This window comes from Uranotaenia lowii, chromosome 1, assembly GCF_029784155.1.
Source record: "Uranotaenia lowii strain MFRU-FL chromosome 1, ASM2978415v1, whole genome shotgun sequence".
In the NCBI taxonomy this organism is placed as follows: domain Eukaryota; kingdom Metazoa; phylum Arthropoda; class Insecta; order Diptera; family Culicidae; genus Uranotaenia; species Uranotaenia lowii.
Genome location: NC_073691.1, coordinates 44470066 through 44677353, shown reverse-complemented (window position 1 = coordinate 44677353; position 207288 = coordinate 44470066). Strand labels below are relative to the sequence as shown.

At 37.3% G+C, this 207288-nt stretch overlaps 3 protein-coding genes across 11 annotated transcripts; 1 reads left to right on the top strand and 2 right to left on the bottom strand.

The window, feature by feature from the left end:
* Nucleotides 1–10580: 10580 nt before the first annotated feature.
* On the bottom strand, nt 10581–165121 carry LOC129743050 (leucine-rich repeat flightless-interacting protein 2). 9 transcript variants are annotated; one of them, XM_055735020.1, is made up of 8 exons: nt 163862–165121; nt 150278–150859; nt 141818–142691; nt 21550–21936; nt 13907–14270; nt 13690–13842; nt 13432–13616; nt 10601–11217 (listed from the first exon to the last, which is right to left on the bottom strand). In XM_055735020.1, the coding sequence occupies exons 3-8, from the start codon at nt 141902–141904 to the stop codon at nt 11107–11109; spliced, it is 1287 nt and encodes a 428-aa protein (XP_055590995.1). In that variant the 5' UTR covers nt 141905–142691; nt 150278–150859; nt 163862–165121; the 3' UTR covers nt 10601–11106. The 9 variants fall into 9 exon arrangements, 8 of the variants coding, with proteins under 8 accessions (XP_055590974.1, XP_055590969.1, XP_055590981.1 ...); XR_008736588.1 differs by lacking the exons at nt 141818–142691; nt 150278–150859; nt 163862–165121 and adding exons at nt 12270–12967; nt 59473–60506 and having other exon boundaries at nt 10581–11217; XM_055734999.1 differs by lacking the exons at nt 141818–142691; nt 150278–150859; nt 163862–165121 and adding exons at nt 59473–60181; nt 71265–71403 and having other exon boundaries at nt 10590–11217.
* A 6108-nt stretch (nt 165122–171229) lies between these two features.
* Nucleotides 171230–172939, top strand: LOC129755219 (dolichyl-diphosphooligosaccharide--protein glycosyltransferase 48 kDa subunit). The gene is made up of 2 exons (XM_055751608.1): nt 171230–171466; nt 171604–172939. Exons 1-2 carry the CDS (start codon nt 171322–171324, stop codon nt 172800–172802), a joined length of 1344 nt encoding a protein of 447 aa, XP_055607583.1. The 5' UTR covers nt 171230–171321; the 3' UTR covers nt 172803–172939.
* A 5597-nt stretch (nt 172940–178536) lies between these two features.
* LOC129749078 (ras-related protein Rab-10) lies at nt 178537–206846 on the bottom strand. The gene is made up of 5 exons (XM_055743929.1): nt 206583–206846; nt 206225–206469; nt 182187–182386; nt 182034–182123; nt 178537–181968 (listed from the first exon to the last, which is right to left on the bottom strand). The coding sequence occupies exons 2-5, from the start codon at nt 206349–206351 to the stop codon at nt 181771–181773; spliced, it is 615 nt and encodes a 204-aa protein (XP_055599904.1). The 5' UTR covers nt 206352–206469; nt 206583–206846; the 3' UTR covers nt 178537–181770.
* Between the last annotated feature and the right edge of the window lie 442 nt (nt 206847–207288).

The following is a 207288-nucleotide window of genomic DNA, read 5'->3' as shown; positions in this document are numbered from 1 at the left end:
ACAGATCCAAATTTGCCTTAAAAGGATATTTCGGTACGAGAAATGGATCTATGAATGATTGGTGTCCCTCCCTTCTTCCAGTGGAGAGATAGAAAGAGGGAAGGGGGTCTTTTACAATTTTCAGCATAATTGGAAAACTAATTATCAAGGAATAGTCGAAATAGCCATTGTGGAACCGGTTCCGGGGAGGCAGACCGGTGCGACGGACTGAAATCCTTCGTTCGAACAGCGTCTTGTCTCATCTGTTGTGTGGTTGGCGGCGAAAGAGGACGACGGGTTGAGTCGAGCGACCGACGAACGAATGCCGAAGCCGTGGCGCAAAGCGCATTGGCGAGAAGGAGATGGTCAGAGCGAGACAGATGTGAACAATGGCAGATATTATCATGCTGGCAAACAGGGCTGCCAGTTGCATTGTACAACTAAAAGAATATATGTATGATATGATTTCATAACTCATATCTCACAGCCATGACTTGCTTTCATGGCTATGCAGTAACAAACTAGAAAATTTTCATCAGTCGTATTCTGACCACGATAGAAACAAGACGTAATAAATACTTTATTCATTATTTTCCTTGTTTTACTTATCGAAGAATACAACATTCTTTTGGCGACGAGGAATTTCAAGAACGTCCGAAAGCAACCCAATTCCTATTCCTGAAACCTTCAAGCAACAACCGATTCAAGATGACCGAGAAGGCTTTTCGAGGCGCGATTATCCAGCTTATCACAAACCAGCAGCGGCAGATTGCAGATCTCCAACGGACGAACGCCAATCCAGCTGGCAGTGAGCGAATTATCGAGTCCCTCGCAACTGGTATCGACGAGTTCCGGTACGATCATGATGGCGGAATATTTTTTAATCCTGGTGCGCGCTTCGAAGACGTTTTCAAGGAAGACGGCAAGCAGTTGGACGACAACGCAAAGGTGAGGTTGCTTCTCCGTAAAATTGGCACGCAGTTCCACGAACGCTACGTGAATAGCATTCTGCCAATGCACCCCCGAGAATTCCGTTTCGAAGAAACCGTCACGAAATTGATGAAACTTTTCGGAAGGCAAACATCGCTCTTCAACGCTCGCTATCAGTGTCTTCAGTACGTGAAGAACGATGCTGATGATTTTTCCACCTACGCAGCCTCCATCAACAAACACTGTGAAGCGTTCCAGTTGACGACGCTCTCCAACGATCAATTTAAGGCGGTCCGGTTCGTCTGTGGTCTCCAGTCACCACGCGATGCAGACATCCGGACACGATTGATTGGCAAGCTTGAAGGAGTCCGCGCCCGCCGGTGATGGAACCACTCTGACGCTGGAAAACCTAGTGGAGGAGTGCAATCGGATCATCAACGTCAAACAAGACACAAAAATGATCGAGAAGGGGGGAAACGACAAGAACGTCAACAGCATCACCCATCATTCGAAGCCTGCTAGCAAGAAGGTCCCGAAAACACCCTGCTGGTTGTGTGGAGACCAACATTACGTCAGGGATTGCCCTTATCAACATCGTTATTGCAGCAAGTGCAAGAAGAAGGGACACAAAAATGGTTATTGTTCCTCTGCTGAGCAGAAACCATTCAAGCCGGTCGACCAACCAAAGCCCAAGAACACCTTCAAATCCAATGGCACTTTGGTTAATCGATTGGACCACTCCACTAAACGGAAATACATCAAAGTGGATCTCAACAACTTCCCAGTCCAGTTACAACTAGACTGTACGTCGGACATTACAATCATCTCCGAACAGGTCTGGGAAACAATTTGTCAACCAGCAATTCAAGAGCCGGAAGTTGTAGTAGCTGTCAGCGCATCAGGAGACGAGATTGGTATCATCGGTGAATTCCTTGCAAACATCACCGTCCATGGTACCACCAAGCAAGGCCGAGTTTTCATTTCAACCAACCCGGATCTCAACGTCTTTGGCATCGAGACGATTGATCAGTTCAATCTCTGGTCGGTCCCATTCAACACACTGATCCAGTCCGTGCAGCAGAAATCCAATATTCGACGTTGCAGTTTCTGCGCCGCAAAATCTCCGAGGAAAACCAATCTGGAGTCATGGCCGATTCCAACGAAGCCATGGGAGCGCATCCATGTCGGCTACTCTGGTCCTGTGGATGGCTACTACTACCTATCGTTGACGCCTATTCCAAGTAACCCAAAGTTTTCCGTTCCCGCAGTACGACAACCACCGCAACACTGGAGATCCTTCAAGAAACCTTCGCAAGGTATGGATATCCACGTACCCTGGTAACATGCATCAGTTTCCAGTTCGTGAGCTCAACGTTCAAGCAGTTCTGCGAATCAAACGGAGTCTGCCACGTGATCACAGCTCCGCATCACCCGTAGTCAAACGGACAAGCCAATAGGTTTGTAGACGCACTAAAAAGGGATCTTAAGAAGCTCGTCAAGGGGGAAAGCAGGGACACTATCCAGCATCTTCAAATTCTGTTGTCCACGTACCGTTCCACACCGAACAAAACGCTCCCGAAGGAAAGACACCTGCTAAACTTTTCCTGAAAAGACCGGTTCGAACAACTCTGGATCTTGCCAAGCCGCAGATTCCGAGCCCAACTGAAATGAACACGAAGCAACTCCATGACGATAGTTTCATCCAGCCTTCTGCCACTATCCATTCCCAGTTTCCTGACCGTTTAGTCCAAAATCGGAGGCTTCTTAGTTGGCTGATGCACTACGATCTTTCTTAAAGGGGGAGATATCAAGGAATAGTCTAGATAGCCATGACTTGCTGTCATGGCTATGCAGTAACAAACTAGAAAATTTTCATCAGTCGTATTCTGACCGCGATAGAAACAAGACGTAATAAATACTTTATTCATTATTTTCCATGTTTTACTTATCGAAGAATACAATACTAATCAAGCAAATAGAACCAAATTTGGTATGGGAAGGTATTTGAATACGAGAAATGTTTGTATGATATTTTGATAACCCTCTGTTCTTCCAGTGGGAAACTTAAGGGAAAAAGGGCTCCCATACAATTTTTACATTACTCGAGAACTTAACCAGCAAGTGGAACTAAATTTGGCTTTGGAGGGTATCTGAGTACGAAGAATTTTTCTTTGAATATATAGTACTACTGCTTCCTTCCAGTGGGGTCATAGGAAGGAGAAAGGGGGGCTCCTTTACAATCGCATAACATTAGAGCTTTTAGAGGAAATGGAACCAAATTCGGTAGGCAAGGTAAGGGCATTTGAACTGACAGAATCTTCAGTGTTCCACTGTCCATTATCAGTTCGGATAACATTCCTCTATCAGGTTTGATCAGTTTAATCGAGTATGCTAATACAACTTCTTTTCAGCTCAATTTTTAAGTAGCTAAACGAACTCTAAAGTTGACAAAAAGTTCGCATAAATTGCTAAACAACTTCAAATCAGCTTCAAAAAGCACTTTTACAAGAGCAGTACAAAACATCGATAAAACTTTTCAATGCCTTCTCAAGGCCGCTGCTAATTTGATTCATATTAATCAACCATACTTGTTGTTACTAACTGATATCTAAATAAGATGTTCTTACCAAGCCTCGAACCCGAGCTCACCGCTTGAAAATCGAGCACCATACTTGCTGCTCCATATAAACATCATGAGTAGGCAACGATTTTACTTGATGTGATGATTTTCTTTAAAACGACTTTCCGGTACTTAATTTCTACTTTATTCCCACTTTCAAGTTGTTAAAAATTTCTCGGACACGAATGCCAAAAGTTGGTAAAATATCCTTAATTAAATAATTAGATAATAATAACATTTTCGTTTCCCAAGTAACGATGTGTTTATTTATGCAAACATGTGTTGAAGTTCAAAACAAGTAGAATTAAGCCTTCAAATCTACTTAAAAGTTCCTATAATGCGAAGTTGCTTTTGAACGCCTGTTGGAACTAATTAAAATCTTTCAAGTTTACGAAAGAGTACAAAAGAGATTTTTTTCGAACTATACAAAAAGGCTTGCAACCCTTTGATAGCTACTTCACGTGTAAAAAATGAGAAGTTCATAACAAGTAGATTGTTTTTCATCATACCAACTTTAAAGTTCTCAAAAAGTAGACTTTTGGTTGCTTGGGGAATACGCTATTTAATTACTGGTTAAAACTTGAAGTCAGTTATGCTGTAAAAACTCTACAAGGCACGAACAAATAGTGTTTGTTACCTGCTTTGACCTTTGTTCTCGTGTTGTTAAAAGCGCGCGTTACCTTCCTATGTGAGTGCAGTTGTTCGACCATTGTTTGTTTTCGATGCAAAAAAGAGATTCTTTCATAACTCTTAAAGGAGACATTGGCCCACTTTGGTGTCTTCAGGTGAAAGTTGCATGATAAATCGGGCTGATTATAAGTTTTAATCGCCGATAAATTTATTAATTTAATCATGTTCATTGACACGTGCGGCGAGATGAAAATGCTAGGTAGAATTTTTGTAAAGGAATGAAGAATAGGCGGATAGGCAAGCATCAGATGAGCTTCGTAGGACAAAGTTTGGATAGGTGTTGAAACTGTAAGTCTAGGGCATTTTTTATTGGAAAGCATGAAAGTGTGGTGGTACGCTTTTGCCGTACAACAGACTACTCTGTATAGGAAGCGTGATCGACTTTTGATCAACACATTCCTAAACACAGCAGGCCAGTTGGATTGTGTATTGTGAATACACAAAATTTAAAAAAAAAATCAACTACAAGATTTTTAGTATAAAACTGATTCTTTATTAAAAATATTTCCTGTTTAAGAAACATGTACCTGATCTTCGCCTAAAAAATCTGCACATTTTTGTTTAGTTTTTATGTGTATTGCTTAACATTATTAATACTGCAGCTTTTTTAAAGCCAAATTTAAAACTAAAATCATAAATTTAGTCCAAGTTTGCATCAAGTAAATTTGATTCGAAATTTTTTTTTATCTCTTACTGTTTTTAGGAATTTTATTTATTTTCATCAAAGGATAGAATCTTGGAATTCGCATAAGGGTTTAGAAGATTGTGCTTGTTTGATTTGAGTATAGAATAAGTTTTTTTTTATAAAAAATTGAAGGCTACTATCCAAAGAACTTATCCTATGCTCAAACCAAATAACTTTGATCTACCAGACTTTTAAACAAATTCTAAATTTTTAACCGTCGTTGAAAGCAAATTTCATATATTGTTACTGGAGGTTTCATTTTTTTAAATTTAGCTCACCCTTTAGGCTAAGGACCACTTTTCTAAAGTTACTTTTTTGTGGTTTTATAAATGACACTTTACCATCCTTGTGGCATTCTTGTCTTCTATTAAGTTACAATTTCATACGAAAACTATCAATGAGTACTTATAAATGAATAATCATATAGTTACAAACACAATTTGATTTTTTTAATCTTGTGTTGTTAGACAAATAATCATTGAAAAAAAATAGTCACCAAAACCCCCCCCATGAGTCGGTTCTTCCTACGGCCCTGAACTGGCCTTATACTTATACCAAGTGTGTTAGAACTGTCGTTTACCAAAGCCAATGATACATTGTTAAGGTTCCCAGATTGTACGGTTTTATCATGGTTTGCCAGGATATTTAATACAAAATTTAGGACCGGTTGCCCGGATTCCATTGAAAAATGCCCTGATTTATTCACTTTATTTGGCAAATCAAACCAAGAAATTTGATGAAGCGTTTCAGGCCTCAACCAACTTTGGCGATTAGGAATCAGAACAAGCAGTGCAACCAGAAGCACGGTTCCAAGCAACGGTTGCTAGAGCCAAATGACAAAGTGTTTGCCGAAATCAGCAACACTGGGCCCAAGGTATCGTCGTCGAGCGAAAAAGTCAAGTCGTCTATACCGTTTCTCTGGATGATCCCAAACGCAAAGGATTGATAAGATCGCTTGGCAATCAATTGTATGGTAGAGCAGCTTGACAGGCGTCAACCGAGCAGCCAATTCCCTTTCAAATAATTTTGGATTTCTAGCTCTAATTCATGAAAAAATTCAGACATTCGTTATGAAAATTAAATTTTGCTAATAAAACTGTAAAAATGTTCCAATTTGTTGATGGTTCACATGATATTACAATGAATTTCATATGAAAATCATCCCAGAATTTTGGGTTCTAATCACAGAATTTAAAAAAAAATTATGAAGTAACCACCGTAATTTATGTTTGTTACTTAGTTTATCAACCTTATCGGTGAAAATTGATGTCCTTTCTAGTTGGAACATATTAAGATTATGAAATTTTATAGACTTATAGAAAGTTAGAAGAAATTAAAGATGGTGAAAATGAGCGGATAGAATTTATTAGAAGCATTATCATCACATACCAAATTTTTGTTTGAGCACGGGCCAACTGTTAAGACCAAGCCTACCGGGTATTGCTATTTTGGTCGGTATTTTAGGTGTTTTGATTGGTTGCGTTTTTATCTACTTACTGATTTTCGCACCCATTGTTGCCATCCAGGTTGGTATTTGTGTTTTTTTATTTTCTGATAGCGACGACCGGCTGCGTTGCTACCGGGTTGCTAAATAAACGCATCCTGTAACAACCTACTGCTCGAATGCTAAATCTCGAATCACGTTACTGACTGTTGGTGCGATGATGGGTTGATAGATATGTTGCTGAATGTACTCGATTCGAGGTTTAGCAACCATTGGTGGGCCTGGTCTTAGTAGGCCAAGCTTGATTCGCCCCACAAACGGAAACTTGCAGTGCGAACGAACAAAACAAATGGTATGTGAGCGTTCAGATAAGCTCCCTTTAGCTCAGAAACGGATCTATCGATGTGTAGCCTTTTCAGTTTGTTATCATCGGGTTCGTTACAACCGGGGTTTGATGGCGAAACGAAAGAATAGATTTCATTAAAATACTGTTATTGACCATGAGTGCACGGATTCGCGTTTTGGAAGAAAATTTGTGTAGTAAATGTAGTTGTTATCGAGCTATCGATTAAACATTGAGAATTTTTGCATTCTTAGTTTAACTTAACTTAGCTCAGTTTGATTGACTACTCACATCCACCATTAATCGTTTAACCTGAAATGCTTTATCAAAATTTTATTAAAAAAAATCTTTTTTCAAAAAGAATTCAAAATTTGCATTTCAAATTCCACGACCGCAGACGTGGCACAGTAGAACAAGTTCCACTTCACCAATGGTTGCTACTCCGTGATTGACCGAGGTCATCAAATTGGTTCAGAGGTCAAAAGAAAGGAACCTAGAATTGGCTGTACATTCACAATGCCCAAAACTGATGCTCTCTTATTTAACATCAATAACGGCGCCGGCCACGTCCTAATAGTCAAAAGATAGGTTTGAAAAAGAGAGAATGGATTAAAAGAAAATTATTGCGCTTCAGGACCGAGGTTACCTTTGCATCCTAGCAAAAACAAATTTAGGTTGGAGGTTTGGGTGAAAGGATATGATCAGGAAACACATTTGACTAGCGTAACGATCTAAGTATGCAACTATATATTTTACTACGTTTCTACCGTAAATATTCAGCATTTCTGCTTTCTTCAGATGAAGTATTTTGATATCTCTTCACACTACCCAAATCGAAGCGGTGCCTTTATATTGTCGGGCACATTTTTGTGCCATTTAATAGACTATCCATAAAAAAGTACTCATATGATACATTTGAACACATTTAGTTTTTTTTTGTGCTTGAAATAGAAAAAATAGAAGAAAAAAACTATAGAAAAACATAATTTGTACTCACCAAAAATACGTCTAAAACTGAGGGCACCACAAAATTGCTAAAACCTCAATTGCAGGCACTAAGTTTATCAAACCTGCGAAAAAAAAACTTTTTATTAGCGAGATTACCGACAAACCGATAGTTGCGAATTTCATTGCATTTTCTAAAAGAAAACTTACTTATTAATCGGCATTTTATAGTTGCCTTGGATTTTTTGCTTTGAAGTTCATCGACTTGATATTTTCGAAGTGGACTGCTTCTGAAGTTCTGAGACATACCTTCTGCCTTGGAGCTATCGTCGGCAAGTAGGATCAAATGCTTTCGGGATGCTTTAGTAAAAATAATGAATCGCTCCGTGTTTGCTGCTTTCATCCGTTTTATGTATTTTGTCACATCATTCTTCGACACATGTTTTTTTCTGTTATTACACACTTCCAGGGTGTATTGATGGGTTCTGATTTTTTTTTCAACTATTTGTTTGCGTTTGTATTTTTTTATGTCTTCGGGAGCACGGGGGAGTTTTTTGTTGTTATTTCTGCTGTTTATTTATTATTTCTTTTTTACTTTTTGTATTTTGGGGGTTAATTTCAATTTTCAGAATCACGATTTGGTTTCACATTTCCCTTTACAGCGAGAAGAGGAACCTTTAAAGTTCCTATTCCTTTTGCATTAATCAACGTAGCTATAAGAAAAAAAATCAGTTTAGGATTGGCATCCCCAACTCCGTCTCCGTCAAACATGTCTTTGTTGACTCTTGTTTTGGTAAGAGAAACGTCTTCCCGGGGAGCCAGGAGTTGGGGGAGCTCAGTTCAACTAGAAACAAATTTCAGTTTATTATTTTTTCCTCTTCATTCCATCAAAACCTACAACAAGCATAATTTGTTCAGTTGCCTAATTTAAAGATTTATATACGTGTTTACTTAATCTCAAGAGGGCGCTACAAGCATTTATAGGCTAGATTCTAGGGGAGAGGGAAAGGAAAACTAGGGGGAGGCTCTGATTGATTAGCTGTACAGGAAAGCAAAATTGTGATTTGCCAATTGTTTTTCTACGTGTTTTTTTTTGCTTATTTTATTATCTCGCCTATAGTTTGATAATGATACCTATTTACTTTGCGTTACATTTTTGTTTCTTTTGAGGAAGGAAATCTGATTCCGATTTGATGAAATGTACAAATTAAATTTACACATTATTTAGGCGCTTGGTTTTTTTTTCTCTCAATTTTAGGTTACTCGCTAACGACTAATAAAGGTCATTTTTTTTGTTGAATGAAAATAAATAAGCCTGATTATTCTTGAGGATGTGTTCATGTGTGTAGATTATGCGTTTAGTTTTTTAAAACAAAGTAGAAAATAATTTCAATCAAATCTTATGGCAGTAGATAAAAAGTGTCGTTACTTCATATTTAGCATTCCATTGAAAATGGAACAAAACAAACAAACAAAAAATGATGAGCAAAATTAAGATTTCTACACAATAGTTAACAAATTAGGAAGGCATTGTGTTGAAGCCTGGGAAAGCCACGTTACCCTATGCTCAGGAACCAAAAATGTGGTAATGTGTTGTTAATTTTAGATTTTTTCTTTGTTTTTACTTTTAAACATAAAGAAATATCAAACGAAACTTCTGATTGATATTTTTGGTAAAATCTGCTCACGGGTTCCAAAATGGAGGGACCGTTGATGACGTCCTAACTAGAAACAACACTAACCTGACGATGATGATGATGTCTTATAAAATGATTTTTGATTGTTTTTATTTTCGTTAATTTTTGTTCCGCTTAAGTTTATCTACCGCTAAGGTTATTTTCCAAAGCTTAAGTGTAAACTTGGCAAATCGTTAGTATCACTTCGATGAACTTGATAGTTACAATTCAGACAAAGCGATCAGATGTTAGTTTTTGTGGATCTTTTGCTAGTTTTACGCACTTTTTCTAATGACTCAAGAAACGGAAGATCTAATGATGAAGGAAATTAAAAGAACTTTGCCGATGTTTACCCTCAGAAAACATTAGGTACAGATTTCTGAAACTACCGTTTGGCTTGAGAAATGACACGGCACTTTCTTAAAGAATTATTGTAATGAAAAAAAAAATCTAATCCATCATTTCAAACATCTATTATTAGATTATTAGATTATTAGAAAGATTGAACCATGTTCTTGGTATTAAGCATGCTATTTCATCCAGTTTTGAAGCGAAAAACTAACATTTAAAGATGGTCAGAATGACGTTTGGTTCGAAAAATGACCCTACTATTTCTCAAAGAAAGATTGTTAACGCATTGAGATAATTTCACAAACAAACACTTATGTGTCTGTATTACTGATGTGAACAAAAAAAAATGACAGTCTAGTTTGTTCGTTTTAAGGATATTCACTCTACAAACTGATCTATTCCGGTTGTTTTATCTGTGTTCAGTGTTATAATTTACTCGTTTGCTCCACAAACGAAATCATCATCATTTGGCAGAGTATGCAGATGAAATTTGAATTAAGTTTTTTAACTCTTATTTCTAAACTGTAACCGTCACACTTCGATACAATTTCGTTAGTGTTTAGCTGTTGTTGTGTGGTTTACATTTGTTTGTTTCTTCATTTACTATACAAAACCTACTTAGCGGTAAGTGCACATATTTTTTTTCAGTGTCGTTAAACTTTCTAGTGGTCAATTATTACGAATTACGCGATAGTTATGAACCATGAGTGTATTTACTTTCTTATAATTTACTACACAATCTTACACAGTAAACGAAAATTACCGAGTTCGGTAATTTTTTTTACCGAAATCCTAACATGTGTAAATCGTTAAAATGTTCGGTAATTTTTTCGGTAAAAAATAAACGAACATCGGTAAATCGATTCTTCATTTACCGATGTTCGTTTATTTTTTACCGAAAAATTCACCGAACAGTTTAACGATTTACACATGTTAGGATTTCGGTAAAAAAATTACCGAACTCGGTAATTTTCGTTTACTGTGTATGTTACACATTGTTGTATTCCGAAGCTTTTTCTTACTTTGCTTTTTATTTGTTAACCAACAAGCTATTTCTTGAGAAACAATAACACGGTAAAAAATGTACAATATTTGAGAAGGGGTTGGATTTTAGAGACCGCGGTTTTAAAACGAAACATGTTACATTTGTACAATGTAAAAAAAAAAGAAAGGACAACCGGGCCCTGCCTGTGTTCAGTTACAGTTGCTGTTACTCTCATGCTGCAGCACTGTCCGGATAAAAATTCGCACACACACGATGAGACAAGAAGCGCATCCGAGAAGGGTTTCTTTCCTAAGAAATATTCCTAGAAACCGAGAAACCGCATCGTCTCTCTGTGATTTTCAGTAGGAAAGAAGTCGCGGTAAGACGAGTGCCCGAAAACAAACAGAAACTGACGGACTGACTGACTGAATAACTGGGTTGAAATAAGGTAAAACCTATCAGAGGTCCTTGAGCAGGGCGCTTTTGGCATTCTTCAGCTTGTCCAGTCGCTTCAGCAGGTGATTGTTGCAGGTTTCCAGCTCCTCGAGCCGGTCCATCGCTTCGCGGTTCTGAAAAGGGAGCACAAACAATTAAGGTTAGTTTTCTTCGGAGATTTTTCTTTTAAAGTCATGCTTTGAACGAGGAAAATCAATCAATTCACTTTCGAGCGTAATGTATTTTCAACAAATTTTCAATATCGTTAACAGATTGATGTAGTTATCCTCTTGAGATTACTTGCGCGATTTTATGTGATCGGTTGTTTAATGAGAGTTAAGAGTGTTCAACATGTCTTAATCCTAAGAATTCTGCTAATACATTTTTTTGTAATAATCTAAACAAATCAGAGTTTGGCAGCGTTGACCAAAATTGACAGAAATGACATGTAGGTATACGATCAATCAAAGAGCAGAATTCTGACAGGATTCAGTTTTACAAATCGTTAAATTAATACCGTTTCTGAATTTTCCTATTATTTTTCCTGAACTTTATCAGTATCAAATCTTGCTAAAGACAAATGAATTCTAAAGCATATAGGAACTATGAAAAAAAATGTTGTAACTTGGAATCTTTCTTTCGTTTTGTTAAATATTTAATACCAGACGTTCTCACAAGCCTGATCCAGCTGTATCTGGTAAGCTGATGATGATGATTGATTCATGCCAATGGTATGACGGATTCGTGTTTCAGAGCTAAGATTGCAATTTTGCTCGCAATCTGGCGTGTTTAGAATCGATAAAGAAATGCTTTTGTAATCGGACGTGGATGATTGGTGGTTTTAATAACAAAAGGGGGGACATAAACAATTTCAAACAATGGAAACCTTAAAACAAAACAAAAATACACAAATGTTGTTAAAATCAATAAAAAACAATAAAGCGACAAGTTCAGAACAATTGAATAAAGGGAAATAAAAAACGGAACAGAAATCAACAAGAAAAAAAATAAAACCTAAAACAAAAACACAATCGCCCATATCGATCGCCGATCATTGCTTTGATCGTTTGAACTTGGGGGATCGCCGTCGCAGAAATTTGTTATCAAACGGGACGGAATAAAGAAAGGAAAAAAATGTCACGCCAAACCGCACTTCATTATTTACAGGTAACCTACGTAGGCTTACAATTTCTACAGAGCGACATACACGTAGCAGAAATATTACTCCTGATCGGCACATTCGCTCACTCGGTTTGCGCTCTAAAAGCAACAGATGATGTAGAATTTACAGGTGCCGAAGATTGCCTTCGAAAACTGCAACTGCCAGTAGTAGGGAAAAATGTGCTACCTTTTCAGATGCTATAGGTAGTGTAGTTTCGAGAAGAGATTCCTAATTATCAGATTTCTAACGATCTTGTTTCATTATCATTACTCATGGTTCGGAACTACCTAGTTTATTACCAACGCCCGTTGACATTCAAACGTGTTTGCACACACTTTTGTTTTCGACCTGTTGTGTCTGATAGATGCGACTTTTTAATAAGCATGTGCGCGAATCGGAATTGAAAAAAATGTAGGTTCCTACCTAGTTATAGTTTGAAGTGACTTGACTTAAATCGAAAATTGTCGCGTTATCTAAAAAAATGAGGGTGGTTTGATGGGGGAAAGAGGCAACTTATTACCGCGCGAATCGATAGTCGCCATCAAACCTCGCTAGTATTTTGTTTGCTTTTTTCTTTATTCTACCTAAACTAAATGTGTAGTTGTTGTTGTTGCTGTTGTCATTCTTGTTCTGCTTAGTTTTGCCTAACGACGAGTACCTCCATTAGAGAGACATTTCTACTACTGGCAGTGGCATTCGTCCCAGAACTGGGTGATAATTGGCTGCTCGTTATAGTCGATGGCAAAGACGACAGCGACGAATTGCAGGCGCAGGTGCGGTAAAGATGATGATGATCACGTAGAAATAGATAGAACAAATAGGTGCGCATCAGATAGAGGTCTAGCTACAATTCTCCAGGCAAGCGCGCTCTAAACAAATCCAGTGGCGTCATCCGCAGACAATTCTGACAATATAACTGCCGTGTTTCTGAACGGTTCTATGTCAAAAATACTAATTTCAACCTGATCAGATTCTACAGTTATTCTACAAATGAATCTTCCCAGCTGACGCCTCTGGATTTTCGCACAGTCGTTCGCGTTAATTTGCACCGTTTGATCCACAAGGTTAAACGATAACAGTAAGTATATCTATCAAATGCGATCTATCCATAAGTGGAAGAAAATACTGCCGGAAAGCACTACGGCAAATAACTTCGGGTACACGCGTAGCGTAAAGCGGCACTCACCTCCCGTTGCAGTTTCCTCCTCTCGATCTTCAGGTCGCTTTCGGCTTTCTCCGCCGCCTCGGCCGTGCTCTTGTACCGGATGACCTGCGTTTCGGACCGGGCCAGGCTGGCCTGCAGGTTCGCGATCTCCTGCTCCGCCTTCTGCAGCTTGTATTTGTAGTCGGCGATCAGTTTGTTCGCTTCTCCTGTGTATTTTGAACAAAAGATAAATTTGGTTAGAACTCCCGTTGATGGATTTTCTAGAATAAAACGTCTTACGTTGTGCATCCTCGTAATCATCATCGTCCAGGGAACCGTTGATGGAGCTGTACTTCCGGCCCTTGGATTTGATGTCCTTCAGCTGTTGCTGTAACGTCTGCACTTCACTCGCCAGCTCTTGTTTCTCTTCTGCGAATTTCTTAAGCCTTACATCTGAAAAAAAATGATGACAAATTTTAACAATCTCTAAGGATTAAAAAATTTCATCGACACTCACCTAAAGAACCCTGTACGGACTTGAGGAGTTGTGCGTTCTCGGTAGTGACTAGTGCTCGTCGCGCATCGGAGCCGTCCTCGTTTTCCACCGTCACGATCACCAGGCCCTGCTCCTCGATCAGGGTGTCCCGTTCGGTGAGCTGGCCCTGTACCAGCTTCAGCTCCTCGGACAGCTTTTCGTTGGCACGTTTGAGCGCGTCGTGATCCCGGCATTTGTCCTTGAACTCTCGCTGCAGCTGCGCGTGCGATTCCTCCATGTCCTCCAGCTTGTCCTTGAGCAGCTGTATCTGGTAGTTCTGGGAGGCCCGTTCGTTATCCAGCTGCGCGTTGGCGACCATCGCCTTGCGGAAGCGCTCTTCCACGTCCTGGAGAGGATAAAGGAAGGAATTTAGTGAATACGAAATAAATGTTTAGAGTTGTGATTTAGAAAAACAGCTAAATTTTGTTGGTTTTGAAAAATTTTGATTGTTTTGAAAGACATTCAAGGGCTCCTAATTGATTTAATATGTTCAGTTGTGTACAAAATGTTAAAAACATTAGAGTGGCTCAAAATCATACGCTAAAATTGTTACTACACCTACCAAAAATTGCGTGTAGAAGTCAGATCGTACAACGCATTAAGAACCATGCTTTCACTGCTTTTGAGGTTACACACCGCACTGGGTTCCTGTATAACTTTATAAGAAACAGCATAAGTATGTAGCCAGGTCGTTGGGCCGTGCCAATTGAGAGGACTCGGGAGATAGGTGAAGATCGTAGAACCTGAGCTACTGGAAGAACGTTGATCCAAAGTCATTGAGATGTCCTTAAACCGGGTGTTCACTAAGAGGTCGTGGGACTTCGCTAGTCCCGCGTGCCCGTTGAACAATAGTGGAGCCTTTTCTAGTCACGTTGAAGGTTTTCCTAGTACTTACAATGAATATTGGATCGTTTAGTGACCACAAATGAAACATTTGGTCCTTCGAGCCGGATCTTGGACTGCGAGGTTAAGATTTGACCAGTGTACACTGTACATCGTTAGGAAAGGGGTTTTTGTTGAGATTCGTCTCATCACAGCAACCGATGAACATCACACGCAATCATATGAAAAGTAACCATGAGAATGGTTTTCCTGTAAGTGACATGATAAGTTAGAAAAAATTCATTCCAAGTTCGAACTGCTAGTTATCAAGATTTCTCTATTATAAAGGTTATGGATCTAGCACTAGTGGAAAAGAAAAGAGAAATCAACACAGGACAGTCATCCATCCAGGAAGCCAATGGAAGGACAAGGAGCCGAAACCAATGAAGATCAACGAGCCAAAAACCACTGGGAGGTCATAGAGGCAGGAATCAGAGCCACTGGAAGGTCATCTGTGCAGAGCCTTAAGGAGGTCTTTTTTCCGGGGTCATTGAAGTATTGACGAGATGGGAACCGTGGAAAATTTTCGGACCAAGAGCCAACTGTAAGGTCATCGGACCGGGAAGTCATCTGGAAGTCGATAGGTCAGGAAACACGGAAGGATGTCGGACAGGTGCCCCGAAAGGGCGTTGGGCCGAATCCATTGAACGAACCGAAATCTATTGGTAGGTCTTCGAACCGAGGTCGATTTGGAAGGTCGTCGGGTCAAAGCCACTTGGAGGTCGTCGTACTGGTGCCATGGAAGGTCGTCATGTCAGGAACCATGTGGTGGTCGTTGAATCAGGAGCAATTGGAGGACTTATGAGTCGGGTATCACAGAAGGTCTTTAAGCCGGTGTCATGGATGGTCGCCGCACAGGAAAGTCAAGTAAAGGTGTTTTGAACTTGAACCACTGGGAGGCGTAGAGGCTCAGGGCAAGCTTCGAGCCGAAGAAAAGGGGTCGAGACCAGAAGCCAACTGGAAGGTCGTCAGATTTCAGCCAGGTGGAGGTCATCGGATCAGGAACCAGAGCCAGGATGGTGGACCAGAGCTTTTGGAGGATCGTCGAGTTGGAAGCCAGAAGAGAGGTCCTCGAGCAAATGGAGGCGACGATTAAGGTCCGGTGAATGTTGAAGAGAAGCAACCCTATCTTCATAAGAAGCGCCACCCGGAGGCATTCAGGAGAGATTGCGAAAGCGTGTGTTGAGGAGGAGGGTTGAAATTCGTCTCATCGCAGCAATCGATGAGACTCTCCTTTCCACTGCCAGAAGTGCTGCACAACAGTATTGAACTGGCGGGTAGTGGATCTAGATGCCGAATCAGTCATAGGGGTGATGTAGAACGACATTTTTGCTAGTCGTAGCGTAAGCTCCGAGCGTGTTCTCTGACGGCTCACGACGGGCAGAAGATCTGATCTTGCCTTATCATGAGGTTAAGTCATTAGACGATAAAACCACGAGTAGTTGAGAACAGAGGTCGTATTTGAGCATAAATGCTGAGAGATGATTCGTCTATGAATATGACCTTCAACAAAAAGTTTGATCGCGGTTCTAGGTGGGATCACCCCCTTCCCTTCCACCCTCAATCGGGAAAAAACCCATTAAAAACATACGGAAACGCTCGAACTTCATAAAAATTTATAACTCTTCCTAGTCGGTATACCCTCAAATTTTCAAAATTTTCCACTCCGTGGGAATGCTTCCCGAACAAATTGCAATCAAATTTGCCATTGGGGTGATCAATTTTCCAATTGGCGTTTCAGAAACGTAGCAGTAGTCTATAAGCAGTCTATCTTTGTTATCTTTTTTTTAACACTGTAACTAAATTTAATGTTAAACCTTTTAAAACCATTTTTTTCCGCTGAAAAATTTACAGAAGTTAAGTTTTATGTTAACATACCATTATAGTTCTACGAAAAAAGTTTATAGTTTAAGAAACAATTTTTACATTTTTTTTCCAAAAATTACATAGCCACATGGGCTTAATAGCTTAATTTCATTACTTTTCCAATTGCAACCATTCAAGATTCATTCTACGCAAAAAGTAAGTTAAAATAATGATGCCGATTGTTAAATCCCGTCTAAAAGCGAGGTTTAGAGGGTTAATAAAATTCAATTCTCGTTTTTTATAAAGTAACAAATTGAAAACGGACATGTATAACATAGTAAGGCAACAAAAAATCAATTGTTTTTCAATTGCCTGTGAAACATGATTTAAATAGAAAAACTAAAAACACAATAAAGGTAATCAATTTGTTTTCTCTTGTGATTCCCTTTAACCTTTTAAAGCTGTCTGAGGCTAAATGACCCGAAGCGCAAATTTCAATCATCATAATCATCATTCCAATTTACTGAAGGACTGCGATTTTTGAGTGACTAAGTACGTTCTATGGAAATGATAATCAAATGAACGAAAAAAAAACTAAAATTTGAATTATGAAAATCGGTTCATTAAAAAATGAGATACCGCAAAGCAAAACAAAAGTTGAATGACTTTTTTAAGTAAGGTTTTTTTTTCTACCCGAAGATCCGAGATAGCGGTGAAAACTTACATTGGATCTCAACATATTCATGCATCGTTGGAAATATTTATTCTTGACAATTCTAAAAATCAATAGAACACTGAAATATAGCAAAGTTGTCAAAAGTTCTAAATATTTCAAAAATAAAAAAAATTTTTTTGGACTTTATTCTTACGGAACCAATATCTGATAACCTGTTAAAATATATCGACATTATTTTCAAATATTGCGAAACTAGAAAAAAAATGCCTACACAATGAATCTAAAATAAACAAAATCATTTAAAATTTGCGGCCAGGGGATCGCCTACAATCTACAGGTAAAGTTTCCTCGATGCGGATATTTGGCGACCAGCTTTGGATGGTTAAATAAATTTCAATTCTAAATTTCTTGATAAACTTTTACTTACAAGTCCCGATTTTGACAGAAAGCATAATAAAAACAAATAAACTAACTAGATAATTTAAAATTTCAAATAAGAAGATGGATTCAAGTTTCAGAATAACACAAGAAGTTTAAAGATGTTCACAACACAAAGCCCTAGCTGTCTCACTCAATATTTGTTTTCTTTCCACTTTCTATTTTGTTTTGGGTCTAAGATAAGCTTACCAGATTGCCCGGTTTTATCCGGGTTTGCCCGGATATTTGATGCAAAATTTCGAGAAAGTCCGGTCCGGCCCGGTTGCCCGGATATCGAGAAAAAAGTCCGGATATTACCTGGATTTTTTCACAATTTTCACAAAGAAACCAAAAAAAAGCATAGTTTTTGAGTAAGTTCAGCAAAATCGATTAACGGTATAGAAATTTTCAACGGTTGTTTCAAATAATTTCGCTGCTTTACTTTTATAAACCTTTAAACATTTAAGTGTTCCAAAAACTTTTTGGAAGTCTGCAATTACATTAATTAAATATTAATTTCATTTTTTTTTGCAGTTTTTCTTTGCTTTAATATATAATTACACCAATATTTTGCTCGGTTTTTGCCCGGTTTTTGGATTTGAAAAATTGAAATCCATGCCCGGATTTTGCCAGGTTTTTTTGAAAAAATGCCCGGTATTGCTAGGCCCGGATGGGAGTGGAAAAAATTCTGGCAACCTTAGTCTAAGACCCATTCCTCGGTGACGTCACGAAATTTTCGAGCACTTTTACAGTAAATCGTGAATAAAGTTAAGGTAAATATCATACAATACTAAAAGATATATTAATAGATTAAGAATGTAAGCATCAGATTTTTATTTCATGAAAAATAGTGATTGATATTTACGATTCGTACGTTCCCAGTAAAAAGTAGAAAAAGAAGAAAAAAGTAGAAAAACAATTATTAAAAGAGATGTCTGAAAAATTACTTCTAAATTAGTTTAATTTTTTGTAAAAAAATTAAAAATGAGAACAGCAGAAATGGTGGGGGTCGCCTGTAATGGGTCTATTCTACCAATTCTACTTTAAATGTCATAATTCGCTGAAATGTCAAAAACTAAATGAGATAAACAATAAACAAATATCATTCAAAATTTCATCCCAATGAATCAAAATTATTTAGTTCAGGTCGAACGAGTATTAAAGAAACAGCGGGAAACGTTCAAGTTTTCCGAAAAAGATGTTTATTTTGGAACATTTTTGATAGAGGTAAAGAGCTTCGTTTGTACTTGCCGGCAATTGCTCTGGTATACTTTACATATATTATGAGCCAAACAAATCGAACAATAAAAAAAAATATCATTGCTAATGTTTATTGTTGTTGCCTATTAGGTTTTTTGTAATTTTCAATGTTTTCAAAATCGAGAGAAAATCATGAAAAAAAATCAAAATCAAAATATGTCAGAACTTTGATTTCAGAATAAAAAGTGAGTACATGTAAAAAAGAATAAAAATTTTATATTAGTATAAAAAAATCACATTTTGAATTCATTTTGAGCCATCATAAATTAGGTAGCTATGAAACTCTAAAATGAATAATATTATGAAATTTATGTGTGTGTTCGTTTTAAATTCAAATAGCATAATGAGATTATGGGCTTGTGATATAGCTCAGTTGCCATGTCTGTTGTCTCCTGAGCCGATGTCCGCTAGTTCGAGCCCAAGAGTAAACATCGAACACAGTTGTACCGGATAAGTTTTTCAATAACGACTCGCCAACTGCATCGTTGATAAAGTCGCGAATGCCATAAAGATGGTAAAACGACTATGATCGAAACAAAAAAAAAAAAAATAATGAGATTATAAACATAATCTAAAACATATTATACAAAAAAAAATATTTTGAATATTGTTCCCGAACTCGGATGAGATCCATACCAATCATATCGTCAATTTTTGTTTCTAGATCATTTACATAATAATAATTAGAATTGAAAGTTATAATCCAGTTTCAGATTAGACAAAAACAAAGTTGATTATACTGAAAATCACGTCACCTCACATGACATCACAAATGGGCGTTTTAAATTTCTTAGATTCATTTTGGTTTAATTTTTCTAAATATTTGGTCAAATTTCGGTATTTCCGTAGATATATTTTAAAAAAAAATCAAAGAACAAACATTTCCTTAGAAGTCCAAATTACTCGCAATCATCAAGAAAGTTGATCATTTAATCAAAACCATTGTTTTCAATATCTCTGTAGAAATTTAATGCTTCTTCAAGAAATGCGATTTTTTAAATTTATAAAGTAAAGATATTTCATTATTTTATTCCAGAAATTAATTTAGACTTAGAAAGAGAATTCTTAAACTACGATTCACAACAACAAATGAATTTCATAATTGATATAAACAACACAATATTTTCGAATCTCTGTTCTGCAAAATATAACAGAATAATAATAAAAAATCAGAGCTCTAAAATCAGTTTAAAGACCATAGCAATTATAATAAAAAAAAACTCAAATATTTATTTTTCGATCTTATAATTGCAAATGAGAATCATAAAAAAATCGTTGTTATTATTTTGCACTGATATGAAGCTCAAAAAAAATAGATTTTTTGTTTCGATTATAGTCATTTTACCATCTTTGTGGCATTTGCGACTTTATACCAACATTGCAATTGGCAGACAGTTATTGAAAAAATCTTATCCGGTACAACTGTGTACTCTTGGACTCGAACTCACGGACATGGGTTCAGGAAGCGACGGACTCGCAACTGACATTTATAACGAGTGATTCCTTAATAGGTCATAAGTCAATATTATTTTACTTTCCGATGGGCAAGCTACGAAAATCACCTTCTATCAATATTTCTCGCACGGAAAATTATAGTTTCGCTGATAGAAGTTGTAGGTATCAAAGAATAAGGAAATTAGTTTAAATAGAAAATAGGTTAAAAACGTTTTGAATTTTTTCAAAATACCTCAATTTAGTTCAAATCCTCAAATTAGAGGAAATGCGGCAGTGTGCAGTAGACTGGCCTACATTTGTATGGGATGATTTTTACAACTTTTTTTTCAACGCGCTACCCCCTAGATTTGTGCCTTTAGGTGAAAAAAAAAAATGATTTTCTGAAAGTTTCAGGTCATTTGGCAGAAGCACGGCTAGCTCGTTCACGATATATCAAAGAAATGTGAAAAAAATCCATTGCGGATAACTCATCACAGTCAACTCGTATCGCGTCAAAATCTTCTACAAACTTGTTTGTCATTGTATGAACTACAATTCTTGAATTTATGAAATTTCTAGCATACTGGAAACATATTTAAGAACACAAAGAGTGAAAGTATGTCGATTTTTCAAACATTTTGCCGAAGATCTCCATACAAATTTCAGTCCTTTGCGCCTGCTCGTGCTTCTGCCAAATGACCCGAAACCTTCAGAAAATCATTTTTTCACCTAAAGGCGAACGTCTATTCACTAGATATTAAAGTTCTATTGATAAATCACCAGGCCGTGGCTCAAAAATTGAATGCATTTTCTGCCAATTCGAAGGGCAGTAGTCTCCGTAGCTCTAAAAAAAAATATTTTCTTTACCATCTGCTTGTAAGCCTACATATGTTCGGTATGAATTGCAAATTACCGAATTGTTGAAGAAGTTATTATATCCAATTTTCGAAACGGTGTTGAAAAAATCTGTATTTTTTAAGGTGCCTTTGATATCTTAGAAATTGTAAACTGAAGGCCACTTTGAGGCAAAAAAGAAGGTAAGTGGCTTCTCTTTAAGAAACATTCAATGTTTTCAAAACTTTATACCTTATTATGTGTGAAAAGATTTCGAAATATGGAAAAAATGATAACGTAATAACTCGAAACTCACCTTCAGCTCATGCCTTAGGTCCCGTAAACTTCGGCCCTCCTCCTCCAGGGAGTCCTCGCTGCTCCTCCGCGATGAAAGCGAACTTCCGCGGACGGCACTGTTCACGGTGAGCCGGGATGCCCGGGTACCGAGGGGAGTCGCCATCATTTCCGGTGCTCCTGCTGCGCCACTGGCCCCCGTTCCACTGCTGGGGGTCCCGATGAATCCTCCGGCAGCACCGGCCATCGGAGTTCCGGCCGTCGAGCCCAGCCCGGCGGACTGTTGCTGCAGGTCAAAGGCTCGATCCGCATTCTGTTCCAGTTCCTTCTGCTGCCGCTCCAGCTCCCGCATACGAATCTCCCGGGCCTCGGCACGTGCCTGTCTCCGGGCCGCCAGACGAGCTTCGGCCTGAAATTAGCAATAGGAAAGAGGAGAAAATGAGGTTGTGGTTTTTGATTTACGAAACGCAGGGCGTTTCTGTCTAAATTGAGTAGCCGCACATGGACACATATGGCTTTTTCGGCACGGGTTCAAACGGAGCTCACACTCGTAAACTAGAGAAGCTTGAAACTAGAAAGGGGTAAGCGACATTACTTTCACACCTCCCCCATTAACTATGATGGCGGGGCAAAAGAACATAAAACATTAATAAAATACACGACAACAAATTGACGATCAGTCACCCGTTGAAACGGAAAACTCAAAGGAAAGGCAAGAAAGGAAAGGAAAGGGTACAAAATTAACCGGAATGGCTGAAATGACAATAAACACGTAAACATTAGCGGGTGTCTCATTACGGCGGGTCTAAATTTTCCCCTCGTTGACTTAAACTGTAAGAACGCATTCGAACAGCAACTGGCACCATATGGGAGCGAAAGGCCGCAATGACCCCAGAAAAAGTAGAGATGTTTCAATGAGGGAAGTTGGTTTGACATATTTCCTTGTTTGGACTAAGTCTAGTCAAAACGTGCTAAGATTTACCGATACCAACAACCGATGGATGGTCCCATTCCGCTGATCGAGAAGGTACCCGAGCAGCTCACATCCGTAGACGCAAATACAAGTATGTGGTGGATTAACACTCCATATTGGTGCTGGAGGTTCCCCCTATTATTGGTATCTGATGAGCTAGCTAGCTCGAGGAGGGACCTCGACCTCGGTAATAAATCTTTTTATAGACTCTCTCGTCGCGGCCGCGCCACCGAGATTGATAGCGTCACATGAGTGGTATCAGACCCAGGACCGGGATTTTAACTGTATATGGCTTAGGGCGAGGATTTTGTTACGGATTTTATCCGGTGAAATAAAACCTCTCCCTCCGATTTTCGCCGTTGTTTTGAGGTTAAGTATTGGAGTATTTTACGTAGCCGACTTTGTAAGAACGCCTAAAGATTTGTTGACAAAATCAATTGGAATTACCTTTCTGACTTCACGATGAATGCGATCGCTAAGTTTTATCAAGTTTTTCCAGAGCAACAATTTGTTATTGCTTAAAAAACACAATATCATACTTCCAGAATAAACTGAAACTTCATCAAAAATGGAAATCAATGAAAAAATTAATGCCTCTATTGCTTTTGTAAAAAAAAATCCTTCGTCAAAACGCATTACGTCTCTTAAAATTGTTCGTGATTCATCACACAGTTTAGAAATAGGTCGTCGCTAATTAGAAGTCAATTAGGCATCGTCTCTTGCCAATCGACGGAGCCTTGATAGAACCTTGGATAAGATGTCTTTTGAAGTGAAATAATTTCGATAAGCGAAATCTGTTTGTAATTTTTGCTATACCATGTTCATTTGTCATAATATACAGTTTTGGTTTACAAAATGATATTTCGGATTTTTTAAAATTTGGATTAAAAATGAACAAAATCAACCCTGAGCCAAAAAGCACTGAAAACAAAGATTTTTAAGTTTAAATAGAAAAGTTCTCTTAGAGAACACTTATTTCAATATTAATGACGATTCTAATAAAAAGTAACGTTGTTTATGTAAAATCCATAACAAACAATTCAAACCAACTTCCGTAAACCATATCCTTAATTCATAGTTTCGTCTAAATCCTTTTTTTCGAAACTAGGTGTACTGTACTCGGAAATTCCAATCGTAAATAAAAGTAACAAATTCGCTAAAATAACTATAAATTATGAAATAAAGGAAGAAATATATGGTGGTTCATTTCTTTTGTAAATTTATTGTCAACCTGAGTTTGAATATTCAAAATTGTTGAAAGAAATATTCGCATGACAGTCCCTCAATTGCAATTATATTTGCTATAATTCTTCAACCTTTTCCTCAAAATAATAGTTGAATTTAGAATTCATATAGACGAAAATCGGTTGCTTTTCATTGTGATATAAAAATAAACTAATGTTACCCCATCGTTTTTTCAAGTCATGCTCAATGAAATATGACAAATCTCTGGATTTATTTCAAAAGCATAATTTGACCTGTAATCAAATTTAATTTTTAATTTAAAAAAAAATTGAAGGCCACCAACACTTGTGTAGTTAAAAGCCTGAATTTAACATCAAATTTCACATTATTTCTAAGAGACTTAGAATTTATATTCTGATTTTTAATATGAGATCCGAATTTTGAAATATATCCTCCAGTTCTGGTACGTTTTGTGAAAAAGAGACAAAAATGTCAGAAATGACACCATTTACAAAAAAACTACAAAATTGACAAAAAGAATGAAATTAAAAAAAAAAGTTTGATTGCCAAAAATGGTAAAATTAACAAAAACATGAAAAATTTAAAATCAAGAAAGATGGTAAAATGACAAAAATGATAAGACACACAGATAAGTTAATTTTTTTTACAATAATGACTTACTGAAGTAACAAAAAATTCTAAAAAACAACAAAAATTATAAATTTGAAAAAAAAAATTAGAAAATTTATTAAAAATCAAGAATATAAAACGGAAAAAAATCATTAAAATGCTAAAAATTGCCAAATGCCAAATATGACAAGAATTGCAAAACTAACTAGAATGATAAAAATGATAAAAATGATGAAAATAACAAAAACTACCGATATTTAAGAAATCGCAAATGCCAAAAATGGTTTTATGAAATTCAGTGTTGAAAAGTGAACTGAATTGCGACACTGAAAATAGTATCGAAATGTGCTACTTTACGGCACTGAACACAGTGTCGTTCCACGACCTACTCGATCATAAATTTTCAAGGAACTGTGTATAAGGGTGTGTCGTTTTACAACTTTGTTCAAATTCAAAAATCCCTGTAGTCTAAAAAGTTTCCTCTTAGGTCAAAACAAACGAAAGAATTTTTACAGATTTTCAAAATGAGATTTAGGTACCCGGCTTTGGATTTATAAATTTTGTATGAAAGAACGCGAAAATTTGTTCGGAGAATGTAACTTTTATGGATTTTCTTGAATTTTTTTTTGTTTTGAAGCAATGCAAATGAAATTCTAGTATATGGAGCTTATTGGAAAATTCTCTGCCTACAACTTTGCCAAAGAAGGCAAAGCAATAGGAGTAGCAAGGAAATATATCATCCTAAACAGAGCTTTTTTTTATTTCATGGAAAGCAATTTTCGGTCACAGCCGGTGGCGTAGATGATAGCCTTGAAGCTAATGGGCATGCGATCTAATCCCGGTCACGGCATACATAGTACATTTCCTGTGTTTGGTCGGTTTTAGCACTTTGTGAGATGCTAGCCATCGTTTCCTCGAAAGATGTACACTTAGAATTAAGAAGAAGGAGTCTCTTCGAGAATACATCAAGTTTCATTGAGATGCTGTATGTGTTTGTGTTCGTTTAATTTTAAACTAGCAACACTGGCCGATTTTCCGTCTAATTTTCAGATATATTATTTAAGCAATAAAGTTTTTGATCTTAGTGCATTGAAATGTTCTGATGAAATGATCTTCAAAAGATTCTCTACCATTTGCGAAAAAAATGTTACGGTTACCAGAAATTTAGGTTTTTCGAGTCAGAGATGGTTTGTTTATTAGTCTCGAGAATCTCAATTTGATGACGATTTTCATAAAAATTGATTAACCAGTACGAAGAAGTTAAGACTTGCAGATGAAGTTGAGCATTTTCCAACATCCCTATCCTTAGTCATTTAGTTTGATAATCGCAATATTTGGGGCCCAACACTTTTTGGGTCCCAAACAAACCTGACATTCAACAACCTGACTGTCAAGGACCCAAATTCAATGTCAAATGCTGGATAAGTATGGTTTATAGCACACTATCACAACAATCTTGCAGGTTACTCATTGGTTGACATTTTTACTTTTCAACTCTGTACTGCTTTTAGAGGAAAACACCATTAGAAGAAAAGATTATTGCTCGCATAATGAACCAGGTTGCATTCCCCTGCTTTCTAACGATTTATTAAGAAAAATGTGAAACGAAGTTTACCGGGTCAACTGGTTTATTCTAAATCTAAAAGCGGAAGAAAAGACAATTCTACCTGACTTAAGTTTAATTTTTGCAAAATCATGGCATCTGGCAAGGCCGTGCGAACGGGGGGGGGGGGGGTTTTAGGGGTTTAACCCCCCCCCCCATGAAGATTTTTTCCAAATAAAATTTTCACCGAAGTAACGGAATTACTTGATGTTAAAATGTATTTGAAAACAAGTGTTAACAAGCAAGTCAGAATTTTTTCTCGCCTCCGGCGGAATGCAGTCTTCAATCACCCTTGGCTTGAAACATTTCGACCTTTGATACTATTCGACGTTTACGAATTAAAACTAACTTTGGTTCTAAATTGCAATTAAATTAATCTTTTGTATTGGAACTCAAATTTTACATACAAAAACCCTACCTCGTCTTCAGAAATGGTTTTTATTATGAAGTGTAACTAAATAAGAAAAGAGTTTGAAACGAACCATTTCTTTTATTTATTAAAATCGTTATTTTAATTACAAATGTTATGCTGATATGAAATATTCTTCAAGAAACCAATTTCGACTGAATTTTATTAAGTTTTTTGTTTTTCTAAATGCTCAACACAACACTTAATTTCGACTAATTTAGGTACCTTGAATCTGAATATGCAATATTTCTATCAGCTTTTGTTATTGAAATGACTTTTGAAAATAAGTAAAAAGTTTTTGAGAAATTTCTGCATTGTTTACACAAAAACTCATATCATAACCTATTATTCAAAAATAAAAGTTTTAAAAAAATTATCAACTTTCCTCAAGAATTCAAGTATTTTTGAGTTCTGCGAAAAAAGTTACAGAAGTTTTATGTTTTTTTAACTTTTTATCATTTATCAAACTCTAAAGAAGTTTTAAACTAAACTGAATTAAAGATATTTTTAAGAAAACATGTAATTTTTTGCAGGTTTCAACAAATGTGTTAAATGTTAAAGTTTTTTTTATACTTTCTACAGTTTTGTCAAAAGTAGTTGCAATGATATCTTTCCATTTTTTTAATTGTTGAATTTTACATTTTATAAATCATGCATCATTTTCATCATAATAATATCCCTTAATTGGATGAAGTGTGACAAACAGAATCAGAATCAGATTTTTCGTATATATAGGTTTGTTAGTTAACCAGTTATCAATGTTTGGTTTTACTTAAAACTGATACATTTTAAAACTCCTTATCACCAAAACTCAAAGTGTTCGACCAAATTTGATAAAAGATTCGAGTTCATAACGCTAAAATCTACCAAATAAATCATTAAAAAAAGCACCAAAATGCTGTTACCTTGAGTCATCAATTAAATTTTGTAAATTATTATGGTTAAACGTGTTTATTAAAAAGACCTCTCGAAATGTTTTAAAACTTATCATTTTCATTTTCATATTTTGCTTAAATTTTCAAATACATTAATGGAATTTTAAAGTACAGTTTTGTTCCAGTTCTTTTATTAACTTGCCGAATTTTTATTCGAAATATTTTAATTTTAGAAATAATTTAAACAAATTAGTTTTTTTTTTTATTCTGATTTTTTGTATACTTGACACATAAGCCCTTAAGTCATATGTTCAAAATAGCTTAACTCTATTATGGGGTTCAGCGGGGGGTTGGACAGGACATCAAACGATCGGAAGACTGATATACAATGGATTGTGGGTTCAAGCCAGCCGGAGTATCTCGACAAATTTAGAATCATGAGAAGGTTACTTTCAAACCTTTTCAGAATTCTTTATTTGTTTCGAACAGTTGGAAGGGAGTGAGATGAGTCAAACCTGTCCCAAGCCAGTGGTAACGGACCCCTTGGTTGTGCTGCAATTATTGTTGATGAGTTAAGCATGAACAATATTTGAATATGCGATCGAGACTTCCCGTACCGCCTCGGGTCGAAAGACCTATCAGCCATTGGTGGGTTTTCATACATACATACATATACATATATACTTGACACATAAGCCCTTAAGTCTTAATTTTTAATAAGATAAACAAAGTTTCAACCTTCTGTTCTTTTCAGGACCCAATATTTCAACCAAAAGTGACAAAATACCCAAAGCTTGTAATTTTAAACTTTAAAACTTGTGATTGAAAATTTAAAAAAATTTCATCAATTTTTTTAGATAAAGTCGTTTTTCATGAATCAATCATGATTTTTAAATAAATCTTTTAAAGCTTGAAACTTGATTTGAAGTAGGTAGCAACGATAAACTTAATTTTAATGCGAAATGTTAAATATCTTTGTATTTGCTTTGTTCTTACAATATTTGTTGTAACTTTGAACTCCTTATCTTTCAATTTTTATCAGTTTTCATTGATCATTCATAAAATTACCTATTTTCTAACATTTTCATTATAAGTACAATTGAACATGAAGTTCAAATAATGGTAAATATATCTATTCTTCTTTTTATTAAATCAAATTAAACCATCACTCATTGAATATATTCTCCCATATTCAAGTTGGATTTTTCAGTTATCGAAAATTCACATTTTTAATCGCGATTGAATATTGTTTGCTAAAATTCAAAATTCTACAGCGGAATTTTTCAATCACCTTTCAGTTGAAAATAAAGAACAGAATTTTAACTAAGATGAATAAAAATTAACAATTATTATCATTTTCCTAAAAACTAATCATGGTTAGATTTTAACCTGATTGGATGGTTATTTTAGAATCCAGTTTTTTAAGCTCCGTGTTCTGGAAACGTTTATTTTAAATTAGCTTCGAAATTCTTTTGAAACTAATTTCTAGTTCAGAATAAAGAACATAATTTTGAAAAAAAAAAATTATCAATTACTTACCGAAAATTTGAAACTTTCATTCTGGTATGATATGAAAATTTTGTTTTTTTAATCAGTCCAATTTATCTTTAGTTTGTGTGGTAATCATAAGTGAAAAACGGTGTTAGAAATATCTTTCCTTTTTTTATTGTTTATTTTTGGTATTGCTATTATTTTAAGCTAAATTTGAGATTCAAAAACCCCCCCCATGGACGGGTCCTTCGCACGGCCTGGCATCTGGTAACTCTTAATCTATATATATAAAAAGCAATTTCTGTATGTTTGTTTGTTTGTTTGTTTGTTTGTTTGTTTGTTTGTTTGTTTGTTTGTCCTCTATAGACTCAGCCGTCTTAAGGGCTAGAGAGCTGAAATTTGGCATGGATGCTCATTAGGACCAGGAAGGATGGAAAATGTTTTTAGATTTTCGGATGACCCCTTCTGAAAGGGGTCGTCCATAGAACACAAATATTGTTTTCGCGATATTGACGTTTCTTTTCGTCGGTTCGTGTTAAAAATTTGCACATGAGTATTTTGAAAGACGAGCAATCGATTTCAGGTGTCAAATTTTGTGTAAGGGGTCAGCCAAAGGGGTCGTCCATATTAACTTATCGCTGTTTTTACGATATTGATGTTATTATACATCGTATTCAGATGAAAATTGGTACACGATCGTTTTGAGTGACGTGCAATCGATTTGAGGTATTAAACTCAGTGTAAGGGGCCGACAAAAGGGGTCGTCCATATTAAATTTTCAGTATCTTAGTGATATTGACGTTTTTATACATCGGATTGGGGTGAAAATTTGCACATAGGAGTTATTAGGGACAAACAACTGATTTCACTTATCAAAACTAAAATCAGGGGTCGGCCAAAGGGGTCGTCCATATTAACTATTCACTGTTGATGCGATATTGTCGTTATTATACATCGGATTCAGACGAAAATTGACACACGAGAGTTTTGAGAAATGAGCAATGGATTTCAGGTATTAAATTCAGTGTAAGGGGCCGGCAAAGGGGGTCGTCCATATAATCATAGTCGTCCATTTCAATATTTTTGCAATATTATCGTTATTTTACATCGGATTGCTTTGAAAATTTGCACACGGGAGTTTTGAGGGAAGGGCAATCGATTTCAGTCATCAAAGATTGTATAAGAGCCCCGAAAGGGGTTTAGCTTTTTGGCAATAATTGCGTTGTTATGCAATGATCGAATCGAAATTTATACACGTGGTTTTTTGGCACGGTCAAAGAAATTCTGATTTCAAATTTAGTAGCAGACGACAGACAAAGTGATCGACCAATATTTTTGCAATTATTACTTAACAATGAATTCAGAAGTGCATCTGGAAAATGCTTGGCAATTGGCTTTCATACAAACTGTTCATGACATATTCCAAGTTGAAAGCGAAACGGAGTTCGTATGGGATCAGCTAGTCTATATATATATATATATATATATACTAGCTGACCCGGTAAACTTCGTTTTACCTTCTAAAGTATAAATCGTAATAAATGTTTAATTTCATCTACACGTCCTTAACTGCATCGTGCTCGCGAATAGATTCTTATGGAAATCGTAACAAATAAAGTTTAATTTGTATTGGGACCCCCTATCATCAAAAGTGAGATTCTTGAAACTATTATACAAACCATCTCTGACCCAAAAAACCCTCGGATACCAAATTTCACTTCATTCCGACCGACCATTCATACGTGATGTTATCACAAAGAAAACGCCTCCATTTTTATATATAAGATGTGAAGAAGAGATAACTTTGTATGGGGACCCCCGTTTCATAAAAAGTGAGATTCTTGAAACTATTATACAAACCATCTCTGACCCAAAAAACCCTCGGATACCAAATTTCACTTCATTCCGACCGACCATTCATACGTGATGTTATCACAAAGAAAACGCCTCCATTTTTATATATAAGAAGATGTGAAGAGATAATTTTGTATGGGGACCCCCCTTTCATGAAAAGTGAGATTCTTGAAACTATTATACAAACCATCTCTGACCCAAAAAACCCTCGGATACCAAATTTCACTTCATTCCGACCGACCATTCATACGTGATGTTATCACAAAGAAAACGCCTCCATTTTTATATATAAGATGTGAAGAAGAGATAACTTTGTATGGGGACCCCCCTTTCATAAAAAGTGAGATTCTTGAAACTATTATACAAACCATCTCTGACCCAAAAAACCCTCGGATACCAAATTTCACTTCATTCCGACCGACCATTCATACGTGATGTTATCACAAAGAAAACGCCTCCATTTTTATATATAAGAAGATGTGAAGAGATAATTTTGTATGGGGACCCCCCTTTCATAAAAAGTGAGATTCTTGAAACTATTATACAAACCATCTCTGACCCAAAAAACCCTCGGATACCAAATTTCACTTCATTCCGACCGACCATTCATACGTGATGTTATCACAAAGAAAACGCCTCCATTTTTATATATAAGATGTGAAGAAGAGATAACTTTGTATGGGGACCCCCCTTTCATAAAAAGTGAGATTCTTGAAACTATTATACAAACCATCTCTGACCCAAAAAACCCTCGGATACCAAATTTCACTTCATTCCGACCGACCATTCATACGTGATGTTATCACAAAGAAAACGCCTCCATTTTTATATATAAGAAGATGTGAAGAGATAATTTTGTATGGGGACCCCCCTTTCATAAAAAGTGAGATTCTTGAAACTATTATACAAACCATCTCTGACCCAAAAAACCCTCGGATACCAAATTTCACTTCATTCCGACCGACCATTCATACGTGATGTTATCACAAAGAAAACGCCTCCATTTTTATATATAAGAAGATGTGAAGAGATAATTTTGTATGGGGACCCCCCTTTCATAAAAAGTGAGATTCTTGAAACTATTATACAAACCATCTCTGACCCAAAAAACCCTCGGATACCAAATTTCACTTCATTCCGACCGACCATTCATACGTGATGTTATCACAAAGAAAACGCCTCCATTTTTATATATAAGATGTGAAGAAGAGATAACTTTGTATGGGGACCCCCTTTCATAAAAAGTGAGATTCTTGAAACTATTATACAAACCATCTCTGACCCAAAAAACCCTCGGATACCAAATTTCACTTCATTCCGACCGACCATTCATACGTGATGTTATCACAAAGAAAACGCCTCCATTTTTATATATAAGAAGATGTGAAGAGATAATTTTGTATGGGGATCCCCCTTTCATGAAAAGTGAGATTCTTGAAACTATTATACAAACCATCTCTGACCCAAAAAACCCTCGGATACCAAATTTCACTTCATTCCGACCGACCATTCATACGTGATGTTATCACAAAGAAAACGCCTCCATTTTTATATATAAGATAAAGCAATTATCTGTATGTTTGTTTGTTTGTTTGTTTGTCCTCTATAGACTCAGCCGTCTTAAGAGCTAGAGATCTGAAATTTGGCATGGATGCTCATTAGGACTGGGAATGATGAAAAATGTTATAGATTTTTGGATGACCCCTTTTGAAGGGGGTCGTCCATACAAGACAAATATTGTTTTCGCGTTATTGACGTTATTTTCCGTCGGATTGTGTTGAAAATTTGCACATGAGTGTTTTGAGAGACGAACAATCGATTACAGTTATCAAATTTAGGGTCAGGGATCAGCCAAAGGGGTCGTCCATATCCACTGGTAAATGTTTTTGGTATATTGGCTTTATTTTACATCGGATTGTGATGAAAATTTGTACATGAGTGTTTTAAGAGACGAACAATCGATTACAGTTATCAAATTTAGGGTCAGGGATCGGCCAAAGGGGTCGTCCATATTCACTGATTAATGTTTTTGCGATATTGGCTTTATTTTACATCGGATTGCGATGAAAATTTGCACATGAGTGTTTTGAGAGACGAGCAGTCGATTACAGTTATCAAATTTAGGGTCAGGGATCGGCCAAAGGGGTCGTCCATATCCACTGATTAATGTTTTTGCGATATTGGTTTTATTTTACATCGGATTGTGATGAAATTTTGCACATGAGTGTTTTGAGAGACGAGAAATCGGTTCCAGTTATCAAATTTAGGGTTAGGGGTCGGCCAAAGGGGTCGTCCATATCCACTTATTAATGTTTTTGGGATATTGGCTTTATTTTACATTGGATTGTGATGAAAATTTGCACATGAGTGTTTTGAGAGACGAGCAATCGATTACAGTTATCAAATTTAGGGTCAGGGGTCGGCCAAAGGGGTCGTCCATATTCACTGATTAATGTTTTTGCGATATTGGTGTTATTAAACACCGGATTGTGATGAAAATTTGCACATGAGTGTTTTGAAAGAAGAGCAATCGATTTCAAGTTTCGAATTGCGGATCAGAAGTCGGCTGAAGGAGTCGTCCATACCCAACTTAATGTTTTTGCGATTTTGACGTTATTCTACATTGGATTGAGATGAAAATTTCCGCATAGGAGTTTTGAGGGACGCTCTTTTGCTTTCAGGTTTCAAATCTTGACTCAGCGGTCGGCAAAAGGGGTTGTTATCTGTTCACTGTTTTTACGATATTCTCTTGATTGAGCATAGAATTGTAATGAAAATTGGCACATGGGAGTTTAACAGAAAAGATAATTGATTTCAGGTGTCAAGTTTTGAATCGTGGTCTAAAAAAAAGGCCGTCCATTTTAGTTGCTCACTGTTTTCGCGATATTGTCGTGATCATGCATCGGATTGAGATGAAAATGTTCAGATGAGGGTTATAAACTATGAGCAATTGACTCCAGGTAGCATGTTCCGTGTCAAGGGTCGGCGAAAGGGGCGTCTATATTCACTGTTCACTGTTTTCAAGTTCCTGACGTTATTTTACATATAAATTGAAAAGAAAATATGGCAAAAGGGAGTTTTGAGGAACGTAAAATTGGTTTCAATTATCGAATTTCGGGCCATGGGACAGAAAAAGAGGGTTTCATTGAAAGTTCAGTGATTTGTGCAATAATTTTGTTGGAGGCAATTAATTGATACCAATTTAAGTGTGAAGGTCAAGCAAAAGAGTCGTGCACATAAACAAATAGTACATGTTTCTGCTATAATGTCTAGATTTTGCAACCGATCGAGAAGAAAACACTCTCACATAAATTTTAATAAAAAGCCAATCAACCGTTTAATTTGAATTTCAAGTAATAGTAACAGTAGCGACTTTAAACAATGTTGAATTTTTTCCCCAAAATTATCGAAAGAATGTTTCGAATTCATTTTCTAAACTCATTTAGACGTACCAATGATTTAAAGCGAAACGAAGTTCGTACGGGATCAGCTTGTTTCTTATGAATCTTATGAAGATCATTTCGTCAGAACATTTCAGTGCTCTAAAATCAATAACTTTCTTGTTAAAATAATATATCTGAAAATGGGACGGAAAATCTGTCAGTGTTGCTAGTTTCTTTTCAAATCAAAATCCGGGCCTAAACATCATCATCAAAATCTGCGAAAATTCTGTTGTTCTATTTGACCGAAAGAAAAACTTTTAAAGCCACTGGATTTTTGAAATTCGGAAAAAGTTGCAAAACGACACACTATTGTGTATGCAACTCGTTGCAAAACTCAATTTTTTCAGTACTCGACGCTCTCGAGCTATAAATCCAATTTTACCACTTGATGCATAAATAACTATCAAATGATAACTGACCAAATGAACAGAATCACAAAAATGTCGAAATACCACACATTTTGAAATTACGTACAAAAATGCATAAATAACCCGAGAGACTAAAAATCAACATTTAAAACTTATTAAATCCAAATTCATGCGTATGCTTGTGTCTATATAGGTATGCTGTAAAACTATATTAAAAAACTGAACTGAAATCAAAACTTTAATGTAGAATTTTCAAACTAGGATTCAAAATGTCAAATAAAATGTTGGGTCAGAATTACTATTGAGTGAAAATTCCTACCTTACTATGTCTACCTAAAATAATTTAAAATTTCATATTCAGTTTTAATTTCAAGCATTACATAGTTCACAATTTCCATGCTTAATACAAGGTCTTAAGTTTCACAATTTTAAAATAGAAATTCGGATTTAAAACCGCGATTTCAGAACTGGAATCAGAACTTAAATTTATGACTTGAATGTTCAGTTTTGACCATCAGAATGCAAAATCAGAAATCATATCAAATCAGAATCGATAATCAGCAGTGTAAGCTCTAAAATGGTTTATCATCTATTACCCTTCTATTATATTATTCGATTTTTTCGGATCTCATATATAACATCAGATATATTTTTAGTTTAAACTGAAAAATACTAAGTATTGAAAACTGATTTTTAGTCGCCTTCTGAACTTAAAACTAGCAAATGTTTCTTAAAAACGTTTCTTCAAAGTATCAAACTAGGTACGAATGGTATACTAAAGAGATTTTTAACAAAGACAATCAATTACTAAAATTTGAACGGCCTTAACGGTGAATCTTTTGGTTTTTTAGAACATAACATTCAATTTATATTTTTCGAAAAGTTCTTTGCCCTCAAAAGGTGGAAGATTAAATTTAATATTTAATTTAATATTACACGTTTAACAAATTAACGTTGTAAATATTTAAAATTAGTTTCAAACGATTACTGCAATCAATACAATATGAGAACATGCTCAAATCCTGAAACCATTTTTCAACTCCTAACATTCTAAAGGTGCAAGGATCAACAGCATTTTCCTCAATGTATCCTCATTTGTGATCCAGAATTAATTTTGATGACGACAAAGTTCATGTACAAGTAGAAAAAAAACTTTAAAATATTTTCAAGGTGGCATTGTCAAAGTGATACACCCTTTTTTATTGCATGAAACTCAAATCATTTGTTATTTCTACGAAATCAAAAAATCTCGAACGGGAACAAATAAAGTTTAAGGGGAATAAATAAAGTTTGAGGACATCACTTTTCACCGATAAGGCCGATGGTGATTAACCTTTTCATAAGTTTAAGGTATTTTAAACAAAAATTTGATAAAATCTTCGAAAATTCAAACAGTTGAAAGAGCGAAAGCCAAACTGTAGAAGATGGGAATTATACCGCCTGTTTTTTACGATTTTCTCGATCTAAACTATCTCAATTTTAAGATTTGTGCAATGTAGATTGTAAAGAAGTTTGTTGCAAGCCAGCTTTGGCCCATTTTTTTCTATTTAATTGAAAATTTTAATGAATCGTGATATTTAAACTCCAAGTGACAAAAGAAGAATTTCAAATATATTCCGGCCATATAAAAAAATGGCACTTGTTTCACTTGAAAATTTTGTTACTCATTTCATACTTTGAGTAATATAACACCTTGAATATGTGCATAATCTGGGTAAATCCATGTTGAAAAATTATTTCGAACATTTCAAGCAACTTCTATAAAGTCTGTTCATGACACGATGTTATATTTTGTTTTCATAAAAGTAAGAAAATAACATTCCAGGGGAAGCCAAAAGAGCAGAAATCCAAAGATAAATGTTTGTAGTGTTCCATACTACCAGATGAAAACCCGCGTTTTTTTATTCCAGGAAATTTGAAAAAAAAAAATGTTAATTTGAACAAATGCAAAACTTTTAGAATACGGAATAAAAAAAATCGCAAAAAAATCTGATGACTTAAGATCTCACAACTTAAAGTGAATTGAGAGAATATTTTCAAATAATAGTTGTAGGCACATCAAATAAACGTTTAATAAACTGTTGAAAACAAAGTTGATGTTGAGATTTTATAATCTTCTTTTTCCTTATTATCGAAAAAAAAAATCAATGAAAGACAATAGCTTCAGTTCGTGTACTTTTGGCAAAAATGAACAATCTTGAATTTTTGCTTGAAAACTTAAATTCAACCACAGTTTTACATACACGAATGCCTCCGAATCCTCCTTATGCAATCAGACAGGATCAAAAGGTTGAAATTTATTTTACCACACATTTTACATTTTACCTTACCATCCTTGTGGTACCCCTGTCTAAGATTTTACACCCGATTAACAGTGAAAAGTATGAAAACCTTCAGAAATCATCAAAAAGAATGAAATATTTTCAAGGAAGATATTTCATTTTGGTATCCAGGAGGATTATTTGAAATGTGGGCTGAAATCTAAGAAGAAAGTCCAATTTGTTTCCTAGTCCTAAATATTTGTCCATGAAGTTCTCACACTAACTTAGCTCAAAATATAAATAACTAAATTTTCAAGAAAAGAGGGAGACTTTTCTTCGTAATAAAACTCCATAAATGCTCTTTACTTCATACTATTCTGAACAAATTTATGTAAAAGATTGATTTTTAATGTAAATAAACTATCCTGAACATTTATACACTCCACAATCTATAACTAATTTGGTAGAAATCTATATCTGGTCTTGGTACAATCAGTGATGAGAAGGTTTTTTCAAATGAAATAAAAATGACTCTGTTTGTGACATTCGAACTCTTTTCTCTCAATTTGCATCACTTTGATGTCTTCTACAAATTTACAGCCAGAGAAATTTTCTATTAAATCATGTTATTGACATATGGAGTTGGGTTCACGCTAAAGGTAAGACAAACGTTTTCACAGTGATAAGCATGCTTTTTTTTTTGAAAAAAAAACATTAAAAAGGTTAGAAAATTCAAAAAAATTAAATGTTTTTAACCTCCCGAAGGATTATTTAAAGTTTAGGCTCAAATGAAAGGGGAAAGTCTCAGCTTTTGAAAATGGTGCAAAAATTAGCGATGCTAATTTTCGAAAAATAGAATTTTCTCACGGAGACACCGTGCTATGGGGTTGAACATTGTTGATTCTTGTTATGTGATGACTTTTGATATTGGTCATATTCCTAGATTAAAACCACATCTAAAGAAAGCAATGCAGTGAGATTTGTTGATTTTTTAAATTTACTGTTGAGAAGTTATGGGTTATTATTAGTTTTACATAGGTGGGAGGCATCTTCTATATATATAAAACAGGGAGAGAGACAGACCATACAGAAATGTGCGAACACGCAAAACTCTTCACTGGATCATCCGATTTGCATGCGATTTTTTTTGTTGTGCTCGTCTTCACGCGAAGAATAACACAACGGAGAGATAATTTCGAAAATGATTTTGTGGAATTTGAAAATTAATTTTTAGTTTTTATTCGTATCAAATAAAAGTCATGGACCCAATTTCCACTTTTTTCATTTTAAGCACCCAAAGTAGGAAGGCACCAAAAGCAATCAAGGCTTACTGATGTGCATCCATCTCTCTATAGGAAGTTTTGGCGCCTATTTTCGTTGCAAGTGTACTAGTCACGTGGCACCAGTAAAATGGATACTTGGAAGGGATTTTCTCTATGAGGTTCCGCAACTACGAAGCATAGCAAAGCCGGTACGAAGAATATTGTCAAAATTTGTAATTTTTTGCATCAGAATCAAGGCAATTCTAAAATTTTTTTAAGATGTTTGTTCGTTCACCGTTAATTTTTTTGAAATGTCATATTGTTTTAGCAACTCAAGCAATATGGCTGTAAAATTTCCAATAGACTCAAAACAACTTAATGAGATTGAACTGAAACATTTCATTATCAAATCATTTTTCATGAATTTTGGTAAAAGATCATCTTAATTTATTTTTCGTTGATTTAATCCAGTTAGTTTGAGAATTGAAGGTTATTAATCTTGTGATTCCAAGTAAATTGAATCATTATCATAAAAACGGATTAGACGATCAGGAAACATTTGGAAAATCCACACTACCTTTCATGCTCAGTGGTTAATCGGAACTTTTGAAAATTTTAGCTATATAGGACTTTATCTTGATATTAGATCCAACTCTCAGTTTCAAAAGTCAGAAAAAAAGGATCGTAATCATTTATATCATCAAGTACTAAAAACTTGAAAGAATATAAAAATTAAATTTTAAGTAAAAAGCATGCCACCTAAAATTTCGAACATTTAAGTAAATAGAAAAATCTGAACCAATACACAAAAATACAAAAAAAGTTTCGTACCAGATATAAGATCTAAAAAAACAATCTGTCAAGCATAAGTAAATTAAAGAATATAAACACTTAAACTCGACCAAAAAAAAATAAAATCAAAATCAATGAAAATCCAGCTTTTAAATTAACGTTTTAATATAACTGAAAATCCAGATTCATAAAGCCAAATTTAGAATATTGATTCAAATTAACAATAAAATTCAGAATTAAATTTAACTGGATCTGGATTACCGTTTCTTATCTTACGATCAAAAACTATAAATTTAAGTAATTTGTAAATATTTTGAATGTTTATTCCAAATACTCAAAATAGATTTGCTTCCATTCAGGGTTTGCCTGTTAAGAGAAAAATAATCTAAATACAAGAAAGTTTAAATTCTTTTTTTCTAAATTCTTTAATTCTAAGTGCAATTTATCAATCCTTTACTGAAAATTGAAAAAAAAGATAATGATGACACAAATTTCGAAGACATTTTCAATAATGTTTGAATTAGATGAATGATTGATTAGATAAGTGTTGCTGTAAAATGAAATGAAAAGTAACTTTTTCTGAATTGTTATGACGACTCCAGCAAAAAAGATCCATTTTCTGTTGACATGAATCTTCAACATTTTTAAAATACTTTATCAGATAGGAGTTTTTGAATAGGAATGATGACTAAACTAAAATTGAAAATTGATGGATTAAGAGTTCTTAAGTAACCGGAACTGATCATTAGCAGAACTTTATTATACGCTACCTCAACAAGAAAATAAGTTCGCTAAACAAAAGTTAGCGAGCTTATTATAGCAAATCATATGAGCGTTTTTGTGTCACGAACTGCCGGTTTTGAAAACAAATTTATGTATGATATTTTCCATTCCATTAGCGGTTTTTTAAATGAACTTAAAATAATGAAATTCGAATAACGAACCATAATTCTGGATTTTTTTTCTGATTCAAAGGTATCCACTAGCTTTTATACACTTAAAAGGAAGGCTGACTAAGGAACAGTGCTAAAATATAAAAAAATACTCAAAAATTACAGGCTTAACAAAGTTTGCCGGGTCAGCTAGTTTCATATAATCACAAATCCACAATTCCAAAAAACTTATTAATTAAAATGGTTATCGTGATTTTGACTGAAAAAAGTGAATTTTAATCATCAACCAATGCTCAAAAACATGTATTGATAGTTTCCCCGTATCTTGAAAAATATGAACAATTCATTGTGTGTGGGTGGATTTTTTTTTTTTCAAAAGAAAATTAGTTAACGTAAAACTTTCAAAAACAACAGATTATCACCATTTACACTGACACACACTGTCTCAAAACGATTTTCATTTCTCAGAGACATTAATTTTTTTGAAAACTGTTACTACAAAATTTATATAATTAGTTTTGCAAGTTTTAACTGTAACTTATCAATTGAATGACAGACTATCACATTTGATCAGTTTTGAGACCCTGCTATGAGGCTTACGACGTTTGTTCATAAATACCCCACTGAACCCTACTGATTTTTGAAATTAATCCATGAGTCTTTTTGATTTGGGATTGGATCAAAGAATAAATACAAACCGGTTGAGTCTCGAAATTCAGTTGACTTTTCAAATTTGTGTTTGCACTGGTCCTGAATTTCTGAACTTATGAATGATAAAAATTGATAAATTTTCATGGTAATGATGATATGATTATTTAAGATAAAAAAAAAGAATTTACCTACTCATAACTTTCGGTAGTCATCAAAGTAAAGCATATGGAAGCTACGGAAAAAATGATGAATCCTGTCAACCGGTAAAACAAACTTATGTTTGATCCATATCATATCACAGACATAAATCGAAGAATACGAAACCGAGACGGCCCCGAGTGCGATATTGTTTATTTATAGATCGGGTAGGACCCGTTCCCGGGAACCGCATTTGATAGCTCGAATCGCGGCAAGTTAGGGTAAAAATTGTGTCTCACTATAGCTTTTTATTTTTTTTTAGTTTTAGGAAGCGAAAAAATCCACATATGTATGTAGCTACAAGTTTCCAGCAGCGTGTCGTCTAGACGTAGCATCTTCGAGGGGAGTCCGACGCGTCACTGTAACCTTTGGCCCATAAAAGTTCCCCGCAAGCCGCCAAGCGCTAGGCGTTAAGCGCACGCGGCCGACAACGACGGTGCGTAAGTATGTTTCAATCCGGCAAAGGCAGCCAAAATGAAAACAAACCAACAACTACCGATCTGTGGTCCCGGGAAGTCATATGCACTCAGTTTAGAGATAGTTTCGTTTAAGGGGGGAAGTTTTTGTTTTTCCTTGTACCCAGTCCCTGGTTTCGAACTCAAACCGGGATGGGGTCGGAAGACAAACTGTATGCAGATGCCGCCGCGAGCCGTATGGAGAGTTAAGATGATACCGCTTCAAGGTGACTAATGTCGGGGTTTAGGAGTCATAATACAACTTTCTTCTAGGCCTAGGGTCATTTCTCAAGCTGGAGCTGAGTAAACAACAATGGAGAATCAATTTCAGGAAGACAAATCGTTTAGGATTACTAAAAAAGAGAGCGCCCGAAGAAATCTAATCACGAGATAAGCTCAGTCTCGTTGGAAGGTATTTTTCTTTTGATATTTAATTTTTATTAGGAAATAAGTTCTCTACCGGGAATTGTTCTCCGGTAAGACTATAGTTGACCCTGTTCCGACTCCGATCCCAGGCACCAACTGGACCGTTTGCTTGTATTATGACATCAGAGATCCAATCTTTCCCCGCTAGGTTAGATGACCCATATTAAATAGGGGGAGCTGCACGTTAGCAACTCAGTCCCTGTTACTTGAATGGAGAAAAAATATTGCATCAAACACACGCCACGTCTCCGCCCCTTTCCCATTTCAAAGATAAGAAACGCGAGCGATGCATCGACGACGAGTCATTGTCCATGAGGGCACGCGGTTCTTTCTAAATGTAAAATCGCGAAATAATGTGCTTTTGTTTGTGCGGCGGCAGCGGCGTTTGGCGCTTAGTCAATGGTGGAAGCTTGTGGGAACTTTTCCGAGGAACCGACTGCCACGCCGTGATTTGTTTTATTATCATTCACCCCCCCCCCCCCCCCCCGGTAACTAAATAGTAGTAGCGGCTTTGCTAAACGGTACATCAAAGTTTAACGACTCTCCACTGATTAAGGCAGACAAATGTTTTATGAAGGTTTTATACAGAAAGCTGCATTTTTAAGCTACATACAATTATACGGAGAAGCTTTTAACGTGAGTTAACAAAAAGTTGTACAAGAAAGTTGATTGACAAAAGTCTCGAATCTTAACGTTGGAAAGGAACGGTCACCAACGCCATTGCATTGAGGTTTTATCTTGATTTCGATTGAAGACTCAATTGAAAACTTTCCGTTTTACACTCACAAAGGACTGTAGGACGGCTAGGGCCATTAGCAACAACTACATTGTATAACATTCACAGATCGAATGTGACTCAAATGATTAATGTCATATTTGGCATACAGCGAAAACGACGACAAATGTATTAAATAAATAGTACACAGTTGAAACAACTGTAATACGAAACTCTACCGCCTAAAATCGCCCAATAATTTTATATATAAGTCCGTAAAACTAAAGTGACGAACAGATTCGAACAGTACGCTTTTTCCAAAGGCAATCACAAAGACAATTTTTGATCCCTGAAAATGATGTCATACGACATCGAAACGTCGGTTTAGAAATAAGTTTCGTTTGTTAACCCTGATCCGCTCTTGAGTGTCAATATGACACCATTGAAAACTTGGCGGCCTGTAACTTCATTCGGGTGCATCCAAATAATAAAATTTCTTTGGGGACCCCTAAATACATTCTTGAAATCTTTAATTTTGACGCTATATCTCCCTTGCTTCCCAACCGATTTTTACCAAATTGATAGTTTTGAAAACCTTGTAATGTAACTCAAATATTTATTTCAACACATTTTTACATTTAACAATAACGGAAAACTGAAGTGTTGTAGGTGAGTATTGAATTACGAGGTTTCCAAAACTATAAATTTTGTAAAATACGTTTGAGAAACAAGAGAACAAGAGAGATATAGCGGTTTTGTCAGGAGTGTCAAATTAAGGGTGGCCAGCGGGTTTCCATTTTCAAATTCCCGGTTTTTTCCCCGGTTTTTCACGGTTTTAGAATACACTGCCTAAAACCTTTTACAAGCTTTATTGACCAAACAAATATATTTTTTTCTAATATTTGTAAGTAAAAATGTGTAAAAAAAACAAAGTATTCAAATGTCGAAATGTTATAGGGTAAGAAAATAATTCCAGTATTCTATTTGTTAAACGAAAATTGTCACCTTCGTCTTAGTCTTTGACAACACATTTTTCCAAAATTGACAATTGTTTTTAAGCGGAAACTTCTTAATTTTTATAACTTGAATTTTTTGGACGGCATCTTGGAATCTTGAAGTGTAAAAATTGCATCATTTTAAAACAACATTTTGAGTTGCGGTACATTTGAGTTGACATTTTTCATCTCAAATTCTTTGGGAGATTTCAAAGTTCGCTCAAATAATCAGAATCGAAATTTCCATTTGTCAATTAAACAATTTTGAAGTTCAAAGCCAACCAATCTTTAAATTAATGTGAGGAAAATATTAATCAATATTTGAAATGCAAATATTTCAAAGTTGAAGGCAGTTTATTGACAAAATTATGAATTCTTCTAAAAAATATGTTAGATTTGCTAGAATTGGACGCAAAAAAAGAGATTTGTTGTCATTATTTCCTCCATAACTCTAAAAGGAACGAAAAGCCCATTATGATGTCTTAAAATAAAAGCTACAACATCTGCTGAAAAATTATTTATCTTGGCGAATATTCTGATTTCACTTGGGAAGTTATAAAGTTAAAAATGTGCATTTGAAAAGGGGGTTCATCAATCTCAAAAATCTCAAAAAATTAAATTTATGCACATCGCCAGAATAAACCAAATTTAAAATTTTTAAATGATTCTGATAAATCAGTATATGCAGATAAATAAACAAGCTTATTTTGTGCTGTTGTTGTATTTTACTTTTAACCTCGGGTTCGAAAAGTTGAACTCAAATTCTGAAATATCAACTTGGTATTGAAATTCTGATCCATAAATGTCGATATCAGTTTCAAAATTTGATTTCCAATTCGAACTTTGAGTTTAAATTTTGAATTCTAATCTAAGATTTAAACTTAGAAATTCAGATTGCATGAATGACATTACATTTTTTTTTGTTTGATCCTAAATATGGATATATGATTTTCGAATGTAATTTTAATAATTATTTTTGAAATCATAGAACTTTGTACTGGATACTGGATAATGGATTTAGATTACTAATTCTCAGTTTTAGATTTATTTCTCTTCTAAAATTAGAATGTTAAATCCAGATAATGAGTCTGAATTTAGAATCTCAAGCTAAGTTATATTTTGACATTATGAATTTTAATTGAGTCCTTTTGAATCTTTTCAAAAATTCATCTGCCTTTTCAGTCCAACTTCTGATGCATAATTAAAGTCTTAACACATAGAACTTAATTCGACCTTCTTAATTCTGAATCGAACCTGTATTCAGAATCTTTTTGATTTGAAATATAATACTGAGCCTGAATTTTCAATCAAATTTACGTCAATTCTGAATCCAAAAATTGGATTCTGAAATTAGAATTTCGAACAACTCCAACTTTAATTTCTAACATTCGATGGAAAAGCGAACATTGAAGAATGGAAACACGCATAATTTTTTTCCATTTCGTATTTTCATCAAAGAAATACAATTAACGTCTGTGTCAATTTTTTAATAAAATTTTACCCTTGATTTGAATTTAATCTAACGTAGGATTTATGTAGAAAAGGTAACTTGCACTGCATAAGGTTTTTTCCCGGATTTGATGTCAAGTTTCCGGTTATTTCCCGGTTTATCCGGTGCTATTTTCAGTTTCCGATTTTTCCGGTTTTCTCGGTTTGCTGGCCACCCTGCAAATTGAAACTCCAGAAACTGTAACGTGTAAAAATTTATTTTTGGCAAAAAAAAATGTGGATGAGGGTTCAAGATAATTGGACTGAACATCATTGCACAGTGGTGCAGAACATCAATCTAGCTGTACGAAATTAATAGCGCCCAGGGATGAAGAGATAGACATTTGATGTCTTCAGCAACATTGTTCAGTTTTACATAGAGCATATTCTAGTATAAAATTTTTTGCCGAGGGGTCCACCGATAGCGAGATAAAAATGCTAACTTTTTTGTTTTTCATTTTAGGGCTTTGGTGTCTTCGACAAAGTTGTTTATCTGATCAAAATACATAAGTTTGTTGAATATGTCAAAAGTGTATTTTCAATCATTCAAATCTCTACTAGTTCCACCGGTTTCCCCGCTTATTTCAAATGGAAATGGTTCCGCTTATCATAAAAAATAATCACAAAAAAGGGGTTGTTGCGAAAATGTGCACTTTTCGATAGAGGAGCCTTCCAAAATTTCCACTAAAATACACTAAATGCTTTTTGTAGAGCTTCAGCAACTTTTAAACTCATCATAATGTATGAGACAATTGTAGATCGTGGCTTGCCACAACTTTGTTTCAAAGACAGCGAACCTTTTTATCCAATCTACAACGTGTCAGGTTCAAAAAACTGTTTTTTCATGAGATTTTTTTTACTTTGACTGTAACTCCTGAGGGTGATGTGATAGGACTTTGACATATTCAACAAACTTATGTATTTTGATCAGATAAACAACTTTGTCGAAGACACCAAAGCCCTAAAATGAAAAAAAAAGTTAGCATTTTTATTTCGCTATCGGTGGACCCCTCGGCAAAAATTGTTATACTAGAATATGCTCCATGTGAAACTGTCTATCTATTCATCCCTGGGCGCTATTAATTTCGTACAGCTAAATTGATGTTCTGCACCACTGTGCATTGGCAACACCATCATTGCCAATTTCTTCACAAATTTCATCGATACACTTTCCATGATCCATGTGTATAAAACACGTCAGAGACACGAAACATTTTTCTCTGGCCATAATACCACAAAAAAAAGAAACAAGATCCAGTTAAAAAAGCAGATTAAGTGTTTAAAAAAGAAAGGCTGGAAGAGAACCTATTTTTAGTCGTTAGACTAGCATTCCCTTTTAATCGCTTTTTTGAAACTGAAATCTTGAAAAAAAAATTGACGAAAGAATAAAAAGTCTAGAAAATCCAGACAAAATGTGGAAAGTTGACATCACTGTTTGGGAACACACAGTATGGAAAACAAGAGCAAAACATACCGAACCCATCGAAAGCTGGTCATGTGTTGGTAGATGAGTGGTACATGAAATACGCATGAATGTTTTCAACAAGCTCAGTTGGCGCAGTTGGCAAAATGATTGCTAATAATGTGATAAGAAATTGGTAGAAGATGGATTCAATTCTCGCTTTCCTTCAGCATTTTTTGGTTTTTGCTTTCACTCGCTTATTTTTAGTGTGGATATTATCGGAGAAAAGTCAATTATAATTGTGATTTTAGAAAAAGCACACTTTTGGAGCAGTGCACGTTTGTACACATTCCTGGTATAGAGATTACACCGATTTCAAACGAGAAGACAACTTTTACTTTGGGTGTATGGAAGTGACCGAAACTTTCCGTTGATTTTCATTTTCCCACTGTTTCAGCTTGGTTAGTATTTGTATTCCATAGTTGATTGAATCCAGGGTGGATAAAAATCAATGATTTTTTCAAAAAAATCAAAAAAATCAGATTTTTTTTATTTAAATCGGATTTTTTTGATTTAAATCAGATTTTTTTTATTTAAATAGAATTTGTTCTATAAATTGCATTTGAGGAAAATATTTTGGCATCCGAAAGTTATCTGTCATGTGTTATTCAGGCTGTATAAGTGTAACATTCATGATTCATGATTTTCAACATTCATCAAAGACCAATGCTTTTCAAACTAAATCCGCTTCGATTCGACTTTGTATCTAACGACTTGAAACGGTTGACGGTTGTCTTGGAAAATTTTGTTAAATTTCTTCGTAAGCTAACTCCTTTGTAATGCATGTTTTCTACTGTCCTCGTCTAATTTAATAGTTAGAATACAATTTTTAAAGCTCTTTAAATTAAAATGGTTAATTTTATGAACAAATGAGCGATTTCTTTTACTGAATGAAAATATTATCGAAATTCACCAAACACTTTTTAAAGAGCCTACGAGTTAGAATTTACCACTCAATCAGCCATCTTTTTCTCTTGGTTCAGAGAAATCAAAAAATCAAACAAATAGAATAAATTCTAATTCAATGCCTTTAAAAAAGTTGAGCATTGAAATTTAAGCAAAAACATGAAAAATCAGATGACTTTATTAAAAAAAAAGAAAAGAAAATTTACTTCAGTTTGATTGAAAGAAATGAACAAAAATTATTTTGAGCATACTTGAGCGGACATTGTTTGCCAATGCCAACTTCATATCAAAATATATTCATTGAATTAAATTTGAGTAAAATTTATGAAGTATGTCCACTAGACTGCCCCAAATTTGTATGGGAAATTCAAAACCTGTGAAATGTTATGCGCTGCAGGTTAAAATTGATCCTAGGCCTAGTACAAGATATCTCATGCCAAATTTGAGCCAGATCGGATCACGTTTAGGGGTCGCTCAACGAGCCTGAAATTTGTATGGGATTTTGAGACATTTTGTTCGGGAGAAACATGAAAAACCAGTTTTTCATCAATAACTTTGGTTCCCGTCGGCTGATTTCTTTCAAAAACGGGTTTTCTTAAAGCCTAAATTATGAAAAATATTTCATCCGAAGACTGCATTTCAATTAGAGTTAAGATAAGAAAGTTATAAGGCTTCAAAACTGGGTTAACTTTTTTAAGGATGGTATTCATCACTGTTAATGAGTCGAGGCGGTCGAACATATTGACGCCTCATTAACAGTGCTGAATACCACCGTTAAAAAAGTTAGCCCATTTTTGAAGCCTTCTAACTTTCTTATCTTAACTTTTATCGAGATGCAGTCTTTGCATGAAATATTTGTCATAATTTAGGCTTTAAGAAAACCCGTTTTTGAAAGAAATCGGCCGACGGGAACCAAAGTTATTGATGAAAAACTGGTTTTTCTTGTTTCTCCCGAACAAAATGTCTCAAAATCCCATACAAACTTTAGGCTCGTTGAGCGACCCCTAAACGTGATCCGTTCTGGCCCAAATTTGGCATGAGATCTTGTACTAGGCTAAGGATCAATTTTAGCCTGCAGCGTATAACTTTTTCAAAAGTCGGGTCATTTGGGGCACTCTAATGTCCACGTGGACATTATCCAAACTCCAACCTCCTGCTACGTAAACAAGCATTCGGCATCAATCACAACTTTCGGAATATCACAAGGAGCAAGGAAAAAAATCAATTCTTAATTCCCGAGGGGATGCTTCGATGCTTAAAAACGTGGAAAAATGAAAAAAAAAACATTCCATAATCACTAAATTTCAGGTATTTTATTCACTGAGAAACTTTGATTTAAATCACTGATCAAAATCAAGTGATTTAAATCGTGATTTAAATCATGATTTAAATCACTTTGATTTAAATCAAATCCACCCTGATTGAATCTGTTCCTAGAAAATTAACTCGATAGTGCAACCACAAAAAAGTTGGTGTCTGTGTCATTCAGAGGTGCCAGCTGTCCTGATAAATCAGGATTTGTTCTGATTTTCGGAAGACCGTCCTGATTTTTAAAACTGTCCAGATTTCATGTTGTCCTGATTTTTGACAAAACCAGCTGGCTTCCCTGGTGCCATTTGCCTACGATTATTTGTAGAGGCACTGATATTATGGGGCAAACAGGGGTGCCAGGTGTCCTGGTTTAACAGGATTTGTCCTGATTTTTGAGAGATCATCTTGAGTTGTCCTGATTTTTGGAAATTGGACTTTAAAATGTCCTGAATTGTTCTGAATTTTCTAGAAAATATCTGAGAAAATAGTTCAAACTTATTTACCTATTTATAATCTTAAAATGGTGATTTTCGATATGGGGGCATCCATAAATTACGTAACGCTCCTAGGGGGGGGGAGGGAGTAAGCTCGAGCGTTACGAACTGTGACATAGGGGAGGGGGGGAGGTATGCTCATCGTTACGTAACGATTTTTTCCTTAAAAATATTAGTTTAATTGCAGCTTTTTAGATGTCATGCAATTTTTGCAGAATAATTAGCAAACTTAAATCAGCTTAAAATTTGAAGCTTCAACTAGATTGAAAAAGGTTTATAACATTTCCTTTTTAAAGATTCTGAGATAGACTCCATAAAATATGCATTGGATATCTGTGAAACAATCGTTGGAACGCCGAATATTAGGTGCATTTACCCCCAAGAACTCTCAAACCTTTAAACGGAAATTTTACTATTTTTTCTGAATTGATTTAAAAAATGCGATTTTGGTTATTCCCACGAATATTACTAAGTGGAGTATATTTTGCATAACAAGTTATGCTCCTGGAACAAAGCAAGGTAGATCATCAGTTATCAAGCACAGAGTAACTAGTAATAAGACAAAAAAAATATTTTTATCGAGTGTTATCATCAATAAGTACTAGAAGCGATTTGGATAGTTATTAATTCCTTTTTTAAGAACGTTAAAAAAATGTATGTTAAAATCTTTTTTCAACTACGAAAATCAGTATTTAAAAACATGAGAAGATAAGGGGGGGGGGGTAATTGTCCGCGTTACGTAATTTTCATAGGGGGGTACATCGAAGCGTTACGATTTGTGACATACGGGGGGGAGGGGGTCAAAAAAGGGCATTTTTTGCGTTACGTAATTTATGGATGCCGCCTATAGACTGCACGCCATCCAAGAAGCTGCCCCCTTACGTTGCTTAAATGACGGCGCTTACAACACTTTTTCACCTTTATTTAGGCAATCAATGCATATTATTTGCATCAATTTAGTGGTGTCCTAAAAAATCCTGATTTTTTTCTTCGCGGTGTCCTGATTTGTGACAAAACCACCTGACATCTCTGGGGGCAAATCAGAAACATGATTGTTTGAGATCGCAATAGCACATGGGAAAGGCGATAGGCGATTAGAAAAGTCTTCGGGAATATGAAGTATTTCATACAGAGATGGACTTTACAGGGGTCTAGGACAACTTAAAATTCAAAAGAATGTTTTTTTCTAATAACTTGCAAATAAGAAAATGGATGACAGTTATTGTAAATTTGAAATAAGATGCATAGTTATGGAAATAGCAAACTTACTTTGAATTTATACATTCGTATACAAACATTTTTGAAACTATAACATGTAATTAAAGCACTTCAAGAAATTTGTGAACCTTTTTCCGTATACATTGTCCGTACTTCATTGAATTTCATCAGGGTATTTTTGATTTCAGAGTTAAAGAAACCAGGCCCAGAAAAGGCTTTCAAAAGCGTAAAACCGTGCTGGTCCTTCGAGCCGGATAATGCAGCCATTTCACCTACCATTATTGACGGTGGGCACTGTCAAAATGCTTATTTGCAATCGCAATTTACGTTTGGAGTAGCAATATTGGTAGCCAAAATTCTTAGTGCGAACATTACAGGAGCCGGAAACAATTTTAAGGGGCCGACTTCGTCAATCAAATGTGGACAAAGTAGTCAACTTGGTCGGTTTGCCTACTGATAATTCTTGATCAACGATTGGATTATAAGATTCATCATCGATTAACAATCGTGGTGCTTGGACTACATATTTCGCTCGACTTAAGTCTTCGAAGATTTTTTTCTAATTTATTTTATTTACATAGTATTCAAATTTGTCGGTCTTCGAAGATATGTATTGCCTAAATAGTCTTCTAATTGGTGTGGTAAAATTTTTTTTTACCGTTGCTCAGAGTACTTTGAAATATGCGTTTGAATGGGTGCATTCCAAAAAAAAACAATGATCAATATTTGACTATGTGTAATATATATTTTTGTCGGTTTGTTAGCATAACTTCACCAACCAAAAGTAAGCTCACATTCTAGTGGATCAACAGCTGAACCCCTCCTCAAGATAATCCAAGGAAATTCAATTTAGTATGTATCTCGAATGAAAATCATGAACCAGTTTTCGTTTACACATGATTCATAATAATGCACGCTTTGATGAACCCATCCAAGTTATTGCGATAACAAGAAAAAAACAGCATCATTCATCAACAAATTCTCACGTAGGTATTGTTGTTACCAGTTGTTTTTATAGCTGTTCGATGAATCAATTATCACACGAACCGGAGCTTGCGCTAAAACAGTTTAAGTTCAAAAATAAGAAAAAAAAAACACATCGATAAAATTTATAGATGTTACAAGAAAACAAAATCGTTGCCAGCTTTCCGTTTGTGAATGAGATAGAGAGGGAAAAAATGTAACCAATAACTGTCATACTTTCGCCAATAAGATACGTTTGGAGGCGCCACTTGATGGGATCGTACAATGCACCATTAACTTCAGGCGTCAACGCAGCGCCGCAATGGGGCGTCGGCTTTTTTTTTTCAAGTGTTTTGCGCAAAAATACTCTGAAAGTAGAGACGTTTATGGAAGTTACTGGAGCGTTTCTCATAGCTACCAGTGGTAGCAGCAGCAGCATTTGCAGCATCGTTAGCATTGTTGAAGGTAAAATTTTACATCAGCCGCCCGATTCGACGAGCGAGAGTCGGTGCACATGGAATTAAATTTTCTCGTCTTAGATCTATCAGACCTGGCTTGGCCATTGATCCGCTTTAAGGTGGAACGAAATGTGTTTATTTGTTCGCCATCAAATTTTAATCAAAATGCACACACGCTTTATTTATCAATAAACTCACTTGCATTTTTTTTTTCTTTGTTCAATGCACGTCATCTTGCAGTTGGTAGACGGTGAAATTAATGCGAGGTAATCTTTTAGTTAAGCTCCGTTGCAAGTCTACCTTGAGTAATGCAGGTATCAGATTACCAAATTTTATAACTAAGTTGAAGTCGAAAAGTGTGTGAGATAGTTTAATTATGAAATAATGTTGTTTACATTATTTAGGGACTTTTTGGCATATTGCTTTTGTCGATGAAAATAGAACCATGAACAGAAAAAAATGTATTGTTTTTCAAACCTTTTGCGCCTCAGTTGTAAAAAATAAGGCAGAATATACTATACATGTATTCCCGATTATGCTAAAAAAAGTTCTTTTAATTTAGTCTTAAATTTCGTTTCATAAAGTAACAAATTTGGAACAATTAATGCCGGAATTCCCACAGGAAATTTAAAATTTAATTTTTTTTTTCTTGATGTACACATAATTTCCAACTGTTGAAACTGTTCCAACTGTTTAAATTCAATACGAAATTTGGAAAAATCTGGTCCGGTCCGATTGCCCCGACAACGTAGAAAAAAGCCCGAATTTTGTCCGGATTGATATACATTATCAGATATACATTATCCCTGATTTTCCAGTCGTTTTTCCAGAAAATTCCAGGTTTGAAAAACAACCTGAGGAAGCAACTTAAAGTTATAAAAAATATATTTCCCCGAAAATAAACGCACAGAAAGCTTTGAGTCGAGAATACTAATATATTACTATAATATTAATGGAAGTATTATTAGTGATACTAAACATTTTAAGATAAGTCAGCGAGTTTGGATCCATTTGTAGAAATTTTTATGATTTAAGCATAATAATTTTCTCTTGCAAGGTATCAGCCTTCTTCTGTGCGTCTTCCAAAATTTTCCTTCGTTTCACCTCAAGCGATTTTGCTTCCGCTTCTTGATGACGCTTCATCAGCTTTGTTTGATCTCATTCAAGAGCTTCCATTTTGCGGCAATTTTTGTCTTCCAAATACAGAGCATGTGAATTTCGAACTCTCTGAACAAGTTTGTTGGAAATTTGAACTGATTTTATCCCTCCAGCATAAAAAACAGCATCATAGATTTGTCGTTTAGCCACCACTGATTCTTCAAGCATATTTTCGAAGAGACATTCGGAATTTACTGAAAAACCACGTTCAACATTCGCGTTGCCATGTGAAAGACAGCAGATCATTTTGACGAATATGAAGAATTCTGGACACTTGGCATTTGCTAGCACTCCACTCCAAAAATGATCCAGCCTTTCTTTGCTACGTTCATTATCAAATTATCATTATCAAATTTATTTGAAGAAGGAAATTATGTCCAATCAACAACAAATTTGGATACAAAGACCTTTTCAAGAACTCCGCAAACTGAAATTCATCATAGAACCATGGGTAGACCAACCAAATCGTAAGGAACAAGTAATACCAACAAGATGTCGGATTGGTCACACCAGATTGACACAGAAACATCTTGTGGAAAGGAATTGCATCAATGTCTGCGACGCATGTAATATCGATTTAACCATCGACCACATTTTTACCATTTGCAGTAAATACGAAACATTACGCCGGCAGAGTGGACTCGTTAGAGATCTTCCATCCATTTTGGCAAACGTCAAGCGAAAAGAAAGAAAAGTGATAAAATTTCTAAAAAAATGTAAATTGTTTGAAGAATTGTAACTACACACTACGAAAATAATCTGTAAAATCACATCACATGTGATGTAAATAAAAAGAAGCATCATATATGACGGAATTTTCAGTGCTCGTTGGAAATTACACGCCAGTAAAATTCTGAAACGTGTAAAATGAAAAATGATGTAAAATTTTGCAACGTGTAAAATAAATAAGATGTAAATTATAAAACCACTGAATATTAAAAGAAATACATTCCGATTGGAATTTGTTTTATTTTGTTTATTGTTAATATGATTCAATAATGGAATTTTCTCAGCTGTTAATGAAAATAAAATCTTTTTATTATAAATATAATTTATTTTACTATGCGGCAAAATTTTTTCATCTCACAATTTTATTTAATTAGAAGCCACATTCACACATTTATTTTCTTCCCCTAAGTACCGGATCCAAATTTGGGTATCGTGGAGCAGCTTCCAGAACCGCATTCCTGCTGCTCGAAGTTCTCCGGGAACCATCAAAACCGATAATCTTACTCACGCGCGAGGGAAATGCTTAGACAAAATATTGTGGTGCACGACTTGACTTAACAGTTTGTTTACATTTTTTTGTATGGTCCTGTTCCCATTCCTGCCTCTCGATAATCTCCAGGAACCAGCAAGATTGATTAACTTAATCGCGGAAAAACTTCTTCAATAGAATATTATTGAGCACGACTTGACGCAACACTTTGTTGACATTTGTGTGTGCCTATTTTCGACAGTCTGTATTTTTACATGACATCATCGCGTTCAGTGTATTGTAATAACCATTAAATTCAAATTCAATGTCTTATAACATTCCATGTCGTGTAATTTTAAGACATTTCTAATTCAGTGCTGTGTGTGACCCGGTAAATGTTGTAAAATTACATCACATATGATGTGATGAAAAAGAAGCATCACATATGATGGAATTTTCTGTGCAAGTTGAATATTACACGTCTATGAACTTCACCAGACGTGTAAAATATGAATGACATGTAAAATATTTGAGACGTGTAATATTTAATTCGCACTGAAAATTCCGTCATATGTGATGCTTCTTTTTATTTACATCATATGTGATGCAAATTTACATCAAATATTCGCGTTCCGTGTCAAGTAATGTTTGTGCCATTAGAATTCAGTGCTGTTAAGGATTCAACTTTTTTTATTTTGTAAATTTACATTAATAAATCGCGTTCCACGTCATGTAATAATAAAGGTTTTCTATTTCAATGTTGTTAAGGATTCAGATTTTTTTTTCTGTGTACTCCTAATCCAGAGGGGGAATGACCCTGCGTGGTTAAACACCTCTTTAAATAAATAAAATTATCTATCTACACACTACGAAAAAAAATCTGTAAAATCACATCACATGTGATGTAAATAAAAAGAAGCATCATATATGACGGAATTTTCAGTGCTAGTTGGAAATTACACGCCAGTAAAATTTTGCAACGTGTAAAATAAAAAATGATGTAAAATTGGCAACGTGTAAAATAAAAATGATGTAAATTATAAAATCACTGAATAGTGGAAGAAAAACTTTCCAATTGGAATTTGTTTTATTTTATTTATTGTTATTTGTGATTCAATAATGGAATTAACTCATCTATTAATAAAAATGAAACCATTTTATAATTAATTTATTTTATTTTATTTAGTCACAATGATTTTTTAATTCTCCTTTTTTATCAGGAGTCACATTCACACTTTTATTTTCTTCCCCAGATCTAAAGTTGAATAACTTGGAGCCGCTTCCAGAACCGCATCCTGCTTCACGATGATCTCCGGAATCCTTACTTGCGGGAAAACTTTTGAAACAAAATACTTTGGTGTATGACTTGACTTGACGCTTTGTTTACACTTGTCTGTTCCCGTTCTAGACAGTTTATAATTTTACATGACATTATCACTTTCAGTGTATTGTAATATTGATTGAATTCAAATTGAATGTCATCATCACATTCCATGACGTGTAATTTTAAGAGATTCCTTATTCAGTGTTGTTAAGAATTGTGTGTGACCAAAAAAAAAAAATGTAAAATTACATCACATATGATGTAACGAAAAAGAAGCATCACATATGATGAAATTTTCAGTGCGGGTTGAAGTTTCCACGTCTGTAAACTTCAAAAGACGTGCAAAATTTCAAGACAAGTAAAATATTAAAGGCGTGTAATATCTAATTCGCACTGAAAATTCTGTCGTATGTGATGCTTCTTTTTATTTACATCATATGTGATGTAAATTTACATGAAATAATCGCGTTCCGTGTCAAGTAATATTTGTGTCATACGAATTCAGTGCTGTTAAGGATTCAACTTTTTTTAATTTGTAAATTTACATTAATAAATCGCGTTCCACGTCATGTAATGGTATAGGTTTTCAATTTCAGTGTTGTTAAGGATTCAGATTTTTTTTCTGTGTATCTATCAAATTTATCGCCTCTGGCAACGATTGCCTGTCACAAGATGGACGATTCCGTGCATTGGTATAAGAACACACCTGAAGCTTTACCCGCCTTGGTGTATATAGTGCGCGGCGTGTAGGTTGTAGCTTCATCAGGTTGTAGCTTCCTCTCAGATATTTGAGAATATCCCAGCCAGTAGCGCGAATACCATCTTTGAATGCGCCATGTAAAATATGTAATCCGCAACTTCCGCAACAAACGATTTTTCGTAGTCTTGTTTAGAGATTCATCAAAGCCAACGACGATATTGTTTATGTTCGGCAGGGTATCGTCGAGTTCCGTTCTAAATAAGGAGCAATTCCAAAAAGCAGCGTATAGCTGATTTTGTCCCGACCAAGTTGAATCTTGTCCGCAATTTGGCTATCAGTGAACATCATCTTGAATACGGCAGTGTCTTTTTCTGCGGCGCGCAGCGATTTATGACTTACGACTGTCTCCAGGCACCAAAAAATCTCAGTTTTTGTAGTAACGGTTTTCAGCATTTATTGATCGATAGTCCTCGAGGAAGAAGAAACATTGCTGGTAGAAGGAAGCGAATAAGGATGAAAGGCAGATGGCGATTTCTCAGCAATGAGAGGAATTTCCGTATTATTTCCAACGCTATTAGAAGCACCGGGCTCCAGTTCCTGGTTCTGCGGTTTTTGTGTAAAGTATTTCATCATACTGCCGGATACAGTTTGCAAAAAATCAAAGGGCTAATGATACATGAGCAACGTACAGTGAAGTAAATTTTTAAGCAGATAATAAACTATGACGTTTCAATTTCTTCAAATAAAATCAGGATCATTATTTTTTCCCTGATTGGTAGAAAAATTCCCTGATATTCCCTGATTTTCCCTGATGCAAATTGAGTTCCCTGATTTTCCCTGATTTTCCAGGTTTTTCCAGGTAGTCGACACCCTGATTATGTATACGCAAAATCAAACGAAAAACTTTAAAACAATTACAAAAACACCTGGATTTTGGGTTTGCTATTTTAAGTCCAATGCCCGGATTTTAGGCCAGGTTTTAAACAAAATCAACGGCATTCGTCCAGCCTGGAAAAGAGCACGAAAAATTATGGAATTCTTAAAACAGGGTTAAAATACTTGTTTGACAAAAATTGACATCCTAATGAAAGGCATCTTATGGTATCACCAAGTATGTGTCCATGCAAGCAAGTATCTAAGCTTCGAGAGAGTTCTTGGAATAATTAAGTTCGGGAATAAGTTCTTGGAATAATTAGTTTTCACTGCTGATCAGGATTTCTAAGGGTCCAAGATCAGTCTTCGGAATCAGGGTGACTAAATCCAGGATTAAGATTGAGGATCAAGATCGAGGATCAAAATCGGGGTCAAGGATCAGCATCACAATCCGGAATCAATCCCAGTTCATTTTCTGGGAGAAGAGTTTGGAAGCATGATCACAAAATTCGAGAATAGAATCTGAGATCAGAATTTAAGAGCTAGGATCAGGACCCAGGCATCAACATTAAGATAGATCAGAATCTTGTATCATGGGTTAGAATAAGGTTGCCAGATAGCCCGGTTTTATCCGGGTTTGCCATGAAAGGTTTTTTGCAAGCCTTATATACGATTTAAATCTGTCGATCAGCTTTGATGAAAACAATTTGTTTTTAAATTTTGTTTCTTCATTTTTGTAGAATAATTTCTGGGTTTTGACAAAATTTGCCGTCAATTTTGAAATCAGATGCCCAGGTTTTCATATAAAATTGCCCAGATGTGCCAGCCCGTATAATACGTGCTGAAAAAATCTGGCAACCGTAGTTTAGAATCATTATCTAGGATCAGAGTTCAGGATCAGGATTCTCATTTTAAAAAAAATCAGGACTCAGGATTCAGGATCACGATCAAAATCAAGTATTCATATTCGCAATCTAGATCAGGATCAGAATCTGATTCTAGGATCAGAATCTAGAATAAGGATCAATAATCATAATTTTAGATTTAGATTTCAAGATCCAGAATCAGGATTCATTTTTCAGAATGTAGGATCAGGATGATCAGGAGGATCTCTGAAAAACAAGATCAGTACCCCAATCCATTATACGAGATCAGGGTCCACGATCTAAGTCAAGATCAGAATCTGGAATCAAGAACCCGGATCCGGGAATAGGATCAGAACCTCTGATCCGGATCCACGATCAGAATGTGGAATCAGGATCAATGATTCAAAATCTGGATCAAGATGAGAATCCGGTCTAAGATTCTGATAGCAGCACGAATCAAGATCCCTGATCTGGATCAGTAATCCAAAATCAGGGTATAATATCAGAAAGAATTAAAGAACCGGAACCTGATTCTTGGATCTGGATAACCAATCGAGATCAGGGCCAAGAATCAGCGTCCTCAACAAGAATTGTGAGCCAAAATAAGGATTCTTCTTGGGTAAATTCCAACATGCAGTCTATTTTAGAGCCAACACGATTTTTGTCTTACGCATCCAACGATTCAATCCGTTTTGGATCTTCTTCGGGGACTAAAAAGTGTCGTTTTCTTATTGTTTTCGAGTCGGCTGGTCTTGTAAAGCTGTCAATTTATCGTGATAAGTTTTTCTCGGATAGAATCCGATTGTCACAAAATACAATATTCAGTTGATCCTCAAACATTAAAAAAAGAATAAGGATTCAGAATTACGATCAGAGAGCCCATGATCCAGTATACGAAATCACAAACCAAGATCTAGGATTAGAGTCCTGTTTGACAGTCAGATTCAGGATCCGCGATTAGAATTGAGATCATAGGTAACAGAATACGTGGAATAACAATTATCTTCGAATTTCAAAACGCTTGTTGTCTTAAGAGCTTCCAAAACGAACGACAGAATTCTTGCAGATTTTGAGAATGCAATAAAGTTCCTTAGTTCAAAACGTGATTTGTACAATTTATGGTAAGTTTTTATCAAATTATTTTACAAACTAATTTAAGTAGATTTTTTACGCATTTTTAAAAAAGGAAAAGTTATAATTTGACGTTGATTGAAGTTGAGGTTTTGTAAATAGCGAAGCAAGTATATTTAAGTTTATAGGTTGAAGAAATTTTGTGATGCAACGCAAAAGCAATTGATACTGGAAATATTGTCTCAGTAAAATGTTCAATCTTAATCGAGTGTACTTTGAAAGACAATGTCAAGAATTTCAAGAACATTGCGAACATTGAAAGAAATACAAAGATAAATTGTCATAATTTTGCGCTTTTTCACCAAGGATGGTAAAGTAATAAACCATAAAAAATTCATTCTACGTTTTATTTGTCCAGAGAATTGAGCTTGCAGTCTTGCAGAATTTATGCTCAAATAATGAATATCCTATGTAGGTTCATTAGAAAAGGTAGGGAAACTTGGATTTTTTCGGTACTATTGATTTATAAATTCATTCTGTTTAACATCATCAACTAGAACAAATGATGTAAAATTTTCATACAAAGTGGGGCGTTATTTAGCGACCCTTACGAGTTAACCAAATGAGCCAACCAAATTTGGCATAAGGCTATTTGGCTGGCCAAGGTACAATTTCTTCCCCCAATGTTTTGATTCTGGATCATAAACCTATTTTTGGATTACCCTAGTATGCTTACATATAATCATAACGTAAAAGTAACAATAAAGAATTCTATCTGAAAGAACAATCCGCCACACCGATTTTCCTGAATAATCTATGAAAATCAATTACCAAAAAAAAATAAATATATGAGGAATTGTATGTTTACGTTCGACTTTCGACCTAACCATACATTTTCATCCCTTCACCAATAAAAAAACCTTAAACAGAGATCATAACGCTAAACAAAAGCAATTTCCAAAACATAAAAACCTACGATATGATTGGCCTTCTCCAGCAGCTCCACAAACGCTTCGTCCTCATCGGAACTGAACTCGTCCCCGGTGTGACAAACCGACAGTCGATGGTACTGCCGATGCGGCTCAAAATACGGATGTTCCGGATCAGTTCCCTGACTGCCGGCATAGCTCCGCTCATCGAAACTTCGATCCACCTCATCCACACTACTACTCCGCCCTTCATCGATCCCCGCCGATCTTCGCCTTCTTTTCTGATGAGCATCAGGCGAGGAACCATCCAGAAAAATACTGCCACTGTGACTGTCCCCCAGCGAATCCCCTCCCCCACTATCGGCCCCACTTTGCGTTCCACCTTCATCCCGTAACAACTGCTCGTCCCGCAACACACTCTTCAAATCATTCCGATTGATATCGACGACGACGACCCGGTTGAGCTCTTCATTCGATTCCCGAATCTTGAGCTCCGCCGTCAGACCCAAACCCAGGGGATCGGCCGTTTCGAAGCTGTAGAACTCCTCAGCCTCAGGTTCATCACTATCTTCATCTTCCTCCCGCTCCTCCTTCTCCTGCCGGTTGTGGTTGTGGAACAGAAATTTTTGAGTCCCACCTCCCCCAACTCCACCTCCGAAATGCTCACTGTCCTCCACTATGCTCAAATCGGAACTCATGATCACAACAATACCACCAGCGGCCTTTAGCCAAACGCCGGCCGACTACAGGTTTCACCTGGGGAAGAACCGAAACAAAACTGATTCTAGATGTGTCCCAACTCAAGCGTTAGCTTTCTTTCTTGGATTCCCAAGAAAGACAAACAAATCGACACGAATGAGTGTCCCCAGTCCAGTTCAGCCCAGTGTCGCTTTTCTACTAGCGGTTTCTTCCTAGTTCGAGATGTTTATCAGTTCCTATAATATTAGTTTTGCTTTGGGGCGTCACCTTTGCCTGCTCGCTTTTTGGTGCTATTTACTCTGTGTGGTTTGACTGTCCCCAAGGCTTAGTTAAAGAAAAAGTACTAATCGCAGCGCTTTCTTAATGGATTGATACACCGGGGTAAAAATCGAATCGAATAACGGACCAAAGGTAGGCACTTTCTGTCAGCTGCGGAATTTATTTCTGGACAGATAAGTGATAGCCACTATCTAGCACCGCGTGCATTTTCGATAAGATAACCCAGAACTTGTGACAGGAAATTTTCGATGACAACAAAAAATTCAATAAAAAAAGCGGTCGCCCTGAACTGACAGGTATTCAGACTTCTGATTGATGCCGTCGTCGTGATTCATTCGCACAAATCCGAATGTTGACAAGGTTGTTCATTTAAGGTGAAAAATCTCCAGTCAATAGGGAAGCATCAAACGGGGGGCCCACTCATTTTCATCCATTGACTCTTCTTACTGATCGAATGTCGATGGTTTTGTCTCTCTCTCTCTGCAAATTTTGCAGTAAATTAACTTATTATTTACTAAACCAGCCAGTTGAGTCAACAACACTCAATCAACCGCACGCTAAGTATGTGTTCATCATCAGGATTGCCTCATGCCTTGAGAGCGATCGGCGGCAGCTCGAAGCCGGTTCTGGGTTAGCGCTCTCGTAATAAACATGTGACTTTTTTTCTGCTCCTTCTACTCAATATCGTCACCACCACGGAAGAAAGACGGGTGATCGATAAATCGGTTACCAGGACAAAAGTTGGTAAATTTAAGCATATCTCTAAAGCTTCTTCTTATTTTAGTAAACCAGTTTAACAAATTTTTCATAGCGACCGTTAAAAAAACGATTGTTCTGTTCTATAATTGTTTCAGCCATAAAATTTCGAAAAACTATCCTGAACCATGGCGACCGTCAAAAATTCATTAAGTACTTCCCCTAGCCCAGTGGTCGGCAACCTGTGGCTTTTTAAGTGTGAAGCTGCAGCTCTTCAACTGTGTCCGTAAAAATTTTAGAAATTCCTAAAGTATGCTAGAGTAAACAGACACAACATAAGTTTTGCTCCTTTTTACCAGGATTCAAAAAGAAAAATAACTTATATAGGACAAATTAACAGCATCTTGTCGAAAGCATTCCACCATCGCCAGTTTGGGACCAAGTTAAGATTTGAAAATCCACAATGTGATAACCAAGTTTAGATTTGAAAATCGGATAACAGATAACACAATGTGATAAAGACCTCCTTTGGAGGTCCGGAAAAATTTTTCGTTGACTTTGTTTCCAAAATTTAAATTTAATCAGAAAAAAATAACAAGCATTTTCAAACCGTCAATTTCCTAACAGTTGAGATTATGAAGTTGAGTATTTTTTTCTTGAATTGAGTGTTTTGAATATTAATTTGCTGTAACAGCATTCTGATGAAATATGAACATCCATGATGATTTTAGCTATGCTCGCCGAATACTGATATTTTTTATGCGCATTAAAAGCTTATTTTATCCTTGAGAATTGGTATTCTAAAAAAATCCCCCAAGGTATAAATTCTATCAGGTCACAAAGCGTTCGTTTCCAATTAAACATCGAAAATATATGGATTTTTATATGAAAAAAATATATAATAAAACTGAATTTACATAACGGGTCGGTGAAACGTGTCTCAGCGATCACCATTTTTTTTTTTTTTTTTTTGAAGTAATGATAAAATGAAGTGCGGCTTTTTCAAACTCGGAAATTTCGTTAATTTACAATTTGAGACTCTTCTGTCTCAGAAGGCTGCCGACCACTGCCCTAGCCTAACACTTCTAAAACCCGTTGAGGGAGTTTCTGACGGTCGCCATCATTTTTCTTACGGTCGCCATGGAAAACGTCAAAAAGTGAGATTTATTTCGAAAAATGGCATTTTGCTCATTATTTTTCAAATAATGAATAAACCGAAATTTTCAGCTCAGTACAATATATGTACGTAAAATGAACTTTGAGCATGCTTGAATTTAACAAAATTCAAGAGAAAGTTATCTCAACGAGTTAAATACGATTTTAGGTGCATGATTTCTCCTAAAAGATCGAAATACCTTTCCAAATTCTAAAAGGTAGGTTAAAATATTGGGTATACATGAGGGGGGGGGGGGGGGTTTGTTATGGGGGGTTTGTTATGAGTTACCAACTCACATTTTTAGCATTGTAACAAGTAAGAGCACTTATTATACTACATTACAAAACCTCTTATTCTCATAAACGCAATTCACTTGTCTGTTATAAATGTCAAAATAAAACTGTAATCAAAATTTTGAATTGGAATTCGTCATCCATTCGAAAGTCTGGAATTGAAATATAAGTTTTTTTTTAATGATCTCTCTCAACCTGTTATTTTTTTCTAATAGATTTGACTGAATATACAATCTATTTTTTCAAATTCTGATACTTCATTTTTTGAACTCTTAATCGATTTATGCTATCCCGATCGATTTTTCTCTGAAGCAATTATAGTTTAAGCTATTTCTACTCTCTACCAAATTATTATTTATCTTGATCTATTATCTCCCTATCTTTTCTCTCCAGGAATATTCTCCCCTAATATTTTCTCTCAAACGATTTTTTCGCAATCTTTTCTCTCCCAAACTTTGTTCTCTCAATTCATTATATATTAACCTTTTCTTTCTAAATCAATTCTCATCTTTCAACTCTCAACTTTCAATATATTCTCATCTTTCAATCTATTCTTTATTAATCTAATCTCTCTCAATCTATTCTCACTCAATCTATTCTCTCTCAATCTATTCTCTTTCAATCTATTCTCTCTCAATCTATTCTCTCTCGATCTATTCTGTCTCAATTTATTCTCTTTCAAACTAAATAATCTCTAAATCCATTCTCTCTCAATCTATTCTCTTCAATCTATTCTCTCTCAATCTAATCTCTCTCAATCTAATCTCTATCAATCTATTCTCTCTCAATCTATTCTCTCTCAATCTATTCCCTCTCAATCTATTCTATCTCAATCTATTCTCTCTTAATCTATTCTCTCTCAATCTATTCTCTCTCAATCTATTCTCTTTCAATCTATTCTCTCTCAATCTATTCTCTCTCGATCTATTCTGTCTCAATTTATTCTCTCTCAAACTAAATAATCTCTAAATCCATTCTCTCTCAATCTATTCTCTCTCAATCTAATCTCTCTCAATCTAATCTCTATCAATCTATTCTCTCTCAATCTATTCTCTCTCAATCTATTCCCTCTCAATCTATTCTCTCTCAATCTATTCTCTCTCAATCTATTCTCTCTCAATCTATTCTCTCTCAATCTATTCTCTTCAATCTATTTTCTCTCAATCTACGCTCTTAATCTATTCTCTTCAATCTATTCTCTTCAATCTATTCTCTTTCAATCTACTCTCTTAACCTATTCTCTCTCAATCTTTTTTCGCTCAATCTATTCTCGCTCAATCGATTCTGAAAACGCAATCTACTCTCATCTTCAATCTTATCTCATCTCTAATCTATTCTCATCTTTAATCTATTCTCACCTTACAATCTATTTTCTCTCAATCTACTCACGTAATATATTTTCTCTTAAACTATTCTCTCTCAATCTATTCTCTCTTATCGATTCTTTCTCAATCTATTCTCTTTCAATCTATTTTCCCTCAATCTATTCTATCCCAAAATATTCTCTCTAAATCTATTCTCTCTAAATCTATTCTCTCTCAATCTATTCCCATGTTTCAATCTAATCTCATCTTCAATCTATTCTCATTTTTCAATCTGTTTCTTCCTTTAACTATTCTCTCTCAATCGATTCTCTCCCAATATATTCTAAGGTTGCCAGGTTGCCCGGTTTTATCCGGCTTTGCCTGGATATTTGATACAAAATCAGGGAACAGTCTGACCCGGCCCGGTTGCCCGGGAAAAAAATACCCGGATTTTACACGGATTTACTCACTTTATTTGGCGAATCAAACGAAAAAACTAATTATGTTTGAGTAATTTTTAAATTTTGACAAAATCTACCCGGATATTACCCGGATTTTTGGTCGTCAATTTTGAAATCAAATGCCCGGATTTTGCCAGGTTTTTGTATAAAATTTGTCCGGCTCGAACACGTGCTGAAAAAATTCTGGCAACCTTAATCTATTCTCATGCTTCCATCTACTCTCATCTTTAAATCTATGCTCATCTTTCATTTAATTCTCATCTTTCAATCAATTCTCATCTTTCAGTCAATTCTCATCTTTTAATCTACTGTCAAATTTCAGTCAATTCTCATCTTTCAATCTATTGTCTCTCAATCTATTCTCTCTCAATATATATTCTCTTAATCTATTCTCTCTCAATCATTCCTCTCTCAATCTATTATCATCCTTCAATCTGTTCTCATCTTTCAATCTATTCTCTCTCTCAATCTTCTCTCTCTCAATCTATTCTCTCTCAATCTATTCTCTCTCAATCTATTCTCTCTCAATCTATTCTCTCTCAATCTATTCTCTCTCAATCTATTCTCTCTCAATCTATTCTCTCTCAATCTATTCTCTCTCAATCTATTCTCCCTCGGCTTCATCCTATTATCTCTAAATCGTTTCTCAAATTTCAATCTACTCTTATCTTCAATCTTATCTCATCTTTTATCTATTATCAACTTACAATCTATTTTATCTCAATCTTCTCTCGTAGTCTATTTTCTCTCAAACTATTCTCTCTCAACCTTTTCTCTCTCAATCTATTCTCGCTCAATCTGTTCTCTCTTAATCTATTCTTTCTAAAAATTTTCTTTTTCAATCTAGTCTCATCTTCAATCTATTCTCAATTTTCAATCTTATCTCTCACAATCTGTTTTCTCCCAATCTGTCCTCTCCGAATCTATTCTCTCTCAATCTTTTCTCTTTCAATCTATTCTCTCTCAATCTATTCTCATCTTTCAATCTACTTTCATCTTTCAATCTTTTCTCATCTGTCAATCTTTTCTATCTCTCAATCTATTCTCTCTCAATCTATTCTCTCTCTATCTATTCTCTCTCAATCTATTCTCTCTCAATCTATTCTCTCTCAATCTATTCTCTCTTAATCTATTCTCTCTCAATCTATTCTCTCTCAATCTATTCTCTCTCAATCTATTCTCTCTCAATCTATTCTCTCTCAATCTATTCTCTCTCAATCTATTCTCTCTCAATCTATTCTCTCTCAATCTATTCTCTCTCAATCTATTCTCTCTCAATCTATTCTCTCTCAATCTGTTCGCGCTAAATCTATTCTCTCTCAATCTGTTCTCTCTCAATCTATTCTCTCTCAATCTATTCTCTCTCAATCTATTCTCTCTCAATCTATTCTCTCTCAAACTGGTCTCTCGACGTGTTTTTTCTTTTATTTCCATACAATCAAATATCGGCAACCCTAAAAATTGATCATATCATCTCCATTTATGTTGGAGTCACTCGTCTGCATTCATCTCCTTTTCAAACTTCAGAGAAAATTTGTTCTCGGGAGCAACCTGGCAGCCAGCTTCTTAAAGTCTATCTTAATCTCATTAATCCAGACTTGGCAAAAATTATAAGTGTACCTAAGCAAAATACAACTGGGCAACTATTACAATTCTTCCCAACTTTTCGACGGGTTGTTCCGTTCCGACGTAAGTCAGTCAAAATCAGACTTAGTTCGGCGTGTCGGTTTGTTTTGAATTTTTTCAACATTCGCATTTGTTTTGCTTGTACTGTTGCTGTTTTGGTTTTCTGTTTCTTCAGTCATTCCACAAACCATTAGCAAAGCATCACAGTCAACGCCGCCGGACGACGAAGACGACTGACTGTAAATGGTGCGCGCATAATAACTGACATTGACGCCTCTGCCCTAGAAAATGAAAAACAAAAAAATTATGGAAACAAAAAATAACACACTGTGGACTAACTAAACGAGGACCTTTGACTGCCAGCTAAAAAATGAAATGCCTTTCGCGAAAAAAAGAGTTGATGATTTTTTCATACTTCTTCGAGTATTTTTTTCCTTTTCTCAAGTCGTGTAGTATTTGCGTGCATTGCATTCGCACATATTAGGCAAAGTCGTGAAATATGGGGTACCGGTTTTGGGTCAGGAAATTTTCCATATCTGACTCGGGTAAGTTTAAGCGGCTATGCTTAACGCATTTACGAGCTGTTAGTCTATCTATGCCGGTAGAGGTTCGAGCAATTTGTTAGATTTTATCATCGATTTGGCACGAATAACCTTTAAGAGTTTAGATATTGTAGCATAACAATTTTCGGAATCGTGACCTACGTGATCTGCCAAAAATTGCATCACGCAACATGATCAAACTGAGGAAATCGCATAATACCTAGAAATTCACCAGTGTCATTGTTCAAATATAACTGCTTGCCAAAAAAAAGTCACCCGAGGCTAAACTTTAGGAAAAGCCTTTTTGGTGGCTGAAATATAAATTTAAAATCTGCACCTAGTTCTAAAATTTTAACTATAACGTTAAACAGAATTTAAAATTTGTATCGGAATCTATAATCTGAATCTGAATCTGAAATCTGAATCTGAAATCTGAATCTGAAATCTGAATCTGAAATCTGAATCTGAAATTTGAATCTAAATCTGAAATCTGAATCTGAAATCTGAATCTGAAATCTGAAATCTGAAATCTGAATCTGAAATCTGAATCTGAAATCTGAAATCTGAATCTGAAATCTGAATCTGAAAACTGAATCTGAAATCTGAATCTGAAATCTGAAATCTGAAATCTGAATCTGAAATCGGAATCTGAAATCTGAATCTGAAATCTGAATCTGAAATCTGAATCTGAAATCTGAATCTGAAATCTGAATCTGAAATCTGAATCTGAAATCTGAATCTGAAATCTGAATCTGAAATCTGAATCTGAAATCTGAATCTGAAATCTGAATCTGAAATCTGAATCTGAAATCTGAATCTGAAATCTGAATCTGAAATCTGAATCTGAAATCTGAATCTGAAATCTGAATCTGAAATCTGAATCTGAAATCTGAATCTGAAATCTGAATCTGAATCTGAATTTGAGTATGAATCCGAATCTGAATTCTGAAAGCTGAATTCTGAAAGCTGAAATCTGAATCTGAAATCTGAATCTGAAATCTGAATCTGAATCTGAAACTGAAATCTGAATCTAAATCTGAAATCTGGAATCTGAAATCTTAAATCTGAATCTTAATCTGAAATTTCAAATCTGAAATCTGAAATCTGAATCTGAATCTGAAATCTGAAATCTAAATCTGAAATCTGAATTTGACATCTGAATCTTATACTTTAATTAGATTTTAAACACAGTAGCATTTTGATAAGAATTTGAAACTGAAATTCAAAATTCGGATTCGACTGTTGTGATTCAATATTTTGAGTTCAAAATGCAGGTTTCAAATTTTAACACTTTGAAATCAAAATTCAAATTCAAACATTGGAGATTTGAAGATGGTTGAAATTTTAGAATCAGAGTTTTTTAATTTTAATATTCAGATTTAAGATTGAAAAGTTCAAATCAGATTTTTCTGATTTCAGACTTAATATTTATGTATTTTGAATTCAAAATTTAGATTCAAATATCGCATAACAGATTTCAAATTCGAATCTTACGTTTAAAATTTCACATAAAATTCGTCAGTTTTAAGATTTTAAATTTTAGTATTTTGAATTCAAAGTTCAGATTCAGATATCACATAAAATATTTCAAATTTAGATTTGAGATTCAAAATTTTAAATAACATTTTTCTATGTAAGATTTCAAATTTTAGTATTTTGAACTCAAAATTCAGATTCAAAAATCACATAATAGATTTAAAATTTGAGATGTCAAATTTATAAATTAAGTTCAAATTTTCGAAGAAGATTGCTCAGATCAAGGATTTCAAATTTTAGTATTTTGATAATTGAAATTTAGATTTTAGATTTAAAATTATGAAATAGGACTTTTAAAATTTTAAATTTCAGGATTTTTAATTTTAAATTCAAATTTACTTATCACATAATAAATTTCAAAATGGAGCTGTCAGTCAAGATCTCAGGTTGCCATTTTCCGATAAGATTGTTCAGTTATAAGATTTAAAATTTTAAGATTTTGAGTTCAAAATTTAGATTAAAATATCAGATTCAGATTTCAAATTTGTGATTCCGGTTTCAGATTGAAAATTTTAAATAAGTATTTAAATTTCCTATCGACTGATCCGGTTATGTTGACAAAATTTCTCGGCGATTTCATTCTAAAAAAAATCATAAAACGATGTGTATTTACTTCATCCGACGTTTCGGTCTGTTTATTTTGCCTTTATCAAGTAATAGTAATTTTTGGTTTTCTTATTTTTTCTTCACTTAACCACTATTACTTGTTATTGAAAAATATTCTATCACTTGTTATTGAATATTTTTCAATAACAAGTAATAGTGGTTAACGAAAGAACGAACAGAAAAACCAAGAACAATAAAATCATTTTTAATAATCTTTTGAAAAAGTTTTTAAAAAGTATCACCTAACAAAAGCATTATAAGTTTGCAATAAATTTCCAAACGCTCGGCCAACTGCGAGACAACTTTTCTTCCAGTCAGTTCATAGATTCAAAAAACATTCTGAACAATAAAAACGAAAAATAACTATTCCTTGATAAAGGCAAATCAAATATGCCGAAACGTCGGATGTAGTAAATAAACATCGTTTTGTGATTTTTGAGACTAAAATCGTCGAGAAACTTTTTCTACAATTTCAAATAAGATTTGTCAGTTTTAAGATTTAAAGTTTTAGTAGATTCAGATTTAGATATAATGTAAGACATTTAAAAATTGAGATTACAAATTCAGATCACAAGTTCAAAATTAAAAAAAAAATAAGTTACAAGATTTCAACTTTAGGTGTTTTCAATTCAAAATTGAGATTCAAATATCAGAATAGAGACTTCATTTTTGAGATTCTTGTTTAAACGAGGTATTCAACGCAGGTTTCAGTGGTGGAATCGAGTTATCGTTTATTCGCAATCTCTATCGCTTCTCGGCCTAAAGGCTAAGATCAAAGTGTAGTATTTGCAATCTCAGTGAGGTCCTCACATAGCTACACTCTACACTAGCGATTGTTAATTCCACCAGCGATCATAGATCCGCGAATTGCCTATCGTTTGTTTCAACACCTTCCCTCATTTTGCAGATGGACAAAGGTGAATCGTCGATGGCGAGCTTCCCGCAACACCAACAACTTCCTCCAGCCATCCGAAATCAGCAGACCCATGGTCACCTTACATAACTACACTCTACACTAGCGATTGTGAATTCCACCAGCGAGCAATCGTCAATCCTCAAATTGCCAATCGAGGGTTCCAACAATTCAAAATTAAGATTTCAAAAAACTTTTTTTTATTTCAGACTTCAAATTTAAATATTTTTTGATTCAAAATTTAAAGTTCTAGTTTCAAAATTTGGTTAGTTGAGATTTCAGAGTAAGGTTTCAGATTTCAGATTGATATTTGTATTTCAAATTTGCTAGTTAGAACTAGGATTGAATTCTCAGATTTCTGATTCAGATTTTGAGGCCTCCTTTTGAGAGGATTTGGAATTTCAATAGGAATAGATGGTTTTTAACGTTTCGTATTGAGTCTTCGTCTTCTTAAAGGGATTTTTTGTCCTGAATACACGAGCATTTAGAGTGAATTTTCTTTTGTAACAAAATCGCAACAAAGATTCTTCACTTCAACAACAAACAAACGTTATAAATCTTTTGACACTTGGGACGTTCCTAGATTACCTTTAGCTAAATTCTCGCCAGAGTACGAAGTACCCACCACAGCAAGATTTCTAAGTTTGTCGTTACTTTTATCAACACACAACAAGTAAGCAGAGCAGCAAATATTTGCGTTCTGATTAGATTAATGACGCCAAACCAACAGAGGAAAAAAACAACACCAGAGCAAGCGTCCCCCAATTGTAGTAATTTTTCTGTTCCCAGATAAAAATCATGCCCAGCATATTTGAGGTGATGATACTCATTTAAGGTTGAACGGAATTTTGCACTGTTTCTATCTCTCTTCGATTCCATTCTTCATTTTTTGTTTTCGAAATGAAAGGGTTTCCAAACGATTATTGCACCACAAAACACAAAACGGCCCCTCAAATCACACACCAACTATTCAACAGAGCTTTTGAAATTCAACACCTTTGCGGTAATGAGATACCGTTTTTTTTTTTTCTTCTCGAAAAGGGGGGAAGGTGTTGCAGCTCTTATGACGACGAAATGGTTTAAGTTAAACGAATGAATCCTCCCCATGAAATCTTCTTCTTGAAAGGGTCTGATTCCGGTCACTTCGAGAGACGCTCAGCCATGCTTGAGCTCCCTTTTCCAGTAGCTACGAGCTCGTGAATTTTCATTGGTCTTGATTATGACGGACCAGGCCCGGGTATCAGTTACGACGACGAAGCCAAGCCACGTGTGTTTCCACTTTTCAAAACACACTTTTTCTGGGTGGCTAAATCTCCACAAACTCCACAACAGCCCATAAGCCAGCCCTCGACATCTGGATCGCAGCATTCATTCGCATAAATGTGTGTGCCCACATTTGCAATATCTAATTTCGTTCAATTACGCAGAAAAACCGCACTTGGCGAAGTCACTCGAAGAGAACGACACTTCACCAGAGTCAAGCAAGGGGAGTAATTATGATTTCTTCATGCATCCATTCACATCGCTCACACAAATCTATACACTTGGCGACTCGGACTAGATGATCTAGGTCGTCGCCTTCGTTGTCATCTGTCACATTTGCCGATGAGACGGAAAACAAACAAAAAACCACAAACGCATCCACCCCGTTCCGATTATTGACAAACGATCTCGATTCTTTTCTGTTTTCGGGGATCGGAAATGTCTGGATCCTCAAGGTAGAACTACCTCTTCTTCCTAGGAAAAACCACTTGACACGATCCTCGAACGACAATAACGACGACGATAACACTAAACAATCAACACCGCACCGAGAGTAGACGACGAGGACGCCACGATCAAGACACGAACGCGTACGAACCGTTTGCAAAACAAACAGAGACTAAACTCGGGCTGCTGGCTTCAGCTTGCTTACTTGCTTAGCTGGAGAGCCTAACTTGGGTAAACTCAATGAGCTAAACGAGGGCTGCTGCCGCTGCCTGACTCAGAATGGGCACCTTCTCTCAAATTTTCCCAAACACACACAACAGGTAAAGGTATGACCGGACCTGGGCGGTCACAAACTACGTAACTCTGTTTGAAAACTTATCTTCAAGAGAGACTGTTTTCCAACAAACGGTTGAAGAATTTATAACTCAATCGAAAGATACTTTTCTTAAGGGTGTTTCAAATTGAAAATTTATATCATTAAGTTAATTTGAAAGATGATAAAAAGAGAACCAAGAGACATTCTCTTCATTTGCCCAACCCAACCGAGGAAATGTCTTCGAACTTCGGGTTGTTTCGGACCGAGAGTAAACTTTTGTTTGTTGTTGTCGTTCATCTACACCTTTCTTCCCCGAAGTTGATAATGAAGAAAAAAAAAGGAAAGAGCGTCCAACCATCCAAAGCTATTTGGTGAGATTGCCTTATACCTATACGTTGTTGGTTGGAAAAGCTGCAGCGGCGCGTTGTCCGGCATAACTTGAGCTTGGACTCTCGCTCGGTTTGGTATGTGGTGCGTGCCCAACATATCTACACCACACAGACCAAAGCCCAGCTCAACGGAGAGGAGATTTTTCAGTTCGGTTCGGTCGATTTGGGTGATGGTGTAGAATTTTGTGTGTGCAGGAATGCGTATTAATTAGGAGGGCCTAAAATGAGCGTTTAGTTTCGGAAAGCACGCACCGGCTGCTTGGCTAGTAGCCCATTGGTCTAGGGATGATGGAATCTCTCCGTGGTGCATACGATTTGAAAGTAGATTAAGGAGAGCCCCGATAATAGAAAGAAATTTAATTTCTGAGAGTGGTTTTACTGATTGAGGAATTCTTATTTTTAAGGTGGCACAGGCACTAGGATTCCAAGAATTTCCAGATTACGACTATTTAGGTGTGATCAAATAAACAACTAGCGTCTTAAGGATAGTGTTAGCCAAATATCCATAGTCACTGATCCAAAGCAACTGACAGATTGCATAATATATCTTTTTTTTGTAGCACACTGCAATAGACTGAGTCGATTTGAGGTCATTTTTCAACTTTTGAAACCCTGGGGTGTTAAAAAATTCGTTTTGGTTAAAAACTCATCCATGATTTTTTTTTTGCAGTATTGATTAGGGGTCTGTCTATTGACATTGAAAAACAATCAATTCAACTGACATCACTGCCGGTGCCTAGCGAAGTATTCCTTGACAAGTAGTCGTGCAATTCCTCACTACGCACCACCAGTGATGTCAGTTCAATTGATTGGTTTTCAATGTCAAAAGACATACCCCTATTAAACGATTAATCCTTTTTTGCCTAATAAGATACGAAGTTATTGTCTTCAACAAAGTTGTTGAACGTAAATTTGCCTTTCAAGATTTCATAAAATGGCCGAAGAATTATTACCAGGCCCCGTTTTATAGAAGAATTGAAAATAATGTTGAATTTTTAGAACATAATGTTAAATTTTCCCGTATGATGTATACTGTGATACTCATGTAAACGTTACTTAAAATTCTGCAAAAAATCATGGATAAGTTTTTAACCAAAAGAAAGCTTTCAAGACCCCAGTGTTGAAGAATTTAAAAAATGACCCAAAATCGACTCAGTCTAACCCTATAATTCAATTCAAACTTACACAAATAACAGAACTGACAACGATTTTTCGTTTCGAAATTGTGAACTTTTTCTTGGTTATCCCAATTAGAAAGGATTATTTTGAAAATTAAAGACATACACCGTCTTAGCCGATTTAGGATTTACAGACTGAATAAATGACGCGGACAACTTAAGATTAATATTTCACACCCAGTACCGAGATGGGAATCGAACCCATGCCATCAGTGGACCAGTGATTACCTTCTTAACACGCTAATTATTCGACCACCGAGACGTACTAAACTACTACTTTCCCTGGTGTTAGCAGTTTTAAGGTTTTAACGGTTCAAAATTATTGTCTATGACAGTTTGAGACCACTCCCTCCTTTCAAGTGGAAAGATAGGGATGTGGAGACGGGGGCTCCCATACAAATTTATAGAAATAACTTTAGAAATTAGTAACAGTCATAATTCTATGATTATGTTGTATTCCTCCCACTTTCCATTGAAGAGGTAATAAGGAAATTGAGCGGGCTCCCATACAAATATGTCAAATCAGGCCCATGCAAAGGACCCGTCCATGAGAGAGGGGGGTGGGTTTTCAAAATTCAAATTTATCTAGAAAAAATAACAATACTATAAATGCAATAAATCAAATTAGTCATAAAAAAAGAAATTCCAAGTTTCGTTGTAACACATTGAAATTTTGCTTTAAAGTTGCTTCTTGTAATCATTTTTGAAATTTTTCATAGATTAACTTAAAAAATCATGATCGATTCATAAAAAAATATTTAAGATAAAGAAAATAAGTGTAACGTATATTAACTTTCAAATGCATATCATATAGATGAAAATTTTAAGCTCTGAGTATTTTTTTCGCTGTCAATAAAAATATTGTACAAAAGGTAGACACTGTTTTTTTATTAATTAAAATTTAAAGAAGATTTTGTTTTCAGAAAACAAAGACAAACTTATTATAAAATGTCTAAAAAAAATGAAAATAGTTTACTAAGATATGCCGTCTATTTATTTTAAAATTAAAAAAAAAACTATACATTAAAATTGGGCGAATTTATTTGAAAATACAAACAAAATATGAAAATCAAACAGATAAGTTTATAAGAAGATTTTTATTTTCAATAAAAAAAATGCTTACCATTTCGAAAATTTATTCATTGAAATCAATTGAAAACTAACGAAAACAGTATTTTTAGGCCTATCTTAATTTGGTAGATTTTGAATTTTCCTGAAATTTCCTGAACTTGAATATTTAAACAAATTTTGTCTAACGTCTCTAGTTTTGATGATGTATAGTTTATAAGTTTAAAAATGAATCAGTGTTGAGTGAAATCAATCATTGATAACTAATGAACTAACAAATCTACATGATAGAAAAAACCTGATTCTGGATTTGTTGATAATATTTCATTTGATAAAAAGGAAACACATTTTGATCATAATGATGAATTTAATCTAAAAAAAATTCTACATTATTTTTTAATTGGAAGGATATCATTAAAATTATTGCTGACATCATTGAAGAAGGTTTAAAAAAGGTTTTATTCAATTTAAAAAATTTATTGAAGCCTGCAAAATTATTTGATTTTTGCTTTTAAATATCTAAAATTTAATGTTGGTTGAAACTTATTCAAAACTTCGTTGAAATTCCCTTATTAAACAGAATAAGGAAAAATAAAAAATAGAAAACTCGTCTAACATTTTTCACAGAAGACAAAATAACTTGCGGACTGAGAAAAAAATGATAATTAAATGAAAACCTTTATTTTACTTTTTTTTTGCAATATTTTAAAGAGTCGTCAAAATAGTTCGGTATTTTCTTAAATGATTTTTACACATTTTTAAGTTATTTTAAAAATGGAAAAATGATAGAAAAAATGCATATTAGAATTCAATGAATTTGATGAAAACTAGCCCGTAAGTTTTATGCACCTCGAAAAAATGTGAATTTTGTGGCCTTGTGTAATTTATAAAAACCCTTTTGAATATTGAGTTGAGCATGTACAAGAACAAGAAACACAAAATAAAATTCAAGCTTACACTTGTCTCTTGAAGAATAATAATAACACTCGTTTACAAAAGTTACATAAAGTCGTGAACTTTATTAACTGATAAATATTTCTGATGTAAAATCGGGCGCTGAATCCAAAAATGAAATTTAAAAAAATCTCAGTAGAACATTTTTGTGATATGCTTCAAATATGAAATCTTGGGAAAAGAAAAAAAGGAGTTGTGCTTCGATCCAAATATCTAAAATTTCCCAACTTCAAATTCTTTGCATATTGAAGGTGAACAAATTTGCTTTCGATCATCTGAACTTCATTTCTTTTAATCGACGGTTCAAGACTCGATGGTAACATTTTTAAGATCTTATTTTCTCTGAATCAATTCAAAACAAAGATTTCAAGTGATTATTTATCAAAATCGGTTAGAAATTGTAGAAGTTATGTTTACTTTACTTTAACACCTATGTTGAACTCAAAAAAAAATTAACGAACCTCGACATACAGCAGAGTTATTACGGTCTACTCTCCAGTGTGGTTCGTCAAATTATTTAAAAATTCAAACATTTCTGTTGTAAGAAATTAACTTAACCTCACGTCTACCATTTTTAACGGATTGTGATAAATAACCACTTGAAATTTTTGTTTCAAATTGACATTTAAGGTCCATAAAAAATAAAAAATTTAAAATGTTACCGTCGAGTCGTAAACAACCGATAAAACGAGTTGCTAAAAAAAATGCATTTTCACCGTTTTTTCGATCATAAATTCACGAATATCATCAATACAGTTAATAATACGCAATAATTTGAAATGATCGATAGCAAATTTATTCATTTTTAATACGCAAAAAAAAATAAATTTTATGTTGAGAAATCCGAAATATTTGAATGTAAGTACAACTACTTTTTTCTACTTTTTCTACTACTTTCTATGATGCTTTTTAATAATCAAAGTGATTAATAATAAAATTGAGGTTTTAGTTTTTTGGATAATTCTGTTGACTATTATAAGTATTAAACGGCTGTCGTATGGCTCCCAATTTGTTGACATGCAAAATAAATATTCGATGAATGAATTTTTATGTTAAAATGGCTTCAAATACTGAATTTGGTTGATTACACTTCTCAATAAAAACTCACTTTTTGTGTGACGATTTGAATTTCAATACAGATAGTCTATTGAACTACAAACTGAAATGAACAATTAAAAAATTAGTATCAATTTGGAAACGTCTTAAAATGAAATGTCTTAGGCCTTGAGTGATTCAGGATTGAATGCCGCCGGAGGCGAGCTAATTTTCTACATGTACGGTGAAATCCTTTCTCGAACTGAAAATTTTACTTGGGCAAAATCTCCATGGGGAGGGGGTTAAACTCCTTAACCCCCCCTCGTTTGCACGGCCTTGTATTAGATGAAAGAAATGTTTCTCTGATTATTGAAGAATCACCAGTGCAGTGGGAAGATATGAAAAGGTGAAGAGGGCTTCTCTACCATTTGTTTCAGCATAACTTGAGAACTTTAATATCAGGCATATCAAACAAAATTTGGTTTGAGAGAGTGAGGTGCTAGGTTTTAGACATAACTAAGTGTAAACTTATCAAGCAAAAAGGGGGTTGAGAGGGTTCCGGCACCCTTAAAATAAGACCTGTGTTTCTATGATGATTTGAGACCTCTCTAGGAGGAGGGATTCTCTTTGACATTATTTTTTGCAAAACTTCAAATGGCAAATGGAGTCGAATGTGGCATGTAACGTGATTTAGTCTCGAAAAATTTGTATTTCATTTCGAAACTCAAGTTGCTTCTCTCATTTTAAGGGTTTACTTTTAAATGATGTTTAACACGTTCGTTGCCATGGAACCCATATTCGGGTAACGAGTGTATTTCCTGTGAGGCCCCGTCACATCAAAACATGTGATGCTCTCTTACTCAAGTAAGACGCTCAGTTTAGCAACACGTCGCAAATCTGCAGTTCTCCTTCCTAACTTTTTCGCTCCGAGATTTTTTTTTTGGCCCAGCTAGTAAAACTACCAAAATGAGCGTGGCAACGAACGTGTTAAACTTAATTTAAAATGATGAACAAATATTTAAATTTACATCTTTTCCACAAATTTGGTACCCGTTTTTTTTATATGAAGATAATTGATATAATAGTTACAAGTCCCATTCACATAAAGAAAATATTTAGATAACGTGCCACAATTAAGCTCCTTTTCTGGGGGTTCCCACACAAAATCAACGTGTGATAGGCAAGCTTGAAAGATGCCCCTAACTTTATAAAAGCGTTGAGAGGCACTCAATAGTTGAAATCAAATTTTGCGCACAAATTAATGATCTCTCAAACATTTTGCAGGAGACTGGTGATGCAAAAATCAATGCAAAACACGGTTCTCGTCCAAAAACAATGATAAAAATGTAACTACTCAATAAATTTCAGGTAATTTTCATCTAATTCGATACACAAGTAAGTTTTGATTAATTGGGACGATTTATTGTACTGAAATTCGGTTGTTTCTTAGTTTAAAAATTGTTTGATGCTTTTTTTTATGGAATTTGACAACCTGGCGTTATTCATGCTCCATCTTGTTTTTTTTAAGTGTAAGAACTCCCATACAAAACCAATGTAGTTGGTACCCACTCATAGATGATTTGGCATAACGAATTGCAGTTTTGTATTGCAAAAGCCCTTCCACTTCTTAAAGGTTGGATTCTGTACAATATAAAAAAATTAAGAAACTTATTCTGCATCAAATTTGACTGAACAACAGAATTAGATTTCACTTTTTGACATCAATTTTCTGAGTGCACATTGTTAAGCAAGTTTTTTCCACTCCTACTGACAACATTGAGTCATTTAAATTCTAAAATCGATATCTCAACAATGTCCCGCGCATCATGACTCAAACGGACATACCAAAGAACAGGTCTGTCAGAACGAAAGAAGAAAAAAAATCTGTGTGCGCTCGGCGATCATTGTTCGGAAGAAGAACCGTGAAACAAAAATTAGGGCCTTATTTGCATAAATAATATAAAAAGAAAAGAATGAAAAAAGTTACGAAGTGATTCTTGCGATTCCATCGAAGGAAAATAACATTCAAGGTTGGAACAAGTTTGACAAGCTTCGATCATCTTTCGCCATTCCTTTCTGGAATCAGTGCGCCAATTTTGGAGTTCGCTGGTTCTTCAATCGATCGGTTTCATAGAGTGCTCTCGCAAAGCATATCACACAACGCATGTAGCCAGAACCCGGCCGGAACCGGCTCTCTTCATCAGTCATCTTCCGCCGATTGACAGTTGCTGTTGTTGTTTTGTTATTGTTGTTGTTCTGCGCTCTACTGAGAAGGAAGTCTTAATCGAAAGATCCCGTTGAATCGAGACAGCAGAAATACGAACCCATTTCCCGGTTTTCGATTTGCAAACGATCGCTCGCGCTTGCCAATAAAGGAAACCATATTCGTACCAAATTTGATCCAGTCGAAGGAGAGCGACAGCAAAAAAAATAACCACATTTGTCACAAACGAGTGCATGTGGCCGTTCGAACTTTCACGATCAAATAATAATCGTTGGCGTCAGCATTAGTACTGCAGCCAATCGAATCTGCATACGTACACTAGTCTTTTTCCATCGATAAGCCATATGGCCAAAGTGAGTTCAAAGGGCTCTCGGCGAGGAAACGTGGAATGGAGATCATTTACCCAAATAAAGAAGTATAATTGTGACGCAAGACCGACCGCAAACGAGCGGGGGGTTTTATGTTTGGCTGGAGAAAATATTGGCATTGCCGTTCCGTAGAATCGTCGCCAGCGTATTTCATCGCAAAAATACAGTAAATATTACAGGGATCGAATCGAGTTGAATCATTTTTCTGCACATGGCCGGTGCGAAACTGTTCTTTCGAATTTTATTTTGCGTTCTTTCGCGGTTTTGCTTCTTCCAAATTTGCATATTTGACGGGTGACATCATTCTTGAGCTGTATAATGATAAACGCGATGAAAAAATAATCGGACTTAAATCTTTCACCCTTCATTTCAATCTTTTATTTAAATTATGTAAAAAATTGAAAAAATAAAAGATAGAGAATTAACTGCCAAATCCTTCCTTAAAAATACAACCCAAATAACCGGAAGGGACATTACGGCTTAAACAGTAGTGTTGAAAGTTAAAATTTGGCTGTGTAAAGGGGACCCCCTCTCCCTAACTAGAAATCTATAGATCTGAAATTCAAAACTTCTATACAGGTACACCCAAAATTCAACCTTTACTCCAATCATGAGTGTTCAATATTTCAAAGTAATTGGCATAACATGTGAACGCCAGCGGCGATGTTTCAAACCACCGGCAAACAACCACAGCCAAGCTGCCCGGCTGTAAGCAGCTGTGCGTGTGTATGTAAGCAGGCAGTAGGAAAGCGAAAGGAACAGTTTCTCGTGTCCAATTACTTTTCCCTCATAAGAGAATACTGGAGAGCCCCTGGCCAAACGCCAGAAAACCCGCACAATTCGGTCGATTTTTTTCAGATTGAACGTGGCAGAATCACTATGACAATTAACTCTCGTTTGCCATCTGGCTCAGGTAGAACACTGGTTAAGCTGTCGGATTGCAAGATGAAGGTTAAAATTGTTGTGAGTTTGATTCTCACTACCCGACGACATTTTATTTTCTTGTTTCTGGAATGAATTATCCAATAGTATTAAATATCATAAAATGATTTTCTTGTTTCGCTTGAATGTAGTGATCATTAGACTGAGTCGATTTGGGGTAATTTTGGAATTTCTCAAACCCTCTCTAAAAAGTTTTGTTTTGTTTTAAAACTCATCCATGATTTTACAGAATTTTGAGGTATCGTTTACATGAGTAAATTTAAACTTTTATGTTTGTATGGAAAATTGAATATTTTTTACTGTAAATTAACATTGTTTTTTACTTCTGTGAAACCGAGCCTGCTTATGGCTTTTGTGCCAATTTTTAAATTCTCTAAAGAAATCTTTTCGCTTAACAACTTTGTCGAAGATCTTTACTTCGTATCTTACTACACAAAAAAGCTATTAGGTGTTAAATGGGGGCATGTCTCTTAGCATTGCAAAAAAAATGACATCACTGCTGAGTACCAAGCGAAGTATTGCATTAGACTGAGTCGATTTGGGGTCATTTTTGAATTTCTCAAACCCTGGGGTCTTAAAAGCTTTGTCTTGGTCCAAAACTCATCCACGATTTTTTGCAGAATTTTTAAGTGACGTTTACATGAGTAAATTTGAACTTTTAGGTTTGTATAGGAAAATTGAATATTTTGTACTGAAAAGTCAACATCGTTTCTGTTTCTTTTGTGGAGCCGAGCCAGCTGATAGTTTTTGTGCCAATTTATAAAATTCCTAAGGGAAATTTTCCGCTGAACAACTTTGTCGAAGACCGAAGCTTCGTATCTTTTTAGGGAGAAAAGTTATTAGCAGTTTAATAGGGGTATGTCTTTTCGCATTGATAAACATGAAATTCAATTGACATCACTGCAGGGTGCCTATCGAGATATTGCATGATTACTTTCCATGCTATACTTCGCGAGGCTCCAGCAGTGATGTCAATTGAATTAATGGTTCATCAATGCCAAAAGACATTACCCTGTTAAACAGCTTATAACTTTTTTGCCTAATGAGATACAAAATTAAGGTCTTCGACAAAGTTGTTCAGTGGAAAATTTCCCTTAGGAATTTTATGAATTGGCACAAAAACCATCACCTGGCTCGGCTCCACAAAAGAAACAGAAACGATGTTGATTTTTCATTACAAAATATTCAATTTTCCCATACAAACCTAAAAGTTCAAATTTACTCATGTAAACGTTACTTAAAAATTCTGCAAAAAATCGTGGATGAGTTTTGGACCAAGACGAAGCTTTTAAGACCCCAGGGTTTGAGAAATTCAAAAATGACCCCAAATCGACTCAGTCTAGTATTGCATGAGCATGACTACTTTTCAGGCAATACTTCGCAAGGTACCAGCAGTGATGTCAATTAAATTTATGGTTTATTAATGCCAAAAGACATATTCCTGTTCAACACCTAATAACTTACGGTCTTCGACAAAATTGTTCAGCGGAAAATTTCCTATAAAGAATTTATGGATTGGCACAAAAACCATAAGCAGGATTGGTTCCTCAGAAGAAACAAAAATGATAATGATTGTCCATAACAAATTATCCAATTTTCCCATACAAACTTAAAAATTCGAATTTACTCAATTAAACGTTACCTACAAATTGTACAAAACATCATGGATGAGTTTAAAAACTAAACGAAGCTTCAAGGAGAAAAAAGACAAAAGTTGTTCCAATTATTTCAGCTTGTTACAACAATCATTAAAGTGTAGTTTTTTTTTCGCATCTAACTATAAATATAATAGATTCAACTACTAACTGTTGATTGATCTTACTCAATCAACTATAAATATAATTCAACTTTAAATATGATAAATTCAACTACAATTGTATGATTTATTTCAGGCATTGAACTATTGATTCGAGTATAAATCTCTGGTTGACCCCTCACATTTAACTATAAATATGGTACATTCAACTATAATGGTATAATTGATTCAACTGTAAATACTTTTGATTCAACTACAAATGTATGATTGATTCTAGGCATTGAACTATAAATATAATAAAATCAACTTTATTCTTATGATTGATTGTGCTATACTCGAATAAATACATACACCTAATCACTACATTTACATAAGTGTAGTTAGTACATGCGTGTGATGTGTTTTTGAAGCAATGAAAGAAAAAACGACTGCATGAACCGATAGGTAAATTCGTAGAATTTAGAAAATTTATATCAGTAACTTATCTTTTTTTCCTTTCTAGGTCGATTCTCGGTCACCGAATCCAGCAAACCTTGCCGTTTCCTTCTTCCGGAAGTTCTTTTGGCTGAAGATGACCCGGAAACTAATTAAGGAGCAGGTTTCTTTACCGTGAGAGCTTGATAAAAAAAATGGAACCGGCAATCGACTGGTGGAAACCAAGAGTCCAGGCAAAATTTTCTTTCTCCGTGGGAAGAAATTTGGTGGTTTTGATTCGCTACTCAATCGGCATATTTCTTGGTTTGATACTCAAAAACATTCTTCCCTTTCAATGTTTTTTTTTTTAATTCAAATAATCTTTTTGTCTACAGACTTGCTGATCAATCGGATCGGAGCTGAGCATTCGGCTATTGAAAAGCGTTCCTTCTCCCCAAAAAACGGATTGCAGCGATATCCAGTTTCTGAGGTAAGCATGGACGAGTCAAAATAAAATTGCTGCAAAACAAATCCATGAATAAAATCTTGTATATAAAAATGGAGGCATTTTCTTTGTAACAACATCACGTATGAATGGTCGGTCGAAATGAAGTGAAATTTGGTATCCGAGGGTTTTTTGGGTCAGAGACGGTTTGTATAATAGTTTCAAGTATCTCACTTTTTATGAAAGGGGGGTCCCCATACAAAGTTATCTCTTCACATCTTATATATAAAAATGGAGGCATTTTCTTTGTAACAACATCACGTATGAATGGTCGTTCGGAATGAAGTGGAATTTGGTATCCGAGAGTTTTTTGGGTCAGAGATGGTTTGTATAATAGTTTTAAGAATCTCACTTTTTATGAAAGGGGGGTCCCCATACAAAGTTATCTCTTCACATCTTCTTATATATAAAAATGGAGGCATTTTCTTTGTAACAACATCACGTATGAATGGTTGGTCGGAATGAAGTGAAATTTGGTATCCGAGATTTTTTTGGGTCATAGATGTTTTGTATAATAGTTTCAAGTATCTCACTTTTTATGAAAGGTGGTCCCAATACAAATTCAACTTTATTTGTAACGATTTCCAAAAGAATCTATTCGCGAGCACGATGCAGTTAAGGACGTGTAGATGAAATTAAATATTTATTACGATTTATACTTTAGAAGGTAAAACGAAGTTTACCGGGTCAGCTAGTTTAAAATAAAAAGAAAATAAAACGCGTTGATAAAATTATTCCGAAAAACTATCTTAAAATATGATAACTTTTAAAGTAAACATAAGTAAAATCAACTATATGTATAATTTAACAACTAAAATTAATCGTTGGAATATATTTAAATCTGTTATATTTAAGTTTAACATGGAGATAAAAAAAAAAGAGAAACTGGGAATTATAGAGAATGAAATAGGAAGACCGTTCAGCAAAACAAAATTAACACAGTTGAACACAGAACAAAGTAATTATAAAAAACGAACAAAAATTTAAATTGAAAAAAAGGTCAAGAAAGTAAAAAAAAGTGAAGAAAGAAGCAGGAGTTCAAAGAAGAGTTTAATAGTGAGAGAGGAAAAGTGTTATCCAGACGAATGGAATGGAAGCTAAAAACAAATAAAATAACTTATTCAGAGAGTTATCTCCGGTTTTGCCGCTTTTTAAATTGAGTCGGAAAAAGGGCATAATCGAAAGAACTTTTCATATTATTCAAATAGAATTAAAGTAGGTAGGAGAGATAAGGGCATAGCGAGCAACCGGGGGCGATCGAGCACCCCCCCTTTTCTAAGCAAATACGTAACAGTTTTGTAGTTCCTATAATACTAGTTTTTCAACAAAAAAGAAATCTGCTTATCACCATTACTTACTTACCCAGTGTTCCCTCGCCGATCCTCCGGTGCATAGGGCCGTGAATTCATCAATACAGAAATATAAAAAACCAACTATTGGAAATAAGGGCATAATGGCTACCTTAAGGATGACACTTATTTAAGCCAAAAAAACAGCTATAATATGTGCTTTACATCGTTGTTTCGTGTTCAGATACTAAAAAAGTCTACTTCATAACTGACCGAAACTTGAAAAAGAAGATAAAAACGTTACAAAAATGCATTTTGATATTTTTTGCCGAAATCAGTCACTGTAGGTGCACAATGAGAACCCCCACCCCCCCTTGGGGCAGTATAAGCACCATTAATTGGGGGACGATGAGCGTTTTCTGCCGTAGAATTTAGCAGCAAATTCAACTCGATGAATTCAACTGAATTATAGAGCTACAGCTTGAATAGTTTCATATAATGATTTAGCCTCCAAATATTGTAGTCTATTACTATTCTATTATTTAAAGCTCGATTTAAAGCAAATTGAGCTAGGTTTAGAACTGATATAACGAGGAAAAAGAATCTAGAATTGTTCCGAAAATCATGGTATTTTTTGATTCCAAACTTTTGATAACTACCTATAAAAAATTTAAAAAAATGATTTTTTTATCTAGATCAGTTTATATCAACAATTAAAGATTAAAAAATGTATAAACTCCTCGTTCTAAGAATAGAACAACACTCGATTTGCCTTGACCGTGATGCCAGGTTGTTTTAATGAAAAACAATCATAAGCCCAAAAACGAAACTTTTTGACCACAAGTATTCCAGAATTCGTATAAAGTCAAACTGTAAAACATGTTTATGAGTGAAGGGTACAAGATATTTTTACTGTTTTGAGTACAGTCTCATTAGATACCAGCTCACCCACAAATCAGACTCTACTCCAATAATGAACTTTCTTGAAGGTGGAATTATCGGTATAAGATTCTATGCCGGACCGGCTTTAACAAGCTTTCTACTAACTGTCATTGTCCTCCCAGCGCAACCGCTTTACATATATTTTCCATTAACCACCCCATTCCCCTCCCATTCTCATTCCTTTCCCATCTTCCCATTTGGGAAATCGGCAGTGACAGAAACACTATGACCATAAACTTTCGTTTGCTAACCGACTCAGTTGGTGCACTAGGTAAGATATCGGACTGGCAAGCCAAGATGAGATGTTGCAGTGAGTTCGATTCTCACTATTTTTTTTTTTGTTGGGATAAATTATCCAATATGATGAAAATCCCATAAAAGGTTTTCTTGTTTCGCTTGAATGTAGTGGCCATGCCTCATTTAGCTTGGGAGCTCGACTCTTTATGCCAGTAGCTTTTCCAATCATATCATCTTTGGTACAGTACACTTTTAAGCGCATTTAGGGAAGTTTTGGCACAGACCGCGCCGGAAAGACAGACACCACAGACATATCTGACTCCAGTTGGCTGGGATATTCAAATTCAAACGTGATACGGCATCCAAACGCCACAATCACTCGGAAAGGGGCGTCAGTTTTGACGAAAAAACATAAGCAAAAAACAACAACAGAAAAATAAAACCCAAACGCTAAAATCACTATCACAACAATACCTACTTACTGCTGGCTGCTTACACTTTATTTGAGACAGCCTAGGCACAGCCGGCTCAATAATTCGAATCACGTTTTGCACTAAACGATGAAATGGTTCAATGGTTTTTTTTTTGCTTCAAGTTTACCCGGCGGAAAGGTGAATCGGATAGTTGGGCTGAGGCGCTAAATTTGTTTGAGTCTTTCGCTAGCCAGCCATATTATGTGTATGATGTCATATGAGAAGCAAGCGCAATGTGTGTGATTACACTTGCCTGATTAATGGGACAACGTTAAAACTTGACTGTTCGACTGAATTCAGCAATTGTGCTGCTGCAGGCAGGTGCTGCAAAGTAGTGCAAAGCATAGATTTTCGAAGACGGTTGATTTTTTTTTGGGTTTTAACTTTTAACGATCCCTCAGCTGCAGTAAGTAGCTTACGAAGTACATGCTTAGTACCATTTCATCATGAGGTAGTAAAATAACACTTCATGATCAGCGTTTATGCTCCGTAACATAACAGTTCTCTAGCTGTTTGAATCTCGTAAAAAAAGTTAAGATCGATTCTGATTGCTCAACGGATAAAGATCGCGCTGACGACGATCAACATTTAAGAATGTTAACATCCTTCCATAAAGCTTCTGGGGCCACATAGGTTAATTAGTTTAGGGGGCGAATGGAGAAAAAAAAACACGCTTCCATCAACATTTGTTGAGCTGTGGTTTTATGCATTTCGAAGAGATCGAGAAAACTCCCCTTCTTCGCTTAAGAAATCGATCGGTACGGATCCGATTAGTCAAAGAGCAACATTGAAGCTAAATACATGGAGCCAAATGAAAATGGAAAGTCTTGCGCGGTGGTAATCGGACCGATTTCGTGTCGTGCGCGCTTTGGCTAGGAAAATCGAGTTGGGGGAGAGAAAAAAAACCTTAACATTAAACGATGGCAGCAGCAATAAAAACAAACACACACGTGGTTCGTCCAGGCAGGCAGGGGTTGGAAAATCAAAACATGTCGAAAGATAGTAATTTTTACATGCTTTTGTTTCTTGCATATGGCAGCCAGAGTAAGCGAGCATTTTACATCCGATGAGGCAACATTTGGTGCGAGGGAGGTGTTACCGTTTTCAAATGAAATGACAGCTCGTCGAGGGGCTTTCAGAAATGAATCTAATGAAGCTTTAAGATTTAATTGATCTAACAACTGCGTGGTTCAGTTCAATCTGCTTGATTGAACATGAGAAATTCCATGTCCCGGTAATTGCAGTTTTCCATAAAAGGCCGTGTCTTCAGAAATAAACTCAGGCTCAAGATGACACAGAGCCCGCTTAAACCACTTTTACTTTATCGTGCATCCACATAAAGTACAACCTTCCCTCAAGCGCATGGATGAATCCATCATCTTCCTTTGGCTGATGATTTGCTTGCACACGGGTTTGGTTTGAAGGTCCACTGCCATGCCCAGAAGAAACTGGGCTTCGGCAACCGGTCTTATCCCAGAGTTAAACATATTCCATGTTGAACCACGTTTTATTGCTATTTTTAGCGATCGCACGGGATTCGCAGACCAGACGTTATCGTACTCGTACTTTTTTCCGTCGTCTGCCGTCAGTCAACCTAGTGAACCTGGCGAGATATCCAAGAACTGGTTTAGTTACCAGCAAACTTCCGCCGAACGGTGAGTTCAAAGTTGCTGTTTTTGTCTTTGGAAAGCGCTCGCTCCGACATTCAACCAATCGGATCCGCTAACGACTCCCGTTTCCCACAGCGCTGGGCCTTTTAAATGTGACACAATTATTCGAACCGGCATCGACGCGACATAACCTCACAACTTGAAGGGCTCTTCTCGAAGGCTGCTGATAACACGTGTTGCTCGTCGAAAACACACGGCTTCAATTACACTGAGTAACAAAAAAAGATTTTTTGAAAATAGTCCAGGGTTTTCCAACTGAATTAGACTAATATTGACGCCCCGAGTCCGAAAATGACCATGGTTTTGTTCAATCAGGTCAAAACCCCTATTACTAGCATATTGAAGCGTATATAGCCATATGGCTGTATCTCAAAAAGTTGACCTGATACAGCAAAATCAATGTGATATTCTAACTCAGGACACAAAAATTAGTCTAAATCAGCTGAGAAACCCCAGAATATTTTTTGGCTGTCACCCAGTGTTATCGGAAACCTACAAAAAATCAAATTTTTCTTTATTAGATTTAAGTCGGCTAGAAATTAAGCCATCCAGCGTAAACTAGTATGACTCATACACCTAATTGAGTATGAATCAATAAGGCACGGTTTCATCGATCCCCGTTTTATGGTGTTGTGGAACACCCCATCAGAAAACATGCGGGGAGTTTTCACTTTTTTTTTCCGACCCAAGTAGGTGATGCTGTTCACATTTGCCTATCTGAACTACAGAAGTTTTCTGATCCAAAGAATTGACTTCTGTTGAACTAGCCATAAAAGTGTTCGGTTTATACACTGTGGGGGATACAAAACGATGTGTTGTCCTAGTTCCTAGTACTTAATACTATCTGATGATGCTGGTGGGTGAGTCGAGCTCACGACGATTTTCTGGGGTGAGCTGTTTGACCTGGTGACATTTGGGCTGAACTGCCGTCTGATGTCTAGCACCGACGGGTAGCTACCGTTTAGTCTGGATTTGGCAAGAGCCTACATGCAATGTTTATGAAGCCATTTCAAACTTTTAGGAAGTTCAAATTTTCCAAAGTTATTTGAAAAAAAAAAACCGTTTTTTTTATTTTCTAAGATAATGTAAAATTATAGAGAAACATGAGAATCCAGGAGATGGAAGAACGAATGATGAAAATACCATAGATTTTCGAAAAGGATACAACGGCTTACTGCCAATACTTAAACCCGAAATCTCCGCTTCAAAACCTTGTCGCGGAGCCGTTGTATCTTTCCGAAAAAAAGATTATATTTTGTTCTCTCTTTACCTTGATTCTAATGTTTCTCTATAATTTTAATTTCCCATCATATTTGAACATTTAATAACTTTCAGTTACGAAATGTCATGAAACAGAATCAGAATATTGGATTAGATTTGATTTCAGTTTCAAGTTGATTGAGTAGAGATAATATACTTTCTGAATTGATGATTGTAAATTCAGAAAGTATATTATCTCTACTTCAAAAAACCTTATTTCATACATTAAACAAGCGCTAATATCTCCCCTTTCCACGTGGAAATAAATCTAACATGCCGAAAGAACGTTAGCACCAGCTACAGCACTATCGCGTGCATACAAACAGTAGTGAGGCGGCCGAATAACTCGTTGGCCGCCGCTGGCCGCTCGAAAATAGCCTTTGGGTAGGCTGCAGGCAAAGCACGAGGTTCGAAGCTGAAAAAAGTAGGCTGCCCTACATTAGAGAAACTTTGTTTATGTTATGGTAGGGTTTATGGGATTTTTTTTGCGACGAGAGATTTAGGCAAGGGAACATCATATTTTTAGAGACGGTTATGCCATTCTGTTGCGTGAACGCGTGCCATTCGGTTGTTACGGAGTTTGAGCGAAGTTTAAGCGAAGTTTTTTTTGGTGATATTGCGTCGTGCGGTGGATAATAAAGATATTTATTTTCGAAAATTGAAATACGCATAGTGGAGGAGAGTTTTAGTGAGAGATTATCAAGTGTTGAAGCGGTTTTCATTTTGAGAACGCCATTAAGGCGAAAGAGACGCCATATTTAACCGAAGTGAGGTTAGATTTTGAAATGTGTGAGAAAAATTTGGGAAACAAAATGGCCACTAGTGAAAAGTGAATATGAAATCGGATAACGAAGAAGAACCACCGAAAGGTGGTGGCGCAGTTATGGAATCTAGTGAATCGAACCCCACACCAACAACCAAAACGAAGGATTCAAGAAATGTGAAGGCACAAGCGGATAAAAAAATTGATTATCAATACGAAAGAAATGACCAAGGCCCTTTCCGTGTCATAATGGAGTTAATTGATACGAAAGAAGGAACGGTAAGAATAAACAAGTTATCCTTGGCCAATACATTGCGAAAAATGGCTATTTACAAGGCTCACATCTCGGATTTGAAGACCATCGGATGGAACAAGGTACTTGTATACGTAAACAGTTACCAAATAGCAAACAGACTTACGTATGATCAAAACATCAAAGAGAAAAACTATCGAGCATACATCCCTCGCCATCTGATATCCGTGACGGGAGTTATCACAGGAGTACCACTGGATATCGACGAGAAAGAAATCATGGACGGTCTTCAAACTGAATAGCCTGTGCTTCAAATATATCGTATGAACAGATACATTGAAAAAAAACCCGAACCTACTCAACGAATTAGCATCACTTTTAGGGCTGCAAAACTCCCAGATTCCGTTAAGCTCTTCTCCTGCTCAGTTAGAGTAAGAGCCTTCTTTCGGAAAACAGATCTCTGTGGCAAATGTCTCAAATATGGGCACAAAACGGAAAACTGCAGAGGAAGAAAGCGGTGTGCAGTCTGTACAAGGATGCACGAAAAAGAAGAAGAGTACCAAAACTGTAACCGGGAAGTGAGATGTTTGTACTGCCGTAAACAACATGCGACATCTGACATAACCTGTCCTGAGAGAACAAGGCAAAACAATATTCAATCAATATTAGCAAGAACAAACTTGACGTCTTTGGAAGCAAAAGAACAGTTCCCCATCCAGACCAACAACTATTATGAAGCCCTTGTTAATGCCAGCCAAGATCCAACGCCAGTAGAAGCAGCATCCTACGCGGAAATGACCTCAGGAAAGTACCAGTACAGGAAACCGTTGACCGCCCGCAGGAAGAGAGAAACTACCGTGGAAAAACCGACTATTAGTGAAGAGATTACACTCCAGAAGGACAAAAAAGCAAAAACCTCGGACCAAACCGATGGGGTAGCACTTTTTAACAAGTATCGAGCTACAGGAGCCGAGAAATGGAGAGAAGAAATGCGCCGCGCACAACAAGACAAGCAACATCAACAGCAACCAACAACATCAACGCGAGCACTGACCGGTTCTATGATACCAACAGCTCGTAAACCAGCTCAAAAAGAAGACTTCTCTAATTTTGTGTCCACCATGATAGGAAAAGGTAAGTTAGATCCAAAAAGTTTGCAAATAAAAGATAATTAATAAAAGTTTACAAAAACAAGAATTTACCCTACATGAAACAAAGAAATGAAGATCTTACAGTCAAACGTTCAGAGCTTATCTAAAAACAAAGACGAAATACTAAGAATACTTAACAATGGAAATTATAGTTTAGGCCTTTTTTCTGAAACATGGACCAAGTTATCCGAAGAAAGTAGTAGGATATACAATATCTCTGGGTACCAGAAGGTACTCTCCTCTCGTGACGACGGTTACGGAGGCGTGGGCGTATACGTTCGCAATGGCATAGCTTACCAGCACATCGACATAACACCGCAATCCCCTCAAATTCAAATAGTTGCTTTACGACTGTTGAAGGAGAATCTAGTAATTATCGCTCTATACATAGCTCCGTCAACACCAATCTTAGAAATAGAAAGATTTTTCAATAGTCTCTTTTCACAACTCCGTTCAATGCACCGGGTTTTGATAGGTGGAGACATAAACTGTCACCACACGGCATGGGGCAATGACTGGTGCGACAGTAAGGGAAACTCAGTAATAGACGCTATAAACGATTCAAATTGTGTCATTCTAAACACTGGCTCAAAAACTTTTGTACCGCTCAACACAAGAAGAAGGGCTACGGCCATTGATATATCCATTTGCTCGGCACAGTTGTTTAACTCCATGGAGTGGTGTACTCTAGGTTCAACGATAGGGAGCAGTGAACACCTGATAATTGAAATGCAGATTCAGGTTATGACTAGGAACCCTCCCCAATTTATAAACATGAAGAAGGTGTATAGCGACATCTCGAAACTCGGAAGTAACGATATTGAGAATATCTCGGACCTGCGGGATAGAATTAGAGAAAGTGTGACCAAACATAAAAGTATTAGCAAGTTTGTCCCCAAACCTTGGTGGGGTGAAGCTGTAGATCTAGCTTGGAGAGAGAAACAAGAGGCAATGCGAAATTTCAGCCAAAATAGCACCTTAGACAACGCTATCAAGGTGAAAAGAGCGATTGCAATATTTAAACGAAAAAAGAAAGATGCTAAACAAAAACAAATCGAAGAATTTGTCGAATCTATCGACCCTCAGACCAGTTCCAAAATTCTATGGATGAAGATAGGGAGATTGACCGGGAAAAGAACCAGCAGGTGCGTCAATAATCCTGTTCAGGACGATTTGAATATGGCTCAACAATTCTTTGACCTGCACTTTGGACAAAGTGACGTTGACATGGACCTACCTATTTCATACGGGCCTACCTGTCAGTATGATCTGATAGATGAGGATTCATGGTTCAGAATCTTAGCAAGAAAAAAATCAAAATCGGCTCCATCCTCTGATTTGATCACATATGGGATGCTGAAAGAACTCAAATTTAATGTTAGGAAGGCCATTATAAGAAACATGAACGAAATGTTCAGATCAGGTACCCTTGCAAATCAACTCAAGGAAATAAAGGTCATTGCTATCCCCAAGCAGGGAAAGGATCAATCGAAACTGGAAGGAAAGAGGCCCATTTCGTTGATACCGACAATAACAAAGCTTATAAATTCTGCAGTCCTAGAAAAAATTCAACAATTTGTAGAAAAACAGAAAATTATCCCCGAGCTTTCCTTCGGTTTCAAAAAAAACTCGTCCACAACCGCATGTGTCAACTTTTTGATAAATACGATAAAAGATAACAGACGGAGTGGCTTCATAACAGCAGTGACTTTTGTCGATCTGTCCAATGCCTACAACTCTGTCAGAACTGATATCTTAGAAAACATACTTATCGACAAGCAATTTCCCTATGAGATAACCATTTGGATACTATCCTTTTTAAAAAACAGAAAGATTGCCATGAAGGTGGGTGAACAGAACATTACCCGAATGGTAAGCAACGGTCTTCCACAGGGAGACGTAATGTCCCCATGTCTGTTCAATATTTATACAGCTAACTTACACCAAGCCAGAGACAGTGACACCATATTGATTCAATTTGCCGACGATTTTGTGTTGCTCACGAAAGCAAAAACAGTCGAAGAAGTACGAACCAAGGCACAGGCTGGTTTAACAAATTTTGTAGAACAAACGAGTAGACTGGCCATGGAAATTAACCCTCACAAAACGAAAGCCTTGATCTTTAGAGGAGGCAGAGTAAATCTCGGTTTAACCATTAACAACGTCGAAGTTGAAACCGTTTCAACATACAAGTATTTAGGCATCACGTTGGATCGCTTCCTATGTTTTGGCGGCCACATAAGAGAAATGAAACGAAAAATTTTAGAAAGGCTAAACATGATGAAAATAATCAGCAGCATTCAATTTGGAGGACATCCTCAAACTATGGGTGTAGTCTTCAATGCATTGATCAGAAACGGTATCGAATATGGCATGTCTATAATAAACAACGCAAGAAAAACCAATCTGAAGACAATTCAAGTGCTACTAAACACTTGTTATAGACGAGTAACGGGATGTAGCAAAACTACACCATTGAATAGCCTATTGGCCATCGCAGCGCAAGAACCATGGAGTGTTCGCAGTGAGTATGTCACGTGCAAGGAAATAGCCAAATATGTTGCGCATCAGAGCCCGATTCATCGACAACTAGTGCGAGCTATAGGATCAGAGACTGGTACAAACAACAGCTACTGCGAAAACTTGTATAAAAGACACCAGAAGATATTCGAAGCTATAAGCCCAATACGCCTATACCCCACAAACGAACGAAAAGTTGTTGTTAACCTAGACATTGGAATGCGTGTCAGCAAACAGAACAGCAACACAAGGGAAATGAAACAAAGAGTGTTGGGATTACTCAATTGCCGCTACCGAAATCACTCAAAAATATTTACAGACGCCTCCATCGTGAACGGAGTAGCCGGTGTTGGCATTTACGTAGAAAGAGGCAATCAACGTATTGCTAGGAAATTGAAAGTCAAAACGAGCATAATGACAGCTGAACTAATTGCGATACAAATTGCGACGAATAAAATAGCGGAGACAACGCCGACTAGAGCAGTGATTTTCACTGATTCCCTGTCAGGTTGCATGGTATTGAGTGATAGCCAGAACAAAACCCATAAGAGCGAACTTGTTAACGATATTCTTAATAAATGTCTCGAACATAACATTGAAATTCAATGGATGCCAAGTCACATTGATATCAAAGGGAATGACATCGCTGATCACTTGGCCAAAATGGGCACAACGTCGACAGAGGAGATCGAACACCAAATATTAACTAAAGATGCTATACTATATTTCCAATCAAACAAGTTCTCGTCTGCCAATACTTGGTATTCAGAGTATGCAATTAATAAAGGCCAGAAATTCTATGAGATTCAGAACGAATGGAGTGAGAAACCGTGGTTTTATAAACTAAAATTAAATGGACACGAAACTCGAACAATCAACCGTTTGATGAGCGGTCACGACTTCAGTAAATTTTGGTTACACAAAATGCAACTTGAGGATGACCCATACTGTGACATATGCAATGAAATAGAAAACGCCGACCACATTATTTTAAAATGTGGAAAATATAACAACACAAGAGTACAATATAGTTTTGACTGTAAGTATCGAAATATATCAGAGCTATTAAAAACTAAACATGTAGAAACTTTGAGAGAAGTAGTAAACTTTTTAAAAACAATAGACAAACGGATCTAACTTAACCATGTATAACTGCAACAATCCTGGAATAACCGTCGAACGACGTTAAACAATTTGATGGACATATGGTCATTGTAACCGGTCCAAGAGTTCTCAGGGAACTCGAATGTGGTGGACACCACACAGAAAAGAAGAAGAAGAGACGGTTATGCCGAAAAAACTTGAGTATTAAAATACTCAAAGCATGTTCTTTTCATTCGTTTGTTGATGTGGTATAGTTTTTCAGAAAGAAAACGAACAAATAAATTTTTTTTAAATAAGGTTTTCAAACAAATTAAATTTATGGTTTTCCTGAAATTGTCATCACAAACATGGAAAACAAGATATAAAATGAAAAAAAAAATCAATCAGAATTAGAAGATCATAACTTAAAATTAAAAACCTTGAAAACAAATTTCGAGTTTTAAGGTTGATTTAGAAAATCCGCCTGGAATGGTTCTTAGCTGACTTGTTTTCCGTTTGAACTGTATTGTTGTTTGTCAGTATAATTTATTTAAGATATATAGATCGATTATTATTTTACACACATTTCCTTTTTTGAATTCTATTTCTTATTGTATTGAGTGAAGAATATGAAAACAAAGAAATACTGAGAATCGTTGCTACCGGTGTCAAACCCGGGAAACGGATGAGACAATTTTTTTTCTTTTTATTTTATTTTATTTTTTTGTTTTTTCTCTTTCAATTTTGTTCTACTGTCATTATTTATTTTGTTTTTATTTTTTTTTCTTTTAAAATTTGATTCTTGATTTTTTTTTAAAATTTTTTTTTATTCATTTACTATTTTTAAATGTTTTTTTTTTTTATTTATTTATTCATTTTTAAATTCATCTTTATTATTATTTATTAAGTTTCGTGTGTTATTTTTTTTTTGTATTTTGTTCTTTTTTTTAATGTTTTTTTTTTTCTCAGATCACTCGGAGGTGGGTTTTTTTTCAGATATCTTAAAACAGTTAGAAAGGAGGCATTCAAAATGGAAAAATTGATTTCCAGGTTACGCAGATGCTACGCAGAACGAAGGCAGAAGACAGTTGAAAATAATTTTTGTATGGAAACACGTGAAACACATCAAATACATATATGATTGTTGTGTTCAAATATAAGCAAGTGGAGACAAATGGCGCCAACACCAATTTGTTGCACTTAGTTCAAGCTTCAATGAGGATTATTAATTTTAAAAATCCACTTGCACGTTTTTTCAATAACGTATAAACGGAGTGACCAGCGGGTTTCCATTTTCAAATTCCCGTTTTTTTACCGGTTTTCCTGATAGAGATTTAATGGTTTTTCCTGTTTGAAAATGCGCAAATAAATGTGTCCATCGGGTTTTTTGACCCAAAATAAAGATATTTTTATGGAAGATGAACGTGAATGTGTTACGACTTAATTTTTTTAGTTTAATCTTGAAACTCAAAGGTTATTCAAATGACGGTGATGGTAATGCGGTAAGAAAATAATGCTAGTTGTCCTACCCGTAACCGAAAATTGTTACCTTTTTTCCAGTCTTTCATACCAGCTTTTTATAAGGGAAAATGCTTTTATTTTTGTTATATGCATGAGATAAATTATAGTTTTGACATAATGCCATGTATATGATACTTTTTAAATTTCAAGTTGAATTACTGAATTTTACTATTGAAATCTACTGATTGACATTCCGACATTTTACTTCAAAAGTTCTTGAAACAGATTCTGATGAACCTTATTCAAGCTTTTTTCGGTTCTCATATTGAATATTAAATCATGTTTTTAAAGGATAGTTAAAAAAATTAAATGCGCTGTGTTCTATAGATGCTTGAATCTATTTACCAAAATTCTGGTAAATTATTCAACATTTTAAGTCTGAATTTTCAGTCCTATCTCAAAAATGCATGTTTTTATTCGATTTTCCATTTTGAAATCGTTTTAGTTTAAGCGAAAATTGTAAACAAGAATCACACAAAAATTTGTTACATCTTCTGCTTTCTGTGCGTTTATCAATAAACCTAATAAAATGGTGGCATCTTATTTTTTTTTGCTTCCGGCATTTTTCCGCATGGACAGTTCCTGATTCGCAAAGTTAAAATTGAGTTGAATTATAAGAAAATATTTTCAAAACCAAATCAAATAAGAACTTCGAGATTGGGTTGTATTTTTTCTGAAATTTTATGTTTGATTTTTGAACTACGTTTTTATAGTTTTTGACAATTTAAGTGAGTGAGTACATAACATAAACAAAGACATTTGTTTTTTTGTGATTTTTTTTAATATTTCTTCAATCAAATGAAATTTTGAAGTATGGTTATGATTGATTTGGTTCTTTGATAAAGGTACTGTAAATTCAATAGAAAACAGCTGAAAATAATAACAGTGAAGAAAAAATCTCATGGTTCAATTTATTTAAAAACAACCTTTGATCATATGATCTTTTTAAATATAGCTTTACAGAAAATAGTCGATCGTGTTAGGACTTCATGGATGAATAACTGAGTTCATATCAAACTTTTAACGTATAATTAACTATTTTTGGTTTTTTCGGTCTTTTTAGTATATCAAACAACTTTGTTTTGAAATACCCGACGTTTCGACCAGTTTTTGTGGTCTTTTTCAAGGGAACTAGAAATTTATTATAGTATTACAAATTTGTTACGGAGCGCCCCCCCCCCCCCCCCCCCCCTTCCAATGAGAGGAAGGGGTATCAAACTATAATAGGAATCTTCCCAGACTTCAAAAAACTCGAACCAGCCAAGTTTCAAGAAAATCGGTTCAGTAGTTTCCGAGTCTATAAGGAACAGACAGGCAGACAGGCAGCCAGAAATCCATTTTTATAGACAAAGATGTATATTTTTTCATAAAGTGAAACTTCCAAAGTTTGACGCTAATTGAAACAAGTAGATTAAAGCAAGTTTAGATTTGTGAAAACAAACTCAAGAACTCAAGAAAATGCAGATGATCAGTTTATATAATCAGTAGAAATTTGAATTTTCTAGGAATTAGTGAGGTAGGTAACTACTTGCTTCAACTATTCAAAATTGATAAACAGTAATGAAGATGTAAAAATAATATTAATAAAATAATGATTAACACATTGCGGACCAAATACGAGATATGTCGTTTCTGAGATAAAGAATACCTAATATTTTCGAATCAAAATAAATATTTTCCCCGAAATATTAAAGCTTTGAACATGAAAACATGAATGTTTATTAAAAAACTTTCACGAAGCCCCTAATTTTTAACAACTATCTACAGAAAAAAAACTTAAACTTTTGGGAGACTTCAATCAAACTGCCGTCCAAAAAATATTGCCAGATATTGATTTCCTTGCATCAAAAATTCAATAATTTCACGAAAACGAGTGTTCAGCTGAATTAGATTTAAACCTTCGGAGTTCTCTTGAGAAAAATAAGCCAAACCTTGATAATTTTTGTATCTCTGTACTGATCTGTATCTGTGACAAAAAAACTGTCAACGATTTCAAACATTCGCTCAATAATTCAAAAAATGCTTAATTTCTTATTTTGCCTAATGTTTTTCTGGATTGATTTTAACATGTACTGAAATTTATAAAAACTTTAAAAAAAATTGCGATACAAAATTGAAATAACCAGATACTTAACAGAATCGAGGAAAATCCGGGTAAGTTCCAGTGGAGACTCAAAAACTGGAAACCAATTAGGATGAGTGCTCCTACTTTGGATCTAGAGCCTGCTTTAGTCCTAATATGCCAAAAATTGTAAATAATTTATTTTGCTAGCATCTGATTAAGATATTCCTATGCACACAATGAACTCTTATTCTTCCTGAATCCTACCATACCGCTTTTTGCCATAAATACTCTGGAACCTATTTTACCTATTTTTCCTAAGTTACATAAAAAAAATCAATGGAAAACCCGGAAAATTTGTAGAGAGCCAAAAAATAGGAGACTTTCTAATTTAATGTTTCATTTTTAGGCCTGACTTCACCAAAACTTTGTGTAAATACCAACAAATCAACAAACGAATTTTCTATCGGGACATAATTCAGAATAAATATTGAACATTTCCAACAATTTTTGTCAGCTTTACGCAAATAGACCACAAATAAGTAAACTCAAAAAAGTTTCAGCTATTGTTATGCTGATAGAAATGACGGGGAGTTAAAGTGTTTGATTTATTCAAAACAGAAATTTAACTATTTTTAATCATTCAAGTGCTAAAATACTTTTTTGTGATAATATTTGATAAAAGATAAACTTTTTAATGAATTTATTTATTTGTTTTCGAAAAATCATATTTTTTTAGGAATTTTAGTTCTAGGTCCAATGAAGGTACCAGTTCAGTACCAAAATAGGAACAGTAAGTTCAAAGTTGGAAATTTTAATCAACCATATCTTTGCAATTCTTTCAATAACGGCGAAACCTATGTTGAAAATTTCCATTGAAACTTGCAGACAAGATCATGAGCTACAAATAAATTTCCTGAAAGTTATAAACATCCCGTTCATTTTTTAGGAAAACATGATTATTTAAAAACCATCGCTTAAAGGGTCCAAAGTAGGGCAACTAACCCTATTCGACCAAAATGCATGTGGTAAATAGTTTAAGGAGTATTGGATAAGGTTGCCAGATTGCCCGGATATTTGATACAAAATTTGGAAGCAGTCCGGCCCGGCCCGGTTGCCCGGATTCTGCCCAGATTTTTTCACTTTATTTGGCAAATCAAACAAAAAAATGTGTTGTAACAAATTTTTATTTTGCCACCAAAACAAAAAATTTGGAACAGATTTTGCAAAAAAAAATTATGGAAAGTTTTTTCGAAGCTAAACTAATTTTCAATCGGTTGAAAATCAGTTTATGAATTTTTACGAAAGAATTAATTTTTTCAATTTATTTTATCTTGATTTTTGTTGTTGATAATTTCTGGGTTTTGATAAAAATTGCCCGGATTTAGGGTCGTTAATTTAGAAATGAAATGCCCGAGTTTTGTCAGGCAATCATAGAAAATTGCCCGGTTTGTCCGGCCCTGATACGTGCTGAAAAAATTTTCTCAACCTTAGTACTGGAGGATCTCGAAGTGGGTTAAAATTTATATAAAAAATAAGTTGAAGTTAAGGAATGTGAGAGGAACTTTCAAACGCAATCCCAAAATGTTTTTTTTCCTTTTTAATAGGAGTTTAACTCGTTAGGGTCATTCTTCCTCGAATCCGAAAATATCAATAGGAGAAGTGATAGAAAAAATATTTTTTTCTGACTGATTCGTTAAGCTGACAAATGAAAAGATCTAAATTTATTTCTACAAGGTAAAAAAACTGCCCACTGAAAAATTAACTAAATACGGCGGTCAAATCGTGCGCAAAACATTTGGACCGAAATTGAAACATTTCGCAATGGACATCAAAACGAACTCTTTAGCGGGCAACTGGCAGGTTTTCAGCCAAAAACTTTTCGCTGACAAATTTCACCAGGATGTTCCGAAGATATGCAAGGAAAAAAATTAAAAAATATGATGTCTAGTACTTGAAAAAAGCTGGCGATCTGTGGAAGCTGCAAATCGTGCCATTACGAGAAAACTGGGATGGAGCGATAAAAGTCAAAATTGTTGATTTTGTGCCGAAGGAGGTCAATCGGCTAAATTTGTTATAACTTTGACCAGCTTCAGGAAACAGAAAATGAACCTAAATTAACCTTGATTTGAAAGAAAAGGGTGGTTCATAGAAAACATAGGCACTTGGTGCCCAAAACTTTAAGTCTCAAAACTTCTTCATTGGACACTATCAAAAGAAAACACTTGACAGAACGTCACAAAAATTTGCACATATACACATTATCTTAGTTGGCCGTTTTACTGAAAATTGCATCAATTTCCATCCATGCATTCAAACGATACTCACAAAACAAGGTGTTGCATTTTTTTTTCGAATACACTCCTCCTATGACGAAACTTTTGCTTAGGATAGCGTCTGCAAAAAACACGCTAAGTAAAATGATGTAATAATCATCAACATGTATCATAATTGCACAACTCTCATAAACTTGATACAAACAGCAAAACAGTAAAAGATTAGGCGCCTCCACCAATAGTATCAGCGCCATAACGAGGAGAACGACCCTTGTTCTCTGCTTGTATGTAGCTAGGAGGTTTGATGACACTTTCGAACGGAGAAAACCAAGAAGCAGAAAAAAACCTTCGACCTGGAAATTGCGCCACAGCGCGAAAACGTGCTGTGGTGCGTTTTATTTTTAGACCGCCCGTTGTCCCTTTCGCCAAGAAATGCCGGCAAATTTTACCGGCCGGCCGTCCGTCGGTTGTCGAATTTGACACCTTCATTTGGCCCGTCTGATGACACAAACGAGTGAGAGTATGTCCCCAAAAAATATCCAGGGTTGTTGAAGAAAATCAACAAATCCTTAGATTTTTTGGGCAACACATATTGTATGTTACCGACCTCGACTGATAAATACTTATATGAGAGAGGAGGGTGGTAGTACTTACGCTTCGCCAAGTGCCTTTGACGGCGAGACCCTTCTGGAAGCTGGCCTGGATCTCCAGACAGTCGCTGAGCGAGGGACCCCACTGCTGCTTCACGACCACCAGTTTGCCCGCCAGGGGGCTTTGAACCTTGAGCTGTACCATGTTTTTGCGTTTATTTTTTGCTTGCTCCGACAGCTGTCTGAAGCAGACTCTTCTTTCGGCTTGTTGAGGGTTCTAGAGAACGATAGCACGTGCGGTGGGGTGGTAAGGTCAAATGGAAGGATTCGCAGTTTTTTTGACCTTTGTCAAGATTTGTATTTGCGCAGATTATGGCCCTGCCGCAGGATGCTGAGGGTTCACTGATTCGCCAGACACTGACGGCGGCGATGATTGATGATGACTGTTATTGCTGCTCGAGTTTTGTTGAGGGATGATGTTTTTCGATGACGACCGACTTTCCGTGTTTTCCGCTTTTAACACCTACATTGCAAGGTAAGTGCGAAATCTGTACAATGTTTAGCACTTGAGTAGAAATTTACGCGATTGAAAACTCTTAGAAACTACCGATATCTATAGCAATATGTTACTATAAGCCGACGTCGTCGTCCCACTTGAAGACGAACTGGTACCGAATTCTTCTGGTGGCGTTTCGTCCTTTTTAGTGAACGGTTTGATTTTTTTTTCTTCCGCCTAGCACCGTCAGCTGTTTACAAGTATAAGGGGGTTAAGTCTTTTATTCTCTCACCACATGAGCTGCATGAAAAAGGTCCACGATCGAAACCGAAGCAAAAACCGCCTCCGGTCAAACGCGGAATATGTACAGATAATCTCCCTCTATCTCTCCACGAAACGAAACCGAGCAAAACCGATAAAATTGCACTAGGGTAAGATTGAAGCGATACTTTGGCTGGCACCGATTATCACCTTCGCCATATGTACACGATCGGATCAGCAAAATAACGCGAAAGGGATTCTTCTTTCGTCATCTCATCGCGATGCCTCCACTTTTGCAAGACTACCAAACTGGAACCACTCAGTCGTTTTCACACTCTAAAACATTCCAGAGCAACAACATTACCGCACAAACTGAATATTCACTCCAAACCGGGGGATTATCAAACACACATTATTCCCACACATCCGCCTCTTCAAAAGTTTCCCGAAGAAGGAAGGAACAAGGAAAAACCTCAACTGCACCGCTCGGAAGCTGACGAAAAACTAACCGGCAACTGATGCGTTTTTCCCGTGACATCGACTTCCTTCATAATCTTTTCTCTTAGTAAAAGACCGAACGTATAGACGTAGACTACATCAGCAGATGCTGCAACAATCATTCGTGGTCGTCGCCCGTCGTCATCATCAACATCACATTTCTCTCCCTAGTCCGCTCTCTGCTGATCTGATAGGACTTACCAACTTCAAGTGTAGTAGACAAGCAACAGTTCGAGAGAGCGGAACTTTGAAGGAGTACGAGCGTAGTGCTACGACCCGTCATTTTACCGGCTCGACTCATCATCATTGTCTCCGTTGCCTCTCATTGGCGATTGGTACTAAGGTTTATTTTCGGGGAAAACCAATGCCAGGAATAGGAACCTGGAGGGTGTTGTACCTAATCCTGGCTGGAGCGTTTTCTTCCGGTCATTATGTTTCGAGTTCGCCTCGGTCCTGGGAATCGCTTTGATAGACGAAACAGCGCTATGTGAAGAAGAAAAATCACACACGCTTCCACCCCCATCTAAGGTAGGAACATTCTTTACATCCGGGAGGTTGATGGCCCAAAATTATCGGCAATCAATCAGTGAGCAACTTAGACTGATATTTTTTATTGAGTCCAGAACAGAGTAAAAAAATTCCTTCATATGTACCTATGTTTTCTGAAACATAGGTTCCAGTTAAGAAATTGACTAGATTTGTAAAATATTTGCAAAGAGGTGAAAAGACTTTAAGAGAATTCCACAAACTAACACTATTAGACTAAAACTTGGAGACCGCAATCGATACTTGGCTTTCAGAAGGCCTCATTCTAAATTTAAGCTCATTTGGTTATATTTAATTGGTTTGTTCTACTTATGTTGAAAAATTCCCTTTTTTGCCAGTAACTTTTATGCACATACATCGTTCGATTTTAAATTCAGTTTTCTCAATCTTGACGTAATTTAACATTATGTATTTTTATGGGAGCCCTCTGTTATCGTAGTGGGAGGGTTTTTTTATACTATGGTTGCCAGAATTTTTTGTACACGTGTCCGGGCTGGACAGTTCCAGGCAATTTAATATAAAAATCTCCCAAAATCCGAGCAATTGATTTCAAATTGAAGACCAAAAATCCGGGTAATATCCGGGCAAATTATGTCAAAACCCAGAAATTACTCAACAAAAATCAAGAATAAAAAATTGGAAAAGGAATTTATCGATCAAAATTTATCGACAGATTTTAAATCGTATTTAAGGCTTCCTTGCATGATTATTTTTATGAAACTTGTTAAAAAAAATCATTTTGAGGTCATAAATAAAAAAAAAATTACAACACAATTTGTTTTTCTTTATTTGATTTGCCAAATAAAGTGAATAAATCCGGGCAACCGGGCCGGCCGGACTGTTCCCAAGTTTTGTATAAAATATCTGGGAAAACCCTGCATGGAGTTGCTGGGAAATAGTACATTTGTACCAAATTTGATATAAATGACGTGGAAAATGATCGATTTGATTCATATTTTACGTCAATTTTCATATAGGACCTCCACTTTTCCCAAGATAGGAGGGGTTTGTAACTTATCAGAAACAATTTCCGGCCCAGAAAACCCACGATAATCGAACTAACCAATGACACAAAAACACTTTCTGCATAAGGGAAAACACGCCAGATAGTTTTCAATGTATAATGGCTCCTACCCAACATGAAACAAATTAAGCCCCTACAATATGATCATTGGGTAAAAAGACTAAACTAGAAGTAGTCGAATTTAAAAATCGGACGCCACCTTTAAATCCAAGATGTCGGCTTCCGCTTATGTTTATAATGTTATAATTCACTGAAAATCACTTGAAACCCCCACAAAATGCATATTGGGTGAAAGGGCTATACAATAAGAAGTCAAATTTTGCTATCCAACTTGTTCTGGATTGTTCTGGAAAAGATCGATTCCCAAGATCGATTCGGCTGAATGGTACCAGGATCGATCCACCTAAAAAATCGAAGAAAAAGGATCGATCCCTGCAAGATCGATCTTTAAATTTTTGTAAGGAGTGCTGTATGAGGGCTGCTTTATGCTGAAGTAAATAGTGAAAAACGGTAGGGAAGCTCAAACATTTCAACAGCAAATGTATGGGAAATAAAAGAAATACGTTTTCCAATTCAACGTCAGAATATTTAACTTTTCGTGACGTTAGTTGAGTGTATATTAAGCTTGCCAGCCAAATTGTCCGGTTTTATCCGGGTGCCAAACCAAATAAAAAAAATCCATTTGTGTTGTAAAAATGTTTTTTTCATGCGAGACGGTTTTTTTTTGAGCAAGTTTTTTTTTTAAATAACCATAAAAGGGTTTTTTGGAAACCTGTTGAGTTATTCTTGGGTTGACCAAATTTGTCCGGATTTTCGGTTGACAATTTTGAAATCAAACGCTTTTATTTCGCCAGGTTTTTAGATAAAATATTCCGAATTCCAGCTCGGATGCGATCTGAAAAAGTTAAAGCAACCTTAGTGAATATGACATATCGAAAACAGAATGAATTTATAATCCTTTTTCATAAGACATACTTTCAAGTTCAAATTATGAGCAAGTAAGATAGAAATAAGACTTTATATTGTAATTTCACTTATTAAAGAAATTCAACCAATTTTAGTAAGTTCACTTGGTGAAATGCTAATTTTAAAAAGGTTAATGATTTTTTATTTACGCTGGTGTTTTAAATACCATCAGTTCAGCCACAGGGGTAAATAACGTGTTCATCTATTATCTGAAAGGCTAAAGTTTAATTCTTCAAGCATTCAAATTTTTCAAGTAGAACCTTCAACAAGAGATGAGGCATTATTAAAGTTTTAATTTTAGGAATTTTATAATTCAAATCTTATTATCAAATGAATGCTTTATTTTTCTAGAAATACTTTTTTATTGTGGCCTCATGCTGAATATCCTTCTCCAGAGTTTCGACTATGCGACAAGGTTGACGAAAAAATATTGTGTTATTTATAAATAAAAAAAAATTGTAATTCTGTGATTTGACCTCAAAATTCTGTGACGGTTGTTGCCATGAAACTTATAAAAAAGTCAAGTCAAATATTCACAAATTAAATTCTGTTTTAATAATTCCATTGGAAAAAGTAACTTTACATAACAAAAACAATAATATTTCATGAATTACATTAAAAACACGAGGTTAGTAGTGATATCAAAATTCTTGATTTCAAAAGTATGTACAAAATGCAGAAATTCTATTAGTTCTGTGAAAATTTTTAATATTCTGTGATCTCTGACACAGATTCTGTGACCAGAATTTACAAAAATTCTGCGAAATTACACATTATTCCGTGGTTTCGGCAACCTCGCTTTTAGACTTGTAATTTTAGCAAAATTCGATTTTGGCAACATCCGTTTTAAGAAACAACATCACCTTTTAGTTTTCGCTACAACAGGACCATTATAATTTAGACAAACACCAAAAATACGTTTTTATGTTCTGGAATTTTGATAAAATGCAACAAAAAAATCAAAAGTACTAAAAATGACAAAAAGATGAAAAATTGAAAAAAAAATCAGAAACCAACACAAACAAAAGACTAAAAATGACAAAAAACAACTGAAAAATGATGAAGAATGACAAAAATAGTGAATAAGAAAAAGAAAACAAAAAGATTATAAACAAAACAAGAATAGTGCAAACTGCATCCAAAACATGAGAAAAAATATTAAAACATAATAAAAATGGTCGGAAACTGACTAAAAATAATGTTTATGATAATAAAAATAATTATTTTTTAAAAATAAAAAAAAATAAGAAAAAAAATCGTTCGATTTTGCCAACATTCGATTTTGGCAACACTAAATTTTCGGGCATGTTGCCAAAGACGAACGGGGTCTGTATCGGTAAAAACCTAAATCTTGAATTGAGTAAAATGGTACAGAATATTGAAGCTTAATTTAAGGCTGAGTAAGCTTTCAAGTGACCGTTCTAAGGAACTTTCGATTGCTTGAGTACTTGATAAAAGTTCAAGTTTTCCTATAGGGATAAAAAACGCTTCCTAGTAAGTCGCTCCGATTTTATTGGTATGGAAGCACCAATAATAAAAAGCACTCTTTAGTATTTTACAGGAATCGAAATTTTAAACGAAACTCAATCTCAAGATCTAATAAAAAGAATAAAAATCTTCAAAAGGTCGAAAGATCGGATTGAAAACAAACCGATTTAATCGATTTTTCCAAAGGTAATAAATCGATCCAAAAAATTGAAAATATGAGTTCAAAAGATCGATCCCGCAAAGATCGATCAGATTGATCCAAGATCGACCAATCCTATATCAAACGCTATTTCGAAATTCAAGATGGCGGCTCGGCTTTTCTTTTCAAACCTGTTTGTTATTGATAATCGTTTAAACTTAACTAGAAGAAGTTACCAATATTGTGGAGCTTTCATATGTATGATTTTCAGTGATATGCAGCATTTTAAACCTTAATGGGGAACCACCATCTTGAATTTCAAGATGGCGTTAGATTGCGAAATTCGACTTCTTCTAGTTTAGCCATTTCACTAAATATCAATATTGTGGGGATTTCATGCAATGTTCAACGATTAACAGCATTTAGAAGTTCAGCGGAAGCCGCCATTCTGGATTTCAAGATGGCGTCAGGAAGCGAAATTCGACTTCTTCCAGTTGAGCTCTTCCACCCGATACGCATATTGTGATTTCATGCGTTTTTCAATGACTAACAGCATTTTGAAGTTAAACGGAAGCCAAAATTTATTATTTCAAGATGGCATCTGATAACGACATTCGACCCAATACTCGTATTGTGGATGTGTCATACAATTTTTAGTCATTTACAGCATTTAAAGTTAAGCTGCTTTCGCCATCTTGGATTTCAAGATGGTGTCGGACAACGAAATTCGACTTCAACTCGTGGTTTATTCCATCCCTTATTTAATTAATTTAAAAAATCTGTCCTTTTTTCTGTACTAAATGATAAACTTTAAATTTAAGCTATTTATATGGCTCTCAAAAATCTGTTATAAAACTAATTAGCTTTATAGCCTGAAGTATTTTAATTTTTTCAAAGAAGTAAATATTTCTAAAAATTTCCTTGTTCTAAAGATTTGACGAGGCATTTATTTAAGGATATTATTTCATACACATTCTACCTAAATCTTGACTGGCTTTAAAAAAGCTTCTATGTCCAAAATTTTACAACATAATTATTTTATCTAAGTTAAAAAATTGGTCATGATGGCGTATCTAGAATAGGGCCAAATAGCCAGATTTTAACTTTATTAGTGATCTGGTGATGCATAGAATGCGCTTTAGCTTTTCATGAAGATTAACGCTACAGTCCTAACGAGGTTGTGCTGATTATAATAAACCTAAAATTGTTACTTGGGCTTGGATCGTACTTCAATTCGTTTTGAGTGCGTCTTTTAATAATCACAAAAATAGAATTCCTGAGCACGCTTGTACACTTTTTACACGTCCAAAAGGATGGATTCGTTCACGCTAGATTTCGTATGGAAGAAACTTCTGGAAAAACTGCTTTTCGTAGGCGGTTACTCCATCACTTCTGCATCTATGATCTCTGAAGAAATTTCTGATACAAATGAAAAATGGAAACAAATTTCCTAGGGCTTGTTGTGATATAGCTCAGTTGGCAAGTCAGATGCTTCCTGAGCCGATGTCCGTGAGTTTTCATCATTTAAAGTGAAAAATCCGTTGTTTGACCGCCTACGATATGTGTTATTAAAAACTAAATAAATATTTGTTTCACTATCCTTTCCTTGTGATGTTTAAACTTCATGAGGTAAATTTGTTTTTGTCTCATGCAAAATATGGGAGTAATTAAAAAAATTAAATAAGTTTTGTTTGGCTTTTAAGAGATAATCAATATTTAAAACCGTGAATGACTTTCTAAATGTTTTAGAGATCTTCATTAAAATGATAATCTATGAGAAATTATTAGAATGTTGTAATAAAAAAAATATTTGAATATGTGTTTTATGTTTACTCTTTTAAACTTTCCATTATCATCTAAAATAAACCAGAAAAATGGGGTTTGAAACTTGAATTCAGCAGGATTGTAGGATGTTGACGAAAAATGACAAACCATCTGGATACATCCAATTTGAATGAACGTCGCACAGTGGGGCAGACCTGACTAATCGATGGTCAAAACCTCATAACTTTTTCAAATCAAATCCTACTGGTTCTGAAAAGTTGTTCATCTGGTCAAAATGATTAATTTGATGTAACTTTTATTCATCTAAACTTGACAAGGATCAAATCAAGCAAATTGAACCAAATTTGACCTCTGATCTGACTTAGAGGTACGACAAATCGTTTATTATGATGGCTTAGAACTCATTTCCATCCATGAAACGAATGCTTCCATACACATTAAATATAAAATTTATGTAAAACTCGAGAATTTAGCGAGCAAACCGAACAAAAGTTGGGCATAAAGTTGCCAATTTTCTTACAGAAGAAGAAGCTTCCGCAGAAAAGAAACTCAAAAATCATTAGGAATTTCAAATTTACCTTCATTGATAGCTTTGTCCAAAGTTATTTTAGTTGGAAGTCAAACATTATTTTTCCTAAAAAAAAAAATAATGTTTCTGTGCGGTTACAGCGGTTCCATTTTTGTTGTATTATGGAGCTTTGTTATTATTTTTCTCTTGGTTTTTTTTTCTTTCACAGGCTGTAATCACAGATTGCTCAACTTATTTCAAAACGTAGGATATTCTATTATTCCAGGCCTTGTGACTGCTCTCATTGAACATTTGTAAATGTCTCGTCTTGGGAATATTTTGAACCAAACCTCGGGAAAAAACTTCAGAAAAAATCAACCAAACTTTCTTTAAACTAATAAAAAACACGTGCACGATGTCAGAGCTCAGTAACTCAGTAACAGAACAAATAAGTTCAGAAAAATAAGCCATAAACTCATATTGGTACCTTATATAATTAATGAATCAAGTAGGCTGTTGCTTAATATGAAAGCAATAAAACATGGTTGCATTGTTTTTTTTTAAATATCCAAACATTTAGTGTGTAAATTATTTCTCTTTCATTTTTTAGTAAAACTAGAAGATCCAGTTTTTTTTTTCTTTTAAACTAATGTTGTAAATACATTTCATAGAAAAAAACTTTGAATAAAAAATAAAGTCAGTTAACAGATACTAAGCATCTGACCGAAAGGGAATTGAGAAGGTTAAAGAAAGTTTATATTCCAAAGAATCTTATTAAGCAAATGTAGATAAGCAAATTTAGATAAAAAAAAACATTTGAAAAGCCGAAATCGTATTATCAAAATTATTATGAGGAAAAAAAAAACAAAATTAAATGAGCTGAATTTCAAAATCGATAAAGTTCAAGTTTTTCTGGCAAACACATTATCACCTTCCCAAGAGTCCGAAAATTGTCCAAAAACATTTTTCACTAAAACGTGAACAACTTTTAAATTGGCAAAAAGTGGCAATAAGTTTTTGTATTGTAGGATAGCTGAGACTTCCATTTAAATTTTTGAGTAGAAAATAGGGTGGGGTCTCTTGGGGTTAACATGTTTTCAAGATGTCCGAATATGATGAAAATTCTTAATTTTTTGACGTTATACGTTTGTGCTTGAAAAAAAATACTGTAATGTCCAGTTTCTAAAAAGCATAACTTTATGACGAATTTTCGAAATTAACAAAATGGGGTTTTGGTCAAGCTATCATAGGTCTTGCCCCACTGTGCGTCGTTTGCTCAGTTTAGCTATTGCCACACGAATTCAAAATGAATTTTTACGATACTTTTTTGTAGGTAAAACCAAATAGGCAACGGACTTCTTCAGTGTTTGAAAGCGATACTGTGACGCCACCCATTTTAGAAGTTTTTAATCAAGTGGGGTCTTCCTTGAGGTTCCCTTTAACAAAAAAAAACCTACCACAATACCATGAAACTAAAACCAGCAAAGAAAAACCTAACCTTGATATAAAAAAAAGAAAAAGAGAAGTAACTTAATAAGGTAATAGAGTAATATCGATGTTATCGGATTGTTGGAGGTAAACAAAAACAACAATAAATGATGATGATCGTTTAGATCTAGATTTTCAGCCAGAGAATCTCGAAACGACACCGAAATAAATACCGGTGCACCTCTAACTACTTGTCTACATCCATTTCGACATCAACCAAAAGATAACATTTCAAATTCCAACACAGCTCCAGTCCCCGGTGTAGTGCAGTCATTAAGCTGTCCCCAACACCGAGATAATTAAGCTTGACACAGATCATAATTTCCAAAACAATAAATCATAACAGCTCGTATGAGCCGTCTGATCTGTTTCTGTGTCCCTAGAATTTGGTAAAAAAAACATGAAGGAAGCGCCACATTCACGCGCTAACATATTATTGCTGCTGTCGTCGTCGTCGTCTGCTGCTGCTTCAAATTTCTCAACAAGTCACAAACATCAGGAATCATAAATTTCCTTTAGCCCGGCTCAGTAAGGCTTCTGGAAGTGTCTAAAAGAGGAAACTGTGCCGTGTCGTGGCGTTCGGATGACGTCACAACGTCTCACGATACGACGAAAAGGCGTGCAGGAGAAACGGCGGCGCAACGCTGCAAGTTCCGGTCTGGAAGGTTATGTACCTATCTACCGGGTCTGGTGCCGATGTGCCAGACGATTTTACTGACTTTGCTGATGGGGTTGATGATGGTTTGTGACGTGAACTCAGTTTCGAAGAGAAATTTCGACGGGGCAATGACTACCCATCGTCATCATCGTCAGTCATTGGAGAGGTGAAACTACTCCCTCACAATCATCGTCATCATTTCTCGCATCGACCGAGGGTTCGATATGATATGGTGAGCGAGAGAAAAAAATGAGAGAGAACAAATGAAACCAGACGTCTACGGTCGTTGAACAGAATGTGGAAGCCGGGAAAATCAAGGAACTTTTCCTAGCCTGAGTTTTGGGAAAGGAAAAAATCCTCCAAATCCGAATTTTAAAAGAAGAACAAAAACTGAAAACTTTATACATCCGTTTGAAAAATTCTACCCCGACGAAAAATTTCCCCCGAGGTTGAGGAAACTTTTCCGCATCGCTTGAATCCAACCAGAGAAAAGATAAACAAGGGATGCAAAAGGTGTTAAAATCGGTACATCCTCTGAACACCGGTTCAGAGGCATTAAAGGCAATCTTCCACCTTCCGAGGATTAGAGCAGGGCGTTGATGGATTCTTTGCCATTTTCCTACCCCAATCCCAACAGACTGAACGGTGTTTTCTCGTTTTTGCTGTTATCATTTCGAAGGCGAGAAAGGTTCTTAACACCCCACAGCCGACGAGGATAAAGACCTTTTGCTGTTTTTTCCCTCGATTTTTCGTGGTGATGTTGTTGTTGCTTTTGTTTACCAACATCAGTGTGCCTCCGATGATTCTATGCCCGGATGAATGCCCGACCCCCGTAAGCCGAGATAATTGCAAGCTTTGCCAGCAAAAGCTAAAATTTGAAGTGCATTGACTTGTTGAGATTAGAGAGGAAATTTAAGAAGATTTGAGAAAATCCGTTTTGAAAAAAATAAAGATTTTGTAAGATCACTCTGACAATCTGAATGCAAAAATGATTCAATTTACAACTTGAACCACTAAATTCTCAAATTTTTTATGGTAAATTAATTCTCTTTTTATTAAATTCATTTCATTTTTCTGAAGCTCATCTCTCATTCCTTTTTTATTTCTCTATTTATATTTCTCACATTTTATTCCTCTTTAATTTTTTATTTCTCGTTTTTCATCCCATATCTCATGTCTCAAATTTCAAATCTCAAATCTCAAATCTTAAATCTTATATCTCATATCTCATATCTCATATCTCATTTCTCATTTCTCATTTCTCAATTTCGCATTTCTCATTTCTCATTTCTCATTTCTCATTTCTCATTTCTCATTTCTCATTTCTCATTTCTCATTTCTCATTTCTCATTTCTCATTTCCCATTTCTCTATTCTCATTTCTCATTTTTCTCATTTCTCATTTCTCATTTTTCTCATTTTTCTCATTTCTCTCATTTCTCATTTCTCCATTCTCATTTCTCATTTTTCTCATTTCTCATTTCTCATTTCTCATTTCTCATTTCCCACTTCTCATTTCTCATTTCTCATTTCTCATTTCTCATTTCTCATTTCTCATTTCTCATTTCTCATTTTTCATTTCTCATTTCTCATTTCTCATTTCTCATTTCTCATTTCTCATTTCTCATTTCTCATTTCTCATTTCTCATTTCTCATTTCTCATTTCTCATTTCTCATTTCTCATTTCTCATTTCTCATTTCTCATTTCTCATTTCTCATTTCTCATTTCTCATTTCTCATTTCTCATTTCTCATTTCTCATTTCTCATTTCTCATTTATCATTTCTCATTTCTTTTCTCATTTCTCATTTCTTATTTCTCGTTTTGCATTTCTCATTTCTCATCTCGCATGTCTAACTTCTCATTACTTATTTCTCATTTCTCATATCTCATTTCTCATTTCTCGTTTTGCATTTCTCATTTTTTTAATTTCTCATTTCTGATTTCTCATTCCTCATTCCTCATTTCTCTTCTCTAATTTCTCATTTCTCATTTCTTATTTTTCATTTCTCATTTCTCATTTCTCATTTCTATTTTCTAATTTCTAATTTCTAATTTCTCATTTCTCATTTCTCATTTCTCATTTCTCATTTCTCATTTCTCATTTCTCATTTCTCATTTATCATTTGTCATTTCTCATTTCTCATTTCTTATTTCTCATTTCTCGTTTTGCATTTCTCATTTCTCATTTCGCATGTCTAACTTCTCATTTCTTATTTCTCATTTCTCATATCTCATTTCTCGTTTTGCATTTCTCATTTTTTTTAATTTCGAATTTCTCATTCCTCATTCCTCATTCTTCATTTCTCATTTCTCATTTCTCATGTCTCATTTCTCATTTCTCATTTCTCATTTCTCATTTCTCATTTCTCATTTCTCATTTCTCATTTCTCATTTCTCATTTCTCATTTCTCATTTCTCATTTCTCATTTCTCATTTCTCATTTCTCATTCCTCATTTCTCATTTCTCATTTCTCATTTCTCATTCCTCTCTTCTCATTTTTCATTTCTCATTTCTCATTTTTAATTTCTCATTTCTCATTTCTAATTTCTCATTTCTCATTTTTCATTTCTCCTTTCTAATTTTTCATTTCTCATTTCTCATTTTTCATTTCTCATTTTTCAGTTCTCGTTCTTCATTTCGCATTTCTCATTTCTTGTTCTTCATTTCTCATTTTCAAATTTCTGATTTCGTATTTTTCGTTCCTCATTACTCGTTTCTGTATTTCATTTATCATTTCTCATTTCTTATTTCTAATTTTACACTTCTCACCTTATTTCTCATTCAAGCAAATCCTTTGGACTGGATAAAGCTTCGTCACAAAATTAGCAATTCTTAGAACAAAAAACTTCTGATCTCTCATTTTCAATTTTTTACTTCTTTTTTCTGTTTCCAAATACCTCCTTCTTTACTTATCATTACTTGTTTCTCATTTTTTATTTAGCATCGCTCGTTTTGCATTCCTTATTTACATTTCACAATTCTTATTTCTCATTTCTCATTTCTCACTTCTGACTTTTCATTTCTCAATTCTCATTTCTCATTTCTCAAGTCTCATTTTTAACATTCCTAATATTTCATTTCTCATATCTCAGATCCCATATCTCAATCTCAATCCTCAATTCTCAATTCTTATTCCTCATTTCTTATTTTTCATTTTTCATTTTTCATTTCTAACTTTTCTTATTTTTCATTTTCATTGTTCGTTTCCAATTTCTCATTTCTCTTTTTTCATTTACCAATTTCTTATATCGTAGTTCTCATTTCTAATTTCTTATTTCTCATTCTTAATTTTACACTTCTCATTATTTCTCATTAGAGATAATCGTTTCGACTTTTTGATAGGTAGGTTTCTCAGCTTTATTCTCTACTCTCTACTCTCTGCTCTCAACTCTCTTCTCTCTACTCTGTACTCTATACTTTCTGCACTCTATTCTCTACTCTCTACTCTGTACTCTCTACTTACTCTCTACTCTCTACTCTCTACTTTCTTTTCTCTACACTCTACTCTCTGCTCTCTACTCTGTACTTTCTACTCTCTGCTCTCAACTCTCTACTCTCTACCTCTACTCTATACTTTCTGCACTCTGTTCTCTACTCTCTACTCTGTACTCTCTACTTACTCTCTACTCTCTATTCTCTACTCTCTACTCTCTACTCTCTACTCTCTTTTCTCTACACTCTACTCTACTCTCTGCTCTCTACTCTCTTCTCTTAACTCTCTACTCTCTACTCTATACTCTCTACCCTCTTTTCTCTACTGTCTACTCTCTACTCTCTGCTCTCTAGTCTCTGCTCACTAGTCTCTGCTCTCTAGTCTCTGCTCTCTAGTCTCTGCTCTCTACTCTATACTTTCTATTCTCTCTTCTCTACTCTCTACTTTCTACTCTACTCTCTACTCACTACTCTCTACTCTCTACTCACTGCTCTCTGCTTTCTACTCTCTACTCTCTATTTACTCTCTACTCTCTACTCTCTACTCTCTACTCTCTACTCTCTACTCTCTACTCTCTACTCTCTACTCTCTTTTCTCTACACTCTACTCTCTGCTCTCTGTTCTCTACTCTATACTTTCTACTCTCTACTCTCTACTCTCTAATCTCTACTAACTACCCCCTACTCTCTACACTCTACACTCTTCTCTCTACTCTCTACTCTCTACTCTCTACTCTGCTCTCTACTGTGTGGGCTGGTGGTGTTAGCATTAGTAAGATGCTAGCCATTATATCCTTGAAGAAGGTACGCTTTAGTCTTAAGTAGAATTTAGATCCCTCCAAAGAAACATGAAGTTTCACTGAGTTATTATATGTGTGTACTCTCTACTCTCTTTTCTCTACACTCTACTCTCTGCTCTCTACTCTGTACTTTCTACTCTCTACTCTCTACTCCCTTCTCTTCTCTCTCTACTCTCTAGCCTCTGCTCTCTACTCTATGCTTTCGACTCTCTTTTCTACTCTCTATTCTCTTCTCTCTACTCTCTACTCTATACTATCTACTCTGTACTATGTACTCTCTACTCTCTACTTTCTCCTCTCTACTTTCTCCTCTCTACTCTCTTCTCTCTACTCTCTACTCTCTACTCTCTTCTCTCTACTCTCTACTCTCTACTCTCTACTCTCTACTCTCTACTCTCTACTCTCTACTCTCTACTCTCTACTCTCTACTCTCTACTCTCTACACTCTACACTCTACTCTCTACTCTCTGCTCTCTGCTCTCTACTGTGTGGGCTGGTGGTGTTAGCAGTACTAAGAAAAATCTTATTTTATTGTTTGTTATTCAGAAATTGAAACGAGTGACATTGGAGTTCAAAATTCAAGCTTCCATTATTCAAAAATTCCATTTCCGAATTCGTGAAACCTTGAATCCGATTTTTTTTTCTTGTGGATTCGAATTTGAGAGTTCATAAATGTCAAGGGCAGATGTTTGCTCTCATAAACCTAACCCCCAAACAAGGCGGACGAATCAAAGCCGAAAACAAGAAAAAAAAATCATTAAAAACACACCTAGAGATCGCAACTCGTAAAAATTGATTTTGGTAGCGCATCGGAAAAGAAAGTCGTTCAATCTGAACCATGCGTTCTAAGCGTGCCGCACCCCCGTATTAAGCTGTTTTTTTTGCCCCAACATATCTTTCGATGGTCTTAGAACAACAATAAACACACCACACGACGGTTCGAACGAAACCGTCGGGGATTTGGAGCAGCTTTGTTGTTTTCCAGGTTTGAATAGGGAGTGACCCCTTGGATCGTAAAAACGCAATATTAATAATATTTATAGTCTGTTTTATGGACTCCGGCTAGGTGGTTTTAACTACTAGTGGGTGCAGTGCGTTATTGCTGCCTGCGTTGATAGCCTGGGGGTCTTCCCCCTGGTGTCTAGAAATGTAAATAAAATCTACTGGGTTGGTTACCAGTCTTATTAGGCAAAACTTTAATTGTCTGGTAACAAGACAGGATTTGTTGCCCTAAGTAAAGGACTTTTGTTCGTTCTTAAGAATACAAGTCTTACACAGAATCAACAAAAATCTACAACAAAAAAAAAACAAAAGTCATTTATTCCATTTTCTCTTTTCGTTTTTGTATTTGGAGAATGTAGTTTCTTTTCTATGGCGACCGTTAAAAAATGTGAGAAGAATTTCAATAAATTCATGGGAAATTAGTGTAAATTGCGCATTTATCACAAATTTCTAAAATATAACCTGAAAACACTTTTTATAAATTAAAGGATGCAGTTTCCCTTCTATGGCGACCGTTAAAAAATTTGAAACGATTTTTAATAAATACATTGGAGATTTGTGTACATCGCACATTTATTTCAAATTTTGCAAACATAGTCTCAAAAAATTTCATAAATTGCAATTTTGCTTCTATGGCGACCGTCAAAAAATGTGAAACGAATTTTAACAAACACACGATTTTTTTTTGATGATTATCAGTTACTTAATCAAATTCTCCATTGTCCTACCAACCATCGCCACAAGAGACTTTGTGTCGCTCCATAATGGTAAAACGAGCTACTTGCTCCGGTTCCGGACTAATTAAAAACCGATTTCTCAAATTAGAAACAATGCGCAAACTAATTGTAACTACCAAGGCGGCGAGCAAATGCTTGTTGCGGCACATTCTTGGACGGCCGTTAGCATGCCTTCAATGGACCGTCCTTTGCATCATCCCGCGGGATCCCGGGCGGGACTGACTAACTGACGGAACCAAAAAAAAAAATCCGGTCGGCCATGCCATTTCCGTTCCGCGCCCAGCATACCACAAACCGACACAGAAAACAAACAAATGGAAAATTGATATCCCAGAAAATTGGAGACATTCTGTCACACGCACACGCGTTTTTTGGGTCCAGACCCGGAGGAAAAACTTTTTTTTGACAACATAGTCGGACGGCACGTCTTAATTTGACGGCTTTTTTCCTACTTCATGGAAGTTGGGAGCAGCTATCCATGTGGTTTTTTGCTGTCTCTAGTCTCAACGGAGAATACTGCATTTTTCGCGTTCACCAACGTTCGGAAAACGTGGAAAAAGAGCACAGGAATGTCCGTCCATCCGTTCGCCCGTACCCTGATTTCGGGAGTCGGTATCGCGGAGAAAAAAGCTAACTTCAAGGGAAAATCGAGTTCCATCAGAAGGAAGACAGACAGAAGAGGAAACACACAAGACAATGAGCTGCCACTTTGACGGGACCTTGTCTATATTTAATCTCCCCTCTGCCGCCGCGCCGGTTTGAAGTTGTTAGTTTTGCGTTGTTCCAGAGACCGGAGAGTCCGGATCCGTCAGCCGCGAAGATATTTTTCCGATTTCTGTCCAAAAGGGCGAAACTTCTTTCAACAAGACAACACAAGAAGTCGTCGCGGCGGTTTCTGATACTCTTGCGGATTGATGGATTTGTCGGTTTTGTCCCTGGCTGACTGACTGATGGCGGCTGCCGAGCGCCGGCTGTCTCGAGCAACTCCGGGGAGCAGCAAACCATGCGGATTTCTATTTTTGGGACCAATTCCGGTGGAGCTGCTGCTAGTAATGACCTAGCAACAGTAACCTACGTGTAGGATTCCGCCCAAGAGTTGTGTCATCAGAAGGGCGAGCTAACTGGGAATGTTAATGTGTGTAACAATCTTCCGATGCAAAACAATAATCGTTCAGTCGGTGATAATTACCGGAGAAATCACTTGGGACAACCATTAAAGGGCTTTTCGGGAAAAGTGGTGGATATTGCTGAGGGCAGCGCGATGATAATGGCGTCCCAGAAATGGTGAGAACAAAATAAATAGTTTATGATAATTTGAGAGGAACTAAAATTTCAATGAATTGCTATAATTTTAAATTCTGATAAAAAAATGAAGCAGATTTGCAAAGTTTTCGATTGTGGTGATAATTTTCTTAACAGGTTATCAAAACAAGTATCGCACCCTGAATCATCGCATAAAATTCGAGAAAACAGCATTAAACTACCAAAGTGGAGGCAATGTACATACATATTTTTAACTTTTGGCTTAAGCGATAAGAGTTATACATATTGGACGATATTCAACACCATATTCGTACATCCTGAAAGTATGCAAGAGAGCGAAAGTTTTGCTCTCAATGCATGCAAACCTTTGCCAGCGACAATATTTGCTACTTCCTCATTGGACATTTATTCCAATAAACCATCTGATTTTAAGCAAACTGGTTGCACTGCTTATCCTAGAGAGAACAACGTTGTTTTCTCACTCGAAACCCGCGCGGGAGAACAAATTTGCAAACATGACGGACTTTTTATCATATACGATATATACCGACTTTAAGTAACGATTTTTACGATCGTTTTCTATTTTGGCAGGATTTGCGATTCGCGTTAACATTGTTAACGATTTGAGCTGTCATTTCTAATGCGATTTCATGTTCGCTGGGAAGTAATTCAACGCAGGTTCCAGTGGTAAAATAGTCAATAAATTTGTTTAACGACTGGTTGATTTCCGTAGATTTTTCGATTGGCATTTTCAGTCAAAAATAATATTGATAAAAAACAGTACGTTTACATATTATCCGACGTTTCGGCCTTTGGTCTTGGCCTTCTTCTAAGGAGAATCTACAATTTTATTTTATTTTTGTGAAAATTAATTAACATCTAATAAACTACTTTTATAAATGGGTGTTGCACTTACTAGGTATTGTACTGTAGATCTGGCTATGGGTGTGGGACTAGATGGGAGCTTTTGCTACGGTGGTTCTGCTGTCGGTAAACTATGTGTTATGATTTTTAGGAGCGTAGAGATAAATATTGTGACTTACGGTTTTTTTTTTGCGAAATGGGGTTTTACACATTTTAATTAGTGTTTCACTTGTAATAGCTGTCTACTATTTTTTATAGGCCTACTCTTAACTGTTTTGTTGTTTTTGTTTTTGGAATTGTTTACGTTTGGCATGTTTTGGTATTGGTGAGATATATGGTTGGAAATGGAGTAAAGATATTGGTTTGTGTTTTGGATGATAATATTATACTGTGTGTTGAATATGTGTTACAATTGTTGGAGTATATCAGTTTGATTACTTAAACTTATAGGTGATTGTTCATGATATGATGATGACTGACTGGATGGCTCAAGGCAACCGCTCACGCAGTAAACTACAGAACAGATGTCGAAGAAGTTTCTCCCGTATACACAGACATCATCCATGAAGTAAGTTCCCACAACAAGAAAGCTCCGACCAAAACAAACCAACGGCCGAAACGTCGGATAATATGTAAACGTACTGTTTTTGATCAATATTATTTTTGACTGAAAATGCCAATCGAAAAATCTACCAGTGGTAAAATAGAGTTATCTTTATTCAGGTTTGTTCGTCGAGTCGCTCAAATATAATTAATTACATTAGCGATAGTTATTATCTCGCTTTTTTCCACTTATATTTCTTGACCGGGAAAGTACCCATTTCTCAATGAGTAAAATGATACTTCTACCCAGAATATTGTGTTACTACGAACCTAGCTTTAGTACTCTTGCTTTACCGTGTATGTAAACATTTATACTGTCTTCATCATCACCATCCTATTGTTTGCCTATCATTGATTGCGAATTGCTTTAAGGGGTCTAACGGGTAAAAAAAACACCATTTTCACGATTTTTTTCTAGAGCTATCGTTCGAACAAATGTATTCAAATTTTTCGCATTATACAAAGCATTGTTAAAAGAACATTTAGTAATTTTTTCGTAGAAAAATATTGAAAAATGAGCCAGTGACGGAGTACTTTCGAGGATGCCTTTTAGAAAACAGGATTTGCGGTGGACACTGTATCTCAGCACAGAATCATCTGAAGTCAAAAAATCAGAGCAAAATATTTTTAATAGATGTTTTTCTGGACCCCAACGTTTTTATTTAACTTAAGAAAAATTTTATGAAATTTTTGTGGCTGTTTGAAGTAAAAACTACGATTTTTTACGAAAAAATCCTCCATTTCTTATCTGTAAAATCTCCTCAAAGTAAAAAAAATAAAAAAGAAAAACGTTGGGGTCTGGTATTTTATATGTAGAAAATATGTTCCAAATTGAAAAGAATCGGATAAGTAGTTTTTAAATGACGATGTCCACGGACTTTAAAAATGTGCTTTCGAGAAAAACGCGTTTGAAGTTTCTGCTCTTGCTTTCTTGCAGTATTAGATAGGAGGAGTAAAGGCCTATAATTTCTACAGTTTTGCTTCAATTGACTTAAAAATTTGACACAACATTCTTGAAATGTTTTACAATAAGAAAATAAAAAATAAAAAAAATCGATTTTTTGAAAGTGTTAGACCTCCCCCCCCCCCTTAAGCATGTGGTAAACCAAAACAAAATATTTGTTTGATTCTACTGGCTGCAGCAGACCTTCTTCTGGTGAATCGAACCGATCCCACACGACTGTTCCCAAAGGATCCGAAACGACAGCCGTTAGTCTCGACAATAAAAAAAATGCACCAATGCTTCAATGCAAAAAATGCCCACTGTTGGAAAAAAAAACATGAATGCAAAAGGTTTATAAAGTTCCCATCTTTGTCTATTTATTTTTCGTTCCTAGTAACTGACCAAATATTTGATGAAATCATCGAACATTTGATAAAATACTTTCCACTTTATTTAAATTGGGAGGTGTGATTTCAACGAAAATTCAGAGAAAGGAAATAAATAAAGTTGAAATTAGTCGAATATTCGAACAATTATATGAGCAAAACACAAACTGTAAGAGGGGAATTTTATTACCATTTGAATTCCAGAAGATCGTTAAAAATTATGACTTTATCAAGAAGAACATGCAGAAACTCTAATTTAAAAAAACTTAAGTCTCTGATACACACTTTACGAAAACAGGAAAATTACGTGTTCAGTAATTTATTTTACCGACTAGTTATCACCGAACTGTCACAGTTTGTTAGGTAAAAATTACCGATTGTTTAGTAAAAATATTCAGTAATTCGGTTAAAATTACCGCACTTTTAGTAAAAATGACTGAACATGCAGTAAAAAAATGCGCCGAATTGGTAACCTTTTTATAGTTTTTTTCTGTAAATGTTACAATATTTCAGTAAAGCTACCGAGCTCCGGATATTTTTTAAAATTCAACAGTGAAACTTATCTATAGCATATAGGTGTTGAAAATGCGGTAAAAAAACTACCGATTCCGGCGATTTCCGTTTACCGTGTAAGCAGTAACTGGGCGTATATAAGTGAAAAAGAAACGCTCTCGTTAAATAGGATTTGTATGGGCAATCTTCTTAATTTTTATTTTAGATTGAAGCTCCCATCTATGCTGCGGAAAAAATATTCTTAATATCACTATAAGGAAGTAGTTGCTCAAGGATGAACCCGAAGAAACTCAGCACTTAATCTGTTCTGAATTTTTTTTCATGGCGACAAGTGACAAGTCAGTATCAAGGACCTCTTACGGAAAAAAATCCCGAAAAAAAAGTTGTCAACTTGACAGCTCGGTGCGTTGCCAAACAACCGGTAAAGTACCGTAAAACCGTATCCGTAATTATTACTAAGATGTGTATAAATATTACCAAATTTCTGTTCCGAAAAACTGTAAAAAATCGGTAAAATTTACCTAAAACCGGTAGATTTTACCGATATATTTGTAAAAATTACTAAAATACCTGTAATTTCCGTTCGGTGAAATAAATTACCGAACTCGTAGTTAGGATGATTTTTTCGAATCCATTTCATAATTATTGTCATATAACACGAATTAATTCGGAAAATTTAAAAAACAAATAAATAGACAGCTTTACAAGACCAGGTGAGTCGACAAAAACAAGAAAATGGTCAATACTGATGTTATGAAATCGCTTGGTACATCTTTGTACCTGAAAATGATCACATTTTCATATGTGATGAAAGAAATTAGAGAAACATGAACTATCAAAGAACGAAAGAACATAAGCCGTAAATATCATGAAAATTTCGAAAAAGATACAACGGCTCACCGACAGGACTTGAACCTGCGGAGAGCGGAGATTGCAGGTTCAAGTCCTGTCGGTGAGCCGTTGTATCTTTTTCGAAATTTTCATGATATTTACGGCTTATGTTCTTTCGTTCTTTGATAGTTCATGTTTCTCTAATTTCTTTCATCACATATGAAAAAGAAAATGGTACTTTTTAGATAAACATCTCACAACAAATAATTTGTAATCGACCAAAAATTAATTGAAAAATACAATGTTTTAGCCCCTGAAGAAGATCCAAAACGGATTGAAACGTTGGATACATAAAACAAAAATCATTTTTGCTCTAAAATAGACTGCAAGCCGGTATTTCCCAAGAAAAACACAAAAATCAGTCGATCCCCAAACATATAAAAAAGAATCCATTTCAGAAAATCTTGTAATCAATCGATGTCATTTTCTCATGGTTTTTTTTTTAATTTTAGCTTCAACACCTAGCCAAAGTACATTAATGAAAAAATCGATGTTTGAAGTATACTATTACCAGCTCAAGTAATATTACCGATAACACTAGTTTACAGCATTTTTGAACTCAGTACACTGAAGGTCATTTCTAATGTGAAATCGGACGCTGAATCCGAAAATGAAATTCAAATTCAAAATCTCAGTAGAGCCGTTTTTGAGTTATGCTCCAAATATGAAATTTCGAAAAAATTAAAAAAGTTCTTGTACTTAGATTAAAATATCTCGGACGGCATAACAGCAATTTGAAATCCCTCTTTTGGTTATTGAAGGTGAATAAGTTTTCTATCGATCATCTGAACACTGTTTTTGCGTTTGACCAACAGTATTGTTGATATTAGTGACTTTATGAGAAAAAAAATTATAAAAAACGCATTTTTTAGAGAAAATTTTGTTTCAACGAAAGTTTTAGACTCGATGGTAGCATTTAAAAAATCTGATTTTCTTCTGCGCTTAAATATCAATTTAAAACAAAGATTTCAAGTGGTTATTTATCAAAATCGGTTGAAAATTGAAGAAGTTATTGCTACTTTACAATAACTGAAATTTTTGGAGTTTTTAATAATTTAACAAACCGCAGTACACTTATCATAGTATAGGAAGAATGAAACATGATAAATCTCACTCGCTTCAAGTCAAAATTATTTATAAGCTTACCAGAAGGTCATATGCTAAGTTTCAGGAAGATCTGACCATAGGGAGGGGTTGCTTAAGTCTCAAACGTGAATAAAGATTTGAGATATTTCGCCCGGAAGGAACGAAAAATACTGGTTTTTCATCAATAACTTTTTCATCACTAGTTGATTGTTTTTTATGGTTGATTTTCTTAAAGCCTAAGTTGAGACAAATATTTCACCCGAAGACTGTAACTCGATTGGATTTGAAACAGAAAAGTTATTGCGGTTCAAAGATTGTATTTTGGTCGAAAATTGTCGTATAAAACGCAATGCGTAAAAAGTACTCATTGCGTGTTGGACAAAATTTGCGGCCTTTGAACCGCAATAACTTTTCTGTTTCAAATCCAATCGAGTTACAGTCTTCGGGTGAAATATTTGTCTCAACTTAGGCTTTAAGAAAATCAACCATAAAAAAACAATCAACTAGTGATGAAAAAAGTTATTGATGAAAAACCAGTATTTTTCGTTCCTTCCGGGCGAAATATCTCAAATCTTTATTCACGTTTGAGACTTAAGCAACCCCTCCCTATGGTCAGATCTTCCTGAAACTTGGCATATGACCTTCTGGTAAGCTAGTAAATAATTTTGACTTGGAGCGAGTGAGATTTATCATGTTTCATTCTTCCTATACTATGATAAGTGTACTGCGGTTTGTTAAATTATTAAAAACTCCAAAAATTTCAGTTATTGTAAAGTAGCAATAACTTCTTCAATTTTCAACCGATTCTGATAAATAACCACTTGAAATCTTTGTTTTAAATTGATATTTAAGCGCAGAAGAAAATCAGATTTTTTAAATGCTACCATCGAGTCTAAAACTTTCGTTGAAACAAAATTTTCTCTAAAAAAAATGCGTTTTTTATAATTTTTTTTCTCATAAAGTCACTAATATCAGCAATACTGTTGGTCAAACGCAAAAACAGTGTTCAGATGATCGATAGAAAACTTATTCACCTTCAATATCCGAAAGAGGGATTTCAAATTACTGTTATGCCGTCCGAGATATTTTAATCTAAGTACAAGAACTTTTTTAATTTTTTCGAAATTTCATATTTGGAGCATAACTCAAAAACGGCTCTACTGAGATTTTTTTGAATTTCATTTTCGGATTCAGCGCCCGATTTCACATTAAAAATGTTGGTCAGTTAATCAAGTTCACGATTTTTTTTAAATTTTGTAAACTAGTGTAATTAGAAATGGTTTATGTTTATATCGACCACAGCTTGCGATCCCTTAGTTGAAAAGGTTCGGCTCAAAGATAAGAAAAATCAGTGTTTGAGGTTTGCTAGTACGAGTACCTTTTAGTAAATTACTGGAAGAAAAAAGCTTTACTCTTGACTGTATCTTACAACCGCTTGGTAGAATGAGCTCGACTTGGCTTGAAGCTACTAGTACAAGTATCAGTATGAAAGAAGTTGATTTTTTATTTAAAAAAAGACATGCAAAGACTACATTCGATGTAAGAAGTGTGCTAGTATGCAACATCTACCCAAAGTAGATAAATGAAAAAAATCGATGTTAGAAGTATACTAGTACCAGCTCGGCTACAGCTTGCGATCCCTTAGGTGAAAATGATCAGCTCAGATATAAGAAAAAATCAGTGTTTGAGGTGTGCTAGTACAAGTACCTACTAGTACATTACTGGAAGAAAAAAGCTTCACTATTGACTATATCTTACAACCTCTTGTTAGAAAGAGCTCGACTTGCCTTGAGGTTACGAGTAAAAGTATCAGTATGTAAAAGTTGATTTTTGATTAAAAAATTTCCTGCGAAGACAAAAATCGATGTAAGAAGAAAGCTAGTATAAGCTACTAGTGCAAGTTCCCGTAGAAAATAAGCTAAGTCCAACTGCCTATATCTTCCGATTGATTAGGTGAAAAAGTTTCAGGTGATTTGAGCTTATTATATCTTCAAAATTGGCGAACATGGCTGTCAAGTTCGAGTTTCGATTTGTGTCGGAATTTATGTGCCTTTTTTTAAATTTTCATTCTTTCAAAGTTAAATCATCTAAAAGAAACTTTGAATAAAAAGGTTTTACATACGGATTGCCAAATCGATGTTAGAAATGTGCTAGTAGGTACAAGCTACTGATATAAACTATCAGTGTAAGCTATAAGTAAAAGCTACTAGCGCAAATTACTAGCACAAGTATCGGTGTAAAATGTTTTTTTTTTTGTTTTTTTAATTTTAGCCAAAGTACATTAATCAGAAAATCGATGTTAGAAGTATACTAGAACCAGCTCAAGTAATATTACCGATGTAGAAATGGTTTATATCGACTACAGCTTGCGATCCTTTCAGGTGAAAATGTTCAGCTTAGAGATAAGAAAAAATCAGTGTTTGAGGTGTGCTAGTACAAGTAACTACTAGTACATTACTTTACAAAGCTTTACGCTTGACTGCATCTTACAACCGAGGGATTGCAGTGGAGAGAGACTTCTTTGCATTTGGAAAGGTAATGATCAAAATTCAACAACGCAACAATTTGCAACAATTAGCACATTTTCACTCTCTCTGAGCACCGGTTTCTCTCATTTTAACTTAAACCTTCTAATTCTCTCTAACAAATTGCCACAAACTATAACAAATCCAATCATTGGCTGCCAAATTTGTTTGATCATTGACGATGATTCTCCGTTTATCTCAGTCCCCTGCTTACAACCGCTTGGTAGAATAAGTTTGACTTGGCTTGAAGCTGCTAGTACAAGTATCAGTATAAAAGAAGTTGATTTTTTATCAAAAAATGTCCGGCGAAGACAAAATTCGATGTAAGGAGTGTGCTAGTATAAGCTACTAATGCCAGTACCCGTAGAAAAATAAGTTAAGTCCAACTACAAATATCTTTCGATCGATTGAGTGAAAGGGTTTCGGCTTGTAGTTGGCCAAATTCGTTGTTACAAGTATGTTAGTCAAGCTACTGATACTAATTCTGGTAAAAAATTCTAAATCCTGACTATATTTTGCGATCTATTTGATGAATAGTCTCGTCTTGAAAATAACGGAAATGTATGTTGGAAGTGTGTTTGTACAGACTATTTATCGTCATTCTATTTTGCGACCTCTTGGGTGAAGAAGCAGCGTGGTGTGGTAAATTCGATATTCATATGGTTTCTGAATTTCTTACTACCTGAGAAAAGGTTAGGCTTGAAGGATTAACTAGTTGATTTTTTTTTTTTTTGGGAAGAAAACTAACGGTGATGATAACTTACAAGCCCGTTACCTTTTATCCAAGGAATCCGAAACCAACTCACTCAAGGGTTCGCAAATTAAAGACAGAATCTAAATATTTTACAACGACACTTGTGCTAATAGCTTGTGCTAGTAATTTGCGCTAGTAGCTTTAACTTATAGCTTACACTGATAGTTTGTACTAGTAGCATGTACCTACTGGCACACTTCTAATATCGATATTGCAATCTTCAAATCAAACCTTTTTATTCAAAGTCTCTTTTGATTGATTCAACTTTGAAAGGATGGAAATTTTAAAATGCACATAAATTTGGACAGGAATCGAAGCTCGAATTTGCCTGTCGTGTTTGCTATTTCGAAGACAATTCAACTCAAATCGCCTTGATTTTTTTCTCTTGGCGAATAGTGTCTTTGAATAGAATTGTGTACATACTATCGCTGACAACGGTCTTAATGCCTCTCAATGTACCAAATAACGATAAATCTGTCCTACTTAAAGAAAAAACGAACAACACTTGAATAAATTTTAGAAGATCTTGAGGTTTATTTGAGATCCATTTATTACACACAATAAGTAATATTTTTAAGACATGATAGTTAGCATCTTCAAAATGCAAAACCGGCAACCCACAGAAAGAATACTAAATATTTATGTTACCTTTAATGAGATTTAATCCAAAGACCATCATTTTTAACAATACTGAAATGTTTTATTTGAGATGGTTTAAAATTGACCTATCAATCAGCTCACAAGTTTTCAATGATAAACACTTCAAAACACGTTTTTGATGATGCTAATTACAAAGCAACACTTCAAGGTTGCATTTTTATAAAACTTAAATTCCGATAGAATAATGCAGACAACACCACCGAGAAAAAAATCGTCTAAGAAGATTGTGTTCAAGATCCAATAATGCATATTTTTTTTAGTCTTATTTTGCGGTTCATAATGCTGCCAAAATGATTTGCAGCATCCGCAACAAGACTAGGGACAGTGAGCGCGGCGGCACAAAGGAACATCCGGAACATGCATTTTCGACCAGACAGAAAGATTTTCCCCAAGAAAGATGCTTGATGGTGAGGATATTTTTTTTCTCGGTTTCTATTCTTTAGTCTTGCTGTCTTGTTCAAATCGGAAGTAGACTTCCGTTAAAGGAGATGCTCTGGATAAAACAAAAAAGGCCTGGAGCATTTCTTTTTTTTTGCATCGATGGGCGTGTTTGTAACTGCAGTATTGATGAAGAAGTTAATCCTGGAAAAATCGATGGTGCTTACCTCAAATAGTTTGAAGGTGTCCATAAAACTCAATTGTAATGAGTCAATTACATGGTTAATCTTGATTATTTATTTTACGTCAAAAACCAAATTTCCTTACGTTTCAATGTTCAATTAACTCCCCAGCCCCAGCTGCTTTGCAGCACAATGCAGAGGAAAATGAATTTATGTTTGTTTAATTTTTTGTTCAATGTTCAATTCACCAAAACGCTTAGCCCCACGGCCATCCGCCCAAACGTTTCTCCACGGAAATCGACTGCGGGGTAATGAGAAGGTTCATTGATGGTCCGATTTTCCCCTCCTTCAGTTCGGAACCGATGTGAAACAATATTCATCAGCATCACATCGATTTCGAGCCGCTAAGCCGGCCCATGCGTTTTCGATCGTTCACGTTTCGGAAACAAACGAGGGGAGACAGACTCTCGAGAGGAATTGCAGCTCCGAAGATCTCTGCACTCCGCACGGCTCACTCACTTTAAAGTCCTTGCTTCGTCCAATGCAATGGCAAAACAACAACGGAAAGAAATAAAAATTCAATAACAATAAATCTTAATGTAGTTTGGCCTCATCAACAGTTGTCAGAGGATTTCCAGCAATTGGGAACACCGGGGAATTGAACTTCCACCCAGTCGTTCCCCGGCTAGGAGGTGTGCAAACATCTGTACAACGGAAATTAATTGAAATTTACAAGCACTACATCGAATTTTATTGGGTTGACGTACAGTTATTTCAGGTTCTCCCTCAAAGTGGGGGAAAACACTCAAAAATTGAAGCAAAAAAAAAATGGTTACTCACTTTGGTCCAACCAAACCGATTTGCATGGCAGATTTCAAGTTTTGCTCAACCAGAGTGTTCCCAGCTCGATCAGAGATTCGAGTTTTTCTTGCAGCAAGTAAGCCAGCGTTCAACCATGCAGTAGACACTACTGACTGCTAGCAGACTGTGAGCTAACGAAGCTGATCGGTACAAGTCAATCTACTAGTCTCCCTAGAGTAGGGAGTCTAACATTAGCAACAGAACTGTCTGCGCATGTAGATGGTGCAACTATTTTTGCAAATCTACTATCTGCCAAAGTTGTTCTTCTGGCGAAGGAACAGAGCTGAGGTGTTTTACTTTTCTTGGAGTTGTCTTGAAAGTTTTGTGTTTTGGGTTGTCCATTCGCAGCCAACGATTAATGAACGTAGCTGAACAAAATTAACAAGTACAATGAATCATAAAAAAAAATGCAAGCAAGTTGAACTTTCAGGCTACCAAACAATAAAATCGACACTCATTTTGGGAACAGATTACGTGTAGATTTTTTATATGCTGTGCTTCACAACCAAACTGAAACAAATTAATGAATAAGGTTCCAAAAGTCAACTGTTTGTCGAAAAATGTCCTTTAAATTCCTAATTTCTAACTTATCAATAAGTCTCAAAACATTCAAATGTTCTAAAATAAGTTTTAAGTAAAAAATAATAAGTCTTTTTTTTTGCAGACCTCATAACTCAATTAGGAAAAAAAAGTTACAAGTTCGCAGTTGCTAAGTAGACTAGTACGAAAATAAACTGTAGGAGATGGGAATTTTTAAAGCTTCTGTATTTCCGTAATTTTCGATCCGAAATTACTCGTTTTTATTCATTTTGTGCAGTGAATCAATTTTGAATTTCTCGAACCCTGGGGTCTAAAATGCTTCGTTTTGGTCCCAAACTCGTCCATGATATTTTGCAAAAATTTCAAGTAACGTTTACATGAGTAAATTTGAACTTTTAGGTTTGGGAAAATTGAATATTTTGTACTGGAAAATCGACATCATTTTTGTTTCTTCTGTGGAACCCAGCCTGCTTATGGTTTTTGTGTCAATATATTAATTCAATTGAATTTAATGTTTAGCAATGCAAAAAGACATACTCCTTTTAAACAGCTAATAACTTTTTTTGCCTAATAAGATAAGGTCTTCAACAAAGTTGTTCAGCGTAAAATTTCCTTTGAAAGATTGAACACAAAAACCATGAGCAGGCTGGGTTCACAGAAGAAACAAAAATGATGTTGATTTTTCAGTACAAAATATTCAATTTCCCCATACAAACCTAAAAGTTCAAAATTACTAATGTAAACGTTACTCAAAAATTTTGCAAAACAATGCTTTTTAGATACCAGGTTATGAGAAGTTCAGAAATGACTCCAAATTGACACAATCTAATGAACATAGCATTCAATTTTGTTGCATAAACGCTTTTGTCTAATTTATTATTATTTTAAATAGTTTTCATTACAACTCCGAGTGAAAAAAGAAGGATTACAGATTAGTTGCGACATAAATAAAAGAGAAAAAAAACATTACGTAAATTTTTAGGAAAAGCTTTCATGATTTCGTGTAACATTATATAGATTAATAGAATTTTTCCAAAACTTAAAAGATCCAAAGCTTTTCATCGAGTGAGATTTGCTGAGAAAGCACTTGTTCAGTGCAATTGAGTCGAAAGGATTTCCATAAATTACGTCACTCATTTCTAGATGAAAACTTTGAAACTAAAAAAAATGTTTCAGATTTTTTAATCTACATCCACAAATCAGACTCTACTCCAATAATGAACTTTCTTGCAAATGGCATTATCGGTGTAAGATTCATGCCGGACCGGCATTAACAAGCTTTCTAATAACTGCCATTGTCCTCCCAGCACAACCGCATTGCATATGTCTGAAAGAAACCAAATAAAACATATCCTATCTCGAGACGAAGCAGGATGGAAACAATCAGCCAGCAAGGATATTCTCGAATGATGTACCGAGCGCTGCGTGTGTATGTGAACCGGCATTTAAAAAAAATCTTTTTTCTAACCGACGGCAAAATACCACCAGCCAAGATGAGCTGTGCGTGTGAATGTAAATCGCAGGCTAGAAGAACTATGACAATAAACTTTCGTAACCGACTCGGATGGTGCACTAGGTAAGAATCGAACTGGCTAGCCGAGATGAGATTTTGCAGTGAGTTCGATTCTCACTATATTTTTTTTTTGGTGAATTATCTAATAGGATGAAAATCCCATAAAATGTTTTTCTTCCACGACAACCGGAAGTCGTATTTTATTTTGCAGATTATATCGTATAGAATGTTATTTAGACTAATTTTCGTATATCTGCACCTACAATGTGCGGCCCATGCATATTCTTTATCGTATTTAAATGCATTGCATGATTTTATTACGACAAGAAGAGAGACTCGTATTTATGTACATATAAACTCGACCTTTGGGTACGACAATTCGCAAAAAGTCCGTGAAACGACCGATATTCGATGATCAGCCGTGATTGACAGATTTTATCGTGCTATGCATAAAATAATTCGAAATTAAGACTTTTTTTAACATGAAATACGAGTTTTATCATCATAACAACCAGGTGTTAGACCTTAGCAGAAAGTACATTTTTCTATCAAAGAAGATTGCTAAAATGCTCGATTAGTTCAGCGATACAAAAGTACTTAGCTATCTGCTAATAATAAAAGTTCTTCCCAGAGTGTTCACATTGAGCGCGGCGGCGAAACATTTCTACTCGAAATCCAGGCCGATGCTGTATTCATTTATCGGAATTGTCGATGAAAATAAAAATTCACAGGAAATTTCCGATAAGGATCAGGGAGCCTCCAAAAACTGTAAGATACTGTTGTTATACACCTATATGCTTAAATTACAGTCTTATTTTTTTAGCTGGCAGCACAAGATTAGTTGATAAAATTCGAAACTGGCCTACCGAATTTTATATTACCCACGCTGCTTTGAACTCCCTTGTCTCCCATTTTGAGGACGCCTAGAAATCTGAGCATAATGAGTATGGGGAATGGTGGAAAGCATTGGCATCAGGGTGTTGAGAGCTGGCAGCGCAAAGCATTGACTTCAATTAATAAGCCCTCATCAATATCGCTCAATATCAACGTAAACGGTCTGCCAATCCATAAGAGCAGTTAAAGGAACTGTTGGCTGATACTTTGCAACATCCATGAACTGCCGCAAGTTGCCCCAATGGCAATCGGAATATACTATGGGACCAGGAAGCCAAAAAGTGCTTTTGAAATCCTTAACCCGTTCATTGACGAGCTACTGCCAATTCTAGAGGGAGGCATGATGATAAATGGTTAAAATAAGCTCGCAACTCTGCTTGCCATTTGGAGATATATGCTATACAATCGTATATAACTGCATTGATTCGTAATAATGTACATGCAATCGTATACCTATGCAAATTAATTCGCATGTCTGATTTTCGTGAACGTATTTGCTGGTAATCGTAAAAGAATACAAATAAGTTCAATAAAATTGTTTATGACAATCAGAGTAGTCGTAAATAATTCGCATGACAAATCGTGCAAATCGTAATTCAATACAATCCAAATCAAGAATATGTGTGCTAATGTACCTATATGTCCTCTAAAGTGACACGTATATACTGGTTTTGCTGCATTATATACGATATACGATAGTATATTTGCACGTATAATTGTGTTGCAAATTTGAAATACCCACCAAATGGTTGTCTGGGTTGTTTCGCTTGAATGTAGCTCTAGTCTTTATGCCAGTAGTGCTTTCCAATCATATCACCATTGGTACAGTACACTTTTCAGCGCTGGGTGAATAAATATATTAAAGGCTTGATATGTCTGTATGTCCTCGAAGGACGTAGAGACTACTGAACAGATTGACGTAAAAACCGGCGTGTAGAAGTTTTTAAGCCCGGGTATGGTTCCTGCGATGTTTGAAGCCCCTTTTCCTCCTAAAAACGGGGGCCACCATACAAATTTCGGGTAGAATTCAGGAAAACTCGGGGTTTTTCGTAGCAAAGTTTCAACAAATTCAGTATGTACATTAGACTGCCCCAAATTTGTATGGGAAATTTCAAGCTTGTAAAATGTTATGCGCTGCAGGCTTTAATTGATCCTAGGCCTATAGTACAAGGTCTCATGCCAAATTTGGGCCAGATCGGATCACGGGAAGGGGTCGTTCAAAGAGCCTAAAGTTTGTATGGGATTTTGAGACATTTTGTTCTGGAGGAACATGAAAATTCAGTTTTTCATGAATAACTTGGGTCCCTTTCTTCAAAACTATTTTTACGTAGTTTTTGCCTAATTTTGTTTGTACGTGAACAAGAATGAGGAATCAAAAATCCAGGAAAGTTATTTCGGCCAATAATATTTCTTTTTGGGGACCCAAGGCTCGAATACGTGAATTGCAAATTATGCTTTAAAATTGTCAAGGTTCATCCGTAGTCTTCCAAAGACAAATTTGTAACTCGAATTATTTCCTCAAAGGGAGAAATGAATACAAATAATTTGTATGAAACTCGATTTCGAATTACAAAGGGTCTTATTCTGCGACTCGAGTGACGTGACTCATGAAATTTCACTTCTTCGTCCTGACTCCAGAAAATGCTCCAGAAAAAAAAAATTATATTTCGATGAGCGACCAATAACAGCGCATCCGAACAAAAATGTTGGGGCTAGAGAGGCTATTTAAGCCAGCAAAACGATATGAAATTCCGTAAGTCACGTCATTCGAGTCGCAGAATAAGCCCCAAATATTGTTTCAATTTTTCCCCTTTTCGTTATCTGGATTACATTTGCGAAATTGTGGATCATCGGCAATGTGTTTTCCATACTCCCAGAAAGGAAATCCAATGAAGAGAAAGTTTTCAAGAAACCTTATCAAATGTTCCAACTTATTTTGGGGGTAGTCTATATTCCAAAAATAACATTGCTAACGTTTTTCTCTCACTTTATAACAGAAAAATAATTAAATTTTAAACAGTTTTCTGACAGAAGACAATGAATTTTTGAAAAACGACTTTACAAACAATTTTTTTTTTGCAACGCACACCGGGGTTAAGCTGGAAATCAATTTATAAATTAAATTTTTTTTCTTTTAAATTGTGACAATCATTACCCAATCTATGGTCGCCCCCCTCCATTCCAGCACCGAACCTTTCGTTCGTTTTTTTTTCGTTGCTTTTTTCTGTTCCTTGTTCCTGTGGTTGCCAATCTGCGGCCCAGCCGCCTCCGTGGGTATGACATCATTTCGCTAATTATGGCCGCCCGTGTACTGGGTTGGCTGGCTGCCGCTCACAGATTCCTACGGCATGATTCTTCTTGTCTTTTAGTTTAGTAGGTAATAGTGAATTTGCCCTCAGCCTCCGGCACTGCACCCGGATCTTCCTACTTCATGAATCTTCCTTGACGATCTGCGAAAATACCCTCTCAGCTGGCACGTGGTGTGAAAATTGCGACCGTCTTTGGGCGTCAACGAAAAAAAAGGTACACGAGCTGTCGCGACTGTCTAGCCGTAGATTATTGGTACCACACGCGAATTGCGTCGTTTTTTGAAAGGTTTTTTTTCTGCAGTTTTGATCATACTTTGTAGAAATAACAAAGAAAAACATCTAAGAACATACACGGAAAAATTGAAGAACTCTCAAATTGGTATTTTTAACTCATGTGAAATCAATTATTCTGTAGATGTTTGTGGCTGACGGAAGATGACAGAATAAGACATTCACAATCACCATAAGAAGCCATCCAACTAGTGTCAAACGAATTCCGGTTCCAGTTCATTTTTCACTGTCGACACACCAGAAAAAAATGGCGCTGAGTTATAGTAACTCAACTTTGGGGCAATTACTCAGCACCAAACTTCTACACAACTTCGACAAACGACCGGTCATTGTTCTTCCGGACAGTGAGGAAATAATTGACAGCAACCAATTGATGAAGGGGACCCGGACAAGATGGAGAAAAACTAAATCGACGATGTGTCCCAACCAAGCCGCCCGCCATTAATAATAGTAGGTACTGGAGCTAAGTATTTATAGTCGCGAGTAGTTTTTGTAAATCCCGAAAAAGCAAGGGACACATCTTGTTCGACGATAATCGTCGTAATTTATTACCGGAGCATTACCGTTACGGTCTTTTGTAAACAGCTTTAAGTGTTTTTGAGTTTCGAAAGAAATCTGCTTGCTCGAGGCGTTTTGTTTGCTTTTCAATAGACAGCACCCAAATGTTCTTCAGCAATATGGCTGGAAGTTTGCACTCTGTAAACTACTATCATAAACATCAATAGCAAGGTACTAGATCAATGACTCTGACTTTCTAGATCTCTGACTCAAGATTCAATTAAAAAAATATATTAAACATTTGGATCTAGAATCAAACGAAAAGTAAAAGAAACACTATTTCTCTTTAAGAGACATCTTATTTGAACGACATCCTAAGGTATCGCTAAGTCTTATCTTAGAAAAGAATGCCTCCAAGTGATTAATTCATGGAAAAAAATATGCCTGCTAATCGTTGATTGACTCGTCGGTAATGAAGACATTCACTTAAGCTCAGTACCTCTATTTTACAGTTGCGATGTTAAAGAGTTCTATACCGTTGAATAACGTCAGTATGAGAATCAGGATAAGGATCACGATCCTAACCAGAAGCAAGATTGGGAACATCATCAGTATTCAGATCAGGATGTGTATTTGCTTCAGAGTATACATCAGTATCATCGTCAGGATCTAGATTAGCATATATATCAGGATTTCAATCACATAACAGTCATGATAAGGATTAGGATCAGGCTGCAGATCAGAATCTGAGATCAGGATCAGCATCAGGAAAAGGAGAATTATGGTCAGATTCAGCATCGTGGACTGAATCAGGATTATGATTAGGATCATGTTCAGTATCAGGTTCAAGATCTGCATCAGGATCAGAACTAGCATCAATATCTGGATCGGAATATAAATCAGGATCAATTTGGATCTGGATCTTAGTAAGAATAAGAATCAACAACAGTATCTCAATAAGAATAAGACTCGAGATCAGAATTATGAGATGAATCAGTATTGGGATCACGATAAGGTTCCTGATCAGATCAAGATTGGGAACATGACCAGGATCTAATTCAGAATCAAGGCTATGTTCCGAATCAGAATGAGGGTCATGTCTAGTGTCAGAATTGGCATCAGAATCGTATTGATGTTATTCTTTTTAAATTAGAGATGGTTTGTCTCGTAATCGATCCACCGTATACTTTTTCCGTGATATTCATGTGTTCCGAAGAAACGAACAACACCCGAGTTATGAATTGAAATCAGTAGCAGTCGTTTTGTCTTTTTTTTTCAATATTTAAGAGTTCTGAGTTTGTGTGAATATTATCAGCGTTACTAGCGATTTTTCGTTTTCAAATTCCAAAGTTTTTTCCCGGTTTCTCTGTTTAAAATGATTATTTTCCCGGTTTTTTTGAATTTGAATATAGAAACATGGCGAATGAATAAAATCAATGCAAAGCTTGTAACAACTGTTTTCAAAACTCTTTTAACGGTGTAAAATCATAACGAATACTTTAATTTTTTTTAAAACGTAGTTTTTCTTACATCTAATTGAAAGGTCTCCAAAAAATATTGGGATAAACCCAATGGAATTTGCATCTATTCATCGGTTTGGTCCACAGTTTCAGCACTGTTCCAAAACTATCTCGGATGACTTTAACTTGAAATTTAAATTTCAGCAAAGAAAAAACTGTGTAGCCATAGTAATATGTTAAAAAAAATACATCGAAATATAATATAAAATCAGCTTGACAATTTATAGGAGGAATTGTTTTCCAAAATTTAAAATTTTCAATATTCAGATAAACATAGAAGGTAGGTAATATTAAAAGAGCAGTTTGTAGACAATTGGAAGAAATGTCTGGAAAAATCATATTCTTTTCCATGAAAAAATTGAACAGCTTCAAACTTTACCAGAACATTGAAGAAATATGCCGGGACAGAAATGTCGCTTTTTTCAACTTAACTTTTGTAAACTTTAGGAAAATCTGAACAAAAATTAGTTCTATGCTTTCGAAAGAGTTATGTGAGGTCTTGAAAAACATATTTGTAATCTTTGAACGTTTCTAGAAAACGATTTGTCAGCTTAGCTAATTTTTACCTTAAAATAAGCACAATATTTTTTAAACGGGCATTCGATTTTTGCAACCTATTCTTCTATGGGTGTACGAGTTCTAAATTATGTACAGCTTATTTTGGCAGGAAAACAAATTGAACTATAAAATATTTCAATACTGGATATTATTTTGTTTTTCTCTTGTGATCGGGAACTTATTTAAAGGACATATTATGATAACGTCAAGCCTTCCAACCACCATCAGCATGTGAATAGAGAATCATCATTAGATTAAAAATCAGAGTCACTGGACAAAGTTTCAGATCAGGATCATGATCATGATAAGTATCAGGATTAGATTACAGATGAAGATCCTTATTGGGTTCATGTTCAGTATCAGGATAAATAGAGATATTAGGATCACGATCATGAGCAGGATCGAGAATCGGGTTCCAAATCAATTTTAGAATCAGGGCTAGGTTCCAGATCATGATCCTCTTCAAGATCAGGATTAGTTCTAGTATCAGGTTTCAAATCAGGGTCTGGATTAGAATCGTTTTCGTGTGACGTAAAGGACCAGAATTAATACCAAGATAAGAATCATGTCGGGATTAGAATCTGGTTCAGCATAATCTTGAACCAGAAACAGTATCAGAATATGAATGAGAATAAGGTCCAAAATCAGGGCTGATTCAGGATCAGGACATGTTCGTTCAACTATAAATACTATAAATACAATAGATTCAACTTGAACTGCTGATTGACCTTACCTGAATCAACTGTGAATACAATAGATTCAACTGTAATTGTATAATTCATTCAAATGTATATATGGTAGATTCAACTACAGTTGTATGATTGATTTTAGACATTCAACTATAACTATAATCGATTCAACTAAAAATTTCTGGTTGTCCTCCCACATTCAACTATAAATATGATAGATTCAACTGTAAATTTATGATCGTTCAACTGAAAATTCAACTTAAAACATTCAACTACAATTGTATTATTAAAACTATGCAATAAGCTATAAATAAAGTAAATTCAAATATATTTTTATGATTGATTTTATGATCAACAGATGATCTTAGAAGAACGACGAGTAAGATGCGGCAGTTCGCCAAGGAACACTCCGATAAACAGCTCGAGTACTGGAAAACATTGTTGTGGGCCGACGAATCCAAATTCGAGCTATTCAACCGAAAGAAACGGGATCATATGTGGCGCAAGTGGGGTGAGGAGCTCCAAGACCGCCATATCCAAGGAACAGTCAAGCACGGAGGAGGTTACGTGATGGTGTGGGGGTGCTTTTCTTGGGGTGGGATGGGCAATTTGGTAAAAATTGACGGAATCATGACAGCTGAGTCATATTGCAATATCCTGCGGGAAAACCTCGGAGTATCCCTCATTAAGACGGGCCTCGAAGTGCGCTTCGTTTTACAGCAGGATAACGATCCGACGCATACGGCCAATTTGACGAAGTCATTTTTCCATTCCTGCCGCATCAAACCCCTTGAATGGCCCCACAAAGTCCTGATCTGTGGGCCATCTTCGATGCTCTGATTGATAAGACTGGTGTGACAAATAAAAATACTTATTTTGATTCCCTGGAGCATGCGTGGGAAGAACTCGACCCACAACACTTGCAGAACCTTGTTGAAAGTATTTTTTTTTTTTGGGATTTTCATCTTGTTGGATGATTTATCCCTAAACTTGTTGAAATTATGCCGAAGCGCTTGCAGGAGGTGTTGAAGGCTGATGGAGGCCATACCCATTATTAAATCGTTCTTGTTTGCCTTCAGTTTGAATTATTTGAAGCTGTACTGATCTGGACACTTTATTATGCCCCTGTATTTTTTTGGCTAGTGAACGGTAGACAATGTGCAACTCGAGACCCCATACACCCAACCTTCGGGTAGTGGTCATATCACCTCTTGTCTGCAACTCCGATTCTCTACCTCCCCGTGGTGCTAGCTGGGGTGCGAGCAACCTTAGCGGAGATCGGGTACCCAACCCCGGTGGATGCTTTGGTCGCATGCAGACTGAGATAGGGGGCTTCGTACGCGTCTGTTCTCCATGTCAGGGGCGGCGTGCGGAGTGCAACAACGTCCTGGTGGTGTTCGGGACCCAAAACAGCAACATCACGACGGTCCTCCTGCGAGATAGTGGGGTTAGCTGCGGGCCTTGCGAGCCCGTGACTACAAAAAAAACATAAGCAACGAACAACGAACAACAAATTTCGGATGGAAATCGGCAAAGACCCACGCGACGAAAAGGGACAAGCGATTGGAAACTTGGAACATGGAACTGCCGATCTCTAAATTTTGTGGGCAATACCCACGTGCTCTCCAACGAATTGAAGAGCCGCAAATTCGACATCGTAGCGCTGCAGGAGTTATGCTGGAAGGGCTCCACGGTACGAACGTATCCAGATGGTCGTGCCATCTACCAGAGCTGCGTCAACACACACGAGCTTGGAACAGCTTTTATAGTGATGGGAAAGATGCAAAAGCGCGTGATCGGGTGGTGGCCGATCAACTCACGAATGTGCCGGTTGAGAATCAAGGGCCGGTTCTTCAACATCAGCATCATCAACGTGCACAGCCCTCACCTCGGAAGTACCGGTGACGACAAAGACGAATTTTACGCGCAGCTGGAGCGTGAATACGACCGTTGCCCAAAACATAATATCAAGATCGTCATCGGGGATTTCAATGCTCAGGTCGGCCAGGAGGAGGAATTAAAACCGACAATTGGAAGGTTCAGTGCACACCAGCTGACCAACGAAAACGGCCTCAGACTTATTGATTTCGCCGCCTCCAAACGAATGGCTGTACGTAGTACCTTTTTCCAGCACCGCCTCCCACACAAGTACACCTGGAGATCACCGTACCAAACTCAATCACAGATCGACCACGTTTTGATTGACAGCCGGCACTTCTCGGACATCATCGACGTCAGATCCTGTCGGGGCGCCAACATCGAGTCGGACCATTATCTGGTGATGGTGACGATGCGCCCAAAACTCTCCGTAGTGAACAACACGCGAAACCGGCGCCCGCCTCGGTTAAATATCGCGCGACTGATGCAACCTGAGGTCGCGGCAGACTACGCGCAATCGGTCGAAGCAGCGCTGCCGGCAGAGGGCAAGCTTGACGAAGCCCCTCTCGAGGACTGTTGGGATACAATCAAAACAGCCATCAACAGTGCTGCGGAGAACGTCATCGGTTATGTGGAGCGATCTCGACGGAACGACTGGTTCGACGAAGAGTGTAGGAGGGTGATGGACGAAGAGAATGCCGCGCGGGCGGCAGTAGTGCAGAAAGGCACCCGTCGAAATGTGGAAAATCACCGACAGCGGAAGAGGCAGCGAGTCCGACTTTTCCAGGAGAAGAAGCGCCGCCTGGAGGAGGAGGAGCTCGAGGAGCTGGAGCAGCTGCATCGTTCCCAAGAAACACGAAAGTTCTATCAGAAACTCAACGCATCCCGCAAAGGCTTCGTGCCGCAAGCCGAAATGTGCCGGGATAAGGACGGGGGTATCCTGACGGACAATCGTGAGGTGATCAAAAGGTGGAAGCAGCACTTCGATGAACACCTGAACGGCGCACATGCAGGAGATCAAGACGGTGGGGGAAGGTACATCGCCGGCGTAGCCAACGACGAAGAGGAGCCACTCCCAACGATGAGTGAAGTTAAGGAAGCCATTCGCCAGCTGAATAGAAACAAGTCGGCTGGGAAGGATGGCATCGCAGCTGAACTCATCAAAATGGGCCCGGACAGGTTGGCCGATTGCCTACACCGGTTGATAGTCCGGATCTGGGACATAGAACAGCTACCGGAGGAGTGGAAGGAGGGGGTAATATGCCCCATAAGGGCGACAAATTGGACTGTGAGAACTACCGAGCGATCACTGCCCTCAACGCCGCCTACAAAGTGTTGTCCCGAATCCTACTCTGCCGCCTAACGCCACAAGCAAACAGATTCGTGGGAAGTCATCAGGCCGGCTTCATGGAGGGACGGTCAACGACTGACCAGATATTCACATTACGGCATATCCTCCAAAAATGCCGGGAACACCAAGTCCCTACGCACCATCTATTCATCGACTTCAAAGCCGCATACGACACGATCGACCGTAACGAGCTATGGAAAATCATGGACGAGAACGGCTTTTCCGGGAAGCTGATCAGACTGATCAAGGAGACGATGGATGGAACGCAGTGTTGTGTGCGGATTTCGGGTGAATTGTCGAGTTCATTCGAATCTCGCAGGGGGCTTCGACAAGGTGATGGTCTATAATGCATGATGTTCAACGTGGACCTAGAAGGTGTTATTCGACGAGCGGTGGGCGAAATGCGGGGCACGATTTTCAACAGATCCAGTCAACTTATCTGCTTTGCCGATGACATTGATATAGTCGGCAGATCATCTGATCTGGGGGAGATCTACCGCAAACTGAAACGCGAAGCAGGAAGGATTGGGTTGATGATTAATACGTCCAAGACGAAGTACATGCTGGCCTGCGGATCCGAGACCGACCGAACCCGCTTGTCCAGTAATAACAAGGTCACGATCGACGGCGACGAGCTGGAGATAGTCGAAGACTTTGTCTATCTCGGCTCACTGGTGACCGCAGACAATGACACCAGCCGTGAGATCCGGAGGCGAATTATCAGCGGAAGTCGTGCCTACTATGGACTCCACAAGCAAGTGCGGTCGAGAAGACTTAGCCCTCGCACGAAGTGTAACCTGTATATGACGCTTATTAGACCGGTTGTTCTCTACGGGCACGAGACATGGATATTGCTCGAGGAGGACCTGCGTACACTCGGAGTATTTGAGCGACGAGTGTTAAGAACCATCTTTGGCGGCGTACAGGAGAACGGAGTGTGGAGGCGAAGGATGAACCACGAGCTCGCGCGACTCTACGGCGAACCCAGTATCCAGAAGGTGGTGAAAGCTGGTCGGATACGCTGGGCGGGACATGTTGCGAGAATGCCGGACGACTGTCCTGCAAAACAGGTGTTCGCTACGAATCCGGTAGGAACAAGACGAGCGGGGGCGCAACGAGCGAGGTGGTTAGACCAAGTGGAGCGTGATCTGGCGAACGTGGGGTGCCCGAGAAATTGGAGAACGGTTGCTATGAACCGAGTGAATTTTAGGAATTATGTTCGTCAAGTTATGTCGTTGTTTTTATTATTGTTTTTAGTTCTTTCATAATTTTGTCATTTAAAAGTTTTTAAGAGTTCGAACACTGCGAAAACAAAAAACTACTCAATGGTCTTTTTTTCTCGAATTTTTTAAGAAAACTGCATCACACTTGGATGAAATTTCTTCTATGTAAAATACTAAAATAAAACAATATTCCAACCAATGACTAACATAAAATCTTGCATTGCGCTGCACCAGACTAAAACCTCATTAAGTGATCAATCGACCAATTTTGACCCACTCCCCCAACATTGTGTAAACATTAAAAAAAAGTCGAATGTTAGTGTACTCACCTCCTTCGCGATCTGATCCAGTGCCTGATCTTCGGCATTGATCCGTGAGTTTCCACGACGCCTTCCAACAGCGCCGGGACTGTCCATCTTGTCACTTCCGGTCGTCAGCTCGGCCAGCTGAGCTGGAGCGCTACAGCAATATGTATGGCGGCGTCCGGTGCCTACCAGAGATTTGCCCTACACGCACAACTTTGGCTGAGCCGAAATTATCGGATGACCTTTGCCTTGTTGCCTTTTTCGGTTCACACCGGCCTCAAATTACTACTATTTTTACGCTTCTTTTGCTTCTTCTTCTTCTTTCAATGCAACATTCACAACACACATACACGTAACAGGACAAACGTGAGCGATTGAATCGCGGAAACAACATACAACTTTTATGTATTTAAAAAAATGCAACTCTTAATGCACAATTACAACGCCTCGGTTGAGATTCTTAAAATCGATTATCTACATTCGATTGATCATCACACTAAAACATGTAACAACACTGACTGGAATTAACAGATAAATTTTACTTTAAAAACAGAGATGGAACAGAGAGAGAGCAAGGAAAAAATGCTACAATCACAGCGCGCGTATTCTTGTTTATCTTGGGTTGGTTTCGTGGTGCAGGGTATGAAATTGTGATGAAGATTCTCCACCGGCCGTCCGGCGGATTGCGTCACGATGTCTTACTTGAAAGGGAGTTCTGAATGGGGTCTTTCGAAGACGACGACGTAGGACCCAGTGAGTTCTTCTGCCTTGGACACCAACCAATAACAACAACAGATATTAAAAAAAAACAGGTTCACCGAGAGGTCGCCCGAGTAGCTTTATCGAAATTCTTTGCAGTGGCCGTACTTCTGTAATGTGTCTGTCTCAGTTATTGTGGCTTTTGTTGTTGTTTTTTGATGTTGTTTGTTGATGATCATGATGATGGAGGAAATGGTTTTTTTTTTCATTTTTGTTCAATTCAGGGGGTGTCCACGGGCCGCAACAATATCGCCAATGATGTGTGGTGATTCGCAGGACATATATGGAAGAAAATCGGAGAAGAAAAAAATACACACGTTAAACATTTAACAGCGCTATATTTGGTTAAGCAAGAAACAAAACGAGGTTAGTGGGGATGAGAAGGGTTATAGAGTAGGAATATACCGCGATATGCTAAGTAGATGTATGAGGACACAGATGCCGAGTCGAGTCGCCAACTGGGGGAACTCTTGCGATTGGCAACTGCAGAAACTCGACGACGATACCAGGCTCAGGGAGTGAACAGGATTAGTCATCATTTGTTTTCAGAAAGCGTTTTTCGAACCTGGGGATGCACAATCATTCAATGAAATATGAAAAATTAAAAATATTAGCAAATATTAGAAAACTAAATGCGAGCTGCGAGATATATTCAGATATAATGAATACACTAGAACCCAATGTCAATCCTGTCGGGTGCAGTTGAAACAGAATTTAAAAAAAATCGATCATCTCTCAACCGTCAACCCGATCGATCACGGTACTAATGAGCCAAGTAATTATTAGCTGTTCATCCTCAACCAAATCTCTCCACAGCTCGGATGCATTTCTTTTCAGGAAAAAACTATTCCCGCAAAGATCTGTCTGTCTGACGTAATGTTTCAATCAAATTGGAGAGATGCTCTCACTATCCACTTGCAAAAAACGCAAATTGAGGAAGGATCTATTGTGTTGATAAGTACCATGGAGATTGTTTTTTGTTATTTCATAACTGTATAATCAAATGGGTTTATAACTTGTACTTTATACTATGAACTGTGAAATACAATTGTTTCATCTGAAAATTGTGTTGGAATTTGTTTTAAATATAAAATTTTCAACTTGTTATATGGTTTCTATAAACATGTTCAGTATGTATTCAACGAGAAAGTTTTATCACACATTTTGTAAACAACGTTTAGTGTGTGTTTATTCTTTTCTTTCGTTTTGAGGTTCTTACATTACATTGGCCCCGAAAGTCGGACCAAGTGAATTGAGACGGAAAACCATGTAAAAAAACAAACATTACATAAAAAAAGTTTGGTTAGTTCTTCTGCTGCCAACGTTTTCTCGGACTCTACTTCCATGCAATTTTCTCCTTCCACTGTCCTGCGGACCTGAACCCGAAACCTCGAATTTACTTGCAACTCACTATCAACAACCAAACAAAAAGTTGCAACATGTTGACTATAGTATTATAATTCATAATTCGCATTCTACACATAACCAGAACTCTAATAAAGCTAAAACCTGGCATATCGGCCCTGTTCTAGAAACGTCATCATGACCAATTTTTTACGCTTCAGTAAAATCATTATGCAGTAAAATTTTTACCACCAAAGCTTTCATAAAACAAGTTTAGTCTCTTTTTTATGTCGGTTAAGATTTTAGGTAAAATGTGTATGGAACTTTATCTTAAAATAAATGCATCTGGTCCAACCTTTAGAATAAGGAAATTTTAATAAAATATTTCTTTTGAAGAGAAAAAATAAAATTAAAAAATTGTGCGGAAAACATTTTTCAAAATAAACAATTGTGATATACGACATAATGACATCGCAGAAACAATGAAATTGATTGATAATAAGCCTGAGAAATTTTTATCCGATGCTTGACATAGTGAATCCACCAACATGGCGTCAGTTATTTGCATTTCGATTTTGCAATAAATATAGCGCTAGGCGATTCAATGCTTGATAGCTTTATTATGGTCAAATAGCTTTAAGTTTTATAACAGCTTTATGATAGCCATATGAATAGTTAAAATTTGACGTATCTCGCGCAAGTCAACCAAATACACGCGTAGGATAAGTTCCTCAGGACAGACTTTTAAAGTGAAATACATAAGAGATTGGTTGTGAATGACCGGTGGAATGAGTTTAAGTCGTAATCAAATCCAAGATTGCGGCTTCCGCTTAGTTTCAAAATTATGTAAATGGCTAAAAATAGCATGAAATCACCACAATATGGGTATTGGGCGAAAGGGCTAAACAAGAAGAAGTCGTATTTTGTTGTCTGTCGCCGAAAATCGTATGAAACTCCCACAATATGGGCATTGGGTGAATTGGCTAAATTAGTACAAGCCGAATTTCTCTGTCAGACGCCATCGTGAAATCGAAGATGGCGGCTTACGCTGAACTTTGCAAAGCTGTAAATGACTGAAAGTCGCATGAAACCCTCACAATATGGGTATTGGGCGGAAGGGCTAAACAAGAAGAAGTCGAATTTTGCTGTCTGTCGCCATCTTGAAATCTAAGATGCCGGCCCACGCTTAAGTGAAAAACGCTGTTAATCACTGAAAATCGAATGAAATCCAAACAATATGGGCATTGGATATAATGGCTGAATTATGGGCAACGGCATTTTAGAGTTAAGCGAAAGGCGCTATCATAGATTTCAAGATAGCGTCAGATAGAGAAAATCGACTTCTACCAGTTTAGCCCTTTCACCCAATAGCCACATTTTGAGAGTTTCATGTGATTTCCAGTGATCTATGGCATTTTTGAAATTAGTCGAAGGCCGCCATCTTGGATTTCAATATGGAGACAGAAAGCAGATATGCTTTAACCGATTTACACCATTTAACGAGAAAACGGGAGCGCTATCTGGCGACAGAAATGTAAGCATTACACTGTGATTTTTTTCGGAGCTGCGATTAGAGATGCCAGGTGTCCTGATTTTTTAGAATTTGTCCTGATTCTTCTTGGTCTTTAAATGTCCGGATTTTCAAAAAAAAATCTCTATAAGTATCAAATGTGTAGTTAAGTTATGAAAACATCGAACAAATCTGCAATAAAGTAGTTGAACCCATTTAATTGATGGTAATCTTCGGTTCGGATTCAGATGATATTTAAATGGTGTTTTTCGATATGAACTGCAGTCCAGTCAAGAAGATGCTCACTATTGATGCATATATTAAGGCGTATACATCATATGTTTATGCTTTGTTTATGCAATCCAGTGATGTCCTGAAAAATAAATCAAATCCTGCACGCTCCTTTTTATAAATAAAAATTAAGTTGTTTTGGTTCAAAGCAGCACTTCAGTGGCAGCCCTCAGCTTTGAGTTCGACTGGGCAATCGCAAAACTAAGTTCTGATAAGCATACTTTATATACTAAGTTCGGAACTAAAATTTATCCTTTTTTTCGAGGGCTGTTAATTTTCAGGGAATTAAAGGATGGTTGGAAAAATTTCCGGAACATTGCATTGCAATTACAGAGTGGTGGAATGTTTTGACACTCCCGGTCAAAACAACAAAGAACAGTTCCGGATGTTACTTCTCTTATTTATTTTATTTATTTTATTTGCATAGTATTCCGTCTCACGACATAACTTGATGAACATCATTCCTAAAATTCACTCGGTCCGTTCAACCGTTCTCCAATTTCTCGGACACCCCACGTTCGCCAGATCACGCTCCACTTGGTCTAACCACCTCGCTCGTTGCGCCCCCGCTCGTCTTGTTCCTACCGGATTCGTAGCGCACACCTGTTTTGCAGGACAGTCGTCCGGCATTCTCGCAACATGTCCCGCCCAGCGTATCCGGCCAGCCTTCACCACCTTCTGGATACTGGGTTCGCCGTAGAGTCGCGCGAGCTCGCGGTTCATCCTTCGCCTCCACACTCCGTTCTCCTTTACGCCGCCAAAGATGGTTCTTAACACTCGTCGCTCGAATACTCCGAGTGTACGCAGGTCCTCCTCGAGCAATATCCATGTCTCGTGCCCGTAGAGAACAACCGGTCTAATGAGCGTCATTTACGAGTTACACTTCGTGCGAGGTCTAAGTCTTCTCGACCGCAGTTGCTTGTGGAGTCCATAGTAGGCACGACTTCCGCTGATAATTCGCCGGCGGATCTCACGGCTGGTGTCATTGTCTGCCGTCACCAGTGAGCCGAGATAGACAAAGTCTTCGACTATCTCCAGCTCGTCGCCGTCGACTGTGACCTTGTTATTGCTGGACAAGCGGGTTCAGTCGGTCTCGGATACGCAGGCTAGCATGTACTTCGTCTTGGACGTATTAATCATAAACCCAATCCTTCCTGCTTCGCGTTTCAGTTTGCGGTAGATCTCCTTCACCGCCGCAGATGATCTGCCGACTATATCAATGTCATCGGCAAAGCAGATAAGTTGACTGGATCTGTTGAAAATTGTGCCCCGCACTCCACACCTTCTAGCGCAGCTTCCCGGAAAAGCCGTTCTCGTCCATGATTTTCCATAGCTCGTTACGGTCGATCGTGTCGTATGCGGCTTTGAAGTCGATGAATAGATGGTGCGTAGGGACTTGGTGTTCCCGGCATTTTTGGAGGATTTGCCGTAATGTGAATATCTGGTCCGTCGTTGACAGCCCCTCCATGAAGCCGGCCTGGTGACTTCCCACGAATCTGTTTGCTTGTGGCGTTAGGCGGCGGAGTAGGATTCGGGACAACACTTTATAGGCGGCATTGAGGACAGTGATCGCTCGGTAGTTCTCACAGTCCAATTTGTCGCCCTTCTTGTAGATGGGGCATATTACCCCCTCCTTCCACTCCTCCGGTAGCTGTTCTATGTCCCAGATCCGGACTATCAACCGGTGTAGGCAATCGGCCAACCTGTCCGGGCCCAATTTGATGAGTTCAGCTGCGATACCATCCTTCCCAGCCGACTTGTTTCTGTTCAGCTGGCGAATGGCTTCCTTAACTTCACTCATCGTTGGGAGTGGCTCCTCTACGTCGTTGGCTACGCCGGCGATGTACCTTCCCCCTTAGTCTTGATCTCCTGCATGTGCGCCGGCCAGGTGTTCATCGAAGTGCTGCTTCCACCTTTTGATCACCTCACGATTGTCCGTCAGGATGCCTCCGTCCTTATCCCGGCACATTTCGGCTTGACGGAGGACACCAAACCCACTAGAGGCCGTCGACGGGTCCCGCCAAACCTGCGCGGAAGAAGTGGTGCACCCGGGTACTTTGGTACCAGTACTTGGGTGTGAGCGTGATGGTCCAACACGCTTTCGGGGGGTCATGACCCTGATATGCGGATGCGACCGGAGGGAGAGCGATCGCCAACTTGTTTTGCGCTTCGGTGGGTATAGACCCGTCTCGCAAAATGAGTAGATGCGCAAAGTGGTGGCCAATGGTGGGCCGATCACTTAGGGACGTGTTTACACGTCAGTGTCCGAGAGGCACGTTCTGCCGGAGGTGTCAGGGTTCGACACGCGTTTCGGGAAATGTTGCACCCGAACCGCGAGTGTGACCTGATGAGGGCGTTCTATAGCTCGATCTGCGCTTCGGGTGGTCAAGCGCCCGACTTGAAGATCGGGTAGTTGCGCTGAGTGGTGACTTAAGTCAACACTATTTGTGAGTTCGGAGGAGTCTGAGTCCTACACGTGGCCTAGGGGGCTTACCCCCCCTACCCGCGTGTTTGAACAGAGAAAGTGCCGTCGACAACTCGCTTTGTGTTTCTGGATCTTGGACTGGATTCACAAAGTTAGTAGTTGCGCTACGTGGGGACCTCATTCACACGATGAGATGTCGGGTCCTAACTCGTCAGAGGAGGGGTCGCGCATCGAGTTGTGTTAGAATGAGGCTATGCTATCAGAGGGTTCGGAAACGAGTATTGCCTTGGAGCGCACTAGCGCGAAATGACCTCCCACTATTGAAGCAAAGTGTGTCAAACAGTTCGAGGTGGGAACAAAGGTCAGTGGCCCCAGGTGGACTTTATGGCGTAGGGGGTACAGTGTTCCTTAGCATTGTATCATGAGTCGTCCAATTGCACCCATGGACCCAGAGTAGCAAACTGGGGGGACGCGGTGGCTCGCCGTGCCTTGGAATGCAATCCGTAAAATGGATTTACCACCTGGGTTAACAACTAATAAAAAAAAAAAACATTTCGGCTTGCGGTACGAAGCCTTTGCGGGATGCGTTGAGTTTCTGATAGAACTTTCGTGTTTCTTGGGAACGATGCAGCTGCTCCAGCTCCTCGAGCTCCTCCTCCTCCGCTTTTTCTCCTGGAAAATTCGGACTCGCTGCCTCTCCCGCTGTCGGTGATTTTCTTGATCACCCTCCTACACTCCTCGTCGAACCAGTCGTTCCGTCGAGTTCGCTCCACATAACCGATGATGTTCTCCGCAGCACTGTTGATGGCTGTCTTGATGGTATCCCAACAGTCCTCGAGAGGTGCTTCGTCAAGCTCGCCCTCTGCCGGCAGCGCTGCTTCTACCGATTGCGCGTAGTCTGCCGCGACCTCAGGTTGCTTCAGTCGTGCGATATTTAACCGAGGTGGGCGCCGGTTTCGTGTGTTGTTCACTACGGAGAGTTTTGGGCGCATCTTCACCATCACCAGATAAAGGTCTGACTCGATGTTGGCGCCTCGACAGGATCTGACGTCGATGATGTCCGAGAAGTGCTGGCTGTCGATAAAAACGTGGTCGATCTGTGATTGCGTTTGGTACGGTGATCTCCAGGTGTACTTGTGTGGGAGGCGGTGCTGGAAAAAGGTACTACGTACGGCCATTCGTTTGGAGGTGGCGGAATCTATAAGTCTGAGGCCGTTTTCGTTGGTCAGCTGGTGCGCCTCAATAAAACTTCCTAGTATTGGCTTAATCTGTGTTACTTGGGTTGTCCATCCTCCTGGATAGTTGGGGTCTACGTCCTTATCCTGAGGTGGACGTCCAACTGCCGGCCCAACTCCAAGAAATGCTACAACCATCGAATGAACGTCGACGTCAACGAATTTCTCTAAGCAAGCAACGTCAAGAACCGATTCTTACTCGCCAGTCTTCGAGAATGCGAAGACAGCCTACGAGGAACGATTCGTACCATCTTTATTAAAATGGGGCAGGTGTTGGGAGGATAACTCACCAAACGTCAGATGTCGGCACAAAAATTCCAGGAAGCCTCTACAGCTGACGACTGTCAGCCTAACAGATGCCTCTTGATCGTGTGTCGTCATCACAGTGATTCAAGAGATTTTCAGTTCAACTCCAAAAGTAATTGCGACCAGCAGCTCGTGCATTAAGTTTTTATTATATGTAGTCTTATCGTTAATTACAAGTTTAATGTACCAACACTACTCGCGAGTTCAGTATGGAGTAGGCTTTATAGCGACGAGTTATCCAAACATACGGGAAAATTGTGCCTGCAAACAACATCATATACTTTATGAGTAACCATTATTTAAAAATAAATCGGACGTTTTATTTACTAATTTTGTATTTCTTTGTATCGAATCCATTCTATCTATATTTAAATATGTAAACACAATTCAATTTAAAATAAAACAGCTTAACTTAGATTTCAATACTAAAATATCAAAAGAATTTGATCAATCCTAAGAACACATTAAGTATAACGGTCTAAAAAAATGCATCACTAACAATCATTAGTCAACAAATCTCAACCACAACAAGAATGAAGTTAGACATTCGCTAAGTAGTCAGTCTTAAAGCACAAACCAGTAACTACTAGAGCAAATTTTGCCATCATACGTACATTCTGCCTACGCCGTTGTCGATTTCCCATCCGAAATCCTTCGACAGTTTTTGGCGGCGGTGGCGCTTCCGAAGCAGCAAAAATACAGGTGTCGACACGTTTGTCGCGCAGTTCCCACCTGCCGTTCTAAAGTAGTGGCCAGCTGGCGACCAATTCTGTCTCTATGAATCTAGTGGGACTTTTGTCGATTGTCTTTTGGCGTGTCGTCGTAAGTGTAGGTTCATCTACTTTAAGCACTGACTACACGTTCTGATGGATGATTGCGCACTTAGTCGGCTGCTTTCGGGGGCCATGTACTCGAGCGAGTCGTTCGGATTAAGTGTTCTTGTTTCTACCGCGCGCCTCACAGAACACACCTGGTCACCTGTCCCGTAAGTCAGTCGGTTCTGAATGAATGAGCAGCTCTCACTAGCTTTTATGAATGGAAATATCACCGCTTCTTCTTCTAGTTTGCCCGGGAGTCTTGTCCTACTTTTTTTTTTGGTTGGTTTTGTTTTAGTAGCGCTAAACCGCGTCGGTTGTTATAGTCTAGGAGCCAGAGCTGAGAGCTCCTGAGATGTCGATTATTACAGTCGGAAACACCTGTGGGATGGGAAAGGTGAGGTAAGAGATGAGGTATTTTTTTACGATGCTACTGCTGATGATGATGATCGGCTTTAAGTGCATCCACCAAAGTTAGATCTGGTATGCATATCAGCCAGACGGAACAATAAAATGTGCGTCAATATGGATGAAAACAGTTCGAAAGCAACAAAATTAATTTCCAATAGCAGTAATCATCTAAAAATTAACGTTTTCTCGATCCATGGAACGGCGGATGGTTTAATAATGATGTAATTAAGATTAAGGGGAATTAAAAACCATCATCATCAGATTCATTCTACGAATAGGAAATTTACCTGAAAAATTTAGAGTTCATAAAATTAAAAAAAAAATGGAAAAAGTGTCCCTAATACACAAAACCCAATAAATAAATAAAATTAAATAATGTTAACGGATAAATCCTTATTGAAACTTCTTCAATGACGCTGGTCAACACAAAATTTCCAATAGAGAAAACTCTTACTAATCATCATACACAGTAAACGAAAATTACCGAGTTCGGTAATTTTTTTACCGAAATCCTAACATGTGTAAATCGTTAAACTGTTCGGTAATTTTTTCGGTTAAAAAATAAACGAACATCGGTAAATGAAGAATCGATTTACCGATGTTCTTTTATTTTTTACCGAAAAAATTATCGAACAGTTTAACGATTTACACATGTTAGGATTTCGGTAAAAAAAATTACCGAACAATGCATTATTACAATACAAAATTTTAAAAGTCAAAATGTGGCGGCTTCCACTGTTTACCATATCTTAAATCCTCAAAAACTTCTCGCAAGCAAGGTAGTGGTAGGCCAGCGAAAACTTCGTTCTCTTTCTCGTGCCTTCGACAACAAAGATTCACTGAGCCAACGGGATGCCGCCATAAAGTTCAATTGTTCTCACCCAAGATGACAAGACATTGAAAATTTGGAATAAAGTGCCGAAAGAAGACAACAATCCCAGAATACACTGAGGATCAGATTTCGACTCCTAAATCCCAATGCCGCTGGATGATAAAAAGTGGAAGAGGTAGTAATTAAGCTACGACCGCTAAACGTAGAATTACGCAATTCTTTTCTTCAATAATAGAACTTATGGTGTTTTTTTCCGAAATGACCAACATATGACATTGTAAAAATGGCAATGTATGACTGACAAATTTAACCATATAACAGAATTTAACAAAGTGACATAAACTTATCATCAGGAATAATCTGAGCAAGCAGTCCATGTGACATAATCGTACCATGCAACATAATCAGACCATGAAACATAATCCGACCAAGTGACATAATTGAACCATGCAAATAAATCGACCATCTGACATCATTCAACCATGCAACATAATCGGACCATGTAACACAATCTGAATATGCAATATAATCTCGACCATGTGACATAATCCGACCATGTGACACAATCCGATCATGCAACATAATCGACCATGTGACAATCCGACCATGCAACACAATCGACCATGTGACATAATCCGATCATGCAACATAATCGGATCATGCACCATGAATAATCGGACCGTGTGAACTATTCCGTCCATGCAACATAACCCGACATAATCGACCATGTTACATAATCCGACCATGCAACATAATCGGATCATGCAAAATAATCGGACAATGTGACACAATCCAGCCATGCAACATAATCGGACTAGGTGACATAAATCACCATGTGACATAATCCGATCATGGAACATAATCGGACCATGTGACATAACCAGATCATCCAACATAATCGGACCATGCGACATACATAAATCGACCATGCAACATAATCGACCATGTGACATAATCCGGCCATGCAACATAATAAGACTATGTGACACAATCCGGCCATGCAACATAATCGACCATGTGACATAATCCAATAATGCAACATAATCGACCATGTGACATAATCGGATCATGCAACATAACCGGACCATGTGACATAATCCAGCCATGCAACATAATCGGACTATGTGACATAATCCGACCATGCAACATAATCGACCATGTGACATAATCGAATCATGCAACATAATCCGACCATGTGACATAATCCGGCCATGCAACATAATCGGACTGTGTGACATAATCCGACCATGCAACAAAATCGACCATGTGACATAATCCGATCATGCAACATAATCGGACCATGTGACACAATCCGGCCATGCAACATAATCGGACTATGTGATATAATCGACCATGTGACATAATCCGATCATGCAACATAATCGACCATGTGACATAATCGGATCATGCAACATAACCGAACCATGTGACATAATCCGGCCATGCAAAATAATCGAACTATGTGACATAATCCGGCCATGCAAAATAATCGAACTATGTGACATAATCCGACCATGCAACATAATCGACCATGTGACATAATCGGACCATGTGATATAATCCGATCATGCAACATAAAAGGACCATGTGACATAATCGGGTCATGCAACATAATCCGACCATGCAACACAATCGACCATGTGACATTATCGGATCATGCAACATAATCCGACCATGCAACATAATCAACCATGTGACATATGTAAATCGACCATGTAACATAATCCGATTATGCAACATAAACGGATCATGCAACATAATCGGACCATGTGACATAATCCAGCCATGCAACATAATTGGACTATGTGACATAATCCAACCATGCAACATAATCGACCATGTGACATAATGCGATCATGCAACATAATCCGACCATGCGACATAATCCGACCATGTGACATAAATCGACCATGTGACATAATACGATCATGCAACATAATCGGACTATGGGACATCATTCGCTCAGTTCGACGGCAAACAGAAAAAGAAATCGGGTCGATCAAAGAGCCCTTTGTTTTATACTTTTCGTAGGTAGGGAAAAACAAAACCCATCAAAGCAGGCGTTGGTGATGACGTCATAATCCTTTAGATAGGATGTCTTTGAAAGAGGCGTTTTTCGTGACGCGAGTTCCGTTCGCAAATTTCAATTTTCCCCCCGTATAGTGTTGCCGTAAGACGTAATTCTACGTCAAAAAATATTCCGGAAAATGTTTTGTTTTGAACGACAAAAAATACTTCCCTCTTTCAACCACAACCACAACCCGACAAAAATCAGCGTCAGTGTCGCCAAATCGAAGGCACTGTGAGCTCATTGGTGAACAAAAATAATTGGAGAGCCAATAATTGAAAACAATTCGATATCGATTTTTCAAAAGGGCGTATAGGCCAAATTTAAACAAATCAAGTTATCAGCTGGGTGAAAAAATACGCTCGAAAACCTACATTTTGCACTTACCTACTCACTTGATGGATTAATGATTTGTGTTCGAGATATTGAGAAAACAAAATAATATTTTTGCTGGGCGCTTATGGAGCTGTCAAACTTAAAATGCGATTTTCTAGAAACAGCGATGTTGGCTCATTCACCCTCCCCCTTTACTAAAATCGATACCGAATTGATTGGTAGAATCAAGAGATGTATTCACAAAGTTGACATGAAGGCCTTACAACGCTCCTGTTCCGACATCAAAAGGAAGCTTCGCCGAACAGCCGAATATGGACCGTTTTAAATGTTCACTAATTTTTTTCAACAATGGAAAATGTAGCTTTAATTCCAAAAATCAACTCGGTAGTGAATATTAAAAAAGGGCGAATGCGCCAAATGCAAACAAATTGAGTTATCAGCTGTGTCAACAAGTACGTTAATGGAGATCTACATTTTGATAGATAAAAGTTTCCTGGGTGATCTTTGGTTTTCGAGAAATTGAGAAAACAAAGTAATATTTTGACTAGGAGCTTATGAAGCTGTCAAATTTTGAATGCGTTTTTCTCGAAACAGTGATGTTGGTGCATTTACGGTGTTCAAAATTCGATACCGAAATCTTTTTCAAGTACACTTAATTTTTTTTTAACTAACAGTGCGGAAGAGAAATTCCAAAATTTTAGTTGCCACCGTTAATTCACGCGGTACAAAAGTTCTCATTTCTTGACTAAAATCACCCATCACACCTTAATTAATCCCGGATAGTCGAAAATGGGTCTTAATTCTACTGAACAGCAAGATCGTGCTGCCATCTACGATATGAAACTGGAAAATAGTGTTTTAATAATAAAAAAAGGGTTTGAAAAGCATTTTTTTTTTATTCAAATCCAACTCAGGACGTTTATTTCATCATTTCACGTCATGCTGATGAAGAAATCAAGCAGTCTTAAAGCTCAAATATCAAGTTCAGGAAAGCAAAGCCAGAAGAATATACCATAAGAACTATTTAAAACCTGTTGAAATACAGTATGACCCATAAAAAAAGCCAAAATTTTACGTAAGAAATGTATCACAAAGTCCTATGTGACCCAGAGATGGGTCTTGCTCTTGACTCAAACATTCAGTCAGCGAAACTTTTTTTTTTGTAGAGAAATGAATCCAACTGTAAGTTAAAATTCCAGGGACTAGACAAGATGAAAATTAATGTTGAAAAACATGCGAAAAAAAAATTCGCCCTGTCTCCTGGTAGGAATGGAACCCACATCTTGCGCCTCTCCGGGCCCATGTATTAACATTCTACTACAGGAGACAACCAGGCGTATGAAGTTATACTGGTCGAGTGTCGATGTCTATCGGAATGAAGGGAATTGTTTTCCCATGTGATCATCATCATTTTCGTAGTCTATTTCTATTCCCATCTTTTCAATTTACGGTTGTTGGACTCAAATTTGGACATTTTAAGCACGGCAAGATTTGCATTGCCATTGACTGCTTTTCGGACACCAGCTCGGACACTCAAAGCTGAGGTGCCAACAACCCGAAAAGTGACTGAACTGTGGAGAATCCGCTGCCCACAAAGACTGCTCCAAGGAACCACATTGCTTGAACTGCGACGGGGCCCACTCTGCCATGAGCCGCTCCTGTCCAGTTCAGAAAGAGGAACAGGACATTGTCAAGGTCCGTGTTGACTTGGGAATCTCACAAGGTGCCACTGTCAAAGAACACCGGAACCGTCAAAAGTCAACCTCTACCATACAGCAACGTCTCACATCGTCACATCTATCCCGGAAAAGGAAAACGCGAAGAACCTTCGAATCCTTCAGCTGGAACAGCAAGTAGCTCAACTTCAACAACTATTAGCCATACCTGAACCGGAATCAACTACCGAAACAGAAACGGACAACTCGGAAACCTCGGAAACCACCACGATCACCGCCAGCAGCCACGCAAGCCAAAATTCTAATAATTCCAAACGCCGCCGACGCAACCGTGGGTCAAAGGATGACAGACCAGTGGAAAGAAACACAACCCCCAATGAACAGCGCCCGAAGCAAACAACAAACCAGGACCTTCCAAACCCTGTAACACCCAATCACCCACCCAACAACAGACCGGTAAGTCCATTCCAATTAAATATACATAAAAATGGCTCTCAACAATACCCTCAACTTAAATCTGCCAACATACAAAAACCCTCCCAACAACAATATACCGGTCAACCCTCCTACTCAAAAGAGAAATTTATGTTTTGCAATCCAATGGAACCTCTACGGCCTGCGAGCGCGCTTATCAGAACTACAACTCATCTCCTCTCAGTACTCCCCAATCATATTTTCCCTGCAAGAAACTCTGGCACCAGCACACATGATCCCAAAAACCTATTTGAAAGGCTATCATCTCCACCTCAATCATCAACCCGGCCTGCAAGGCGCTGGACTCGCCGTAAAAATTGGATATCCTTTCGCTTCTCTGCCCATCAACTCATCACAAAACGTAATAGCAATACGCCGTTACTCACCTTTTGAAATCTCCGTTGTTTCACTCTGTGCAGACCGGTCCGGAGCTCCGAAGCCCGGAAGTAGAACCAGAGAGTCTACTGTTCACGAACTACCGGGAGAATCACACACGCTACTCGACTCGCTCGCTCGCTAGCCGACTCACTGACTGACTGCGTACACGCTTGTGACGAATAACGCAGTGCCGATTTAATCCATTCACACATCCCACTCCTATCCCAAACAAAATAACATTAATAAAATTATCAATAGACTGTAATAAAATCGTTTCTTTTTATAAAGTTTTTAATAAAATGTGATAATGAAAACAGGGAGACGTTACAGAACAATTTGAAATACCGATTCAGGAACACTCCTCTTCTTGGCTTCCGCCATGTTTCCTATCAATGAATAAATGTGAAGTAGGTATGAAGAGCTTACGCTTTTGTGCTTTGTCGATGCTTACCTATCTTCAGAATAGGGGTAGGCTTTTTAGCGGCACGTTATCTAAATATACGGGAAAATTGTGCCTTAAGCGTCAATTGTTCCAAAAATGCAAACAATGTCAAAACTGAAATAACAATTTCTATAACACTGCCTATGGCTGAATCTTTTCTGAATTTCAATTAATTGCCTCCCTGAATTAACAAGAAACCACGTGGTATAAAATGTTGAAATCAACAAGAAACTCAATATTACTGTTTAATCTGAAATACCACACATTATTCTCTGTTCATTAAGGTCAATTTTATTTTCCATAAATAGTGCATTTTGTTCCAATTTATCTTCCTCCAGTGCTCACCTAGAAAAGCTAGTTTCTTACAGTAATGCATGAAGTATTGGTAATAGAACTTCTTCTCTGTGCTTTTACAAAATTCGAACTAATGTACTGGAAACAATATTTGGTCAGTTATCCTGAATGAAACTGCAGTTGTCAAAGAAATAAACGTTCTTTCTTTCCATTCGGACAGGATTTTTTTTGCCTTTCTCTAAACTCGCCTAACCCTTTTCAATTATTTTTTCATGCTGCTCTCTCGACCCACCTGATTATTTATTTGATCAGACACCAAAATTGTCCTCTCAAGACACTCTCCAGTTTATTCCTTAAATGAAGAAGCTGTCTTTACGAATTTTGTTTATCAATGCATTCCTGTCAACTCACTTTAAATAAAAAAAAACATTTGTGCTGTTATCTCCTAAATGTGTACATTTGTGATTGTTTAGTTCAAGCTTCTTGAAGCCTTCCTCTCGACACGCCTTTTCCTAGTTTCAAACTTTCTTCTTGACTTGCATCATAGTTGAATCTTTTATTAAACTGTTTAAATTTATATGATATTGTGGTTGTCCTTATATGATAGCTTCCAGACTCGACTCATAATTAAATCTTATCTAAAGCTGTTCTCTCAACTCGCTTGATATTCAATTTGATAAGATATTCCAGTTCGTCCAACTTTTTTTTTTTTACAAATTCCAAGCTGTCTTCTCGACTCGCTTTAAATTTCTGATCATCAATTTGATAAGATATGTCCTCTCGACTCGCTCAATTTCCAATTATTTCTTTTTCAAGCTGCTTGATTCCCCACAAGATAAAACATTTAGACTCTCCTTCATTTCGCCTTCTGATTTCAAGCTATCCTCTCAACCCGTTTGAAAATATCGATACTTTCAGGCTGTTCTCTCATCTCGCATTTCAATTGTAAGCTGTCTTCTCAATTTGCATGAAGTTTCTATCGATACGTTCAGGCTGTCTTCTCAACTCGCCTTTCGTTTTCAAGTTGTCCTCTCAACTAACTTGAAATTTCTATCGATACTTTCAGGCTGTCCTCTCAACTTGCCTTTCAATTTCAAGCTGTCCTCTCAACTCGCTTGAAACTTTTATCGATACTTTTAGGCTGTCTTCTCAACTCGCCTTTCAATTTCAAGCTGTCCTCTCAACTCGCTTGAAATTTCTATCGATACTTTCAGGCTGTCCTCTCAACTCGCCTTTCAATTTCAAGCTGTCCTCTCAACTCGCTTGAAATTTCTATCAATACAATCAGGTTGTCCTCTCAACTCGCCTTTCAATTTCAAGCTGTCCTCTCAACTCGCTTGAAATTTCTATCGATTCTTTCAGGCTGTCCTCTCAACTCGCCTTTCGATTTCAAGCTGTCCTCTCAACTCGCTTGAAATTTTTATCGATACGTTCAGGCTGTCCTCTCAACTCGCCTTTCAATTTCAAGCTGTCCTCTCAACTCGTTTGAAATTGTGAACATGATCAAGCTGTCCTCTCGACTCGCATAATCTGTCATTTTCATTCTTATTTCAGCTTAATTAATTTTTCTTATCGATTTTTGTTTCGGTGTTATTTCATTACCCGTTTATTTTCACTAAAAGTAATTTATCAACTACGGCACTATATTTTCCTTTTTCCTTCACTTCAACTTGTCACAAGATACATTTCACATCATTTACTCATTTATCAGTTTTTTCTAAAACGGCTCATTAATAAACTGTTTGATTTTTAATCTGGTTCGATGAAAATTAATTAAGCGTGAATCGTTCATCGCGTTTGTTTACCTTTTACGGTTCGACTTTTTTTTATAATTTCTCGTTTTAAAAGGTTAACAAGAAATTACCGGTCACGGTCGCCAAATGTGCAGACCGGTCCGGAGCTCCGAAGCCCGGAAGTAGAACCAGAGAGTCTACTGTTCACGAACTACCGGGAGAATCACACACGCTACTCGACTCGCTCGCTCGCTAGCCGACTCACTGACTGACTGCGTACACGCTTGTGATGAATAACGCAGTGCCGATTTAATCCATTCACACACACTCTACATCTCTCCAAAAGTGTCATTTCAAGAGTTCAAGAACGAACTTGAGAATATAGTTAGCCAACTACCAACACCTGCCCTCATTATGGGAGACCTTAATGCACACTCCACGGAGTGGGGTTGTTCCCACACAGAAAGGAAGGGAAACTTAGCTGTACTTAACAACTCCCATTTTCCATAGCTCGTCACGGCCGATCGTGTCGTATGCGGCATTAAAGTCGATGAATAGATAGATACGTAGGGACTTGGTATTCCCGGCATTTTTTGAGGATTTGCCGTAGTGTGAAGATCTGGTCCGTCGTTGACCGTCCCTCCATGAAGCCTGCCTGATGACTTCCCACGAATCTGTTTGCTTGTGGCGTTAGGCGGCGGAATAGGATTCAGGACCACACTTTGTAGGCGGCATCGAGGACATTGATTGCTCGGTACTTCTCACAGTCCAATTTGTCACCCTTCTTGTAGATGGGGTATATTACCCCCTCCTTCCACTCCTCCGGTAGCTGTTCTGTGTCCCAGACTCTGTGTCATTTACTCATTTATCAGTTTTTTCTAAAACGGCTCATTAATAAACTGTTTGATTTTTAATCTGGTTCGATGAAAATTAATTAAGCGTGAATCGTTCATCGCGTTTGTTTACCTTTTACGGTTCGACTTTTTTTTATAATTTCTCGTTTTAAAAGGTTAACAAGAAATTACCGGTCACGGTCGCCAAATGTGCAGACCGGTCCGGAGCTCCGAAGCCCGGAAGTAGAACCAGAGAGTCTACTGTTCACGAACTACCGGGAGAATCACACACGCTACTCGACTCGCTCGCTCGCTAGCCGACTCACTGACTGACTGCGTACACGCTTGTGATGAATAACGCAGTGCCGATTTAATCCATTCACACACACTCTACATCTCTCCAAAAGTGTCATTTCAAGAGTTCAAGAACGAACTTGAGAATATAGTTAGCCAACTACCAACACCTGCCCTCATTATGGGAGACCTTAATGCACACTCCACGGAGTGGGGTTGTTCCCACACAGAAAGGAAGGGAAACTTAGCTGTACTTAACAACTCCCTCCCCACAAGAATCTGCCCAGCCACCGGTAACACATCCGCTATCGATCTAAGTCTTGTTTCCTGGAGTATAAGTTCCAAATTTAAGTGGAACGTGCTAGAAGACTGCTACGGCAGTGATCATTTTCCCATTTCGATAACTCTGGAACCCCACACGCCTGGGTCCATCATATTTAAGACCTATCGGGTATTGGGTATCAAATCGATCTGGAGAGAGCTCTACATACTGGGCAACAACATAATGTCGAAATTTTCTCTAAACTGTTGTTTGACACTGCGAAAAAACACATTTCCAGGACGACCGGAACCCCTGGAAGACCCTCGATTCCCTGGTGGAATACAGATGTTCGTGATGCCGTAAAACTCCGTCGAAAAAAGATGAGATTCCTTAAACGTCTCGATTGCGACGATCCCCGCATGGAAGCTGCCCTCATCGAATACAAGGCAGCACATTCGACAGTTGGAAAAAAAATCTTAGAGGAAATAAACCCCTCCACTCCCTCCTCCAAACTTTGGGAAAGGTTTGCCACTGGGTGAATATCACCAATCATTCTTTAGAACATAATTCTTTGACTTATGTTAGCCATGATTTTAATTATTTTATTTATTTATTTTCGTAGTATTCTGTCTCACGACATAACTTGACGAACATAATTCCTAAAATTCACTTGGTCCATGGCAACTGTTCTCCAACTCCTAGGATATGTCACCTTCGCCAGATCACACTCCACTTGGTCTAACTACCTCGCTTGTGGCGCCCCTGCTCGTCTCGTTCCTATCGGATTCCAGCCAGCCTTCACCACCTTCTGGATACTGGGTTCGCCGTAGAGTCGCGCGAGCCTCGTGATTCACCCGTCGCCTACACACTTCGTTCTCCTGCACGAAGCCAAAGATGGTCCTCCTCGAGCAATATCCATGTTTGTGCCCGTAGAGAACAACCAGTCTAATGAGCGTCATATACAGGTTACACTTCGTGCGAGGGTTAAATCTTTTCGACCGTAATTGCTTGGGGAATCCATAGTAGGCACGAATTCCGCTGATAATTCGCCGGCGAATCTTACGGCTGGTGTCATTTTCTGCGGTCATCGGTGAGATAGACAAAGTCTTCGACTATCTCCAGCTCGTCGCCGTCTATCGTGACCTTGTTATTGCTGGACAAGCGGGTTCGGTCGGTCTCGGATCCGCAGGCCAGCATGTACTTCGTCTTGGACGTATAAATCATTAACCCAATCTCCTCCCACCGCAGTTGATCTGCCGACTATATTAATGTCGTCGGTAGAGCAGATAAGTCGACTGTTGAAAATCGTTCCCCGCATATCACCCACCGCTCGTCAAAAAACACCTTCTAGCGCTACGCTGAACATCATGCAGGATAGACCATAGCCTTGTCGAAGCCCCCTGCGCGATTCGAATGATCTCGACAATTCACCCGAAATCCACACACAGCACTGCATTCCATCTACCGTCGCCTTGATCAGTCTGGTCAGCTTGCCGGAAAAGTCGTTCTCGTCCATGATTTTCCATAGCTCGTCACGGCCGATCGTGTCGTATGCGGCATTAAAGTCGATGAATAGATAGATACGTAGGGACTTGGTATTCCCGGCATTTTTTGAGGATTTGCCGTAGTGTGAAGATCTGGTCCGTCGTTGACCGTCCCTCCATGAAGCCTGCCTGATGACTTCCCACGAATCTGTTTGCTTGTGGCGTTAGGCGGCGGAATAGGATTCAGGACCACACTTTGTAGGCGGCATCGAGGACATTGATTGCTCGGTACTTCTCACAGTCCAATTTGTCACCCTTCTTGTAGATGGGGTATATTACCCCCTCCTTCCACTCCTCCGGTAGCTGTTCTGTGTCCCAGATCCGGACCGTCAACCGGTGTAGGCAATCGGCCAACTTGTATCCAAGAACGATCGATTCGTTTTTGAGAATTTTCGCTACAAACAGTGATTGGCCAACAGCATGGCGAGCCGACAGCGAGTGGAAGCCAAGCAAAGCGCAGCGTTGTGCATAAGGTGGCAGATTTCAAGGATTATCCCACGGTAGATCACGCAGAGCATAATGCACGAATTTTCGTTGAACCGCTTCAAAACGCGCAACCCATGTAGTTTCAAATGGCCACCACACCAGATTTGCAAATTCTAATATTGAACGGACCAGGCAGCTATACAGAACTTGGAGGCAAAAAGGATCTGTAAATTCTTCCCTCAGACGTATGACAAATCCCAGCATTCGGTCGGTCTTTTCAAGTGTAGCACAGTAGTGTTGCTTAAATGTCATATGACTATCCAAAACAACGCCAAGGTCCTTTATTTGATCAACACAATGTAGAAGTTAACTACTTCATCGAGGAATTGCTGTAGTATCTGACAATCAGCCAAACTGTTAACGTTCAGTAACATTTTCAAATCATCCGCGTACAATAGTACTCCGTATCCAAAAAGCAGCATGTTAATATCATTGCAGAACAGGATGAACAATAAAGGACCCAAATTACTTCCTTGTGGTACTATTGAAGCCGGAATGAAATCTGAAGATTCAGATGATCCGATTTTAACAGCAAGACGACGATTTGTTAAATAGCTTCTATACAGAAGATACATATTATATTTCCTGACTGATCTTATGCCTATTCTGATGTTGAATTATTAAGCGAAATCACAACTTAAATCAACCATGCAATATTTCCTTTTCATTCGAGACCTTCGGTCAAATTCAGTCGTGAATGAAGTTTTAATTTAGTAATTAAATTTGCTTACTTGATGATAAATAGCCTGAATTGATAATAAAAACGTATTAACAAATGTCTAAGGACAATTCAAGTTTGTAAATAAATCTTTGTACATCCGGGTGATCTAAAAGTGAAATTCAGTATCAGAATATAGTTTTAGAATTTAAAATTCAGAATCAATAAGAATACAGAATAAGGTTCAGAATGAACACTGCAATTCATAATCATAATTCTAAATTCAGAATCAAAATAGGGAGAAAATAATTTAGAAACATAATTAGGATTATCAAACATTAAGTTGAAATTCAAAATTCAGAATCACGTTTAGAATTCGATTTCAGAAACGCTGAATTTCGGTTTCAAAACCAAACATCAACGGTTCATAATCAGAGTTCAACGATGTACTGAGAATTTGAACTCGGATTACAACTTTTAAAAACTAAATAAGTTTTTTCTTGGAACTTTACTAATTGGTTTTTATAATTTTGTTAGTTGCTATAACTAGAAACTTACGACTTAAGGTGATTAGTAGATTTGGCAGCTTTACCACAAAAGCTTCATACAAACCCGATAAATTAGACTTTTATCTTTTCATATTGGAAAACTCAATGTCTTACCTGCTGCGAATGAATCACAGATGAGCCGGAGTAATCTCGTTTAATTGCCGATTGAGTATTAACAGTTGCTGTTTGTTTCCGGCTAACAGCAGTAGCTCAGGCACTGGAAAATCTCCGCCGTCCGATTGACCCTCACAGTGGCTTTTCTTCTGGCGGTCCGATAGCCGACTTCCAAAATGCAAATTGGCAGTAATTTCACCCCCTCTGGGCCTCGTTGGATTACCCGGATTGGAAACAACAGAGGAAGAAACGGCACTTGCTTTACCTCCTCTGTAAGGTGATTATTATTATTGCTGCTGCTCTTCTTATGCAGCAGCCGACTAGAGTTGAGTATGTTGCGGGGAACAAAATAAAGCTCAAAAAGAAGTACCACCTATTCCACCTTCTCCTGTTTCCTCCCGGTTTGGCTTTTGCTGCGCCCCCTCAACAGCAGCAGCCCGAGATTTCTGGGTGATGGTTATTCACGAAATGTACAGAAAAACTCGTTTCTTCCCCCACTGACTGTTGTTAATTCCGTTCAGCACAATCAAAGTAGGTGGCAAATGGAATGTTTACACCATCGGGCCCAAGCTACGGCAACGATAGAAGACTCACAGGCCTACTTTTTCTTCCCCGGGTGTGAGGACAAAAACAATAGCGGCCACTTATTTGACAGGTGCAACTTTCCGGAATCGATCGATAACAAACAAGAGAAGGAAAAAAACGCAACTCCACTCGTGTAGGAAACCTTGACCAAATTCACTGCTGAGCTGCTGCTTCGATCTTGCACAGCTCCTTTATTATTTATTGATGGTCACCTTCGAACTTTCAAAATTTTCGAATCACATTCCAATCTGTGGCCCGAAGCTGGCCAATCACAGGTTCCACACCGTTCAAAATTACGCAGATTCCGAAAATCCACTCGGGCTGCCAAGAACGAACCTTCCGCCGCAATCCCTGGCTGCTTCTTTAACCGAATCCGAAGGCCAGATTTTTACCTCTTTCGACCCAGCATAGAATACTCCCGAAATGGCTCTATAGAAGAACAATCTTCGACACACTTCCGGTCCCCCCGCGAGCAAAATTCCGTCCGCGCACTCGGCCGAATCAAAAGAAGAGCCACCACAATTGCTTGATTGCCAATCGATGTAGCAGTACTGCTGCTGCCAAAAACCGACGTCTTGGCTCAGGTTTTTTTCTTCCTCGGCCGTACACTTCACAGATTATCGAATACCGTATAGACGATTCGCACGTACAGAATTGATGCCATTTTTGAACCATTCAAAAATCAGCAGCAGCACCGGAAGTGCTGCCGAAATTCAAATTATTCTCAAAATTGAAAAATAAAATAAAATCAATGCTGAGAACTTCTCCCCCAAAATAGGATTTTTTGGGTTGTTTTTTCAATATTTTTTTATATTTTTATCAATTTTTAAATTTTTAAAAATTCATTTAAACCATTTTTTTTTTGAAAAATCATGAAGGAAATCAAAAAAACAATTCGCTCAAATAGTGATAAATATTAAAAAAAATCCTTGACAGCCTAAAATTCTTAAGGTTCCAACGAAATTCTTAAAATTTGAGAGTAAAACTCTCATTGCAAAAGCATAAATCCGCATGGCACCACTGGGCTGCAGCCCAAAAAAATCTTTCCCAGCAGCAAGATTGCGTGTTTGCGTGGAGATGGGAGTGTGTGCATATTTATTTGAAAGCCTGATTCAAATGTGTGGGAGGGACAGAGAGCGCTCTGATCGTGATAGAGGGAGATGGTATGATACTGCTCGCAATTTTTGACATTTTCTTTTCTTGTTTTCGTGTTTTGCGCTTGAAATGTCAGGGCTGTGTTCGAGGTTGGCAGTGGAATCAACTGGTATAATCGAAAAACACGATTAATTTCAAATCAACGAGTTCATGAAAAAATAAAAATAAAATAAAAAAGGCCACTGAGGTTTGGCCTTTACGTTTTCAAAATTTAAAAGACGAATCAATAAGTTTGTACGGCTAAAACTTACTTTTTAAATCATATATTACACCAATTTGATACAATACACACTTTTTTTATATTGCACTTTACTGCGATGAATATTTCTAGAGTTTGTTTTGATTACGTCGTATAAACCACTTGGCGAGTTCCGAGAAAATAGCAGTGGAAGTTTCGATATACGTTTTCAATTCTAGTTTTAGAACTAACGTTCAGAATTGTCTGAAAACTTGGTATTCATTAAAAGAATAGACAAAGAATATACCTGTGTGTTCGATAAGGACATTAATTTCGTTTTTACTGTCAAAGAGTACTTACAACTTTTCGCATTGATTGTTTGGCGCAAACGTCGTTTTGCAAATTGATGAATTCAATCTTGTTCCTCGATTGCATCTGCACAAAACTTCGCTTTTCCGTTTGAAGTTGAATAAAGTGTAGTTTAAAACAATCGGAAGCACACATATAAAAAGGAATTGTAAGCTCAATGCTTCCTTGAATCGATGCTAAGCGGAACTATGTCAGTCTGTGGAAAGTTTCTATAGGACTGACACTAATATAGCTACCACCATGTGACTCCGTTGATCGCTTAAGTACAGCCTAAACTTGTCCAACGCTGATAAATGTTCGGGATGCATCTGTTGTAGTAAAAAAAACTGAATGTCTCGGCTAGTACAAATAATAAACATAAATAAATTTTATTGTTAACATTTTAAATAAAATGCCTAATTCCATTTTACGTTGACGTTCAATTTTGATATTTTGAATTAAGGAACTAATTGGATGTCAAATTTGAATTCAGAATCAAGAATGTTAGAATTCTCGAAAGAACTTTGAAATTTGAGATGTAAATTTTATTTTTTGTAAATCTAAAATTTCTCATAAAAATCATAATTTTCAAAATTTGAAATCTTATTAAGCCCTGTATTTCATCTTTGTTTTATGTATATTGAAATTTCGAAAGCGTTATACCAAATGCTGACTATAAGTCTGAGTTCTGTTTTTTTTGTTAAAATTGTAATTTTAGATTTTTGAATAAACCATTTTGATTTCCAATCTTCAGGCTTAATTAAATCATTTGTGAAAATAATTACAAAATATAGTCAAAAATTCGAGTTCTGATGATTTCAGAATTCTCAAGCATTAACTGAATACTGTATCAAATTTTCTACTGAAAAATGAAAATAAATTGCAACCACTGTATTTCCAGAAATAATAAAGTTAACGCGAGCTTATAGGAAACAAAAACATAAACAAGTTTTATTCAACCGAAATCGCAGTTCAGATTGCCGAGTGTGGACAAGGCATAATTTCAATTCGATTTTTTCAGTGTATTTTTTATACCAGCTTTGATCGCGAGCTCAGCTTCGTGAACAGCCCTGCCAACATTCACACTGAACCCAAATTCACACTTAAAAAACACTAGAAGAATCACTTAAAAGTGAAAACGCAGTGAATTTCTTCATTTCAAGTGGCTCATGTACATTTCACTTGCCTCTCACTTAAGTTTTAAGTGACCGAATCAATATACACTAGCTCATCACTTGAGTTTTAAGTGACCGGCATTGAATGTCTTCGATGCTCACTTGAAATCCACTTGACCGGTCACTTAAGCCAATATTCACTTGCCCATCACTTAAAATTCAAGTGATTTTTTGCATAGCGAATGTCAACAATGTCAGTATTGATTGTTTCATTGTTGTTTGGAAAAGAAACAACAGAGGTTTGTTTGAGTTGGTAGATGCAGAATTAAAGTAATTTATATGTTATAAAACAATGATATTTTCCATAGGTCGACCGACAGAAACATCGTGTGAACCGGTTAACACGTCGCAGAGACCCTTTTTAAAGCAATCAGGTTTCGGATACGTTTTCCGATGATGATTTATTTTGGAAATATTCAAATGCAATTAAAGTAAGTATCATGCAAAACAAAAAATACTAGTTAAATTTATTTTATTTTTTAATTATTATTTCAGAAAAGATCAACCCGAATGTCTCGTCAAAGTGAGTAAGTCAATGATTTTTCGAAGCCGAAAAATCTTTTTGAAGAAGAAAAAGTGACGTTTTTTACGTTGTATTTTTAATAAATAATTGTTTTGTAGAAACAAAGTTGATTAATGTTTGATATTCCGAAATTTCACCTAAAAACCACTACAATTGAAAGATATTAATGACCTGAGCAAACATTTGAAATTGACTTTGCCATTCACTTGAAATTCACTTGATCGCTCACTTAAGTGATTTCACTTGACCGGTCACTTAAAATTCACATGAATTTACGTATGGCGCAAATTCACTCCAGATGTCACTTACCTTTAAAGTGAAAATTATTTTCGGTGCAACGTCATCGCTTTGTCGCGTATAAGGTCGAATTCACAGTGAGCGCGGTGCGAAGTGCGAAGCGAATTTCCAATTCGCGCGAAAAACCGCTTCTCATTGAAACACGTTGAAAAAAACATCGACCGGCCACAGTGCAAGCGAATTTTCGTGCGAACACCTGGCTGGATCGCGCGAATTCATCCTGTTCATCCGGACATACACTGAAAATATTCTCTCGGATATTTTTTATCGTAAAATGATTTATCAAAAAAAATTTTTTCAAAAGTTTATTTATTTAATTATCATTGCCGTTTCTGTTTTGGTAATGAAAAATGCACGGTTTTTTAGCGCGGATTTTCGAAACAAACGCGGTTTCAGTCTTTTTCTATTGAAACAAATTATAACTAGCAATAAACGACCGGTGGTATGAAAGCCCCACAATATGTGTATAGGGTGAAGGGGCTGAACGGATAGAAGTTGGAATTTGTTATCCGACGCCATCTTGAAATCCAATATGGCCCCTTTCACTCAACTTTAAAATGCTGGAAGTGACTGAAAAGCACATGAAACTCCCACAATATGGGTATTGGATGAAAGTACTCAATTAGTAGAAGTCGAATTTGGCTGTCCGACGCCATTTTGAAATACAAGATGGCGGTTTCCGCTTTATTCAAAATGCAATAAATAACTGAAAATCGTAAGGTCCATCCACAATATAAGAAATCAGTAAAAGGGATAAAAAAGTAGATGAAAAATTACTGACAAAAATTTAACAAAAATTTTGAGAGAACTGCAAAAAAGCACTGAAAAGAATAAACAAAAATATAACAAGTGTTATAAAACTAAAGTAATATTGACAAAAATAATACAAAACTGTGGGAAAATATGAATAACTATTACTAAAATTAAAAAATATGACAAAAAAATAGTGACAAATAACAAAACTTTGGATAAAACACGCCAAATGTGGTTAAATAATTAAGCCAAAAAATATGACAAATATTACAAAATTAGACAAAAATATGAGAAAAAAATCACAGAAATGGCAAAACTATGACAAATGAGAAAAAAAAATTTATGATAAAATTATAATCAAAATTTGATAATGAAATGACCTAGGTCTGTCAGCTGACAGAACTAATATAAGGGCCAATATTTGACAATAAATTTACAAAAAATGACAAAATAATAACAACAAATTTACAATAAAATCACAAAAATCTGACAAAAAATAAGGCAAAATGGCTAGAATATGATAAAGTTTTGAAAAAAATATGACAAAAAATTGTCAAAAATAATGACAGTAATCTAACAAAATTATGAAAAATGAGATAAAAATATAACAAAATACTTTCAAATATATGTAAGAAAAATGACAAAATGATGACAAATACGACATAAAAATCACAAAAAAAAAAGACAAATCCAAACATATAATAAAAATAATAATAATTTATTAATGATGAATATGTAAAAAATATATCGCAAATACGACGAAAAAATGACACAATCTATAAAAATCTATGGGCTTGTGATATGTGTAACTCAGTTGGCATGTTAGTTCCCTCCTAAGCCAATGTCCGTGAGTTCAAATACAAGAGTAATCATCGAATGCATTTGTACTGGAAAAGACTTTCAGTATGAAGAGAAGGTGGTAAAACGAATATAATCGAACGAAAAAAGACAAAACTATAAAAAAAAAACTTACAATCAAATGAACAAAAAATCTGACAGAACTATGACAAAAATATGACAAACGAAAACATGACAAAATTATAACAAAAATTAAAATAAAATGACAAAAATCTTACAGTACTATGACAACCTTTGTCAATTGTCATAGTTTTGTTTTATCATAGTTTTGTAACATTTTTTCATACTTTTGTTGCATATATTTTTATCACATTTGTAAGATTTTGGTCATAGTATTGCCAGATTTATGTTATTTTATTTCAAAATTTTGTCATACAGACCCCGCTTGATTTTGGCAACATCCGAGCAAAAACCGTTCGTTTTTGGCAACATCCAAAAAAGACGTTTTTTTGTCTTTTTTTTATTTTTTATTTTCATTTTAAACAAATAAAAATTAATGTAAAACGTAATATTAGCATGAAATTTTTTCATTCGGCTTAATTATGATAGTTTTAATCAGTAAAAACATGATTTTTTCCATGTTTAATGCTCATAACTAATATAATTGAGTGAAATTGAAAAATTGTATGCTAATATAAGGTTTTACATAAATTTTGACTAATTTGAATTAAAAATCAAAAATGAAAAAGTGACAAAAAAAACCGTTCGATTTTGGCAACATAAAATTTTCGGGCGTGTTGCCAAAAACGAACGGGGTCTGTATTTGTAATTTTTGATTAGTTATTATATTTGTCATATTTTTATTTCATTTTTCATATTTTCCATAATGTTGTCAAATATTTGTCAAAGTTTTTAATTTCGAGTTTTGGCATTATTGCTAATTTGTTGTTATTATTCATTCAACTTTTATTAATTTTTGTCAGTTTTTTTTTTTAAATTTGGTCATGGCTTTGCCATTTCAATGTCAAATTTATCATAGAATTGGTATATTTTTCTAATATTTTTGTAATATTTTTATCACCATTGCCATATTTTTATTAAAGTTTTGTCAGCGTTTCGTAATATTTGTTATTATTATATTGTATTTTTTTTTTTTCAAAATTTTGTTATATTTATGTCATAGTTTTAGAAGATTTTTTTTGCGATTTTCAGTCATTAAAATTATTTTAAAGTTGAACGGAAGCCGCCGTATTGGATTTTAAGATGGTGTTTCATAGCGTCAGAAAAATTCGACTGTTACTAATTGATTGAGTTTTTCGGAATTAACGCGGATTGGTTTTTTTTTTTGCGCGGTGCGTATCCCTCGCTCACAGTTTTGTTAATTTGCAAAGATTTTTTCACATGTGATTAATTTTTGCAACACCGAAGGTTTTTTTCAGTGTTGAACCGCTTCGCAATTCGCGTGCACTGTGGCCGGCCTTCAAAAGCGATCTTGCGAAATTCATCCGGTGAATGAATATTTCGCTTCGCAGTTCGCTTCGCGCTCACTGTGTTCGTACCCTAATTCATCATCGATCGTCATTCGAAAATCACGGGCAAGCCGCAATCGATTCCGTTCCGATTTGCGGATCAAAAAACCATTAGAAAAATGTCTCCACTCTGGACATTAGTAACGGGATTGGTGCTTTTGGTTTGTGCCAGACCCGCTCGAGCCGAACCTGGTGAAACGCTGGTGCTGCTGGACAATCTGGCTATCCGGGAAACGCACTCGATTTTTTTCAAAGGACTGCAAGGTGAGTGAATGATTGATGATAATGGCTTTTACTAGACTGGTTCAAATCGCCGGCAAGGGCGTGACGTGTCCATTAATCTTGTACCAGTTGATTCTGGATTTGAGGGTTTCATTTTTTTCATATCTGATCTCTTACAGAACGCGGCTATAAGCTGACCTACAAACTGGCCGATGACGCCAACCTGGTTTTGTCCAAGTACGGGGAATTCTTGTACAAGCATCTGATCCTGTTTGCTCCCTCGGTGGAAGAGTTTGGAGGATCCCTGAGCGTGGAAACGATTACCGATTTCGTGGACAACGGAGGGAACGTGCTGGTGGCCGGTAGTTCAAGCGCTGGGGATGCCTTGAGGGAGCTGGCCAGCGAATGTGGCTTCGAAGTGGACGAGGAAAACGCAGCCGTTATCGATCATCTGAACTACGATGTTTCGGATGCTGGGGATCACACGTTGATTGTGGCTTCACCGGAAAATCTGATCGATTCGGAGATCATTGTCGGTAAAAAGAATGTTGGCCCGTTGCTATACAAGGGAACCGGACTGTTGGCCGATAAGGAAAATCCATTGGTGCTGCAACTGTTGACGGCCGATAGTACTGCGTATAGCTACATTCCGGATTCTCCGATCAAGGAGTACCCACATGCTGTTGGCAAAGGAACTCTGCTGATTGCAGCCCTTCAAGCCCGAAACAATGCTCGGGTTGTGTTCTCCGGATCGTTGTACTTCTTCTCGGATGAAGCTTTCTTGTCGGCTGTTACTCGAGTTCAGGATGGAAAGTTGCATTCCAAATCCGGTAATCAGGATGTAGCGAATGCTATCAGCGGATGGGTGTTTGGCGAAAATGGCGTTATCCGAGTTAAATCGGTTACCCATCACAAGGAGGGAGAATCGAGCCCGCCAGCTTCGTACACCATCACCGATCCCGTCGTGTACACCATCGAAATCGAGACTCTAGCCGCGGCCAGTGGCAAATGGCAACCCTTCCAGGCCAACGATGTTCAGTTGGAGTTTGTCCGCATCGATCCGTTCGTCCGCACCACGCTGAAATCGATCGGCGGAGGTCGCTACCAGGCCAAGTTCAAAATTCCGGACGTTTACGGGGTGTACCAGTTCAAGGTCAACTACGATCGGATCGGTTACACGCAGCTGTACTCGACGACCCAGGTCAGCGTGAGACCACTTACCCATACCCAGTACGAGCGATTCATTCCGAGCGCCTATCCGTACTACGTGAGCGCCTTCTCGATGATGGTGGGCGTGTTCCTATTTTCGTTCCTGTTCCTGCACTTCAAGGACGAAGGCGTCACCGGAAAGACCGGCTCGGAAAAGAAGTCTCAGTAAATTAGCCAGCAGGCCTCACTCGAAGTAGCGAGAGCCTTTTCGACACGATATTCGTGTGGCGTATCATCAGATAAGTGTTTGCAGCAAAGAAACTCACAAAATGTGCGAAATTGAATAAAATAAATTGATGCAATGTTGATGGAAGCTTTTATGGTGAGAAAACTCCTTAATAGTATTTTTTTTCAGTTGGTTTAATATTCAGAAGACCGATGTCTGACTCCGAGTCACAAATCAGGAAATAAGAAAAACAGCGTGAGAAATTTAGGCCCATTTCAATAATCTGCTGCCTGACGAAGGTTTTCGAATCAATAATGTACCGTAAACGGCCCTAATTTTGCGCAGCTAGGACCATAATTCAGCGCGGTTTGCGCAGAATTGGTCGATTTTTTTCAACTTGAGCTATTCCAATAAAGGACAAACACGAAATTATTGCGACACCGAAAATGTCCTGCCAATTTTTTATAATGTTTCGAATCAAACCAAACCTTTAGGGTAGTTTTATACATATATTTACTTCAAAAATCAAAAGAAAAGTTAATCGATGGAGCCTTGAGTGTAAATTTGAACGCATTTTCACTTGATGCCCTCCATCAAAGTCTTTACGTCATCCGGTACCAGTATCGCAGTTTTTTTCCCATTTTCTTAACATGTCCTTCTCGTCTTTGACTGTCTTCTTGCTCTTCCGAAGTTCCCACTTCATTATTGCCCAGAACTGCTCCACCGGGCGCAGCTCCCGACAGTTTGGCGAGTTCATGTCCTTTGGAACAAAATGGACAGAATTGGCCTCATACCACTCCAGGACACTTTTAGAATAGTGGCATGATGAGAAATCTGGCCAAAATAGCGGAGCTTCGTCGTGCTGCTACAAGAACGGCAAAAGGCGCTTTTCGAGGCGCTCAGATTTGTATAGATCTCGCCATTTACTGTACCCTTTGTCACGAAAGGCTCACTTCTCAGTCCGCAAGACCTGATGGCCCGATAAACGAAATATTTGGAGGCAAACTTCGACATTTTCTTCTTCTTGAATATGACGTCCACATCGAACTTGCTCTTGTCGGAGAAAAACTCCAACCCCGGAATTCGCCTAAAATCGGCTTTTATATACGATTCGTCGTCCATCACACAGCAGCCATATTTTGTTTACATCTTCTCGTAGAGCTTCCGTGTCCGAGTTTTAGCCGTCGATTGTTGCCGCTCATCACGGTTTGGGAAGTTCTGTACCTTATGTATGTAGTCCAGCTCTCTTCTTTGCATTCTGGACGTAGCTCTGCGACATGCCGATCTTTTTAGCCAAATCACGGCTTGTGACGTTGGGATTTGCTTTAATTATCCGCTTCACCCTTCCCTCCGTCTTTTAGTTCTCCGGATTTCTTCCAGTTTCTCTGCCGTTGTCCAATGTAAACCGTTTCAACACTCTGGAAACGGTTGAATGGTGAATGTTCAACATTTTTCCCAACTGCCGATGCGACAGGTCAGGAAATTACAGGTGTTTGGAAAGAATTTGTTCTTTCGATTCGCGTTGGTTCGCCTTCATTTTCGTTAAATCGAATTTAACAGCATGTAAACAATACACATCAATGAGAAAGTGTGCAAAATTTGGTTGGTTTTCACCCAATGGTAAAAAAGTTATGCCCTGTTAAATGTGTCGCAATATAATTTCGAGTTCGCCCTTTAAGCAGAAATCCCAATCGATTTTTGTCATTTTTGAACAGAATAAGTCCTAAAACAAAGTTAAAACAAATCATTCTTTCAATCCACTTTCTTCATTTTCATGCGTCAATCTGCTGTGAAAAACAATCCGATAAGCAGAAGTCTCAGTCCACTGTAATTTATTTTCATCTTGTAGAACATATTGAACAAAGTTTTTCCCATTCCACATTTTAAACGAACAGAAGTCGTTAATCTCTGTCTGTAACATAGTTTTCGGAACAGAAGTCTCAATCAGAGGTTTCGACTGACTGTAACAACTTTTTTCATTACCAAAAGTCTCAATTCGCTTTCATCTTTTTCAACTGGCAGATGTTTCAATCTTTTGCAATATTTGTTTCATAAGCAGAAGTCTCAATATAGTCTTTCGTCATTTTTCACTAACATAGGTCCCAATCCAAAAAACAAACAATTTCCATTAGCGAAAGATTCAATCCACTTTGTTTGTTTTCAACTAGCAAAAATCACAATCTGCTGTAAAAAAAATATTGAGCAGAATTTTCAATCCATTCAACTAATAAAAGGCCCAAACACTTTAATAAATTCTTTTCCAATAGGCAGAAGTCTCAATCCGCAATCATAATTGTAATGGGAACGTTTTCAACTAGCAAATGTTACAATCTTTTGCAACAACTTTTTTTTATAAAGGAAGTCTCAATCGACTATCGCCATTTTTAAACGGCAGAAGTCCCAATCCGAAGTAACAATTTACCATAAGCACTGTCTTTATTTTCAACTGGCAAACGTCTGATGTAGAATACTATTCTATAAGCAGAAGTCTCATTCACTTGAATCTGTTTAAACAAGCTGAAGACCCAACTACTTGAACAATTTTTAATAGGCTGATTGTTTTTTGTTTTGTCTGAGATTTTAATAGGCGGAATTCTCAATTCGCATTCATCAATTTATACCAGTAGAAGTCTTAAGTTCGAAATATACCTTTTGCTAAAAATTATTGATCTTCGTCTATAATTGTTTTTATTTTCATATTTCCCTATCTATCTGTTTTCTTCTTCAAAAAGTGAACTAGATATAAACACACAATTGTAATCAAACAAAATTGGGTTGGCTCCTTAAAGCCTAAAGGTATGAGCCGTTTCAAATAAAGAATTTACAATAAAACGTCTTTATTTTGGTCTGGCTGTAACATATTTTTCATAAACAGAAGTCTCAATCAGAGGTTTCGACCGATTTTGACAAGTTTCTTATTAGCAAACGTTTCAATCCGCCTTCATCATTTCGAACTAGCAGATGTTTCATGGCAATCTTTGGCATTATTTTTTATTTCATAAGCAGAAGTCTCAAGGTGATTTATTTTAAAGGTTGCAGTTTTCAGTGACACGTAATAGTCAAAAAAAATTTCTGTGTATAAGCAGAAGTCTCAATCCACTTAAAACTTTTTCATTTAGCAGAAGACCCAAAAACACTTGAACCATTTTTCAATAGGCAGAAGTCTTAATTCGCATTCATCATTTTATACTTTCTTTCTGCCTGGCTACAACATATTTTTTTACAAACAGAAGTCTCAATCAGGGGTTTCAATCGATATTGACAACTTTTTCATTAGCAAAAGTCTCAACCCGCATTCATCATTTCGAACTAGCAGAAGTTCCAAACTTCTGCATAATTTTTTCTTCCATAAGCCGAAGTCTCAATCGACTTTCGTCTTCTTTAAATGGCAGAAGTTCCAATCCACAGTAACAATTTTTCATTGGCGAGAAATGAGTGGATTGAAATCCACTTCCATAATTTTCTACTTCCAGAAGTCTCATTCTGCTGAGAAAAACTATCGTTAAGCAGGAGTCTCAATCCAACTTTTTTTTCAACTAGCAGAAGACCTATAAATACTTTAACAATATATATTTTTTCCAAAAGTTAGAATCCTTAATTCGCATTCATTATTTTTAACCAGCATTTGTAAGTATTTATTTTCTGTCTGGAACATATTTTCACAAAAAGCAGTCTCAAATCCATATTCATAATTTTAAACCAGTATAAGTATTTATCCTCTGTCTGAAACGTATTTTCAGAAGTCTCAATCAGAAGGTTCGACAGACTGACAAATTTTTCATGTGCAAAATTTTCAAACCGCATTCATTATTTCGAACTAGCAGATGTTTCAATCTTTTGCATTATTTTTTTCTTTCATAAGCAGAAGTCTCAACCGAATTTCGTCTTTTTTAAATAGCAGAAGTTCCGATCCAAAACATCAATTTTTTTAGCGCAAAATGAGTCTTCACTTCAATAATTTTCTACTTTCAGAAGTCTCCAACTGCTATAAAAACTATCCGCAGGAGTCTCAATACATTTTTTTTTCAATTAGCAGAAGACCTAAACACTTTACCAATTTCTTTTTCCAAAAGGTAGAATCCTCAATTCGAATTCATCATTTTTAAGCAGCATATGTAGGTATTTATCCTTTGTTTGGAACATATTTCCACAAAACGAAGCTTCAATTCACATTCATCATTTTAAACCAGCATAAGTATTTATCCTCTATCTGAAACGTATTTTTAGAAGTCTCAATCAAGGGTTTCGACCGAATTAAAAAACTTTTTTTTTCATTTCACTTTCATCATTTTAAACTAGCAGATGTTCTAACATTTTATAAAACAAATTTTTCATAAGCAGCCTGTATTGACTTTCGGCCATTTTAATCAGCAAAAGTCCCAGTCCGTAGCAACAATTTTTCATCAGTTAAAGATTCAAATACATATACTTTCTTTATTTATAACTAGCAGAAGTTATAAAGATGTTACAAAAAAAAAAAAAAACTAGCAGAAGTCTCAAACTACTGGAAAAAATATCCTACAAGCGGAAGTCTCAATCCATTTTTATCTTTTTCAACTAGCAAAAGACCCAAATACTTTAACCAGTATACCGGTAGTACCAGTAAGTCTCAATTCGCATTCATCATTTCAAAACCAGCAGAAGTCTTCATTTACTATCAGCAACATCTTTTTTACAAGTCTCATTCTGACGTTGAAAATTCTTTCATTAGTAAAAGCAGTAAAAGTCTCAATCCGCTTTCATCATTTTAAACTAGCAGATGTTCAAACTTTTTAATACTTTTTTCCATAAGCAGCCTCAATCGACTTTCGTCATTTTTGATTAGCAAAAGTTCCAGTCCGTAGCAACAAGTTTTCATTAGCGAAAGATGAAAATAAACTTTCTTTGTTTATAACTAGCAGAAGTCTTTTTTCCTACATCTATTCTAGTTTTAACAATGAAATGTTAATACAAAAAAAACTGATTTTGGCTCCTTCAAACCTTCGGTATGAGACGTTTCAAATAAATGAAACATATTTAAAAAATATATATAAATAGCAGAAGTCTCAATCAGTTGTTAAAACTATCCTACAAGCGGAAGTCTCAATCCATTTTTATCTTTTTCAACTAGCAAAGACTCAATTCATATTCAACTTTTTAAAAACCAACAGAAGTCTTAGTTTTCTGTCTGCAACATATTTTTCACAAACAGAAGTCTCAATCAGAGGTTTCGACAGACGTTGACAATTCTTTCATTAGTAAAACTGTCAATCCGCTTTCATGTTTTCCAACTGACAGATGTTCCAGTATTGGCAACATATTTTTCATAAGCATTAGTCTAAATCAAAATAAATGACAATGTAAATTTTCTAAATCCCAATCCAAAACAACACTTTTTTTTTAATTTTCTATAAGCAGAAGTATCAATATGCTGTACTTTACTATCTTTTAAGCAGAAGTTTTAATCTTTTTCAACTTGCAGGAGACCCAAACACTAGCAAAAGGCCCAATCACACTTTAACAAGTCCTTTATCCAAAAATAGAATACTCAAAGAAGTCTCAATCAGAGATTTCGGCCGACTTAAACAACTTTTCCATTAGCAGAAGTCTCACTCTCGCTCAACCATTTTCAACAAGTAGAAGTCTCAATTTGCTGTAACAACTTTTTCTTATTGATAGGGGGCTGAAACTTTTTTGAGTCAATGGCAGGCATTCGAAGCTTTCTGAAAAAGGGAACTGAAAACCTTTCACCAAAACCTTTGTTTTGTTTCAATATTTGCATTATTTTATTCTCAACAAATGTTTCGTTCTCATCATTATCCGCGCAATAGCCCAGCTAAGGTTTTTTTTTCCATCTGCTACCATATCTCGCAATCCATTTCTATAGATCATTCTATAGATCCATATTCTGGTCTCGAATGTTTTTGTAGGTTAATTTTTTTTTCTCTAAATTGTTCTGTCCGGCAAAATTGAAAAAAAAGAAGAAAAATGCGGTTCTTGCTCCGACCATCTCAACCGCCTGGGTAAATTTTTGGTGGAACCACACAGTTGTGGGTGTGTGCGAGTTTTTTTTTCTGCTCCCTCGATGATGTTTGGTTGTTTTGTTTTATTTAAAGATTTTTCTTAAGGGATTGCAATGAAATTTCATTAGATTTTTATATTCGATTTTGTTTTTTTCTTTAATTTATTTTTAACTTGTTTGAAGTTTTTTTTTATTCTGACTAAGCTTCCATCCAATTTAAGGTTTTCACTGGCGGGAGCTTTTCAATACCGTGGAGGTATTTCAGTTTTCGTTTTTTTTTCTTCCAACAGTTATGTCACTGTTCAGTTTTTAAAAGCACATCTTGCCTCTTACGCCACTAATAGAAATTGTTAAACCAAAATAACATAGGAGTAAATTTCAATAAAGAATTTGTTTTTGATAACTGATTAGAAAAGCTATTTTTTATTTATATATTCACGTTCCTAAACTATATAAACTACACATATTTAGTTACTTGCTTGCTTTTACTGTTGCGTGTTTTGTTCCATTTTTTTCTTGTTTTGGAAAATAATGAAAAAACTATATAAAAGTAGATAGAGATATAAACGACTAAACAGGTTTCTATAATTTCAATGTTTCTAATCCTCTAAACGCGCTCTCTGTCTCTATTGGTTTGTCCGAATTATACCCGAACAAAACGATTTTTTTCTTTTCCTGTTTGCTTTCTTTCATGCTAATGTCTATTATAGATTTTTATTTCTCAATGAATTTGGTTGTTATGCGTATCCAATTTTAAAATTAGTTAGGTAAGTTTTTTTGCTTCGTTTCTTCAACTGGGTTTCTCGCGCTCTAATTTTTGACTAAAACACATTTCTACTTAAGAAATTTCTCTAAACGACATACTTCTTTCTCACATGCTCAATGATCTGCATGTTTTACTTTTTTGGTTGTTTGATTTGATGAAATTGTTATTTATGTATTGATGATGACAGCGAGTTGCAGCGGGAAGTTCGCGTTTTCGTAATGCAGTTTGGTTTTTTTTTTCTCTTTTTTATTGTTTTACGCCTAGCTTATGCCAAGTGATTGCTCTTGATGGGTTTTGCGCCAGTTTTTGTTTGGCAATTTTGTTCTGGTGCTTGAAATCTGTCTCACATTGTTCATACGTGTTGGCGAAGAGTGATCTCCCCCTTTTTACGGTTTACCATTACTGTTTGAGGTGGATTGGATTTCTATTGTAGTCAGTATACATCTAATCTCTATACGATAGGTGAAGCCTAAATTGAAGATAAAACATGTGCCAAATACCTTCAATACTATTGATAATTTGTTGGAAAAGCACATAAATGTGAGCATCCATCCCTTCATTACGATTTAGTAAAACCCTTCTGGACTTCCGCCACGAGTCTGACTTGTGGTAACGGATTAGTCGTTTCAGCGAAAATCTCACGAGTCTGACCCATGATAAAACTACTGTTTAAAATGAACGAAGACTTCACGAGTCTGACTCATGATAAAAACATGACTCAAAAAGACTCTTAAACCATGAAAAGGTAATGAAGCGAGCCTTAAAAATGATTCCTTGAAATTCTAAGGAAAAAAATTCAAACCAAGGCTTCAAGTTACGCTAGGTAAAATCGAAAGAAATCATTCAAGGATGCTCACGGCGGCAAAAATCTGACATTCTCAAAATTCGATCATCGTATGAGGTATACTGGCTCTTTCAATATATGGTTCTTCTGTGTTTCTCCTGCTTACAACAGCAAGGGATGAAATTTCTTTTGGGGTACAAAAAACCAACCCAATCGAACGCCTTGCATAACTGTGTAGGTATGTGCTTTTATGTTTTTTTTTTCTCTTGGAATTTTGTCCTAGTTAATGTCACATTTCTTATTCGTATCTACACAACAGTATTGAAAGAAAAGTTTGGGGGAGAGTGATTGCGTTATGTTCAGATTTAGTATACAAAAGGTGGAAAGGTAAACTAGGTAGGTACGAAGTTTGACAACGACTACAGCAATCAGAAGCAACACAATGTTTCGCGTTAGTTTTTTTTTTGCTATATTTTTTAATGTAGTTTTTTTAATTCGCCTTTTTTGTAAGATGTGCAGTGATGGAGACGCTTTGCTATAAGTATGACAATGGGAGAAAATATCTGTTTTCCCTCTCTTCTAGTTATATTCTAAAACATGCAGTAACAATATTGTTTTTTTTTTTCCTTTTCCGATAAGTCGTTAAACTTAGCTCAACTGAACATGTTTACTTTCTATTTTTGATTATGGTAAGTAAGTATATCCTTAAAACACAATAAGAAGCATTTTAATATGAAAAATTGAGTAGCTCTACCGAGTGTGTGAATTTATGATATGGTATAAAAATATTTATATTTCACGAAACAGGGTTTGTAAGTTCACATATATAATATGCCTGTTTAACTTCCATATTGTGTTTCTGATATACAGAGTCGAAATGATAGAGACAGTTGCTTGTCTAATTTACACATTAATATAAACCTTTGAATCGACCGTAAACAGTAAAACTGCTCTCAGAACCTTCTCGGGTGGGGACAACATTTCATTTTAGTAATAGAATAGTCGAAAAAAGTACTGTGAACATACATTCTAAACACCTATTGCGAAGCGTGCTTTTGTCGGTTTATTTTGTAAAGTTTTCTCTTCAAATTATTTGTTTTTTTTTATCTTTACAACAAAGAGTAGAAAATGTGATTGTTTGACTTTAACCGATTTTTTCCTCTGACCACAGTTGAATAACTGGCGAGGAACGAAAAAAAAAATCCAGAAAACTTCGTGGTTCTTCGGCAAAAAAAACATGCAACCGAATACCCTCTAATTTCCCTAAACAGCGCATAGAGTTAGCAATCACACTTAGGTACCCTATTATTTATAGTTAATATGTATATATATATATATACGTGAGTTGTACACATACAAACGCAGCACACATACCCTCTTGTTGTAGTTGATGATACTATCTATCTACGGCGCGGTAGACCTACGCACAGCACGCCTTGTACGCCGGCGGTTTGTCGCCGGTGCTGCGATTGACCGTCACCCGGTCCGGATTGTCGGTGGTTTCCTTGCCGGCCGTCTTGTCCAGGATGGCCTCGGCCAGCTCCCGGAAGGCCTTCTCGATATTCACGTTCGCCTTGGCCGATGTTTCCATGAAGCGGATGTCGTGCTCCCGGGCAATCTGCGAATGCGTATTAATGAACCGTTAAAACATTTAACGATAGATTGTAAAAAAGAACAACTTACACTTTCGCCACGCTCTTTACTGACGACGCGTTTGTCGGTCATGTCACACTTGTTGCCCAGGATCATCTTCTCGACGTCTTCGTTGGCGTGCTAAAATTTAAAAAAAAATACAGTTATAAAGAAAATTCCAACAAAAGCGCTGGCCAAACCCACCTCGTCGATGTTCCGCAGCCACTTGACGATATTGTCGAAGCTCTTCTCGTTGGTGATGTCGTACACCAGCATGATGCCCATCGCGCCCCGATAGTAGGAGGTGGTGATGGTGTGGAACCGTTCCTGCCCGGCCGTGTCCCAGATCTGCAGCTTGATCTTCTTGCCGCGCAGCTCGATCGTTTTGATCTTGAAGTCGATGCCTGTTCGGAAAGGGGGAGAAATGTAACCATTGGTCATAAAAAAACTATGAACAGAGAGTAATATTCCGGTGAAAGTAACGAAGACAGGTCGGAGAGCCCACCATAATGGTATTACACTAGAGAGCTATGACGTATCTGAATTATGTACCCATCATAAAGTAAGTTTTTTTTTAACACTGGCGTACCGCGTGAAAAACCATGTTAATTTCCGAAAATCTTGTAAAAAATGAGCTTATTCCGGAAAACCGCATAAGAAAACTTTGGAATTTGGGACCGGAGGGAACTATTCTGAAAGTTGAAATAATAAGACATGAAATCTGCGACAAAGACCTGAGACCTTGAAGCTGGGTCCTAAGACTTGAGACTTGACACATGAGAAATGAGATCTGAGACATCAAACCTGAGACTTGAAATCTGAGACATGACATGAGATGGGATCTGAGACCTAAGACTTGAGACTTGTGGTGATACTTCATGAAGCATCCATGACCAGTCAGGAATTGCGTCATGTAGAAATCCACTTCGCCATGCTTTCTCTCCATCCACTCCTTAATGTTTGGGATCAAACGATGGGTCCACCTTCCTCTTCCTGAGCTGTCCCACAGCTGCTCCCAGTTGGCCATGGAGCTATCTCGCGTTTTGCGTGCCTCTATTTTCGTAGCAATAGGAGTCCTCCACCAACAAAACCGAGATGGGCATGACTCCCGCTACAACGCATGCAGCATCCGACGAAACGGTGCGGTATGCACTGATGACCCGCAAATTCATTCGCCTTTGTACACTGTTCAGCTTCTGCTGGTTACACTTGATGTCAAGGCCAGATTTCCAGACCGCCCCTCCGTACCGAAGAATTGACGAAACTACACTCGAAATTATCCTTCGCTTACTACTTCGGATCCCCGAGTTTTTCGCCATTATCCTCGTGAGTGCGGAATTTAATAGATTCCCTTCGGGCCCGAGGAAAACCACCCAATGTTCCAGTGAGGGATGTGCTAGCTGTGCTAGACTTGGACTACATGTTCGAAATTTATCTTCACGCAGCGAAAAGTAGTACCATTGAGCTAAAAAAATTACATCTTTGATTCAAAAACCTCGTGTACATTGAAACAAAATCCATTTTCCTTGATTCAAGTAAATTTTATATTGAACCGAAATTTTTTTACATTGAACCAATGTTCCAAATTTTTGAATCAAAGTATTTAATTTGAATTCAAAGAATTTTTTTTTTGGACTCAGAATCAATGTGAAAAATTATTGATTAAGATGAATTTTCGTTTGAATCAAAGTGTTTTTTCGTCAAACAGTCGACACATCTTTATTAGCTTCTGTTTGGTGAACGGGACGGCGAGAAGCTTTTCCGCGTAACAGCCAGACAGCACCGGAATCAAAAGATCCGGCGTAGGAAAGTCTTGACAGAGGGCAAACGATAGTGGACTCCTAGGTAGGTCATTCAAAATCAATTTAATTTCAAATAAACCAACCTAACAAACTTTTTCAGGGAAACCATTCATCCAACTAATCCAGGCATGTCAAACTGGGGGTTTGCGGGCCGCATGCGGCCCGCGTTGCCCCGTCTTAAATTATCACAAAATTCCTTACTACACAGAAGTACGCTGGCTTTTCTGCCACAAAATATTAAAAAAAAAATTTTTTTGCTACGAGAGGAAATAATATTATTTTTGGAAATGAAAGATTTTTCATGCGGCCCGCACACTTAAACGAGTTTGACATGCCTGAACTAATCCCTTCCGATCCGGTCCAAGGAGACATCTGGCACCGAAACCCTTCATGAGTTGTTCGGAACGAACTGTCGCCAACAAACATCGTTCAGTAAGTACTTTTCATGCAATTTTAAATTTTCATTGTTAGCATTATTTTGCTTAATATCGTTTTTTGTGAGCTTCATAACAAGAGAAGCATTTTTGTCTAAAATTTGTATTATGTGCGCTATGTAAAAATTTCATGTGTACATTTTGTTCTCCTCTTTATTTACAGATGTACCGGTTCAAAACTCTAATTATAGGGAAAATCGATAATGTAAACATGAATCACAGCATGAACTTTCAAAATAAATAAAATATTTTAAACCATAATTGATTTCTTTTCATTTCCAATAGGACGAAAATTGATATGTAGTACTAGAATTTTTAGAAACAAAAAGAAGAATTGAAGAACAAATGCTTTTAAATTGAAACCCAAATACCGTTGGAGTAAACGAAAAGTTCATAAAATTAAACGAAAAGGCTTTTGAATCAAAAGCATTTTGTTTTTTGAAACAAAGAAAAAGTTTTGATTCAAAGGAAAGCATTTCTTCGAAACAAAAGAAAATGCATTCGAACCAAAGGAATTTTTATTTGTCCCAAAATCAAAGGAAAAAATCCTTTGTTTTTGCGGCACTTTCCTTTGAAACTAATTTCCATTTTTCTGCGTGTTTTTCTAAAAGCTATTGATATTCGTCTATAATCCTTTTTATTTTCATATTTCCCTTTCTATCCTCCTTTTTCTTCTAAACAAGTGTTAAACTAAGCATAAAAATTGTAAAAATACAAAACGAGTTTGGCTCCTTAAAGCCTAAAGGTATGAGCCGTTTCAAATAAAGAAATTAAAAAAAAAACTTTTGGAGTGCATCCAGCTCTCTACCGCTTCTTCAACCTCAGAAGCTCTTAGCTGGACAATTTCTGTTGAGTAACCCGTCACTAGTAGCACGACGTCGTCCGCGAAACCAACCAGCTTTACTCCCTCTGGCAGGCTCAATGACAGCACCTCATCATACGTTATATTCCACAGAACCGGGCCCAGTATCGACCCTTGCGGTACTCCAGCTGTAACATCCATTTCCTAAACTCCTTCGCTCGTCATGTATACTAGCTTGCGGTTCTGAAAATAGCTTTCCACTAATTTGCAGAGATATTTCGGTATCCTCATTTTTATTAGCGAAGAAGCAATCGCTGCCCAGCTGACACTATTGAAGGCGTTGCGCACGTCCAATGTTACTAGCACACCGCACAAAAACGGTCCCTCTTCTCTTCTTGTCTGGCTTTATCAGCCGTTACGATGACAGTTCGAATGGCGTCGACTGTGCATCGCCCTTTTCGAAAGCCGAATTGATTGTTGGACAATCCGCCTTCGGTGTACTGCTGGATACGATTCAAGATCATCTTTTCCAGAACCTTTCCAACCGTATCCAGTAGGCATATTGGCCTGTATGCCGATGGGTTCCCCAATGGCTTTCCTGGTTTGGGCAGCAGAGCCAGCTTCTGCCGTTTCCAAATATCTGGAAACATCCTTTCCTCTAATACAAATTTGCAGTGACGATCGGAACATTTCGGAAAATTCCATAATCGCGGCCTTAATTGCAATGTTCGAGATACCATCTGGATCCGGAGCCTTTTCCAGCTGAAGGGATTTGGCGATGTCCCGCAGTTCTTCCAACGATATTAACTCCTCCTCGCTCGTATCCTATTCGTACGGGACTTGCGGCAAACTAATGATATTATGATGAGGGAACAGCTCTCTCGTTATTTCCCTCAGTTTGTTGGGGCACATTTCAGGTGGTGTGCTACCGCTTTTGTTTTTTGTCATGACTATCTTGTAGGCATCACCCCATGGTCGGTCATTGGCATCAAGACAAAGTTTCCTTAGACATGCCTTTTTACTCTCTTTAATTGCCTTGCAAAGGTTTCTTTTTGCATTTTTGAAAAGCATCCTACGCTCGTCTCTCTTCATTTGAGGAGTTCGTGCTCTCTGCATGTTTCGTCTAGCGCGAAGGCAGCTGGCACGCAAATTCGCGATTTCCTCAGTCCACTAATAAACTGGTGGATGTAGGTTTCTACGATTAGCTCTCCTAGTCACAAGCACGTATGAGTACTTTCGTCAGGTTTTCCGCTGACAAGTTAGACAGGTTTTGCTCCCACTTCAAAACCTCGACAAAGACATTCCGGTCAAATTTTTTTGTTCTCCAGCGTCGTTCACCTGCCATTACCTCTCCTCTGACTGACTGTGCACTTTCACCCACACGATAACGGATCGCAAAGTGGTCGCTATGAGTATAGTTTTCCATCACCCTCCAATTCTAATGGATTCACGTCCCTCTCTATGGTAGGTTCTATTATTACCTACGTTCGCCAGGTCCACATTCAGCCTTGCAAGTGCTTCAAGTAGACTCTGTTCTCTGGCGTTCGTATGGGAACTACCCCATTCCTGGGCCCACGCATTGAAATCCCCCGCGATAATAACGAGGCTTCGGCCTGTGAGCAACTCGACTATCCTATCCATCGTAGCGTTAAACTTCTCCAAGGTCCATCTCGGTGGAGCGTAGCAGCTACAGAAGATGATCCCGTTGACTTTGGCTATCACGAAGCCTTCCTCATTCGATGTGACCACTTCTTGTATGGGAAACTTTCCTATCACCCCTATTGCGGCCAGTTTGGCACTATCGGTCACCCAATTTGTGCCATTCAGGGCTCTATAATAGGGGTAACGCAATGTCTAGCTTCTCTTCCACCGCCATCTGTCGCAGAAGCTGTTGTGCTTCGTAACAGTGGTTGAGGTTGATTTGGATTACTTCCAAGCTCTTGGTATCGCTGCTAGCGCCTTTTGGTAGACAGAGCACCTTGGGTTGTCAGTTACATGGTCACCAGTGCAAATAACACACTTCGCCGGCTTAGTGCAACTAGCCACTATGTGACCGGATTCTCCGCACTCCTTGAAGGATGCACTCTTTGTTGCTGAACTTCGTTTCAATTCGCGGATCATCTCACCGGAACGAATACGACGGATTCTTCTCACGTTTTCACCTAGTCCAGCAAGCTTGTCGTCGGTCCGCATCTGATGAAGCACGTCCGCGTACGTACCCTCTGGCGCCTTAACTACGATAGCTTCACCCTTTCCCCTTACGCGGCTTTGCTGCTTTTTGGGCTTGGGGTTTGTTTTCGTAGCTCTCTCCTTACGGTGCTTACGCGTCAATGTTTGCCATTTGGAAGCCGCTCCCTCGTTGGGTCTGTCGTCCTTGCCTTTCAGTTGACCATGGTCCTGTCGAACCATCGGGTTTCTGGCCCTCTTCTTTAAGGTGCCAAGTCTTGGATCACCTGGCGACCCTCGTTTCCTCTTTACACTCTTAGAGCTTCTCGGAGTACTGAGCTCATTCCTCATCGTTTGAACGAAGGCATCGATCCGTTTCGGGCGATTGAAATTCGCCATAGAGGGTTTCTCCGCCTCTGTTCCTCTGATAGTAGCACTGCCATTTAGCGCTCTTACCATCTCTAGGACTGTTTTGTTTGCTTCTGTAAAATAGCCATAGCCTTTACAAGCTTGTCCTTGACCTCCTTATGAATTATTTGCTTGCTCAAAACCAAACTAGTCAAAGACTTCATTTCTGTCATCGCTTCCTTCATTGCCTTCGGCATAGGAACTTCCTTCTTCTCTGGAGAGCTGACAGGCTCTCCAGGGTTGCTAGCGATTTTTCGTTTTGAAATTCCAAAGTTTTTCCCGGTTTTTCCAGGTTTTTTCCTGGTTATAAATGATGATTTATCCGATATTTTTTATACTCGTTTTTTATTTAAAATCATGGCGAATAGAAAAATGAATATAAAAGCCTTCAAATTACTAATAATTGTATCCCAAAACTTGTTAACCGATAAGAAATCATGGTAAACATTTCGGCGTCTTGTAACAGGTAGTCTTTTCGTTTCAAATTTACAGGTTTTCATGATTTAAAAAAAAAATCTAACGAATTAGGCATCTGCTCGTTGTTTTGCTCCACAATTTCAACAATTTTTCAAAAAAAAGTCCGGTTAAATTGATCTTGAATGTAGTACTTTTCAGCCAATATAAATTTTCTAGAATTTCTATAGAGTTCTAGAAAAAAGTATAATTTGTATAGAAATATGTTAACAATACATCGAAACATACTATAAAATCAACTTGAATGGGGATTTGTCTTAAAAAACTTAAAATCATCAGATTGCAGGAAAATATATAGTTATTTTCTAAATCCAGTTATATTCTTTTGTACAAATCCACAGACATGTTTTTGAAAAAAATGTTTTTTTTTTTTTAACAAAACAATGAATAACTATAGTAATAATCATTTGAACTAAAGATTCGTGAAAATATAGAAACCGTGTATAAAACAGGGCTGAGGTTGAATTGTTTGAGAGTAAGATATTATTTTTTATCAGGGTTAAAACCTTAGATTTCGGAAACTTTAAGCAACAGTTTAACGTAGAATGAATTAAAACCTAACACTTGCGATGTAATGCTTCCTTCCTCAGGCCAATTCAAACGAAATACACAACAACAACACAACAACAACATTGAAAAACCAATATTTTTTTCTGATGAAAAAGAGGTGTAACTCTACTTAAAAACGTTTCACGCTGCCAAATTATTTGCTTTTGGCATAAAATAATTTTATGAAATATGTATATCGAACACTGAATAATTTCACATCGAAACTGAAACTTGTACAGCCGAACCTGGATGTGCGAGAAACCTCTATAGTGAGAGAAAACAACAAGTCTCATGATTTGCAAAACAAAAAAAAACCTCTTCAAGTGAGAGTGTAATACCTCCATAAGCTAGAATCGTTTTCCTGACTACACTAAGGAAATTAGAGAAAATAACACTTCTGTGCCATATTGAAACTTACTCAGAAAAATTCAAACTGATGCATCAACTGGTGTCAGGTGGATTTTTATCAAATACATATTGAATAGTTAAATTTCTAGATCACTTTAATTCATTTGAATGTTGCTGACCCTCTATAAGAGAACCTGGTTAAGTTAGAAACCTCTTTAAAAGAAAAAAAAATTAAGTTTTGTGTTTAATTTTGTCGATAATAGTTTCATTATAGAATTAATATCATTTGAGTTATGCTTGTAAGTGCAGCACACTTGCGGAAAGCGAAAAAATTAGATAACTCATATTTCTACACAATTAGTTAAAAAAGTTATAACATAAACGTTTATTTTACTAATGAACAAAAATAAACGTTTATGAGATAAATCTACATATATCGTGACTCTCAAAAATACTCTTAAATTTTGAAATAATTCTAAAATATTTTTGAAACTTCGTGAAAAAATTAAAAAAATGTCAATTTTCCCGGTGAGGTGCCGAAATTCCCGGTTTTTTCCCGGTTTCCCGGTGACGTGATGAAATTCCAAAGTTTTTCCCGGTTTTCCCGGTTCGCTAGCAACCCTGGCTCTCTTTCTTCTTGCGCTATGGAGCCTTCTGGAGTTTCTACCAGTTGGACAGCAAGCTGCCGAGCTGGAGACCGTAGCCGGCCGAAGACTCCTGCCACCGAACGGATTAGGGCTTGCACCCTTCTCCGCACTCTCCGCCTTTTTCCTCTTATCATTATTAGTTTTAGTATTTTTAATCATTAGTGAATCCCACGAGTAGCTAGTGCCCTGCTTTAGCGCAGCAAGGACCGTTTTAGCGCTCCCATGAGCAGCACACCTTGGGTACCTTGGGTTGTTTCCTTTCCAATAGGTCCGGTAGAGAAATCCAGTTCCGTTTGCCATTGTCGTCATCGAGAGGGGGGTTGCTGGATTTAGTCGCCTCATTCGTTCTGCGCCGTTTGTAGAAGACAGTCGAGTTTGCATTCAAGTGCTATCGTGTGCGAGAAGTTTATCTGCTTTTTTTAAATCCGGGTATAGCTACCGTAAGAGCAATTTTGCAGTTACGAGCAAGTGCGATAAGTTATTAAAGTTATCCGCGTGTGTTGTGACCAAGGTTAAAAGGATTCTTCATCCATCGCATCACCCTCGAAGCTGGCCGCCATTATCATCACCATCATCGTCTTGTAGACAATAGACATTGGCATCGTGCATAATCGCCAGCCATTCAACACAATAGGCCTCGCTGTTGGTTCGAATACAGATCGGTACAGTGTGTACCGAATAAGTATAACTTTTCACTTTCTTCCTAATAATTTTTTTTTTTGATTTCTATATAAGTTTTTTTCCTTGTGTTTTTTGTCACAATTTTTTTTCTCTGCTTATTATCGAGTTAATAAGGTTTTGTTCTCCACGTTAGCCCGGTATGTCGGAAAGCAACCGACTATCGGATGACGACGGCGAGGATGATGAGCACCCTCCATATCGGGAAGAAATCCCTCCCGTGGAATCTAAAGATACACCTATCCAACCGATGTACCTATCGGACACCGAAGATTCCCCTTCCCCCGCTCTCAATCCAGCTCAACAGCCCTTTAGATTCGGCAATTCCCTGTCAATCAATGAAACTCTTCCCCGAACATCAAGCCAAGCCAAACCATTTATGTTCGGTACTCCCTCAACAGACCAATCTGATTCCCCCTCCGATAATGTTGCAACATTGCCGAAATCCCCCCCTCGCCGTCGGGTTTACCAGAATGAATCGACGGGACCCTGGGTGGTCTATTTCCGGTCCAAAGCAAAACCTCTAAACATCATATCTATTTCCCGAGACCTCGACCGATCGTACCCTTCCGTAGTCAGCTACCAGCCGATGAGTCGGAACAAAATGCGCGTTGTTGTTGGTAGCTTGAAGGAAGCAAACGCCATTGCTTGTGACGAGAGATTTACGATCGAGTACCGCGTTTACGTTCCCGCTCGTGACGTGGAAATCGACGGAGTGGTAACCGAAGAGGGTTTGACCGTCGATGACCTAATGGAATCAGGGGTTGGCCGATTCAAGGATCCTGCTCTTCCAACGGTCAAGGTGTTGGACGCGCGACAATTAAAATCAGCATCTGGCGAGGGGGAAAAACGAAAGTTTTCCCTGTCGAACTCTTTTCGGGTTACCTTTTCCGGCACTGCACTTCCTGATTACGTTGCGATCGGGAAGGTTCGTCTACCTGTGAGACTTTATGTGCCTTCGGTCATGTTCTGCCAGAATTGCAAGCAGTTGGATCATACGACCGCCTACTGCTGCAATCAGGCACGCTGCTCTAAGTGCGGGGAGAAGCATGAGGAAGCTTCGTGTACAACACCAGCAGCAAACAGGTGTTTGTATTGCACTGGGGAAGCATCTCATGCTCTCTCGGCGTGCCCTAAGTACATATCGCGCCGGGAAAAAATCAAAACTTCTTTAAAAAATCGAGTAAAAATGTCCTATAGAGACATGGTTCTGAAGTCTTTGCCAATCGTCTCAGAGAACCAGTTTGACCTTCTAAGTGATTATGAGTCCGAAGGGGAGGACCCATGTGAAGGAACATCAACTGGGCCATTTTCAAAAAATAATGCTTCACAGGCTCCAAAAAGGAAACGCATCACTAAGACACAAAGGGGCCGTTCACATACCACGTGGACAACTTAGGGGGAGGGGGGTGTATGGAAATGTCCACGCTTGTCCACGGAGAGGGGGGTAGGGGTTTGGGTCATGTCCACGTGGACATACTTTCTGTTGGAATCTTAAAATTACAAAGCTTTCCAGTTTACGTTTAAACAATTAAAAACTACTTGAAAGCGAGTAATAAATATAATAATTAAGAAATTTATAAATTTTAAAATTATTTTATATCAAAGCAATGCTATTTTTTATTTAATCAGCCATTCCAATCACAAATAGGCAAAAAGTAGTGTTTTCTAACTGTCAAATGAGTTTTTGAAAAAAAAAAAACAATTTCAAATCTGTCCACGTGGACATCCGGGGAGGGGGGTAGGGGTTTACCAAATGTCCACGCTTGTCCACGGAGGGGGAGGGGGGTGTCAAAAATCTCATTTTTCTGTCCACGTGGTATCTGAACGGCCCCAAACCAGATTAGCTGCCAGCAAAGTTGAAATTAACAGAAATCCTCAAAGTGGAAATAGTAATTCTACCCCTCCTATTCAAAGTCCTCCGGGTTTTAATCCGTCCCCGAAGGACTTTCCTCCACTTTCTGGAAAGCCAAAACCCCAGGCTTTCCTTCAGAATCCAGGCCCACCAGTAGCTAACAGGAATGCATCAATTCCCAGAGAAACTACATCTGACCCATCGTCAAATGGTTTTCCCAGCTTTTCGGCTGATGGTAAGATGAAATTCTCGGAAATTGTTGCGTTCATCCTGGACTTTTTCAGTGTACCAGCAGGATGGAGGACTATGATAAATATGTTTGTACCCCTTTTGAGAGAGTTCTTGAAAAAGAAAGCTCTCACTATGACCCTCATCGCAGAAGCAATTTCTTTCGATGGATAATTCATCCAATGAGGGGAGAGAAATTGTTTCTGTATTGCAATGGAACTGCAGAATTATTTTACCAAAATTAGACCCATTTAAAATATTGGTACACAATTTGAATTGTGATGTGTTCGCCTTATGCGAAACTTGGCTCTCTCCAAATGTAGATTTTCTCTTCCACAGCCACAACATAATTCGCCTGGATCGAGATGGGCAAAGAGGGGGTGGCGTTCTGTAACCGCATGTTACATATTTTTGTGCGTGGCTCCGCCACAAAATCCAGTCATCCCTGTCCTTTAGGAAAAATACCACAACAGTAGCTCAGTAATAGAACGGCTAACATCCCACCTATCTGTCATCTCACAGCCACTCTCTTTCTGGGTTATCCATAGGCGTCGTGCTCAACCACTGGCGTGACGGGGAAGTGTTACCACCCGGAGAGCGGCGCCCTTTTCTCAATTCTCGCAATCTTTGCCGACGTCTTGATACATATCGGCATTGCAGAGTTGGTGCTTTCTGTTCGTGACCGTTTTAGATGTCGGAAGTGCGCGCGTTTTAGAGCTAGTTAGCATAATCAACAAAGCTAGTTGAACAGAAACATAATAAAAGTTAAAAGTGTGCGATTTGTAAAATAAAAATAAATATAGTACGCTAAAACAGTGGTTAAAATTACAAACACAATTATAAGAAATAAGCCGATACAAACAAAAACTGTAAAAAAAGCTCTCGACGCGCCTAACCTAAAAACGGACAGAAAGGGTTAATCGGACCACCAAAACTTCCGATTTAACCACGATTTGGAACCCATCAACATCCGATCAACATCGAATCGGAACACAACAACATCCGATCGACACCGGATCGGAACCCCAAAAACATCCGATCGAACGACGAGGTTTACCGACGCAGTATCCACCGTTGGCAACCGGACGACGAGGTTGGAGACCGACATTCGCTGGTCGTGGGCTCTTCCGGGACGCCGGAATTGAGCCTGTGACACTCCAGAAGCTCATCGAGTCGTCCCTCGTGTCATCGTTCGTCGCATCACCACACCCCGAACATTAAAAACAACGGAATGTCCATCTGCCTGTTAAGTGCCCGTAGCAAATCGCAAGTATAAACAAACCATGTGACGTCTTCAGGGAAATATTTGTCAATAAACCCCAAAAATGTACAAATTGAATCCATTGGTACCCTTAATGTAGCTAGTAGAATAATCTCGATCCTTTTACACTACTTTTGCTCGTGATTCCGTTTGTGGCTGAAAGCCCCCCTTTACTCTTCTCTCTAAATCGGTCCGTTCTGGGAATTATCGACTCCGCCCACTTTGATCCTAAAATTCAGTTGCAACGGTTGGTGACATGAGAGGTACCCACCCGTCTACGCCTTTGGTTGTCTTGGCCCCGAGGGTTTCCCTAAGGTGAGTTCCTCCGAAGGAGAGTGCTGTGTTATCCCGACCCTGAGTTCCCTTGTTTACCTCTAATTACATCCACCCACCCACCAAACCACCCACCCACCAAACCACCCACTGAGCTTTCTCCGAGTTATAATTGGCGCCCGCATAAAAATTGTCAACACGGTTCATTTCCAAAATCCCGGAGGGAAGGATAAAAACAGTTCCTGTTGAGACTATTGGATCGTTCTCCAAACGATCGGCTTAATGTGTTGAAAGTTAGTATGCTGAAAGGTTTTGATCGAGAATAGATATTCTGATTAGAAGATCCTGAAAGTTTTGGACGGATATTGTGTTACAATATTGCGAAATACGAAACAAGTTCAGGCGATTATGGTTGATTAACGACTTCACTGGCAGAGCTAATTTGAATTTTGTATTTTGGAACATCTTCCAGGAGGCGAAGGCCTTGCAGCTTTCACAGCATCCTCCTGCGAACAGCATTTACCGCAGATTTATTTAATTTGGTTATTATTTACAGAATAAGGTTTCATTTATATTCGAAAAATGGATTTGGAAATAGAAAATTTGTATCGGAATATGATGGTCCATCATCTGGACAGAGAGGAGATTCTCTACGAATTAACTATCAGAGCAGTTGAGTGTACGGATAGGGACTCCAAAGCTGCTCTGATGAGACGTCTCAAGGATCGCCTTAAGACGGAAAAAAACGAAACGAATCCGAATATTGATTTTACTCGTTCCAATAACAGCGTGGACGAAGAAATTGAGAAGATTGACAAAGAGGTAAAGTACATAATAGATTTGTTAGAATGTAGAATTCCTTTCGATGGTATCCGAGATACTCTTAGAACCAGGCTTGCACATTATTATGTGAGATGTACTAGGGTCCTGGAAGTAGCGGAAGCGGATGTCGATTTAAAGGATTTAGACCGACTTCAGGCTTCAATTAGAGAGCATATAATTACTTTCTTTTCGCCATTTGCTGCACTCCAAAAAGCCCAATCGGTTTTGATGGCGAACATTGCTAGCTCGTTAGCAGAATTAAATTTGTCCAGAAGCGCGATTTCGAGACCGAAGAAGAAAGCACCCTGTAAGAAGAAGAATAAGAAATTAGAAACGGAACCTGAAAATTCGGAAAACGAAAGTGTCGTAGATCGAGAAACTGAAATTGATAGTTCGGAGGAAGAAGGAGCGATTGGTTTTAGCCTCGGGGGCGAAAAATCGTCTGCTCCACCGCGAATTTTAAAATCCGTTAGTAATCAGCCGCGAATTCCAAAACCCGTCAGAAACTCGTCGCGGAAACGGATGTCGGATTCTGAGGAAAACGAACGATTCGTTAATCGAGTATCACTTAGGACCAAAACCAAACACCTACCTTCTCTTCTCGACAGTTCAGATTTTCGCGACTCGAATTCAGAATCTGATGCTGATTCTAGACCGGTACAAGCTCGACGACGCGAAGATAGGTCACCGCAGCAATTTTACCGTTCGCGTAGAGGTCGGCCAGTTTCTGATTGGAACCTCTGGTACGACGGCAAGGATAACGGCCAAGGTTTGATGGTTTTCTTGCGCGAAGTAGAGTTTACCGCGGATTCCGAGAACGTTTCTCGTCAAGAACTATTTCGATCAGCTATCAACCTCTTTCGTGGCCCCGCAAAAACGTGGTTTATGTCCGGGATCGAAAATGAAGAGTTTACTTCTTGGAAGCAATTGGTCCGCGAAATCAAAAACGAGTTCCTTTCTCCCGATCATGATCACGCGAGTGAAATGCGCGCAATTGCTAGAAAGCAAGGTCCGAAAGAAAAATTTCAGAACTACCTCACCGAAATGCTCAAAATTTTCAACGGATTTACGAAACGTCTTACCGAGAAACGGAAATTCCAAATAATATTTCGAAACATGCGATCCGACTATCGAGGGTATGCTATCGCGTCCAAGATTGACAATCTTGCTGATCTCAAAACGTTCGGTCGACAGTTAGACGCGACATTTTGGTATAAATTTCAAACCGGCGAGGAAAATCTGCGAACGCGAAATCAGGTTAACGAAATTTGTACCGGTACAAAACCTAAAACGCGAATCGATTCGGATAAATACCAAAAACCTCGATATTTTTACGGTAATTCAAAATTTGATTCCGGAAATGAAGATAAAAAGCACAAAAAAGGTTATAAAGATTCAATCAAGCCATCTCAAGAACACTCCTCGAAGAAAGTTGCCACCCCTGATGGTCTGGAACTACTGCTTTCTCAATATTCACCCCTACCTGAGGGTATCTGCTACAATTGTAGGCTCAAGGGCCATCACCATAAGAATTGTAACAGACCTTCTCACGTCTTTTGCCACCGATGTGGTTTTATGAACTTCGAAACAGATAATTGCCCATTTTGTTCAAAAAATTTTCACAAAACTGCTTGAAAGGGCAAGCAGTTTCTCAAAATCCACAAAAACCCTTAGAAACCCCCGACCACTCAATTGATTTGGTTCAATTGGGATACCAAATGGTCGATCCAACCGATTATGTCCACTCAAACGAAACAGAAGTCAACGAATTGCTTTTAAATCTTAAGAAAGATGGTCGCCCTTTTGCCAAAGTGTCAATACTTGGCTTGCCTATTATCGGACTCCTCGATAGTGGAGCTAACAGAAGCGTGCTAGGCTTAGGAGCGGAAAAAGTTCTCAAAACATGTCGTCTTCAAGTCCACAAGACCTCCCTAGACGTGGCTACGGCAAACGGACAATGCTTAGAAGTCTCAGGCTATGTGAATGCTCCTGTGACATTCAACGGTTTAACTAAGATGGTGAGCTTGTTGGTCATTCCCTCGTTGAAACAAAATTTGGTGCTTGGTTCCGATTTTTGGGACATATTTGGGATTGTACCCTCACTGCTCACCACCTCAGTTGAAGAAGTTGATTGTTCACAGGGCGCACCACAGTTGTCCCGAGACCAACAAGCAGAATTGGAACAGGTGAAACAACTTTTTAAAATTGCCGTTGACGACAAACTCGAAGCCACCCCCTTGATTTGTCATAGAATCGAACTGACTGAAGAAGCAAAAAAGAAACCACCGGTAAGAATTAATCCATTTCCGGTATCCCCAAAGCGACAAACGCAAATCGATGCTGAGTTAAACAGGATGTTGGATTGCGGGATCATTGAAAAGTCTTACAGTGACTGGGCTTTAAGACTCGTCCCAGTTGACAAAGCTGACGGCACTGTAAGGCTCTGCATTGATGCCCGTAAACTCAACGAAGTAACAGTTAGGGATTCGTACCCACTTCCGCATGCCGACAGAATCTTAAGTCGCTTAGGTCCTTGCGAGTTTATCTCGACAATCGACTTATCAAAAGCTTTTTTGCAAGTCCCTTTACATCCCAAATCGAAAAAATACACAGCTTTTTCCGTTTTAGGTCGCGGTTTCTTCCAATTTAGACGGATGCCGTACGGCTTAGTTAACAGCCCAGCGACGTTGGCTCGCTTAATGGACAGGATACTTGGTGGCAGTGAGTTGGAACCGTTTGTGTTCGTTTACCTCGATGACATCATCGTGGTAAGCAACACATTCGAGGAACATTTGGCTCGACTCCGCGAAGTAGCCTCGAGATTAAACGTAGCCAACTTGTCCATCAATATTACCAAGTCTAAGTTTTGTGTTTCCGAAGTTAGTTACTTGGGTTACATTCTTAGTAACCATGGATTGCGACCAAATCCTGATAGGGTCGAATCCATCGTTAACTACGAAAGACCCAAGTCACTTCGAGCTGTGAGAAGATTTTTAGGGATGTGCAACTATTACCGTAGATTCATTGCGAACTTCAGTGCAGTTGTACAGCCCCTAACAGATCTTCTCAAAGGGAAACCAAAACTCATCCAATGGAACGATCTGGCTGAGAAAGCGTTCGTTACTATAAAGGAGCTATTAATTAGTACCCCTATTTTAACGAACCCTGACTTTCACAGACCTTTTTGTATCCATTGTGATGCTAGTGACTTGGCAATAGCTGGAATGTTAACTCAGCTGTACGACGAAGGAGAAAAACCTATAGCGTTCTTTTCTCAAAAGTTAGGAACTACCCAGCAACGGTACTGCGCCACTGAAAAAGAGGCCCTTGCAGTACTTAAGTCTATTGAAAAATTTAGATGTTATGTCGAGGGATCGAAATTTACCGTTTACACGGACGCATCTGCACTCACCTACATTCTCAGAAGCAGTTGGAGGACCTCTTCGAGACTGTGCAGATGGAGCATCGAACTGCAGCGGTACGATTTGGAAATCAAGCACCGCCGTGGTTCCGACAACGTGGTGCCTGATGCTCTATCTCGTGCTATTGAAGAGCTCAATGCTTCACCTGGCCTGTCTAATTGGTACCTCACAATGGCTGCTAAAGTCGGAAAAGATCCTGAGAATAACAAAGACTACAGATTAGAAAACGGCATCTTGAAAAGACTCATATCTTCTCCAGAACCCCACACAGACTATCAATTTTCTTGGAAAATTTGTGTTCCACCCGACATGCAAGAACAGATCCTAGTAGAACACCACGACGATGCTCTACATTTGGGTAGTGATAAAACTCTCGCCAGAATTAGAAAACTTTACTATTGGCCTAAAATGGCACAATACGTGAAATCCTACATTGCTAAATGTTCTATTTGCAAGGAATGCAAACCCCCTAATCGTTCACAACAAGCCCCAATGGGGAACCAAAGGGTTGCTTATAAGCCTTTTCAAATTGTAGCCATAGATTTTATTCAATCCCTTCCGAGAAGCAAACTAGGTAATTCGCATCTGTTTGTTATTATGGATATTTTCTCCAAATTGTGTCTCCTTTTTCCCGTAAAAAAGATAGCCACTTCTCAGGTGTGCAAGTTGCTTGAGGAAAATTGGTTTCTTCGATATTCCACCCCCGAATGTTTAATCTCTGATAATGCATCAACGTTTCTATCTAGGGACTTCAAAAGCTTCCTCGACAGGTATAAGATTCGTCACTGGACGAATCCGCGTCATCATAGTCAATCCAACCCGGTGGAAAGACTCAACCGCACTATTAACGCGTGTATCAGAACCTACGTGAGGTCTGATCAAACGCAATGGGACACGCGAATGTCGCAAATAGAACATGCGTTGAACAGCACTCCGCACAGTGCCACAGGATTCTCTCCGTTTAGAATCATATTCGGTCATGAAATTGTAAACTCAGGGGAAGAACATCGTATCGATAGAGACGTTAAAGGAATTTCGGATGTCGAAAGACAAGATCAGCAATTGCGTACTAATCAATTTATTCGCGATTTAGTAACGAAAAATATCAAAAGGAACTACGAAAAGAATAGGAAAATTTATAACTTACGATCCAAAACTACTGCTCCGGTTTACGAGGTTGGCCAACAGGTCTATAAGCGAAACTTTCGTCAATCCTCCTTTCCTGCCAGGTATAACGCGAAGCTGGGTCCAGTTTACCTTCCCTGCACGGTGTTAGCAAGAGTAGGAACCAACTCCTACGAGTTGGCTGATTCAGCTGGAAAATCCATCGGTGTTTTCTCCACAAACGACTTGAAGCCTAGTAACTGAAAAGAAAAAGAAAACAACAACAAAGTAACTGCCAACTAATTTATTCGATACATAAAACTTACCTGAAACAATTTCCTGTGCTGATTCCCTTCCATTCTAGGCACCGCGGGCCCTCGAGATGTGAAGATCGGAAAAAGCCACATGAATTAATTAACACTCGCGATAACCTGCTGTTTCGAACCGTTTCGGATGTGTAGAAAAACTCTGGACATAATGAACGTTGCTCACGTTCTTGTTGAGAAGTTTCGGGCCTTTCCCGGACTTATCCTCCTGCAGTTTTAGCTGAAAACAGAAAAGAGATAGATTAACATTGATATTTACCTAAAATTTGCCAATAATTAGCGCTTTGAGGACTTGTACCGTGAATAATTACCGAAACCTTTTCCATGAACTGACCCGCCTCTGCTCCAGTGTTTACATTTTGATAATTTTACTCTTCTTGGATTCGTGTTCTCGAGTTGACGTTTGTCGTGAGTGACTGAAAAAAAATCTCAAACATTTGACGTTCGTCATGAGTGACCGTCAGAAATAATTGCAACAACAGTAATGCACTGAAATAAACGATGCTATTCTAATCATGTGATGATTATTAAATAGGCAGCTCGTTAAAATTGCAACAATAGAACAAAAATCTTATTTTGTTTCAAGCAAAATAAAAGAAAAACAATTAGGCTGTTATATTCATCTCCCTCATTACAAAATGAATGAAATTTCATTCATTTTGAGAAGGGACGATGGGGTAATGTAACCGCATGTTACATATTTTTGTGCGTGGCTCCGCCACAAAATCCAGTCATCCCTGTCCTTTAGGAAAAATACCACAACAGTAGCTCAGTAATAGAACGGCTAACATCCCACCTATCTGTCATCTCACAGCCACTCTCTTTCTGGGTTATCCATAGGCGTCGTGCTCAACCACTGGCGTGACGGGGAAGTGTTACCACCCGGAGAGCGGCGCCCTTTTCTCAATTCTCGCAATCTTTGCCGACGTCTTGATACATATCGGCATTGCAGAGTTGGTGCTTTCTGTTCGTGACCGTTTTAGATGTCGGAAGTGCGCGCGTTTTAGAGCTAGTTAGCATAATCAACAAAGCTAGTTGAACAGAAACATAATAAAAGTTAAAAGTGTGCGATTTGTAAAATAAAAATAAATATAGTACGCTAAAACAGTGGTTAAAATTACAAACACAATTATAAGAAATAAGCCGATACAAACAAAAACTGTAAAAAAAGCTCTCGACGCGCCTAACCTAAAAACGGACAGAAAGGGTTAATCGGACCACCAAAACTTCCGATTTAACCACGATTTGGAACCCATCAACATCCGATCAACATCGAATCGGAACACAACAACATCCGATCGACACCGGATCGGAACCCCAAAAACATCCGATCGAACGACGAGGTTTACCGACGCAGTATCCACCGTTGGCAACCGGACGACGAGGTTGGAGACCGACATTCGCTGGTCGTGGGCTCTTCCGGGACGCCGGAATTGAGCCTGTGACACTCCAGAAGCTCATCGAGTCGTCCCTCGTGTCATCGTTCGTCGCATCACCACACCCCGAACATTAAAAACAACGGAATGTCCATCTGCCTGTTAAGTGCCCGTAGCAAATCGCAAGTATAAACAAACCATGTGACGTCTTCAGGGAAATATTTGTCAATAAACCCCAAAAATGTACAAATTGAATCCATTGGTACCCTTAATGTAGCTAGTAGAATAATCTCGATCCTTTTACACTACTTTTGCTCGTGATTCCGTTTGTGGCTGAAAGCCCCCCTTTACTCTTCTCTCTAAATCGGTCCGTTCTGGGAATTATCGACTCCGCCCACTTTGATCCTAAAATTCAGTTGCAACGGTTGGTGACATGAGAGGTACCCACCCGTCTACGCCTTTGGTTGTCTTGGCCCCGAGGGTTTCCCTAAGGTGAGTTCCTCCGAAGGAGAGTGCTGTGTTATCCCGACCCTGAGTTCCCTTGTTTACCTCTAATTACATCCACCCACCCACCAAACCACCCACCCACCAAACCACCCACTGAGCTTTCTCCGAGTTATAGTTCTTTTGGGGATCAAGAAATGCCACTCTTTCTATCGTATTCCCTTACAACCATCTCCAGGTATTGAAGTCGTCAGTTGCCAAGCTAGAATTAAAGGCCAAGACCTTTGCCTAGCCTCGGTATATATTCCGCCAAATTCAAGCGTGAGCCGGAACCAATTGGCGAATATTCTTTCACTTCTCCCAGAACCCCGGTTAGTTCTGGGAGATTTCAACTCCCATGGCGTGGGCTGGGGTAGCTCACGTGATGATGATCGTGCTGACATTATTTATGAGCTGTGCGACGACTTCAACATGACTGTCTTAAACAATGGGGAAGTGACTCGAATTAATGGATCCCAAACACAGCATAGTATTTTAGATATTTCTTTAGCTTCTTCCTCTCTGAGCTTGGATTGTACGTGGAAGGTAATCCAAGACCCTCAGGGAAGCGATCATTTGCCTATACATATTTCTATCACCAGTGGTCGTAGTCCACCCGAAGAGATCAATATTCCTTATGACCTCACAAAGAATATTGATTGGAAAAAGTATGCATCGGGTATAAGCGAAGCCATCGACTTAATGGACGAACTGCCTCCGGAGGCAGAGTATAGTTTCATCTCCGGGACGATAGTGGAATGTGCAATCGGGGCACAGATCAGACGAAACGAAAACTCGACGATACTGAATAGACCTCCTACTCCGTGGTGGGACGGTGAATGTTCTCGCGCGGGAAATGAAAAGCGCAAGGCGTTTGTCGAGTTTCGCAGAACCGGATTGCCAGAAAAGTTCCAACGTTACTTGGCCTTGGAACGCAAGTTCAAGAACCTGATCAGGGGCAAGAAACGTGGGTACTGGCGGCGATTCGTGGATGGGTTATCTCGAGAAACGTCTCTGCGCACACTTTGGCAAACAGCACGAAACATGCGTAATCACACTCCCTCGAACGAAAGTGAGGAAAGTTCGAGTCGATGGCTATTAAAGTTCGCGAAAAAGGTCTGCCCGGACGCAGCACCAGCTCTGAAAATATATCGGGATACAGAGAATAGTTCCGAAACCGAGGATAAATTCTCGATGGTCGAACTTTCACTTGCGCTCTGGTCCTGCAACAATTCAGCTCCCGGACTGGACAGAATCAAATTCAACTTGTTGAAGAATCTGCCAGATTCCGCTAAAAAACGTCTATTGAATTTATTCAATAAGTGTTTGGAACTGAACATTGTTCCGCATGACTGGAGACAAGTGAAAGTCATCGCCATACAAAAACCGGGAAAACCAGCTTCTGAATACAATTCGTATAGGCCGATTGCAATGCTCTCGTGTCTCCGGAAATTGCTCGAAAAAATGATTCTCTTTCGGCTGGATAAATGGGTTGAATCAAACAATCTGTTGTCAAGTACACAATTTGGATTCCGTAGAGGCAAGGGTACGAACGACTGTCTAGCATTACTTTCATCAGACATTCAATTGGCGTTTGCCCAAAAAGAGCAGATGGGGGCAGTATTTCTGGACATCAAAGGGGCATTCGATTCGGTGTCCATAGAAGTGCTATCTAGTAATCTTAACTCTTGCGGACTTTCACCAATTTTGAACAATTTTCTATATAACCTGTTGTCTGAAAAAATCATGCATTTTAGCCATGGAGAAACCAAAGTTGAACGAATTAGTTACATGGGTCTACCCCAAGGCTCATGTTTAAGCCCCCTGCTATACAACTTTTATGTCCGAGAAATCGATAGTTGTATGGCACAAAATTGCACGCTACGACAGCTTGCGGATGACTGTGTTGTTCATATCACAGGTAAAACAAACACTCAAATAAAACCTCCTTTGCAAGAAACTCTAAATAACTTATCACATTGGGCCAGGAATCTAGGTATCGAGTTTTCACCTAGTAAAACCGAGTTAGTAGTTTTTTCAAGGAAGCATTCCCCTCCTCAAATAGAGCTCCTTATGATGGGTAGAACTCTAACTCAATCTCTTAGTTTTAAATATTTGGGCGTCTGGTTCGACTCTAAATGTCTCTGGGGAAAACACATTAGGTACTTGACTCAAAAATGCCAAAAGAGAATCAATTTTCTTCGAACGATTACTGGAACCTGGTGGGGTGCTCACCCGCAGGACCTCATCAGGTTATACCAAACAACGATACTGTCGGTCATAGAATACGGAAGCTTTTGCTTTGAGTCCGCTGCGAAAACTCACTTTACCAAACTAGAACGAATACAGTATCGTTGTTTGCGTATTGCCATGGGTTGTATGCAATCGACACATACGATGAGTCTCGAAGTACTGGCGGGAGTGATGCCGTTGAAAAATCGGTTCTTCGATTTATCGCTACGTTTCCTAATTCGAAGTGAAACTATGAATCCTTTGGTGATAGAAAATTTGGAAAGGCTTATGAATATTAATCCGCAAGTAAAATATGTAAATAATTATAAAACTTTTAATCAATTAGAAATAAATCCTTCTTTATTAAATTCGGACATGAGTCACTTTTACCCGATTAGCAGTTCCTTGATAAAATTCGATCTGTCCATGACCGCTGACATCCGTGGAATTCCAGATCACGTCCGACCCAACATCATTCCTTCAATCTTTGCTTCAAAAGTACGTGAAATTGATCCTATAAACATGTTCTTTACTGATGGTTCTAGAATCGACAACGCGACTGGCTTCGCAGTGTATAATGAGGGCTTTGAAGCTTCGTTCAAGCTTCGAGAGCCATGCTCCGTTTACACTGCTGAGCTAGCCGCTATTTACTGCACCTTGGAACACATTCGCACACTGCCCGTAGACCACTATTTCATCTACTCGGATAGTCTCAGCTCCGTTGAGGCAATTCGATCGATGAAACTGATGAAGCGCTCTTCCCATTTCTTGCTGGAAATTTCAGGGATATTGGGCGCTCTGATCGAAAATTCGTATAGGATTACCTTAGCTTGGATCCCGTCTCATTGTCTTATACAAGGCAATGAGAAGGCGGACTCATTGGCTAAGGTGGGCGCGTTACAAGGTGAAATCTTTGAGAGGATTATAACTTACAATGAATACTTTTCAATACCTCGCACTTTAGCGATTAACGCTTGGCAGTCTAGCTGGGATAATGGCACAAAGGGACGTTGGCTCCATACGATTATCCCTAAGGTTCTAAGGACGAAGGCATGGTTTAAGCATTTTAACTTGAGTCGCGACTTCATTCGCGTGATTTCTCGGCTCATGTCAAATCACTGCCGGCTTGACGCGCACTTGTTTCGTATTAATCTTGCTGCAACCAATGTTTGCGTTTGTGGGGATGGCTACCACGACATCGATCATGTTGTATGGACGTGTGAAAGGTATGGTCAAACGAGGGCTTGGCTACTGGATACCCTTAGGGCCCGAGGTAGATTACCTGGTGTTCCAATTCGAGACATTCTGGCAAACTTAGATTTTGGATATTTGTTCCCAATTTACAAATATCTCAAGCTGTCTGATTTGGTCGTTTAGTCCGCTTACCCACGTAAACTCTCCCCTTGTGTGTTCTTCATTTAATGTCTGTTTTGTTGTTTATTTATTAGTACCACCTCTCATCCAACGGGTTCGACACATTCCTGAAGAAGGTTGGCCAGAAGGTCGGAAACCGATACCAAACCGTAGCTACCGAATCCACAGCTACAGGAGGCCACCACCGGACCCTAAAGGAAAACTGATATTGGAGAATAACCCCTATAAACCCCTTCCTTTTCCATTATTTAAAGTTTTTTTTTTTTTAACTGTTGAGTCGCCGCGACTATTACGGCCCCCTTCCCTACTAACCAGTGAAACAAATACCCTCGGCACATTTAAACTTTATAAAAGTAAAAGGCCTTTAATAAACTAGTTGTAAATAAAAAAAAATAATGGATTTAGTCGCCTCTTACGACATGGGCCAGTGACCCAGGGATAGTATTCTTGGGCAGCTACCCCACGGCTAATTTGTCTCAGATGTCTCAGATCTCATGTCTCATGCATAAGGTGTTATGTCTTAGGTCTTAGCCTTCAGATCTCAGTTCTCAGTTTTAAGGTACCAGAGTCTGGTCTCATGCTTCACGCCTCATCCAATATGTTTCAGATCCCAAGTCTCAGGCCTCATGTATTTTTTTAAGGTCGCTCCTTTCAAGTTTTAGAACTAAGATTTGTTTCAACTTTAAAAAAATCTAAGTATACTTAGCGAGTTTAGTGAGTGAGAAATCAGCAAAGTGCCTGGCACACAGGTTCCGATCTGGTGTCAAAGCCATATGATCAAAACGAGAGGTGATATAAAACCTGATGAAAGAATCAGGTTCAGGACAGAAAAATCTTTCAAAATCAGTTACAGAAACTAAGGCATTTAAATATTACAGTTCTCAAAAGGGATCTTCATCGAGAAACGACAAAATATGATGCTAGGTCATTACCCAAGGCTCATCTGACAATTATTCATGTTTGTTGCGCTGCTTCATTCAGTCAAAACTCCACCAGTCTAGCTGATAAGAGTTAACCCCACCCTCTTTTTCTACTCCCATCCACACACAGCTCGCAACGTAAATAAATCAGCTAAATTTCACATTCCCGTGACCGAACGCAAACGATCATAGCCGATACAAATAACAATAAGCAGCAGTAACAACTTCGATTGGCATTCAATCAACTACAATACTCACCGATGGTCGAGATGAAGGTGGAGGTAAACGCATCGTCGGAGAAGCGGAACAGAATGCAGGTTTTTCCTACGCCGGAATCTCCGATCAGCAGCAGCTTGAACAGCAGATCGTACGTTTTCTTGGCCATCGTTTACGCGATTTGCTTTCCTCTTTGTTATTCCTCTAGCTAGGGTTTAGTCCTAGTGTTTTGATTATTCCGTAATTGTAGAAGCGGTCGTCCTTCCGATTTCGTTCGGAGCACTTGGCTGCCCAAATTCGGCGATACCGGAAAAGCGAAACAAAAGAAAATTAACAATTGCCCCTACAATCTCTACACAGAATTTAAAACATTGAACAATTTGCTGTTGCTTCTTCTTACCTATATCTGGCAGGGACGGATCTCACCAATTTTGCCTTATCCAAAATCGAATGCCAATTCCGCGGCCACAGACAAACAGGGATGACCACAGTTTTTCCCGGAATTGATTTCACTTTAGCGCACTGGCTGCGGACAAATTAATCACACAATTAGCGGGAGCAGCACAAAAAAAATCTCTAGTGTCTCGCGAAAAGAATTACGAATCTTCATTAATCGGAACCTATGACTCTGATGCGACTGCGATGATGGGCTCTCCTTTTTTGCTTTTCCTTTGTGCGTTTTTTTACTTGTGTTCATCCGCGATCTGCGGGTTTGGTTTCTACACGATGAATTCATTTTACTTGGTAAAAGCGGTAAAAGGATCAAGAATTATTTTATACAAAAACTTTATGATAATATCGTCTGAAAAGTATCAATTTCAATTTTCGAATAAAAACTCAAGAAACATCGGGCAAGTTTTCAATTTAAAAAATTAGGGAAAAGAGTAAAAAAAGTGTAACATTAAAAAGTTGATATTCGATTTCGAGTGTACGAATGAACGAATCGGGCGGCAAAACAGAACGTCAAAATGTGATGAATCATTTCTTCCCAAAAGGGAATAACGAAAAACCCGAAAAACATAAAAAAAGAAACGGATGAATACGAACGTCAGAAAAATGGCGAGAAGACTCGATAGGGGATTTGGTCCTGGAAGGTCGAAAAGCAA

What these genes read in the sequence shown, in the direction of transcription:
- LOC129749078 (XM_055743929.1), bottom strand. Translation starts at nt 206,351, where the DNA reads ATGGCCAAGAAAACGTACGATCTGCTGTTCAAGCTGCTGCTGATCGGA. An exon ending in CACCTTCATCTCGACCATCG is followed by an intron (nt 182,387 to 206,224) that starts GTGAGTATTGTA and finishes CTTTCCGAACAG; the next exon opens with GCATCGACTTCAAGATCAAA. An exon ending in GTAAAGAGCGTGGCGAAAGT is followed by an intron (nt 181,969 to 182,033) that starts GTAAGTTGTTCT and finishes ACGCATTCGCAG; the next exon opens with ATTGCCCGGGAGCACGACAT.
- LOC129755219 (XM_055751608.1), top strand. Translation starts at nt 171,322, where the DNA reads ATGTCTCCACTCTGGACATTAGTAACGGGATTGGTGCTTTTGGTTTGT. An exon ending in TTTTTTCAAAGGACTGCAAG is followed by an intron (nt 171,467 to 171,603) that starts GTGAGTGAATGA and finishes GATCTCTTACAG; the next exon opens with AACGCGGCTATAAGCTGACC.
- LOC129743050 (XM_055734999.1), bottom strand. Translation starts at nt 60,123, where the DNA reads ATGAGTTCCGATTTGAGCATAGTGGAGGACAGTGAGCATTTCGGAGGT. An exon ending in ACCTAAGGCATGAGCTGAAG is followed by an intron (nt 14,271 to 21,549) that starts GTGAGTTTCGAG and finishes TATCCTCTCCAG; the next exon opens with GACGTGGAAGAGCGCTTCCG. An exon ending in TGATTACGAGGATGCACAAC is followed by an intron (nt 13,617 to 13,689) that starts GTAAGACGTTTT and finishes CAAAATACACAG; the next exon opens with GAGAAGCGAACAAACTGATC.